This window comes from Podarcis raffonei, chromosome 3, assembly GCF_027172205.1.
Source record: "Podarcis raffonei isolate rPodRaf1 chromosome 3, rPodRaf1.pri, whole genome shotgun sequence".
Taxonomy (NCBI): domain Eukaryota; kingdom Metazoa; phylum Chordata; class Lepidosauria; order Squamata; family Lacertidae; genus Podarcis; species Podarcis raffonei.
The window spans coordinates 86267594-86554675 of record NC_070604.1 but is presented as its reverse complement, the minus strand read 5'-3'; the positions used below and the strand labels follow the sequence as shown (position 1 = coordinate 86554675).

Genomic DNA, 287082 nt, shown 5'->3' with positions numbered 1-287082 from the left:
CACACGTAGCTGAAAGAGGAAGTAGGAAAGAGTGTCATTCTTCTCACTTCCTCTTTCAGCTCTACGTGCTTTTCAAGGGTGAAAAACATAACTTTACCATCTCATAACCAAGAAAGCTGTGAGTTGGAAGTCTCAGAGGCATCTTGGGCACCCGGAGAAAACCTCAAGGATTTAATTGCACCCATGAGCACCATGACGGCAACATGGATGATGGAGTGTATTTGTTTTCTATAGCTCCAGGGGGCGGGACTTGAACCCATGTGGGCTCAAAATACAAGAAACAAGATTTACACTAAACATTAGGAAGCACTTGACAGTACAAGCTGTTTGATGGTGGAACAGACTGCCTTGGAAGGTGGTGGACTCTCCTTCATGTTAGGTTTTTAGACAAGAGAGTGGATGGTCACCTATCAGGGATGCTGTAGTAGTGAGTTTCCTGCATTGGCAGGGTGCTGAACTAGATGAGCTTTAAAGTCCCTTTCAACTCTGAGTCTAGGTTTACATGGAAGAAAGTAAAGGACTGTCTCCTCCTGTCCTCTTTTTAAGATCTTCCAAGAGGCTCTTCTTGTCCTACCAACCTGTGGGCAGAGGTAAGACCAACTGGGATGCAGAAGAGAATCTTCTCAGTGGCCCCACCGATGTTATGGAATTCCATCTCTCAGATTATTTGACCAGGTCTCCTGGAGATTTCCACTGTTTGCTTTTCTGTTTCAGGAGGCATTTGGCCTGCCGGGTTGAGAAGAGTTATTGAGGAGCCCCTTGTCCAGGAGTCAGCTACCTAAGGTCCATGGGTCGGAAGCGGCTCGTGGAGTTCATTTGACCAGCCCATGAGCCACCCCCGAACTGAGCCACCTGCTTGCGCACTGCACTAAACTAGCACGACGCAGGGACTCGCTTCCACGGCGCCAGAAATCACGCACAGATGCCAAAAATCGCGGGTATGCATGCACAGACGATGAAAATCGCTGGCAGGCACACTCACACACCCTGGCCCACAGAGTTATCTCCGCGGGACCGATCCGGACCAGGCAAGATAAACCTTGCCGACCCCTGCCTTTGTCTGTTTTTACAGCACAATCCTGTGCATGTCAATTTAAAAGCAAGTCCCATTGAGTTTGACAAGGCTTACTTCTAGGTAAATGGTTGCAGCCTTCAAGTTGCATTAATATGATGTACTTGATGTTTTTTCCCCTAATATGCAATGAGCCATCCTGAGCCATGTTGTTGAAACAGGAGGGTAGGATATAAATAGCCTCATTAAGCTAGCAAGCAAGTTCATTGGAGTCACGGAGGCTATGTTACTTCCAAGTAAACATGGCTACAACAGGAGTGTTAATGGCAAAATATTTCACACCTGCTCTGCTATTTTTTTAAAAAAAGGTATTTCAGAAGTAAAAACAAATGGCATGATCCAGGAAGCATGAATAGCTGCATCCTTCCCATCCTTCTCCAACAAGTGCTGCTTCATGTGTGAGTTTCCTGGCACCAAATCTCACCTTCCCATCAGTCCCGTGCCTCTCAATAGAGAACCAAGCTTGTGGAAAGGGACTGTTCCAAAAATATGTCTACAAGATCACTGATCCTTATGTTTCTGACCAAGAGGAGCCCAACAACAAGGGTTTAGATTTGATTCAGACTCACTTATTATAATACAGTGGTATCTCGGGTTACGGACTTAATTCGTTCCAGAGATCCATTCTTAACCTGAAACTGTTCTTAACCTGAGGCCGCACTTTTGTTAATGGGGCCTCCTGCTGCCGCCACATGATTTCCGTTCTCATCCTGGAGCAACGTCCACAACCCGAGGTACTACTTCCGGGTTAGCAGAGTTTGTAACCCAAAGTGTTAGTAACCCGAAGCATTTGTAACCCGAGGTACCACTGTAATTTTGTTCTATTGTTCTATCTGCAGCATAATGTTGCTTTATTATTCACGCAGAAATAAATCTATTGCGTTCAGTGGGGCTTGCTTCCTAGGAAGTGTTTTAACACCGCACCCCTAGTCTTCCTTCCCTGCAATATATATATATTGCTCCAAAGCAAGACTCTGAAAGGAAGTAAAGCCAGGGGTGCCTTGGCTCAGTGCTCCTCTCCACCCACCAAGGGCTGCATCAGCTGGCTGGGCTCCCCCCATACGCTGGCAGGCAGGTGGCTCAGCATGGCCCACTTTGCTCTGCTGGGGGTGAGGTCGCTCAAGCGGCAAGGGCTGGTCTGCGCCCTGCCACCCGGCATGCTCTTGCCAGCCCCAGCACCTTTAACTGCCGCTATGCCACTGAGAAAGGCAGAACCATTCCAATGTTTATGGCACATCATGTGTCCTGAAGGTGACACAAAATGCATCTCCAGAAACCCTGGGAAGAAAAGCGACATCAAATTTTGCTTTTAGCACCATGCTGGAGCACACATAGCAGCTTTATGTAGGAAGCTGCCTTGTACTGTGTCAGAACATTGGCCTATATGTAGTTCTGCACTGCCTACATTGTGATGCAGCCTCCATAGCCCTAGGCCATTGCACCACCCCTATGAGATATTAACTAATTCACAGAAGCAGCAGCAATAGACTTAGGGAGAACCCTGCTGGATCAGGCCAAAGGCCCATCTAGTCCAGCACCCTGTTTGCATAGTCGCCCAACTACAGTACATGCCTGTGGGAAGGCCATATGGAGGACACGAATGCAAACAAAATGATGCAGATGTTTCCCCAAGATGACATTACATCAGGTTGTTCTGTCTCCTTATTTGAGCTGCATTTCTGACTGTTACTTATGCTGCCTTTTTGCTTAAAGGAGAGCTTGTCAAAGGGATTAGGCCAGAAATATGACCCTCCGTACCTTCCAATTGCTCTCTTTTGCTCAGGAATGTCTTGTGGCATTTGCGTCTCTCTTGCTTAGAAGTTCTTTTTCACTATACAACCAAGTAATTAAAAGCGCCTAGCTGCTTGTTTTTGCAAAATTGCCTTTAGGTAGCATGATTTTTGTAGATGGTCAGGCTCGGTCACTACAGTCCACTGCTATGTCGCTGGGTATCTTGCTGTTTTCAGCATCCTGGTTATTTGACTGGTATAAATTAAGATTATTTGAGAGAGAAAATATTATTAATAATAATTTGTTAATTTATCAATATATCTATTTCTTTGAGTCCGTTCATCTGACTGGGTTGCCCCAGCCACTCTAGGCAGCTTCCAACAGAATAAAACATCAGACACTGAAAGCTTGCGAATAAGTCATATAATTGTTTCTCTTTGACATATGACAGGAGGGTGTTCCATAAGGTGGGTACCACTACCAAAAAGGCTTTCTTCTTGTTTCCCTGTAATTTCACTTGCCATGTGACAAGTGCCCTTTTTGGATATGCTAAATGGCTTTCTATTCAGGAATGTGTAGCTTGCTTAACAGGCAAATGTTTACTTAACAAGCATGATAATAGCTGGGCTACTGGGTTATATATGCCACCTTTGCGGGGGGGGGGGGAGGGACTATGGCAGTTTTGGATGTAGCCAGTGTCAGAAGAGAAACAAGTGTGTGAACCGCCCTGAGATCTCTGGATGAAGGGCGGTATACTAACTTAAATAAATAAATCTGAGTTTTGCAGTGGGCTGGTGAAAGCAGCCTTTCATTGGCTGCTAATGAATGGGCTTTCCGGGGAGAAGGGGAAGCTTTTCCCCGCGCATATTTGCATCACAGGAACTGCAGAACCCGCTGATATATTTTCTTCATAACCGGCCCGGTAGAGGATTGCCTGGCCATGAGACTTCCCAGCGCTCCAGGGGAATGGGGCTCACAATTCTGCACGATGTCTTCCCTCTCATTTGCAATGGGCTTCCTACAATGATCACCGCAGCAATGTCCGTTGTAGATGAGCCTGGTTCATCACCAGGACTGTTTCCTACCACATAGGGCTGTATTCTCCAGACTGGGTGCACAGCAAGGCTCCTCGTGGTACTGTTGTACCCCAGTTCGGAAGGTGGCACCCATCCCAAGCTTCCTGTGGCAAAGGTATGCCAGAGCCTGCCGGGATGATGCGAGCGCCTTTCACGGCGGCGCACCCTCCTCCAGGCCAACCCTAGGCGAGTTTACTGCAAAGCCTGCCCCACTGGGGACTTACCACCCAGTAAGTGCGTTAGCGTTTGCTCCCACGAAAACCCTGGAGTGCTCCTATTTGTTGTTTAGTCATTTAGTCGTGTCCGACTCTTCGTGACCCCATGGACCAGAGCACGCCAGGCACTCCTGTCTTCCACTGCCTCCCGCAGTTTGGTCAAACTCATGTTTGTAGCTTTGAGAACACTGTCCAACCATCTCGTCCTCTGTCGTCCCCTTCTCCTTGTGCCCTCCATCTTTCCCAGCATCAGGGTCTTTTCCAGGGAGTCTTCTCTTCTCATGAGGTGGCCAAAGTATTGGAGCCTCAGCTTCACGATCTGTCCTTCCAGTGAGCACTCAGGGCTAATTTCCTTAAGAATGGATGCGTTTGATCTTCTTGCAGTCCATGGGACTCTCAAGAGTCACCTCCAGCACCATAATTCAAAAGCACCAATTCTTCGGCGATCAGCCGCCTTTATGGTCCAGCTCTCACTTCCACTACTGGGAAAACCATAGTTTTAACTATACAGACCTTTGTTGGCAAGGTGATGTCTCTGCTTTTTAAGATGCTGTCTAGGTTTGTCATAGCGGTCCACAATGAATGGACGCCTGTCAGGCACATGGTTATGTTTTAATCTAAAACCGACAATCACCTGGCATGGGCATAGGCAGGAATTATTTTTTAGGGCGGCAGGCTTCATGTTGGTTTGGGTGGAGGAGGGCAGAACCGAGTTATCTTTGATGCAATTAGTTAGTTAAGTATTTTTATTTATTTACTTGGTGGGGGGACAGCTGCTCCTCCTGCATCCCCCTGGCTACGCCCATGCCACCTGGGCGAAGAATGGGTGGTTCTCAAAGGGTGGCCAGGTAGACGCGAGACCAGGGGCTCCTGCCCCTTGCAAGTGGCACAGCTATTAAAGGTGCAGGAGCCCCGACTTCTTCTTCATCACACGAAAACCGCGCGCGCTGTTCTTACCAGCGCCTCTCACCCCCCTTAGCGCAGCCTGCAGTTCTGAAGGCGTGAGGTACCCATTATTTGGGCGGGGAGGGACAGCAATGCTTTACGGTACGTCGCCCTGACGATTTTTGTTTCAAACGCAAAGGGCACAACGCAGTCCTAAGCCCCGCCCCTGGGCGTTTCTTCGCGCCCACCCCTCTGAAGCGGGAATGGGCGGCTCCCGCATGCTGATTGGAGGCTGCGCAAAAAGCCCCTAAGCGGGGCGGGGCCGCGCTTGCATCTCTGGCGCCGGCCCTTGGCAACGCTTCGTTTCCCTAGCAACCGCCCCACCCCACCCCCGAGGACTAAGCGGACAAGTGGGATAGCGCGGCCCGAGAGACGGGCGTGTGCTGGGACCAGTCGGGAAAGGGGAGAAGAGGGACCCTCGAGACTTCCGGGTTAGCAAAATGTGAAGGTAGCACTCGGGGTTCAGAGGGGCCCTCCGTGAAAGGGGAACAACAGGTCGAAGGTTTATTGGTTTGTTTATTGATTTATCGCATCTGTGCACCAACCTTTCCCTCCAAGGAGCGCAAGGTGGTGTGCATGTTTCTCCCTGCATGGCTAAATGACCCTTGGGGTCCCCCCTTCCAGCTCTACAATTCTATGACTCCCCCTCCTCACTGAATCCCCACAACAGCTCTGTGAGGTAGCTTATAGGCTGAGAGGCAGTGACTGGCCCAAGGTCACTCAGTGAGCTTCTTGCCTAAGTGGGGATTTGAACTCTGCTCTCGTGGGTCCTAGTCAGGCTACGCCACACTAGCTCAGCAGGTAGGGGACCCCACAAAGCAATTGGAAGAACGACGATGAAGGCAACCCCTAAGCCCTTTTCCCAGCTCTCCTTCTGCCGCCACCTGTCTTTTAATATATATTCCAACTCTATGATTCTTTGTGTGTGTGTGTGTGAGAGAGAGAGAGAGAGAGAGTGAGAGAGAGAGTGTGTGTTTCTGTGTTTCTGTGTGTGTGTTTTTTCACAGGCTATAATATTAAGGAAAGAACAGGGTTTCTTTAAAGTAAGAGGCAGGCAGTTCTGCTGTCATAAATGTGAGATCTTGGCCTTCTAATTACAGTGGTACCTTGGGTTACATACGCTTCAGGTTACAGACTCCACTAACCCAGAAATAGTACCTCGAGTTAAGAACTTTGCTTCAGGATGAGAACAGAAATTGTGCTCTGGTGGTGTGGCAGCAGCAGGAGGCCCCATTAGCTAAAGTGGTGCTTCAGGTTAAGAACAGTTTCAGGTTAAGAACAGACCTCCGGAACGAATTAAGTACTTAACCCGGGGTACCACTGTACTCTGGGTTAAGTGCCAAAGGCTGGTGGTTCCCTTTTTGTACAGTTACTGTGAATTTGGAACACTCACTTTATCCATTCCACAGGCACACACCGAGAGACCAAGAGAAAGCTCACCCTTTTGCCATCCTTGAAGTTTGGGGTGGTTTAGGGGTAACTAAAAGTATTTCCAGGTGATCAGTTGTTTCTAAGGACTGCAAACTAGAATTCATATTGGGAATGCAAAAGGGGTGGGGTGGGGAGCCTTTTCAGTAAACATTTAAAATATGGCTAAAGTGACTGTGTACGTGTGAAGAAATACTGAGAGCTTTTGGAGAATAGCAAATGGTGCAAAGCTGTTGATTGGTGGATTTTAATCCCTTTCTCTTTCACAGTATTTGTATTTAGTGCTTGACTTATGGGGAAAGAGAGATAGGGGAGCTTTTAATGACAAGACACCTCCCATGGACTGCCCCGCAATTTAGACAAGCCCCTCCCAGGCTTCTAAAAACATCATGAAAAATAGAGCACCTTCTCCTGTAATTGGAGCATTGCTTGCATAGAACTGTAGAACTGTAGATTTGGAAGCGACCACGAGGGTCATCTAGCCCTACCCCCTGCAATTGTTGAGTGGGTGTTGCATCTACTCAGTACTGCACTATTAGAAGGTAGGGTTTATATAATGTTCATTTCAGTGGACTTTGTGTTGCATCTAAAAGCAGAAAATCTTTCCCAGTAAGCAGGTTTTATTTCTTAAATTAAAAGAAAGTTGAATTGAAAGGGCTTGACTATTAAAAAGCAGCTTAAAATAAAGAAATTGAATGAAGTACTTAAGGACATGGAAGAAAGTCAGTCATGTTTTTTCTTCTATGATTAAATCTATGGCTTATACATCCTTGTGCAAATTGTATAGATTGGAAATTGACTACATTTTGGCATTTTGTGGCATCTCTTTTAGCAGTACTTTTGCAATGCACTTGATATAGGCACAACGTGGGTGGAAAGTTACATATACATTTATATGCTATCTTCTAATTAACTGCATCTTAACATGCTGTTTAATGCAAAATGTCAAGAAAGGAGACTACATATATTATATGGCAGTGTGCCATTTATGGGAGCAGTTATGTTTTCAGCCAATGTTCATTGAATCTGAGATGATGAGTGAATAAGAAAGGGTATTTATCAAATAATAGCATATCACAGTGAGCGTATAACCACTTGGTATGCTAGTAATCTATATTGTCCTGTGAAAAAATGAGAACTTTACATTTCCATACTGGAAGTGGAAAGCTGAAAAAACTGGAGGAGGGGGCATAAACTACCTGTTTGTACTTTGGCAGGGCAATATAATCTGTTTACTAAGTGGTCACATACATGTGGTAACTTGGTAGAAAGTTATCTAATCATCCATGAATATATGAATGTGAACCCAAAGCAGTACAGGGGAATATATGTCTGTACTGACAAAATAAGAAAATGAAGTATAGAACAGCCATGGTGATATGTGATTGCTGCATCAGGAGATCCTGTAAATTGATTCAGTGTGATAAATGACTCACTGCAAGACCTAGCACCTTACAACTCCCCAGGCATTTGATCACAGAGTTAATTCAGACACCTTGTGGAATCTTCATCACACCATAGCAACCTTGCTCTGCTATATTTGTAATGACACTGAATGTGGAGTGAGTGAAACACACATGCTTTGTAAAAGCAAAAAGTAAGTTTGAACACTGTGTTGAGGTTTCTGCCTCATTTTCCTCGAACATTGCAATCCCTTCATAATACAGCGTACACAGCTCATGAGTACAATAGAAAACAGCTTCTAGTGGAGAAATTACTGGCAACAAGTAGAGTCAGAAAAGTTTTATTTATTTACTAGAACTATAAGCAGTCTATTTTATTTATGTGTCTATAAAACCAGATATACTACTTAATAAAGTAAACATCTCTAAGTGGTTAACATAAAACAATGAAATTGCAAACAGCATTATTCAATTATTATTTTTTTAAAAATCCTAAATAAAAACAAGCCCCCAAGGTATAAAACATTATTAATCCTGACTGCCAAATGAGCTTGCACTACTGTACGTAGGATGGGAAGAGCCCTACTTTCTGCCAAAACTATGAAAACTTGCCTTTTTCAGTTTGCAGTGTATTCAGTCCACATGTGATTAATGGTAATTTGGTGGTTTCCCATTTCAGTCTCCCAGCCCTTTCAAAGGCAGGCTGCAATTGAAACTGCAGAATCACAACTCACTGTAGTCCACAAAAACTCATGCCGTAATAAATCTGTGGGTCTTTAAGGTGCCACAAGAGAGGTTAACATGGCTCCCCTACTAGAAATTGTGGCAACCAAATAAGTTTTCTAGCACAGGTTGACGCTAAACAGTTGGATGCTAAATTGATGCCATTTGATTTGTATGCAGAGGAAATTGAACGGCCCCCTTTTCCCGTAAGGAGATGTGGTGCCACTGTTGGTAGCAGGCTTTAGGTGGATTAGCTTAGGACAAGTGTATGTGCCATGCCTGTCATGTGGATTGTAAGAACATGGTGTGGTGTCACACTTCTAATTGAGATTTGAATTGTAAATAATCTTAAACCCAGGCTTTATTTTGGCTATACTAAGGGTACTAGTGATTTTTGGATAGCCCTAGAATAGTGGAATTGTGTGCAAAAGGAAAGAAATCTAGGCGATGACTGCTGGATCCTAAAGCTTCCCATTTTTGTTGTTGTTGTTGTTTAGTTGTTTAGTCTTGTCCGACTCTTCGTGACCCCATGGACCAGAGCACGCCAGGCACTCCTGTCTTCCACTGCCTCCCGCAGTTTGGTCAAACTCATGCTGGTAGCTTCAAGAACACTGTCCAAGCATCTTGTCCTCTGTCGTCCCCTTCTCCTTGTGCCCTCAATCTTTCCCAACATCAGGGTCTTTTCCAGGGAGTCTTCTCTTCTCATGAAATCTCAAAGCTTGCCATTTGGTCACCAGCAATAAGACTCCATGGGAATTTTGCAACAAAGCATCACACTTCGCAGCAGATAATCACAAAATTGCAGCATTTAGAAGAGTTTCAGGACATGTAAACTAAAGGGATGTGTGGTAAACTGCCTACAGAGCAGAACTTCTTTTGAATGGAGCCTCTCTTTTTAAAAGCAGCCCTCCATGCTGCCTTTAAGGTGTTCCTAAAACTCGGGGGAATTTCAGAAGTACTCCTCAGAACAGTCGGAAATAGAAATGATACTTCCCTGACCATGTGTGGAAATGCTTTTCCTGCATAAAGTGGCTTTTTGGATTCAAGCCATAGGCTTTATGAGCTACAACTGGCATTAGAGGTTTTAATGAACTGTTCTCCACTTGCAGGCTCCTTTTTTAAAAGTCAGTAGAGATTTAGTTGAAATTCACCTACAGCTGCTGTCTTGCTTTATGGAATATTTAATCATGAGATGTTTTATTTTTTTAATACAATTTTGAATATGCACATTTTGACAATTAAATTCACAGTTGTTCCCAATAAAAAAATTAGAATCCTGCTCATTATTAATCGTTTATGCAGTTATCCTGCTCATGGTGCTTTATAGAAATAAACTCATTTTCATGCCTGCCTCTTGGAAGAAGCTACAGTTGCACAGTGGTTCTTTTACTATTGTCCAGTAATATTTGGACTATTTGGGAAGTGCAGAAAGCTTTTGAGTTTTCGTGCTTCGTGACCCCAGGGGGTTGTTCTTGCATTTGCCAACTGTTTTCTCCCTTCCATATTCTGGGATTGATGAAGATTGGAGTGACAAGATGGTTCTGGTCACAGCAGTCAGATCTGCAGAAGCCCTACGGATCTCTGACTGAGGAGCAGCGCTGGGCTGGCTTCACGCAGGAAGGAAGAATCACAGAGAGCAGAAACCACAGTTATGAGGGCTGTTGCATTCTCCTGGTTTTCTGTGTGGCTTTTGGGGTTAAGAATCTTAGTTGCCTGCAAGTGTACAGTGATTGCTCCACAATAGCTGATTTTCCACCCCCACTAGGATTAGCTGGTCTCCAGTGGATATTATTCCATGTCATTTGGCCCTCGGGCAGCATTGTCTCACAATTTCTGTAGACACCTAAGTATCCATTTGACCTGGCCTCTCCCTGCCCTTCATTTCAGTGTTCTTTGCTTTGCTCTGGCACCTGCTGCTTGCTGCTACCATCTGAGAAGCCTTTGCAGACACATTATCAGTAACACAACATGAATAACTTGCATTCTTCAAAGGGTTTGTAGAGGTCTGCTCTTGTGATTTAGCAGGTTGTTTTTATCAGCACTACCCCAGACATTTTGGGGGCTGAAAAATGGCCCATTGCAAAGGTTTCAAAGGCACCAGGGTTTTCACACACCAAAGGCTGCTTCTTATGTGTGCTTGAAAGCAAAATGGAGCAGCTTCATGAACAGGAAGGAAATAATGAGCTTGATCTCTGCCGTGGCACTGGCTTCTCTCTTTGTAACGGGAAGGTAGTATATAAGATCAAAAAACTTCTCAGCAGAAGTGTGCCGGATTGGGGCACTAGTTTCCGCGCAACTGCAGGTGTCTTTGTAGAAGGTTACGAGGACGTCTTGTGCACGTGAAAGTTTTCCACTCTCAATTCACACACCGTATCCAACTGCTGTGCCGTCTAAAGCAAGCCTCATTGAGCTTACTGGGATTTACTCCTGGGTAGAGATGCACTGTTATTGCCTATTGTATGGGGTTTTTTTTTAGCTCCAGCTTTTTTTAAACATGTTTTCTTTAAAAGCCTAGATGAGCACTTTGGTAAAATGAGAGAACGCTCAACTTTTAAACCTTGAAGAGATTAAGAGGCTGAGCATTCCCCCAATATGCCACAGTATTCACCTAGCACTTTAATGAAAAATCTCAGTAAGGACCTGCAGGATTGCCCACTTCTATAATGGTTTCCATGTTAAAATATAATTGTAACCTTATTTAGCTCAGCAGGGAGGAACTTTTGGACTTCCAGATGTTTCTGGACTAAAATTCCCACCTGCCTCAGCTAGCACAGCTAATGATCGGGGGCGAGTTGTAATCCAACAACATCTGGATGGCCACAGGTTCCCCACCGATGATCTGGTTCTTTGGAGGCCCTGAGCTCTGTTCTGTGATGGCATGCATTTCTAGTCTTATTTTTTAAAAGAGAGTTGGGGGAGCAAGTTACAGTTATCCCCTTGCTTCAGAGCTATCCCCTCCAGTCAAAATGTGCAGAGTGTACTTTGCTATTGTGTTGTGCCTCTGTTTTGGCACTTCAACTCCTAGGATGTGGAATGGATTAACTGCAACTTGGATAATATGTTATCTGCATGATCCTTAAGAAATAGGGGTACTGCAGGTGAGATTGGTGTGTGAAATTAGACTAGTTCAGAGAAAGGAGAATGAGACTGCCAGATTCTCTTCTGTGCTTTTTTTTTTAATGTATAAATATATTTTTACATCATGTGAGCCCCCTGCACTGACACCCTGCTGCATTTTGATGTGAAACCACCACTTCAGTGTGCTTATAAATCCAATTTGCGTATGACTCACTTCATATAATTGCTTCATCTTAGGAGACATTTAATAGCTCAGGAAAAGGTGACACAAACTTCTGATGTAAACAACTTCCAGTTATTAAATGTTCTTATATTCTCAGAACTTGGTCCAGTGAAACAGTCTGTCTACCTTCCTTGTTTTGTTATGTGCATTGGTGGAGCTAATAATTGATTGGACTACATCAAAATTTAAATAATGCAGTTGTAAGGGACTTCTTCCTCCCCACACTTGTAGTATAATGCACCACATCAAATATTTTATTAGTATCAGTGAGTGGTACTGACTTCTGGATTTTTCTAGGAAGAATGGCTGCTGAACTTTAGTGTTCCAGTTTGTGCAGAACTTTCAAACCACTCTAAGAGAGAGAAGAGAGAGAGGGATTTTACCCCAGCACTTCAAGATGCAGGAGCCAGTTGCTGCAGACCCCAATGCAGTCCCTCCCCCAAGCCGTACCAGAAACCCAGCAGCTAACCCTCGGCGAATGCGGCGGATTATAGCTGAGGATCCTGAGTGGAGTCTAGCTATAGTGCCACAGCTCACAGAGCTCTGCATACAGCACATAATCAACAACTTTGAAAGTAAGTAATTTCTCCTCCTCTGGTTTCTCTTGCTGAGAATGTACCTTTAGATCACAGGTTGCAATTATACATGCAATTGAGGACTGAGTTTTTAAAAATAAAACTAAGTGGAATGGCTCTTTAAAAATGTCAGGGAATTATTCCATAGACCAAGGGTAGCTAATGTGGTGCCCTCCACTCCCTTTCTTCCTGACCATGTAGTTGATGGGAACTGTAGTCCTAAGAACTTTTGGAGGGTACCACTTTGGCTGCTGCCGCTCTAGACCAAGTCATTCCCACTGCTGCTGCTTGATAACCAGTCAATACCTTTATTTTTGCCTTGTTTTGAAGCATTGTAGTCTACAGTATAACACAAAACTTTCATTTGTTCCTAGGGAATTCTGGAAACTGTTGTTCTGGGAGTAGGGCTTGGTCTTCCTAATGGAATTCTTAGCATCCTCGGCAAATTACTCCTCTCAAGATTATTTAGTGGAAGCACTGCTAAACTTGTACAAACTCAAATGTGTGTTGCTTTCAACATATGATGCTATGTCTGAATAATTGTTTAATCTGCTGGTGCTATTCTAATGCTAAAATGTTATCTGCTTGTTTTATTTACTGCTGTTATTTGAGTTTTTTAGTGTTGCTGTTTTTTCTTATTCTCTTGTAATAATTGAGATGCGTATTCTGTTGTTTTATTGGTTAGTGTAACTTGCTTTGGGTAGGATAATTTAAAAATCAAACAAACAAATTATCTATCTATACCTAGCAAATAGATCTTCATGGTGCTATAAAAAGCAGCAAACAGACACCACATTCCGAAAGGTTCACTTCTCTTCTTTCCAACCAGGTAATCCTATTTTGAATAGCCTCCTTCCTGATCACCAAAGGAAGGTGCTGGACAAGGTCTCCACAAGTCTGCCCCTTACTGTGACTGCCAACCTGATTAGTGATGAAGGTTATTGGAAACGATGTTGCATTGCGAGATGGGCAGTTTGTGATGTGTCCCGCTATGGAAACAGCTGGAAACGGATGTTTTTTGAACGTCACTTGGAGAACATCTTGAAGTTCTACATTCCAGACACCACTAACCCCAACCAGGTCCTGGATGTCATCCCACTCTGCAAGGAATATGTGAAGAAGCTAGATATCGACCAGTTCCTTCCACCTGTGAAAATAGATCAGAAGAAGGAAGACGAAGAAGCCTCTGATACAGAAAGTGATTCTGGAATGGATGAACCTTCCATGGACCATTTTGATATGAGTATGCTCACTCCAGCGCTCTGTCACCTAGAGGAGCTGCACTTATCTTATGGCGTTAAAGATTGTGGCATGAATTTTGAGTGGAATCTTTTTGAGTTCACCTACCGGGACTGCTGCTCCCTAGCCAATGCTGTCAAGAAGTGTCCAACTTTAAAAGTAACTTGCCATATACAGTTCTATAATTTTTAGAAACCCTGAACCTAGAATGATGGTTCCCAAGGGTCAGAGGACAATTTTAAACCTTTAGTGAATAATTTTGTCCAAATCATTACCTGACATCAGTACAGTAGGCCCACAACTTAGGTTACATTCCGGGGATCGTGCCTAAAGCCAAAATTGCATTTAGTCAAAGCACATTAGGTTCAATGGTGGGTGGGATTGCCAAAGTCTCCCCCCCCCCAGATGCCTGCCCCCTTTCCACTCATTTTTTAATTTTTTTAACCTTTTTTATGCTAAGCATGGAAAGCTGAATGCACACAAATGGGCATAAGGTGTAGGCTTACTGTACTTCCATGGCCACAGAGAGCCCCCTTTGCACCATACTTGTATACTAATCTCAAACACTCTTATATTGAAGTAGATGCCATTACAACTAAGTGATGGGAGCCACCCTTCCTTAGCTTCAGCTGGTGTAGATGGGGTCAACTACATGGATTCTTCCCACCTGATCCCAGCTGTGCAAGGTTGATGTGCAAATGACCTATGTGATTGACCCTGCTTATGTGGCACACCTGTCAAGTGTCCTGGAAAAAGGGACATGCCTTTTTTTGTATGAGATTGTGGTGGCCATTTGGGGGGCAGCGCTCTTGCACTGAAAAAAAGCGCTTTTGGGGGGTGGAATTGTGGCGTGGGTCATATGACTTGCCCCGGAGCGTGGCCCAGAAGACGTGTGAACTGTTTTTTGTAATTAAAAAGTTGGACAGTATGACATGATACTAGAGCTTTAAACATTAAAGCAGTGAGATGAAGCCTTGGTAAATAAGCTCCTAAATCTCAACTTCAAGTCCCATGGATTTAAATTGAACACCCCCCCAAAAAAAAACAACAACGCCAAATAAGGCAAGGTTTGGGAGATCCACTATTTAATCTCTTGACATTTCCATTTTACTTCAAAGCAGCCACAGAACCACCAGACTGGAGCTACAGTGCCAGGAGAGGAGGCATTTAACCACATATTTCAGCATCTTGCTCTGATCAAAATCCCTCCCTCAAGTGGCAGTCTAGATCAGGAAAATCACTTGGGGGAAAGAGTTAGGTCTTCCTCCTCCTGCGCTACAGGCCTAATCCAACACGGGTGGCCCTCTTGAGCAACTCTTTAAGAGGAAAAAAACAAATGCAGAGAGATTGAATTGTGGGTCTCCCACATCTTGTTGAGTTTGGTCCTAATGTGGCTTGCATTAAAACAACAGCCTTAAGGTTCCTTTTCAAACTGCTCCTCACCAATATATTTATAATGTAGACATCTGCATAAGAGGGTTAAATGAGGAAGCAAGGTAAGCAATAGCCGCTACTGGTTGCTAGAGACCTACAGTTCCTCTAAAAAAATAAGAGGATGGGTGGAATGACCTTTCAACTCTGCACCCTCAAACCACCCTCAGTAGTGTACAAAAGCTATCCATTGGCTTATAACACTTGAAAGACTTGTGTTGTATCTCACTCTTGATGACTGAACCACCCCTCTACCTGCCAGCTTAGATCACATAAAGGCTTGAGCCTGCTTAGGGGCAATGGAGAAATCTTTGATTCTAAATTCCAATATTTCTGAGAAAATTAGGCAAAATTAACCACAGACTTGCTGTCTGAACTACGGAGCCTTTCAGACAACTCCTTGTGATTCCAGATTGTTAGAGCAGTTTAAAAGCCTTTTACCGGAAATACAGGTTACGCTTATTGCTTCTGATATGTGAACTTTTTCAAAAAGCAGCTAAGGCAATGAACTGTCCAAACCCCTTGCCTTTCAGTGAAAACTGAGTGGTTCAAGGCACAAATAAAATAAAAATTGTCTGAAATATTTTTCTTTAGCAAAACGTGTAACCTTATTCTTCTGCTGCAGGTCTTCAAACTGTCCCGAAGCAAAGTGGATGACGAAAAGTCTCGTGTGCTGATCCATGAACTATTAGACCACCCTTCGCTAATAGAACTAAACTTATCTCACAATCTGATAGCAGACCGGGGAGCACGAGCTGTTGGCAAACTGATCAACCGCAGCAAGATAGTAACCCTTAACCTTTGTGATAACAGGATCCGTGCTCAAGGAGCCCAGGCGATTGCTCACGCCTTGTCCAAGAATTCCATTCTGACGTCCCTCAATCTGCGTCTCAACTGCATTGAGGATGAGGGAGGCCAAGCCATTTGCCACGCCCTCTTGGCTAACGACACTCTGACAAATCTTCACTTGGGTGGCAATGAGTTGTCAGAGCCAACGGCCACCCTTTTCTCTCAGGTCCTTGCTCAGAACACGGCTCTGACTCACATCAACCTCTCCTGCAACCACATTGGGCTAGTACGCAATCTCTTTTCCTACAAGGGGGATGGGCACATAGCACTTGTATAGAATGTTCAAAGCACTTTACATGCATTATCTTAAGTAATCCTTACAACCTTGTAAAGTAGGTCAGATGATGTTTCTTTTGAAGCTGGGAGATAGTGGCTTGTCATCTCACAGTGAATTTTTGGTTGGGATAGACTTGGACTGGCCTACATGTGTAGGAGAATGAGGTGGGGGTTGGAAATATTAAACTCCCTGCTAGCAGAAGAGGGTCACATCACAGGGAGCTTCTAGCTTAATCCACTCCTCCTTGTGCTAGTTTTTAATTTGCAGACTTTTGTGTTTAACTCAAAACCGAAGTAGCACAGTCCATTTTGTACTGCAAATTGAAAGAGAGAGAGAGAGAGAGTAGGAACATTTGTAGTATAAAAAATTATGGGATTTTAGCAGGAAAGCTATAGGATGCACACTTAGACTTTTGCAGGTGCAAATGGTATTGAAAGTGTGATTGCATATATAACCACCCTGATAGTATGATGAGCACAAATCGTGATGAATGTACAATAATGCCTTGTAGGGCCCCTAAAATACTTTCTGTGGTTTGATAGCAATAGGCCCAGAATATATATCTGGCTTACACTGAAGGATGAACATTCTTATTTCTCTGCTTAGCAGCAGAGGAAGCTGCTGCGGAATGGGCTGTTTCAAATTGTGTTCAGGAACTCTACATTGCAGCATTATGTGTGACTACATTTTACACATCTTTTCTTAATTTGATAATGTGGCAACAGGTGATTGATGCAACCTGTTAGGAATGTATTTCTGTTCATTTCTATATAATGTTGCCGCAGAAAATAGCATACCAGCTGCTTTGCCATCTTTTCCTAGTTTGTGCTTGCAACAAAGGCAGAGAGTGGGTAACTTGCCCCAGGACTGTCTGAAATCCTGTATTTTACCAAAGGGCAGAGGTTTGAATCCTACCCTCAGTGGCTGTCTTTTGAGAAGTTGGCAACTCTCTACATGGTAGAGCTACATATATTAGTCTTTGTTGCTTGCTTTATGTTTACCCAAGCATGCTTTAGATTTTCTTGTCCCATCTTTCACGAAGCAAAATATTCTACTGGATCAGTTCATGTGGATAAAAGTGTGCAAACTCTTAATATTCAGAGTTGTGATCCAATCTCAGAAAACTCCAGCAGCTTTTGTATGTTCGTTGGCAGGTTTTGCTTGGTCTGCTGTATCTTTTCCAATCTTCTGCAGTAACATGGCCACCAGATTCCAGGTAGCTAATGGGCTTAAACAAAATGACAATATTCCGATTTCTGAAGATGGTGTGATTGATTTCCCCAGAAATTATACTAAATTCTGGGTGTCTGCAAGTGTAGGATCCTTCATCTAATTGAGTGATGACTTTTTCTTAAATCCAGACTGGGACGGGGCGGGCAGAAGGGGTTGAGAAGCAAGACGATACAGAACAGAACGCCACTCCAGAGACATGTCAGCCCATGTCACAGCTCAGGAATCTCTACTTTTCATCACATGCTTTTAAGATCTGTCTGGTGCATGTATCACGATGCTATCACCTGCTTTTAGTTCTTGCCATGCCAATACTGTTCCCTTTGGATCTGTCACATACTTTTTAGATGCCTCAGAGGTTGAGGGAGTTAATGACTTCTTGTCTCTTTCCCCCAGGATGCCAAAATCTTACCGAATTGCCTAAGCAAACACTTTATCATCTCTTGACATGGTAATGGGGAGGTAGGAAGATGTCACTGTCATAATGACACTTTCATAACGGGGAGCGTGACACACCATCCATTCTGTGAGCATTTGGCAATAAGCAGCAGTAGCTTGATGAATAGGTGACAGGAGAGGGTGACAAATCTGCTTGCTTTGGTGAGCATCCCTCTCTACTCCAAGAGGCACAGTTTCGGGCTAAAGGGACAAATGCCTGGAACTGGGAAGGAGGGCGCAACGCATTCTAAGCACCTCAGAATCTCAGCACAGCGGGGTTTCAGAGGCAACCTCCACACAAGGAACTCATCCCTGTCCTCATGCTTGGACTCTTCTAACACACACACACTGTGATCTGTTCCCATGCATAAGCTCCTGCTATCCCCAGGGTCATTGTCCCTGTTTGTCCTCCTGTCAGCCATCCCTTTCTTTTGCCTATGCATAATGAACTCAGACTGTTAGTTATTGAAGGGGCATGTTGGAAACACCAATCTCTCTCTCTCTCTCTCTCTCTCTCTCTCTCTCTCTGTGTCAAACAGTAATTTCTAGCTTAACTGCACAAGCACTCTCTATCTTCAGAAGTGTGCATGCACACGAAAGCTCATACCAAGAACAAACTTAGTTGGTCTCTAAGGTGCTACTGGACAATTTTTTTATTTTTTAAAAATATATTTCTATAAGCACTCCCTATTTTAGAGTAGGGGCTGCTCCAGTAACTCAGTGCTCAAAAGGTGGACTCTTTCCCGCCCCCCTCCATGGAAATTTTATTAAAATTTTAAACAATAAAACAACAACACCAAGGAAGCAATTCCATCAAAAACAAGAACTCTGGTATGAACATTTACACCCAGTTTATAGGTCATACAGCTTATAGGTCACAATAGTTATCAAGGTACATATCATCTCCATGGGGATTCTTGAGAGGGGGAAGAAAAATATTTCCCCTGCTTATTAACATAAGCAAAAAAGGGAAGTCATATGTCACTAAAATCGGTTGTCCCTTTCACAGGTCTACATCTTGTGAGATCTGAGTTAACCACTTCCCACACGTTATTAATCCAGTTATAGAATGGAATTGCAAGCTTTGTTTTCCAATGTTGTGCTATTATGAGTCTTGCAGTGGTTAATAAAAGGCTGGCCAATTCTCTGTGCTGGAGAGAGCGTTAGAGGACTCTTGATATGTGCACAGCATATGAAATGTTTTCACACTGGCAGAGGCAGTTTTGTTGCTCTAAATCTTTGGATGAAGGGTGGTATATACATTTAATAAATGTTATGTACAGGATGATTTATTATAATTTTGAAAGTTCTTCAGTTTTATAGGACCTCCTAGTGGCATGCTGTTTATTGAGCGTTCTTCATGATTTGTACTTAGGATGTTATGGGAGCAGTTAGACCTGATCACACTTTCAATACCACTTGCATTTGCAAAGGTTTTGGGCTGGTCATACTCATTTGCAAAATAATAATGATAATAATAATAATAATCTAAAAATGCTAAAATCTGATAACTTTTCCTACCACAAATGTTCAGGTGGGTTTTTTGCCGCTCTAGATGGTGATAAGGTGATAATATTGGGCAAGCATTGCAAAAGAACTACTGAAGTTGAATAATGTGTGGATGCCCAGTATAAATCCATCACTACTTCATTATAATCACAGTAGTGACATCCTCTGAATTTACCTTTATATACCTGTCAACATGTTTGATGAAGTAGGCTTCGGCCCATGAAAACTTATGCTATAATAACTTTGTCTAAGGGCGCCACGAGATCTCATTGTCTTTTCTTTTTGTAAATAAAAAATAGCATGTAAGGAAGCATGTTTGCCCCTTCCTCGAGGCATTTTTAGGTCTTAGTTGCAAACCAGCCAGGGTGCTTTGGGGCAATGTGGTTTAAACCCAAGGGTTGCTTGTGTGCATGTGTGTTTTTGACCTTCAGCCTAGTCTTTTTATTGATTCCAGGATGGAGGGAAGCAGCTGCTGGAAGGCATGACTGATAACAAGACAGTGGTAGAATTTGACCTGAGGCTGGCAGAGGTGGGCCAAGAGAGTGAATACCTCATTAACCAGGCCATAAAGACCAACCAGGAACTAGCCCGATTCAAAAGCCTGCAGCACCCGCCCTCTGCACCTGTCCCACATACGGTTGAAGAAAAACACCCCGAACAAGGCTAACATTTCCTGTGTTTTTGTCTTCACCATGTTAGATTAAATGCCTATTTTATTTCTGCTAAGCATTGTGCTCAGAAGTTCCTTCTTAGCTGTGTTTGATCTTGGCTGGCCATAGCTTCCTTTCCTCCTGCCTTTCTCTTCACCTTCCCATGAAGCCTGTGGCACAAGTCCCTTGGTCCCATGTCATATTGCACCTGAGCCTGGGCCTAACCCTAGCAGGGGCGACGGGAAGCATGTGGCTTCCCTGCTTACTCCTTCCTCCTCTTGCTCTGTTGTTCCTCTTTGTCAGATTTTAGATCGGAAGCTGCTAAAGGCAGGGACTTCTTCTACTCTGTAAAGTGCACCCTGATGGAGCTAGATTATGGTGATTAATCATTGATTAAATCTTTTTAAATCATTTTTGACAGGCCATTCTGGGAACTGAACGATACTGTAAAAACAGGTTAAGCAAGGCAGAGTATGTTGAAAGTGAGCTAGATCTAACAAAATCCTTCAGGTACAAGATTCTTATTTAATAATTCACTGAATTTTTTGTGTATCTTTGAATGAAACTTTTCCTCTCTCTTTGCCACCCCATCAACCCTCTTTCCCCCTTCTGATCCCAAAGCAAAAGTCCTCTCAATAGCAGAAACAGCAAGCAGACCAAAAATGACTACGGTTCAGCCTTCTGCTGCCATCACTGTCTAGTGGTGCTCTCAGCCTGGCCAAGCGGTGGTATTAACATGGGAAAGCAGGGAGCTGTCCACTTGACCCTGCAACTGATGGTGCTGAATCCTGACAGAAGCTCCAAAACTTATTGCAGGATCACATCCTGCAATCCTCTGGTTTATACCCCAGGGCACACACCAGCCTACATTATCAGTGTCCCCCTCCCCCTTTGGTCAAGGAGTATATTAGGAACGCAAACCTATTAATTGTACTTCTAAACTTCAAAAGGGTGTGCGCGCATTGTGGATATATCACAAAACAGCCGTGCTCAAGGTGTACCGGTAATTGTTCCTCTGGAGTTTTGTTCTAGTTTAGATGCTGGGGAGGGGCAGAGTATTTTTTCCATCTGTTCAATTACGTAGTATAAATATTTGTGGCCTGTTAACACATCATCCTAAGCCAATGGGCAACTCATCTAAATCTTGTGACTGTAAATCTGCCTTACTGTTGCTAGCTGTTGCTAAAGTGTGGGTTGATGTGAGGCCAGTGACAGAATCTGCTGTGACTTAAATGGCTTCCTGGGTGCAATTTGCTTTTGGATTTAGCCATCCAAACTTTCTAAGACCCAGTTATGTCTCTTGCAGTTGTTATCTTATTTTCCTTCTCCTGAGGAGATTCTCAGTTATAGGGTCAAGTGATGATTGCTAGAGGGAGGGCAGGCAACACCCTCCAAAGTCACAGTCATGTGCAATGGGAAGGCTCTCATTTTTAGCATCAAAGGGTACATCCCTGATCTGATCTCCAAAGTCTCCTGCTTTTTCAAGCTTCTCTGAAGATAGGATCAGAAAGGCTTTCTCTAGCTATTGCCCCAGGTTAGCACACAGCAGTGAAGTCACTTAAAATTCCACTAGGTGCTTTATTGCTTATATAATCTGAGGTTCTTGCTATGTCTCAGTATTTCCCTAGTAACAACAATTGCCATCAGAATGGTTTTCCTTGCTACACATCTTGTCTTTCCTCACTTCTTTAGGGTTGCTTTACATAACACAGTTGCTGTTCATAAACTCAGAAATGCTGTTTGGATAGCTAAAATTCAAGACGTTAGGCACAATCCTGTGTATGTTCCATCGGCCTGTGTGACTTTCTAAACACACTTACTAGGTAATGCTAAGCTTGCAAAAGTTGCCTTTGAAATCTCCTTGCCCTGTTAACTAACCCAGAAGCCCAGTCATAATGACAATGGTGTCACATTTTTAATTGTTCTATATATGAAGAACTGAACTATCACTTATTCACATTCAACACTAATCCAAAACATGGCTTAACATGAAGAAGTTTTAAGGTCATTATTTACATATAAAACCCTAAACTCTGGGTCAGGTTACCTGAAAGACCAACTTCCCCACCATTGCTGGTGAGCACATTAAGATCAACCAACAAATGCAGCCTAATTAATCTTGTCATGACCTAATTATTAGTGGGTTTTTGCTGGCACATAGGTGGGCCTTTTCACTGATGACACTGGAATGTGCTCGATGCCTCCCTTTTCTAAAATTCTCCCAAGTATTCAATCTTGCCTTGTTTAAAAAAACTGCTTACATTTAAAATTAAACTGTTCTGGGGAGGGAGAGGGTGGGTGTGATGTCACCAGTATTAGCTAATCCATGCTGTGCAATGCAGTCCACAATCGACTCCCCCAAGATCAACCCTGCAGAGGATTAAGTATATGTTAACCAGAATGTGGTGGGTGGGCTTTCAGAAGACAGTGGCTTCTCTTTTGATGGGTCTCTACAAACTCTATGAAGAAAGTCAGCCAGGCACAAATCAGACATCGTGAATCATCTGGAACTTTTATTACACCGATTTGGTTTACAATCTTTGTACTTTTGATATTTCCAACAAAAAGGCAACATTGTGATATACCGTTTTACATAGAGAGAGACAAACAGAACTAGATCATACGGACATATTGAAAAGTAAAAACTGTTCTCAGTGCTCACAGAAAAGTTTTGTCAGAACGGGATTTATCTCCGCTGTTGCTCATTGTGGGCAATGGATACAAACGTCCACCATCCATGGCTCTGCTGCCTGCAGTGCCCCTCGGCCAAAGGGGCTTTAGCTGCTTGATGTTTTGGCCGTAATAGATCAGAAAGGATACTTGTGTGAGGTTATCTTGGGTGGCAGCAGCAGCAGCAGCTGTTAGAGGTGTCAACAACACCACCCCATAGTCTTTACAAGCTTGTGTTTCCCCCCTTCCTAATCCATGAGTGGATTGCTCCAGTGGTTTAAACCATAGGGAGTTGCAGCAGCATGAGAAATATGCCCATGGCAGCAACTATAAAATATCCCCCTGAGACATACCTAGAACATCAGATATTCGCCACTGACCACCTAATTCTTGACCTGAGGCAGGCTGGCTTGTTGAAGTTACAAAATAATTTATTACTAAAACTGCACACTTGAATTAAGAGATCTTTTTAGTCACTCAGGAAAAGGCCCAAGATCCCACATCAGTCAGTCATGGTAAGCACAGCTTCTTGCAATCTATTGGAGATCAGTTTCTTTGGGGTTGTTTTTAATCTGAGAATGAATGTGCATGATGTCTGCAAAGCAGCCTGCCTCCACAGAGTGCAGAGAAGATAAAGTAAAATTGACTCTTAATTGTGACTAAAACGGGCACCCCCAAACTCGGTCCTCCAGATGTTTTGGGACTACAACTCCCATCATCCCTAGCCAACAGGACCAGTGGTCAGGGATGATGGGAATTGTAGTCCCAAAACATCTGGAGGGCTGAGTTTGGGGGTGCCTGCTCTAAAACGTGCAACAAATATCAAATAAAAGCAGTGCTTGTTGAATTGTCCTGGTGATGATCTGAGCTAGATAAGGTCACATGGCTGAATGGGTTAGTGCTCCATATGGGTGCTTAAACATAACTAACCAAAAGAATTCCCTAAATTCCCTCCAACAAACTTGTCCTGTGACTGGAGGGTGGTCTTGAGACTTCTCAGGCTATTCAGCTACGGAGTCATTAGCAGACATAAATGAAATAATTATCTGCCCGAGCTTCTCTATCTGAAAAATGGGAATAATAAAAAACTACTTTACAGTGCTGCTGTGAATACTTTAGATTTATAGCCTTGAAGTCTCAGGTTGAGTACCAATTTAAAAGCATACAGAATTTTAAAAGAGAATTTAAAAAACCCACAATATAATTCAATACGACATTCAGTAAATACTGCTAAAGGCTCTCATCTTTGTGCTAACTCCTGAGAGCCAACTGAAACAGATAAACCTTAAAACGCCTCCAAAACATTCTTAAGCTTTATGCTCTGGTGAATCTCTAGCTCAACACTGATGGGGTGTCACAGGCCAGTATTGTAACATCTGTAAGCTGCTGCCCTACGAGTTGTTCCCAGCTTATTCAGCATTATCTATAAATGGCTGCTCTATAACAAACAGAGAAAAACAAAATGGCTGACACATGCATATTTCCCCCCCCCCCCCAGGCTTGGGGAAGCTTTTCTGATCCCAAGAGATGTTGAGTCTCTCAGGAAATGCTGAAAACATAGGCCAACTAGCCAGGTGATCGTTACAAATCAGAATTAATTGTCAGCTGCTAACTAGAATGGGTATTCTTCCTTTTCTTCCCAATACTTAGCTTTTCTCTATGTATGGTTCATGGCAGACTTTGCCAACCAGGTGCTCTCCTGATATTTTGGACTACAACTCCCACTAGTCACAGCTAGCACGCAGTGCTGGCTGGAGTTGGTGGGAGTTGTAGTTCAAAACATCTGGAGGGCACCAGTTGGCCAAGACTGATTTTATGGTGTACAACAGGGATGGGTCATCTTCTTGTTATTGTTGGAGACGGCATCTCCTTGGAGGTAATCTGTTGGAGTGACATGCTAGTACTGGGTGGAGCCAGAGACAAAAAAGTTCTGAATTAACCAATCCAGAATAAAGACTCTTCTGCTTCAATTTTCATCACAGCTACATCAGACTAAATTCTCTGTGTTCCTTTGGGGCTGACGGGGTTATTCTCAAATAAGTATGTGGAGGATTTATATATTTTTAACCCAGAACACCCAACAGCTACTGTTCTGGAGGACAAGAGTAATTCCTTTCTGATTTTAGTGTACTGCACACACATGGCAGAAATCGATTTCTCAGGCAGCCAGGGTGGATTCTTTTCCTCAAGCCATGAAAAAGTGAAACAAAAACTGCCCAACTTCAATTTTTATCAGATATGTCTCCTTCCAATTGTTCTGCAACTACACAAAAAGAGGGAGAAAGATACTCCAAATCAGAATAGGGCAACTTCAAGAAGTACTGGAAGCAACAGAAAATAAGGTTTAGGGGCTTCAGGTGATTGCCCACCTGTGCTGTATAGCAAAGCAACAAAGGTAGGGTGAGCTATCAACTTGCCATCCTTCCTCTCCAAGGTGTGGCTTAACAAAGTTGTTTGTTAGACTTTTCAGACTTTTGAACTCTGAAGATAGGGCAGAAAATGCAAGTCTTCATATGACTCAGGTGGTCTGAAATGCACGTAGTTTCCATATAAAATTGCAAACTCGGCATCCGCTTTTCTGAACTGAATGCATATGACAGAGGAGCCATTTCCCACGCAATGGCTCTGTCTCTTAGCTTTTCCTCTAAGTGCAGTGACATTGATTTGGGAGGTGCAAAGTTAGTGATGCTAAATGGGTTTCTGGATGCATTACGTTTTTATGGCCATTTCCCAATTGTATACTAGTTCTACATTCGGCTCATTTTCTTGTCCCCATATTATTTAACAGCTGGTATATTCCAAGTGGGGACGCGGGTGGCGCTGTGGGTAAAAGCCTCAGCGCCTAGGGCTTGCCGATCAAAAGGTCGGCGGTTCGAATCCCCGTGGCGGGGTGCGCTCCCGTTGCTTGGTCCCAGCGCCTGCCAACCTAGCAGTTCGAAAGCACCCCCGGGTGCAAGTAGATAAATAGGGACCGCTTACTAGCGGGAAGGTAAACGGCGTTTCCATGTGCGGCTCTGGCTCGCCAGAGCAGCGATGTCACACTGGCCACGTGACCCGGAAGTGTCTCCGGACAGCGCTGGCCCCCGGCCTCTTGAGTGAGATGGGCGCACAACCCTAGAGTCTGTCAAGACTGGCCCGTACGGGCAGGGGTACCTTTACCTTTTTATATTCCAAGTGACAACAGGTAGTTTAAGATACAGTGACCAAGGGATAAAAGATTGTATGAGCACCAGTCCAGGCGCATTAAGCTAGCTTTAATCCAACCCTACCTGCTAGTTTGCCTGAGAGGTTTCATTAAGAAGTTCTGCACATAATTATTATTCCCCTCAGCTGCTCTACCCTGTTTATTATAAAGGGAGGCCTCCAATTCTGTCCTGGTGCTTCTTGCAACCTCTCTCTGTGTGTGTGTGTGTGTGTGTGTGTGCTTGTGTGTGACACATTTTTGCTGCTGAAATATGTGTGCAATGACCCACCTTTCTGTACGCCTTGCCTGCTAGGGAGGGAGGTAACATAGGATAGCAGTCATAGGGAGGCGAGGAAGACAAGTGTCCTGTTATGTTTGTCTGTTCACCTACAGACAGCAAAGACCTGCCAGTCATTTCCATGGCAACAAGTTTAAGTGAGGAGAAGCTGCTTCGGCATTTAAATGAATTAGAAAATGAATGAAATGCCATTAAGGTGAAGTGGAAGAAAAGGAGTTATTTCTTGGAGAGAGAAAGATTTTTGCATTTGGATGTCGGAACCCCCTCTCCTCACAGGGTTGTTGTGAGAACAAAATTGAGTATGCTGATTTTTGCTACCTTTGAAGAAACACCAGGATATAAATGTGATACACACACACACACACACACACACACACACACACACAAAATTAATGGAGATGTAAAACACGAAATCAATAGAGATGGCAAGTTAAATCAGAAAGAGTAGTTATGATCAGAACTGTGCGCAGCCTGCATCAAATCCACAAACAAACCCAAGTTCTATTATCAGAACAAATAAACCAGAGTAGCAGCTAGTTCTTTAGTTTGGACCTCTACTACCAGGTTGGTGATTTGTGTTGCTGTTCTAGAATGATGACCCAGAAACTGAATTTCTATAAGTGAGCATGTTATTTTATCCGGCAAGTAAGCTTTGGTATTGGATTCTGGCGAAGGTTAAACACTATTCTACCATTTTAGACTCCAGAGCATTACAGATCTCTAACATATAAAACATATTTTATCTTCACTGTTATGGCACTGCCCCAGTTTGTGGCGAATGTAAAACAGCAGAACGTCCTCTGTTTGTGCAAACCGTAATGATCTCACAGCACCTTTAGCAAAAACAACAGGCAGCATTTCCCTTCACAGGAACGAATAGATGAAGTAAAAGAAATAGGTGGCTCAGAACTCGCACCAAGGCAGAAGATGTTTTGTTTTGTTTTTTTAATCCAGTGTGTCTGAGGACATTCTATCCTCTGCAAATTCCTAAAATAAATGTTAGCCATGCATGTCTACTTTGCATTGCAACATCCATATGAAATGCCTCCAAGACAACAAATTTAAATTGCTATGCTTTGTTGACACCTTGCAAATTCAGTGGAGCTGGACAAAACATTCCAAATGCCGTTTTCCATTAAACTTAAAATATTTTATGAGGGTTTTGTTGCAGCTTTTTCAATCTGCGTAGTTCTTTTGGTTGTGGAACCATGAAAGGATGATGTGGAAAAGCTTTTATATAATTCACATGCACCTCATTGTGCATTCCCCCCCCCCCCCACAGCACCAGGGAAATATTGTTGCTTAGCAAGAGAGAAAAGCAAAACACTAAATCATCTCATATTATTTTGAAAGGGGACAGAATGCACCTTTTATCACCTGGTCCTATGAATATGCTTCTCTTGCCTCTGGAAACTCATTTGTGCGTCTAGGGCAGCTTTTTAAAATAAATAAATAAGCATTTTTTACCTTGATTGATTAATGGGATGCCATCCAACATCAGGCCTCATTAGCCATCAGCTGACAGGGCCGCTAGGGATTCTTCGAATCGTGTAAGTGATATGGATACTAAATCATCTGGACACATTCTACCTATATTCTCCACCCCCCCCTTAAGTGAACAGCTATGACTGTGGTAGAAACATCTTGCACTGATGAAAAATGACTTTCCAAGTGTACGTGTAGATTCCCTCCCCCTCCCCTTCATTTTACAAACCAGTATACAAAAATAAAATCACAGTGGGTGATCCACAAAATTACCAGAGTCCCAAGAATGTGTGATTTGATTCAGAAAGATTTGATTCAGAAAGAGCATTTCTACTCGTATGCTTAGGGTGGACATTAAAAAAAAAACTTTTTCAGGCAAAGCAAAAATGTGAAAGTTGTGCTTACAACAGAAATGTGCTTGATAAAAGTGGCACCCACCGAAAAGCAACATGGGATCACAGATCCTCAGCAGTTCCTGGAAGTGTTATATAGGTGGCTAAATGTTATTTAGTCAGAAGAAACTGTTGCTGATTGCATATCCCCCCCCCCCGCGGGACTCCTTAATGATGCAACTCCACAGGCAATGTGAGCAGAGGAACAGAAGAGAAAGCTATGAGAAACAGTGACTTCTTTCAGATCTCGGATTGTGGCAAAGCCACATCTTGGCTAGGAAGACCTATCTTTCAGAGATGCCTCAAACCTTCAGAACTGTATTCTTTCTGATGGCACTGGGAAGATTAAATTCATGGGCACAGCACACCTCCTTTCTTCATATAGTGTGGTCACAGACTCCATTGTGGGAGAAGGAAAAACAGAACAGAATGATGAATTAGATTATTGCATCTCCAACGTATATTATTGCTTTTTGCAACTATTCTTTTCTGCAAACCACTTGGTAAGTTTCCCCGCCCCCCTACAATCAAGCAGTATATAAATTTTATGAAATAAACAAATAAATAATGGTGCAACCCTAAGTCCACTTACTTGTGAGTAGGCACCACTGAACACAGTGGTACTTACTTCTGAGTAAGCATGCATAGGATCAGGCTACAGGAGAGGATACAGACCATCAGGAAACACATGGTAACCAATTGAAAGCTTGCTGCATGGCACTTCTAATTGCAAGGAGAGACTATTCTGCACTTTTTATACTATAGTATGTGCCTTTGTAATAAATTATTACAAGACTGGCCTGGTTTCACAGGGGCTTTTTTGTGTGTCACAAAACCATGTTAGCAGCACATTTCTTTCTTGCAATGAAAGATCACTTTCAACATGTGAAAAATGAGCAAATATGCATTCTGCATCAGCCTTTAGGACTAGGCATGGTAACATGAACTCAGGACAGTCCTGCAAGCTTTTCCTAGATCTACAACATGAAGCAGCGCAGTAGCAGGTGCTGCGAAGATATCAGGTGAAGAACACTGAAAAAGTTGCATCATTGTGAAAAAGCCACATTTTTGTGGCAACAATGGAGGTTATTATCTCACAAGTTGTACAATTTCAATAGATAATTCAGTGCCCTAACATCAAATTATTCAAGGCAGTCAGCACAGGAAAAAACAAATAATTAAAAGAATATACTTCTCTCTTACGCACACCTCTTTAAACAACAAAACTAAAACTACATTCAAACTTCTGAATGACCCTTTTCCCCCCAGATTGGTGGGTGATGCTCATGACAACTACACTGAGGGGCAGTCAACAAAATGTCCACTAGATGTTGCTGGACTACAACTTCCATCATCCCTCACTGCTGGTCATGCAGAATTGGGCTGATGGGAGTTGTAGTCCAACCACATCTGGAGAGCACCACCCGACAGTAAGGGAAGATCTGTGTGATGGGTTCTCCCAGTACTTTGTTGTCTAGTTGCACCATAGGTTACTTTGAGCCATGTTGCAACTGTATGCAAGAAAAGCCGCTCGCAGCTGATCGTCCTGTGCTCCCGGTTTGGCACTGAAGTGCCAAATAAATAAATAACAGGAAGTAATGCCCGTATAATGTTAAGCAAGATCTTATTCATCCTTTCCTGGGGCAGATTACTTCAGGATTCCTCTGTATGGGCTATTAGGCGAACATAAGCTGGGTATGGGTACCATATGGCTTAACAAGCACTGAATCGGTGCACCAGAGTTCCAAAAAAGGAGACATCCCTCAGGCCAATCCTTACACCTCTGAGCCTGTAACTCATGGGTAGGCAAACTAAGGCCCAGGGGCCGGATCCAACCCAATCGCCTTCTAAATCCAGCCCGCGGACGGTCCGCGAATCAGTCTGTTTTTACATGAGTAGAATGTGTCCTTTTATTTAAAATGCATCTCTGGGTTATTTGTGGGGCCTGCCTGATGTTTTTACATGAGTAGAATGTGTGCTTTTATTTAAAATGCATTTCTGGGTTATTTGTGGGGCATAGGAATTCGTTCATATTTTTTTTCAAAATATAGTCCGGCCCAGCAAAAGGTCTGAGGGACAGTGGACCGGGCTCCTGCTGAAAAAGTTTGCTGACCCCTAAATAGCTTCCCAATGCTGGTAACCCTCTAGATCAGGATGGTCCAACACAGTATGGTGGGGGAAAAAGTCTAGAAAGACAAGGAAAAGTTGTGCACTGCCAGACCCAGAAACCGAACAGAGGAGCAGGGTCAATTGTGCTATTTGGTCAATGAATGAGAAATAATGAGATTAAGACGCAGCTGAGAGAACTCAGGTTACATATGAGGAACAGGCTGTCACTATAAGAGCAGATCAGGCCATCAAACCTGTTGCCAAATAAATTGTCATCTCAGGCGTAAATAACCTGGAGATCAGACAATACTCTAAAGTGGAATGAATGCGAGGCCGGCAATTCCAGATGCTACACTCTTCAAAAATAATGTTTACGGTCACACAAGAGACATAACAACTGCTGCTTTATGCAAACAGCAGACTTCGATACAGGTTATCTTCATGCTGAGCCTCAAATCCCACATTCATGTATTTTAGCATCCTGATCCTAAACGCCATCACAGTGTCAAGGACTGGCTGGACAATGAGGCGTAGTGGGAGGCACCCGCCAAGGAACCCCCAAGGGAAGTTCCAAAGGAGGATGGCTCAGAGCCTGGGGATTGGTGCTGGAGAGGTCAGAGGGAGACGATTGGAAGGAGGGGCTGGAAGCCGAAGGGGCAACAGGGTTTAGTGAGCAGGAAGAGCCAATGACAGAGCAGTTCAGACTCCGAGGCTGAAGCAGAGGAGAGGGAGCAAGAGGCTGCTGAAGAATCCCAGGAATCTCCCTCTCCTGCTGTGACAAGCTCCCCTCCCTGCTGGTCTCCAAGAACAGAGGCCAGAGGTAGGTAGGCATGCAGTTTGAGACTGCTTGGGAAACATACGGGAGAGGAGGAGTCTTAGAAAGGGTAGAATGCAGGGACCTTCAGTCCTGGCATCTGCCCTATGGGGGCAAGACCTACAGGGAAGTGTTGCTGAATTGTATGCCATTTCCTTGAATAAACAGTTAACTTCACTGACAACTGTCTCTGCTTCTTCGTGCTGACCTGCATCTGACGCCAGCCTTGATACACAGGTGTATTTCCCTGCAAGCAACTGTGTTCAAAACAGCCAGTTTTCTCTCACACTTCCCCTTTCCTATTTTACAGAATATCCAGCTTGAATAACAGTTCCGGAAAACTCAAGTTTTGTGCAAATTAGTCCTATATTATAAGGGCACTACAGTCTCCACTGCGCCTCCTTGTCCAAAAGGAAACACAGACCCTGGTAAGCACATCTGGTACCCCTGGAATCTTGCACCGCTTGTGGAAATTGGGGTGACGTGTTTCAATATTATACCAAAATTACTCAAAAGTGCAGAGGCATTATTTGCTAGTTGAAGTAATGTAACACAAAATGCAAATAAGCCAGAATGTGAGCAAAACTCTATTTTTAAAAGCAAGTTCAGCATGATAAGAGTTCTGAGATCAGTGCCTATCTTTCTTATGCTAAATAATGTCAGAGTAGAAAATGAAAGGAACAGTTGTTCTCCTCCAGTGAAGAAGGAATTGATCTGCCTGCTAATGCCCTACTATAGACAGGACTTAATCTCACTGGAATGCAAAAGGATCCATTTGCATGTTTCTGTTCTTTGACTAACACTGCAATCCTGTATGTGTCTGTATTCCTTCCCCAGAAGGAAGTCCCATTGAATGTAATGAGGCTTAGTCCCAGGTACTGTGCATAGGATTGTGTTGTTTGTATTGTCAAGGGTTTGGATAGTTCCAGGAACCTCAGAAAACTATTTAGTGGTTCCTTATACTGTCCATTAATTAGGGGGGGTGGGACGCTCAGTAATGAAAGTGTCTTCCCATTACAAAGGAGCTCAAAACTCCTTGGAGCCACCTGTCTTAAGAGATATGAATTATAACAAGTTACTTCTCTTGCTATTGCCTCATTCTTCCACCAGAAAGAAAGCAGGTTTCAGGAATCTCTCTCACTCTCACATATACACGCTTTCTCTAACACAATTTATCTTTTATGCTCTGTATAACTGCCTCCTTTCACATTCCAGAGAACACCATCAAGCAGACAAGCTTGACTTTAAGTAAAATTCAGCCTTGCACAAGCACACCACCCCTCAGCCTTGCATACCAACCTTTTCCTGTATGAATAGATAAACTGCAGCTGAACCTCTCAGAACCTCCCTTGATACCAGACTTCCTCCCTGCCTGCGTTCATTACAACACATTTTCATTCACTTCAGAGCTCCCAGCTTCCCAGTTCATCCTCACCTCCCCACGACATCTCTCCCAACACCAGCAGATGCCTAGCAAATGCAACTGCTTTCCTTTGTGTACTGGCCCTTCTTCTGGGTTCGGAAAGAAGACTCCATTCTATTAAAAGTGTGGGGTTTCCTTTGCAAATTCCCTGTTCATTTCTGCTTTCTGCTACCACAATGAAGTAAGTACTTTGAATGCTTTGAGCTTTACCTATGGGATGCTGATTCTCAGACGTGAAACATCAAGGCTTTCCAAGGAGACATCCTAAGATCTCACGTCCCCAGCAGCTGAGAACAGCGTAACAGTCGGAGCATGGTTTAGAAAAAGGAAGGCGGCCTGGCTTGTAGTTGCTTCTCAGTTATTTCTCAGCTCCTTTTGCCTGGGAAACCAGTGCAGTTAATTGCCTTGCTTCTGAAGGAAACATGCTACACTGCCATGAATTCAACTGCCAAAGTGTGTGACTCTACAAAGATTGGATGATGTCCCCTCCCCTCAATAATAATCATAATTATGGGGCAGGGACTGCTCCTGCTAGACAGATATTGTCAAGGTGGCCTGGTTAGCTGGAGGCTAGGAAGAAAGACACACACACCCAATACTTGGGCTGTTACTGCCCTTCCCCCTTCAGATTTTTTGTTTTTTGCATGTGGCTGTCAGTGTTTAGTTCTGTGCAGTAGTTTTGATGGTGGTGTTAGCTGCCCACCTCACATCAAAGCCATTACAGAGCCAGAACGGAGCTCAGGAGCTGTTGAGTCCTTTGTGGGATGATAAGAGGGAGCCATTCTCTCTGATTCACATGGGATGTGTTGGGACCTCTCTTTTTATCTGCTTCCCCCCAAAATAAAATACACCTCCCCACATCTGGGCACATGACACTTCTCCTGTAGGTACTTTTCATGCCCTCACAGCGAGGTCTCCACGCAGGACCCATTCCGATGGAGATGGCGGTGGTCATGGTTGAGGCAGCCCTCGTTTCGGTGCACGATGAGGATGGGGAAGTAGAGGGCGTCCTGGTAAGGAGGAGGGTCTTCCTCCTCCACAGTGACTTGGCTGGACAGGCGGGTCTGTTCAGTTGGGCAGCTCTGCTCGTTCAGGCTCCCACTCCGGCTCTGCCAAAGGCAGCTGCGCCGTGAGCCATAGAGGCGGCTCAGTGAGAAGCGGCTGCTGCTGAAGGGGATTCTGGGGCTGCCGTTGCAGATGCTGAGGGCGCTGCGGGAGAAGATGGAAGAACTGCTTATAGTCCTGTGGCACTGCTCACAGTTCTGTCTGTAGCTCCCATAGCGGCAGGAGGAGTAGGTAGTGCAGCTAGACAGTCCCACCAAGTCCATGAGGACAGCCTCAGAATAGCTGGGCACCAGCTGCTGGTTGGACCGGATATGCCACTCCAGCTCAGTGCTGTCCACCGTGTTGACCCGGGGCATCCTCCGGCAGAAAGGGCGCTCTTCAGCCGGTGTTACTGCCACATAATCAAACCCAAAGAGTTTCTCTACGTGGTAGTGGACGTAGGAAGTGCGGAACTCATTCAAGACCCGCAAGGGCCAAGACAAAGTCAAGAGAGCAGCAACCCAGAAGACATAGTGGGAGACGTACCAAGGTAGGTTGTCTGGGTCTGAGAAGGCCACCATGTACTCTTTGAAGTCCACATTCTTAAGATGCATGCCTTCCCTTGCCTCCATATAGTCATCCAGTCCCTCGTTCTCTGTGAAGAAGCGGGCCCTCTGGGTCAGATAGGAGTTCTCAGATTCCACATTGGCAAAGCTGAAGCACTTGGTGAAGCGGAGCCGGGTGGCCGGGAAGTTCTCCAGATCAATCAGGTCCTTCGAGATGTCCTTCACCCCGCAATTGGAGTAGTCAAACTCTGCTTCTGCCACGTGGGTGTTGACCCTTTCGTGGTACACTTGGGTGGTGGTATATGCGTCTCCGTTGCGGTAGCGGGTGACTTGGCGAGTCCTCCTGACGTAGTGGTAGCTGATGGCTTTCCACCAGATGCAGGGGGTGGCCTGCTGCATCCTCTGGACGCGCTCGTGAACGCTCTCCACATCCACCTTGTACTGGAGCTCATTGCGGGTGTAGCAGTGCCAGCATTCCACCAGGTAGACCACGTAGAGCATCACCAGGAAGGCCAAGGGGATGTAGACATAGCCATTGGAGCAGGGGCTGTCATGGTACATCATGGACTTTCCCTTGTAGGCGCTGTCAAAGGTCAGCCGGGTCACCTTCGTCACATGGCACCAGGTCATGGCTCCCATGCAGCCGTACATGAGGAGGGAGAGCACCAGGCACTTCCAGTGTGACTCCCTACAGAGCGACTTGCTGAGCGACTGCTTCACAGGCCGTTGCTTCTCCAGGGCGGGGAAAAGAGAGAACAGAAAGAGAAATTACTATACAGTGAAGGGAAAGAAGAATTGCCACAGAGCTGACCCGGCGCCTTGATTAGCATTGGCAACTAACCAGCTAGAGAAGAAGTCACAGATGGGCATCCCCAGAGGCATGAAATCTCACTTAAAGGCTACTCCTCTCATTTGGCAGGCGAGAGAAGGAGGCCTGCCTCATGTGTCATCGTTTCCTAGGACCCATATAGTACGTCCTCCAGTTGTTGTAATAAGAAACCTGTACCCACTTCTTGCCATCCTTGGGCTGCCACTGCACATTCCCCTCAAAAGTGCTCGTGAAATGTGGCCTTGAGGCATGTCAACCTGGTTTGGAAGCTACGATTCTCTTTGAATCTGAATGGAGCAGCTGGATGACTGTTCCATTATTTAACTCATACTACAACACAAGATTGCCCCATTCTTCTCCCTCTCTCCCTTCATACATTTCCCATCATTTGAAGTCTTTCTTAAAATATGGGAATGCTGCTTGCAATCCACTGCCACTCCTCGCTGCAAGTGCAGGCCAGCCAGCTACCTCCTTGTCCAGTGAAATCTACTCAAGAGTCAGTAACAATTATTAATGATGATGGGGTCCATTATGTTCACCTGACAGACCTAGTTATGGCTCCTTGCCCTTCTATGAGAGGAAGCCAGTCAGGTGAGTATTAAGCACACATATTTCTGTATCACCTACAACAGAGGCAAAATCAACATAGCCAACCGGGAAATAACCAAGCTCTTTGGGTTCACACATACCTCCAGTCTAGGATTCATTTTGAAAGTATTTATGCATTCATCCATTTGATCATGCATACAATAAAGGCTTTGGAATCTCACACTAAGAGAAGATAATAGCTTGCAAAGTTCCACTATTCTCCAGTGCCTGATGTTCCTACTCAGGGTACTGGGAACCCCTGCTAAGTATAGAGGGATGTTCTGTATGCACAAATGCAGGAGTTGCATGCCCTATGCACTAGGAGATGAGAGACCTGTAATCAAATGCTTCTGGGACTCTGTTTACACTGCTCCTGGAAAGTGAAAGAAGGATGAGAATGTTTATATCCGTGCCCTTTTTTCTGCCCAGTACAACCCTGTGTTATTTTCTAGTACTGGGGATATCTGAAGAGATGAACTGAAGACTCTCTCCAGAGACAGCTGATGCGTTACCCTCCAGAAAATTTGGACTATAGTTCCCATGAGCCCCAGCCAGCATGGCCAATGGTCAGGGAAGATGGGAGTTGCAATCCAAAACATTTGGATTACATCTCCAGTACTTTTTTTTGAAGAAAAATGAGATGCTGGTACTCCTATCTTGATAAAAGTGCTTTGGCAACAGCACAAAATGGCCACCATGGGCATCAAAAAGAGCTGATGGTACTTTATACTGGTGAGTACTGTCCCCTCAAAAGAGCTCCCAACCTTTGTACCTTAGATGGGTGCAAATCATGCCCTTTAAACTCACAATGTTCCAGTGGTATAAATAATTCCTGATGCTACAGGTCAAATTCCTGCACTTGAATTTCTACCACATCTTCAATCCTGGATGGGCGAAACAGTAAAGATGTGGTTACAAATAAAATAAAACTGATTTGTTTTCAGCACCATCCACGCGCTGCTTATAGAATTGCAGGTGACTGAAATGGAAATGCATTTACAAACCGCAGTTTCTCTCCTGCTTCAAAGCTTGTTCTATTTTTGTATATCTCACATTTTCTGAGAGTGACTCTAGACTAGCCAGCCCTGATGTATAAATCTTCCATGTTAACAGGATGCAAGAAGCAGCCTTCTCATTGGCATGGTTGTCATCTTCAGGGTTATTAGCCAGATTTCTCTAGAAGGAGCTGTTCGTATTTATATTAAAGGATGAAACATTCCAAAACACAAAATATAAATCTGCTTTTATACCCTTGATTTCCTGTGGGAGGGGAGAGACAGACATCAAAAAGCATGTCTCCATATATTTTTCACTGTAGTATTTTAAACTGAGTCATTCAAATGAACACCCCTGACTCTGACCACCCTTTTTTCTGCGGACATCTGCATTCCTCTGGGGCTAATCTATGTGGAAGGGGCAGCAGGTAAGTGGCACAGAAGTGGGTGGGGCCACCCTGTTTCTCTCATACACTTTCTCACACGCCATCTCCCCCCCCCCCCACCTAGCTGGCTGCTGAGAAAGGGACAAATAGCTCAGAGGTCTGGACGGCTTACCTGAAAGGGGATTTTGAAATTAGGTCCACACCATGGTATTTGACATTTTTGTTCATTTAAAGCATTTTTAGACTGACCTTCATCTAATGGTCTCAGGGCAGAGTACATCCCTAAAAGCATAATGTCATGAAAATACACAAACAATCCCAATAAAATAGTTAAGACACCAATTTCTACACCCACAGAACGAGGTCGGGAAATTCATGCACAGGGCTGGCTAGAGTTACCTAAACAGAAACCAACAAAAGCCACAGCAAACAAATAAATGAGTTTTAAGCTGGCACTGAAAAGAATGGAGTGTTGGCATAAACTGTACCTCTAAAGAGTGAATGTCCAAGAGATGGGGCTTCACCACAGAGAAAAGTGTGGGAAGTCTGATAGGCGAGATTGAAGGATGGGGACATCTTATGAGAAACTACAGTTGCTGGACCTCCCTGAAGCACTATAAATCTGCCCAGAAGTATAACAAAAACCTGAGAACATCACAACACACAACATGATGGTACGTTTCATCTCTTGGACTCAGAAATGCTTAGCATTTTCTTTTAATTTTTCCATATGTACTGTGAATCCAAAAATGATTGTGAAACCAGAGGGCGGGGAGGTATCTCTTTTACTGCAATGTATTTGTACTTTGGTTATATAATTTTTTTTAAGCAAGAAGGGCCTCTGTAAAGTGGCTGGAGGAATGCGATCAATGCTGAGAACATCTGTTCTACTGTTGAAAGGCTGGGGGCTCAACCTGAGAGGGTTAGTGGGGCAAGATTTGAGTGTAAATGTTTCATATTAGTTCCTTTTATTAGGCAGTTTGCTCTTGACAGCTGGACCTTCTTTAAGTCTTTTTGAATGGAGCAAATGCAGGTCTTCTTCCCCAGTACCTTAGAGTGATGTAATCTAGATAACAATGGAAGGACACATAACAGCTTTCAAGGGAGACACAGAGAAATGAGTTTCCAGGCTCTGCAAGTTCAAGGAAAGAGCCTCTCTCTGGAGATCTGATGTTTGGCTATCTGTTGGGAATATTATTTTAAGCGATGCTTCTATCCAACAGAAAGATAGGAGACCTAATAATAATAATAATAATAATAATAATAATAATAATATATAAACACTGTTTCCCCGGGTCTCCAAATTTCTAGTTTTGTTCAGTTTTGTTTTTTTTATTTTTTGTTTGTTAAGAATGGAAAGTATCTAGTGCTTCTTAGCAAGCCGGATTGCCAGGTGTTGAGACCATCATTAACCCTCCATATCAACACAAAATAAGATCAGCCTCTTGGGTTGAGTTAATTATGTCTCCAGGCAACATCCCGCTCCCAGAAAGCAAGTGGTTGGCTCTGTGTCAGATGGGGACTTTCTTCACACCAGAAAGAGCACCGAGAGAACGAAGCAGATGGAAAAGGCGAAAGAGCACTTCGTTCGAGTGGCTGAGCAGATCTGTGCTGAGCATTCCTGGCTGGCTCAGGCCAGCTACAGTACCAAATCTCGCCTACCGATTTAGAACAGTAAACACAGCTAGGTTTGGCTACTCCTCTCAAGCACAACTGGATGCCAAGCAAAAGTGCTACTGTCTTCCTTGGGCTTTCCTGATTCTACTGCCCTGCTCCTGTGTTTCTGAGGGCAGTGACCGCTCTCCAGTTTGGGGTTTCCCATCTGTATTTCAGGAGAAGCACAACTGGGAGAGTGCAGCTGCTGGTACATTCTCACTGGAAGCTTCACATTTTTTCAGACCCTTGTTGCAAGAGTCAGTGTGGCGTAGTGGTTAGAATGTTGGACTAGAACCTGAGAGAGAGCAGGGTTTGAATCCCCACTTAGCCACTGGGTGACCTTGGGCCAGTCACCATCTCTTAGCTAAACCTGCCTCACAGGGTTGTTGTGAGGATAAACTGGGAAGGAGAACCATGCACCCCCACCTTGAGATCCTTGGAAGATAAAGGTGGTATATAAATAAATGTAATAAATAAGTAATAATAAAAAAGAATGGTCTGATCCACAATAAAAATTCCCTGATACCCTTGTCTGCCTGGCTCAGAATTGCACTTGATTTTCTTAGCACAGAAACAGATCAATGCAACAACCAACCCCTGACATAATAAGCACAGGCATGGTAAAGTTAAAACCTGCAGCAGAGAGATTAACAAATCATGAAATAGGTAAGTAGGAGGGACCACAGCTCAGTGGTACAGTATATATCTGCATGCAGAAGACCCCAGTTTCAATCCCTAGTATCGCTAGGCGGGGCTGGGAAAGACTCTTAAACACTGGAGAGCTGTGGGTAGTTAGTATAATATTGCTACATGCCACCTCAATCTGCATTAGCAGTGCAAGATTCCTGGGGTATCAGGAGTGCTTACCAGGGTCTGTGTTCCCTTTTGAGGTACATCAGTGACTGATGTCTTTATGATATACCGTATTTTTCGCCCTATAGGACGCACTTTTTCCCCTCCAAAAATGAAGGGGAATTGTGGGTGCGTCCTATGGGGCGAATACAGGCCAAGCCGCACCGGGCTCCGGAGGGTTGCGCAGAGCTGCCTGCATTCCGAAGCCTCGGGCACACTAAAGAGTGTGCCCGGGCTTCGCACAGCTGTCCGCAAGCCTGGGGAGACCAGCGCGGCTCCCTAGGCTTGCGGATAGCAGGCTGTTCTGGGGGCTGGGGTCGGGGGAAGCTCGGGCTTCCCCCGCGCCAGCCCCGTGCCTGGGGGGGGGGGGAAATAATTTTTTTTCTTTATTCCCCCCCCCCAAAAAAAACTAGGTGCGTCCTATAGGGCGAAAAATACGGTATGCCTTAAAAAGGTAAAGGTACCCCTGACCAGTAGGTCCATTCGTGGCCGACTCTGGGGTTGCAGTGCTCATCTCGCTTTATTGGCCGAGAGAGCCGGCGTACAGCTTCCGGGTCATGTGACCAGCATGACTAAGCTGTTTCTGATGAACCAGAGCAGCGCACAGAAACGCTGTTTACCTTCCCACCGGAGCAGTACCTATTTATCTACTTGCACTTTGACATGCTTTCGAACTGCTAGGTTGGCAGGAGCAGGGACCAAGCAATGGTAGCTCACCCCGTCGCGGGGATTTGAACCGCTGACCTTCTGATTGGCAAGTCCTAGGCTCTATGGTTTAACCCACAGTGCCACCCGCATCCCATGATATATGCCTTATTTACATATATATACAACCTGCACCTAGATGGAGACATTGCAGAGCATTCACATCTTAAGAGGGGCTTGTCCTTCCCAACAAAGCACTGGATTCAGAGGCACCAACTGGTGCTTTCTAGGGTTCTGATTTACACAGAGGGCTGCCTTATACCAAGTCAGATCACTGGTCCCTCTGAGATGAGAACTGTCTACACCAGTGGTTCCCAATTAGCAGACCCCCTGTTTTTCAAAAGCCAAGCCATGGATCCCCTGGGGTCCACAGACCACCATTTGGGAGGCACTGGTTCACACTAATTGGTTTTAGCCAAGAATCTTTCTGAGCCCGGAGTTGTTAGGAATTGAACCTTGGGACCTTCCACTAAACTACAGTCCTTCTATTTTCAAATTCATTTGGTGAAGGGGAAGACATAATCTGGCATGTTCTTCCCCTTCAGTAATGAAATGTCAGACTAGGCACACAACAGCTTCACCTTTTCCTTAAATCACCTCTAGAAAATTTCTGCACTTTCAGCAGGCTTGTAAACACTGGAACTGTTGTGAGAGCCAGGCTCTGTCTAAGAAAATTGCATTACATCAATGGTCCCCAAAGGTAACGCCTACTTCATTGCAAAGTGGTGCTTCTAAGTGCAGGAGGAAAATAAAGCATGACCTGCTGTGCTTCTGCTGGGGATGAGGTATGTCTCTAATTCAGATACTGTTTGTTCCATCCATGGCTCACCTTGCACAGAAGAAAACAAAAGTACAACCAAGGGGCAGCATGCAAAGCTCAATGACTGTTGTGTTGGACGTAGCAATTGGAACTGGATTTAAATTAGAAGTAAATTTCCTTGTGGCCTTTGGCATTGACCTCAGTTCCCCATCTGTAAAATGGGAATAATGATAGTCTACTTCACATGGTTATTGTGAGGACAAGCAAAGCACATTTTGCATTAACAGTGCAAAAAGGATTTTATGTTAATGTGATTTTTAAGGGAAAGGCTGTTGCTGGAGCACGAACTTTGCAGGCAAAAAGCTCCAGGTTCTGTCCACACATAAGGATGAGGAAGGTCTCCTGGCTGAGACTACAGAGAGTTGCTACCAATCAATTAGAAAAGGCAGGGATAGATGGACCAATGGTCTAACTCTGTAAAAGGCAGTTCCTATGTTTCTGTTTTGAAAACCCACAGCTCATTCCCAGTATCTGGTCCTGGTTGTTATCAGGAACAGCAGAAAGAGTTTCGGGGTGTGGGGGAGAGAAGTAATCTAAGCTTCTCCTCAATAGCCTAAGTAAAGGAGCACTGAAGTGCAGAATCAGCACTTATGTATCTGTGTCACGTTGTTAGCCAGTGAAAAGGAAAAGTGAACTATGCATTGGAATCACATCTTGCTTGGCAATGCAATGGCTTAGACATCCCACTGAAAATTGTTTAAAAAGTCATGAAAACCAGTGTCTTGCTAGGTGATGTTGAAAATGCAAGGTGCCTCCTAGGACATCACAGCAGCTCCCTCTCGGCTTCATTTTCCTATTTTCCAACTTCCTAATGTTATTTTTCAGTGCCTCCCTGTAGGCTTTGACCATGAGGGACTCCAGCCCTAGTTACTAAAGCACCGTGTCAAGCAGCTTTCCCTGCAAAGCCCAAAGGAAATGAGAGTGCTGAGGAACATTCGATCTCAGAACTGTCTTGTACAAAGGCAACACTGGAAGGACTTCTCAACTTGGGGGAGTTTTCTTCACTATTCATAACATTTAGGTAGCAATTCTGCGCATCTTGCATCTTGTGTTGAAGTTAATGGGATTTATGCCCTGCAAAGCAGATTTGAATATCTGCATGCTTATTTAATGCCAGCAAAGGACTGTTCTGTACCTCCATGTTTCTCAAATGGAATGGCAGAACTCCTGAACAGTTTTCAGTAGTAAAGCCCCAATCTCCTCCTAACCACTCCAGGCCAGTATTTTAAGCACCTTCCTCAAGTTCACATCTCAAGGACCATGGAACTCCAGCCAGCACCTAAGCCATCTTTCCTTGTTTTGTGTTACATCTGAGCAGGTTCATGCTCTTTCCTTTTTTCTTAAGAAAACTGACAGTGATGCCTTTGAGAAGCCCTCCTCTCTCTCCTTCGCATGACCTGAATTCAACTCCATCCCAGCACAGCAAAATAAAATAAAATGCTGGACTATGTTAAGAAAGTCCATCAAAGACTGCAATCCTATTAAACATACCTGGGAGTAAGTCTCACTGAACTCAATGGGACTTACTTCCGAGTAGTCATGTGTGTGACTGCACTGTAAAACACATTAACAAAGAACTGCAAAGTTGGCGCACCATGTCCCTATTCAATAACCACAGGCTGGCTTTCAATCCAAAGCCTTTTCACCAGCCACTGCATTTATCTGAAAATAGAAAACTGAATAGTAAATACCATTCAGCCAGAAATCTTTTTTCCTTTCTTTCTCCTAAGGCAGTCACACTGAGTGACTTTGTCTTTTGCAGACCTACAGTGTCATATACTGCTCAGGTCAAAGGAGGTCAAGTTCTTGCCTCAGTCCCAGAGTAAGCATTAGCCTACATTACAAAATGATGTCATAATTTAGCTGGGGGGAAAGCAGTTCCTTTTCAGGAGAGGCGAAAGACTTACAACTCAAACTAGGCAAAACAAAATAGATTTCAATGGGCTAAGGAATGCCTAACTCTGACCACACTGTTAAGAGTAGAACGGCTCAAGGCTGAGTAGTAGTGTTTAACTATCAAGTGATCATCTCTGACCTTAACCACCCTCATTTTCCATTATATTTTTACCAGCCAACTTCACTCCTCTAATTCTACCCTACTCAAACCTTGCGTCCTCTTATCTTTGTCCAAAATGCCAAAATCATTAATCTTTCCCACTGTTCAATCTGTGTGACATTCCTTCTAATTCAGGGGTCAGCAAACTTTTTCAGCAGGGAGGGCCGGTCCACTGTCCCTCAGACCTTGTGGGGGGGCCGGACTATATTTTGAAAAAGAAAAAAGAAAAGAACGAATTCCTATGCCCCACAAATAACCCAGAGATGCATTCTAAATAAAAGGACACATTCTACTCATGTAAAAACATGCTGATTCCTGGACCGTCCGCGGGTCAGATTTAGAAGGTGATTGAGCCGGATCCGGCCCCCGGGCCTTGGTTTGCCTGCCCATGCTCTAATCCTTACTCTGTTTCCTGCCCCCTTGGGCATCCAGCACATTTGCCTAGCCTTACATAGAAAGCTCACAATGACTCTGTCCCACCTGATCTTTATGCCCTTATCTGCCATTACATCTTTGCCAGTCACCTTCACTTCTCCAGTTCTACCACAGTTGGCTGTGCAAAAGTCTCTTGCTTTCTTTAACAAACCGCCAACTCTCCCATATGTCTTGCTATGCCAGAGTTGGGGGGGGGATTGGGCCTTCCAGGTGTGGGACTCCCATCACCACTGACCCTGGTCAGAATTGGGAGATGTGTCGAAAGCCTTACTAGAAAATCTCTAGTGGAACAGCACTGGAGGGAAGATGCTGGTCTATTCTGGATGCAAATGGCAGAGCTAGATGAGAAGGGGGCTGACAGTGCTAGGCATGAAATAGCAAACAGGTGTATGTGTGCACTGAAAGAGAACTGCTTGTGTGAAGTCCAACACCAATTGATAATACACATTTAAAGAGTGATGGGGAATGATGAAGGACAGGTCTACATTAACACAAGAAGTTTGTATAGAGATGTATTAATGGAGCTACTAGATAGAAAAAGTAACTCAGTAACAGACATTTCCTCAAATACATCAAACCTTCACTATAAATATTAGGTAGCTTCAATTCACTAGGAACATCAGCTACTAGCTCTGTCCATAGAACTGCTATGGCCTTACACATACTTCCTACTACATTAGGAAAGCAATATTCACTGCACTGCTTCAGACACACACATCTTTCCTGGGGACTTCATTCCCAGGTGAAAATCCTGGCATTCTTATATCAAACCTTTTCATCATCATCCTTATTATAGATTAATCACCCTGGGGTGTTCCAATGATCCTTAAAGCAGATGAGAACTACCATTCCTCAGTAAGATACCTTTCCTATTTTAAAAAAGTGGAGGAAAGAATCCATTTAACTGTCTTGAAGGGCAAAGCAATTAGAGCATCATAACTAAGACTGCTAAGTGATAAAGCGACTGATTCAGAAATCCTGAACTTCGGTGAGCTGTTGATACTTGAGGTTTTTTTCTCTCCCCCTCCACCAAAGATACATAAAATGTGGGGATAGAAACCATAGCACTAATTAGCTACATCTACACATACAAGCGCTGCCGCCAACTATCTGTGATGCATGCAAAGATGTAAGAAAAGGAGGTCAAAGGAGACGTGTGGTTTTCCTCCTCGTTCCAGTGAAAGCAGGAATGCTGACAAGATACACCATTGACAGCTGTTCCCACGCATAGACTCCATAGTACAAGGGATGATAGAAAACACCCACTGCCTCTGACACTGTGGTGTACCTGCTACCTATCTTAACACGAAGTTCATAGAAACAGTTAGGGAGAGAAACGTCTGTTCAGTAGTAGAACCAATGCCTTGTATGCAGAATGTCCCAAGTCCAATCCCTGCCATCTCCAATTAAATAAAAAAAAAGATCCAGTAACAGATGATGTGATGACAAAGTCAGTGTAATATTTGCCTGAAACACTTATGTGGAAAGCCACACCCCTTACTTCCTAGCTCTCCATTTCTACAGCATCCACTTGGCTTCACCTGAACTGGCTCTGTTCCCAGTTTCTGTTATGCATTTCCATTAACCTGTTGCATATTTATATACATATATTAAAAGCACACCAGCATGCTTACAGATATGTGAGGATTGGATCACTGCAAGAGGCATTCACTGGGGGTGGGAGATCACTAACATTTCTACATGAACAGTGCAAGGAAGTGACCAAATGCCACATGCAACATCCCACACTCTGAGCAACCATGCCTCCTTCTATACCCCTTTGCTGCCAGAGTCCTAGATAACTCAGTCCTGCAATTCTCACCAAGAAGAAGCACAATCACCACCTCACAGCGAGTACGGGTTGCCTATTCCAGATAGGTTTAGTCCCTTCTTCACACACTTCAGCTATCCTTTTGCAGATAAATTCAGCTGTGCAGACTCACACACAAATAATCCCAGGTTAATTTAACGCTATCTAGACAATCAGTTACCATCCTCTGATTGGTTCAAGACTCAACTAGGGGATGAAAACCCCCAAATCCATCACTGGCATGAAAAGGTGCCACAAATGCACCCTTTCAGCGTGTCAAGTGTGATAAGAGGCAATATATAAATCTGCGCCCAGAGATTCCTAAAGGTTGGAGGGAACATACAAAGTGTTTATTCTGAACTGTTAGCAACTGGCAGCCCAGGACCGAAAGGGCACAGTGTTCCAAATGAGTTCATCCTAAACAGTCAAATGAGCCAAGGCGAAAAGAACGACCCAGACACCCGCCCGCCCCACATACCCCCCACCCCACCCGCTCCCAGGCGTTAGGGTTTTGCAAGGAAGGCGACGGGGGCCATCCTGCTCTGCTCCCAGGGACCCCCGAGCGCGGCGGCGGACAGGGAGGGCGACGGTGCGAGCGAAAGATTGCGTACCTGTGTATGCAAAGCGCCCTGGCCCGCTTAGAGCCGGGGTGCAAGCCAAGCCCCGTGCCGGAGCGGAGGGAGCCTCATCGCGATGCAATGAGCGTGCCATGCAAAGCCGGTCACATGCAGACGGTTACAACGTGTTTTGCAAAGGGCCGCCCGGCGAGGGCAGGTAGCTCGGCTCTGTCCTCACCTCCTCTCGGGCCCCCTCCGCCTCCTCCGGAGGCACCGAGGCGCTGCTGCCTCTCTCGCTGCTGCTGGCCGCGGCCGCCGAGGCTGGGGGGGACATGGCGGCGACTCGGGGCCTCTCGGGTGGGCGACCAGCAGGCGCGGCGGCGAAGACGGTACATTATCCCGCCACCGAGAGCCGACGAGCGCCCCCCGCGCAGTCGCGCCGGGGCTGGCGGTGGCCGGGCGGCGGCGGGGACCCGGGAGCCGTCGGCACCCCCGGCATGGTGCCCCCCAAAAGCCCGGAGCACCCCGGCTGAGGAAAGGGGGTTGGCGGGCGGGCGAGGAAAGAGCCGAGCAGCGCCGCAAGGGGACCCTCCACGGCGGGCTGCCGCTGCCGCCCAAGTGCCGGCGACGGCGGGCTGAGGAGCTGGTGGTGGCTTCGCGCCTGAAGGGCTCCCGGCAAACCTCACGCAGCCCGCCGGGCGCGCACGCAGCGAGCGGGAACGGGCAGGGTGGGGAAAGGGGCGGGAAGCCGAGAAGGCTGGCAAGGCGAGGGGAGCGGGGTGTGGGGAGGAGGAGGAGAGGGCAGCACTGGGAATGGGGGGCTCGGCGGCGGCGTAGGAGGAGGAGGAGGGCAGCTTCGTTCCCGCGCGCGCCTCTTTTCCCTCTGCTGTGCCAGGGAGGGGAGCGAGTGACCTTGAGGCTGCGAAGCTCCCTCGCTCTCCCTCTCGCGCCCCCCTTTGTCTGCCCGGCTCTGTGCGCGGTAGGCGAGGAGGAGGAGGAGGAGAAGAAGCGGCAGCAGCCAGTCCCTCGCGCTCCCTTCCTCTCTGCGCCCTCCTCCTCCTCCTGCCGCCGCCTCCCCCTCTCCGCATTCAGATCCACCGGGAAAGTGGAGCCCCCTTCCAGGCGCGCGAGAAAGAAAGAGACGTGCGCTTCACTCCCGCAGCAGCAGCAGCGCGGGAAAGATCCAGCTTCTCATCCGAAACCACAAAGCCTCCTGGGAAGGGAGAAGGCGAGGGAAGAGAGGCCTTGTTTCTGCGACAATAAAGGGAGAGCTCCAAACGTGGCGGTCTTTTATTTCTGGGTGCAACTCGGCCGGCCCCCCTCTGCTGCACCTGTCAAATATTCAGGTTAGACTTTCCGAAGAAGAAGAAGAAGTCCTAAGCGCGAGGCAGCCGAGCCACGCAAGCCAGAAGCATGTCTCGTCCCGCAGAATTAGCTCGCATGCTAAATCAATGTCTCCGGCTCGCGGCAGACAATTAACGTGCCTGTCAACGGGATGAGAGGATGAGTCTCGAAGGCTCCATTAGTGGCCAAGATGAATAGCCATCATCGTGCCCAGATGTAAATACGTACAAGATGGAAGTAGTGCGGAGTGATCGCGGTGCGGGGGGGTGGGGGGAAATAACTGCCCACACAGGAGGAGGTCGAAGAAGTTCTGGAGAAAGTGTATCTTAGAAGGAAAACTTGGAACGAATTGTTCCGTGTTACTAGGCTTCTGTACTTGGAAATGTTTTTCACAAATATCAGAAGCTCGTGGCTGAGCATCCTTCTCCAAAGCATTCCCTCTCAGATATGTGGCTATGAATGAAAGTGGTCCGGGGCCGGGCAGGTATCTCGCTGTGAAGACTTTCCTTTGGTCTAGAATGCTCAATTTGTATGCTGGAAGCGATCAGTTTAACTTGTCCTGTACATTGCCCTGTGTGGGTCATGTATAACCACTATTGTTGTAGCTTATTAGAAAACCTCATATTCTATTCAAAATAAAGAGAAAGTTTGTAGTTGTCATATTTGCAGAGATATGTTCAAAAACGTGATAGTGGAAAATGCTGAAAGAAAAGGAAGTGTGCTAAGACTTCAGGAATGGGGAACCTGCGGCTCTCCAGACAGCATGGCCAGTGGTCAGGAATTATGAGAGTTGTACTCCGATAACATGGAGGACCACAGGTTCCTGTTCCTTTTCTGAGTCAGGACTCCAAGGACTCATGTTCCAGTTTCTACAGCCATGAAGCTCGCTGGTGACCTTCTGCAAACTGCTATCTCTCAGTCTAACCTAAATTACAGGGTTGCTTTAGGAGGGGGAAAGAAAAACATATGGCATTTTTTATGAACTTGTTTGGAACAGTTTGAGATTCGGCTTGTTAGGAGGTAGGAAGGAGAAAGTAAATCCAATTAAAATCAGCAGTAGGAGTTCCAGTTTTCCCAAGCTGAAGTTAGGACCTGGCTAATGCTCATTTGCCTTATTGTCCCAGCAAATGTACAACCTAAGGCACCTTTCTAGACTTCATGACAGCAGCTGAACTGCCAGCTTTCTTTTTACTGGTTCTGTTCCTATGAGTTTAGCAGCAGCCTGATATGCAAAAAACAAACAAACAAACAAAACCAAGGGTTTGTTTGTTTTTGCAATCCTATGCACTAAGAACTAAATCCCCTTGATCGCATTGGGACTTGATCACGTTGGGCCAACACAGTCCAACAAGTAGTAGATCTACCTAGAAAGTGTTGAGGACAATTAGGGACAACTTGCCCCAGGTTGCACTTATGTAGAAGTCCTATGGGGCTTAGCACAGTCCATAAGTAAGATACTGAAAGAGCAGGAACTTGCAGTAACAGACTGAAGGAGCAAGAATTCGGGAGGCTGTACCTAAAAACTCAGCACTTGCCTTTTCAACCAGAACCTTTTATAACCCTGTGTGAGATCAATAAATTCTCCCCATCATATCATTTTCATTTCCTTTGAAGGAACCTAGGTAACTACGCTGCCACATGAGCCCTTAGCGCAAAATAGTCCCCTTTCCATCTATCAAACCTGGCAGGTTTCTAAGTAACCTAATAGCCAATCAGTCCAATGGTCCAGCTAAGCATAATGTCAGCAGACTGTGTACCCCCAGCAGAAAAGTTGAGTGTAAAATGACAGCACTACTAATTACAGAGAATGTAACAATTCTGACAGCCACTCTCCAGCATCCACAGGGCAATATTCCCAGCATACACCATCTAAGGAATGGCATGCTGGTAATGCCTCTACATCACACAGGGTTACTAGACATATGGAAGCTCTATATGCATACAGCTGTACATACAGAGGCACCTTTCATGTCTGGCAGAAAGCAGGGATGTTGTCTTCTTTGGGTGGAGCCAAAAGGCAGGGCATGAGGAACCCCCAGTCCATGAGCCAAACCACCAGAATTCCTCAAATGGCTCATGAGACCATCTTTCCTAGCCGTGCCCACCTGTCCCACACCTGATGTCATATGGTGTAAGAGGTAAATCTGCAGCTGCAAAGGAGCAATTTGGGACTTGAGTGCATTCCTGATTGTCCCTTTTCAACCAGCAGTTACCAAGTAAGTCCCTGTGAGCACGATTGCACCTATTTGCACTATGCATTTGGCACCTTTTAAATCTGGCACCCAATACAAGCTCTGTTGGGACTGGTTCCACTTGGGAGTTCACAGGGTAGAGCCCATCTCTGTCAAATGCATTTGGCGCTGAATTTAAATCCAAGCCCCACTTGGATCAGCTCCACTTGGGTTCTCCTGAGTGGAGCTGATCCCTGCTGAAAGCCAAATTTCAACAGCACCATATCCAAGCCCTGCTGCAAAGGAACAATGGTGCATACATAGCTAAGTGTGTGTTCCTGGTTGCTTGTTTGAATGGAACTTGCACTTGGCAGCATGGGTGTAGCCAGGATTTTTGTTGGGGGGAGACAGACCTTTCGTTGGGGTTGGGGCAGAATCTCAGTTTGCTGTGTGTTTTTATTGATTGGGGAGCAGCTGCCCCTCCCTGCCCCCCTTGGCTACACCCATGTTTGGCAGTGTTCAAAATCCCTCCTTCAGTTCTATGCAGTTTTCATGATGAAGTCAAGAAGGAAGCAGGGGGCAGGAGTGGAGCTCAGGCACTTTGCAGTTACCAAGTTAGTAATTGTGGGCACGGTTGCTCCCATTTGCACTATACTGGAAACCCCAGGCATAGACATCATATCAGCTTTACTTTTGCTTGAGTTCATTGTATTTTTCTGCCCAGGGCTAGTTCAAGTTTGTTTTCTCCTGCCAAATTTTAGATTTGCAGCCTATCTCCACAATGCTGTGTTTTATTGTATACTGAACAGCATAGTAATAGCATATTGAATTATTAAGACTGTAATATTACTTTCATTTTTTATGTCTGCCACATCTTTCCTTCCCCTTCTTCTTCCTCAATATATATATATATATATATATATATATTGGTGTGTGTGTGTCCTGAGCAGCTGGTAGACATCAAAAGGTTCTCCCCTGGAATGTAAGGAAACCCATCTCCCTCCATGAGCTTTTAAAATGCTTCTGTGCATTTTCTCCAAAACTACGGGCAGCAGTTTTCTCTCAAAGGCAGAGTACAAGCAGTTGCTTAGTTTCCTCTATGGGCTGAGTATGCCCTGGGATCCTATTTATTTGGATATTACTCATTAATGTGTGGTAGAGCTGTAGCAAGTACTCTGCAGCGGGGGCTAGTCCACCCACCACCACCACCTGCCTTCAGCCAGCTCCCACCAGCCTGCCTTCTTACCTACCATCTGTCCAGGGTGGCGCCAGCTGTCAGCTTCAACATTGCCCTTGTAGCCCTCAGCAGGGAAGAGGATGGGGAGAAAACTAGAATTAGTTGGCTCTGCCTGTCCATGGCTCTGGCTCCACCTACTGTTGGGCTCCCTGTCTTCTGCCCTGCCAGCCCCAATGGCCACCACTCAACCAGTGCTACTTTGACATAAGCACACCAGCGTGAGATTTGATTACGGTGGCTTAGAATGTAAGCTCGGCATTGAGGAAGCGGATAAGCAGATTCCCTGCACTTCCTGTCCAGCTTGCACATCTCCCAAGTTGGCAGGATGCAAAGGCTGTGTTTCTGGTGATAAGTCGTCACAAAGCAATAGGAAGAGTGGGTTCCTTGCATATTATGTTCCCATGTATCAAGCAGTTAGGCAATTTTAGGTTTGGAATGGTCTTTAGGGTCTCCCCATTTTAAAGGTGAATGAGTCTTACTCCAAAATGGGTTAAGCCAGATTCCACTTCTGTATTTGGGGACCTCCAACTTATTCCCTCTAGTGCAGCCCTGGACTTGTGCCCCCACGTTCTGTCATGATGGCACCACTGGTCTCATGTAATGTCTGAAGTTGCTCTAGTGTTACTTAAGATGTACTGTGCCATAACTGGAGTAGTGGTGGTTTCTGTTTCATGAACATCCCACCCCCCCACCCCCAATGAAACCAGTCTCACCCAATTTTGCAATTCCCCATGTATGCATCTGGTTGGTTGTTGCAGCAGCGGCAGGGCTCTTCTTCCTGTCTCATTACATATGCTAATCCTCTGCATACTATCCCTTCCTTTTTCCTGTAGGACTAATTGCAGTCATTAACGGTCGTCAACAGGTTTACCATACCCACTGAATCAATCACCCATCTCCTACTATCCTCCTGAGAAAAACCCCACCCTCCCACTATATATAAGGGTCTGGTGACTTCTGTTTCAGTGTATCTGAAGACGTGTGCATGCACATGAAAGCTTAAACCCAGAACAAACTTAGTTGGTCTCTAAGGTGCCACTAAGGGACATGGGTGGCGCTGTGGATTAAACCACAGAGCCTAGGGCTTGCCAATCAGAAGGTCTGCAGTTCGAATCCCCACGACGGGGTGAGCTCCCGTTGCTCGGTCCCTGCCCCTGCCAACCTAGCAGTTCGAAAGCACGTCAAAGTGCATGTAGATAAATAGGTACCACTCCGGCGGGAAGGTAAATGGCATTTCCGTGCCCTGCTCTGGTTCTCCAGAAGCGGCTTAGTCATGCTGGCCACATGACCCGGAAGCTGTACGCCGGCTCCCTCGGCCAATAAAGCGAGATGAGCGCCGCAACCCCAGAGTCGGCCACGACTGGACCTAACTTTCAGGGGTCTCTTTTGGTTAAAAGGGAAGCTCATTGCAAGGGGACTGGGAAGGAGACGGCGGGGGGGGGGAGACCAGGGCACATCTGGATGTAAATACTGTTCCTCTGCACAGCATTCTTTTTAAAAGGGGTGTGAATCCCAATGTGAGGGAGTGTCAATCCAGTTACCCAGCAACAGGCAGGAGTTTTTTCCTTCTCTCCTTCCTCCACAGCAACCTGAGATCTTTTCCACTGATTGCAAGCTAACAAAATGCAGCCAAGAGCTTCCAGAAGTATCATTTCAGGATTATTGCAGATGGTAGGCAGGGTTTCTGCCATGCCCTACACCAGCAATATCTTTTTCTCTCCCTCCCTCTTGTGTTACTTTTTTTTTTAACAGGAAGCCTGAGGAATAGAGTCCTGTGAAACTCAGAAGCTAGCTCACTTTTTAAAAAAGATTCTTACTAAAAGTGTAATGACAATGTCCCTGCAAGGATTTCTTCTTCAAATCAACCAATATAACCTCCTGCATTTTTGTTCCCTTTACAGGCAATCTCACCATTATAAGGAAGGAGGGGCTTGACTTCATCTCTGCCTTCCCAGCGTTTCCATGGGAACAGTAGCAAGCTGGAGGAGCATATTCTGAATTTCACAGCCTGCCACAAAGCTGCTCTGCTTCACCTAGGCAGACGCAGCCTGGATCCTCCGCAAGAAAGAGGGACAGGCTTTGTCCTTAAGCACCCTGAGATGAAATCACTTGCGCACAAACTGAGACTGAGAAATGAGGACAGCTGGGCAGGGTTCATTTGCTAAGCTGCCTGCATGAGATGCTTCCCTAGAATCTCCATATTTTAAATAATTCACATTTGTTTGTGTGCATTTTTTAAAAATGGATTTGTTGGTATTGAAATATTGTACTGTTTCAGTTTCGGTGGCTTGGGGAAACATGCTTTGTGTCTGAAAACACAGCGAAAGTGGAAATGCCATTGCAATTACCCATCGCACTAACATTTCTGAAGTGCTTTGATGGCATTGTCCCTCCTTATATTGAATTTCCTGCTCCTTGCCACTGTCCCTTCCTGTCATTCACAGGTGCCCTCCACAAGTGTGGAACCTGTGATCCTCCAAAAGCTGTTGAACTCCAACTCCCATCAGCCCCAAACAGCATGGGCATTGATCAGGGATGATTGGAACTGTAGTCCAACAACATCGGAACAGCTCTGTGTTTGTTAGCTCTATGAGGTTTAAACTACAGTTCTTTGGGAGAAGCCACGAGCTTTAAATATATGGTGTGTAGAACTCAGGAGAAGGAGGGTGGGGACAAAGCTAGAATTAATTGACTCTGCCTGCCATTGGCTCTAGCTCCACCTACACCTACTGTTGCCTACCTTGCATTCTACCTCACCAGCCCCAGTGGGAACCAGCTGCCATACTGGTGTCTCCCTGAGAAATATCCTGTGTAAAGTTAGCCTGGGGACCATAATCTGGTCACTTGAATGGTTAGGTAAAGGGACCCCTGACCATTAGGTCCAGTCGTGGCCGACTCTGGGGTTGTGGCGCTCATCTCGCTTTATTGGCTGAGGGAGCCGGCATACAGCTTCCGGGTCATGTGGCCAGCATGACTAAGCCACTTCTGGCGAACCAGAGCAGCGCACGGAAACACCGTTTACCTTTCTGCCGGAGTGGTACCTATTTATCTACTTGCACTTTGACGTGCTTTCAAACTGCTAGGTTGGCAAGAGCAGGGACCGAGCAACAGGAGCTCACCCCGTTGTGGGGATTCGAACCGCCGACCTTCTGATCAGCAAGTCCTGGGCTCTGTGGTTTAACCCACAGCGCCACCTGCGTCCCTCTTTGAATGGTTAGCACAATCCTAAATATGAGCCCATGCTGAAGGAACAGGACTTTATGATGAATCCCACCCCATACAAACAGATCCCTTACTGAGATCTCTTATAGAAAGAAAAAGCAGTTAACTGCCCTGAATATCTGTGTCTTATGTGCTGTAATATGAAACAGGTTTTATACTGTTTCATATGTTCCATCGTCTCCCTAGTAACACTCTCACACATGTTCTTGCCGAATTGCATGACGATACGCTCTGGCACTTGCTTTAATAGATGCATCTCACTCCTTGTCAAGCTATACTTGCCAGCTTTGAGGCCATTTGTTATGCAAACAGAAATGCAAAACCTAATTGGACCCTGAGCTTTGTAGATGGGGCTCTTTGTTGGTAGCAATAATCTTATAATAGCTTATCAGATCCTTGTGTTACAGATTAAGGGCACACCTACTGTATAGGAATTTCTACCAGTTCCTAAGCAGCGTATACAATCAAATCTCTATACATCATCATCTCTATACAATCAAAACTATGGGGAAATAACACCATTAGCAGATGCTACTGGTTGAAACTAGCTTTTGAGCCTAGCAGGAAAACAACAGAAGGATAGGTGGTTGTGGTGGTAACAAAGAATTGCCCATAAACAAACACCAACATCAGAGGGACTGCTACTTTCCAGATGTGCCTCTTCCCACCCTGCTACATCACCCCAGCTATGAACATGAGAGCCTAGAGTGAATCATGCAATGACCCATCTAGTTCAGCTAAGTTTAGGCTCTGTATCTTAGAGTCCTCACTGTCACCCTGAAGATCTGATGTGAGAGCAAGGGACCTTGGCTGTTGTTGGGTAGCTACTTTCACACTGGAACTTCTGCCTGATCAGAGAAGTGTGGCGAGCATCATGAAATTAAATTTGATGCCTGGTCTAATCCTTCCTAGAGAGAGATTTCCAAAGCTGAGGTTCCACAACCAAAAAAGGCCCTATATCAGTCCACCACTTGCTTCACCTCTGACAGCAATTGGGACCTGGAAAAGGATCCTTCGTGATTCTTAAATTTATGGGGCAAGCTCATATGGGAGTGGGAAGTCCTTAAGGGACCTGGGTCCCAACTTGTTAACACTACCTCTATGGATCTTAAATGAGTGATCAACGAACATACTAGCTAGGCCAGCTAGAATATAATGTTCTTGAATCCCCATTGCTGAGCTGCAAAGCATATTAAATCAATATCCGGTGTTCTCTAAAGGCAGATCTGGCCTATGGGATCTACCCATAGCCTCTTTCCACCCCCCTATGGGACCACTGCAGTAAATGTGGTTAGCAGAAAATAAACATGTTGGAGAAAAAACACCAATGCTGAAAGGCCTCTAAATGGCATTAGCACCAGAAACAGCTGGTTACCTGGGTAACCCAGCACAGCACATCATTTATTCATGGAGCCGTGGTGCGATTTGGCCTAGCCAAGTCCTTTACCTCCAGGGATAGCTGCCTGCTATATCCACGGCTTCTCATTCCTTTTCATCTGGTTTATTCTTTCAAGAAACAGATGTGTCTACCTTTCTTTACTAAAGCAGCCTCTGCATTCCAGAGCTCGGTACCCCTGCTTCCCTTATATTTCTTGACCCTTTGTTGTTGTTGTTTAGTCATTTAGTCATGTCCGACTCTTCTTGACCCTTTACGAAGACCTAAATATTAAGAACTTCCCATGGGTTTTAGAGAAGAACCAACCATATGAGATATCTGGGCTTGGTAGGCAAAGAGGGGACAGAGCTACTAAATATAAACCCACCCATGGGTAGACATGGGACATGCCCAATTCTTCACTACAGTGGCTGGTTCGTCCATGGGATTTTTGCTTTGCAGAACATTTTGCTGATAAGAGGCCGAGCATGTCACACAGGCCATAAGACGCACCCCAGGATCCCTTGTCACAGCAGAGATCCAAGGCCCTTGCTGGCTGGTGCCAAGGAAACAGTGTAGAATCCAATGTCAGTATCTCCTGACATCCTTCTGACATCACAGGCAAGGTGTACTTGCAGCCCAGGTAGTACTGCTACAGATGTTGCAAGACTTGTGCACCAGTGTTCTGTGATGTCTAAAGGATGCCTGTGTTTCATATTGTGTGGCATGCAAGCTGAGAGTTGCACCCCAACAGCCCTCATAGCAGAACCGAGGGTTTGGGGACACAACAGTTGGGTGACACATTGTTCTCACTTCTGTCAGCTATATCATCCTGAAGAGTGATGATCACACAACAGTGTGGCATGAAGTAGTTCAAAGACATTGGGTGTAAGCAAAAGGTAAAATGCTGGTTCCAGGTTGCTTAAAGCACATCCTGGAGATAACTTCCTTCCCACTTGAATAACTCACATCAGTTCCCAGAAGGAACAGTAAAAGGGGAAAAACCTAGACATGAATTAGTGGAACATTAATCTACCTCAGAGAGTTTCTTTCCCCCCTCTCTCCCAGAAAGATTACCTACTCTCAGTCAGATTACTACTCTCAGCATACAACAGGTGCAGCTAAACAGAAGTTGATACCCTGGCAGTATAATGTTGGTGGTATTTTGTGGTTTATATTATTTGCATTCCATCCATACAGAACTAATGCGAATCTCCATCAGCACAAGGATTTTTCCTTGCACAATGGAATGTTACTCCTCTCTTTTCCCTCCCTGAAGCCCCCCTAAATTTGTTCTAGGGTTCCCCCAACCCTTTAGATCAGATTTGAGCATGGCACAGAGTGTGCATGGAAGGAGGAGAGTGGGGAGATGAAGTCCTGTTGCACAAGTAGAAGTCATTCTCCTTGCACAAAAAATAATGCCCATTATATCTTTCCTTACAATGGTATATGATGAGCACATTTGGTGATTTGGTCATACTGCCCTGCATTGCAATATCTTAACAGCTGTGTTGTTTGAAACATTCACAATAAGCGTTTACTATGGTACTAATACCCTGCGTTCTAGTTACTGCCAAACAAGCAGCCACTTACACAGACCAAGCAGTTTTCGACACGTGTGGCTATGGGTGAATTTGTCTCTTGCTCTAGGATGAGGCACCATCTGCTGGTCCACAGCAGTCTTCTCTAGTCTAAAGCTCATTGCAACATTTTCATTCTTAAAAATAGAAAGGGAAACGTGTGGTAGGCAGGCCCTTATTATTTGCATTCTTACAGATCAGGAAGGGGAACTGAGTTTGCTAGGCCAGCTCTGTCCTCCAGGATCCTCATAGAATCATAGAGTTGTAGAGTTGGAAGGGATCTCAAGAGTCATTTAGTCCAAACCTCTGCAATGCAGGAATCTGAAACCAGTCAGACTTTTTTTGTGAATGCTTGTCAGTCCACAACATAAAGGAAAATATAATACAAAGTGGATCATTCTTTCCACAAAAAGTCGAGTCCTTGAGGGTCTTGACCAAAACGGTAAATAACTTATTTTATAATTTTCTCCTTGGGGTAGGTCTTTAGGAGCTTCCAACTAAATATTAGGAAGAACTCTCTGACTGTAAGAACTGTTCAGCAGTGGAACAGACTACCTCAGAAGATGGTTCATTAGAGGTTTCTGAAGAGGGATTCAGTCTGCCTGGGATTCTTTAGCTGTGATTCCTGCATTGCAGCGAGTTGGACTAAATGACCCTTGCATTCTCTTCCAACTCTACAGTGAAACTCTTAAGATTATTTGCTTTCTCTTCCTAGCAACCTCATTAAGAAAATCCTTCTGCCTTTATGCCAACCTTTAACCAATCGAAACAGTAGCACAAAGGGTGGTATTCAACTAAGTTTTACTCAGAGCCAACCTGTGGAAATTGCTAAGGGACTACCTTAGCCATGTTAATCCATTTCAGTGTGTCTATTCTCAGCAAAACTTAGTTAAATACCACTCTCTTCCTCTGATTTCCAAGAACTGGGTTTTCATTTCCCGAGAACTTTGCCGGCACTTTTGGTTTCTATTCTTGGCCACCCTCACTACCTGCCCGTCAAAAAAGCACAGCTGGATATAGCAGCACCCCCAGGCTCCTCACCTAAACACAAAAAGGCAACACAACTCCTTTGTTTATATTATCATTGCATTTCCAGGGTTTCCTAATCTTGCAACTTGTACAGAAGCAGCAGCATTTGATCAGAACCAGCAGAGTCCAGCTGAGCTGCCTGCTGGCCCAGGAAGGCTCTCCTTGAGAAAAAGGCAAAGTTGGAGTCTGGAAGTCCGCCTCAGTTTGAGACTAGCTGGCTGTGAGTGTGCCTGTGTGCTTCAAAATAAATAGGATTTATTTAGGATTCCAAGGAAGGGGGCAAGCAACCCCCACCCCACCAATGGCTGTCTCACTCCACTGAAGGTGGGAACCCCAATTAGTCCTCTCCTTTCTAAGGTGATCAGGTACAAAAGGGGACGGGGCTACTGCAGCTCTGATAGGTGTGCAGAAAAGGAGATTTCAGCATAGCACGCTGCACCTGCTGTAGCAACGGAAGGCCCAAGCTCAGCGCTAGACTAGAGCATCTCCTTTGCATGCAGAACGTCCTGAGTTCAATCCCCAGCATCACCAAGTAGGGCTGGGGAGCCCTTGCCTGAGATCTTAGACAGCCGCCGCCAGTCAAATGTAGAAACAATACTCAGCTAGATAGACCGTTGGTCTGACTCAATCCAAGCTACTAAAGGTGCAAGAAGTTAGTCCTCTTTCGCATCTAGATACCCTGACTCTTCCCGCATAATATGGTCCTATTCATTTGCATAGCTCCCTCCTTCAAACTGATACAGAAAACCTGGCACCCAGAGGTGGGGCCATGTGCGACCCTAGCTTGCGCGATCTCTTATTCCTTCCACGTTTCCAGTGTCCGTGGGTTCAAAATCCCGAATAGGGGCTTCGGCGTTGCTTTCGTATGCGAGCGGTGCAAAGTCTACCCAGGGCTCCTTTCACACGTACATGCGCGGACACGTGTGCGTCGCGCCGGGCATACGGCTTGGCTGTGTGCGCGTCGGGGCGTGTGGCGGGTGTATTCATGTTCACCGTCTTGCCGCTAGGCGGCGCCTGTTCCCTCGGAGGCGGGCTTGGCTCCGGCGGAGGTGGGCGGAGTCAGGCTGGTTAAGCGTCGGAGCTGCTGGCCCCGCGGCTCTTTCACGCGCGCCGCATCGCCCTCTCCTGTTCGGCTATGCGCCCTCCGCGCTCCCTCCCGCCGGGGTTTCCTGGGACGCGGCTCTGCTCCAGCCTTTAGGCGCCGCCAGGGCCCCGAGCTCCGCTTTGCCTCGCGCCTCGACGCCCCTCCTGCTGCCTGCGCCGCCGCCACCATGTCGGAAACCCGGAGCTGCTGCGACGGCAAGAAGGACGTGCAGGTGGAAGGCGGCATCTACCTGGAAGAAGGGCAGTGCGACTCCGGCCTCGGCTCCATCCGCTCCCTGCAGGGCCAGCTGCCCGAAGGCGGGCCCCGGTCGCCGGCACCCCGAGGGGTCCGTTCGGACAAAGCTGCCGATTTCCCGGACGCGGCCGCAGGCAAGGAGGGCTCGGCGTCGGAGCCGGACGAGCGGCTAGATTCCAGCTACGGCTCTTCCTCGCTCGTCGAGTCTTTGGCGGGGCTGGGAGAGACCCCTCGGCACCCTGGCGAAGAGGAAGAGGAGGAAGAGGCCGAAAGGGTCCGGCAGCAGCTGCTGCTGGAGACGTTCGCTTTCGTCTCGGAGGACGGAGACACGTGAGTGGCCCCAGCTCGTTCTCACGTGCTTGTTTCAGTCCGTGGGAGACAGGAGACTTGAAAGTCGGCGCGCGGGTGGGGCAGGTTGGGCGAGTGGGGGCGTCTGCTGAACATCAAAGTGCGAACGAGCGCGTGCACACCTGCGCGCGTGCTTTCTGCACTCTGGGGAATACGGGGAAACTACTAGAGGGAGTCGCGTGTGGGTGGAAGGGTGACGTTACTAGCTCAGTCAACATTTCCAAACTCAAGGAACACCTTAAGGGTGCTTCCCGACACAAGGGTGTTGTGGTATCGCTGATCTTCATGCATACAAGTTTGGTTTGGGGTTTTTTTTGCAGCTTACATGTAACGTTGCTGCAATCAAAATAATGTACCGTATTTCTCTCCTCATCCTACTCACCTGCAATACATTCTACTCACCTGCAATACATTCCGTTTCTGGACAAAATCGTGGTGTAAACGTCCAATTTGCAGTATTCAGCCTCTGTCTAGACGCAGCCTAAAAAGTGCCATCTGAAATAAAAGCAGCCCAGCCCATTGTTTATATGGGATCTTCTTGTCTGCAGATATGGGGTAGCCCTTCAGATCCAGCTGTATCGCTTCAAAAAGTGTGTTTTGTCAATAAGTATATGATGCAGGCAGTTGGCAAAGGTTTCTCTGAAATTCCTTAAATGTGGGACGTAGTTGGGGTTGAATGGATGTTGGGAGGGGGGTTGTTATTTTGGCACCTCTTTCTGTTCCTTCCCTCACAACCTTCTGCAAACCTGTTTGGCAGCAGTTTTAGTATCAGTTTTATTTTTCCATGGGAGTTGCTCAGTTCCTTATTTGTTCATTGGAAAATAGATTGAACATATAAACTCTGCTGTGATCATTGGTGCAATGATCCCCGATCTTTTATGGCTTCATCTGCACAACAAACCTGTGGAGTAGGCATGTGGAAAGAGCAGGAGGCTCAGAATGAGTTGTCAAGGCACTCTAAAAGGTTGGGGGTGTTGACTCCAAATCCAGCCCCCTCATATCACCTTGGATCTCTGGCTGAAATATCCATGGAGTTTTGGGAAGCAATAGTTGACATTTCCAATTGCACAACCAACCTAGCATGGGGATGCTTGCTGGGAGTCTGCTTCTAAGCAAGTTGTTCTTGCCTTAAAAAAAAGAAGTGGTGAAATTGGGGCGTCCATTAAGTTTTCCATGACCTCTAAGCCATTTATGCTTTTTATAGCCGCCTTTGTAGAGTAGAGGCAAGTTTGATGACTTAGTAGTGTGAAAGGCAAACATCTCAAGCCCACATGACTTCTGTGATGTAGTAGTGCTAGTTTCTCTTGGGGCTCTGATCTGAGGCATGCTTTTCCGGAGCTTTTAGGTTTGCTCTTGTGCTTGTAAAATGTAATCCTGTACATTTGGAGAGTGGGGGTTTCATATCAAGCAGGAAGTAATAAGATTGACTCTCCGCTGGTTGGTTTACCATAACTAATACACCGTCTGTGGCCTCCTAACTTCCTCCTGATCCTGCATCTCTGATGCGATGAGCCGCTTCTGCTTTTTCCAGCCTGCCGTATGTTTCCAGTTTCCACTCTGGCATGGCTGGGCTAACTATAGACACTATGGCAGCGTGACCTGTGTGCTGAACAGATTAAAATGGCAGCATGGGGGACAGCTTGGTGTAGAATGAGTGGCTGGTGGTGGTGCAGTAGCTGCTGAACCCTCATCCATTCATCCTTTTTCTCTCAAGTCACCTTTCTACCCCCCTGTGTTGCTTTTGCCTTTGGACGCGACATGAAAAGTATGCCCTACCAGGGAGAAGGTCTGGGCATGGGGGAAGAGTTCAACACTTCCTTTCCGCTCTCTCCTCCACACCATTAAATCACTTCTGCCTCCAGCTCTGTGTTTGTCAGGAACCTGCAGTTTTCAAACATGGGCTGGTTATTGTTGATTGGTTCTCCTACCTCCTAGATAAGTCTATAGCTATGGAGGGGGGAAATGCTAAGTTTGAAATTAGATGGTGGGGAAAGTCTCCAACCTAATCAATTGTTTGTAGAGAGGGTGGGGAAACAAGAAGATGCATCTTATTTTGCAAGTGCTTCCATGCCTCTCCTAGTTTGGAGGCTTGGGTAGAAGTAGTGAGAGGTGTCCCCTCCAGGAGTCAAGGGGGTGACAACACCTGATTCCATATAGAATGATCTATTTGAACTTGTTGCCTTGTTTTACTCAAAAGAAGAACAACAGTAGTAATTTTATTATTTATTCCCCTCCCATCTGACTGGGTTGCCCAGCCACTCTGGGCAATAGCTGGCCAACAATGTTCCCTTCGGCTGAGAGCATCCTAAGTGGCAGAGTGGGAATTACCGGTACTTTATTCATGGTTTCTCAGCAGTCTCCACTGAACAATATCACTTCCTTGTAACAGTTCTAGTGATGAAAGAACAGAAGTTTGTGGCTTCAAATTTCTGCTTCCTGTTTTTTTTTAACAGCTGCCATAGTGCGAATGGAGATGGTTCTGAATTGGATTGGTGTTTTTTAATCATTCCAAATTGCATGTGTGTTTGCTGGAGCTATGTTGGTCTGTTGTACAAAAAACAACATGCTCAGTGTTGGTTTACACATGGACATCAAGCGATGTCTTCCATATGTGAATTGTCCATCATGGAATAGAATTTTCCTATTCCTCCTGTACAGCACTTTTCAGTGGAGTACTGTATGTGCATTTGTTCAGCTTCAAATTCAACACATAGCTACTTTCTTGCGTTTTTTGTTTGTTTTATGGGGTACATATCCCACCCTTCAAAAGGGTGGCTATAAACTGCAGAAATGTGTGTTAATTCCTCCCCGCTTCCCTCCTATGATACTTTATTTTAACCAGGTCTTCATGCTGTTCTCCAAGTTTTTCTACACGTTTGCTCTCCAGTCACACACCCATTCTTTCTTCTTCTCTCCTCGATCCCTCTTTGTCCAGGTGTTCTGAATTCTGCAATTGTAGTACATTCCACAGTAGACCTGCAAAGGGGACTTAAATGGATCTTTGTATAGGGTTGCCATATTTCAACAAGTGAAAATCCGGACACAAAAGTTGTTGACAGTGCTGATATGGGTTGCCATATGTCTGGATTTTCCAAGGCATTTTGACGATTTCCACCCAAACACTGCTTCTAACTGTAGTATTCCAGATATGTCTGGGAAATTCTGGACATATGGCAAGTCTGTTCTTTTTCCTGAATCCAGAATTCTTGGAGGGTTTTCTGGTCCCACTTCATCCACATTTCCTAGAAATGAAACTATTGAATCAGTCTTGAAGCGGTTTACATATATTCCTGCTGGAGTCCAGGCCACCCCGGTAGATGTTGATGATTTACTAAAGCTAGTTAAAACTACTTTTAAGTGGCTAAAACTTGAGACCTTCAAAATCTGACTCCAGGCATTCTTGACGCAAGATAATGGTTCCGTTTTTTTTTTTATCAGCACAGAACCCTCTTTGTGTTGGATAGGACTCTTAATACATGGAGAGTTCTGTTTGCAAGTGCAAGGCAGTGAAGATCATCATGACTCAAGGTGAGATGTCCACAAGACCAGGATGGGAAACCTGCGGCCCTCCCACAAGTTGTTGGGTTACAACTCCTGTCAGCCAAAGCCAGCATGACCCATGGTCAAAGATGATGAGAATTGTATACTTAACAGAGTCTGGAGTGCCTAAGGTTCCCCACTCCCTACTGCTAGAGGATGCTTAGTTACACAGTGTGAGGAGAAAGACTGCTATGAAAAAGATAATGGTGACCTCTAGTCCCCACTGATAGGGAATGAAATTCCACTGTGAGGAAGTCTTCTAATCTGGCAGTGGAATACTGACCAATTTCATTTGTGTGTGGCTGCCATTTTGTTTTGCCTTGTATTTGCTTGGTCTAGTGAGGCACAGGATTCCCCAACCTGAGTGGCAATGAGACGGCAACTACCTTTTTTTTTACTGTATGGAAACAGTTGTATCTATTTTGGTAGGACCGAATATGCATGTGGTCTCTAGTGGGAGTAGGCGACGGCAGGGAAGCCTAACTGTGGCATGTGGTTAAGTACCATACTCTCTACTGACTGTTGGGAAATCACGTGTCGGTGACTTCTAGACTGAGGTTTGTAGAGCAGAGACTTGGAAGGTCATTGAGTATATTTAAAGCTTGTCCTGATAGGGGTTGGGTTGGGGATGTTTGCTCTTCATGTGGTGGTGCCTGTAGGTAAGCGATAGTTTAAAAAACTGCTAAGGCTTTCCTGCCTGGCCTGGAACATGTGGCTCTTGTGGGATGTTCAAATTTAGCCTTGAACAAAGGAGGACAATAGCTTTGCGCAGTAGAGCTGTAGCCTTTTACTGATCTAGATTGGCTTAATCAAAGCTGCTGTGTTAATCAACCAAAGAGGCATCTCAGAATAATTTGTGCAATGCACTTTATTTTTAAAATTGCGTTGTTTTTAATATGAGTACTTACAAAAATCTTGCAGATAGCATGCATGCCCTCCACTTTCACACAAGAGGAAATGCCTCTTCTAAGAGGTGCCTGCTGCAACAGAATCATAGAGTTGGAAGGGACCCCAAGGGTCATCTAGTCCAACCCTCTGCAATGCAGCAATCTTTTGTCCAGTGTGGGGCTCAAACCAACAACCCTGAGATTAAGAGTCTCATGCAGTACCAGCTGAGCTATCCCATATATGTGCATCCTCAAAAAGAAGGATCTTATGATAATTGGTCTTAACTGTTTCGGCACCTGCAAAAAAACATTCTGGTTTAGACAAGCGTGGAAAGATGTGGCGATTTTAGTTTGTTTTAGTATTTTAACTTTTGTATGTTTTAAAGTATGGTTGGGATTTATTCTGGGATTTATTTATTTTTTACTGTTTTATCTTTTGTAAACTGAGGTTTTCCTACACTCAAGCAGCATATAAACTTTATGAAGTATGTATGTATAAATAAATAAATAAATAAATAAATAAATAAATAACAACCAAGGCAGGCCTAATCAACTGATAACAAGCTACCGGTAGCACTGCTGAAGCATCAGTTAAGAGACTTGCTCCCCAAAACTCTGGCAAGAAGATATTTGATTTACCGCCTCAGACACAAAGAAATTTTTGTTAAGATTTTCCACAGGTGGTATCCAATACCAGCTAAGTTGGCAAAGATATATAAATTGAAATCCAACCTTTGTTGGAGATGTGGTAAAGAAATAGGAACAACAATACATATGTGGTGGAGGTGTGAGGAAATTAAGAAATTCTGTTTTTTTTTTATAAAATTTTTATTGGTTTTTCAACATATAATATAAGACAATACAAACAACAAACACTAACAAACAAACATATAAACATGTATAATTTCATAATTTTTTTCATATACCCAATTTCAGCGACTTCCCCATGCCTCCCTTTTCTGCATCCCTGTTTTAAACTTTTTTCAGCAACCCCTGGTCTGAATTACTTATAAATTCCTTTCTATAACCCTTTTCTTTCCTCTTTTCCAATCATATCGCTGCAAATCTGCTATTCTTTACCCAAGACATTTTAACACTCAATAATTTTACAAGAATTTTTAAGATAAAATTTAAATTTCTTCCAATCTTCCTCCACCGTCTCTTTCCCTTGGTCACGGATTCTGCTCGTCATCTCTGCTAGTCCCATATATTCAATCACCTTCGTCTGCCACTCTTCCAATGTGGGTAGTTCTTGTGTCTTCCAATACTTTGCTAGTAAAACTCTTGCTGCTCTTGTAGCATACATAAAGAACGTCCTATCTTTCTTTGACACCAATTGGCCTACTATGCCCAGGAGGAAAGCCTCTGGTTTTTTGTGAAAGGTACACTTAAGCACCTTCTTAATTTCATTATATATCGTTTCCCAGAAGGCCTTAATCCTTGGGCACGGAAATTAAGAAATTCTGGACAGTAATACATGAAGAATTAAAGAAGATGCTGAAAATATCAATAATTAAAAAACCAGAGATACATCTCCTTGGATTGATAGGGGAAGAGGTACGGGGGGGGGGTAGAATCTTATATGCAAGCACAGCAGCTAGAGTAGTGATTGCTGCTAAATGGAAATCACAAACTCTACCTTCAAGGGAGGAATGGATTTGTAAATTAAATGAATACTTAGCTTTGGCAAAACCTAACAGCTATTACAAGAATTCAATTGAATCAAAAATTTAAAAAGGAGTGGAAATGTTTTGATGAATATATGGAAAAATATTGCTCAAAAAAAGATATGCTAATATGCCTAGATTAGAAATGTAAAGTATTTGAGTGAATGTAAGTTAGTAAGGAAGGACAATAAGAATACATAGATAAATTGAGAAGTCTGTAGAATGCAAAGATAAATGTAATCTCAGAATGTAGAGGAAATCGAGTGGGGGCGGAGGGAAGCGGGGGGAGGGACAAAAGAATATTATGTTTGATTGAGGATTTAAATGATAAATATATGTGGGGATGGGGATGATGTGGTAAAGGCTTTGGTATATTTGCATTGTGATGTAATATGGAATAAAATTAATAAAATTTTATAATAAAACATAGAAAAGAGATTTGCTCCCCTGTGACGTGTTTAGATTTGAGAGAATTGCTATTATCTTCAAAGAATTCTCGATGCTTCTCCAGCATAATCCTAAATTAGTCTTACGTGGTGCAACTGGAAATGATTACCATGCAGATGTTGGGTTGTTTTAGAATTTGTAATCTTTCAGTGGGAAAAAAAGATGCTGAGTTTTGTAATAGGTGCAGTTAGAAGGCACTTGGCATAGACCAGGTGACAGCTGGAGGCTTAGCATATAGGAGAGACATAAAGGAAGTTTGCATTATCCCTCTTCCAAATGGAAAGCATGCATGAAGGAGTTGTGCTGGCTAGCCCAGCTCTTCTGCCACCTGCCATGCCCCCTGGGCTGCCTTTGTGTGATGAGACTCTTGGGCCAACCTGGATATGCTCTTGTGTGGAGGAGCCTTATGCAGATCTCGGAAGAGGCCGTGTGCAAGTACAGGCGAAACTGCCAAGCGTGTGTATTGATTAGGGTGGGCAGCACAACCCCCTTGCACATGCTTTTAATGCATGAAGGGATGGAGAGATCATAAGAATTCCCCCACCCCCATAAGTTCTTGCACAGTTGAATTAGCTCATTGCCTATGCAGGAGGCTGAGCAAGTATTCTTAATGCAAGTGTCTAGCTCTTCTGTGATTGGAGGAGGGAGTGGAATGGGGAAACTTGTAATGAATATCAAATTTATGCAAGGAGATGTTAAAGCAGAGGGACTCTCTTAAGATGAAAACTTCCAGAAATCTTCTTGGATGCTTTAGAAGAAGAGGATCCAAACTCCCGTTGCGTAAGAATCGCTGTAATACAGACTGAATAGTCTAATAAGACTTTGCAAGGGCTAATGTTTCATTCCGATATCTTGAGTCTCATCTTCTTGTCCGCAGTGAGTGTGCATGTCCTATGAATGGGAGATTCTGAATCTCTGCTTTCATTCCAAAGATGCTTCTAGCACCATGGCTGATATCGCTTACACAAATGTCTCAAAAACCACAAGGTGAAGAATTTCACGATGACTGTTCTTTTTTAGATTTTTAAATGTGTTGACTCAGTTTTTGGCTTCAGGATGTGTACACATTGGAACTGACTGTGCTAAATTAAATGGAAATTACATTGGGCGTTCATGCTTCATTTCTGTCACCCATGGATTTTAGAAGTTGAGCTGGAAGGAGCATGCACCGAGTTCTCAATACACAGAAGCTGACATCTGTGGATATCAGATGTTACTGCCCATCCAAGTCTTACTTTTTTAGCACCACTGGCAACTCATATTCAGTTTGCTTTATAACTTACTACAGTAATTCCAACAGTGCCATAAAATATTAAAGCACACATTTTAGAAGGGAAGATACTGACTGGAAACTAATCATGACATCTCTAAAATGCACTTAAATGAAGCCTGATCTATACAGGCAGTAGAAACCTATAATGGTACAGTCAATACAGGTGCGGGACACTTTGCAATTTGCACAGGGAGGAAGGTACTTTCCCTGATTTGTTAATTTTCTATTTTGCATGGGATTTTCCCATACAGAAGGGTTCAAATTTATGGTTCCCATTTGCAGCCTGAAGTGAAACATTCCATTCTGCCTCCTTACTTCCACCTTATTCTGTTAATGTGTAGACCAGGCCTAGAAAATATTTTCTAGCAGTTTGTAATGGTGAGAAGGGAGTAATGGAGGGTTGGGAAGAGCAAGCTTCCATGGTAGAATCTGCTACAGCAAATGAATGATCACTCGCTTAATCCAGGTAGATGGGAATTCCAGATTACATGAGGTATTTTGAGTGCTGGCATCTCATAGGTGGAGTTCTAGGTGTGGGTCTCAAATATATCCAGGGCTTAAACTGTTTGGGATTTTAAAAATAAGCCGAGACCAAGGGCAATCGGTTCTGTTATCTAGAAATTTTTTTATTACAAAGACAGCACTTGCTAGAACATGCGATCTCCCCCTTCCCCCAGTCACTTCTATGACAAAGTTTTATTAGTGCCCCCTGCCCTCCTGCCAGTGGAATAAACTATCATGACTTTTCATTATTTCCACTAGACCAGCAGGTTGTGGTGGAGCAATTTTGCATTCTTCTGTTGCAAGTACCTCCTTGGCTTGCTCTAGAAGAAAGCAAACATTAACAACTGTTACCATTCAGCAACTGGGCATTCCCAGGCATCTGGGAAAATGAATTGATGCCAGTGAGGCACTAGTTCATGGGAACATTGCCCAGCCAAAATGTGCCAGTCTAATTGGCATGTATGCAAGGTAAGATGCTGGGGCAAGTAATAACATGTAGGGATGCATAATGTTAAGGATTCTGTGAATTCTCCAGCTATCTAGCTACACAGCAGTTTTGAGTTACCTGGATAGACCTTGGGAAGCCTAGATTTATGTACTACCTCTGGCACTGATCCAGCTTGTCAGTCTTGGGGAAAGTCACCATCTTTCACTCTTGTTTCCTGTGTAGAAAAAGGTACCTGAGTGAATGAGGAATCTTGGCAGGACTTGTATCCAAATACTTTAGCTCTTCCTCATATGCAGATGTGCACATTTGTCATTCCCTTTCCAGTGATTGGACTTGCCATTGATTGGAAGAAACCCAATTGGCCATAGTCATCTGCAAAGGAAAGATGATTAAATCATGATGATTATTTTTAAAATCAGTTGCATTTTTATCCTATCATTTTAAACATAAAAGCTTCTTATATCTTGTACTTTGTTCAGGAGCTTAAAGCTTTCTTTATTTCCTAAAGAGAGAGCAGGATCTCGTTTGCAAAGGAAAGATTGGGAGTGCACTATTAGGCTCTGTTGTGCAGGGCAACAGATAAAGGCGCCAAATTTGACAAGCACTGAGCTCTACCTGAGGGTGGAAAAGAAGAATGATTTCTGTTCAGTTTCACCCTTCAGGTTTATCTGTCACATGCATCATAAGACCACAGGTGATAGACAAATGAGTATGGCTTAGGAAAAACAACATCTTCTGCCTGTGTGCTGAAGACTCCCTATTGCTTATATGGTGCCAATCCCAATTTTCCTTAAATGAGGAAAATTGTACTGTCTAATACTTTGTTTACCTTGGATTAGTAGCTAGTGCCCCTGGAAGCTTTTAGGATGTATTCCACTGAGTGAGACCCAACCCTATCACAAAATTCCTCAATTTTGAATTTGCTGCCTTTGTAGATTTGGTGTGCGCACTTTTAGTTCAATTAACCTCTGTGCATCTTAAATTACACAGTAATGTGAGCTTATTGCACAAGAAGGCTTTCACCTATGATCCCAGATGGGTCTTCCTTTAAAAAAAGAGCAGCAGACAAGATGTGGCTTCAGTCTTAATACTGAAAAGCCTCTGAAGTCTGTGACATTATATTTTCACTGGTGTTGCCTTTGGCTTCCTCTTTGAAAGGAAGGGCTTCTGTTCCTTTCTTCACAAATGTCCCTTTATGTATTTATCCTTTATAGTCCTTCCTGCAGGAGTCTCTCATGTGATCTTTGTTTCCTGAAACTGATGGGAAAATTCCGCAATATGAAAAGGGTTGGCGGAAGCAGTTATGGAAATCCAAAGAGGTTTGAAATAGAGAGGGTTGAAATAGCTCAGTTTGGTGTTTGTACATTTTTAGGAAAAGTGCATATTTCCAAAACAGGTCTTTGTCCCTGTGGGCAAGAGCAACTCCTGTTCCTCACCTTTAGGATACCCATGCTCTAAAATCTACAGCTGCCACCTTGGTAACATCAGGCCACCAGGCACAGTTAATTAGTCAGGTATATAATACTGCAAGGAGGCTGAGAAACTGGAATAGCAGGGAGGAAAGTGTTGATTAGGGGAGAGAGAGAGAGATAGAGATGTGTATTGATACCACAGTATTGTAAAAAGGTTACTGTCGGACAGTTTTTCTTGGTAAAAGAGGTCAGTTAAGACAGTTAAAAAAATATGCACTGGACAAGTGTGGAATTCCCCTCTTTTATTTTATCTGGAGAGTCTATTGGCTTCTTGGTATCAACAGTGTTCATATTTGTTTCGGTTTCTTAGCCCCCTTTTTTCCTTCCCTTTCGTAGCTATTATTGGATAAATGGTTCAGTTGCATGCATTTCCCATCTTACTTCCTAAGGGGGGGGGGAGCACCAGAGCGAAGTGGTAATGGATGAATAGTGTCATTCCTTGTATTCAGTTTCTGTTGCTTAATATAAAAGTTTGTAACGTATGCTCTTTAGTCAACAAAGCAGAACTTATTTGAGGAGGGACTGTTGCTTAGCAGTGGAGCATTTGGGTTGGATGCAGAAGGTCCCTGGCATTTCCTCATAGAAAGTTCAGAAGATGAGAAAAGGCTACTCCTCTGCCCGAGAACCTGGGGGGTGTTTTGGGGTAAGTAGAAGGCAAATCTCTGGGTGATTTGCAGTAGATCAGTGAGGATTTCTGATTCTCAACTGCAGCAACAAAGTGACTCTGCACCCTAAAATTATAGTGCTGGAATAAAAAAACACTTGGGGTAAGCAGGAATGGTTTTTTGTGTGAGCAGACTGAGTTCTGTTCACTTCTGCTCCCCAAAGCAAATTCCTGGGCTCAGAATTCCCTAAGTGCATGCCTTTTGTACAAAGCTGGTGGCTCTTGGAGGTTTTTATTTTAACACTAAAGCGAACAAAAGAAGTAGATCCCACAAACCTGAAGCTTCCTCCAGGGGAAGACATGCAATATTGTGCTAATCTGATTTGGTAAGTGGTAGCTTCTTGGGTTATAAACAGAGTGAGGACATAGGTCCTGAATCAGTTCTTTTAATTCCCAGACCTTCTATTGATCTCCCATCAGCTCCTGACTGGCTTGGAGAAGGAATGACCAGTTTTGCCCCCAGAGTCCTCTGCTGTACCATACACAGTTCAATGGGAAGCACTGGGAAGCTGTTTTAAAGGCATCTTCTTTGTCGCTCTGAGCTGTGAATCGTGACATAGAATTGTAGAGTTGGAAGGGACCCTGAGGATCATGTAGTCCAACCCCCTGCAATGCAGGGATATGCAGCTGTTCCATATGGGAATCAAACTTGCAGCCTTGGCATTGTCAGCAGCACCTCTAGCCAACTGAGCTATCCAGGCTGAGTGTTGTGTGTTAGAGGTTTGCTAAAAGGTACAGGTAGGGACCCAAAGGAATGCATGGACCTTGTTATGCAGGAAGGCCTGGTCCCAGTCTAATAATATATATTCAGCTCATGGTACTCTGGGCCACAGTTTCCCTTCCGTAATATTACAGTGGTAGTATTGCACCTGGTTTACAGAAAGGATGCAGGAGAGCTACTGAGGTGATAATGCCAAAGTGCTTCGTGTGTTTTGTTTAGACGGGTTTGTATTTGCTTTTTTACCCTGTCAGAGCTGGGTTGTGTACTGCTAGGCTGAGCTGAGGGGATGGAAAGAAGGGAGGAAACGGCGCAAATAGCTCTTGCACAATAAATAAACAGGCTCCAATATTAGAACTCAGCTCCTCCTCTGTGTGCTTTTCTCTAGAAACTGCAGCACATTTTGGAGAGGATAATTAAAGCTTTAAAGCCTGGGCCTGAAAATAGGGCTATTCCCTAGCATAGTTCTGTGAGGTGGGGAGGGAACTGTATAAAATCCAGGCCAAGTAAACAGCAGCTGAAGCTTCCCCTCCCCCACCCCTTCTTGCCTCATGATCAGGGACTTCCCACATTGACACTGAAATATCCCCACTCCTCCTCTATTGTAAGTGCACATTAGTCTCACTGTGACTAGGTAGACACCGTCCCTCCATGAATCACGCTCAGGGCTGTGTATGCTCTCATTCTCAAGCCACATTCCTGACCATGGGGGATCCTGCTTACTCCCTATTTCCTCCTCCCTGCTCCCAAACAAGCTTTGATATTCTGCCAGCTGTTGCAGACAGTAAGGACTAGAAACACCATTCCTCCCAGTCACAAAGTTCAGAGATGAGTATGGATCCTTCTGCAGCCTTAATAGTACCAACCAAGCTCATAAGGGAGATCGTAGAAGGCTTGGGGGAACCCCCACTAGGTTTGCAGAAGGACAAAAAAAATGAAGGAGGGAAGCCCCTCTCTAAGGCTGGGTTGGCAACAGTGTCCTTGAGGACCCACAAAGCCTCTGACCCCCCTGCTTATGACTCCCTTTGTCACAAGGTGGAGTGAGGGGTTATGTCTCCCCCACACACATTGAAAAGTACATAGAGCTGAAGGAGGAAATTGGAAAAAGTGACGCTTCCCATGGTGTATCTCTCTTCCATTTTCTGTGTTGACTTGCTTGTGTTTTGCAAGTTGATATTGGTGGTCCATTCACTTCTAAGGCTATACAGAGGTACCTCTGTTTAAGACCAGCCCTGTTTACGAACAATTCCGGTTACGAACTTCCGCAAAACCAGAAGTTTACCTCGGTCTACGAACTTTACCTCGGTCTAAGAACGGAAACCGAATGGTGGAATGGCACCGGTGGCGGGAGGCCTCATTAGGGAAAGCACACCTCGGTTTAAGAGTGGTTTCGGTTTAAGAACGGACTTCTGGAACGGATTAAGTTTGTAAACGGAGGTACCAATGTATTTGAAGTAACTTGTAGCTGACAGGTTGTTATTTAATGTGTGTGTGTGTGTGAGAGAGAGAGAGAGAGAGAGAGAGTGTGCACGCTTTCAGGTTTGTTCTACCCATATAGAAAAATGAGGTAGTAGACAGGGCCGTGCTATTTTTAGCCGAAGGGTACCCTATTTCAGTGATTATGTACTCCAAAACAAACCTGCTTGCAAATAAAGTTTAGCACACTGGGGTGAGAGATTCTTGCTTAGCTCACTCCCTGTTGTATTGATTTTTCTATGTGCAAGGTTTTTAACTGAACAATATTATTGTTAGTCTGTAGTCTGAAGTGATATATGCCATTCTACCCCTTCATTCTATAGCACAGACTCCATGTCCTCTGTTGCAGTTAAGCAGCTGCTGCTGCTGCTTTGTCCCACCAATGGGCATCTTGTAGAATTACAGAGGCAAAGCTGGACAGGTTTCTGCCCTAAAGGAATTGATAATATACCCATGTGCTTGTGTCCCACCCCCACTTCTGCTATAAAGTATGAAGGAATGGGGACCTATTGATACAGGTGCAATGGCAAGGGTTTTTGTTTTCATACATTGCTTGAATAACTTGGGGCCAGATGGTGTGGAAGTGCCCTTCTGTTCTGGACAGATTACATTTGGATCCAGACAGTAAAGCAAACGTTTGGATAAATCTTTCAGTTTAGTGTTATTGAAGCAGATAATGAAGCTTGGTATCTTGTGATGGTGGCCCAGCCTCCCCCTAGAATGGGAATTTGGCTGCCCTTGCTGGCTGTTGTGAGGAATTCTTGGGGAAAGTGGCTTGGTTAAAATAGCCCCAGAGAATTCTGTGCAGTCTATCAGATAAAAGCAGCAATGGTTAAAGTTCAGCCCGGATTGCCTTGTTGGAAAGTCCCTGTTCCTGAGAGTTCTTATCTGCTACATACTTGTTAGGAAGCAAGAAAGATAAACTTCAAGCCACACAAAGTCAAAATGTAAAAGATCTGCAAGGATAAACTGACCGTGTGTGTGTGTGTGTGTGTGTGTGTGTGTATACACACACGCATGTAACGATAGATCCTTGGAAACAAGAGCGAATTAAACATTCGTAATCTGGCACCAAACAGGACATAGTTTGTGGAAGCAAATTTCAATGGAGTCTTTTGCTGGTTTCCAGTTGGAGATCGCTCAGGCACAGGTACCATCTAGCAGAGTGTTTCGGCTGATGTTTGATTGAGAAGATTCTAGTGCAGCTGACTTTAGGTCCTGTCTGATTCCAAACCATCACTATAACTTCTCTTGCTAATTTTTGCTGTCTCTTTATTGATAATACTCTCAAAGCTTCTGAGCAGCATTATCTGTACAAGTAATACTGAAATGAAATGCTGCATTTGTAGAATATTTAACCTTTCTTTAGTTCTTTCTGCTTCAAATTAGGATCTTATCTCTTCCAGTTCTCTCTGTACCATGTGATGGTGAGCAGAGGTCACTATCATTATTAGGTGTGGGGTGTTTTTTGGAGGGGGTGGGTAGGCTGTGTGCCTGGGTCCCCTTCTAGAGACCAACTCAGCTAGCCCTTTGGAATTTGTTCTAAAAATAATCGTAGAACCAAAACCAGAAGCTAGCTGAGGTGGTCTGTCCCAGCAAAAACAAAGAGTCTTGTGGAACCTTAAAGACTAGCTAGTATGGCATAAACTTTCACAGACTACAGACCACTTCATCAGATGCATCTGAAGTGCACTGTTACCCATGCAAGGTTATGCTACAATTCATAGTGCTACAATACTTTTAGGGTTTTAAGACTCAAAAAATGACTTTTAAAATGATACTCTCTTATTCAGTGCATCTCACTTTTGTCTTTGGTAAGCCAGGTTTTGAAAGGTTTTTGTACTTTTGAGAGCCAGTATGGTGTAGTGGTTAAGAGCAGTAGTCTCGTAATCTGGGGAACCAGGTTCGTGTCTCCGCTCCTCCACATGCAGCTGCTGGGTGACCTTGGGCCAGTCACACTTCTTTGAAGTCTCTCAGCCCCACTCACCCCACAGAGTGTTTGTTGTGGGGGAGGAAGGGAAAGGAGAATGTTAGCCGCTTTGAGACTCCTTAAAGGGAGTGAAAGGTGGGATATCAAATCCAAACTCCTCCTCCTCCTCCTCCTCCTCCTCCTCCTCCTCCTCCTCCTCCTCCTCCTCTTCTTCTTCTTCTTCTTCTTCTTCTTCTTCTTCTTCTTCTTCTTCTTCTTCTTCTGTTCCAAAACCCTGTCAGACCTGTTTGGCCAGAGGCAGGGGTGGGGCATGTATGGCATGGAAAGAGAGGCCTCTCTTCAATCCAGATTCCCCTATCAAAAACTATTGCCTGGCTTCAGCCTTTGTCACTACCTCTTCCTCTTCCTCTTACCCACCCCCCAAACCCCCAGACACTTCCTCTCCTTTTTACATTGATTTTAGCCATAAGAAAAATAAATGCAGGAACATTCAGATATTTTACACTGTGTTCCTAATTGTATTTAAGGTGTTTCATATCATCCTGCTTTAAGAATAAACAGTTTGGGGGCTTCAGTTATTGCAGTGTTAATCTAGGTGCCTGTTTAAGGTGGTTAAGGTTGTAATTTGGAGTTTACCAAGTCTGAGGGACTAGATAACTCAGATCCAACTGTCTTGCAAAGTCTGAATATGGAGGCCAGTTGCAAATCGTGTGGGGAATGCTGAGCTGTGGGGTTTTTTTTTGTTTTTTGTTTAAAATGCTTTGCTTTTGGGCAATTTGTTTTAGCCAGGCTGGTCGGGAAAGTTTATGTAAAGCTTAAGAAACTCCTTCTCCCCCACCTTTGTTTCACACTATCAAATGACACTATGGGCATGTATGGGCAGATGGGCCATTTAAAAGGCTTTTGTGGTCTTATAATTACGAAGCTGATTTAAGTAAGGTCTTGGGCAATTTCGCCTTGCTTAGGAAGCCACTTGTCAGTGGATCAGCCCAGAGAGTGGGATGCTTGGGGTCTATGCATACTCTGGTCAGCCACTTTAGCTAACTTTAATGAAAAACAGTGTTATAAGACGTGGAAGAGCCTAGAATAGAGGATGTACATCCATGGAAATTTGGAGTGATATCCAGCTAAGTCATACTTGAAATGAACCCATGGAAATAAATGGAAATTGCATGCCCACAGATCACTGCATCTATTCCAGGTATGACTAATATTAGGTATCTGCCTTTGTCCCATAGCGTGCTACCCCTTTTCTACACAACTTCCCTGTTCTGTTGCTGTATTTCCAGAGAACCTCCCAGTGCCTAGGTCACCTGCAATTTTACTGGTGTGCTCTAAATAGAAATAAATGGCACCGATGTAAACTTAACTTTGCATATGAAATAAAGAATCGTGAGGTGGCTTGTAGAACAGTCCTAACATACTTTACTTAGAAGCTATATAGCTGCAACCTTTTTTACTCCCCCGGCTGTGCCTGAATTGCAGCCTTATAAAACCAAAGTAACTGAATGCGAAGAGAAACCTTCAGAAGGACCCAGCCTCTCTCTTCCCACAGTGTCTTCAGCCCTCTATGGGCAACAGCAGCTGTGCACAGCCTCCTTCAACTCTCCCCTCCCCTTGTTGCTGAGGCAACTGTGGGTGGCCACATCTCCGGCAGGGCAGGGAAATTCCCCATGCCCATGTGACCTTGGGCTTCCCCTGGGGCCTTGCCTGTGCCTCAGCCACATACGTTGCTTGGCTTGGGGAGCAAAGACCGTCCGTTCTCTCTGCTTAAGAGTCCATTTGTCAGATGGAAGCCTCGTAAAATGGTGCTTGGGCAGCTTCCTCTAGGCAGCCCCAGCCAGGGCTGCTGTGATGGCTTTTGGGTACCTTGGACGGGCGCCTGATTCCTTTCCTTTCCCCCCTCCTTATTTCCTGATTTCTCTATGACCTTGTCACTACCACCTCCCATATCCCTTCTCTCTGCCTCTATGGAAATCCCCTTTGTTAAACGCTCTGGAAACAAGAAGGGCTGCGCGACAATACAGTAAAAACGATTCTCTAATTGCAGACTTGTTTTAAAGCACATGGTAACTTTGAATAGGTCGGCTAGCTTACTGGAAATACATTGTAAGCTGATCAGTTCCATGCTTATGCAAAAGCAGTGTCTTGTGATCCCTTTTAAAGATGAACAAACTTTATTACGGCATAAGCTAGGCCGGGGAACCTGTGGCCCTCCAAATGTTGGACTGCAGCTTCCATCATCCCTGACCACTGGCAATGCTTGTTTCATAGAATCATAGAATTGTAGAGTTGGAAGGGACCCTGAGGATCATCTAGTCCAACCCCCTGCAATGCAGGAATGTGCAGTTGTCCCATACAGGGATCAAACTTAAATCTTCGGCATTATCAGCACCACACTCTAACCAACTGAGCTATCCACCTCCATCATCTGAACATCTGGACTTCAGCCCCAGCATCTGGAGGGGTTGCAGTTTCTCACCCCAGCATAAGCTTTTCTGGACTACAGTCCATCAGATGTTGTCCTGAGTTTCCACACACTAGGTTGAGGAGGCGGCATTCTGAAGAAGTAAAGTCCATGAAAGCTTGTGCCATAATAAAGTGTCATTTGATGCTTTGCTGTGTTTGCTACTGCAGACTATCCCTCTGGAACACATTTCTAAAAGTGTATCCCTTTTTTAAAAAAATCTGGTTGACTCTGATGCATTGTATTTGTTCTGGAATTATTTCTGAATGTGGGCAGGGCGATGCATGAGTACCCACTTTTAAAAAAGAGAAATCACTTGATTTTTCAAAAACTGTTTCATTTGGTGTTTAAATCGTTTTTAGAAAAGCATCCATTGCAAGTTTAATATACAGTCGTACCTTGGATCTCAAACACCTTGGCTCCCGAACAAATCGGCTCCTGAACATCGAAACCCAGAAGTGAGTTTTCCTGTTTTCGAACAGTTTTCAGAAGCTGAACGTCTGGTGCGGCTTCCAAAGTTTCCGGTTGGCTGCAGGATGCTCCTGCAGCCAATCAGAAGACACACCTTGGTTTTTGAACGGTTCGGGAGTTGAACGCATTCTGTTTGAGAACCACGGTACAACTGTATCAGGTTTAACAATTACCTGTACTTAACAGCAGTGAAAACTAGAAAGCTGCTTTTCTGTCCTTGATCTAGATAACTAAGTTTATCTCTTGCATCCTAGCTTCTATATGCAAGAGGGAAAAAAGAAAAGAAAAAAAAGGAGGGATGTATAAATGATGTCAAGTTGTGACTATGATGTGGATTTAGTAGCCTTGTTAATTGAAATAGTTGCTTCTTCATTTTGTTGGAATAAGGTTTTGTGCATGCATCCCGTATTTATTTTCAAACACATTCAAAACCCTACTTTCAGTTTCAGGGTGGTGGGAGTGCCTGCTTTGTACCTTTGAACAGCTAGGAGTAGTTGGATAGTGCAGGGTGGCAGCAGCCCTCTAAGGCCTGCTCAATCTGTGAGGTGATTCATGAATTTATGTTCTGGTAGAAACATTCAACAGGTAGAGTTGCATAAGAGCTGCTGGTGTGGAGAATTTTTTTTGAGAATTTCCATCAGACTCCTCTTCAGACTTGAAACTTCTGTGTGAAGTGTGAAACTTCTGCCATGAGTGCAGCCTGTCTGTGAAATAGCCATCTGAGCTGTGATCTCTGCACTGTAGGCAGAACTAGCTATATGGAAGCTTCTAGGGGGGGGGATTGCTTTTGATGGAGTGAGTCTCTGCATGAGTCTGTTCTCAGTCCTTGGATTGCTGACTTCAGTCATGACCTGCCTCTCATTGGGCCATTTGTGTTAATGCTGGTGCTACATACTATTGTTGCCACAGATTATATTTTCCCACTCAGTCAAAGTTGCCACTTTTTGAGAAGTTAATCAGCATTCTAAAAACCACAGCTGTCATGTGCTTAGAGGGTTGTTAGAATTGACCCTTAGTTCAAGAACAGGGGTGCAGCTTGAGTCTTCACTGATGCTCATCTGTTTCATATACCGTATTTTTTGCCCTATAAGACTCACTTTTTCTCTCCTAAAAAGTAAGGGGAAATGTGTGTGCGTCTTATGGAGTGAATGCAGGCTGCGCAGCTATCCCAGAAGCCAGAACAGCAAGAGGGATTACTGCTTTCACTGTGCAGCGATCCCTCTTGCTGTTCTGGCTTCTGGGATTCAGAATATTTTTTTCTTGTTTTCCTCCTCCAAAAACTAGGTGCGTCTTGTAGTCTGGTGCATCTTATAGAGCGAAAAATACGGTAACTAGAAGAAGAATTCAGTTGAGCCATCTCCATTTCTTTCCAGTCCTTGTTGCGCTGGGATTAGATGCCATGCAAAGACTACTGGGAGAGTTTGGCATGTATCCCTGGTACCTCTCATTGTATGTGATCTTGTTGTTGGTTGTTTTCTTCCAGAGATGGAGGTTCTCTCTTTTCCTGGTTCAAGAGCAAAGTTTATTGTCTTCCTGGGTTCAGCGGTCTTGGATTCTAGGGTTGGTTCTTGGTAGGCTTGTATTTGCCTTGTCAACGACTGACAATCTGAATTAAACTGGTGGGACCTTTGCTGGGAATCCACAATGAGTTCTGCAGCCACCATGCATCAGTAGGCACATGTTTCGTCTTCAAATGACGGTGTTCACCAGGAAAATACGTGGTTGACAAATTGCAAGAAATTGCTGTGGAAAAACTGCACATTGCCCTGTGAAAAGTTGTAAGCATGTAAAGTGGTTCAGGAAGAGTCATCACTACTGTATATACATGGAGGTCTAACTGAATCAGTTGTCCAGTAAACCCATGTGCGTGTTTTCTGTTCTAAGTGTGAAGAGCAAGCAAGTAACTTGCCAAATGTTTTGCATGCTTAAAGGGGAGTGTGTTGTTCATGATTCTAGGTTGGTATGACTTGGGCCCTGCACCACAAACTCATATCTCTCTTCTCTCTTTCAGGTTGCTACACCTGGCAGTCATTCACTGTGTACCTGCAATAGCACTCTGCTTCATTGCCCAATTGCCAGTGGAGGTTTTAGAGATCCAGAATGACTTATTCCAGGTATGTGATAGACTGTGGGGAAAGGTCAGTATTTTTCCCAGTCTAGCTAGAAGAAAGAAAACAACTGGGAATCTGGGTCATTCTGTCTTGCTTGTGGCAATTGTCTCTGGCTATAATATTTCCCCCCCTGGACTTACTCCTTGCCTCATTTTTCTAGATCTGGTGGACAGGCATATGCAGATTTGTTATGCTTCTTTTTCATAGATTCATAGAATTGTAGAGTTGGAAGGGACTCTGAGGATCATCTAGTCCAACCCCCTGCAATGCAGGAATGTGCAGCTCTCCCATATGGGGATTAAACCTGTAACCTTGGCATTATCAGCACCATGCTCTAACCAGCTAAGCTATTGTGACAGTCTTGGAAGTTTTCCTTGAGAATTTGTGACAGTTGCTTCTCAGTGATAGATTTTTGTTATAACCTACCTTGGAAGGATATACACATTAAAAGATGTTACAGAAATCCATTAAATGAGTAATACTAATTCTAGTTACTCTTCTTGTCAATGGCCTCAGTCCAATTTGAGTTGCATGCAGCAACTTGTGCCCTGAATAGGAATATATCCCTTCATCTGGATGAGTCATTTGACCCCATTAGTTATTGGGGGCTAAATGATCTTTGGGGTGTGGACTTAGATGTATATCTGCATCGGCAGAGTGCATAGAATCTGCTTCCCCAGTTGAATAAGAGCACTTTTTCTGAGGAAAAGAACATGCGAGCTTTAAAGTTAATTTAGCATCTACCTCTCATTTTTGCCAAAGGTGGTGTATTCAATGTGAGATTTTTATAAAGAAATCTAAAGAACCAGGGTAATCCAAATTCTGGCCTAGAGAAGACTGCATTCTGCAAGCTATATAAATGATGTAAACTCACACAGCTGTTTGCTTTTAGTTGATTTATTTCTGGCTCTGCCAATCCTGTTGAGGAGATACACAGGGTACTGATGTCCCATGAATTTTAACAATTCTATGAAGCTTACCCTTGAAGGATCACTAGGTGTTGCATATGTGTGTCCCCCCACCCCACTATGAAAGCTGAGATTTCAACTGAGATATTAAATTACGCATCCATTCCTGAATCCTGTGTGTGTGTTTTGTGATGCAATTGCAGCATACAGCCAGTCTCGGTTTTGCCTCTGCCTCTTGCACCTTTCTACTCTAGCCCCATTAAGCCTGTGTCACTCTCTTGCAATAACCTTCTCCGTTTCCCATTCACAGACCCCGCTTCACCTCTCCGTGTACCTGGAACAGTCCAGAGTGGTGCAAGCGCTAGTTCTGAGAGGAGTGAACACAGCGCTGCAAGACCGCAATGGGAACACACCACTGCATTTGGCCTGTGAGCAGCAGAGTCTGGAGTGTGTGCAGCTGCTGCTGCAGGGGATCATCTCCAACAAGACTTTGGAGGCTAGAAAAAGCCACCAAGATTTGCACCTCCAGAACTGGCAAGGTGAGATAGTAAAGATTGATCAGGGTGGTGTGTGTGTGTCTGGTGACACACTGGGGCCAGCGTTCGGCTACTTGCCTCGTAGCAACTTCCTGGGATGTCTTCTTCTCCAGGCTTGACTTGCCTACATATCAGCACCTTGAAAGGGAACCTGCATCTGATGGCATTGTTGGTGAAGAGTGGAGCCGACATCGATGTTCAGGTATGGCAAGGGCAGCTGCACCAGAGCCACACGTGCTCTGTACTTTTGCGATCAGGCCGAGCAAGAAGATCCGGCAATTAGATACAGAAAGCGAAAAAGTTTGTCCATTGTGGCAGGGGAGATTAATACTGAAAACGCGTAGGAAGTGCTTATCGAAGTATCAAAAGGTGGGCAGAGGTGACTGAACAAGCTGCAGCTTTGCAAAAACATAGGCTTGCAGAACTGCTTGATCTGCACCACTTGTTACAAGTTGCAAAGTAAATCTGTTATCAGGACATAATTTGGATTTATTCAGAGCAGATTTTTAACAGTGAATAACCATTGGACAGTGTTGCAGCTGCAGGAACAGGACACAGATTAGGGGAAGTGATGGGTTCCATACCTTTGTGATTCCCCACCCAAGATCATCTGAATCTGTGCAGGTTCCTGGAATCCCCCCAAATGTTTAAAATCCCAGGAAGATTTTAAACTCCATGTTCTGTTTTGAGCCTGTTCCTATGTTCATTTGTGAGGAGGTTTAGGAACAGTGTGTCTCCATTCTGCGGGGCCCAGTTTCCAATCCTGGCCACAGGATAGCTCATTTGGTTAGGGCGTAGTGCTGATAATCCCAAGGTTGCAGGTTCGATCCACGTATGGGACAGCTGCATATTTCTGCATGGCAGGGAGTTAGACTAGATGATCCTCAGCATCCCTTTCAACTCTACACTTCTATGAGTCTTTGAAATGTGCTAGTGTAGGACAGGGTTGGCTGACCTGTGACCTTACAGATGTCCCTCTAGTTCCCATTATCCCAGACTATTGACCATGTTGGCTGAGGCTGATGGGAGTTGAGTCCAACAATATCTGGAGGACCACAGGTTTGCTGTCCCTGGTTTAGAGGGTGTTCCATCCCTTTAAGATTCTGTTTCAGAGGCTCACTGAAGTGGCTGATCTGATACCCTGCTTTCATGGTCCCAGGATGGCACAAGCGGAAAGACACCCCTGCACATGGCAGTGGAGAACCATGACGAGATGGCTGTGAAGCACCTCCTTGAAATGGGGGCCCAGGTGGATGCCCAGATGTACAACGGTTGCACCCCACTGCACCTGGCAGTAGGCAGGAAGGACGCTGCGATTGCTGCCATCCTCTGCCAATCGGGGGCAGACACCTTGCTGCGGAATATGGAGGATGAGACGGCCCAGGACCTGGCTGATGAAAACGATGATGTGAGAACCTTTCTGAGTCTGGCTGTTCTAGATTAGGGGCTTGTAGGAATAAGCTGAACAAGTCCCATCAAGCTCTTGAAGCAAGGCCAAGGAGTGCAGGCTGTATGGCGTAGTTCTCAAGCTTTGGCCCATCAGTAGAAGGTGCTTTATGAACAGGGTTTGGAGTTTCGCAACTGGCCATTGTCAGTTGCACCTCTCCTTCCATACCTGTGATTTGACTATTTCCAATTCAGATTAGTCTGGTGTCATCATCTTCTTAAGGCCATATAGCAGGGAGGAGCTGCTGAACTGGCAAGCCTACCTCCTATGTCTCCAGTGCCATTGCACTGTTGAAGCTTCTTCAGTGGAAGGAACTGCAGCAGCTGCATTGCAGTGGAGCAATTTTGGCAACTCCTTCCCTCAGGTAGGGAGGGATGTAAGCCAGCACAGAACTACATGTAGGTCAGGATGAGGCAACAACTCTTTTTCTCATGTATTGGTGCTGCATTATTATTATTACTATTAACATTTGTATAACATTTGTATACCGCCCTATACATGTAGATCTCAGGGCAGTTCATAGCATAAAATCACAATATAAACAAAGAAAATACATAATAAAAACAAAAGCTTAAGAGAGAGGGATTCAATTATTTATTACTATTTATTAAATTTCTATACCACCCTTCATCCAAGGATCACAGGGCAGTTTACAATATAAAACACAAAAATGCATAACATAGTAACAAAAATAATACCTCCCACAGTTTCAAAGGCCATAGATTGTTTAATTGGCCGAAGGTCTGGAAGAAGAGGAATGTTTTTCCCTGGCGCCAAAGATACATGACAAAAGTTGGTTCATATGGGGAGAGGCGGTCCTTGAGGTATTGCGGTTACCATTCAACCATGAATCTCGTTGGGTGACGTAAGACATTCCTTATCTTAGCCTAACACGTGTCACAGGATGACACTGAGGATAAACTGGGATAACCCTTACGCTCCACTCCAAGCTTCTTCAAGGAAGGACATGATACAATTGCATTACATTGGGACTCCTCACAGCTAGGAATAAGATTCCTATTTTTCTTTTATAATGCTAATGTTACTGTTTCCTCTCCTTTTGCCTTGGCAGATTCTTACACTCTTGCCTTTTGATGACCTGAAGATCTCTGGCAAACCTGTTGTGTGCTCCAGTTGAACATTGCAAAATGTGAATGAATACATCATTGGGAGACGTATCCCGCTGCTGCAGGTTGATAGGAGCAGAGCTGGTCACCGGTATATCATTCCCCTTCTTGCAGAATTGGAGCCTTTTGTGCTTCTTCAGACACTTACAATAGTGCGCAGGACTTTGGGAGCTGGTGCAAGAGAAAAAAATCGTTCTTTGTGTATTTAATTTGATGGCGTCATGGAGTTGCCGCCTACCTGAGTGACAAGAGTCCAGATAGACAGATTCTATGTTTGCTTTGCCTGCTGTGTTGAAAATTGGAGACACCAGAAGTTCTAGGAGGACACTTATTTTTTCCAAGGCTGCACAGTCAACAGAGGTGGTGTGTCAGCCCTCATTTTTCCTTCTTCCTCCAGCCCCCGCCATTCACCTCAAGTCTGTGATGGAACTATAATAGGGGTTTTTCTCTTTCCAGTCCGCCAGAGTCACTTCTGTTTTTAAAATGCTTCCTTCCCGCACACCAGCTACTTTCTGATCTAGCTACTGCTGCTCAGGCCTTCTGCTTTTCCTTCAGTGGCCAGCTGAGGATTGACTCAGGCTTCTAATTCTGCAACATCCAGGACTGCAAATTGTTCCATTCTCTCCGTTTAGTCCACCTGTTGACTCCCATGGAGGATAACCCTTGCAAGCAGAGTGGACAGACAACTCTTTAGTTCCTCCCTACTGCTTCTGTGACGTGCCAGAAGGAACTTGAAGGCTGAGCTTATGGGGACAAAATGAGACTTTCTCTCATGCCTCAAGATAACTGGTGTTCTTGAGGCCAGAGTCTCGAAGCAAAGGAGCCTTATTCTGTTCCAGTTCTCTTTCAGATTTACTAGCTAATACTGCTGTACAAGCAAGTTCCTTATCTCTAAACTGCCATCCTAAAAACACCACACTTCCCTCGCGGTGCCGGCAACTTGAAGTTCTGCCTGTGGAGCAAGGGAGAACAAGGAAATTCCAAGGCCTACCCCCCTTCATAAAGCGTTGTGTATACTGCTTTTGTTCATCTTGAACATAACCTTTATAGCAGTTGCCAGGAACTGTGTTTTTGTTGTCCCTGCTGGAAGAAGCTGCACATGGCTACATTTCCTGCATGTTGATTCTTAGTATTTGAACAGTACTCCTGCTTAGGAACAGATCTGTCCGTTTTAGCCAGTGGGTAGGCAGATTGTCTTGTTTCTCTCTGCATTCAAAGTGGTGAGTTTGGTGATCCTAAGCAGCCCGTCATGAGGAGACTGCAAAGCTGGGTTTGGAAATCATGACCTGTGGAGTGATAGGACTCCGGATCGTGCGGTATGTGTAACATGTGTAACGTGGTGGTATTTGCTCCTTTGATTATTGTTGTGTTCCACCCAGAGGTTATACACTCTGCTTCTCACCAGCTGCAGCAAGTGTAGAGAAGCATTTGGGTCATCAAATGGCAGGAATAGGAGTTGCTTACATGCAAACTTTACTCTGAACTGGGGAAATTCCCAGTCCCCTCCCTCCCACTATTTGCTGCCTGGGAGCGGCTGTTTGTAACGTGGCAAGTCCTGGATGGTGCAATCAGCTGGGATGTTTTAAGGAGAGGTTTTCTTCTTCCCTGTTTTTTAGAAGACCAACCTAGAAGCAGCAGCAACTTTTATGCGATATTTTCCAGCAAAGTCCTCCTTGATTTTTATATCTGGCTTATTTGCTTGAACCATTAGCTCTTCTTCCCCCTGCACTCCCCCACTGTGTTTTTATTAACTTTTTTTTTTGTCTAAACAACACAATAAAGTTTTTAAAACTGGATTAATCTGCTGCTGTTGCAAGTTGCATGGTGTTCCTCTGCATCCATACAAATAATGTGTTGCTTCATAGTAATACATTTCTCCAGTTAAAATCACTGTTCATTACATCTGGGATGGGAGAGTTTTTTCAGCTGGACTAGCAAAGAGGGGTGCAGCAGCAGTTCATCCACAGTGCATGGAGAGTCACAACATGAGAACTGCAGCAGGCTGCTAGACTGTCGAAGGGGAAGTGTGCAAGAAGAGCGAATGCTTTAAAAAACCATGTTTCAAATGTGAAGACGCTCAAAATGTGCTACTACCTTGCGGCTGCGCTTAGCAGCTCCTCCTTGTGGCGCCTTTAAAGCCATGCTGCAAGCTGATATGTACCATGTGGAGAAGCAGAATTATGTCTCTGCTAATTTTCTACACTATCCTCATGGCCACCTTGGTTTTTCTTTTTTGGGGAAACCAGGCTGGTGTATCCACTCTTGCAACATCAGATCAATATTCCTTCTGACAAAGCCAGTTTTATTTGGATTCTTTAGAGGAAGTCTGAATTTGCAGACTGTACTAACAGCTGTGTAGGACAAGGGTAGTCTGTCTTTTTGCAACAGGATATTTCCATAGGGAATGGCCAGCACTAGTTTTTGAATAGCCAGCTTCAAGGAACAAGAACTCCCTTGCTGATACTGGGAATTAGGCAACTCTCCTAGTTAAGGCTTATTGATCAAAAGCCAAGAGCACCACTATGTTTTTGTGTATGGAAACATGTCCATTATACTCCATTATTTGGTGTTTTAGAAAAATAGGCAGCATTTGTCAGAATCTGGAACAAATGGTAATCCACAGTTTACAATGGCATGACAGAGCAGCCCAATCGAAGCATAGCATTGTAAGCCTTAACCCCCAAATTCTCTGTCAAGTTCTACTGCTTGTTGTTATTGGGGTAGAGGGGGAAAGTAAAACTCCCCAAATAAGTGGAGGTTATGCAGTTCACTTCCAAAGTTGGTGCATGGCATTTTAAAAATGTCAGTATTACCTCCGGTAGATCTTCAGTTTTACACCAGCTACTTTCAGATATAACAGAGGAAAATGCATCTGTAACTTATGTGAGAGAAACACCACATTTCACACAAGGGAGCACATTGTGAATTTTAAAATGGTCAAGGCATTGTGGCAGAAATGTCCACAACTGTGGGAGCAAATTTTCCCTCGATGCATGATGCAGCAGCAAAAAAATAACAATATAAAATGCTATTCTAGACTGCATCAACAGAAGTCTAGTGTTCAGATAACACTCTAGACTGCCTGTGTCCAATTCTGGGTGCCACAGTTTAAGGAGGACATTGACAAGCTGGAACGTGTGCAGAGGACAACGACCAATATTATCAAGGGTCTGGAAATTAAGCCTTAAGAGGAACGGTTGAAGGAGCTGGGTATGTTTAGCTTAGAAAAGAGGAGAGTGCCATCTACAACAACCACCTTCAAATATCTGAAGGGCTGTCAGGTGGAAAATGGAGAAAGCCTGTTTTCTCCTGCTCCAATGGATTCAAGTTACAAGAAAGGAGATTCCAACTAAACCATCAGGAAGAACTTTCTGGCAGTAAGAGCTGTTCAACTCCCTTGGGAGGTTGTGGACTCTCCTTCATTGGAGGTTTTAAAGCAGAGGTTGGATGGCCATCTGTCTTGGATGCTTTAGTTGAGATTCCTGCATTGTAGGGGGTTGGACTTGATTACTCTTAGGGTCCCTTCCAACTCAGTAGGATTCTCTGATTCTCTGAATTGTTGTGCTAGTAAAAGATCATCCCAGATTTGCTTGTGACTCCCAAGCGTGCACCCATTTCTTTCAGATATAACGTCCCACACATTTTCACAGGTCTACACATCTGCTGCAGGAAGAAGATACACATGTCACGCTTAAGCAGTGAGAGCAGCCAATCTGCCTGTTTTTCTGCCCCAGCTAGATAACCAAAAGCAGCGGATGGAGATATCCTTTCACCCACAGCAACAAATTGCTTGGGAAAGCACCAGTCAGCTGCTGAAGCAGAGAAAGGCTGAGATCACATGGGTTGTCTTCTGGCTTTAGGCCCAATGCAACAGTTCGTGCAGTTCTGGTTATTACAGAATCAAAGCTGGAGGAGGCTTATATAGAAAGTTGTGTATTTAAGGTTTCTGACAATAGAGGACTCTTGACTCTTCAAATCTAATCAAGCTACTGTGCCATTTACAAGGTACGGAAATCTTTGGCTGGCTACTATGGAGAAGCCTTCAGTTCCAGGACGACGACGACGGGGGACTTTGTTCTGTACCAAAAGCATTACAATTGGTGCAAATATAAAGCTGTCCACTGAACCTTACCAAAGAAGTGTCAGCAAACATAGTAGCTCCTTACACAGTAACTATTAGGGCAGAAATGCTTTCAAGAATTTGATTTGGGTTTTTTGTTTTTGTTTTTTAAGAAAAGTTTTCCTACCTTTCCTGAGATGCTTTAGCCCTGCTGGCGATTGGCAGCTGTTAGCATGGAAGAGGAGGAGTATGTTGAAAACGGTTCACAAAGTGGAAGACACAGCTTCCAACATTCAATAGGAAAATTAGAGCTGTCTTTCTATATTGTATTTCCAACAGCTTGATGCATCCTTGGAAACCTACAAGCAGGCCTGCTTCTGCTTTCAGAAGTTGCTGTCTGATCCCAAAGGCTCAAAGTAGCTGTATTATGGCTATCTTCTCCTTCGTGGACCTAAATCAGGGGTCAGCAAGCTTTTTCAGCTGTGGGCTGGTTCACCATCCCTCTGACCATGTGGTGGGCCGGACTATATTTTGAAAAAATAAATAAATGAATTCCTATGCCCCACAGATAACCCAGAGATGCATTTTAAATAAAAGGGCAGACTCATGTAAAAACACGCTGATTCCCAGACCATCCACGGACCGGATTGAGAAGGCGATTGAGCCACAATTGGGCCCCCGGGCCTTAGGTTGTCTACCCCTGCTCTAGAACATAAGTTCCATTGAACCTGGTAGAACTTGCTTCCAAGTAAACACGTGCAGGATTGTGCTCTGAAGTCTTCCTTTGATATGAAATTTTGCTTTAACCATCTCAAGATAATTAATACCAGAAACACAAACTTTGTACAACAAAACTGAGTAAGTCTACATGCACACTAACTTGAGCTCCTATAAAGCAGGATGCTTTATAAATATAACTAGTCATTGAAAAGTAATAAAACCACGCAGGAAATATTTTCATTTTCATATGGGATGTGAGGCTACCTTTCAGTTACAAAGTGTTTGAAGAGTTTTGTAATTCAAGTCTACTAAATTTATGGATAATATTAATTGGTTGTCTTTACTTGCATTTGTTAAATCACTTTAAACAGAAGTTGCAAAGCAAGTTAACAGGATAAAAGACAAATAAAACTGGACATGTCTAAAATACAGGCAGGCGTCTTATTTATTGTTTGTGGTTAGAAAACAAATGGCAAGATGTTATGAATGAAAATGCATTCTTAGGAAGTGGTAGAACATTTGCAAAAGACTTTTTGGACACAGATTACGCAATAAGACATTCCAGTCTAGCAAAGAGAATTTCCGTTCTGGAGAACTGGGCTCACACACTGTCTGAGATGGACAGCTTTGTGCAGGGGTCAGCAAACTTATTCAGCAGGGGGCCAGTTCACTGTCCCTCAGACCTTGTGGGGGGGCAGACTATATTTTGGGGGGAAAAGAAAGAAAAAAATGAATTCCTATGCCCCACAAATAGCCCAGAGATGCATTTTAAATAAAAGGACACATTCTACTCATGTAAAAACACACTGATTCCTGGACCATCCACAGGCTGGATTTAGAAGGCAATTGGGCCGGATCCAGCCCCCAGGCCTTAGTTTGCCTATCCATGACCTAAATGAATCATAGAGTTGGAAGGAACCCCATGGATCACCTAGTCCAACCCCTTGCAATGCAGGAATATGCACTCATACAGGGATCAGCCCATGATCTTGGTGTTATCAGCATCACGCTCTAAGCAGCTGAGCTAATAGGTATCCTAGTTTGATGTAAGCCAGGGTATGTATGCAATGTGCTACTGCAAAAAGCTTCCCTCAATAGCCCAGCATGCATGCTATTGTAATTAGATGCCATAAATCACACATCATCCCCCTCAAGATATTTTAAATACTTTTGGTATTTGGAAATTCTTAGTTCACCCTAAGGGAGGCAGTTTTGTTACCTAGAATGGGTATATGGGGCAAGGGAGCGCCATCATCAGGTTCACATATGTACTGTATCTGTTTTTCCACATAGCTGGCAGGGAAGGTGACAGGTGAACTCAAGAGAAGCAAACTGTTTCCTTCACTTTTGGGTTTGTGCCAGTTGGGTAACTTGTTCTCTAGTAGTTCAACTCTCCAACTAGCCTCAGGCAGCGTAGCAAATGTACAGGAATGATGCAGTCTCAGAAGGCCACAAGTTACCCACAACTGTCACCCCAAGTTTTGTTGTTGGACCCTGATACTGGCAAATGTAGCAGCTGAGAGTATGAAGGCATCTGAGTTTTCTCTGGTTGAAAAACCTGAAGAAAAAAGTAACTATTTGAAAAACATAGAAGTGTCCTTTTAAAAAAATCGGGAAGTAATAGTGGAGGAATGCCATGCTTCATTGACTGTTAATCTAGAGATGAAGCACGCAGACTGCCTGAAGAACAGTGCTTCCGGCCATATACGGAGAGCAAATCCTGTGGCTTGGAGACGTGTGACTGAAACCGTAGTGAATGAGGCTCTTTAGGGGTGGCTTCCACGTTCACTTGCTTTTCCACAGGGCATTGTCCTGTCCGAAAGGAGCCCACAGCTCTCCGCAGGAGGGTATATTTGCTAGTGAAAAGAGAATAATTCCTGAAATTGAAGTTCTTCCTTTCACCTCACGTGGCTCCTCAGGGTGGAGGGGAAGCCCTTCGCACCTTTTTGCAAACTTCACGGTCACTCTTCTAAGAAACGTTGCCCTCCAGGTTCTGGGCCGGCGGCCTAGCTCTCAAACGGATTTATGAGTCCTTTTCGCCTGTCGCCGGCTTCCTCCCCTTAGTCAAACATGGGCGGGAACTTGTAGGCTTCCCCCCTTCTTCGGAAGGGAATCCATTGCCGCGCGGAGACGGGGCCTCCAGACCGGCAGGCGGCGCTGTGGGAGCCCCGGAGTCCCTCCTCGGCTGGGGCGAGCGGCCGGTTCCTGGCCCTGTGGCGCCGGGAGGGAGGCGCGGCCGGGCTCGGAGCAGCGAAGTGGCGGGGGAGCGGAGCGCACCGGCCCGGCCGGCATCATGGGCCGCAGGTGGGCTAACCCCGGAGCGCGGGGCGGGGGGAAGAGGCTTCCGGGACGGGAGACGCTTCTCTGCGCCGGGGATGAGGCGGCCGTCCCCTCCCGCGCTGTCGGGCCCGCGACCAGCGCGGGGAAGGCGGGAGGCGCCTACCGGCATCTTCGGGGGCTCCGGGCTGGGGCGGGGAGGATGCTGTGGGTCAGGCGGGAGAGATGCATGGAGGAGCGGGCAGAAGAGCCCCTCGCTAGTCTTGGGTGCCTCTGGAGGAAACGGGAATCAAAGATGGGGCTGGCTCTCGGGAAGAGCTCGGTTTCCCCTTCCAAGCTCTCGGAAAGGCGGATTTGTCTGGCTTGCCTCGTCCGGGTTCAGCCGGAGACCGAGGAGTCGGATAGAAATGAAATCTGGGGGGAGGGGGGGGGATCCAGCAAGACTCGATATACAGTATGATCTGATCCTGGGTTTGAAGCAGCTGTGGGAGGTTATAAATGCCTGGTATGTTTCCAGGTGGACGTCTTTATCCCTTTACTAGGGGAGTTAGTCCCATTTATATCAATGGGATTTTTTACTTCTTAGTAGCAAAGTACCTTTTTTCCTGGATCGGCCTCAGGACAACCCTGCGAGGCAGGCCAGCTCCACCCGCTGAGCAACTTGACTTTGAAATCATGATTTATCCAAGGCCACGTAGTTGGTTTCATGTTGACATCGAATTGGTATCAAGGTTGCCTTAGTAGCCTAGTAGATTACATAGAGGCATTGGGCTTCAATCTATACCTACTTAATTGGGTGTCTTTTAAAACTAAGGCTCCAGTCCAACTCTGCTTACCAGGAAATTTGATGCTTCATACGATGCAGTAAGTGAAAATCATTGTGTGGACGATTTCATAGCTAAAATCTGAATGGATTAATCTGAAGTAACTCACGGGCTCTATGTTTTAATCGCGTGTATCCAATTTTAATGCAAGTCAATAATTCTTTAATGCTTTTTTTTTTACCTTACTATAATCACAGTAAATGGTAAGGATGCTTGTCCTCACTTCGCTTTCTTCATTCACACTTAACAGGTAAAATGGGAATTCTATCCGCAGTGGCAGTTTTGTGTAAGGAATTTATGGTGGGAGTTGTTTGAGGATTATGACGCTAGAGTAACAGGATGTGATCATTTATGTGGGAATAGTAGTCAGTATAGTTAAGAATCCAGATTTAAAGTGTAAGGGAAGCATTTTGCTCTGTTTGTATCAGCTTGAGTGTGCAAATGGTAAGTGCATCTGAAATAACTAAAAAATTCAAAGCTCAAAGGTGACAATTTCATTAGTACTTATAACACATCTTATGAAGTTATCCACTGCAGGGATGGGGAACCCATGGCCTTCAAGGTGGTTCTGGGCTATAACTCCCATCATCCATGACCATTGCCTGGAAGCTGGAGTCCAGTGATACTTAGGGGGCCACAGTCTCTCCATCCTTGCTCTACAGAGTGCCACTTTATGAAGGCCAGTCAGTTCGTAAAGGGATTTGACAGACCACAGAATCAGTTGTCTCATCAACTGAAAAAGGAGCCTACTGCAGCCACTGCCATGCTTATTCACAAATGAAACTCTTTGTACCTCTCCTCTGTTTAGAATGGATAGGAGGGTCAACTCCTAGTATCTAGTGAAACATGAGCATGTTTAAGAGAGCAAGTTCATTGACTAAGAAGCTGCGCCAGTGTAAACAAGGATGGAGCACAAAGAACAAACAGTCTCTCCTGCATTCTGGATTTATGAGGATTTATATACTGAGACCCTTCACAGGCACCATAGCAGGTATTGGCAGGCACACTGGCACCCATGGGCACAGTGTTGTTGACTGATGTTAAAGGTCAGTATCAGCATCTTGAATTGGAAACTGAGATTAACAGTTTCCTTAATTTGCTGACTGGGGTTCTTGCTGCAGTTTGTAAACACATGGAGCTATCAGGTGGTTGGCTGTACAAATATACAATAAAAAATTAAAAACATTCAAAACTGAAGTTGGGAAAAAAAATCTGCCAAAGCTTAGCTAAACAAAAAATATTACCTCTTTTCCTTAAAAAAAATGTGGAGCTGCACAGGCTTAGGCAGGTGTCTTTTAGGATAAATTACTTCAAGTGGATGTTCTTCCTAAGAACAATCTTGCTCCTAACCACAGTCACAGTTCTCTGTGCTCTGGTCCATGGGGTCACGAAGAGTCGGACACGACTAAATGACTAAACAACAACAACCCCAGTCACAGTTTTATGGAATATGGAGCAGAGCTACACCTAAAAATCTTGAGTAAAAAAGGCTTGTGGAGGACACAAGCTACATAGGACTTGTTCAGTTATCACATTCAGTTTGAATTGTGCCCAGAACCTGATAATCAGTATTGCAGAACGCAGGTGGCGTATGCTCTCAATTTCTGACTCCAATTAGATCATAGACTTTTGAATTTTGTACAAGCTGACATTTCCAGTCTTAAAAGGCAGCCTCATTTGTAGTTTATTTGCAGTAGTCAAACTTCAGAGTTTAAAAAATACACGAATGATGGTTGCTAGGGCCTTGTTTTCCAGGAAGGGATGCAGTTCACATATTGTTTATTAATGAAAAAAGTCTCTGGCCAAAGCTTAGAGCAGCCATGTGTAAAAGAGACCACAGCTCTTATACTTTTAATAGTTGTGGAGTAGGGAATCTCAGAAGGAGTAGCTTGACACCTGACATTTTCTCTTCTACACACTAGTAATGTTGCAGGTGTCCTGTCCTCTTTTTGAGCTGGACCACAAATGTGCATCTATCAGCAAAGCCAGGTCCAGGAGTACTCCCAAGCAGAATATTTGTTCTTTGAGGGACATTGAGACACCATCCAAAAACACATCCCCAAATCACATCGCCCACTTGCTGTAATCATCTTGTCTGGATTCACCTTGTAATGGGTGAATCTATGCCAAAATAGCCTCTAAGCATGGGTGTTAACACTAAGACCATTGCTATTAGATTAGATAGATATGAAAGATAGTGCTGTGTTGTCAATTTAGAGATGATACCACAATCCAAATCTGCAGGTTATCCCAATGTTTCATTGAATATTAAATAGTTTCCCACAAAAAAAATTTAAGTAGCAAATGAAAATCTCCCCATCGCCATTCTCTGATATTGTTATATTGAAAGAAAAAGCCGCCAAAGGGCAATAACAATTTGTATTTCTTCCACTCTGCTTAACTGGTCCAACAATACTTCATGGCCAGTAGTTTAAAATGCCCTGAAACTAGGGTGCCTTTTGTTGTTGTTGTAAATTTCATTTTAGTGGGTGAATCATTAACAGTTTGATATGTTAAAGAAGTTTAGTTAGATGTAGGCAAGCCTAGAAATTCAGCCTTCACTATAATTATGACATTCCTTCAGCTTCCAGAGTTCTAAGCTGACAACTGCCCAAACAATCCCTGTGGATCTTTTTGCACCAGGATCCTTACCCTGACTGCTCTACATAGCAAGTAGCCCTGTGAGTTTCTCTGAGGCTTGCAAATAGTGCTTTCTGAGCTCTGGATTTCTTGGGATCCAGTAGAAATATTTAGAATATGTTTAAACAATGAAAAGTGTCTATTATCTAAATCAGTCACTATTTGGGGGCATTTTACATTGTAATATGAAATAAGAATAATAAACTATTTGGGGGCATTTATATGTGATTAAGGGACGCGGGTGGCGCTGTGGGTAAAAGCCTCAGCACCTAGGGCTTGCCGATCGAAAGGTCGGCGGTTCGAATCCCCGCGGCGGGGTGCGCTCCCATTCAGGGTGGTAGTGCTGGGAGCCGGGCGCACAGCACTTGGTTCCGAATATAGGATGCACTTTAACTTTTCACAGTCAGAATTTGGAAAAAAAAGTGTGGCTTATATTTGAGCCAATACGGTATACATGTGGAACAAAAGAACATTGGAAGCTGCCCTACCTATACCAAGTCGGATCATTTTTCTATCTAGATCAGTATTGTCTACACTGACTGGCAGTGGCTCTCCAGAATTTCAGATGGCACATTTCTCCTGTCCTACCTGGAGATGCTGAGCAGCAGGTTCTCCAAGCTATGGCCTTTCCTCTAAATAGGTTGGCCGTAAATGTGCCCTTTTGCCACTCCCTAACCACCCTAATTGTGAGACAGTATGTCATAGAAGCCTAATAGATGCAAATACTTGCCAAGTAATTCTGACTGTGGATCCATAGAAGGGAGGAATCTCTTAAGGCCCACAGAACTGTAGCTGCAGGAGAAATGCAATTGAAGGGTGAAGGGCATTTGCTCCCATGATCTTTTTGTGCTCCACTTTCTTGTGGCTTTCTTGTCACTAGCATTGAGAACGGAGGTCTGTGGGGATTTGTACTCCTGCTTCAGAACCATTTTGCCGGAGGAACTGAAATGGAAAGGTCTCCCAAAGGGGGCTTTGTCCCAGACCGCTCTTGCCCTAGTAGAGAGCCGCCTATCCGTGGGGGTGGGGTGCGTGTCAAAAGCACGTCTGTCCAATGTGAAAGGGAACAGTAGAGGTATATATGAGCTCCGACTTCCTGGTTTCTTTGTGGGTTTGAAGCTATGAAAGCTTCTTTCATTCCTAGCACTGGTGCTGGTTTTGCTTGCCTGGCAGAAGTGAGAGCTCACCTGTAACACTAGCTGCCTTGTCTGAAGAAGCTGGGAGGGAGAAACACAGGGTGGAAGTGCCTCACAGGCAGTGCCAGATTTACATATAAGCTAAACAAGCTATAGCTTGGGGCCCCACTCTCTTGGGGCCCCCAAAAAAATTTAAAGGGAAAAAACCCTGGGTGTACATTTCCAAAATATAAGGTATAAAACAAATAAAATAAAACCTGCCGTATTTTTTGCACCACAGCACTCACTTTTTTCCTCCTAGAAAGTAAGGAGAAATGTCTGTGCGTGTTATGGAGGAAATGCCTACGGATGGCATGCCTACGGATTTTCCTCCTCTAAAAACTACGTGCGTGTTATGGTCGGGTTCGTGTTATAGAGCGAAAAATACGGTACATACAGTTAGAGCTTAATATTTATTTTAACGGCGTTTCCGTGTGCTGCGCTGGTGCAGGCTCGCCAGAGCAGCTTCGTCATGCTGGCCACGTGACCCGGAAGTGTCTGCGGACAGCGCTGGCCCCCGGCCTCTTGAGTGAGATGGGCGCACAACCCTAGAGTCGGACACGACTGGCCCGTACGGGCAGGGGTACCTTGACCTTGAATATTTATTTTACTATTAATATACTTCTTAATTGTATTTCAGATCAACAATTACTTTGACAAAATACATATTTTTTATGTGCAAATGGCTTTAGATACCTATTAGGTCCATAAATTACCATATAGCATATATTCAACACAAAAAACAGCGACAATTTGTTGTTGACAAAGGACAGCTGGACATATAAAGGGCCCCATTTCCTTCAGTAGCTTAGGGCTTCATCAAACCTAAACCTGGCCCTGCTCACGGGCCAGGGAGCTGTGAACCAAAGCAGGAGAGAGAACTGTTGTTTGGCTGGTTTATTCCTTTTTCTCTGAGAGCCAGTAATACCAGCACTCCTGCCCTGGCCCAAAGTAGTTGAATTAAGCTAGGCTGAAATTGATTTAAACCAGTTTCCCTCTAAGTGGCTAATCACACAGGGAGGTGCCCATGCAGTTGGGGATACCAGGACCAGTGATATATTTAGGGATTAAGACTTACTTGGGAGTGAAATAGGCAAATCAAACACAAGCAGTCTCTTGCCTCCTTGCTGAAAAGTCTATGGCCTGAGAGTCCTGACCACATAAGGGAATAGTATTTTCAAAAGCTAGTACTGTGTCATAAATTCTCTATAAAATTATTTAAAATGCATGCTGATTTTCTTCTTCAGTGATCAGGTGTGTGAAGTTCAATAAAGAAGGGTATTGTCTGAGTTCAGCTGGGTGGGAGGGGAATCCACAGAATGCATGGCTCCTGGTGATGTGTCTGAGCCGTGAGGGATCACTAACAGAGACTCCGGGTTTGGCGTCAAATGGTCCTTAAGTTAACCTGGACAAAAGTTGTCCAGGAACCCTGAATGTGCCCTAGTAGTATGTGGACAGCTAGTGCAACCATTAACCACTGGGGTGATGTGCTGGTGGTAATATGACCCCACCAACCATCTAACTGCAACATTTTGTGCCAGCTGGAGCCTTCAGACAGGGGACATTGCAATAATTGAGTCTTGTGGTTACCAATGAATGAATCATCATAGCCAGGCTGTCCTTGTCCAAAAATGGCTGTAGTTTTTTACATTTATCTGGAAACCACCAGAGTATAATATACAGTGGTACCTCGCAAGACGAATGCCTCGCAAGACGGAAAACTCGCAAGAAGAAAGAGTTTTCCATTTTTCGAGGTGCTTCGCCAGACGAATTTCCCTATGGGCTTGCTTCGCAAGAAGAAAGCCCATAGGGAAATCTCCGGGGACCTCTTTTAAAATGCTGGCGGTCGGAAGCAAAGACTTTCGCCCACTGCCGGCCTTCAGAAGGCCTTTAAAATGCCCGCCAGCATTTTAAAATCGCCCCGGGACAGCGGAGGCTTTGCTGCCGCCCGCCAGCATTTTAAAATCGCCCCGGGACAGCGGAGAAGTCTCCGCTGTCCCGGGGGCTTTTAAAATGCTGGCGGTCGGCAGCAAAGCACTCCTGTCCCCGGAGCTTGCGGGGCAGGAGGTGGGGAGAAGGGCTTTTCTTCCCACCGCCAGCCTTCAGAACAGCCTTCTGAAGGCTGGCAGTGGGAAGAAAAGCCCTTGTCCCCCCCCCCAGCCTTCAGAAGAGGTCGGGGGACAGACTGTCCCTGGACCTGGTCTGAAGGCGGTTTCCATAGGAACGCATTGATTGATTTTCAATGCATTCCTATGGGAAACCGTGCTTCGCAAGACAAAAAACTCGCAAGAAGAAAAAACTCGCGGAACGAATTAATTTCGTCTTGCGAGGTACCACTGTATTCATGGTTTTGGGGGGGGGAGATATTTGAAATTCCTGGGTGCCTGGACTACAGTTTTATGCAACGAGGTGTGGAAATTTTTCTAACAATTATTTCTGTAATTTGGGTAGTGCTTGCCACAGCATGAACAAACAATGTAAGAGGGCAATGTTTTGAAACTGACCTCAGAGGGCTGTTTCAGAGCCTCTTTGAACTTACTCAAAACCGGTTTTCTGTGGTTTCATATCTTGCAAAAGATCTTGCACTGGCACATGCCTGTCCAAGGCAGTTGGTGGGTAGAAAGAGAGAGGATGGGGAAACAGTTAACAGAATTATTCAAACTGGGCTCCTCAGCTGTTGTTGGACCACGACTCCCATCATCCCTAGCTAGCAGAACCAGTGGTCAGAGATGATGGGGGTTATAGTCCAACAACAGCTGAGGACCTCAGTTTGAGAAACTCTTTGAGTTAGAGGGTTGAAGTTGTCAGCAAGAGAGTATTAATTCTGCCTTGGAAGCTTTATTAGATATGAGTAACGGTTCAACTTTTCATTAGGCTCGAATCCTATGGAAGGAAGCTCTGCACAACACATTGAGACTTGCTTCTGAATAAGCATGCATCTATGATAGTTGTGATTCCATGGTGTCCAGAAAAACGTGGCACAAGTGAAGAATTTACTATTCTGCCTTCAGCTGGAGATGGAAGGACTAGCCTTCGGGCAGTATGCTCCTCGAACGGTGAAGGGAAGAATAGGGATGCATGTGCTAGCTGCATCATATCACAGTGCTGGTCCCTGTCACCCTTCACATGTTGGAGCGCAGACATCTGCTGCAGGGAACCTGCTGCCTTTGTGCGAGTTTCACATCTACATCGGTGGCTCCGGCTCCTCGCTGCAGACATTTGCCCTCCGAGAAATGTTGAGCTGTGGGGGTGGTGAGTCAGCAGAGCTATTGTGCTTGACCCCACTCTCCCTCACACGATTCTAACCATGTGAGGTAAATTAACAAACAGGGCTTCTGTCTTTTGCAGTTGCAGGGGGACAACGTAGAAATGTGTCAGCGGTGCCTTTTAGGCTTGGGAAGCGGGGGGGGGGGGGGACTGCATTAGAACAGAAGTAGAGCCTGCTGGATCAGGCCAATGGCCCATCTAGTCCAGTTTCCTGTTCTCATAATGGCCAGCCAGATGCCTGTGGGAAACCAACAAGCAGGATTCGAGCAGAAGAGGATTCCAGCAACTCGTTCTGAGGAACATTACTGCCTGCCTGCATGGAGGCAGAGCATAGCCATCATGGCTTGCAGCCACCGATAGTCTTCTTCGTGCATTCTGATGGTTAAAGGGTGCTCTCTCTGCATAGCTTCTTGTTTGTAACATATATTCTCCCTTGATCTCGCTACCTATTCTTCCGAGTTTCTCTGCCCACCTCTAGCCCGCCATCTTTTTCTGGAAAACAACACTCGCTCCAAATGTGCATAACTTGAGTTTGACAGATTCAGGGTCGCTGGCTAAAAGGCCAGTTGAGACCCTGTGGGTTTGTTTGCTGCTAATGGGATGAAAAGGCGCTTGACAGCACAGTCATTAATCTGCCTCCTCTTTTGGAGCGTTATCTCTTTGTGGCACAACTGCACTGTGGTTACTCCAGGGAGATATTAGCTCCTTCTTTCATGTGTCTGTGGTGAATTTCTGCACAACTACACAGCTGCTCATTGGCTCTCGCCCTGAAGTCTGAAAATACGTGTGATTCCTCTGTAATAGATTTGAGTGAGCAGCCCAATTGTCTGCTTCCCATGCTGCGTAAGAATATAGTTTGTAATAGGCTTGTTCTGTGACATGTCTGGGAGTTATGTACTGCCATATTCCAAGGACGCTCCTGCCCCATAGAATGTCTGGTTGGTAAGTACCAACGGAGCCCTCGGCCACTACACTTGCTTTGTAGGAAGGTCACTCTGACTTTGCTGCTCAGGAGACACCAGGATCCGCCTGTTCCAAGATCTGTGTTTGTGCATGTTAATGTGCACAGCTTGTCTGAGATCCCAAAAGGAGGGTGTTTAGAGTGTTCTCTGTTTGCCTGTGTCTATTGCATGCCATCCCTACTGCTTTATTTCATTTCTTTTATCTCTCTCCCTGACTCCAAGGAAGAGTGTTTGAAAAGACCAAAGGTCTGACAAATGGGAGCTCTCACAGGCCTCTGTCTTGGTGTCGTGCCAGATTAAGTGAAAGGCAATAGTTCCTCAGACCGGCATAGGGATTGCATGTGCAAGAATTTTGTCACTCAGCTTTGAACCTGCAGCATTTGCTGTGAGAATCCTGCACAAGACAGATGCAGCTGCTTTGTTTCTGGGGTTCTTGGTTTCGCCTGTTGCTAGAGGAAGGACGTGACGGGGGGAATCTTGAATGCTTCCCATGTGTGATGAGAGAGTTGCCTGTATAAACTTTTCGCCGGATCCAGGGATTCCCTTTGGCTTACGGCCTGCTCTTTTTCTTGGCAGGTTCTGCCTGGCTCTTGCGCTGGCTGCTCTCCCCATAGTGACTGCGAATGAAGAGGTACCTGCTGTCCACCAGGACTCCTGGGGAGACTTCTGGCTGTTTCGCTTTTTGGTCAATGCCGCAGGCTATGCAAGTATTGTGGTGCCAGGCTTCTTGCTTATACAATACTTTAAGAGGAAAAATTACCTTGAAACAGGTAAGTGGTAGGAATATGCACACAGAGTGGTTTCCTGATGTTGCAGCTGAGATAGCGCTTTCTGAGCCCATCGTATCTTCTGCAGCCCCTCAGCTGTGCTATCCTGGACTTGAAACTGCCCCAGAGTGCAATCATCGTCGGCTTCTAAGTGCGCAATCAGTATGTTCACCCAGTGTTAGAAACTCAGACATATAAGCTAGGTGTCAAATGGCTCCTTAAAGCAGGGTTGCAGTCGCCAAAACGGAATGCCTCATTGCCATTTTGGGGCCTGATGGCTCAAAAGTTCTATTTATTTATAAATTTATTTAGTTTTTCAAATTTTGAAATTTACAAACAATTGTCAAACAACCCAAATAAAAAGAGAAATCCATACATTCCACTGGACTTCCCTTTTCCCTTTTGTGGATCCTTAGTTAACTTTTTTTCTCCTGCATCTTCTCTACTAATCCAAATCTATTAAATCTCCATTTGAACCATAATTCAACATTAAACTACAAGTATTATTCCAATTCTACTAATAATTTTGTTTATAAAGATTTTTAAGGTAAATTATATATTTTCCCCTTTCCTTATTAAAGTTTTGGTCTTCCTGATTCTTCCGGTCATTTTTGCCATTTTGGCATAGTCCTTCAACTTAATCTGCCATTCTTCTCTGGGCTAGTAACATCTGAGCAGCAGTAGTCGCGTACATTAATAGTCTTTTCTGATCCGTTGATATTTCGGTGCCTAGAATTCCTAGAAGAAAAGCTTTAGGGTTTTTTTAAAATAAAAAGTTATTTTAAAGAATTTTTTCAGTTCATTATATATAATCTCCCAGAATTCTTTTACTATTTTACAAGTCCACCACATATGATAAAAGGTGCCTTCTTTTTATTTACATTTACATTTCAATGCAACTTTCTGGTTCCTGAAATTCATTCTGATTGTGCAGATAAAATATAATGGATAGAATTCTATGGGGTATGTTGCTAGTGTGTGAAAACAGTCACGATACAAGGATCCCCAGGCAGGCACCTCCAGATGGCGGAGACGTCAGGTGCCATCCTGGTGCCCGGGCATCTTCACTTGGTCGCAAGTGGCCAATAGCCAGGTGCAAAATGTGCCTGACGCCTGGCAAATTTCAAACACTGCGTCCACTCCATCAGTGTTATCATGCTAGAAAGCACAGAATCTGTAGCCATTACCTGTTGAGGAAATTGGGAGATTTGCAAGGAATAGCCATGGCAATGTGGGTATAAGATCTGCATCACTATCTCTCTGATTTTCTGCAGCTCAGTTAGTCTGTCTTCTCTTAGCTGGGGCAAGCACTGTGAGCAGAGTAGAGTAGGGCTGGCCTAGAGAAGAGGCAAGTAAATCTGTTTGGAAGTGCCATCAAGAAACCACATATGGTGGCACTGTTGGAGGCAGTATGTCTCCAAGAACCAGTTTATGGGAATTGCAAGTGAAAAGAATGCTGCTGCTCTCAAGTTCTCACAGCCATTCTTTCCATAGGCACTTGGTCGGCCACTGTGAGAACAAGATGCGGGACTATGGCAGGCCTTTGGCCTAATCCAGTAGGGCTCTTCTTAGTTCTTATGTGGTGGTGATTGTGGGGACAACATTGGCAGCTGTAATGTGTGTGGCTTCCCTCCCTCCCTCCCCCATGCCCCCAAATGGTGTGATTCAGTGTTGTGGCTAATGTGCTTTTGCTCCTTTCCCTCTTAGGTCGTGGTATTTGCTTTCCAGTTATCAAATCATGTGTCTTTGGCAACGAGGCCAAATCTGTACACCAGGACGATACCTTGCTAGCAGCTCGGAACGAGACTGTCGAGTCCTCCACAGCCCGGCAGTTCTTTAAGCTGCTGTTTTGTGCAACTGGCCTACAGGTAAAGAACTGAGAGCTAGTACTCCACTTTGATTTGGCTTGTCTGGGGTGGTGACTGGGAGCTTCTCGTTTAGAGGTAGCATTACACCGAGAGTAGGATTGGCTCAAAGGTTAGTTCACAGCTGAGCAAAGTTTCCAAGCAAGGTTAAAATATCCCACCCATTGCACTGGCTTTATGTGCACTGGGACATATGCAGCCTTCCTGACCTATAACTTCCATTAAGCAATGCTACTATCTCAGTTTTCATGAGACTTGCATGCAGGTTGTTATTAAATTGGAACCTGGGTTCATTTGGGAGGAAGGGTGTGATATAAATTTAATAAAATAATAAATAAAACCTAAATGATGCTTTCAGAATTGCATGGTTTGTACCCTTCATGCAATAATGAGGTCAGAATATCACTCAGTTATTTTTGAACTGGAGTAAGAACACTGGGTTCAGTTAGGGGATTTCTGTTATTTTAGAAAGATAAAAACTTCTGCTCAGTCAGTATCAGGTGGATTAGAATTTTGTTTGTCTTATCTCACTCATTCTGCGGAAGATAGATAAGAGGCGTTTTGCAGTTAATTTGGCTCTTTGAGCAACTGTAAGTCCAAAATAACGATGAGCTACAGGCCCTAGAGTGACATAGTTTAGCAAGTGCAGAACTTTATTTGGCATCCTTGCGTTATGCCCATAGCTACCTATAAAAGAAATACATAGGAAATGCTGCATGTCCTTGAATGACATTGAAAGAAAGAGAGAAGGGAATTTTCTTAATGCACTGAACTAATGCGGATTTAGTTATGTACCAAGCCTGCTGAATGGCCATAGGCAAGTCATGAAATCTCTTTGGTTCAGTTCATTCCAAATTTACAGGATATAAGTAATGATACTTTTCGTATTACTGAGGTGAGGGTGTTGGGATTACTGCTTCTGCATTTACAAGGAACTGGGAAAACGGTTGATTCTGCAGGCCTGATGGGACACTAAAAGCTGCTGTCTGCAGAAGCAGGTGCTCTGTGGCAGCTGCTGTCCAGCTATGTACTTTTTTCAGTGCCTGAAATATTTAATCCTGTATAGCATCATGGTCATTTCACAAAACATAAACCAGATGGTGTTCAGATTGTTTGCGCTGATAGGAAATGCCAAGGCAAACAATCTTGTGGCTCAGCTAGCATTTTACTGCTGTAATTTTTGTAGGTGGTGTCTTAACATAGCCCGGCATAGAAAATAGTCCCTGTGGGATGAAGTGCAATACCGATCTGGTTAGATCCTGCTTGGGAGTGGAAAGAGAATCTCAATCAGATCCGGCCCTCAGCTTCCTGTTGCGTAGGTTGACAGTATAGCAAAAGTGGGCGTCTTTATGAGCTGCTTGGGTCAGCGGCATCCAAAGAGTGTCATGCTTCCTGCTCGCCCGATTCTCCAAGATGCTATCTTACTGTTTGTTGTGGCAGTTGCCCTCCATTTCCCCCTTTCTTCCTCTTCCTTTGCAGATCTCCTACCTGACATGGGGCGTCCTCCAGGAGAGGGTGATGACCCGAACGTACGGCGCAACCGAGTCTGACCCTGGCGAGAAGTTCAAGGATTCTCAGTTCCTGGTCTTCATGAACCGGATCCTAGCGTGCACCGTGGCTGGCCTCTACTGCGCCCTGATCAAGCAGCCCCGTCACGGCGCTCCCATGTACAAGTATTCCTTTGCCTCCCTCTCCAACATCCTCAGCAGCTGGTGCCAGTATGAGGCCCTCAAGTACATCAGCTTCCCCACGCAGGTGCTGGCCAAAGCCTCCAAGGTGATTCCGGTCATGCTGATGGGCAAGCTGGTGTCCCGCAAGAGCTATGAGTACTGGGAGTACCTGACAGCAGCCCTCATCTCGGTCGGAGTCAGCATGTTCCTGCTCTCCAGCTCCCACGACAAGCACCTCTCCACAGTCACCACCTTCTCCGGCGTGGTCCTCCTGGCTGGCTACATTGTCTTTGACAGCTTCACGTCCAACTGGCAGGACGCCCTCTTCACCTACAAGATGTCCTCGGTGCAGATGATGTTTGGCGTCAACGTCTTCTCGTGCCTCTTCACGGTGGGCTCGCTGCTGGAGCAGGGCGCCCTGCTGGAGTCGGTGCGCTTCATGGCCCGCCACTCGGAGTTTGCCGCCCACGCCGTGCTGCTGTCGGTCTGCTCGGCCTTCGGGCAGCTCTTCATCTTCTACACCATCAACCAGTTTGGAGCCGCCGTCTTCACCATCATCATGACTTTGCGGCAAGCCTTTGCCATCCTCCTGTCGTGTCTCATCTACGGCCACGCTGTCACCGTGGTGGGCGGGCTGGGAGTGGCGGTGGTCTTCACGGCGCTCTTTCTCCGCGTCTATGCCCGCAGCCGCATGAAGAAGCGGGCAAAGAAAGTGCCCGTCGAGGGCACCGTGCAGAAGGTTTAGGGGCCACCAGGCAAGCGACACGCCCTGAGCTCCTCCCCGCCCCCAAGCACTTGCTGAATCTCTCGTTTCACGAACCCAGCAAAGAGCTGGTCGATTTGGGAAACGTCAATTCCCATCCTCTACACCTCCCACCCCAGCTGATTCTTAAACACTGCTGGGATTGGCTTGGAGGAAGCAAGGGGCAGCTTCCTCCTGTCCTAATGTCTGAGTATTTTAAGTCTGCTGAGGCTTTCTGCTGAAGGAGACTTGGAAGGGGCTCTTGAGACTCCTTTCCAAGATAAGGGTACAGGTGTCCCTAATGCCTGCCCTGACTGACAGCTTGTGGGGGAGAGAAGGCTAATTTATGATCAAGTCAAATTGGAGCTTCTTTTTGTTTTGCTACGGTTTGCCTTCTGCTCACCACCCTGGAGCTGCGTAGAAGGGAATAGCAAGGCCAAGACTTTTACAGTTTCCATTAAAAAGAAAGAAAAGAGAACTACACCCTCAAAACTTCATGGTTGGAATGGAAAGCTGGCAGCTTCGACAGAAAACCAGTCCCGACTGTGGAGGTTTTGAACTTGCCCTGCTGGGCAACGGCCTCTCTTAAATCGCAGCCCTTTGGCTTTCTGGCTCAGTATACCCACCTGTACTTTTGCCCCACTGTCGGACCTTTCAGACGGTGCCCCCTTTGCCAGCGTCATTTGGGTTTTTGCTTTTTGCTTAGTTTTTCTTTGACCATCCCCTCCTCTCACTGCCATGAACTACAGTCCCAGAACCCCTCGAGGCCACTCTTGGGGTGCTTTCTTTGGGTGTACTGTTGCTGCAAACTTAGAAAAGCACAAATATTGCCTTTTTGAAACACCTCTCTTCGGAACCAAGTTTCTTTGCTGCTCTAGGCAAGGTGGTGAGGGAGAGGGTATCCTCATAGTAAAAGAATGTGCACCCCAGTCCTTTTCTCCACCCCACCCCCCACTCCCCAGTGATCTTTGCAAAGGTTGGTGGGAAAGACATGGTTCAAGCTGAGAGCCAGCCATACGGAAGCAGCCTGAGTCTGGGCTCGTGTGCTGCTTCCAGCAGGGCTGAGCTCTGGGCTCTGACCCTCTTGGGCCTTGCAGTCTTTTGTGCCATGTTCCCATTTTATTACGTGGCACGTAGGCCATTCTGGAAGCTGCAAGATGTGGTGGGGGCACTGAACTGCACTGTATTGTCTAGCTTGCTGTGCCATTTTCATTTTTGAGCCAGGAGATAACAATTCTGAGATGTACGGTGCAGGATAGTTTGGTGCCCAGAGGCTGGATCTTTTTACCCTTTTCTCCACATGCTCTCAAAACTGGGTGCAGGACTGGAGTTGTTGGCTCTGCCCTAAAAGTCTCGAGTTTTACCCATTAACCCTTTTGTTGCCAAGCTGACATTGGGCAGGGGAAACATTTTTTGGTACTCGACACACAACTGTTTTATTTTATTAAATTTAAACTATGCTGCAAATAAGTGGCCAGGACATGTTTTATAGCCTTTAAAGTGTGTCCAGGAGAGATAATCTAAAGGAGTTGCTGCTCCCTTGTGGGCCACCCCCCCCTCCAGGTGCTGTTGGGGTGAAAACAAACGTCTCAAATCTCATCCAGTTGATTTATCCAGTATGGTTTAATCACATTAGCAAGTGGGTCGCTTTACATCTGATGTGCCAAATATGGATCTAAGTGGCAAAAATTGGGAGTTCCATTACATTAAGCAGAAAGACGTTGCTGTATCTCTTGCCTTTTGAGCCAGGTGAACTTGATACTTTACCTTGTAGATGGGGAACAGTTTTGGAGGCTTGAGATCAATTATTTGTGCAAAGCTAGTTATCTTTCCTTCTCTATCTCTGCTGCCACAAAAGTCTTCTCTCTCAAGTAGAAATACTGCCAAAAGTTGATTCCTGTGTCAGCTTAGTTTTAGTACTCTTTGCATGAGGATAGAGGTTTCTGGCAGGAAAAAACCATGTTATTTTAAATAGAGCCAAAACGAGGTAGCTGAAGTGCCATTCAATCTCTGCAGTGATGACTGTTGTCCGTTGGGGCTCAAGGCAGTAGGTGCAGCCAGAACCAATGACAGGCAGAGTCAGAGCCTGACTGGTTATAAGACAGAAGGCAGGCATGTGGATACTAGGTGAGGGCTGACAAGTTATTGTGGAGCACTGCTGCATTTGCTTTAATGGACCAGCCAGATTGAGTCTCTGGTAACAGGTAGACAAGTATGTGAAAAAACTGATATAAATACAAGTAAGGGGGAAGAGATGTCTTGTGACTGAAAAAGCCCCATTTGTTAATTTCCTCAAATGAGCACATAAGTAAATTGAAGGGCAAAGGTACCAATGACACCAAAAAATCCTCGTATTTGGCTACAAAGTATGATGTGTAAATTCACAATTCAAAATGTTCCAGGCTTTCCGATTTTATTTCAAGGAGTGGCATGGTATGAGGAAGTAAGGATGGGCAAGAAGGGATGTGGACAGAAGTAGTAACTTCACACAGAAGTTCAGCTTTAGTAGCTCTTGTGCACCATGAGGCCTAGATTCTTAACTTGACTTCAAATCAAAACTTAACTCCCCCAAGACTTAAATATCTCTGTCACTATGGCAGTGGACTGCAGAGGATTAAAAAAGCATTAAAAGCCTGCTTAGGACACAGAAGACGTTCCGGGTCAAAGGTTACACTTGACAGCCATGCTCCACATTAAGAGAAAATTCCAATGGGTAGGAAATTCAGTATATGGTGTCTTAGCCTTGTTCTGCCAATGTTGTTGCAGTCTAAAAATATCCCCACCCTTGGCTGATCAACCTGTGAAATCCACTGTTATAAACCTGCATAAATGAAGACTGAAAAGAGATCTGTATTGTTAATTGTAGAAAGGGAAGGTATACACAATTCAACCCATTTAAGTCCTATCTGAACTGCCTAAACTCGTTGGATTCCGATCACAGGGTTCAGTGTAACTTTCCAAATTGTAGTTTGTCCTGGACATCACTTACAGGCAGGTGCCTGTAATAAAGCATAAAATCTTGACAGCAAGAAGCACAAGGTACTTCCTTAATTAGCTATCAGGAAGGCAAATTTGAGTAATCCAATGCATGTTTACTTACAAGTCCCTTTGTTCAATGAAGCTTGCTCTGTTGTAAGCGTTTATTAGCAGGGGTGGGGAACACATTATCCCATGGGCCAAATTGGGCAGTTAGGTGGGCGTTGCAAGATGTTACAATGAAGGCAAGCTGGTTTTGAAGAGCTCTTTGAAGCCACTCTGCCCATGGATCAGTTGATCATTGTAAAAGGTACCTCGGGTTAAGAACTTAATTTGTTCTGGAGGTCTATTCTTAACCTGAGGTACCACTTTAGCTACTGGGGCCTCCCGCTGCCGCCGTGTGATTTCTGTTCTCATCCTGAAGCAACGTTCTTAACCAGTGGTACTATTTCTGGGTTAGCGGAGTCTGTAACCTGAAGCATCTGTAACCCGAGGTATCATTGTACCGGGTTTTGCCGGGGGAGGAAGATGGGTTCAGCAATCTTCTCTAGCCTACAAGAAATTGTACATGTTAGAGTAACAGCTTTATATAGATGGCTGCTACATCCCTGCTCTTGCAGGAGATGATGCCTTGTGTAGTCTATCCTTTATAGCAGGACTGGGACACAGGGCCATGGGTAACCTTCCAGAGACTGTCTGCCAGTGGTGGGCAGGGCTGGAGGCAAAAATGGGCAAAGCAATTTAACTTTTGTACCCTTGGCTATATTCCAGCTATGCCAAAGTATATTTTGTAGAATCGTAAGAGTTGGAAGGGACCCTTCCAACCCCTTGCAATGCAGGAATCTGCAGCTGTGAGAGGTTTCTACAACCCCCATGTACATCCAGGCAATCATGATTCACAGTTCAGGAACATATTCTGGCTAGGAAAAAGCATTTAAAGGGCCTGGAGCAAAGCCAGTGAAGGGAATGCTCTGGACTCTCCCTCCATGAGACTGAACCATCAGCACCCCCTGCTGGAAGCAGGCTTGGCAGCAGGATTTTATTGTATGCATATGCAACTATGCATGGCTGCAGGGTGTGCCTTGCCCACAAGCCCAAAGCAGTTGACAACCCCTGCTGCAGAGCAGACGCCAGTAAAGAGAAGCATGTAAGAAACATGACTACTTGCCAAAATAGTCCTACCACGTTCAGGAGACAAAACTAAGCAGGTGGATTTTTCTACAAGAGAATTGACTTGAAAATAAGTCATCTTGTTGCACAATGACAACGGGGAGCAGGGATGGGTAACTTATGGCCAACAGACTGCAAGTGTGTTTCCAAAAGCAACTAGGATACCATACCATTTTGCTCAATGCACTTCATACGGAGGCACCCAGATACTTCCCCTAACCTGCAGTTGGGAGTCCCCAACATGGTGCCCATAAAGCATATGCACCCACCAAGGCCAAGAGACCTGGAACCCATGAGAACCTGAACCCACTGAAACAGATTGAATGGCTGGAGGTTTGCTCTTGCTCAGAGCCGTTCCTTCACACTCCGTTATCTCAATATGCCCTCTAACCAGCATGAATGTGGCAATGGAAGCAGCAATGTGGGTTCCAGGGTGGGGGCTTTGGGGCACCATGAGGAACATTTTTACTCTGGCACGTATACTCATTGTTTTTGTAAGGTGTGCCCACAAGAAATCCCCTAAAAACAACAGATCACATTTGAGGTCTACAGTTTTGTTCCATGGCATGTTTCTGCCCAGTGTAAAAACCAATGCCATGCGGCTTTAATTCATTTATAATTTGCAGAAGAAGCCTTGTAAAAACCCTAAGGATTTGTTTTACGAATCCAATATTTGTACTGACAATTGCTGGATCTAGGATTTTTAGATGTCAGATCTGTAGTTTGATATTGGCTTAGGGGAATACTCCATGTAAATATCATGCAAATGCAAGAGGAGCCATTTTGAGGCTGGAGTGCCCACAACACTTTCTCAGAATTCCACATGTACACACAAGCTCAAGGAGGTCGGAACTAGGAACCAGTTTCCACTCTTGAATTGGGAGGGGGTATGGCTCTCTGCACCAGTTTGTGACAAGGTCCATGTGCTCCACAAGAAAAGAAATCCATCACAATACCACTTCATTGTAAACCACATTCTTTGTTATTTTAATTCCAGTAAAACAAAACCAAATACAAACAGCCAACAAGAGTACAAGTCCCTGCTCTCTGAGGACAAAGGGCAGCAGTGAGGGAGGGAGGCAAGGAGTCAACTCACTGCTCTATTAGTGGGGAGGACATTCACTGTGTTCACCTCAGCTATGGTAGGATGGATGCTTGGTGGCCCAGCAGAAAAAGGATAAAACCCGCATGGGAGGAGGGAAAACCTAAAACCAGTGGGCCGGTCCCTTTCCCCTAAAGCAGCATTTTTTTTCTAAACAAGCAGAAAGACAGATCAGATAGGTGTGAAGACCCCTTGTCACACTGGCTACCAATTATACAGGAAGGTAGTGAGAGACTGCTTACGAAGGCATGCCAGAGCACTGCCGGAGCCAGTCTTCCTGAGCAAGGCGATGGTGCAGGGAATGGATGGGGGCAAGACAGAGGGGGAGGTCAGCGCCCTCTCTTTAATCCACCTCCTCCATGCGTGAGGCATCCTCGTCTCCTTCCAGAGGGGGAATATCTTCAGAGACCGCAGCACTAGGCTCTTCAGCAGCAACCTCATCTTCATCAATCCCTGAAATAGTAAGTGTGCAATAGAAAATCATTTTTAGGCCGTTCCAGGCTAGAAAGGGTCACTTTAAGAGCCAGACTTTCATTCCTTTCTCATTTGCAAGCAAGCATCCTGCCCCCTGTGGCACACTGGTTGTACTCAGTTTGGAGCCCTCCAAAAGCAGGAGGGCCTGAAGTGAGGGGCCTCCATGAAGAGAAGGGTCCTCACTTTAGGCCTTTGTCCTCAAGCGTGTGGAGGGCTCAGAGCCATGACCTGTTGCTTTTCCCTGCAGGTTTGTTTCCATACAAGGAGATTCAGTGCCCTAACAGGTCTTTAATAAGGCCACATATGTAGCAGTAACAAAGCAAAGACTTGTCAGCCTTATGCTACAGTACTACAGAATGCTCTTCGTAGAAGCTCCTTAGGTATGTATCTACAATTTTTAGAAAAAGTGGGCAGACTAAAGAACATTTGCCAATATCCATCGCAAGCTCAGTAATGTTTACAACAGCCTGGAAAGGTGCGGCAAAGTTATCTCCATGTTGTAGATGCTGGGGGGCAGGTACTGAGAGAACAGGCACTTCCATCAGTAACAAAGTCATGGAAAAGGTCCAGTCTTAGCTTGGGCTCTCATACCTTCAGACCCACCACCCTGTGTTACAGGCTGGAATTCTTTCTTGGTACTCCCAAAATTAATTGACATTTAGGTTCCAAGTCTGCTTTCCACACCAGCTACAGGCAATTTCACATCCTTCTGCTCACCAGGCCTCACTTATAAAAACACTCCCCACTGCTATACCTCTCCTGCCCTTTTCACAACGTCACAATTCTATGTGACTAACCCACATTCATATTCCCGCCACCACTTCCACAACAAAGTTTTTCCCAAAGCTAGAGAAGAATGAGTGTGGATTTGTGGGTAGAGTAACCAAGTAAACTGAGGCCAAAAAACCCAAGTTGTTTGACAAGCCCTGGATTGAATGCATCAGGGTCACAAAAAGGCTATAAACCTCTCTTAACTGGCCACATTCCATCTCCTCAATGGCAGAAGAAATAGGCTTTGCTGCTCCCCATCTCCCAGCAACTCACCGAGCCCCAGCTTGATCATCCTATAGATACGGTTGGAGTGAGTCTGTGGATCCTCCAAGGAGAAGCCAGAGGAAAGCAGTGCTGTCTCAAAGAGCAGCACCACAAGGTCCTTGACGGCCTTGTCGTTCTTGTCTGCCTCCGCCTTCTGACGCAGTGTCTCTACAATGGGGTGGTCAGGATTGATCTCCAGGTGCTTCTTGGCCATCATGTAGCCCATGGTGGAGTTGTCTCGCAAGGCCTGGGCCTTCATGATCCGTTCCATGTTGGCGGTCCAGCCATAGGTGCTGGTGACAATACAGCAGGGCGAGGAGACCAGCCTGTTTGAGACCGTCACCTAGATAAGACACCAGATGCCACATCATGAGCCTTCATCAAAAAATGTTTATTATTCTTATCCCATCTGGCTAAGTTTCCCCAGCCACTCTGGGTGGCTTACAGCATATCTAAAAATATAATAAAAACAAGCTTTAAAAACCTCCTGATACAGGGCTGCCTTCAGATGTCTTCTAAAAGTTGTGTAATTCTTTATCTCCTTGACATCTGAAGGGAGGGCACCACTACCAAGAAGGCCCTCTGCCTTCTTGGCACGTGTGCCGTCAGGCAGATAAAGGGACAAAGCACACTCACCTTTTCAACTTTCTTCTCCAGGATTTCCTTCATGAGTTTGCAAAGGTTCTCAAACTTGGCTTTGCTCTCCTCCATCTTCTTCTTCTCGTCCTCATCCTCTGGCAGCTCCAGCCCTTCTTTGGTGACGGACACCAAGGTCTTGCCATCAAATTCCTTCAGCTGCTGGACGCTATACTCATCAATGGGCTCTGTCATGTACACCACCTCAAAACCACGTTTCCTCACTCGCTCCACAAAGGCAGAGTTAGCCACCTGCTCCTTGCTCTCACCTGCAGCACAAGAGATTAGAGGAGCTAACATCAGGCTGCACATCATGGGCTCCAACAAAGCTCCATTTTTAAAGAGTAATGTTGCTCTCATAACAAGCATGTTTCAGCTGGTCTTGCACTTTGCTAAGCCTTGTGGATGGGGCCCCCAAACCTGGCAAGACTAGGAAGGTATCAAAGCAGAAGATTTTTGCACCCAATACTCAAAACAGAGGGCACCAAGTTTATCTTCTAATAGAGACCAATATTCTAGTACAGAGCAAATCAAGCTGTATTTTGGGTCTACATTTGCTGATTCTAAACTTCAGTTCCTATTATAAATGTGCCTCCCTTTTGCGCAATTTAATCAGCACACATTATGTGGATTGTGCAATTTAGGACCTTGCAAGGTGTGTTTTCCCATTTTTTATCATGCACTGAGAAATTAAACTGGAACTCTAAAATTTTGAAATGGGGGGCAAAGATGTGTAAAAGAATTGACAGATATTTGGAAGTCCTTCCGAATTAACTCTTACTGGTTTCACAACGTTTAATTAAAACTTGGAGGTTTTTAGCTCATGTCTCTGGAATCATGAAGATTAGAGTTGGGTTTTCAATCTCTCTTCAATTAAAGAAAAGAGCCACCACCCCCAGAAGATCCAAGGAAGGTAATCTATTAAGGAGAATTGACCAAAGGCACAAATAACTCAGAAATTGATGCCAGAGCAGCCAAGGCGAGTTCAGTGGAAATAAAATTCCCAGGTTCCACTATAACCAAAAATTCCTGCTCAAAGGAATCATCATTCCACTGTGAGGAGACAAGGTTTGATCAGCTTTGTCCTGACAGCAGGTATTATTTACCTGTGATGTAATAGATGCTTTTCTGGTTTTCCTTCATACGGGACACATATTCAGAGAGGGAATTCATCTCGTCGCCGGAGTGGGAAGTGTGGTACCGCAACAGTTCTGACAGGCGTTTCCTGTTGGTAGAGTCCTCATGGATCCCCAGCTATGGGCAAAAGATGTTTTAGATGCATTTATTTGGATTTACAGATTCCAAATAGTGTAGGCAAAAAAAATGTCACTATTGACAGATGGGCAGCCGAACCCAGGGTGGTTGGGGAGAAACGAATTGGGCTCTAAATAAATAGGTACCCAACTGGCCAGGCTAATAAATGGACATGCAGGGCAACAGGTGTTCAGGCTAGAGTTAAGCTTTCTGGTAATTAAAATTACTGCTTAGCTTCACTCTCCACTTTTCTGAGCAGATGCTTATGGCCTGAAGATTTCCCAGCCTTTTCACAATCATGAGGACTAGAACTGGTTTTTTTAAAGAACACTTCCCATAATTAAAAACAAAACAAAACAGGGTAGTAGAAGTCAGGAGCAAAAAATTCTACTGCAACAGATTGTTTTGCTGCCCAAGTTACTGTGCTCAATCCAGTCTGAGGCAGTGGGCTGGTCAGCTCTCACCTTGAGATTTTTGGAGAAGGCCTCGTAGAACTTCTTGTAGTTTTCTTTGTCCTCTGCCAGCTCTGCAAAAAGCTCCAGGCATTTCTTGACGATGTTCTTGCGAATCACTTTGAGAATCTTGCTTTGTTGCAACATCTCACGGGAGATGTTCAGGGGCAGATCCTCGGAATCTACTACACCCCGGATGAAATCTGATTTAACAAAAGAAAGGAAGAAATAAAATCAGAGACTAAACGAGCCATGACAACTGATAGGTAATCTGAGTAAGGGAGTACCATTTCTTTGTTCTACATAAGTGATCCAGGGAGAAGGGACAAGAAAGGGTGTACATACATGGCAATTCAGCCTTCCCCAAAAGTGCCCTTTGCAGAACTCAGCAGAAGGGCTTTGCTCATTTTCAGAGTCTCCACCCTGCAGATTTTCATATGGTTTGGTTTTCCATAGAATTGCTGTATGGTTTGATTCTCTTCCTTGGACCAATATTGTGCAGTATTATTATTTTTTAAGGAGAGGATGAACGGGTGGGTGGCAGGTTAGGCCAGGTGGTACTTCATCCCAGCCTACGAAAGCATTTTATAAGCAAAACAGTGCCCAATTGGAAATGCAAGCCTCAGGTGTTTGGGAGGAACAGCGCAAAGAGAACTTGCACAGAGGGAGCTAACCTATGTCATGACCCCCTTGCACTAATTCCGCCCTGCCCCGCCACAGTTCTACAAATAGCAGAGGAAGATAATGAGTACACTAAGCCAGGCTAGCTGGGGTGGGAGATACAGCTTTGCTAGAGATCAGCGATGGGGAACATACGTCACTCCAATTCCCATCAGCTCCACCTAGCATAACCAATGGTTAAGGATGATGGGACTTGTAGTTCATAAGCATCTAGCGATGCCACCTTGTTTTGGGAGTTTGAAAAACCAGAATAAAATGATAGTTCAATACTGGCATTGCAGAGATGGGTCAAACAAGGGCGATAAAAAACAGCCCAATATTCTAAGTGAGGTAAAGCAGGAACAGCTTACTCAGGTACTCTGGGATGAGTTCATCACAGCTGTCCATAATGAAGACGCGCCTCACATAGAGCTTGATGTTGTTCTTTTTCTTCTTGTTCTCAAAGAGGTCAAACGGGGCCCGGCGTGGGATGAAGAGAAGCGCCCGGAATTCCAACTGCCCCTCCACAGAGAAGTGCTGTGAAGTTTGGGAACATCAGATGAGCTAGTGAGCAGCCCTTTGGGGAAAACACACACTGGCAGCAAAAATACCATAGAAAGACTTCTGTGTGGACTGGACTTGTTAGATATTCCTGGCAAAACTTGCTAGGCAAGAGGAAACTTCAGAGACTCCACTGTGCTAGAATTTCTTGCACCCCAGTAGAGTTCAACAGGTGCCACTTATTCCATTAGTGCTATACGGACAAGAGAAGTTGCACCTGTTCATTTGCAACCCAGAACACAGCTGGAAATGGACAAAAACTTGCCCCAGCATGGAATCTGGCAGCCATACACCTAGTTCCAATTATTTCACTCAAGAGACCCTTCTCTCCTCTAGCCTGAGGGGGTGTGTTTGTTTGTTTTTTAAACTTTTCAATGATACCTCAGTTAATACTTTAAAACATACTGCTATACTTTTACCCACTGGGCAACTATGAATGGGTGCAGACAACTCTAATGAAACCTAGCGACACTTAGAAAATATATCGCAGTGGAGAACTGCAAGCTTCTTCCTCCATGAAGCTGTCTCTTCTATCCCCTTCACATAATAATGCATACATTCTTCAGTTAGGGTTGCCATATTTCAAAAATCTGGACATAAAAGGTTGCTTGGCAGTGGCAAAGTTGTTGAGCTTTTTTAAATGGAAAAACCACATTGCCAGCATGGGCTGCCATACATCTGAATTTTTTCAGACATTTTGCCAATTTCTGCCTGGGCACTGCTGCCAACCACAGTATTCTCGGTATGTCCAGGAAATTCCAGATGTATGGCAACCCTATTTAAGTACTCAGCTTCTTAGTTAGCAGACGCTGCTGCCCTGTATTGCCATCTTGTCTGCTACTTTCTCTGGGCCTTTGCTCGATACAGAGAACCAAGTACAGTAGATATCAGCAGAGATATCTACCACTCTCACCTTAACAGCCAGATGGTCTTCCCAATCATTAGTCAAGCTTTTGTAGAACTCGCCATACTCCTCCTGAGTGATGTCATCAGGGTTTCGGGTCCAGATGGGCTTGGTCTTGTTCAGTTCCTCCTGGTCGATGTACTTTTCCTTGATCTTCTTGGTCTTCTTCTTGCTCTTGCCACCTTCCTCCTCTTCATCTGAGCCCACATCTTCAATCTTGGGCTTCTCCTCTTCATCTTTGGGGGCTGCCTCTTCATCCTCCTTCTCCACTTTTTCCTCCTCCGCCTCATCGTCGCTGATTTCCTTCTCACGCTCCTTCTCCAGCTGCAAGAAGAGAACCTTGTTACTGTACTGCAGGTTTATCAAGAAGGTTAAAGTTAAAAGGGTCAAACCTGGGCGTGAGCCATATTCAGAGAATGGGGGATTATTGTACCGTGTATGAAGCATGGACACACAGACAGGCACCCTTTCTCTTGCCCACTTTACACCTATACTTCCACCAGGAAGAGAGTATAGCCGGTCTGCTTCTCACGCTAGTCGAGGGAGCAGAGTTTCAAAACACCGCTACCATCCAGTGTGGCCACTGCTTTCTCAGGCCTGTGACCAGGCCACAACCCAAGATGTGGCAGAACTTTTTAAAAAGCCCACCACGGGATGGAGCTGCTCTACACTGCAACACATGAGAATGCTTCCCAAGTGAAGCCGCACTTGAAATTGCAAGAGCCACTTCACTTTAGCACCCTAAACACTTTAAAGCATGCAAGACTTCACCCATCAACTGGTGTGTCGGGACCCAATATTGGGTCATGGTCTGATTTAAGGTGGCTCATTAACAGCAGCACTACCGCAATAGATACATATAACAAAAATTAAGAAACGGATTCCCAAATCCATTTTTGTGTTGAAGGTGGGTCCCGGTCTGAAACAAAATTCAATAAATAAAATCAATAGCAGTCTAAGCCACAGGCAAGTACAATGCTCCTATAAAATCCATTTCAAAAGCTGCAGGACTGCTCTACAAGTATAGGCAGTATATGAATAGTCCAGCTCTCCCTCCTTCACATACCATGCCTGGGCTCTCCTTCATGGAGAGACTTTAGCACTCCAACAGCAGCACAATGTGGAACAGTTTCCACCATACACCTAAAAGTGGCTGTGGAAATGAAACTCATTTGACCCCCCTGGAGCAGCTCCTCTCGTATACCTACATAGAGAGTGATAGGGTAGCCGATGAACTGAGAGTGCTTCTTCACCACTTCCTTGATGCGACGTTCCTCCAGGTATTCAGTCTGATCTTCCTTCAGGTGCAAGATCACTTTGGTACCACGGCCAATGGGTTCACCTAAAACAAACAACAAGAGGAACTAAGTCTGGGTTGCGGAGCTGCAGTCCAAAACATCTGAGGAGCACTAGGTTGGTGAAGGCTGGTGGGAGACTAGAAGGCCACATCAGATCTGTGGTTCCTTAGAAAGTGTTCCTGGTCAGAGCCAACATCTCCAGCAGGTGGAAGACTGGCCATTATTGGGGGAGGTAGTCCTTGTTTTGGAGAGGCTGATATAAAAAACTTAGTTTTTGTCTTCTAAGAGCAAGTCGTAGGTCTTATAATTGGTAAGAACTCTTTCTTAAGTCTACATATGCAGCATAAGATTGTTCAGAGGAAACCTATGAGGCCACTAAAGGTAAAGGGACCCCTGACCATTGGGTCCAGTCGCGGACGACTCTGGGGTTGTGGCGCTCATCTCGCTTTATTGGCCGAGGGAGCCGGCGTACAGCTTCCGGGTCATGTGGCCAGCATGACTAAGCCGCTTCTGGTGAGCCAGAGCAGCGCACAGAAACACCTTCCCGCCGGAGCGGTACCTATTTATCTACTTGCATTTTGACGTGCCTTCCAACTGCTAGGTTGACAGGAGCAGGGACCGAGCAACGGGAGCTCACTACGTCACAAGGATTCAAACTGCTAACCTTCTGATTGGCAAGCCCTAGGCTCTGTGGTTTAACCCACAGCGCCACCCACGTCCCTTTTATGAGGCTACTAGAAAGAAGGTAAGAGCCTGCTGGATCAGGCCAATGATCTATCTAGTCCAGCATCCTGTTCATAGAGTGGCTAACTGGATTCCTGTGTCAAATTCACAAACAGGAGTGCTCTCCCTAAGCCATTGAGAGCCTTATCCTCCACAAACTTCTCTAATCCTCTTTTAAAGCCATCCAAGTTGGTGGCTATCACTGCTTTGGTGGGAGCAAATTCCAAAGTTTATCTTTGTGCTATGTGAATGAATGCCTTTCTTCCTGTCCCAAAACTTCCAACGTTCAGTTTCATTAGATGCCCAGGAGTTCTAGTGTTATGAGGGAGAAAAACATTTCTCTATCCACTTTCTCCATGCCATGCTTAATTTTTCAAACTTCTATCATGTCACCTCTTACTTGCCTTTTCTCTAAATTAAAAAGTCCTAAATGCCGCAATTTTCCCTCCGTGTTTCAGATGCAATCCAGATTTTTATAATGACACTTGTGATATTGGCAGTTTTATTTTCAATTCATTTCCTAATGATCCTAGTATGGGTCGACATCTTGATTGACAACTAGTGTTGCCATTTCCTCCCCTGCAAACTCAAGCTATGCACCTAATGACAATATGCAAGGACACCTATTTATAGCTGCCTCAGAAATATGAAAAGCATGAGGTGACACAGATAATACATTTATTTTGTATCTCTTGCATCAACAGATAATTATGGTTTCTTTTTTATTTCCTTATGGAATGCTTTTGAGAATTCTGTGGTGGAGAAGAGATGCTATTTATACATCCTGCTTAATAAAATATTATTTAAAAGTGAAAAATGTCACTTCATGCTCAATCTGCCGCACGAAACCAGAAAAACAGAGATCCCAAATGCACTGTAAATTATGTGGGAAGTCCCAGCAACATATCGGAGGGATTCTGGGACCAGCACACAATGTGCTGATGCACCATGAATGACCTCCATGCTCTTTTGGAAATGACTGAAAGGTCTCCTGGGTAACAAGTCTTTTTTGCTGGTTACTGCTCAACCTCACCAGCAGAGGGCAGAAAAGAAGAGAAGAGGAAGGATTACAGTGGTACCTCTGGTTACGTACTTAATTTGTTCCTGAGGTCTGTTCTTAACCTGAGGTACCACTTTAGCTAATGGGGCCTCCCCCCGCCGCGATTTCTGTTCTCATCCTGAGGTAAAGTCTTAACCTGAGGTACTACCTCTGGGTTAGCTGAGTCTGTAACCCAAAGTGTTTGTAACCTGAGGTGTTTGTAACCAGAGGTACCACTGTACTATTGTTCCTACTTTTGGGTCATGTATTAGACTGCCATATTCCCCCTTCTACTTCTAATTCAAGACAGCATTTGAGAACCCCTTGATCACTTGCTATTGGGGGCATCTGCCTTCACATACCATGGTCAGTTTTGACAGTGAAGGAGCCGCCAGCAGATGACTCCCAGGCATACTGTTCATCATCATTGTGCTTGGTGATAACCACAACCTTCTCAGCCACAAGGTAAGCAGAGTAAAAGCCCACACCGAACTGTCCAATCATGGAGATGTCTGCACCAGCCTGTAGATGGAAGAAGAGAGACTAGATGCCTGGAAAGGAAACCTAACATACATATGCATACACACAGTTTCTAAATAACCAGAAAGCTATGTTCTAGACATGAAGAGCTGGCAGGAAATAAGGCAACACCCAGGTTAGATGCACCTTTATAATGAATTTAGATTTTTTTTTGTTTATTTTAAAAATAGGAATGGTGCAATACAGTGAAGCAGCTTATAAGCGAGGTGCTGTATTTTGTGAAAAAAATGAAAATTCATAGGCAAAGGATTCAACATCCTGAAAGCCTCAATTTTGATTATATTAAAAGCAGCCTTCTTCCTCTTAAAATCAGGGAGAGGGACCTGTGGCCCTAATTTACTGGAAACCAACTCTCCTCAGCCCCAGAGAACATGGCCAATGGCCAGGGATGGTAGGAATTTAAATCAGGTGGCATCAGGAGGAGCACAGGTTCCCTACCATAAGACTATATATAAAGTGCATGGATAGTGGCTGATGAAATTCTCAGAAGAGCGCATGAGACATAATTTCCACATATCAAGGGGATTAGATACCCTGTACAGTTCTGTTCCTCTCCAGTAGAATGTTGTTAAATAAGCACCAATTTGCCTACTTTGCATGTAATTATTTTAATTTCTAATATAGATGTTAAGTAAGAGATTCAGGTTTCCTGCTAAAGAATCCGTTTCTTTGAATGTGAAATTCAAGCATGCCTCTATATGCCAGATCCCTTGTCTCTCTGCTTATTTAAGTCAACAAACTAAAGTTGTTGCTCTCCATCCTTTCCAAACATCTCATCCACCAGCCACCCACCTGCAAGGCTTCCATGAAGGCTTTGGTGCCAGACTTCGCAATGGTGCCCAGATTGTTGATAAGGTCTGCCTTTGTCATGCCAATACCGGTGTCCACCAAGGTGAGGGTGCGATCGTGGGGATTGGGAATGATATCTATCTTCAGCTCTTTGCCACTTTCCAGCTTTGAGGGATCTGTCAGACTCTCATAGCGGATCTTGTCCAGTGCCTATGAGACAATAAAAAATAGGTAAGGATGGGACGATCAAACAATCTCAATTTCAGAATCTGTACCACTTCCACAGAACTGCATGTAAGCAAACAAAATGTTTCATGATGCTATCAGTTTTCAGATTTACAAACCGTTGTCAAAGTTAACGGCATTGTTGTGACGCTAAGTAGCCGTTTGAAATTTGCTATATAAAAATACAAATCTCAGTCACTTTATATTCCACATATCCAACGATGGCGGCAATCAGTTGTCCTGTGATGTTTAAGCCCCACCGCCCAACTTTCACTTTGTTAGCTGTTAAATTACACGGAATTTACAAAGCTTGGGGATCCAATTTGTTGTTACTGAAATGAATGAGGAAGAGAAATTTCTGAAGACCAAAGCTAACATAAATCCATTTAATTCTTGACAAATTCTCAAAATAGGGCAGAGAAAATGTTAGCATTTTACTTGTATCACCAATTCCATTTTAATGCTGTTATACGACTTTTAAAAACAATGGAGTATTTTTTTGTTTCTGTAAAAAATAGTACATTCCTTGTTGTTTTTTAAAAAACCATTACCTAGGACTACAGGGTAACCACTGGACCTCAGGAATAACACTTATCCTAAGAAGTTCATTCTGCTCAAATATGACTTTATCATGACACATAAGTTAACACTCTCATAAAGCAAACTTGCAACAGTGATTTCTTATTTCTACTTTTTTAAGCTACTGGAACATATTGGACCCCCCCCTTTTTTTACTATGAGTATTTCACTTAGGCATTTTTTTGTTTGTTTTGGATTCTCATCTGTTTATTAGACTATTTTGAAATGTGATGCCAACACTTGCCCACACCCTAGGACTGGAGCCATGCTGAAATCCATTCCAATCATTGTTTCCAGGTAGGACTTTAAAGGGGCCCACTAGAGCCAGCGATACCGTCAAAACAAAACTCTGCCGGAGGCTTAAGAAGGAACAAAGCCCGTTCAGAAAGGGATGAGTAAAATCTCAGAGCAGTATGAAGGAGAGGTGAACCAGTTCCCCCAGCACTTGTTAGCACATGCCTACTGCAAAGCTGCTTCTGAGGGTGAGAGGAAGAAATTGAGCCAATGTGATCAATCCATGTCAGAACGCTGCTTCTGCATGAGAAGGTTCTGCTTAAACGAAGTCCCAGAAGCAAACCTGACACAGGGTTGTTGCTCTCCTGGAAGGAAGAGTATGAAGACCTCCCTCTCTCTCTTATTCATCAACTAAGGAAGGTAGGAGCGGCTCAACTGGTGAGGCACACCAACAGCAAGAGCCCCCCCGTGGTTGCCGTTGATGGGAAAGGAGAGGCGCTAGGCAGTGAGGAGGTTGGGGCTACACAGCAGAACCAATCCAGCACTCCTACCACTGCACCCAGCCTTGTCCTTCCCAGGAAGTGGCAACCAACATTGCTGCTGGCCAAGCTACTCCTGAAGGGAGAATAGGAGGGAGATTTATAAAATTATTCATGATGCTAAAAAATAGATAACAGGAAATTGTGTGTGAGCTCTCTCTCTCTCTCATATATAATATTAGACCCAACAAAATTTGGTTAGCAGATTTAGGACCAAGTAAGTATTTCAGCACACAATGCAGAATTATAGAATTTGTCGTCAGAAGGTGTGGCAATTGCCACTGGCTTAGAGGATTTAAAAGGAGAATATAATCAGCCATTATAACCACAAACAGCTGCTCTGTAGCAACCGGCAAACAATGGCGACATGTCTTCATGCCCTTCTTTTGGGCATCTTGAGAGCCTCTAGCTATCCATTGACCAAAACAAGATGCCAGACTAAATGCATCTTTGGTTTGTTCCAGAAGGCTTTTTAAATGTAGGAACCTGTCCACACTGTCCACCTCCCTAACACACTAAACAGATTGCATGCTATAATGCAGGCTTCCCCAACCTGTGGTCCTCCAATGTTATTAGACCACAGCTCCCATCATCTCTGACCACTAGCCACACTGGCTGGGGCTGATGGGCGCTGGAGTCCAACAACATCTAAAGGGCAACAGGTTGGGAAGGTTATCCCAGTCTGAACTTCTAAGTTAATCAGTCCATGCTTTACCTAGTAAAAGATGGAAAGTGAGTGCTCACTTCTAGTTAATACCAGCAGTTGGCTTGATCAAATAAATCTGTTTGTACCTACTGCTAAGCCTTTTTTTTCAGTATTGCCAAGATGAGGGGAAATCATTTAATCTGATTTGAAGAAGAAAAAATCCCAAGTTTACCTTTCTAAAAAGATAGGACAATTAAATCTGAATAAAATTATGTGAAAACTCAAATACACTGAGGGAAAGGCTGCATTTCTTCAAAAATAAAGAACCACTGTATGTTGTTACTAGCGGTTTGGGACTGTGCAATAGATACCATATTATACTGCTGTTATGGGATTGATACTGGGGGCTAGACTCTAGCAAGTGATGAAATGCGCCAGGATCTAGAGTCTGGGTCCAGGAAATGCCATTCTGTGGATCACTGGGAGACCTATACCATTGTGCCCAGGGCTTGCCTTTGAGGCAAAGTTTTAAAGACACCCATGGCAAGCCCCCCTTGCAGAGAAATAACCAGGAAAACATTTATTCATTATTCCTCTGTGGCTTTCTAGGCCCCACACCTTATGCCATGTTATGGCAGGTGGGCCTTGCAAGGCAAAGTAGGACCCCGGCAGGCTTCATTTTGTCCACAGATCAGTACTTTTGAAGCCTGCCATATTCTTTAACTTCTTGAACTCTGCAACCTACTCCATAACTGACATTATGAATATGAAGAAAGAAAGTAAACGTCCTAACAGCTTGCTCTGCCCAAGCCTTGCTTCTAGAAAGCTCTGGGCACTTAATCTCTAAATAAACAAAAAATGTGCACAGGCATGCTGCAATGGAGTTTTTGGATTGTCTTTTACTTTGTGTTTTTGGGATCAGGACAGAACAGGCGTGTTCTGCAACTAGAAGAAATGGCTGGCAAGTAGTGTAGCCTCCTAGACATTATAAATGCTCTATTAAATGTTTACGGATAGCTCAACTAATGAGTGTGCACCACTGTTTGGGAAATATATGAAGTTCCAATGGGAAACTCAATTTAAATAAATTATTTAAATTCTAGATTTAAGTATTATTCCTTCTTCCGCACAGCTCTTCTCCTTCCTCCCAACTCTAGGTCAACATACTCACATCAGAGGCGTTGGAAATGATCTCCCGCATAAAGATTTCCTTGTTGGAGTAAAAGGTGTTGATTATCAGGGACATAAGCTGGGCAATCTCTGCCTGGAAGGCAAAGGTTTCCACCTCCTCTTCGCCATGCTGGGTTTGGATTTCTTCAGGCATCTGGAATACAAACCAAGAAGTCAATATCTTTGTCATACAGGGTTCATACAGGGATACAGTACTAACATTTACCACAACTTCATCAGTTGCTAATTTGTTTCCAGGTTTAATTTATGGAGCTCACACTGCTGTTAAAAGCCCCAAACTAGGCCCCAACTACCTGAAAGACCACCTCCTTGCCCTACGGATCCTCTTAGGTGCTCAGATAAGCAGAGGGGGTCCTCTTGGTAGCTGTGGCACCCTCAGATGTTCAAGTGTGGTGGGCCTTAAATTGTGGTGTTCCCTTTCTAGTGGTGCATCTGACACCATCCTGCTTTTGTCTTATGCTGAAGACACATCTCTTTATCCTAACTGTTGACACTTAAATATATTCTAGGACCCACTCTAGTTGTGATTGTAATTTGTTTTTAAACTGTTTTTAGTGTTGTATTTTACATTGATGTGATCCACCCTGGAACCTTTGTGTTCAGTGCGGTTAGTATAAATTAACTCAGTAATCCTTACGACCACCTTGAAAGGCATATCCTCACATTGTTGTCGTCCTACAAACACTGGGCAGCAATAGTGACCTCCTGAAAGCTAGCTAGTCCAGTTTGCAAGAGGAAAGATGTGAAGCAGAGACACTGTGTGTAGCTCAGCTACACATGCTATGTCTACACAGCAAGAACGAGGAGCTATGGTCCTCCAGTTTCTGTTGGACTGCAACTTCCATCATCCTTGACCAGTGGTCATGTTGGCAGGAGCAGGAGCCTTACAGCATCAGGAGGCTGATAGGTTCCCCATCCCTGTTAGTCTGACACTGCATGATGGAGTCCTGAACTTCAGCTCGCTAGAGTGAAAGAAAGAGTCACTGAACGTTTCCTGGGACACCACTATCTTTCTTCCTCGGCTCCTGCGAACGAAAAGGACTTATCTCCTGCTAGGATTAGTGCAAGGCTGAACTAGATCAAGGCCACCGGCAGGCATCTTCTTGCATCACATGTTTTGCAGTAGAGCAGGGGGCCAGCAGGCTTAACTTCCCCTACGTTTTCATTCACTGGCCCGCCATTTGTAAAAACCCAATTAGCAAGATTTAAACCTAAGTTGAAACAATGGGAATTCCTAGATCTAAGTCCCCTCCCGTCCAAGTCCTCCTGTTTTCTTAGCTGCATCTGGGATAAAAGCCGGCTGCCTGGGGAAGCCGAGGCTAAACCGATTCCCTTTCGGCACAAGGCGATACCCGAGACCAGGCGAGCCATTGTTGAACCGGCCACTTAAGCCGTTAGAAGATGAGCGCCATTAGGGCGGCGGCAGCAGCAGCAGCAACCGCCACCATGATCGGTGAGCGGGTGGTTTTGCTTTTCTTTCACACCTTCTCCCCCGCGATGAACTGCGCTCAGCCAAGGGCGGTTAAGAAGAGAAGCCGAGCGCGGGGAAGAGAAACCGCAAGGCCTCGAGGGAGGGAGAGGGAGGCAGGGGCTGCGGTAGGCGCCAGGGCTCCGGGCCCTGAGAATGACGCGCTCGGGCACCGGGCCTGGCTAGGCCCACGAGTGCGCGCGCCCGCCTCTCCTCGGCCGGGTGGCGCTGGGCCCCCTCCCCCACCCACCCGCGCGCGTGTCTGCGCGGCGGATCCTGTCAGCGGCGCCTCTGAGGAAACCCTTCGCGGGGTCTGGGGCCCGACCTAGCCGAGGAAGAGGCGGCGGCGGCGGCGGCGGCGGGCACATGGCTCCCCGCTGGAAGCAGGTGCGGCGGCGCTCCTCTGCCCCTCTACCCGCAGCATCCCTCGGGACACCGTCGTCGCCTCACGCGGCGCCCCTCTTTTGGTGGGGGGAAATAAGAGCCCCCCCCCCCGCTTACTTTGATCGACGGCGGGAGATAAGCCTGGAGCACGGCCTGGTCTTGACGACAGAGATCGCGGCACAGCCAGGAGAGGAGCGCGGACCGCCTCTTGCAGACCTATATAGCGGCTGAGTCCGGAGCCTCGCGTCCCTTTGCTCCCTCCGCCTTAAAAGGGCCTGGTGCTCGGCTCGGCTCCGACAGCCTCCTCCCTCCCCTTCGCACTTCGACGGCTCCTCTTCTCGCTTGGCCCTGAAGCTCAGGGACTCTCGAGTCCTGCTTCTTCTCCCTGTGCCGTTTCGAAAGGAATGGCTAGGAATAACGAACGACGTGCAGATTATAAATGCGGTCTGTTAAAGACGTCGATTAGCTGTGTGAACGCTCGCCGGTTAACCCATCAAATGTGCATTAATTTGTATGGGAAGTGTAGAGTTCAGAATCAAGTACTGTAAACAGATATTTCGTTTTGTGACGAGGGATGCGTGTACCCTCAGTCAACACTTTCAGAAGAGGAATTCCTTATGTGAGGAAGAACGCTTCCTTTAAGATAGTCCAGTTACAGGGTTTTTTTTAATTAAAAAAATACTTTTATTTTCATTGGAATCCCGGAATATTAGAGGTGGAAGTTACCTTGGAGGTAGATCTATGCAGGTAGATCTCTATGCAGGATCTTTGATGCTGGATGCAAATATAAAGGTAAAGGGACCCCTGACCATTAGGTCCAGTCGTGGCCGACTCTGGGGTTGCGGCGCTCATCTTGCTTTACTGGCTGAGGGAGCTGGCGTACAGCTTCCAGGTCATGTGGCCAGCATGACTAAGCCGCTTCTGGCGAACCAGGGCAGCACACGGAAACGCCATTTACCTTCCCACCGGAGTGGTACCTATTTATCTACTTGCACTTTGACGTGCTTTTGAACTGCTAGGTTGGCAGGAGCAGGGACTGAGCAACGGGAGCTCACCCCGTCGCGGGGATTTGAACCGCCAACCTTCTGATCGGCAAGTCCTAGGCTCAGTGGTTTAACCCACAGTGCCACCCGCGTCCCAGATGCAAATATAGGATGCTTTAAAAAAATGGCAGCCCAGTCTCCAGCAAAGGAGAGCCCAATGCCTCTCAAGGCAGTCTTTTTGCAGGTCACATAGCTCCCACCCCAATATTTAACTGGAAATTGCTTCCCTGCAATTCCCACCCATCGATCCTACTCCTGCCTTCTGTGACAGATACTGGAGGACTGCTATTATTCCTCCCATTAAACTCTTAATCTCTTCTCTATACCAAATACTGTATACCCAGCAATTTTATTGCCTCAAAAGCTTTTAAATGATTCCATCTTGGCTTTTTGGCTAAAATAAAAGGTAATGTGTGTAACTGGTTAATCTAACAGATTGATCCACTGAAAGTGTTGCAGTTCTGCCAGATTTATAACCTTGTTAACCCTAATTCAAAAAGCTAACTCTGTTGTAGCACAAACAGTAGTTGCTCTGGGACCGTTTATTGTGGGATCAGTTTCTACAGACTACCGAAGAGGTGGAGAATCTGTAGCCTTTCAAACTGTTGTTGGACTCCAACTCCCAGTAGCACCAGCCACCATGACTAATGGCCAGGAGTGATGGGAGTTGTAGTTCAACAACATCTGGTTCCACATCCCTGGAAAATGGGTTTCAGCTGGGCAATGTGACAAAGTGAATTCCATTCAGTCTATGAAATCTTTGTGGTTTTAAGGTGCCACAAGAATCTGGGGGGCCTAGTGGTTTTGAGTCCCTGACCAGAATGCACAGGGTTTTAGAAACAGTATTTACTTTATTGTAACCTGCCCTAAACAACACAAAATTAGTATTTCATTAAATTGGTATTGGCTTTCCAGCATGCTGTGACCAACAGGCTTCAGGATAAAAGACCCTACTTTCAGAGAGTTGCAGAAGAGCTTTTATTTCAGTGCTCAGACTCATGTAGAAGAGCTTCTCTCACTAATAATAAAATAATAATAATGTATATTTGTGGAATGGAATGCTGTTAAACTAGGACAAAGAGCTGAAACGAGCCAGTTCAAAGTCAGATGCATGTAAATATTACTTTTACAAACACAGAAAATGCCCAATCCCAAGTTAAACATCAAGTGTAGAAACAGGGCCGAAACTAGGCTTTATTTCACCCGGTTAAAGACCTATTTTGGCACACCCGGGGTGCACAATTGCGTCCAGACATACAAAGGCTGGGAGCCTCAATGGCGCCTATCTGGAGGCTTAACCCAGGGCAAAAAAATCTGGCTATCCCCCTCACCCCCCAGTAGCTAAGGCCCTGTGTATAAATGCTTCGCCTATTACAGTACTTTCTATTTGGATCAGGGAAAAGAAATCCCAACTCAAGATCCACCAGGTTCAACTGGCCTTTCAAATGCTTTTCAGGGCTTGATGAACTGAATGCTGGAGGGCACAAACTGAAACATTACCAGGATTACTGCTTTAAATGACCCAAGTGTCATTAGATTAGCAGGAGGAATAGAAATCTGCTGGAAAACTTTTAAAAACTAGTCATGTGAAATGACCATACGCACTTAGGTATACATAACTATCCATGTGTCTACATTTTCTCTCCGCATGTGGGGCCTTTGTAGGGCCTTGGCCCTGAAAAGCAGCTAATTAATAGCTGAAATGCACGAATGAAAACAGATGTGCTCGTTTGTGAGTTGCGCTCCTCTCCCCACACGCTGGAGGAGGAATGTCCTTGCCCTGTTACAGCTTCGTCTCTCGGGCAGGAGCTGACATTGTGGGACCCACAAGATCTTTCCCTCTTAAGTGAAAGAGAAAGCTGTGGGAGGAAACGCAGAGGCTCTGGGGCCGATTCAGTTCTCCCGCCTCCCCCAGATCTTTTAATAGCCCGATTACTACACATTTCCTGTAATCGAAGGAGAGCCCTTGCGTTCGAAAGCCCAAGGCAGGGCAATGGGGCCCTACACGCTTTTCGTTCAAAGCCCTGACTCCGCTTCCCGCCCCCCCCCCGCCTTGTGTCTGTGGACAAAGCACTCTGTACATGCCCAGAGGCGCTCTCGTCTATTGCTGTGTGCGTTCCCGTTCTCAACTCAGGCACCTGAATGCTTCCTATGGGCTGGTTTGCTTATAAACGCCCGCGGAGAGCAAGGACCAAATGGGCACTATAGACAATCGCTGCTCCCGAACGGAATCACGGCTCCCAGACGCAGATTTGCTTTGCGAGAACCCTCCCGGTGTACGCATGCGCAGTCGCACTCCCTCGAGGTGCGAGGCGGAGCCGCGGCCGCCGGCTTTGATTGGCGTGCGACGGCGAGGCTGTGCGGGGACTATTTTTCTTGAGGTACTCTTCATGGGTGGCGTAGGGAGACGGTTGGCTGTGCTGCGACCTCCTTCCAGTAGTTTCTTCGCGAGGCTCCTCGCTCCCTCCCTCCCTCCCTGTTCGGCTTGTGGCTTTCTTTTACCTCGCGCCCGCTTTCCCGCCTTGCGGGAATGCTTCTGACGCAGCGGCGGGCTCATTGCGTGGCCACCAGGGGGAGCCTTAACTCAAGCCTCTGCCACACAAGCCGTGCATTTAAACCACCCAGACCCCCAAGAATGCTGGGAACTGTAGCTTAGGTCTACACAGAACTACAATTCCCAGCACCCTTAAACTACATTTCCCGGGATTCTTTTATGGTTGTGGTGTGCTTTAAATGCGTCGTGTGCTCCCCCATAAGATCCAGCAATCAGAGTGCCATGCAAATACCAATAAATAGTTCTGAAATCTAGGATTTTGTGTGTGTGTGAGGACCAGAATTGAGCCCAGCTAGCATTCTCTCCTCCCCACTCCCAATAATTTTTCTTGATTTCAACAGTGCCGTTTGGTGTGGGGGAGGGACACATTTTGGCCATCTACTAAAAATCATCCAGAATATTACCAATAAATCCTGATCTGCTTTCTGCCTAGCCTACCTCTGTATAGGCCAGATAGTACAGTGGTACCTCGGGTTAAGAATTTAATTCGTTCCGGAGGGCCATTCTTAACCTGAAACTGTTCTTAACCTGAAGCACCACTTTGGCTAATGGGGCCTCCTGCTGCCGCCGGAGCACGATTTCTATTCTCATGCTGAAGCAAAGTTCTTAACCTGAAGCACTATTTCTGCGTTAGCGGAGTCTGTAACCTGAAGTGTATGTAACCTGAAGCGTACGTAACCCGAGGTACCACTGTAATTGTATTTATTTTTGTTTGTGTAACTCAGGGGTAGTCAACCTTTTTATACCTACTGCCCACTAATGCATCTTTCTTGATAGTAAAATTTCCTTACCGCCCACCAGCGCTTGATGGAAGGAGGATTCAGCAAGTGCCGTAAAACCCCCTACCGCCCACCTAGAATCCTGAAACGCCTACTAGTGGGCAGTAGGGACCAGGTTGACAACCCTGGTGTAACTGGTGCTGCAAAAGCAAGAGGGGCTGCCTTGGCCAGGTGCCCAGCAAGCCATGAGAGGGTTCAAAAGTGGCCCCAAAGTTCACTGTGGGTGACCTCTCAGCCTAGCCTGCTTCACAGGCCTGTTTGTGAGGATGATAAAATGGGGTAACTTCATCCTTGTGCTATCATGTGCCCACCGCTCTGGAATCCCTGGAGGAAGAGGCGGGGGATATAAATGTGAGAGACAAAATAGATACAAGGGAAAACTGTCACTCTGCTGCTGCCCGCTAAGCTTTATATAGCTTAGTAGGAATTTGAACTGGCACCTCCTGCCCACTAACAATGGCCCCATCTGCACTTTACATTTAAAGTAGCGTCGATCCACTTTAAATTCATGGCTCCCCCCCAAAGAATCCTGGGAAATGTAGTGCATTAAGGATGCTGAGAGTACTTAGGAGGTGTATAGTCCCATCAGAAAGCTACAACTCCCAGAGTTCCCTGGGAAGAGAGATTGAATGTTAAACTGCTCTGCTCCAAAAGGATCTCTTCAAACTGAGTGAATCACTATTAATGTGAAAAATGCAGTTCTGTGTAAGAAAGTAAAGCTGGGGCAAAAAATCCTCACTTTACCTAGATGCTTATTATGGGATTGGAACAGACAGTCACTGTCCAGGAAAAAGATCTGTGGTGCATATAGCTCCATGAAAATGTTGAATGGGTGAATCTCATGCTAGGATCTCTAAGAAAGGGAACAACAACAAAACTGTCCATATCATAATGCCAATATACAAACATCTATTCAGTGGTACCTCGGGTTACATACGCTTCAGGTTACAGACTCCGCTAACCCAGAAATAGTGCTTCAGGTTAAGAACTTTGCTTCAGGATGAGAACAGAAATCGTGCTCCGGCGGTGTGACAGCAGCAGGAGGCCCCATTAGCTAAAGTGGTGCTTCAGGTTAAGAACAGTTTCAGGTTAAGTACGGACCTCCGGAACAAATTAAGTACTTAACCCGAGGTACCACTGTAGTTCAGTCAAACTTTGAATACTGTGTACAGTTTTGGTCACTACATTTCAACAAGGGTATCGTAGAGCTGTCTTAAAATGGGACTCAAATGTTTGCTCGGATATAAAATTTCAGGGAAATATATTTTGAGAATGAGTTTTTTAAAAAAACAACTTTTGCCTTGCAGTATAGAAATATGGCCAACAGGTGGTGTTCTAGTTCTACCATTGCCTTCAGAAGCCAAAGCCAATAACAAGCAATGTCTGGAAAGCTTTACCTCTTGTAGTTGACTTTTGTCTACTTAACACTTCTCCCCCTCCTCCCTTTAATGTTGTACCACCTCCAGCCCCCCGCCCACCAGCTGAAGTTTCCAGATACAAAATTGCAGTAACTAGTGGAAAAATTGTGAAAGCATTATTTTCTGGAGTGGAGCTGAGCAGGCAAGACATTCTGCCTCGAACTTCTCTCCACCCATTGTTCTTTGTGGTGGGAAATGGGTGGAGGGAGTTTCAAAATGCAAACTGCCTGCAGAGCATTTAACATAACTCAGTCCTTGTAGTTTGTTCAGTGCTAACACGCCATCAACCTTTTAACAGGTCTGTTCATTTCTTCTAGTAGTGTTTGGCTGTGCTCTCACCCAAGTGCTGGATGCAATCTCATCCAAGTGCTCTTCCCCCAATTTCCCTCTTCATATTTAACCATTCTAATAATTAACAATTCTGCAGTCCTATACACACGCTGTGGGTTAAACCACAGAGCCTAGGACTTGCCGATCAGAAGGCCGGCGGTTTGAATCCGTGTGATGGGGTGAGCTCCCGTTGTTCGGTCCCTGCTCCTGCCAACCTAGCAGTTCGAAAGCACGTCAAAGTGCAAGTAGATAAATAGGTACCGCTCCGGCGGGAAGGTAAACAGCGTTTCTGTGTGCTGCTCTGGTTCACTAGAAGCGGCTTAGTCATGCTGGCCACATGACCCGGAAGCTCCCTCGACCAATAAAGCGAGATGAGCACCGCAACCCCAGAGTCGGCCACAACTGGACCTAATGGTCTGGGGTCCCTTTATCTTTACTTTATACACACTTACAACAGAGCTTCTCTGCAGGCATATATGGAATGTGCGGTTCATTGCAAACCTTTACCTCCCATACACTTTACTCCACACCTTTCACAAGATAAAGTTCCAGGCATGTTTTTTAATTATAAAAAAGCAGTCCTATTTTTAATGCATCTCCTAATTTAATAATACAAATCTCTTGCACACACTAGAGGACTACGAGCTTCTCCCCCCCCCAAAAAAATAAAAAATAAAAAATATATATCACAAGCATTGCCTTTTTTTAAACAGAGTACAAACAAAACAACTACAATCCTGAGCTTTATAAATCGAAGGAGGGCAGGAGACAAGCTGAGAATGGATTGCAAGTGCCTTGGGCCTTTGCTCTAAACAACCAGGGCAGGGGAGTTTATGGGATGAGATCTGCCATCCACTATAGCATTTCCTGAATTCCATGCATTAAAATGCACTCCTTCGGTGCTGCCACCTGGTGACCATGTGAGTAGAAAGTTATCAAAGACATGGAGGCAGTTTTAAAACCAGGGCATGTTCTGTTTGTATACAAATTGGCAAAAGCACACACGTATTTACAAAGGCAAAGTAATAGGGAGTAATTCGAGACTCCAGGACTATGGCTGTCGAAAGCAACGCTCTCCATCATTGGCTTGCTCAGTCTTATTCTATATATATATATTCACACACACACTTCCACCAGTTATGGGTCAGGAGTAGCCAAGGTCCTCCTCTTCGGACTTGGCACTCTTACCATGCTCTTTTCATAGACAGAAACCAGCTATGCCTTGGGGAAATGTGCCAGAAGTCCACCTCAAGAGAAGGGTTGCCTTCCAGAGGCAGGACATGACACCCGATTGACAGAACTCTGGGTATAACCTCTAATTATTGCCAAAACATTGGGATTTCCGCCATCAGATAGCAAAGCAGACGCCAGAGAAGCTTGGACACTTAGGAGCAAGTCCTTCCAACCAAAGCAGGGGTGGGAGACTGAAGTGGCAGTGAGGTGCAGGGGAAGAATCCCTTTTACGGAGCAGCGGAAACTGCAATGGTGTTCAAAAAAATAGAAGCAGGGCAGACATTCTTAAGCCAGTCCCCCATAAGGAAACACAGTAAATGGTCCTGGGTTTGGGAGGCAGGACAGGCAAATATCCCGATGTCAACGGGAGCGCAGAGGGTTAGCACAATCCTTGGAAGTGGAGGTCATTCACAGCTGGCAGTAGAAAAGATGGGAAGGCTGGGCGTATTGCACAGAAGAAGAGCCAGGCCGCTAGCGCAGCCCCACTGCAGGCCAAGAAGTGCTTGAGTCAGCTAAGGCAGTGAATTCCCGGGCAGCAGGCAAAACATCTTCCCTGGCGCTGTGGCCTCTCTGAGCTGATCCTCTGCCCGCAAAGCACTCAGAGTGTGTCTGTTAGATGGCTAGTCGGATTGGGAAGGAAAGGACAGCCCCCAAGGCCAGGCCCAACGAGAGGAAGAATGCCATGATGGTCCCAGCCGTCTCTGCTTCGTGGGACAGCACTTTCCTAGTGGGGGAAGGAAGGAGAAAACCTGGTCAGTTCAGGGCCGGCACCCTGTTACCCAAGCCACCAACTGCTTGCACACAGTCCTTTCAGTGAGTCAGCCCAACAAAGGGTTTCAGACAGCAGGCGTGCCAGCTCTGCCCAGAGATGCCAGGGGCATGTAGCTGGGCTTGCTTATATTCTTCCCTTCACCTCTCCCATTTAAGAGTGTAAGCACCTTGGGGCAGAGGCCTGCCTTTAAGGTTTCGTTTGTTTCCGTCACTCTGTAGGCACCAGTGCGCCAAGTGCATGGGCAGCGCTGTGCAGAAAACCCAGGCAATAGCTTGCTAATCCCAAACCAGAAATGCAGAGGTGGCCCAACATTATGCTGCTAAGGGAGCTCAAGGGAAGCACAAACCCTGCATGCAGCTCCCACCTTGGCATATCTGGTTGATGGACTGAAGCTGGGGCCTCCAGCACTAGAAAGGAGCTGGCAATTATTATCGATGGTTGAGATTAACTGGAATCATAGAACTGTAAAGTTGGAAGGGACCCCGAGGGCCATCTAGTCCAACCCCCTGCAATGCAGGAATCTCAACACAGGGTGCCCCATCCAATTTTAAACCGGACCGGACCCTGCTTAGCTTTGCAAATGTGCTAGCAGTTTTATTGCTGCACCACTACCTCAGGGGTGAAGAATCTTAGGTCCAGGGGACAAATATTCAGTCCTCTCTCTCTGGCCCTAGGGCTTCTCACCAGGCCACACCCATCCCCAGCTGTGCCACATCACTGTTCCTCTCCCACACCCTCATCAACTTGTTTGTTTGCATGACTGTAATGTGTCCTTCAGCTCTGATAAAGCCTCTTGCTTGCCTGGATGGGATTGTGTTTGATTGGCTACATATTTTGACTGTTAATGACATGGCAGCACCATCTAGTGGAAGTCGGGAGGTATTGATATTCATCATTTGTGGTGGAGGCTGAAAGCTTATTTCAGGGTGTGCTTATTTTAGGGTTGCCCAAAACAAAACAAAAGCATTTTGTACATATTTCGGCTATTATTGAGATCATTACATCATAATAAAATATCATACTATTATTGTTATTATTATTATGTAGGCTATCATTGAAACACCCAAACAAGGCCTCACAAGGCCCAATAATCAGCTGATGGTGCTTTGCAAGCTGTGCCTTTACCTGCACATTTTGATTTCAAGGGCAGGCAAAAATACAGGTCACCTGGCAACAGTGACATCAGGTGTCTGACAGGTGGGTGGATCAGCACTTTGCACAGAACTCTTCAGTGCATACAACTGCCCCTCCCTTCAGCTCAGTAGGGTGGGTGGGTGTGGCTTGGCTGCAATGGCCTCACAGACCAAACAAGAAGGCATGGAAGACCTAATTAGCCCTAATTAGCCCTACACGACAGAAATTCCCCAGAGTGTGGAAAATTGGGATGCACACAGGTTGACGGAAACATGAAGCAACGGGAGGCAGATACAAATAGAATCCTTGTCTATCTACAATGCCCTAGATTTTGAAGTGGTTTCAGATGGAGGCAATGCTGTGCTTCGCCACGTGGTTGGAGGCAGTCTCCTGCTGCGAAAAATTCCATGAACCCAAGGAAATTGCTGTGGACCAATGTGGTAGACCAGTGGTTTTCAACCAGTGTGCCATGGCACCCTGCGGTGCCTTGAATGATAGCAACACAGGCCTCTGTCCCTCTTTTCCTCTCACATCTCTGCCTCCCAAAGGCTTGCACAGCTGTTTGTTGCAGCAGCCCTGGCTACAAGCTCCAGAGGCGGAAGGAGGAAGCAAGCAAGCAGGTGAGGAAGCCCAGCCAGCCAGTCCACCAGCCCTTGCTGTTGGGAATGGACAGACTGGTAGGAGGCCAAGCAGGGAGTGTGCTGGCCTTTCTTGGGCTTGCTGTGTGCAAGACCTGCTTGGGAGCTGAGTGCCCGATGCTGAAGGCGGGAGCCTTTCTGCCATGCAAGCCCAGCAGTGCCCGCTGCTGGCTGCCAAGGTGAGTAAGGTGCTGGCCTCACATTCACCTCTGGCCAGTCTCCATCAGGTTGCTAAGGCTGGGGGCATCCTCTTCCCAGGCCCTTGAGGGGCAGTGTGAGGAGGCACCTCTATTTGGGGTAGGGGGTGCAGCTCAGAGACCAGAGGACTCCCAAGGAGAGAGGAGAGAAGGCTGAGGGAACACTCCACAAGGGAGGGTGTTCGAAAAGGGGTGAGGGGCTGGGAGCTCTGCAGGCAAGGGGTGACACAACTGGGCTCCTGAGCCCCACAGGGGTGCCACTGAAAGAATGTAGCTGGTCAAGGGAGCTGTGGACTTGAAAAGGTTGAAAACCTCTGTGGTAGACGATTACTAGTCATCAAGTGCAATGATAGCCCCGCAGGCAAACTCCATGCCAGTTCCCATAGAGCAGGAGAAGCAGAGTCTGGCAAGAGTTGAAGTTTGGCCTTTTTGCTCAGGCCTGCCTTCCTCTCAGGTGAGTACTCACTTGGGTCCAAAGCACATGCAGAGACTGGCCAGGTAGCCATTGGAGATGGAGAAGAAGAACATGAAGACGATGTACCAGGCATCATGGGCAAAGAGGACAGGCAGGTGTCTGCGTGGGCCCACATTACACAGCATGAAGAGGGGGATGAAGACCACACGGGCAACCACCATGATGGGCAGTAGGCGGCTGTCCTTCCCAGGCTGTATGAAATGGGGGAGAAGAAAATTAGTAGTTGTCAGGCTTCGGGGAATTCTATCCCTCCCCTGGTGGCAGCAAGAAGCAGAGAAAACAAGGAAGAGTTCTTACTAATGAGTTTATTCAATCATCACGGCGAGAGACAAAGGAATGCAGTCTGTATCCCATTAATGGCATTGCTCCAACTGATCTCCTCCCCTCTCCCTTCCTAGCAACAGCACTTCCCCTTACAGTGGCCGCCAGGGGCTAATTGCTCTTGCACTCTCAATGAATGCCAAATTCTGGAAGAAGCAGGGTCAGAAATACTCTCCAGTGATAACGAGTCACCTGGCTGCTCTGTCTCTGTCTCCTCCTTCTCTTCTCCCAACTCTTCTGTTCACCTGTCTCTGAGCTGTGACTTTCCTCAAACCACTGCTGTAATTCAATACTGCCTTCCTCTTCTATGGAAGCTTCAGGAAGGGGGGGGGTCTAGAGATCTCCACCATTCCTCATCAAGCTCATCCCCTTCAGTCCAGTCCCTGACAGCAGTAAGCTGCTGGTATTTCCTCCCAATGCAAGTAGCTTCAGAGGAGCAATTTTGGTCAGTTTTGCAACGGGGTTGTAAGGGCAAAACTCCCCTTCCTTTCTACTGAAATCCTGGTATTTATCAGATGCCTCAGCAGATAGATAGGTATATTTCAGAGTATGCATGTTACATTTAACATCAAGCACATTTTATGTCACATCTTGTTTGGCTCCATGTTATAGAATCTCCCTGCTCATTCTCCCTGCTCACTGGAAGACATATTGTTCTCTTGGTTGACTGAGAATATACAACAGTACAAACTGCAGCTCTGTGCTTGTAATTCTGCAATTGTTAAATAGGGAGGTGGGCTCCCAATATTATTCTGTATTTAAAACAGCACTTGTTTAGTTGTGATTTAGTTGACCAAAGCAACTAACAAAACTATTTCTTATTTTGAACATCTTTATCCTAGTTTGTACCTGTACTAGATTTGAAACTGTTTTTACATATAAAAGTGTTCTTGTTACAATTGTTTTTTTATATATGAAATTGCGCAATTGTTTTTATTGCAAACATCAGTAAGGAGCTATTTTGTGGGAAATGATTATAATAAATGGAAAACAATAAGATCCTAAGGGAAAAGAGAACAAAGTCGTGCCTGAGCCAAAAGCAACTATCAGGAAAACAGCAACCCATACATACAAAATGAGTCCCTGCCCCATGGAACCTTCGGTCTATTCGTTTCCATGAGGGTACAATTTGCTCAGCAAATCTCATGTATGTTCAGTCTAGTCTACCAACATACCCTTGTGGGTTCTGTTTCGTGAACTGCTGTTATCTTCCCACTGAAATTACACACCAGAGAGAACAGTCTGTTCCTCGCACGCATCCTTAGGCTGTGTAGTTGCAGTCTGTCGGCCAAATCACGGGGAGAAGTGACTCCACAGAGGTCACAAAGGACATCTGGAAGTTGAGGGTTTTCCCACTTTCCCCTCTCATTGGGCACTTCCTCCCACCAGAGTGGGAAAACTTGTGCAGATCTCCACAGACACACTCCTCTGTGCCCAAGCAAAGGGAGAGCAAAGGAAAATGATCGAAAGAGCCACTGGGTGCTTCTGCCCTGGGTTGCTTGGGTCGCTGGCAATGGCAAAGCGCTGCACAATAATTCCACAGATGCAATACATGGCAAAGAAAGCAGCTGGAAAAGCCACTCACACAAACATTAATGCACTATGGAACAGCTCACCCTTCCCTGAGCTTTGGCAAGGGGACCTGGCAAAACCTCGATAAGTGCCTGCATGTTGCAATGCTCACATTAGTCTCCAAAAGACTTTCTAGATCCTTACCCCATGCACAAAGGCCAGCTAGTTCAAAAGCCTCCCAAGAGAATGTCCTTAGTATTGGCTGACAACAGCATATCCACAATCTAAACTTGAGATGTTTTGCAGCCTAGCTCTCTTGACTGAGCCTTTGGGGAAAGGCGATAGCTCAGCTGCAAAGCAGGAAAACTGTGTGCTTAAAATCCTAGTACCAGGGCTGTGTAAAACCCCTACCCAAAGCCTGTCAGAGTAGGCCACACTGAGCTAGATGGTCTGATTCCATATAAGGCGGCTTCCAATGACAACATGAGGCCTGTAATTTGCCTCATAGCTATAAGCATGACTCCTGATTGAAACAGGTCAGGTGATCCTTTAATTCCCTTCTTCTTGTTATACAGATAAGAGTTCAGGACAGTACTTTAAACTGGGTTCTCCATAGCTCAGGACTGCGAGGACCTTCAAATTGCCTTCTTTTGCCATCATTTCTCTCCCCTTCTCCTGCATAATCCCCACATTAAATGGATACAGCTAGCTGTAAAACTGCATAATCCTCAAGAAAGCATCACACACACAGAGCTACTGGCAGTCACCCAAAATGTTGTTGAACTGTTACACACATTGCTATACACACACACATATATATATAGAGAGAGACAGAGTTCTTATGAACTATTTCCATTATTTTTCCATGTACAATATTAATAAGAGCCAGAAAATACTGCCTACGTTGACAAAATGGCTTAGTGTGCACAACTGCTAAGAGGTCTTTTGGTATTCGCTCTCCCCATCTGTAGGGTTTACCATAGCGGCTTGATTCAGTACAGCTTTCCTTATAACTTCAACAGAATGTCCCAACTTTTCCAAAAATGGGGGGGGGGGAAATCACCCACAAAGGCAGAATTATATACCATAGCAGAGGTCAAATTCTTAGTCCTGATTTACTGGAGAACTTTCCACCAAATGGGTCATGACATTATAAAGACCAGAATTAGACTTCCTGGGGGTTTAACTAGTCCCGGTTTGCCAAATTAGCACTGGTCCCTTATCAAAACATGAGAAGCTGGATGGGCCTATATCCAGGCACTTCAATAACAGTGGGGCGAGCAGCCCTCTATCTACCTCAGTGTTGACTATGCTGTGGCGAACGAACACAACTATTATTTCTGTCAAAAGAGGAGGCAGCAGGAAAATGGATCTGCCAGAGGAAATGAGGGGCCTGGGTGGATCATGAGGCTCAAACCACATACAAAGAGGCAGTCTGTGGCATCAGACTTCCCACACTGCTGTTTTGCAAGCATTATTTGTACATCCATCTCTTTGCATGGGCAAACGGGAGAGCAGCCAACAGACAGAGAGAAGCAAAAGGTGAAGTTGGGCTCAGACTTCCCACAGAGGTCTATTGACTCAGACCAGGATGGAGTCTCTTACTGGTGTGCACCAATATATTTATCTGAACTGCAGGGGCCTGGGCCAAAGTGGTGAGCTGTAGTGCAGGTGCTCATCTTGCAGATGGGCCCAAGAGGAAACCTGTTTCTCACAACCCTTGAGAAGAAGGTGGTTGATCTTTGGGTTCTCTGTACCCTCCATCCACAGATCTTGGTCTGGGCTGCCAGAGCCCTTTCTCTGTTGCCTGGCCCCCAGCACGCAGCCTCTGTGCTGTACCGGACAGCCTGCTCATTTAGAGACTGCAAGCGTGGGCTTGTTTACTAGAGTCTGCAATTGGTGAAGTGTTTTTCTCCAAGCCGCATACATGGGGGCGGGGGACACAGAGGTGTGCCTCTTTCATGTGCCAAGCAAAACCATGAGCTGTCTTTGACTCTTCCCTCTCCACCTCTGCACTACTTATTCTTTCCACAGTTGCTCATGTCTCTGGTTAGCCAGGCATCAACTTTGCCTCCCACTTTCCCTCCTGTTTTTGAAGTCTCTTCCTTTACACCCCTTTCCCCTTCCTTCATTATTCCCAGACACTTTATTCCTCTCCACAGCAACTGTGGCCTTCTGTGGTACCTTAAAGATTACACAACACACACTGACTCACCCCTCTGTCACTGCCTGGCATCTCCTGCTCTACGACAGTCAGGCAGCTCAGCTCAACTTGCCTCTCCTTAACCTTAAACATAAGAACTACAGGGCCAGAGCGAGGCATAGCTGAACAATAAAGCTGGTTGTAATGATGGAAAGCGGCAGTGAGACTGTGGGCAGCGACCCCTTGGCAGATGCCCAACCCATGTCAACCCTTGATGCCAGGCCAATATGTTGCATGTTCCGCAGAGGACCATGAGGTGAAACTGACTATGCTCAATCCAGTCAGAGGGGCATCTTAATATGAACCATAACTTCAAGAAGCAAGAGAAAGTGTGCTGTGAGGGCTATTTCTTCAACTCCATTTGTGGCACATTCTCTCTATAGATACTTATTTTCAGCTCTAACTATTCTCTACTACTCTATACAAAACTGTGAATCCATCTGCCCTCATTCAGAGGCAAAAAAACCCGGAAGAAATAATACCCGCATATCTCAGATGGAAAGACAGGAAGTTTCTAAAAAGCCAACGGAGCCTGACCCAAAAAATGAAATATAAAGGTTTCTAGCAACTGGTATTCAGAAACATTACTGGCTGTTGTGCTAACTTGTTTAATGAGCTTTAGGAAGGGTAGGCTCTGTCTGGTTAAGCCAATACCAATGGCCTTTCTAGTGGATACTCACCCACATGCAGACAGCTGTAAGGCTCCGACCTGCCCAGTCGAAGACATTAAACGTCAGGAAACAACAGACTGCGATAAAGTAATCAGCTGAGGAAAGAGAGAAGTGGAGAGGAGGAATCAGTTCCAGGACCTCAGTCCCCTGCTATAGTCAAGCAGAGCGACAGCAAGCCCCAGGGCTAGGCCCAGGCAAATGGTACGGAATGCTTGAGGTGCATGTAAGCCACACACTTCCGCCTTCTTTGAACATGGAACATGCTGCTGATGAAAGGAGCCCTGCAGCTGTGGGTCAGTCTGTTCCTGTACCCAGTCACTATGGGAGCACTAGTGAGTGGTGTCAAACTGGTGAAGAAAACTCAGCCCTTTGAGATACATGCAAAAAAACCCACAACCCCTCCCAAAATAGTAGGTTAAGGGCTGGGGGAAGAGCATCCCGCATCCAGGACTTGGTGGTTGTAGAAATTTCCTTCATTCTTTCCCTTTTGATACTGTTCTGTCTTATCAAAGCAGCAAAAGGTTTGCTCCATCTTCGAAGAGAGTTGAATTCAGGCAGCCGAGGAGGTGGGCATAGCTTCCTCCTACCCCGATAAGACACCCTCCGAAATCTTCTCTGTTCTCCACTGCGAAATCATACTCCCTTCTTTAGCATACTTTTCATGCACGCTGCTCATGAGAACTTATCTATATAATACGCATGGATTGTCACAGCCCTCTGCTATTCCTTTCCCAACAAAGAATGTCGTCGATAATTGTACAGAGTCTGTTGTAGCATGCATGCATGGTGTAAATGCAGAGAGGTATAGTAAGAAGAAATAAGAAAATGTGCATGTTTTGTCCAAGCAGGATGTAGAAACTTAGACCAGGAAGGATGCATTTAATTTTCAGACCCGTTTCCACCCTAGTCATTGTTGGTGATCAAATATTCTTCTTCCAACAGATAATCCTCTCTTCAAAGTCTTCCAGCTCTCCAGGCTAAACCTGCCCAGCCCACACTTAATGCCCTCCTGCTCTTACCCACAGTTGATGGCGGCCTTCTCAAACTTAATGCACTTCACAAGTTTTGGACTACAACTTCCATCAGCCCTAGCCATGCTGGATGGGTATGATGGGAGTTGTAGTCCAAAACATCTGGAGAGAAGAAGGTTGGGGAAGGCTGCTTTATGGGGTTACAGCTGATGATGGCATCATGGCGGTATAACTTTATTCAAGCTAAGCAGGCGCCAGCCAGGTCAGTTCCTGGATAAAAGGCTGCCCAGGAGTCCCCATGTAAGGAGCTCTGAGCTCCCCAAATGAAGGGTGGGCTATTCATGTATTTATTTATTTATTAGTCTGCCCAAATCTCCCAGGGTTTGGCCATCAATAGTTCTGGCCCCAGCCACTTACAATGGAGTGCACTTTCACTTACCCCAAAGTGTCTTTCCTGCAATGGTTGGTTTTACATCAGCAGTGACAGCTGGGAAGACCCCAATAGTGACAGTAAAGACAAAGCAGACACAAGCGGCCATGACCCAGATCTGGTGAAGAAAATGGAATAGGTACACATGAAGACAAATTCAGGACAAGAAAACCCTAGAAACATGGGTGTGGGACAGGCCCATTTCAAGGCCCAACCTCGGAAGAGCCAAGTATTCCAAGGCCCATTTTAAGTTCCAATACCTTTTTGAAAATGCTCAGCACTGAAGGGTTGTGGTCTGGTTCACGGGAGGCCCCATTTGCAGCATGTGGGGGTTCCACACCATTGAGGTCATCTGCAGAAAAAGACAATGTTTAGAATGATTTCTCACGCTTTTTAAAATAATAATTATTAGGATCATTTCTGATAAAGTACACTATATGCCTGAGTATTTGCTGGACGCAGAGAGCTTGCTGGGGAGACCATGCATTAAAAATAAAGGACTCAAAAATAACTTAAACAAGGTTTTAATAAGAAAAACAAAAACTCCTTTTACACTAAATACATTAACAACCAAACCAGACCCAACCACCAACCCATCCCCCAGGGTAATGGGACAGCTAGGTGCTGCTCCTTATATACTACACCCAAATGCTGACACACCTTAATCAAATACAACTCAGCAGCACCTGCTATGCTTCACAGCTGTAAAGCTGGGTCTCGTTATCTTACTCTGGCCCTTGCTCTGGCCCCTTAAAGACATACACATCGGGTGCAACAATGATGAACCTTTACATTTAAAGAAACCATTCAACATTTCCCCTGCGGTTCATCATTGTGGAACAAAAACATAAAGCATACTTTGTACATGTCTTTCATGTGTAACCTTTGTCAATACTTGATGTAAACTGCAACCTATAATGTTTGGTATGTTTAAGATACATTACCACTCTCTTAAGAGCAGAGAAACTTTGCTTAGTGGGCTTTTCCACATTGTGATGCATCTTTTAACAAAAGCTTAATTGTTTCATATTTTACGCTTGGTGAATAACACAAATCTTAATCTTCGCCTGGAATATGTTGAAAACCCCTAGCAACTAGTCTTGCTTTGTACCTTACAACTTCATTTTTGTCATTCATTTTAACTCTATAAACCCATTTTGAATCAGTAAGTCTCATATCTGGGGTTTGTGGTACAAGAGACCAAGTGTTATGCTCTTTTAAAGAAGCTATCTCAGAGTTCATAGCTTTATACCAATTTGCAGCTTGTTGCTTAGGTAATTTCTGAACATCATTGTAGCTTTTTGGCTCAAAAACTGCCTTATTGGCATACACAGTATTAAAATGTTCATCTGCAAAACGTTGTGGCTTCTGTCTCTTTCTATCTGAACGTCTCAGTCCGGAAGGAGAGTCAGACTCCTCAGACTTAATGGGACTAAGTGAACCACTAGTTTCAGGTTGTAAATCATTGTCAGAATGAAGAGATGCCTGTAGGCTAAGCTCACGATCAGAAAACTCGAGAGAATCTAATCTCCCCTCGGGTGCCTGTGACTTTAAATCATCAAGCAAATTATCAGATTCAACAGGCTTTTTGTCTTTTTCCATTAATTCAGGATCATTATTATTCCCTGCTGCTGCTGCTTCCTCCTCTTCTTCCTCAGTATTATCTATACCATCAGTATCTTGGAAGACAGCAATTCCATTCCAATTTACAGTTTGTATCATACTTCTGGTAATATGAAATTTGCCAGTTGCTGGTATGTAAATTCTGTACGCCCCCTGCTGGTAGCCCATTAATTTTCCCTGGACACTACGTTCACCCAATTTCTGCTTAGCGGGATAATGCATAATTACATCTGAACCCCAAATGCGTAGGTATTTCAGATTAGGGCGTTTTTTAAACAGCTTCTCATAGGGGGTGACATCTAAACCAGAATGATAACTGCAATTTCTAACATAACAAAACGCATTAAGCGCTTCAGCCCAAAAGTCTTTGGGCAGATTAGCATCGTGCAGATAAGTTTTAACCCCTGCCTGTAGGTCACGCTGCACAACTTCAACAGGCCCATTTTGCCATGGACTTTGGGGGCAAGATAACTCATGAGTAGTCCCCTGCGCTTCCAGGAATTTCTCAAAATCCTCAGAAACAAATTCTCCACCCCGGTCAGAAAACAGGTTCTTAATTGATTTGTTAAAGTGCGTTTTTACCCAGTTGCAAAAAACTTTGTACTTCTCAAATGCTTGGGACTTCTCAGCTATTGCATAAGTCCAACAATATCTACTATACTGGTCTATCAGAGTAAGCCAGTACTTAGAACCTCCTAATGATGGTGGGAGTGGCCCAACTAAATCACAATGTACACGCTCAAATGGCTCAGTTACTTTCCTATCTGAGCACCTACCCTTGCGTGCAACCTTAATCTTATTCTTGCAACAGGATAGACATTGCATAAAGAATTTACATGGTTTTAAGTTGAGGCCATTAACAATATTCTTTGTCTTAATTACATCAGCAAAATTCAGGTGTCCCAGAATTCTGTGTGCCTCATGGACACACCCGGAATGTGGCCTTACATTCCTCAACCCCTGGCTTGACTGTGCTGCTCTGCAATTTATAGGCGATTGGGAGTAGGTGCGAAAATACAGTCTATATAAACCATCAGATTCCCGGGCATATAATAGACGTTTGTTCCCATCGAAAAACTCACACATTGACTTTAAGAAACGCACAGTTATGCCTTGACGAGCAAAGCACCTTACTGACAATAAATTGTCCACTGACGGGCAGTAAATGCAGTTTGCTATCGTAATGTTTAAAGAGTCAAGTTTAACAGTACCCCTGCCAAGCGACTGCAAGACTTGTGAATTGGCTAAATGTACATTACCAATTTCCTCTTCGAAAGAAATAAACAAGCTTCGATCATTGCAAACATGCTGAGATGCTCCTGAGTCGACAATAAAAGAATTCCACTTGGCACCTTTAATTCTTTTATGATCTGTTATCTGAGCATGAAAAGCTCGGGGCTCGTTTCTGTCTCTACTATACGATGTCGGCTGCTGGGCTGACGACCGTGACTGACGAACAGAAACAGACTTAGGAGTACTTTGCTTTCTTTTGGCTCTGCAGTCCTTTGCAAAATGTCCTTGCTTATTGCAGAACCAACAACGCTTTGCAGCTTTAAATGCAGTCGTATCACCACAAGTTTCATATGCAGTTCCTCATTACTTCTGGAAATAGGAGTGCTTATGGCACAAGCCTCCCTTCTGTCCAACTCGCCCATTAATCTTGCCGTTACCCCTTCCACAGTTAATTGTGCTGGTGGAACGGCAGATATCTGGCTAGCTATGCCATCAAAGTCCTCGTTAAGGGAACAAAGAATGATAAAAACATACTGAATATCAGGTATCTCCATGTCCCTTCGAATTAATTCACCGCGTATTGCCTCCAGACGTCTCAAGTGTGCTGCCAAATCACCACCAGGCTGCAACTTCGTCTGGTACAACTGCTTGAAAAACGTCAATGCAGATGCTGACTCTTTTTTAACATGCACTGCTGCAAGACTATCCCACATTTCTTTGGCAGTTTTCTTATTTCTTATATAGACTACTTGCTGGTCGCTGACTGCCAAATTAATTATCGCCCTGGCTTTTGCATCTCCTTTCGACCAAGCATTAGTCACAGGGTCAGGAGGGTCATCTGTTACATAGGTCCATACTTCTCTAGAGGTCAAAAGCGCCTCCACCCGAAAAGACCATAAACTATAGTTCTCATCTGTTAGCTGTGGGAAGACCAGAGCCTTCTCAGCTTCAGGAACCCGGTCAACCATTCTGGAACTCTTCCAGACCCACAGAACTACGCCAACAGGAGAAGGAGTTTTCAAACCTTTCTCAGAGTCCAAAAATATGCAGTCATCCACTCAGCAGCTGGGCCCATAACCAAAGATGTTGGCTGTTTGCAGTTTAGTAGCGCAGAGAGCTTGCTGGGGAGACCATGCATTAAAAATAAAGGACTCAAAAATAACTTAAACAAGGTTTTAATAAGAAAAACAAAAACTCCTTTTACACTAAATACATTAACAACCAAACCAGACCCAACCACCAACCCATCCCCCAGGGTAATGGGACAGCTAGGTGCTGCTCCTTATATACTACACCCAAATGCTGACACACCTTAATCAAATACAACTCAGCAGCACCTGCTATGCTTCACAGCTGTAAAGCTGGGTCTCGTTATCTTACTCTGGCCCTTGCTCTGGCCCCTTAAAGACATACACATCGGGTGCAACAATGATGAACCTTTACATTTAAAGAAACCATTCAACACCTTTCACCTTGTTTTTATTATGAGTTTTCATAGGAGTTGTTAATAACTGGCCCACGAAAGTAAAAGCAATAATAAAGAAAATCCTAACAGATCTGGGGTGGGGACCCTGTGGATCTCTAGACAACATTGTACTAAAACTCTCATTACCCCAACTATTGACCATGCTTCCCGGGAATCACAGGAGCTGGAGTCCAGCAACATCTGGAGGGCCACAAATTTCCCCACCCCCCGTGCTAGGGATAGTCAGATGTTTACATTATCGGCCAATGTTCAAGCGAGAAATGCTGGGTTGGTTGGTAGAAGAGAGATTATAACAGTGCACATCAATGAAGACCATTGCAAAAAAAGCAAAAAAAAAAAAAACAGGGAATAGGATGCAAGTTGAGCATCCTTATGGCTTATGTAATTTATTTATTTATACAGATAAATCATACGGAGAATAACCATACAGAAAATAAAAAAGTAAAAATGTGTCATAAATCCAAAACACTCCCCTACAATTCCTTCTGTAGTAAGAAAGTCTTTGCCATGTGCCTGAAGTTCAACAAGGAGAGTCTAATCTCTCTCTCTCAATCTCTCTCTCTCTCTCTCTCTCTCTCTCTCTCTCTCTCTCTCTCTGTGTGTGTGTGTGTGTGTGTGGAGTTCCATAGATAGAAGCTATGTATCCAGTGTTGTGGGTCCTAATAGTTACGAGGGGTGCATTTGAACTGTGGGGAACCACTAACAGGGGCTCCACTCAAGATTTCAGTGTTTGAGCCAGGATATAAGAGATCAGATGGCCCCTTATGATATCCTGGAGCCGAGTTGTTATGGGCCTGGTAAATTAATACAAGAACCTTGAACCTGGTCCTGCAACATATGGGCAGCCACTGCAACGATTTATGGGCTGGCCTCTCCCTCTCAGCGATGCAGCCACAGCATTTTGCGCCAGGCAATGTGCGAGGATAGCCCCACACCGAGCGCACTGCAATAATTGCGTCTTGTGGTTACAGTGCATGAATCATTGTAGCCAGGCTATTCCTGCACCATGGTGGCCATATAATTGGCAGACCTGTCATAGATGGCAAAAGGTACTCTTAATCTTACCTTGGGGAATTGCCCAAATAAAGCGGGCCACTGGTGTGTCAGAGGATTATCATTTGCTGCATATATTCTGTAACAGGAATGAGGAATATGTGGCTTTCCAGATGTTGGATAAAATCTGCCATCATCCTTGACCATTGGCCATTCTGTTGCAGCCCAACAACAATTTGAGGGCCACAGATTCCTCAGCCCTGTACTAAAGCATGTTTTGACTGTTACTAAGTGCTGGTGGGGACCCCCAACCCCATAACTGAATTGGAAGCACACTTCCCAGCCCATCATCTCTTCCTTCTTTTACCTTTCTTGATGAGGTCCATCTTGGTTTCCACCTCAGAGTAGGCCTCATGGGTCCGATATTCTGTCTTATCCTTCATGGAGTAGTAGCGGAAGAAGTCCTGTTGAGAAAACCAGGGCGTAGCATAGAACATGTGTTGGCGTGGAAGGTAAAAACAACTATAACGTAGTGGTGGCAAAGGGAAAGATGATGATGATGATATAATAATAATAATAATAATAATAATAATAATAATAATAATAATAATAAATAATTTATTATTTATACCCCGCCTATCTGGCTGGGTTTCCCCAGCCACTCTGGGTGGCTTCCAACAGAATATTAAAATACAATAACCTATTAAACATTAAAAGCTTCCCTAAACAGGGCTGCCTTCAGATGTCTTCTAAAAGTCTGGTAGTTGTTTTTCTCTTTGACATCTGGTGGGAGGCTGTTCTTGGGTGATCTTGGGAACTCTTCTGAAGCAAAAAACTGAGACTCCTTGTGGCTCCACAGACCTATTGTATAACTGAGAATGGGACACAGATCCTGCTCCCACCACCCTGCAAAATGGTGCCCATTGGCCAGGAATACAAGGAGCTGCCCACTATTTCAGGGCCACCTTAAGAGAAAAGAGAATCCTTACCAGACGAGGCAACATAATATAGGCGCCAATGGCCATTAGGATCACAACACAGGCGGTGATGAAGTAACCAAAGGCACTGTCTTCCAGTTTAGAGCCACCTGAAAGATGTGGAAAGATACGGTGACTGGGGAAACTTTCCTGCCCATCTGAGGGTAAAGCAGAGGCAGCCACCTGAAAATTATGTTTCTAGGAACCTTGGGGTTCCTGCTTCAAACCAGGGAGTCATCTAATGCAACCCTTTGCATGGAGGTCCAGTCACAAACCAACACACACAATGCAGGTCACCAGTGATAATGACCACAGAGCCAAGGGTTTTGAAGATACCAAAACCTCAAGGTTTGTCCTTCACAGGGATTTGAAAAGGACAAGCCTTGCAGTTTGTGACTGAGAAGGGACATGAAGATTAGGGACCACAGAAGCTAGACCCCAGTGGAGAGAAGGCCCTTTCAAGAATGTACACTAAAGGCTTCTTCTGATCTGAGATTTCATCCACCCAAGTAGTCCAGGCTCTTATGCTGAAAGGAGATGGGTGGTTGTGTAGCAATACTCACTGGCGAGAGCGCAGATCATGGCCAGAGCTGCAAATGTCCCTGCAAGGCCCTGCCCGCTCATAATAGGTGCTGTGTAACTGGCAGGCAGGAGTCCTGCCAGTCCAAAGAGGCTGCCCTGGAGAATGGCGCCAAAGGCTGTAGGGAGAAAAGGCAGAGAGGTGAGTGGCGGAGAGGTCTGGTGCAGAGGGGATATTGTGACACCACCCAGTGCTGAGGAGAAGGCAGCCTGAATATGCACTCTCAAGGGTAAACATGCTGCACTCAGCCTTGCTGGAGAAGGACTACTCCTTCTACAGCCTCCACTGCCAATTGCCAGGAGTGATGGAAGCCGTAAGTCCAACAATACCTAGATGGCCTTAAGTTTCCATATGCAGGTTTTACAGAGATGAAGAAGCTACTTTCTCACTTCAACACCAAGTACCTCTGTCTGTCTGTCTGTCTGTCCGTCCGTCTATCTATCTATCTATCTATCTATCTATCTATCTATCTATCTATCTATTTTATAAAATTTTGTAAATAAATAAATAATCCTTTACCCAAGTCCCTACAATATCTTCTGCTATGAGAGTCATAGCTCTGAATTCTGACATTCCCATTCCTCCAAAGGCAATCAGGATTTGCCTTCCTGCATTCAGACAAGCGCTCTCTCTCTCTCTCTCTCTCTCTCTCCGTTGGTGAAGGGTTGCATGTGAGAAATGTCTATATTCCATTCTGTCAATATCAAGGCCAGTCTACAAGTGACCCACACTTACAATTGATGAAGACTATCTTGACCATGGTGATAGTGAAGAACGACAAAGGGTCCATGGAGATCTTGACTATGATGGCTGTTACTAGGAAGACCAACAGGATAGCCACCAGGCTGCATAGGATCCGAACTTGCTGAGGGATCCTAACAAGTTGACATTGACAGAGGGAGCAAGAGAAAATTGACTGGTTGTTTGATATGCATTCAAATGAATCCCAAAAGTGCTTACAAACAATAAATAACCATGACATTAATAGAGCATCACAGTTACAGAATAAGCCGTATTACATGATTAACAAAGCATTGTCGAAAACTAAAAAGCCCAACAAAGATGCAAAAAGGACATGATCCACCATGATTATAACTCTATCAAAAAGAGTCTCCTTTCCATTGGAAATGTCAAGGCTGTCTTGCCCTCGATGCAACTGTTGGGCCAAAAGGAGAAGAGGGACGAAGCAGGAAGCACGGGGCTTCCTTTGAGGAAGAAAACTACAAAGATCTCACCTTTGGTGGATGAAGGAGTTGAGGCAGGTAAAGATGAGTAGAGGCAACATGGCGCAGAGTGTCATCACATTGTTGAATATGGACTGCAAGTGTGTGGCAGGAGGTTTCTCAGTCTCTGTGTCATTCATGTTCATATGGAGATCAATGGAGGACACATTGTTGTAAGTATCCTCATTCAGGCGGCTAGTAAAGTACTGCAGAGAGTGGACAGAGGAGAGCATGAAGAAAAGAAGCTTCCCTGCTAAGTAATTGCTAAGTTCTTCAATGAGCAGGGCTTTCTGTCACCTGTTAAAAGAATCAACTCTAAATCATGCTAAGCCATGTTTATGACGGCAAACCAAAGAGCTGTTTTGTGTGTGTTTTTTGCGGGGGGATGGATCCTCATAAATGCCTTGAAGAGATTCATCTTGGAAAGATAAAACACCTTTCCAATGGGAAGGTCCAGGCGATCGCCTTGGGTGCTACCCCTGGGATAGAAGGGGTTTGGGCAGAACAGTTGCCCTTATCGCTGCTCATATTCATCAAGCAATCCTCATCAAAAGGCACCTCCTATGTATGGGTGCAAGCCACAGGAAGTGGCTGTAATGAAGTCCCACTGAAGGAAAAATGACTACAGTGTCTTGGACACGGACTAACACAGAGCCACCATGCCTCTTAATCTGGTCTTGTGGAGCAATGTGCTGTGGTGGATGCACCCAAGAAACAATCTGATTCCTCAAGGTGCATTTCAGTCCCTCTAGCATCACACTCGGGTACCCTGACACACAGCTTGGGAATCCCTGATCTAGGCCAGCCCTGGTGAAGGCGTCTAGTACCAAACACATCAACGATATATACACAAGTGGCTCCCACCTCCCTTGAACTTACCCCCGTAGCAGTCATGAAAAAATTCCATGGCAAAAGCGTCCCAAGGCCAAGAATGAAAAAGATCAGCCAGACAGCCTTATACCTGCAAGAAACAAGAACAACCAACGGGGACTAAGTGGGAGCTCCTGGACAAGGGCAGCCAGGCCATTTAAGACATTTCTATATTGCCATTCAAAACGTTGCATACCGCTCGAGGATTAAATAAACGTTAGAAACGCTGTAAGTGCAAAAGGTGCTAAACATGCCAGTCATTGCGTGTGGTGCAACGACTAAGAGATTGTTGGACCAGGATTCAAATGGTGACTCAGCCACGAAGCCCACCATTTCTCAATCTAACCCACCTCACAGGGATGTTGCAAGGATAAAAGGGGGAGGCTGAGAACCCTTGGAGTAAAGAAAATAAATTAATTTTCTACTAAATAAATAAATAAATAAATAATCATAGAACTGTAGAATTGAAAGGCACCATGAGGGTCATTTCAGTCCAAATCCCTTTTGCCCAACGTAGGGCTCGAACCCAAGACCTTGAGATTAAGTACTGATTGAGCTAGAGTAAGCTATACTGTTGCAGCAACCAGCAGGGCAGTCACATTTTGCTCCTTCCTCACCTGGAGAATCCCACTATCCCATGCTGGAACGCTAGTAACCAAAGGGGACCAATAGGCTGATCTGGGTTGACGCCAACACAAAAGAGTTGCACTCTGCAGTTGAGTGCCTGCTGCAGATTACATCACATCAGGAGGTCCATTCCACACAATCTAGGGTTTTTAGGGTTGCAGCACCTACCCCTTGGAACCCCCTCTACTTGCATGTTAAAAAGGTGCCATCTCTGTTGATTTTGAGAGCCTACTGAAAGACCTTCATCTTTCAACAAGATGTTTATATGCTGGTATCGAGGCTGCAGTGGTGGGAAATTGAGCAACCGTTTTCATAAACATGCCCTTCAGGCTATATATAGCCCCAGAGCCAGTAAGGGGCAACTTGGAGATTCTTATTAGAATCTCTTGAGTACAATATAAATCAGCCTTTCCCAGCCTCCAGATGCTTGGAACTACAACTCCCATCAGCCCTGAACACCATGGCCAATGGTCAGGGATCATGGGAGTCGAGTCCAAAACATCCAGAGGGCACAAGGCCAGGGAAGGTTCTATATAAATCCTTTCAAGATCCTTTGCTCTGCTAGTTCTCGCCAGACTCTGTGAAGTAACTTCAGTACTATTCTCATTTCATTTCCTCCCCGTCCTTCAAACTTAATATGTGAGCTTGTTAGGGACAAGGATCCATCTCGTCTACAAATAATTCTCATCTTGAGACTTGGGATGGACCATCTGTAGCTCTAAACAAACAAATGAGTGTACGATGCAGCTACAGTTAAGAGTCCTGTTGATTTCGGCAAGATAAATTTAAGCATGTGTTTGCCTGGGCTAATGAATGAGTAAGTGTGCTTGACCAATTTTTTTTTTTTTAATTGAGTAAATATGTGATCTTCCAAAGCACTCAGGCACCAAGCATGGAAACACAGGGGGGGGGGTCCTTCTTTGCTATCTTTTATGACAGTCACAGAAGCGTTGAGTGGGAGAATACTTGCCCAGTCTCTTAGGATCATTCATACAACAATGCTCACACGTTCAGCAGAGGATAAAGTACTAGATTTGTGGCAAAGGAGGTTTTGGGTGGTGGCTAAAATGAGGCAAGGTACGTACAGCAAGGGGAATGATGTAAAAATGTGATTTCTTTTATGCATGGTCTCCTGGCAAGCAGCATTGCCATGGCTTCCATTTAGGAAGAAAGAGCACAGAGGCTTTGTTCAAGCTCTGGAATTGCTTTCTGTGGCTCATCCTAAGCTCGTGCCAGGGGCCCTCAGCGCTAAGCATGTTGCCTTATGTCAGAAAGTGAGAAGTTCGTGGTGAGCAAAGCTAGGAAGAAAGAGATTCAGAAGCAGGCAAAGAGACAGGGCTCATTTTCTAAAAGGGACTGCCACAGCTTTCCCACTGCCAATTGATTCTGTTTGTTGTTGCTCCTGCCTCGGAACAAGGAAGTCTCTTAAGAGACATCAGTGCAGTCATCGGAACATAAATCCAGTCATCCAAAACACTCACACTACGTTTCCCATACAATAAGTCAGACAAAAGGTCCTGGGTTCAATTCAGGTCCAAGCAGGGCTGAGAAAGACTCTTGCCTGAAACTCTGGAGACCTGTTGCCAGTCAGTGTCGACAGTACTGAGTTAGATGGCTCCTTGGCTTGAATCTATATAAAAGCAGCTTCCTATTTCCATGTGGGGAAATGTGTCATGTGACATCAAAATCAAGGTGTAGGAAAAGAAGGGGCTGTTTCGTACAGTGCTAGCAAAGCTGGCTCCAGGCTTTAGTGGGGTGTCTTTGTTAAAGTGCCCTAGTGCTTGGTCTACCATGGTCACTAGGTAAGTCTGTTAGGTAAGTAGCAGACTTACCTAGTGACCATAGTAGGCAGCAGCTATGCTCTGATGAGCAGGCAGCTCAGTCTAGAAGTTTGCACCTTTAAAATTACCCACAATGCCCCTGAGATAGCATCAATCCAGGGTATTGTAGGACACTAAAATCACAGTGACTCCCAGACCAAGTTGCATGGACACAAACTGGACCACCAAAAACGTTATTTTAAAGGTGGTCTAAAGTAGCTGTGAGCAGTGATCCCTGATAAGGTAGTAGGACTCCAGCATCTGTGTGTTGTGTGTTAATGGTGGGCCTGGTGCGAAATAAACACAAGTGTGTGTGTGTGTGTGTGTGTGTGTGTGTGTGTGTGTGTGTGTTTGCATTTGCCCATATACACAGGCAGTTCCCTTTCTGTTCCATTGCGCCCCAACCATACCTGTCCTGAGGGCTGTTGCCTGTCATTTTGGCACTTTGCAGGTGTTTCTTGCGTGTAGCAAATTCTCACTGCTTCACTTCACAGCTGGCCCCCTGGAGGGTCGAAAGAAAAGAAAAAGGTTAGTTACTGATTAATTTTGCTGCATTAGATTACTATGAATATATTATACATCTTGCACCATATATTGACAAGACCGCAGAGCTTCATTGAAAATATTTGGTTGTTCGTTATGCTCAAATAAAAGTAATAGATTTTTTTTAAAAGGAAAGAAAAAACAGTTAATGAGAAGCCAGAACAATGGAGTCCAATGAAATTGTTCATAGAATCCAAAGAAACTGAAAGGATCTAGAAACACTGGTGGTTCTAGACACCAGCACTGAAGCAGCTGAACAGAACAAGGATGCATGTGGATTTCTAGAATAGAATGTGCTGGCTTATAGACAAGCTTGTCTCCAATTTTTTTTTTAAAAAGTTTCTAGTCCTCAGGAACACAAATAGGAAATTTAATACACAGTGCCCTTGTTGACCTCTCTAGAAAATACATGCAAAAACACATCTAGCAGTGGCATTTTAAAAAGGAAATCTTGCTTGTGAATACTGGGGAAATGCTCTCAGCAGGGATTTGTTGTGGGTCCATCCCTTTAACTCACACACAGGTCCATCTCATTACAAGACCTGGAAGTAATCCTTGTGCCCTTTCAGAAGTTGCGCACAACAGGTTACTACTGGGCTGTTACTGATTTGCCATAATTATATATTCCCCACTTCACTCCTAGCTCTCCCACCTTCCACACACAATGTTCTATTTACCAAAGGCTGAGAACTGAATCAGTAATGGAAAAATGGGGATGAATACCGTCCAGAAATCTACACACAAATACAGTGATGGAAATATGAGTAAGCAGAAACAACAGTGGAAAAGGCCAGAGGTAGAGCAGCCAACATAAAAGATCTTAGGTGCTCAAGCAATCAAAAGACAGAACATACAACAAGTAGAAGTTGGGGGACAAAGTGAAGAGAAACCAACATCTGACATGATAAAGGACTAGGAGAGCAAACAAGACCATGTTGCTACACAGGCACAATCATAGCAATATGCAATATTTCTTGGATAGAGAGCAGATAGAGTGGTTCCAATCTGATCTACACGTAAGTCTGAACTTGTGAGCCCTCCTTGCCCTCTCCCATTATTGCCCATAACTGCACGGCACCCACAGCCTGGGCACATCACAGCCGCCTTCCAAGGCCTTCCATACACAAGCATAATAGGATGCAAAGAAAGAGCATCATTCTGGGATACTTTATAAAGTTTTTGCTCCCTGCTCCTAACAAGATACGGCAATTTCCCATCGAACTTGATTTCCCCCTGGTTAAGTGCATTTGGGGATGGGGACTTATCATCTGCCTTACACCATGACATGGAGAAAGTGATCTTCAGATTAGATGCTACAAAATGAAATAACATCATCTCTTTGAACTGGGATTTCGCTCCTGTGTGCATGTGACATTTATTTATTTTAAAGCACTTCCATATCACTTAATACTTCAAGAAACTTTAACTGTGTACAGTCTGAAAATAGGAACAACATATCGTGAAATCGTTAAAACAAAAAGTCTTCCACGTGGTTTGCCAACTTGTTCTTTTTACGCAGATTGAAGAGACAGATTCCTGCCTTTACAACATTTCTCGCTTTCCCACTAAAGCTTAGCAGCTTTCATACATGAAATGAAGAGGTCAAAACCACAGCTCCTGTGGTGACTTAAGTACAGGCTACAGCAAATATGCAAATTCCAGTTGCATAAGAATGGAGCTTAGCTGGTTACATTTAAAAGCTGTTTGACATCTATTTGTGCCAGGTCCTGAGATTTCCCCCCAAAACTCTCTTTCTTGTCTGCACTGCACATACACTGAATCTCTGTGATTCTGCTAAAGCATGCGCAATAAATAAATACTTTTTACAGCATAATTAGTGTACAAATTGATTTACAGTCTTTATCCATCTCATTCTTATCACATTTATATGGCCCCATTTGACAAAGGGCACATAATCACTTCTCCCTTCCTTCTGCTGCAATACTTTCCCAGCCTTTCTTGGAATCAGAGGAGACCAGAGTTTCCCCTTGGTCTTTTCTCCCCAAGGCTTGGAATAATGGACTGTTATACCACTAGGTATTTCAAGACTATTGTTTTATTGCACCGTGAACATAGAGCTGTTACATTGTTTGGGTAATCCAGATTTCCTCCCCGCTGTAGCACTTATGTTGATGGGAAAATGCAATTTATCTGCAAAAAGCAGCTGCAGTTTGGAATACAGTAAGTTCAGTTGTGCACGTGTCACAGGTACCTATTGGCTAGTGCCCATGATACCACTGGTTACAAAGATGTACTTCTCCCCCCCCCCCAGATCTTTATTGAAACTTAACATATATACATAATAACCAAATTTCCCAATGATTCCCTCACATAAAATATAATATCTAAATTACAACAGTTGCATAATTATATCCAAAAACATAACAGCTGCATAATTATATCCAAAACAGAAGCATTCCCACAGGTGACACACACCCCACTGCAGTGCAGAGATATAGTAGGATATCACCCCACTGGTGCCGAATTTGGGGCTGAAGCTGGACTTCAATTTCAAGCAGAGGAAATGCCCTGGTCTCAGAATTGCAAAATGCTTTAAAAGCCCATAATCCCAACGGGCATCATGCAAAAACACCAGGTTCCCCGGAAGCTGCAGGATTTTTTCTTCATACTTTTAGCCAGGTGCAAGCAACATACCAGTACATACCATGAATCACACCCAAGCCCTCAGGCACTTCTGTAAAAGGCAGAGATTGCCACTATGATCCAGAGCGTCACAACTTTCATTTCAAAATACATTTCTAACCATGGTGGTTTCAAAGAGAAGTTTGAAACAGCATTGCATTTCAGGGAAACGTAAAAGGGTACACAGAGATTTTTCTCTTCTCTTTTCTGCTAAATGCTCACAATGATTTTTTTTTTAAAAAAAGACTCAAGTATTTTACATCTGAGTGTTAACATTACAGGACAAGACAAGGCTCGGCACGTGTTTCTGTCTATGAATTGGCATGGAAAACCACGTTGTGAGAACCAAGTCCTCCAGACATCCAGCATCCCTGTGACAAGTCCAATCAGTGCAGCAGCTGAGAAATGTGCTGCCATGTTCATTACTGCCAGGAAATTTCAGCTGGATCTGTGATATAATTCTGAATGCAAAAGCAGCCCCAGACAGTTGGGGTGCACTGTGTAGAGCCCTTTGCTACTTGTAGGCCACTCTGTATCTTATCTTCCATCTATATTCTTTCCTGAACATGGCTTCAGCCTATACTTTTCTTTTAAGTTTCTAAACAAATATATATACAGTGGTACCTCGGGTTAAGAACTTAATTTGTTTTGGAGGTCCGTTCTTAACCTGAAACTGTTCTTAACTTTAGCTAATGGAGTCTCCTGGTGCCGCGGCAGCGGAGCAATTTCTGTTCTCATCCTGAAGTTCTTAACCCGAGGTACTATTTCTGGGTTAGCGGAGTCTGTAACCTGAAGCGTCCGTAACCTGAAGCGTCTGTAACCCGAGGTACCACTGTATAACAAACAATCCCCATATACCCCCACCCTCCAAGAAACATTCCATGCTCATACAATGTAAATAATAAAGTCAAAATAAAATTTGCATGTAGTTTAGAACCGATTACACTAGTTAGGTGTCTTCTACTCTCTTCTCTTAACAGATGGTCCTAAAGCGAGCCATGGGTGAAAAGGCAACACTGCCCTTTCTAATGTACTGGAAACAAGTATGCACCATACAGTTTCAAAATCGTCTTTGTGTTCCTGAGTCCTCTTAAGATTATTTGCTACTTGATACTTCAGCTGGGGATCAATCTGCCCTCACGGCAACCTGGTCAACCTGTCACTCCATGACCCTCACCAGGGTACCACTACTAACAAAGCTTCTCCCCTCTCTCTCTCTCTCTCTCTCTCTCTCTCTCTCTCCAGCACAGTCCCTGCTTCCACCACAGAAAGAGGCTCCAAATACAAGTCCAAGAGTGAGGAGAAACACAGCTCTCCTGCCTTGGAAACAAGAGAGAATTTAAGCCAGATGGAATGGAAACTGGCACTTACCGTGTCTCAAGTTTGCTGAGCCTAGTCCTGTGCTGGGAGCCGTGTATTTGAAAGGAGTGGATATGTGTTTTGCTTTCCACTGTTTTTGAGACTGAAATGGGGCAAAGACCATGTCAGAATCATGGGCTGGATCTGACTTGCGGTCAGATCAGTGTCTGGCGCTACATCTGGTCCGTCGCTTGAGTCACGGCTTAAGTAAACACATAATGGGTAGGAGCAGCTGCGGCTGCCAACTCTGGGATTATGGTGCGGATGGAGGATGCTTGTCTCTGTCAGGAATGCTAAGTAGATCTGCAGTATCTGCTGGGTTGAGCTAGTCTGCGTTTGTCACTAACACCCAACTCCCCTCTGCTCTCTTCATATCAGGAAGGGCAGGAGTTGCATTTCATAGAATCATAGAACTGTAGAATCGGAAGGGACACCAAAGGCCATCTAGTCCAACCCCCTGCAATGCAGAGCGGTGCTTTAGTTGAACACATTCATGACAGATGGCCACCCAATCTCCAGTGAAGCAGAGTCCACCACCTCCCAAGGGAGTCCATTCCCCTCACTGTTAAACAGCTCTGTCAGAAAGTTCTTCCTCATGTTTAGCCAGAATCTCCTTCCTTGTAATTTGAAGCCATTGAATTGGGTCTACCCTCCAGAGCAGGAGAAAGCAAGCTTTCTCCATCTTCCATGTGACAGCCCTTTAGATATTTGAAGATGGCTATCATATCTCCTCTCAGTCTCCTCTTTTCCAGGCTAAACATAACCAATTCCCTCAACCATTGCTCATAAGGCTTGGTTTCCAGCCCCTTGATCATCTTGGTCGCCCTCTTCTGAACACTCTCCAGCTTGTCAACATCCTTCTTAAATTGTGGCGCCTAGAACTGGACACAGTATTCCAGGTGGGGTCTGACCAAAACAGACTAGAGAGGTTCTATTACTTCCCTTGATTTGGACACTTGATTTCTGTTGATGCAGCCTAGAACAGCATTAGGTTTTTTTGCTGCTACACCACACTGTTGACTCACGTTCAGCTTGTGGTCTACTGTACTAAGACCCTATATCATTTTCACAGGTACTATGGGCAATCCAGGTGTCCCCCAACTTACATTTGTGCAGCTGGTTATTCCTGACTATGTGCAGAACATAGTCTAACTATCATTTTGTTAGTTTTGGCCCAGTTCTCCAATCTGTTAAGGTCAAATTGAATCCTGATTCTGTCTTCACCACTCCTCATCTGGCTTACATTTTACCAGCTTCTCTGCAATATTATGGGGCACTTTGTTAAAAGCCTTACTTGAATTTCAATTCCCTACTACAGGATGTGTGTTGTTCAGACACAGCAAAGTCCAGCAGCTTCTCAGGAAGGTTTCATTGCACACATCTTACTCAGATTACCTCTTTTACTTTTGCAGATGCCCACAAAGCTATGAATGGGAATTTAACTCATGGCCTGGAAAATAGAAAATGAATCCGTCATCCATGCTAGGGACACAGTTCTGTGGGCATAAACCCAGAACCCTTTGGAAAGGATGTGCATGGGGGGAAAAGCCACAACGGACATGGCTCATCGTGGTCTTCCTGGTTGCTTTCGCCACATGCCTCCAAATCCTTTCCAAAGAAAGCTGTGTTTTGTTTCTGAGAAATGAGGCAGTGCTAAACAACTAGGGATGGAGTGGGTGGGAAGGTGCCCTGATGGTACTAACTTCCCTGCCACAAGAGTAATTCAGCCATCCCAGACTAATGCAATCTTCCCCAGCCTGCTGCCCTTGATGTCTTGCACTACAAACTCCAATCAGCTGTGGCCAGCATGGTGGGGGGATTTGTAGTCCAAAACATATGGATAGAACCAGCTTGGGGAACATGACCAGGGCAAAGTAAGTTAGGGCAACCTAAAATGTTTGGGCACTCCTACATGATAACCAAGTAATTTGATAAGGTTTATAACAACAAGCAAGCCTCTTGGAATGGTCAGTCAGCAAACATAGTTCAGGTCAGCTTTCTTGCACAATTCTGCAGCTGTTAGCCTAGAGCCAATTGCTGGTACATGCAGAGGACATTACAAATGTTCACAGCACTGTCACAGCAAAGTGTAACGGGGCGCTTCAAAGGTAATGGCCTTTAGGAAAATAGACTATCAAAAAATAAAAGAGGGCATTTTCCTTTCTGAAGGACAGTCCATATATCTTTCCTAGAACTGACTATGTAATGTTATCACCTGGATATTTTTCAAAGTGCCACAAAGCTGTCCACGTTCTCTCCTGACTAGGAAATAAAAGAGGAAAGGCAGAAAACACAATCCCAAGGAAGCTCAGAAGAAGCGGGGTTTCATAGCGACAAACTCCTCCTGGCATTTGTCCCCAACAATCTAATAGCCACTGATAGGCACAACTTTTGTGTGGGGGTGATGGTGGTGGTAGGGTGTGTGTGTGCTACATTTGAAGGGTCTAAATATGCATATACTAACTTGAATAACAAATCCCTGAAGGCAAACCTGCAGGAAAGAAAAGTGGCTTGGGGGTAAGGCAATTTTAAGCAGAGAAACTTTTGTATGTGTCGCTACAGAATTAATTCTTTCCCCACCACCAATTTTTATGCTCCAAACCCCCTCCCCCACCCGATCCCTAGTGGGATTTCAGCTGTTACCCTATTACAGTGCTGTATTTCTAGAAAAAGAAGTGCCGGAACTCACAATGAACGCCTCCCTTGTTCGCTTATGATGGCAATGGCGCCCACCTGAGAGGTGCCAGAAGTGAGTTCTGGCTGAAAAAAAGCCCAGCAAGGACACAATTAGAATTCCACAAAGGCGAGAGCACTGGATACATGAGTAGTATTGAGTTAAAACATGGGTAGCAAGGAAAGCATTATATATTTTCCCTCCCCCACCTCTGCCTCTCTTTCTCTATCTCACTTTCCAGAAGCTACTTTTCAGGGACTCTTATGTCAACACTGGCATCCTCCAGTAAAGGTAAAATGTAAAGGACCCCTGGATGGTTAAGTCTAGTCAAGGTGACTATGGGGTGTGGTGCTAATCTTGTTTTTCAGGCCGAGGGAGCCGGCGTTTGTCCAGCTTTCCGGGTCAAGTGGCCAGCATGATTAAACCGCTTCTGGTGCAATGGAACACCGTGATGGAAACCAGAGTGCAAGGAAACGCCGTTTACCTTCCTGCCATGGTGTACCTATTTATCTACTTGCACTGGTGTGCTTTAGAACTGCTAGGTTGGCAGAAGCTGGGACAGAGCAACACCTCACCCCGTTGTGTGGATTCGAACTGCCAACCTTCCGATCTGCAAGCCCAAGAGGCTCAGTGGTTTAGACCACAGAACCAACCATGCCTCACCTGAGAGCAGCAAGCTAGCTTGGTGGGTGCAGGGCTGGTCATATGGGGCGCACACAGTTCTGTTCTCCAGCTCTTTGCAGCCACTCTGTGCCTTCCAGCACCTCCCACTTCATTCTGCCTAACGGTAGGACTGGCCCTGCTACTTTTCTTTACGAAAGCATCTCTTGGAGGTTTACTCATCCATGTGTAACATGTAGCAAAACTTCAGTAAGACAGTCGAGGCGGGGGAACCAGAAATTAGAGAAAAATATTAGCAGAGATGAAGAAATGGTTTAGCAGACATGGCTGGCAAAATTAGATTTAGTCAACAGGGAAAGGTTTGCAATAGAATGTGTTAAAAGGAGGGACTTGACGGAAGAGGGACGGGGGATGACTGCTCCAAGCAAGGGAAGGGGCCAAAGGAGTTAGAGGGAAATAAACAGAGGGTACTGAGAGCAGGTGAGCTTTTTCCTATACAGTACTGATCTGTGCTCAATGACTTACTTGTTCTCTGCAGCATTGCTGGTAAGAGAAGAGTGCCGAAGTAATATTTTCCTTGTTTCAACATTGCTTCCTTTCAATTTTTGCCCTTGTTCTGACATCGCCTCCAAATCAACACAACACTGCTTTCTTTGGAATGAATTTAGGGATGTGGTAAAAGGAATCAGAATGGCAATATGAACTATATCCGTTTGCTGTGGCCAGTTTCCATGGACGTGCTTTCTAAAGAAAACCCGCAAAACCCTGTAATTGTGCACAGCAGATAAGTTCTAAATTTTATTCTTCATTCTGAGAGTTAGAATTTGCTTTGTGGCAGTCTTTGTTACACCCCAAAAGGAAGTTATTGTCTTCTCCTTTCCGCGAAGTCAACAAACCTGTGGCAGCTCCTGTGAATGTAGTGACTGAAAAACACTAAACAGGAATTACTGCCAGAAAACTGCAGGTACCCGGTAAATCTAAGAAGGATTTGATTCATATAGTATAGTATAGTTTTATTTTATCTTATTTACTTATTGAAGTGGTCTTATACCACTATTACCATATCAAGGCAGTGCACGTTGATAAAACATAAAACACCATTAAAACCAGTACTGGATTATCATTACAGGATTTGGCTAAATGATGTGCTTTATGCAACTACATAGGCCTGTTGGCATAAAAAGCCTTTAAGAGATGCCTGGAAGTCCAAAACAAGGATGCCTGCCAAATCTCTGCTGGAAGAGTGTTCCACAGCTTGGGTAGGACCAGTGATGCTAAATGCCCAACAAAGGACAACTAGCAGTGCTTCTTCTGAAGATCAAACTGTGATATAAGAGCTCAGGTGGTCCTTTAGGTATCCTGGGCCAAAGTTGTTCAGGGCTCAGTATATCCACACAACAACCTTATACCTGGTCTCACAGGTATACCTGGTAGTAAGCACACATGAGACCAATGAGACTTACATCTGAGCAGACATGCCTAGGATTGTGCTGTTAAGGCTAATTCTTCTAACAGGGAGGCCGCATTTTGGGGGGACCCAGTACCATGCACAAACACAGCGACTGCTCTCTTATTTCATTGTCAGCTCAGAGCAGATCAAGCAGATATTTAACCTGAGTCAATTATTTCTGCTATTCAGCCCTCCTTTACGTGACTACACAATACCCAGAATTTTTTACACATTCTGAATGGCAAATGCTTTGTTTGGAGTTCAAAAGGATGCCGACATCTCTTCCCCCTTCCTTCCTTCCCCCTGTTTTAAAGCTGATAAGCTTTTCTCTGCTCCAGAGGTCAGGCACATCTTCCTCCTTTGATGTCCCTGTGTAAGCAGGGGACCACAAGATTGGAGTATAACATCCCCCAGTTCCTTAGAATAAACACAGTAGGAGTGAAAAAGGGATGGACTGGAAGTACTTTACTCCAGGTGCACTGTAGTTGGTAAACAAACGTATATATTTTTCTATTTCACACTGAAGGCTGCCCACTCTCCCACATTTCATGAAAATCAGACTTGGTCTGTGTACACCACAAACTTCCCTAGTTTCCCTGTGCTCAAGGTTCAAAGAGACATAAGCAGTCATCACTCTACCAAATGGCTGTATCAACATTTGTTTCTCATACTCCCCTGATGATGACTGCTCCAGTTCAAAATGCATCCGGATTCACCTAACCACTGTCTTATCTCACAGTTGCCATCTGGCCTTGTTGAAAAGCTGTGGTGCAAGTTCCCCAAAGGTTTGGATGTGCCTTGAGCTTTTCCCACCACCCCAAAGGAGTATGGAGGAAGTTTCCTTCTGTTTGTCATTGTTTACCAGAAAAGGTGGTGAAATTGGGTCAAATTGTAGGTGTCTTTAATAAGCACTGTTGTGCTCATCTTCCACCCTTACCCTCCTGCCCCTGTAGATGTTGAGATTGCAATACAAGGAGCTAAAGGCAAGAATACAAGTGCTACGAAGCCCCAGTTGTCATCCAATAGCACTGCATTCGCTGGATCCAGTCTGGCTTTGACACCGGCCACAAGAGAATGAACAAAAGGGCAATAAGGATCAAGTCTTGGAAATAAAATCCAGGATGGAGTATTGCGACTAGATGGTCCATACTACACTATCCAGGGTTAAATATGTTCATGTCAAAACCTGCACTGTGCAAGAAAATGTGGAATAGTTAGGACCTATCTTAATTTTAAAAAAGAAATGAATTTACATTGCAAACTCAATAGGGAAAACATTTGCCTCTTTGGGTTATGTACACACAGTGATGGCACTAGATAAAATATAATTATCACACCTGCTGCCCCCATTAGGTTATATCTTTTGATGGCAGAACTGGGCTAGTTTGCATGACTAATTACCTCCAGGCCCATTTATAAACACTAATTGAAGATGCTGCCCTTGCTAGGTTGATCTTTTAGGAATCTAAATTTATTTCTCTATAATAATGTTGTAAACCTAAGGCTCGCTGGAGATTACGCTCCCCTAAAGGACAGCAAAGCCAAACTCTCAGTTATACACTCCCCACCCCCAAGGCAGCATTCAAAGCAAAAGCCCAGTTAGGATTCCGCCCTGCAGATCCTCCAAAGGGCCCCATCGCAGCAAAATGCCAGACTCCCTTGGAACTGCACCAGCCAATGTGTTGCCAATATCCACAAGACTAATGGGCTGTTTGTGCCTTTCTCCCAAGCCTCTAGCATATATATACACGGACATCCATCACAGGGAATATCTGCACAGAGCAGCTCAGTGGCTGTAATTAATTACATCAGTAATTATACCTTCTCAGCATCCAAGCAAACCCTGGGGCCTCCACCCAGCAGAAGCTGCAGCCAAGTCCCCAGTCCTGCTTCTTTTCAGCATTATGGAAACAGACCAGTTGGCCAAATCGACACTTCAAGTTCCAGATCCTTCAGCTGGAAAGAATAGGCAGGTTTAGGCATACGTGCCCTTGCCCCCTACAAATCTTAAGGTAACGTTGAAAAGAGACTTACTTAGAGCACAGGCTAGTTCATCAGTTCTATAAATCCTTTAACGCTCATGTGATAAAGAGTTCCAGTAGACTATCAGTGGTCCAGGAATGAGTCAAACGCACGCACATGTGCGGTATCTAAGCCAAACCACCTGCTGATTAGCAGTTTGCCATCAGCAAGGGCCTCTTTCTAAGAAGGCAACCTAGTGAAAACAGTGATAAGGCTGGGTGTTACACAACATCTTTTCTACTGAGTTGCCAAGAGGAATCACCATGAGATTGAACGTAAGGATAGTCACTCAAGCTTACTTAATGCAGATCAAGCTTGCTTATCGCAGATTAGGCACTCTTTAACCAGCTTGTAAAATGGATGGAATTGGTGTGTATGGGATTCCAAGCACTGCTGGTGAATGTAAGTATGCTAACAGGTAAAGGTGGAAGTAGCTATTCTGGGTTGACTAAGCTGCCATATACTAAATCTGGCCACTAGAGTTAGTCGGTGTCTTCCCAACCTGGCTTTCCAGGTGGCAGCTGTGCTAACAGACATTCTTCTTTAAAATTGAGGAAGCCAGGGGTTAAATCTGAAGCTTTCTGCATGCTAATCTCATGTGTTCTACCAATGAACTATGCCCCGTCCCCTTGTAAGGTGACTGCCCTCCACAACACTTCAGAACTTTAGAGAGCGTGCAAGAGAGGTTGCATTAGAACTATGGCTGGCCAGAGGAGGACCAACAGCCCTGAAACTACAAAGTAAGCTTTCTAATGAAATTTATCAATACCGCTCTCTTTTATCTTTTTGCCACTCCCCCCCCCTTTTGCTGACATTTAGGAGCTGGCAGAAGAAATACAAAAACTGTTCACTTTTTCACTTATTCTTTTATCAATTGCTTCCCTTTCCATTGGCATGCTGGTTTTTTTTTAAAGATCTCAAAGTATCTGAGTAATGCAACCGCAAAGGGGAAGGGGTGTTTCGGGCAGGGGTTAGGAACTTGCAGTCTAAGGGTGATATGAGGCCCCTGGCAAAATGTCATGTGGGTGGGGGAACCAAGAGGGAGGATAAGGGGAAAGCTGGAAACTGAAATGCAAAGCAGCTTGCTGGGAGGGTGGAGAGAACAGAAAGAGAGAAAAGGGGCAGTGTTGCCCATTTTTGGCACTGGCCCCACCTGCTACCAGTTCCACCAGCATGCAGCCCCCAAAGGAATACAGGCCTTGACAGAAAAAAAGCTTTGTCCTCCCTCCCACATTAGGGAAAGGCTTCAGACATACAGACATCCCTGTTCCATCTGAGAGCCAGTGTGGTTCCATTCCTTCCATAAACCCATGGCAGAGCTTTAGTAAACTCTTTCTCTTTTTTAACAAAGGCTGCACACATACACTATACACTTAAAGCACATTGCTACCCCCAGATAATCTTGGGAACAGTAGTCCCCCCCCCCACAGAGCTAGCACCCTTAGCAAACTACAGTTCCCAAAATTATTTGAGGAAGGGAGACACATGTCTTAAATGTGTTAAGCAGGCACAGCACTTTGCAAATTAAAGCTGCAATCCTAAACACACACAATCTAGACACGAACTACACTGAAATCAATGTGTCTTAAATTCTCAAGCAAAAATGTGCTTAGGACCTGGCTATAAATGTTTTATTAAAACGATAATACAGAAGAAGCCATGACTCCTCCCAATTCCATTTCACCAACCACCCTGACCTAAGTTCCCCCTTCCTTGGCCCGAATTGCCCCAATTCCTGCCAAAATATTCCAAAATACTGCAAAAATATTTTGCTCAAGGAAAAAGAAGTTCAAAGTTCATTCTGAACACAGATACTGCTTTCCTTGGGGAGAATTTGATTCTAATTTAAGTACGTCATAGATACAGTCCAAGCCTACTGCTGTAATCCGAACACACAAAACACCCTCTTTCAACTCCAGGGAGAAATAGGGGGTCTATGTCTTGCTGTGTTGAAAAGTTAAGACAGACTTGCTGTGTGTTGTCAAACCACTGCTTGGCTCCAAGGCACTGAGAAGTGCGTTAAAAGTATGTTTTGCAGAGTCGTGAAAATAGTAAAAAAAAGCATGTTAAACCACTGGGGTAAGCCAATGTGGTGCCCTCCAGGTGTTAGTCTACAACTCCCATCATCCCTGACAGCTGGTATCCTTGCAGAAGCAAATGGGCATTGGACTCATTGGCTGCCCTTGTTATAACCAATCATCAGGCTGGAAAGACGATGCCAACAGGGATGATTTTAACTAACTATCCTCCTACTCCTACTCCTCCAAATTGCTGAAGGTGGTCAACGATATTTTGAGAAGAGATTTCATTTTCATTCCTTCTTTAATCCACCCTGATGAGCTGGATTAGTAAATTTTGAAAGGAGAAATCATGTTTCCTGTGATAAAGAGTATGTATTCATAAACTAGGTGTTTATTTCAGGAATTACCGGTAAACATAGGTAGGATATTTCAGGAATAACTGGCACAGTGCATCATGATCTTACTGGCGTGTTTTTTTTGTTTTTGTTTTAAATTACACTCCACACCAGAAATGCCCAAAAGGTGGCATGTGCAGAATTCAAAAGCAGTTCAAGACTTTATTCTCCCTCCCACCTGTCTGACAGTCAAGTGCTTGGAAAGAGGGAGTTGCTGTAGAGTTGCAATATTTCCCCCCTCCAGGAGTACACCTGTGTTTTTAATAGTTACGTAGCATGTAGACATTTAACAGGAGCTTTTGGAATTACTGGAGAGGAAAAATGACTGAATTCCTTCATGGAACTGTTAAATGTCTTGGATCACACCCACCTTTCCCTAGCAAAGTTCCAGCAAGGAAGGATCAGTGTGGAAGAATTGTTGCATGTGATGTTCCAAAGAACTGTGGGCTGAAAGCTAAGAGGACAGTGGTGGAGGACAAGGGATGTCTGAAGGCATCATTTTCCATCCCACCCTGTATTGACTGCATGCAATGCTATCTCCATCCTCTTGCAGTTCAGCTTCCACTAAACCCTACATCTCTCTGGCTGCTGTGGCAAAATTACATAAATTACATTGTCATTTCACCCCATTCATTGCAATTCAAAGGAAACATAATATGAATAGGTGGTGGTGAGAATGTAATCATATTGTTTGCAGATGGAAGGCAGCAGCAAATACCGATCTTAATCAAAGGGAAAGGAAATAAAAGAAGAGGCTTTGAAAGGAGGCAGGAGGAATAAGGAACTTTGTTGAGGTGAAGAGGAAGAGAAACTAGGAAGAAAGAGAATGCTTTTGAGAGAGAAGAGAGATGGGGCAAAGGCTGGCTAGCAACTGTATGAAGTTTCATTTTTTTCCAATATGGCTCTTAGAACTCCGCTACTACAGTATTTGGATGGTGAAAAACATTGCTATTTAAATAAAACAATATGGACTGCAGCTTTAGGATTTGCACTAGCTCCAGACTGCCTTCTGGACACAGTTTAGGGTGTCCATTTTGACCTACAAAGCTCTATAACAGGGGTGGGAACTCACCCAAAAAGTAGTCCAAGAAGGAAAGCTACCTGCCTGCATTTCAAGGAGTGGAGTGGCAGTAACATTTCCATCTCCCCCAGAGCAGTGACTTAAGTTTGCAAATGGAAGTTGTAAGGCTCCCTTGGCTCATCTTAAGGACATTTTCCCAGGGTCAGTCTCAGGCTCTGATGGCTGTGTGCTAATCAAAGAATAAAAGCAAACAAGACCCCTTTTGTCCCAAGGGTGGAGGAGAGGAAGGAACTTGATGGGGACCCAGGTTGGGGACTTGCCCCTAGTTCACAGAGCTTCCCATTGCAGCAAAGGATGCTCTTTGAGGCAAAGTAAGGCCATGAGGTTGATCACATGGGAAAGTTATTCTGCACTCACAGTGCAGTAGCATAGGTAGCCATGGGCAGGGGCGGGGGAGGTCTATAGGACGGCACAGGGGTCTGTTTTATGTTCCCTGCTGTGCGTCAGGGGTTTTGTTTCTGGGCGGCAGGGGAGCTTTCTCAACAACTTTGATTTCCCATAAAAAGCTCACCAACTTTGGTCTGCCCCAGGTGCCGGCAGGGGTTGCTACGCGCTGCACAATGTTTCTTCTTAGGCAGGAATAACCAGCTGCAATGCAGAGTGCAGTGATTAATTGGGTATATAAAAGACACTTTTTCAGGTATCCTGGTCCCAAGCTGTATATGTCTTTATACACCAGTATCAGTACCTTGAACTTAGCCAGGAAGTGAATTGGCGGCCAGCTTGTTGAAGTACTTGCTACAGTCACAATCGATGGATTAAATCGCTAGGCAAGCCAAGTCAAAGAGTTTCAGCTTTGAAACAGTGGTCAAGGCGCATTGGTGAATGAGATGCATAAACCCTCCTTAGAACAGTAAGACAATGAGCAAACAATGATGGAGGGAGAGGTTACCACAAGAATGGAAGAGAATTGCTCCCTATGGGCAAAATTGGGAAATGACACAATGGCAGGAAAGTAGAATTTCCTATCCCCATGGAGATTCTATATAGGAAGCAGCAATAAAATAATAATGAAGTATTCTTCATAATAAAGTATCCTGATTGTGGGAAACTTTGAGGAATGTTAATAACATGAAAAACAAGCAGCTCCTCTGTGAATTGAGCCCCCCCCGCCCCCTATCTCAGCTGCAAAGAGTGCTATGAACTTGGCCCTTTAAATCGTGGCCATGTAGAATGACAGGCACCCAGAGCACTTTTGTTAAACAGCCGTGATGAAGGTGCCCTGCTGTGAATGGTGCATGCATTCCACTGCTCATGTGTACCTGTTTGCAAGAGATGGACTGAGTCAGGTTAGGTAGGTTTTAGTAGCAGCAAGAGTTGATTCCTGAATTTGTAGAGGTAGGAGATAATGTGCCAAGAGAGAAATAACTTTTAGCTGTGACTTACGAAGTAACACTTTGTGAAAAAAGAAAGGGGGAAAAAGGAACAAGCTTGCCCCAGCATGACCAGCAAAATGGCAGTTCGCTTAAGTACCCCAATATTATCTCATCGGTGCAGTCCTGCATCCAATTATCAAGTAATAATAATAATAATAATAATAATAATAATAATAATTTAATAATTAAAAATAATAATAATTAAAAATACATTAAAATGTCACACATTAAAAACTTCCCTAAACAGGGCTGCCTTCAGATGTCTTCTAAATGTCTGGGAATTGTTTATCTCTTTGACATCTGATGGGAGGGCGTTCCACAGGGTGGGCGCCACTACCGAGAAGGCCCTCTGCCTGCTTCCCTGTAACCTCATTTTTGGCAGTGAGGGAGCCACCAGAAGGCCCTCGGTGCTGGACCTCAATGTCCGGGCAGAACGATGGGGGTGGAGACGCTCCTTCAGCCTGAGGCCGTTTAGGACTTTAAAGGTCAGCACCAACACTTTGAATTGTGCTCAGAAACGTACTGGGAGCCAATGTAGGTCTTTCAGTAACAAACATACTGGCAAAAGCAAGCATTTAATCAATCCAGTGGTGGCACAGTGTGCAGGGAGGTGCTAATCCCAGATACTGGAGGAAGTTTTGCTTTATTTGTCCTGCCCTTCCTCCAATGAGATCTCTCATTTTATCTTCACAACAAGATTCAGCTGTGTCAGCTAAGGCCACCAAAGGCCCCCTTTGAGCTACGTGGGGAATGGGATATGAACTCAGGCCTTCCAATCCAAGCCTAACACTTTATTCACTGCATCAGGCTGGCTTTTCCAGTGCTACTACCTCCCAGAAAGGAAGACAGTGCACCAGCTTCTAACCTGCATCTACATCTTAACCCTTGCATGTCAACAGCTCTTTAAAAAGCTATAAAGAAAACATAAGGAACTGCATGACCACTGACAAGCAAATTTAGAGTGACTGTGGTTGCTCTTTGGCTGTTCCTCTGAAGGGATGATGGAATAATGGTCAAACAGTGATGAATCACACATAAATAGCCATGAGTCACACATTAACAGTAATAAATCAAACTAAGTTTGTAAACATTTTAAGAGCGTTGCAGAAGGTGAGCTAAGAGAGGCATTACTCCCCATAGTGCTCACACAGGGTTTTTTTTTTGTGGTTGAGTTCAATTATTGCTTCTGGTCAAATGGATTTTGCAGGCTTTTGAAACAATACCAAAAAAATGCCTAACCTGTTTGCCAGAAACCAAAGTGGGAAGATAGTAAACAACACATTGGTCCTTCTAGCAAACAGATTTCGACTCTCAAAAATCCTATTGTCTGTCTCCAGCCCAACAGCATAATCCTACCCATGTTTACTCATTCAATGGGGCTTACTTCAAGGAATGTGGGTATGCAAGTGAAGCCTAAGCCTCCAACAATTTATAATCTTTTTTCCTTTTATTTATAAGGCATATCTGCAAGTTCCATGGATCCCAAGCAAGCATTTAGACCATGTGAAATATAGTGCCATTACAGAATAATTCAATCTTCTGTTGGCCATTTTAGTTTGTCATATGGAATGATTGCCCCTGCCATGTTCGAGGAGGTGGGGTCTCCCACCCCCCAGAGTCAATTCCGTAGGCAGGGGGAGGAGGGGTGAAGCCCCATTGTGCAAGTGGAAGTCTTTGTGTGGGCTTCTGTTGATGGTACTCATTAGTTGAATTCCACCCACAGGTAATTCATAGTAATCATTTCAGGTAGAACAAAGCAGCTTGGGCAATTCTCATTCTCTGAATCCGGATTTACTACAGCCACCATGTTGGCAGCAAAGAGTTATTTGTACCATCCTGTGGTTCAAAGTCACCTATTATCTTCCTCATTATCATTGCAATCAGAACGTGTAGCAATCATGGTGATGCAGGTACACTCTTGGAAAATTCTATAGCTTGCAGAGTATGAGATACCTGGTCTTGCACGAGTGGAGTGATACATGCATTCTGCTCTTTTACTTCCAACAAAACTGTGAAGCTGGTTCACTCTCAGCCCACAAAAGCATGATTGGAGGACTTGTGTGTGCATGCAATATAGCACAAAATTATTCTGAATGTCTGATGCACAGAAACTTTGGCGGCAAGAGACCTGCCTCATATAGACACAGCACTCATCCATTTTTACAAAGGCACAGCTTCCCACTGAGCTATTTTCAGTTGCCATCTGCTCCCTTTCATCTATATTTTGGAGACATCTGTCCTTCTCTTATTCAGCCTAGAGGCCAATGCAAGACTTACAGCATTCCAGCTGGTCCCAATTTAGAGGGAGTGTGGTTGAAGCCAAAACGCAGGACAAAACGTTCTATGTGCTAAAATACCATCACTTCCACCAATTAAAAGTAAAATACCAAGGCAGAGCTGTTTGTGGCCATGATTGACACTGAATTCGACCAATAATTATTCTTGGAGGAATGCCAGCCAACATAATGGCTGGGATTCATGGCTTTTCTCCCCACCTAGTTCACGATACACACAGAACTAAAATACCGGGTCTATTTCAGGCTGAGCAACCCACCATCCATTCACACGGCACTAAACTAGCAGCCAAAACCTTAAAAGGGGATGGAACAGATGCAAAACTAAAAGATTAGTTTTCTTAGCAGCGTTCATCCTAATGCCAAGTCCATGGATGAACATATCAATTATCAAAGTGAGTGGGGAAGGCATAGGATCAAGTATGGACACCCCTGAGAGTGGGATGCAAAAACACTGCCAAAAATCTGGCAGAAACCCACACTGGCTCCCAGCACCATCATCAACGGAACAGAAAAGGATGCAGCATGCCACAAGTCTGCAGAATGCCTTTCAAATTCAGGCTAGAAAACTGAAACAAGCCATTTGTTGCAAGGGTAGCAAACCTATAACCCTCCATATCTCCATCTCCCATTAGCCCCAGTCAGCATGGTTAATGGTCAAGAGATTTTGAGAGATGGAATCCAGTAAAATCTGGAAGGTCACAGGTTTCCCGTTCTTGCCCTCTCCAGGTCTGAAAAAGATTTAAAGGCTTTTTCATCCAACTCCCCCAGATATCAACCTATGCAATTGGGTGAAGCAAATAGTGGAAGTGACTCAAGCAAGTGAGCCAGGCTATATATTGCACAGATTCTTTTCTTCCGCCTATTGTCTTGGGCACCAGATAATTATTCCAAACTTTCCTCAAAGCAGGCCATCCACCCTCCAGTTCAAGAATATGCTTGAATGTTTATGCATTAGGGGGGCTGAAGAAGAGCCTGCTGTGTCCTGTCTAATTTATAGCTCCCTGGAACAGACAAAGCATTCTGCTTTGTTTAGGCAACAGATAAATTTAGTGGACTGGATTCTATCTTGGCAAAAGCTTTTTTCAGCAACAGAGGAGAGACCTCCAGGGAAGGCTGATTTACAGAATGGTTTAAATAATGACTAGTGCCACTGCTGCAAGTCAGACAAAAATATCATTACTGTCACCCTGAGACCTGAAAACTATCATCTTTCTTACTCCACCCAAACTAAGTTCTGTTATTTGCACATAACACAAAATACAAACTGAGGGACCAGATCCTGCCACAAGCCAAGATATCAACCCCACTCAACCAGTACTGATATAGGGCCTAATAATGTCAGCCACAATGCCAAAATTAATCGAACCTGATCATCTTCCAATATAGTGTATGCTATCATCTGCCAGTAATACCTATCTATATTCTATGTATAAGACAAACAATTCAGTCACAACACAAAAGAGTAAGTGGGTACCAATATGACATAAAAAGCAGGTGTATTTCAAAATCACTATGAGACCATCAACTGAACTGCTGTCATTTCAGTGGAAAGAAGGAAGTTCATAGAGAAATTAGCATGAAATTGCTAAATGAACACTTATAAAGTTACGTTTTATCACACGTGGCCTGAATCAAAACAATTGGTTTCCCTGTATGGGAGTTAAGTAGCTGAACAATGCCAGAAAGTTTGTGTTATCATTAATACTGCTTTGTACACAATTATCAGAGTTCATAGTTCTTGCATTTCCTTTTCCTGGCCTCAGCCCAGTATACCTGAAGGAGCGTCTCCACACCCATCGTTCAGCCTGGACACTGAGGTCCAGCACCAAGGGCCTTCTGGTGGTTCCCTCACTGCGAGAAGTGAGGTTACAGGAAACCAGGCAGAGGGCCTTCTTGGTAGTGGCGCCCGCCCTGTGGAATGCCCTCCCACCAGATGTCAAGGAAATAAACAACTATCTGACTTTTAGAAGACATCTGAAGGCAGCCCTGTTTATAGAAGTTTTTAATGTTTGAAGTTTTATTCTGTTTTTAGTGTCCTGCTGGGAAACCCAGCCAGATGTGTGGGGTATTATTATTATTATTATTAGACCTCGCTGCTAATGTCTCCATGCCACACATGTGAATGGGATATATGCGCGCGCGCGCGCACACACACACACACCTACCAATTTAAGATAACATTCCATGCATCCAATGAAGTGGACTCTAGTCCATGAAAGCTTATACCATAAAACAGCCTTCAGGTGTCACAAGGCAACTCTTCAGAAGCAGGAATTGACACAGATCACACCACCAGTTAAAATGACCAAGCTGGAGTTTGTTTGGTGGTAGCCTAAGCAGGGCATAAGCAAACAAGACACCTGACCAGAAGAGGGAGGGAGGTGAGGAGCTAGGAAGAGATAGCCTAAGGTCAGAAAGTAATGTGTTAGGCTTCTGGCTTATCATTCCTTTGTTATGCAGATTGTGGGCTAAATGGTCATCTGATGGTTAGGAGATGGTTGGGAATTTCACTGCTATTTGAAAGACAGCACCAGCAAGAATATCCCAGATAACAGGAAGTCTTAGTCAATGTGGAGGCTCAACTTCTAAGTGGCATGGAATATCACTATCATGGGCATCCGTCTGTCCTGGGAGACAATGGAGGAGTGAACCTTTTGGGGGTGAGGCCAAGCTGTTGGAAGGTTGCAGCACCTGCTGTGGCTGTAGAGATGGATACAGGAGAGACATGTTTTGTTGCAGCTGGGGCAGATGAAGGCATTTGGTTGTGAAGCTGCAGATGCACCAGGGTGTTTCTTCTCTCTGCACTGCTACTGAAAAATCACACTGACTGCCAGTTAGCTACTGAGCTGCGTTTAAGGTATTGGTGTGCAAAGCCCTACACAGCTTGGGGCCAGGATACCCAGAAGGCTGCCTCATAACCTACATCCCCAAATGATCACTGCATTCTGCAGGAGAGGGCATCCTGCAGATACCATGAGGTCCTTTCTTTACAGTGTCAGAATCAGGCCTAAATTTCTTCCCACTGCATGTCAGGCAGGCGCCATCTGTTGAATTTTCAGCACTTGCTAAAGACATTTGTCTTTCAATGAGCCTCCTAAAATCTTTAATCCAGTTGGAATGTGTTTTGGATTTGAATTGATCCCATGTATGTGCTTTTGTTGTTTTAAACTGTTTTTATATTTTTGTTTTATATGTGTTATTATATTGCAAATGATTCCTAAACAAAATAATTAATAAATAATTTGATCATTCGTGCATGTATTGTTTCACACCGCCAGAATGAGTGACTTAGAAGGATATCTTCATATAAAATGTACAATTCCATAGAACAATTAAAATGGGGGGAAAGGTAGGAAGATTAGAGTGTCTCTTGGCCCCACGCTCCTGAGTGGACCTTCTTGCAGCGTCAACAGCTTCCTTGTGTGACAACACAGAGAAAGGCTGGTTGACCACAGTAGATCATAGCTAAGTGTAATACATACCATGGAGTCACCCGGGGCCAGAGAATAGATTGTGCAAGCGTGTTTTTCCCATGAACAAAGGTTGGGGAACCATCGTTCCAGTGAGGCGGCTCACGCACCCGTGAGAAACAAGCCACTGCACAAAATGGAAAAGTGGTGCAATTATTGCCCAGAGGCACATTGTGTGCAAGAGGCAAGCAAGAAAGGGTTGTGGGAGAGGCTACTGAATGGGAACTCAAACAGGGTGGAGTAGCCCTGTTGCGATGGTGGTGATGGGGGTGGAATAGCAGGTACAGTGAGGTTGGGGGTGGTGTGGTCAGGAAAGCCATTGCTCAAGTGGGTCACAGAGGCTCTTAAAAGAGAGAAGGGAAGCTCTTCCAAGCAGGGAAGTAGGAGTGGGAGAGAAGGAAGCATAGGCATCGTGAGCAGCCATTATGGGAACCAGCCTCAGTTGGGGACCTATCTGTGCTGTAAGAGACTCTGAGTATCACCCAGAGAGGAGGACCATGGCTACTAAAATAAAACAAACCCTCATATTTTTAAAGCAGCAGTTAGAAAATCAGTATGTCCAGGCTTTCTCTGTTGGGAAAAGTTGCCTTTTATGACTTCTCCAGGCCCCTTCTGAAGCCACAAGGAAATACCTTGTTTTCCTGTATCCTCCCTCCCTCTTTTGAGGAAGCTTCTTCTCCCCTCTCTTCATTCACTCTCACGCAATTACTGAGATACAAGCTTGGAGGCTCTGCTACAGGTACAACCACCGTCGGAAATTAACTACTAGAAATGCTGCCTTTGCTGTTATACCTCTGTATGTAGAATTTGAACCCAAAATGAAGGCAAGTCATTACAGTGGTACCTCGGGTTAAGTACTTAATTTGTTCCAGAGGTCCGTTCTTAACCTGAAACTGTTCTTAACCTGCAGCACCACTTTAGCTAATGGGGCCTCCTGCTGCCGCTGTGCCGCCAGAGCACGATTTCTGTTCTCATCCTGAAGCAAAGTTCTTAACCTGAAGCACTATTTCTGGGTTAGCGGAGTCTGTAACCTGAAGCGTATGTAACCCGAGGTACCACTGTACATGTGTTTGGCCCATGCTGGTGGTTTATTCCAAACACACACACATGTCCGCCACTGTGTGTGTATTATGGGCTGTATTATGGGCTGTATTATGACAGATGACCTTTTGCAAACAACCTTAAACTGCTGTGCAGAAGATTTTATTCTGCATCACTGGACGCTTTGAAGACCATCTGGTCCAAAAGTGTCACATAAAATGGGATGAATAGCACAGCTTGTTGGTGGAACATATGCCCTGTCTGAAAAGGCCTACGGTTGTATTCCTAGCATCTTCAAAGTGTCTCACGAAGCAGGGCTGGGAAAGGCGCTTGCTTTGGACCTTAGAGAGCCACCATCATAGGCAAAAACACTGGGCTGTTTAGACAATTCTTATCCCACCTCTCCAGATGGTCAAAGTGACTTGCAGTCCAACTGCTGGCAGACCAATGACCTGACATAGGCTACATTCACATTTAAAGCACAAATATATCATTTTAAATAGTCATAGCTTCCACCAAATAACTCTGGACACTGTAGTTTGTTAAGGGTGCTGAGAGTCGCTAGGAGACCCCTATTCCCCTCACAGAACTACAATTCCCACAATCAAATCCCTTTTCCCAGGGAACTGAATTGACAGCAAAAACCCCTCTGCACATCCACTTGCTTCATTCAAGGTGTACAATCCCTTTGCCCTTCCCAAACGTGCTATTTAGCACTGATTGCTGCGTATGTGTACCACTTCCAGCTTTATCAGCCATTTATAAATATTGGCTGCTTTCCAACACATTTGGCACACCCTCCATTCAGGTCAACAAGGCTGGCTCACTACATGTTCCCAAAAGGTTGTAATCACCAGAAGACTTAGCAAGTTGGGCAGCTGCAAACAGACTTTGAATTTTAACTTTGATAGCAGTTGGAGCTATGCATGACACCAGCAGAAAATTGATTATTCTTTTAACCTGAACATACCTGGCTCTGGAAATAAGAGCCTTGCTGGATGAAACTAACAATCAGTTCCATGGGTAGCCAGCCCACAGGCCTTAAAAAGGTAAAGGACCCCTGACAGTTAAGTCCAGTCGCAGACGACTCTGGGGTTGTGGTGCTCATCTCGCTTTACAGGCCAAGGGAGCCAGCGTTTGTCCGCAGACAGTTTTTCCGGATCATGTGGCCAGCATGACTAAGCCGCTTCTGGCACAACAGAACACCAAAACCAGAGCAGCGCATGGAAATGGCATTTACCTTCCCGCCGGAGCGGTACCTATTTATCTACTTGCACTTTTGGCGTGCTTTCGAACTGCTAGGTTGACAGGAGCTGGGACCGAGCAATGGGAGCTCACCCTGTCGTGGGGATTCGAACCGCCGACCTTCTGATCAGCAAGCCCAAGAGGCTCAGTGGTTTAGACCACAGCGCTTCAGGCCTTATCTACCCCCAACAAAGGTGTTTAGTGACACCCCACACCCTCATGGTTAGATCAGGGTGCTGATAAAGCCAAGGTTCCAGGTGTGATCTCCTGATGAGACAGCTGCATATTCCTGCATTGCAGGGGGTTGGACTAGATGATCCTAAGGGACCCTTCCTGTGGTATATAGTGAGTAGAATGTGATGTTAGGACTTGTGGAGACTAGATCCCTGCTCAACACTGAAATCCCCCCCCCCAATTATTTTCTTTGGAAAGGCAAAGAAGGAAATACAAAATCACACACACTCCCAATCTCTATTTTTAGGCTGTAAAAGGTATAGACCTAAACATTTACTCATTAAAAATGAATCGCTGGTTGCCACACATCCTCTTGCTGTTTGTAACTCACTCCCTTCCTGCCAGAGAGAACTGGAAAGTAGGACTTCTGGTTTGGGGGAAGGAGGCAACGTAATGTCTTGACGAAAGGTGACTAAGGGAGGTTTGTAAAATTGCACATTGTGTTGATTGAAGTTTTCCTCCTTCCCTCATAATACTAGAACTCAGGCTCATCAAATCAAGATTTGGGACAGAGAAAAGGAAGTACTTCATAGAATCTTGGGGCTCATCCAACCTTTTACTTGACCCATATTTTGATCGTTTTGTGTACTGGTTAAGTCCCCCTGCTCCAAGAGCTCAGCTAAGTAAACTCTCTTCAGATTTTCTAAACATCTGATAAGATCCAATTCAGGCGGTAAGAATGGATTTTTGCAAGGCACAGCCGCATAACCACGAGAAAGGCTCTTGGACCCAGGGAAATTAATTGGTACACAATGCAATCAAATTACAGGTCATGTGAAAGTGTTGATGCGCCCATAGACTCTGAAGGGGGCTTTATAGAGGCAATCTAGCTTAATTAACCGTAGGAAATAGAGCAGAGCAGTGCCCAACCTGGTGATAACACAACAAATGATGCAAGGAGGAAGCTCAAGAAAAGAGGTGGTAAAGGAGCCCCTAGCTACTTTAAATGAGTTCAGATCTCCAGGGCCTGATGAGCTGTACCCAAGGGTACTAAAGAATTTGCAGGTGTAAGTTCAGAGCCTCTGTCTATAATCTTTGAGAATTCTTGGAGAATGGGTGAGGTTCCTGCAGACTGGCAAATGTTGTCTTCTTCTTCAAAAAGAAGGGAAAAGAAGACCAAGGTAACTACTGACTGGTCAGCTTGATGTCAATACCAGGAAAGGCCCTAAAACAAATAATTAAACCGTTGGTTTGTGAGCACATAAAAGAGGATGCTGTGATTACTAAGACCAAGCATGGCTTTCTCCAAAACTAGTGATGCCAGATAAATCTCATTTCTTTCTTTGATGGAGTTACAAGCTTGGTGGATCAGGGAAATGCTGTGAGCATAGTATATCTTGAATACAGTAAAGCTTTTCACAAAGTCTCCCATGATATTCTTGCAGAAAAGCTGGCAAAATGTAGGCCAGACGAGGAGTAGCAAATTCTGCAGAAGACAGAATCGGGATTCAAGATGACCTTAACAGATTGGAGAACTAGGCCCAAACTAACAGAATGAATTTTAATAGGGCCAAATGTAGAGTTCTACACACAGTCAGGAATGACTCAGAGTTACACTAAACTTTGAGAATTTCATTTAACACAACAGGCCCATCCATTGCATTAAGACACCAATATTGATTTTTAATTGTATATTTATTGCTTCTTTTTCTTATTGTATTAACATTTGAATTCCATTTTTTATTACATATATTAGTTCCTAGCACAGAATATTGCAGTTGCTAAACAACAGACAGAAAAATCATTAAGTAGTGCACCCGGAACCTCAGCAATTTTCAAATACTCTTGGGGTGGGGTTGAGAGTACAGAATTCACCACAGGCAGCTGCTCAGCCTCTGTTTCAATATATCTCCCCATATCAAACGAGAGCCCTGCCACTCCAACAAAGTAATTAGTTCTTTGGTTGGATGTTCTTACCACAAAGCAGTTTCTCCTAATGTTCAATTGAAATCTGTGCTCCTGTATTTTAACCCCATTGGATGTAGTTCTGCCCTCTGAGGAAGCAGAGAACAATTTGTTGCTCTCTTCTATATGACAACCCTTTTGAGTATTTGAAGAGTGCTCTCATGGCCCCCAGCTGTCTTCTGTTCTCCTGCCTATTTATTTATTTTACAAGATTTACAAACCACTTGACTGTAAAAAAAAATCCGCTTAAGTCGTTTACAAAAATAAAGAAAAAGTTTAAAAAAGGCATCTGAAAGCACTCAAAAGATGACTAAAATCACAGCTAAAAAGACATAAAAGATGGACCATTGATATGATCCAATAGGGCTCATCTTACATTCTTTGGATATTTTGCTTCCATGATTACTTCAGTCTCATAACATCTACTTTGAGTTCATTGCCTCATTTTTAAAAAGAACCAAAAATATTTCACGTGCATAGCTTGTTTATGATGCAACCCCTATTTTACCTTTATTTACACTGAGCATATTGGTTGGGAAAGCAAGTGTTGAGGCCAACATGCCAGCAATCCTCTCTGCATGTGACCCAGCAGGCAAATCCTACTCATACCAGTTTCTGTGCCAAGTTGCTGAAGGTGTGGTCAGTTTGAACGTGACAAGAGGCAGGGAGAGCCAAGTGCTGAATTGGGTGTATTCTATAATCATCTGGTTGGATAAACAGAAATGTTAATTCTTTTGACACTTAGCAGTGAAATCTGGGGGAACCAACCCAAGATGTTGGCTATTTAGCATCAGGGTCGTGCTGGTGAAATCAACTTTGCCAGAACCCTAGACCGCTTGAACTCAAACAAGGTGGTGGTGGGAAATGTTATTCTCACCTCATTATGAAAGCTGCTTTCAATTCTCTTAGTGAATATAAACTCCCTTTAGTTATTCCATAGGTTTAGGATAGGCCCCAGGAAGGGCATCTCTCAAAGTTAAGCTACATATCCATTTCTGAGGGAACTGCAGGAATAGAGGGCAAAATGCTCATAATTTGTAGTGCCACAGTTCAGTTGGAAGGGTCCAGGAGAGCTAAACTGGTTTATATTCATGGTTCAGGTATGGCCTAAAGGCACTCCTGCACCACAAACAATTCCCTTTAATAGCACACTCAGGTGGTCGAGTGCTGACAGGATTGGAGCCAAAATGAAACAATAGGAAGGTATCAACATGCTCAGCTGAATTCCAAGGTTTCCAGTGGTACAAGGAAAAACCAAAGGGGGCACCCTCCCCACAACCTCCCCTCACAAATGCATATGCTCAGCCAGGGTATGTTGAGTTTCAGCTTGGGGGGAAACCTGAAAAAGAGAGAAAGAACTGAAGTATCCTGGAGAACGGCCAACAGGCACTATGAAGAAGAAAACTGCTCCTCAGAGCTGAGGCTATGCTGCAACACTTTGCTGCAAGTCACAATTGTTTCATCTAAAGCCCCAAAGGAAGCAAAATCCTTCCTTCCCAACTATTATGTTCAGGGTAGGACGGATAGAACAAGAGAACACGACAGGTCTTGCAATTAAACTAGTTTACATTTGCGCTGCATATGTACTTTAAGGGTGTAGTAGCATATGTCAGCAAAACGACAATATGTCAGCACCATAGCTGTCAACTTTTCCCTTTTCTTGTGTATTCGGAATAAGGGAATTCTCCTTAAAAAAAGGGAAACGTTGCCAGCTATGATCAGCACATAACAACCACAACTAATAAAACCTTGCTAAGGGATATTGCAGTCTATAATAACCAAAATACTTTCCTCTCTCTTGTGGCCAAGTCTACCTTTTACCAGTTTCATGTGGTATGCCAGGTACAGCTGTATCTGGATCAGGATAATTTGTCCAGAGTAGTCCATACATGGGTAACCTTGAGACTAGATTACTACAATGTACTCCTTGTGGGGCTGCCCTCGGGCCTGGTCCAGAAACTCCACTTAGTGCAGAAAGCAGTGTGGGGCAGACGAATGACAGGATGTGAACCTCAGGTGAAACACCTGTATTGGCTGCCCATATGCTACCGGGCCAGGTTCAAGGGTGTTGTGTTTATACAAAGCCCTGAACAACTTGGGCCCAGGATACTTTTAAGGACCACCTGAACCTAACTCAATCACTGAAATTATCTGGAGCACAGTGGTCCAACAAGCGGCCTTGACAGCCTCTGCTAAGTTCCAAAGGGGTGATACTAACAGCCATCCCTGTGATACTTTATGATATAGAGGTATATAAATGATTTTATAAACAAACTATAAACTAGATTCTGCAGAAAGCATTACTGGTTAAGGGACTTTCCATCAAGTACCACCATGGGAGAGGGCTGGAGCTAGCCAACCATCTGGTATCCTGTTCCAGAAATATTTGCATGATAGTTGAAAGGCCATTGGGGCTATAAACTAAGGTTCCAGAAAGACTGGAAGGCTTTACGTAAACACATACTTTGTACAACAGAACTGGCACTATCTCTTGATTTGCTGACACCTCTTGAAAATGTTCCTGGCTGCCCTTTAAACAGTGCGCAAGCAATGACCAAACAGCAGACTAAAAAGCATAATTCAGTTTCCACTGCCAACAGCAAAAGGGACTTTTCAGATAAGCAAAGCAGTATTTTCAGATTAGCTAGAATACCCTGGCATTCTCCGCGAGCGTTAAGTAGCTGGGCTTCTTGCCCCAGCAATCTTTATCTGAGAAGCATTTCCATTATCACTGTAGTATGGTCTTCCCAAAATAATATATTGCAAAATATTCCATACCATCTTAGTCAGGCATCCCCAACCTTCGGCCCTCCAGATGTTTTGGACTACAATTCCCATCATCCCTGACCATTGATCCTGTTAGCTAGGGATCATGGGAGTTGTAAGCAAAACATCTGGAGGGCTGCAGGTTGGGGGTGCCTGATCTTAGTAGTTCAATCCTATGTCTACTCAGAAGCACACCCAACTGAAGTCAATGGGATTTACTCTCAGGTCAGTGAGGGAGGAACTGCAACCTTAACAAGTTTCTTAATCCACCTCCCAAAACAACCTGACATTCTTGTACATCCACTGCTTCTTCTCCCAATATTTGTCTGCTCAGATGAGAAACCACAGGAAAACAATTACAGATGCTTACCAGGAAATGAAGAGTCAGCAGGAGTAACTTTCCAAAGAAAATTTCCATATAATTTACAAGGAAAAGTGGCTACTTTGGTTGGTTGCAACAACAAGTGTGCCAAGCCTAGACTTAATTTATGTTGCAAGAGACAGAAATGCAATAAGTTTCTGCCACTTCTTATGTCAGCCGGTTCCAGAGTGCTAATCTCTTGCAGGAAAACAACAACAGAGAGTCTTGCGGCACCATAAAGATCAACAAATGTATTATTGCATAAGTTTTTATGGACTTGTAGCATAGTACACGAGAGCTAGATCAGGTGGTTTGGAAGGCAACCAAGTCAGCACAGTCTTTGAATGATGTTTTCCAAAAACTAATCTCAGATATCTGTTAAAAGGAGTAGACTCACACAACTGTCAACATTTCCTGTGTGATAGATGGACTTCCCCTCTTTATCGGGTCATCCAAGATTAAAGAACAGCTCTCCATTCAAAGAACCCAAAAGGATAGAAAGTCTTGCTGAATCAGGAGTTTACTGCTCCATCTTTAAAAACCAGCCCCTCCCTGCAACATCTGTGCCATCTGTGCTCTAGGTTTGATCTTAATGCTGGTTTAGTTGTGATTAACTTGAGTGTCTGCAATAACAGCAGCCTCTTGTTACTGGGCTTGTATTTACCAGTGCTTGATGGTTTGTCCAATAATGAAGGGTGCGTGAAGGGGAAGGACCACCTGCCTCACTGATGGTCCTGGAGATGCCTGGGATTGAACCTAGGACCTTCTGCATGCAAAGCTCACTGATGGTTTCCACCCACCCTTCCATCAGCAGGTGGGAGCCTCTGCCTTGGTTAAGGTATAGGGTGCAACCTTTGAATTTAAGAGGGAGACAGGGGGAGGCAACAGTATATGCCCCAGCTGACACAGTCATTCTTCACATAGCTTTTTTATCCCTAAAATCAAAGCTTTCTGCTGACGCACCAAGCCCCAAAGAGCACAGGAGAGGATCCGTACATTTAAAACCCAAGAAAGCCCATCCATCCCTAACAGCGCATCCTTTTCTGCCTCTCCTGGCCCCAGGACTAAGCTCTATCCCCACCCTGTTATAAGAAGGCAGTGTGGGCCAGCCACGCCCAACAGAACCAACTTTCTGTAGCAGCTGGAAAAGAAGAAGCTTTTGCCCGTTTTCTCCTGGACCCTGTAAAGAGGTCAGTGAGTACTTAGTAGGGGTCCATTCAGGATAAGGAAGAGGGCCCAGCACTTTGCTTCGGGGCACATCTGGAAAAATGGAGATCTCCATTGCTACTAAAAATGAAGTTAAGAGGTCTTTGGGTTTGGATGCAGCTGTTAAGGCCTAAATAGAACTTTTGAAGGTATAAAGTATCAGGTCCCCAACTGAAACAGTATCTAGATCAGCAACTAACAACCTTTTTGGCAAGCGTACAACCAAGTAGAAGACTGAGTTCCTCTGGTGTACACCACAGTATCCATTAATAATAATAATATAATATAACATAATAAATACAGTGGTACCTTGAGTTACAAACGCCTCAGGTTACAAATGCTTCAGGTTACAAACTCCGCTAACCTGGAAGAGTTACCTCGAGTTGATAACTTTGCCCCAGGATGAGAACGGAAATTGTGTGATGGCGGTGCAGCGTCAGCAAAAGGCCCTATTAGCAAAAGCACGCCTCTAGTTAAGAACAGTTTCAGGTTAAGAACAGACCTCCAGAACAAATTAAGTTTGTAACTAGAGGTACCACTGTACTGTGCCATAGTGTGGTTTTGCCACAAATTAGGGAATGGAGAGCTGTGCAACACCAGGCTTTATCCAAGTGCAGGAGTGAAACAAACTCCTACTGTCTGCGCCACTTGCAGCACATGTAGCATGAATGAGCAGATAATCTCAGCAACAAAGAGAGGGCCAGGGTGGAAACAAATAAACAGAGCGCATTGTCAGCTGCTAGACTATGACAGAGCATGTCTAGAGTGCCTTGGTTTCTATTATGACTGTATCAACACAACTTGCTCACACCTATCTGAAATTAGAGATTAATGCATCAAGGTTAGTGGGGTGGGACTTTGAGGCAGAGCTGAACTTTGACACCTTTCATTTAAGAAATAAGCATGGGCAAGGGATCAATGTACAGATTCTGCACTGCCTTAAAGAGGCAAGGCATACTGGAGAGAATGCACGGCAAAAGCACCCCCCCCCCCAATTTGTCATTTTTATATATATAAAAAAAGCTTTTAAAAAAGTACCGTAATTGACTGCTCCTGTAGGTCCCCTACTGTGATGGCAAAATGTTGTGTTTGTGTGTGTGTCCCTCCAAGTCGCTCCGTAAAATATGTTTGTTTAAAAATACTTTTTGGTTACATAATTTAATAATGAATGATTTAAAATTGATTAAAAATAGTAGTTGCTGACCAGGAAGTCTTATGTAAGGCAGCTTTGAGAATTACAGTTCTTAATGCAGCTACTTTTTCAATTTGGCCACACCCATTCTGACATGCACCCCTGCACCCTTTGACAACTAACCATGAGTCAATGCAGCCCCCTGCTGAAAGAAGGTTAGTCACCCCTGTTGTAGAACATAAGATTCCCATTCTCTCATGTAAGGGGTTTGGTTTCCTTTAAATTTGCACTAAGTATGCACTTTTTCTGTATCTGATCATGCAAAGGCTAAGTGAGAGAGCTTGAGCTGTATACAGAAAACTATGAGGTTATATGTCCCATCTTCCTATATCAGATACCGTAAGAAGGCTGGCCAGATCCGAACAGAGGCTGAGAACGCACCATATATTTAAAGCGCATGCCTTCCCCCCAAGAATCCAGGTTGTTGTGTGGAATCCATGTGCTTACAGTTCCCAAGATTCTTGGGGGAAGCCATGTGTTTTCAATGTATGGGGGAGGGAGTGCATGCTTACAGATTTGGGAACATTTTTCCATTTCCACACTACTAATCCATGGTAAGTCATGCTTTATGATCTAATCATGTCATCCAAACATGGCCTACACCTAATGTGTGCATGCATGAGAACAGTGGTGCAAATCCAGGGCTATTTCAGTGTGGGGCTGGAACTAAGAAATGAAAAAGAATGGATGAAACATTTCAAACGTGCTGGTGTTGACATAGCCCAGGCATAGGCAACCTTGGCCCTCCAGATGTTTTGTGACTACAACTCCCATGATCCCTAGCTAACAGGACCAGTGGTCAGGGATTATGGGAATTGTGGTCCCAAAACATCTGGAAGGCCAAGGTTGCCTATGCCTGACACAGCCTAAGCCATGGGTAGACAAACTAAGTTCCGGGGGCCGGATCCTGACCCATCGCCTTCTAAATCTGGCCCGCGGACAGTCCGGGAATCAGCGTGTTTTTATATGGGTAGAATGTGTGCTTTTATTTAAAATGCACCTCTGGGTTATTTGTGGGGCATAGAAATTCATTTATTTCCCCCCAAAAATATATAGTCTGCTCCCCCACAAGGCCTGAGGGACAGTGGACCGGCCCCTGGCTGAAAAAGTTTGCTGACCCCTGGCCTAAGCTTTGTGAGCAGCAAATATGTTGCTTTCTTTGGTAAAGGTTAAAAAAACCCAACCCTATTTATCTACTTGCACTGGCATGCTTTCGAACTGCTAGGTTGGCAGGAGTTGCTTTCTTTACACCTTCTCTTACTTAGCATCATTTTTTAGAGCGACTAGAGAAGTGGAAACCCCACCTATGGTCTTTGGTCCTTTTATGTGTAAAATGAATACAAGGATCCTCCTTCCCTGTTGTTTAAGAGTCAGCTTGCAGGTTGTAAGTCTATCAGAGAGCTCAGCATTGAAATGCTTGTTCCAGGAGTGTTATGACTCATGGAGGCATTAATCTCAATCTTTTTGTAACATCTTGTTCTTTCACAACTCTCAGGCCCCACAGTTTCAGTGCTTGTTGTTCCCAAGTGTGGCTAAGGGCTTGCTTGGCACACTGGTGGCACAAGTCTTGCAGGCAAATAGCCAGGAGGTGGTCAGAATGATGCAGAACTGGGAGGTGGGGAGGGAATTCCTACTAGTGCCTGGCACAAAGGCTTTCCTTAACAATTTAAATGAACAATTATTACCCCTGCCTGTGATCAAATACACCTGCCTGAGCTCAAGTGTTCGAAACTCCCATTGTTCTAGGCGCATTTTAAGACAGGGAGTTTCATTAGCGCGAGCAGTTTCTGCACTCTGTGGGTGAAGTACTGCGCCTAAAATTTCAGATTAAAACTTCAGAGTGGAAGGAGCACTTTTTTTCTGCCTCCCCACTTCCAGCTACTTTCTGAAAACTGGAGAAGAGACCCTCTTAAGAAGATCAGGAGGTGGGCAGGGGAAGGACTAGACCATGTGAAAAATGAACATAATATTTTAGCTGCAGTTCATTCATTTTCAGCTTTGTATTTTTGTTATAAAAAAGTGTGCCTAAACATTCTGTTGTTGCACCCTTAACCTAGGTTTAAGGTGCCATTTAGCTCCTAGCTTTAATATCTATTTTCTAACACTGCCTCAGCTGTAGTCTGTAAGAGGGGGCCCTGCCCTCCAGCCCGCTAGTAAGAGCAGTTAGATTGGTAGGTACCTGAGACAAGGGCTTTTCATTGGTGGACTGGCACCTTTGGAACTCCCTTCCTAAGGAGGGGCCCCCATGGCCCCATCATTGTCAGTTTTCAAGAAGATCTTAAAGACATTCTAACCAGCCCAGGTTTGGTCCCTTTTATTGTGTGCTTTTTTATTTTTATTGCTGCTGGCCTGTAAATTAGCAGGTTTGATGGGGTGCTTTGCTAATATGATGTTCTCTGTTTTACGTCTCTCTACAACTTTTGTGAGCAGGGGTGCCCCTTTGAAAAGAGGGCAAGGAATCATTTTAACTTAGTAAGCGTAAGGGCATTTCACCACTGTAAAAGTGGATAACAGCTACTTGGGTTTTGGTTTTTTGTTTTTTTAAGCTCCACCCATCAGACCCTGGGTGCAAACCCAAAAGCTGAGTGGGTGGGTGTGTCAGAAGGAAAATGAATTGATTTTGATATTGAAAAATGAATTTATATTGATTGATATTTTTATATATTTGTATTAATGTAACATTTTTATATGTAACTGTGCATATTTGTAATATTTTGTTTAAGTTGTTGCTTCAGTTTTTATACACAGTTTAGATATATTTTAAAAGTATTAAACGGTATAGAAATTAAATAATCAATCAATCAATCAATCAGATCTCCCTACCTACACACTACTGCTGCGGGTGTGTATTTTGCTCTGACTCTGCAAAAGGCAGCCTCATCTATACTTTGATGGATGGATATAAGGAGGTACTTCTATTGCTGAAGGATGTGCCTCTTTATCTGGAGTGAATCTATTTTTGCAACCAATGGAAGATTTAGCAATAATTCTGCACACCACAGAAAAACAATGGGTGGAATTCAGCTTGACTTTTTCTGTAAACTGACCCCACACCTATAACACTCAGTCTATTTTTATTACTTTAATACATTTTGCCCTGTGCAACCACCCCTAATTGTGCAACATTTTGCTGCTGAATAATTCTGGAGAATTCAAAAGTTTGCCACATCTTTGTAATCTTTCAGTCGGTCCAAATAAAGGTATTACCCAACTGTGGAAATTGGAGTTGTTTTCTTACAGAGTAACAAGGCTACTCTTGTTTTCTTAAAGTGCTCAGTATACAATAGCTTAACTCCAGAATATGATCATCATGCCTGATAAATACTGAGTGCAATACATTGTCATTATATTCAATAAAACTGTACTTTTATTGGCAGCCTACGGTAACTTACACAAATTGTTTCTAATTAAGACCCCACATTTATCACATAATCCAATACCACTCACAACAGCATGAAGTCTATGCCAATCCCAAATAACCTTGTTAAAAATCTATGAAATATTCATTTATTTATTTCCTTCTTCTTCCCAAACTGTCTTATCTCCTTATGCTTTGCTACTGGAATGCTTTCCCAAGCTTTGAGATACAGACACACTGAATAACTCGTTGCTTTGGTACAATAAAATACTTTGTTTTCCCTATTCTATTTCTCTGCCATTTAGCACCAGGTGTGGGAAGAGCAGCACAGATTAAAGAAAAGACAAGAAGCTAAATTGGATAGTCAAATGTGGCTTTGCCTTTAATCTGTATGTTTCTTTAAATGAAAATACCATCTTATGGGGGTGATCATTATCATGATCTCAGCAGCAAGAGGGGGGAAGCTTAAACATTTGCTACCCTGCCTTAATCCTAACAAAAATTCCTCCTCTGCTACTATTTGCATTGGTGTTTTCTCACAATGCATAAAAGCAGTTTCAGAAGAGGAATTTTTGTTAGGACTGCAGCAGGTGAGGAAACTGTTAAACTCCCACTTCCCCAACTTTTTAGATCCTGATTATTGTCTAGCTCACCCTTCAGTCCACGTTAAAGGGAAAGAGGTCAGGAACCTGACAGTAACGACTGGCAGACTGAATAGGAAAAAGCGAGCTGAATGTGCATGGAGAAAGTGCATTTGGAATGAGGCCTTTGAAATGGGAGCAATTGAAGGTTCCCTTCATAATTTGCCCTCTCCCTCATCTTCCTACTATCCTGCCTCAATCCATCTCCAATTGTAATGTTCACTTCTCTAGTTCCATCACCCTCAAACAGCCAAGTCTCCTGCTCCTTTAAAGCATTCTGCTCTCTCTCTCTCTCTCTCTCGCTACCCCTTATGCTTGAAATTGCCTCTCAGGACACCTGTGCGAAGCCACTTGCCTTACCTGAGTAAGGGTTGCAGCTTACTAGCACAGGACAGGTTTTTGTGCAGATTCAATCCCTGCCACCTCTTGGTAGGCCTGGGAAATGCCCCACTTTGAAACCCTGGATGGCCACTCAGTGGAGTAGCGTGGGGGGTGCCAGGGGTGCCAAGGTCCTGGGCACCGAATCTGGTGGGGACTGTGCAGAGATCCCCATGCCCTGCTTTGCTCCAGTGGTGGGGGCTTGGTGAGAGCGGAGAGTGAAGGGCACCCTCTGTGCCCGCCCGGCACATGCCTGCCCAACAGTGGTGAGGGCTCAGCGAATGCATTCCGACACCACCAGGCGAGCATGCTCCACCCCTGCCCCGGGTGCCGACAAGCAGCGTTACGCCACTGTGGCCACTTCCAGTCTGCGTAGACATGGGGTAGGGAACCTGTGGCCCTCCAGATGTTGGACCCACCACATCTGGAGTGATCAGGACCGACAAAGGCACTTTCCTAATTTTCTGCTTGCTTCAAACTGCTCCTCCAAATCCGATGCTGACATAACCCCATGAACCTACTCTAAAACCCTAGGCACATGTAGCTAAAAACCACTTATACGCACACATCCTTTCTCCCACCGAAAAAGCCTGATGAATCCGGCCAATGGCCTAACTAACTAGTTCAGCATCCTGCTATCACAGTGACCCATATCAGATGCTTGTGAAAAACCCACAAGCAGGACCCAAGCACAAAAACATTCTCCCTTTCTGTGGTTTCCCGCAACTGCCATTCAAAGCCTGCAGGAAGCCTGATCATCTGATGCACGGGGCGGGGGGGGGGAGTGCTATTCTGCTTGGTCACTATCTTTCCTCACACAGGTGATTGACTGGGGAGTAGTCTCAACCGCCTGTCAAAGTTGACTGTGAGGGGAAATAAAGATATGGCCCAGGTTCTCCACCCCTGCTTAAAAAAGGCAGCACACTAAGGTTGGGTGAGTTCTCTCAGGAATACCGAACAAGATCCAAGAAAAAGCAGCAATCGTTGCATGTGGGTACAAATTTTGAAGTCTCCATAGGAGACTTTGGTTATACCACTGACACAATCCTGTGCACTGGCAACCATCCGTAGGTGTGCAAAAAATAAATAAAATGGTGTGCCCAAGACCAGCTCACAGGACTCTCTCGCACCGTCTACTCTAACCACCGCCATGCAGTATGTTGTTGTTGTTTAGTCGTTTAGTCGTGTCCGACTCTTCGTGACCCCATGGACCAGAGAACGCCAGGCACCTCTGTCCTCCACTGCCTCCCGCAGTTTGGTCAAAGCCATGCAGTATGGAATAGCTCAATAAATATAAGGGATACACAGCTTACACGATCGCCATCTGGAAAGATAAGCAATTCCTTTTAAGACGAACGGCGGCGCTGCGATACGTCAGAAACAATAGAGGGATTCCAGTGGGGGCGGTCCCCGTTACCACGAGGTAGGAAGAAATCGTTACTCTTTTATTCAAAGAAAGGGGGACGGCTCACAAGTTCTTAAATGTCGAAAAAGAACAGAGTATGACTCATAAGAGATGGACGAAGATGGGGAAGAGCCCCCCAGCCCCGACCGCGGGCATCCTAACCCCCTTCCCGCCAACTTCTCTTCCCGCCAACTTCAAAAAATGTCACCACCGCCGCTACTTGGGCGCCTCTTTCTTCTGAGAGAAATGAGCGTTACTTTGGCAACCTACGTTTCAGGGCAGCGGGTGGGGAAAGGGATGAATGGACGGACAGAGATATATAGATACAGACACTAAGTTGCTCGCGCCCTTAGGATCTGCTCTGCCGCCTCCGTGAAACCGGAGCGACTCCTCGAGCCGCCTGCTGGAAAGGAAGCAGAGGTGAGCCCCCTAGAGCCGAGTGCCAGGCTGGCACCGCTCGCCTCGTGGCCGCGGAGCGAGCAAGGCAGGAAGCCCATCTCCGCCCTCCGCCAGGCAGCGCCTCCGAGCAGCAACAGGCACCTGCCACTGCGCTCCCCGCGCTCGTCGCTCCGGGGAGAGTTGGCTCCTGATGCCAGGCACACGCGCCACCACCCCGGCCCATCCATCATCGGCTTGGCTGGCATCGGCTTGCGGAGCCACGTCGCTCCTCCCGGCTCGGGGAGGGGGTCCTCTCCGTTCCCGCCTAGCGCCTGGGCCCCCGGGCAGGCCGCGGGAAGCGGTTCCTTATGCACGCCAGGCGAAACTCACCTGCTCCGGCCCCGCGCTCTCCGGTCTCGGCGTGCAGCGTCCTCGCGGCGGCAATTCCATGTGAAGGGGCCGGCTCACTCCGGGGCAGCCCCGCCTCGTGGTAAAGATAGGTTCTCCCGCGGCCCGCCTCCTCCTCTCCTCGCGCGCCACTGCAGGGACTCGGTCGGCTTGCAGCAGCCGCCTCCTTTCCCGCCTTTGCTGGGCACCGTGCCTGGTGACTGGGCCCTGGGCCTGGACCAGTTGGCAGGGCGCTTCCCAAACGAGGGAGGCGGCTGGAAGCCCTTGGTTCGGGATTCGCCATGAGGTATGAGTGCGAAGCGGGGCGTGAGGAAGCGGCCTGCCCATCTGCCGAGTTTCACGCATTCAGAACTGCTGTGCCGGATCAGGCCAGTGGCCCATCTAGGCCAGCATCCTGTTCTCGCAATGGTCAATCAGCTGCCTGCGGAATACTGTACCAGCAAGCGGCACTCAAGCAGGGAAGTTTTTAATATGTAACGCTGTACTGTTTTTAACACTTGATTGGGAGCCGCCCAGAGTGGCTGGGGAAACTCAGCCAGATGGGCGGGGTATAAATAATAAATTATTATTATTATTATTATTATTATTATTATTATTATTAAGCACAGGAGCACTCTGCCTGCCCTCCTGTCGTTTCCAGCAACGTTTTTCAGAAGCATGGCTGCCTCCAACTGTGGAGGCAAAGCATACCCATCAGTACCACTCTCCATAAATTTGTCTAATTTTCTTTTAAACGCAGCTAGCTCGGTGGCCATCACTGCCTCCTGTGGGGGCAAGTTCCATAGTTTTAACTATGTACCGCATGAAGAAGTGTCTGAGGCCTGGCGGAAAGTGGGGACATAGTTCTCCTATGTGTGTTAATTTTGGGAGTAGGAGAGAGCCCCAGTGATAAAGAGCATTGGACTAGGAGCAGGGAAGTGTGGGTTTGAAATCCCCACTGGGCCATAGATCTCATTTGGTGACTTTGGGACAGTCACTCTTTTTAGCTGTTCCCCCTTTACAAGGGATAAAAGAACAGAACTCAGATGGCAGGTTATAAATGCAAGACAGGCACTTGGGGTAAATTACTGCCTTCAAGTAAACATGTCTAGCACCATGCCTGGACTATGGCCCCAATTCTAAGCATGTTTTCTTGGAATTTAACTCCCATTTATTTCAGTGCATCTGAATGGGATGCGGGTGGTGCTGTGGGTTAAACCACAGAGCCTAGGGCTTGCCGATCAGGTTGGCGGTTTGAATCCCCGCAATGGGGTGAGCTCCTGTTGCTCGGTCCCTGCTCCTGCCAACCTAGCAGTTTGAAAGCACTAAGTAGATAAACAGGTACCACTCCGGCGGGAAGTTAAACGGCGTTTCCATGCGCTGCTCTGGTTCGCCAGAAGCGGCTTAGTCATGCTGGCCACATGACCCGGAAGCTGTACGCCAGCTCCCTTGGCCAATAAAGCAAGATGAGCGCTGCAACCCCCGAGTCATCTGTGACTGGACCTAACGTTCAGGGGTCCCTTTACCTAAGTTTCTGAATAGGGCAGCCTTAGTTGAAGTTGATTGCCTCTGCACACCCCTCCCTAGCACCCTTCTCTTGCTGTGGCACTGCCTCCAGCCAGCTCTTCTCCAACCATCATTTGGCTGGCACTGGGTCTTTGTGACCTCCCCTTCCTTTCTTCCAATTGGCACACATTTCACTCTGGCTTGCAGCTGTGCCACCCCTCACCCACTGCCCCTGCCCCTAATGTTCTGCTTCCTCCCACCCACCCTCCATGTCTTTTGCTCTCTTCAAGCCTCTCCATTCAGGAGCCCAGACGACAAAGTGGGTCATTGCTATTTCCAAACACCCAGGACAGGTTCTGAATGTGAATAAGTTTCCAGAGCCGTATGCCACACACAGAAAGCCTCTTCCCTGCTTAAGGAACCACTTTCTGCCTTGCATCCTTGGTAGGAGGAGATGCCAGGGTTTATGTGCTTTTCCAGAGCTTTTCAGGCCATAAGTATTGTTTTGAGTTGGGGGGGGCAGGGGCGGGGTGCCAGGCACATATAATTCCTGGATCTAGTAAGTGTTAGAATTTAATCAAAGCTTGGAGTGTTAAACTGGGTGCCAGACACTGAACCCCTGCACTCAGCAAGTGTTAAAATATAACCCAGGCTAGTTTCCTGTTGAGGTAATCACCTGGGGTGATAAGCCATTAAGAAAACAAAGGAAGAGTGATACCCCATTATGAAAGTTGAGAGGGGCTCTGTACCAGATGGCAAATGAGTGGGGCCCCACCACCAGCTCTTAGATAGCGGGAAGGATAAAAGCCAGGATTGAGAGTTGCTTGTGATGAAACCTGGGGGGGGGGGGAGTTGCAGACTGGAAAAGGAAGGGAGAGAGAGCACAATGTTTGCTGTGTATTTGAATCCAAGGCTGTGGCTGTGAGAGAAACAAGAGCTTTTTGGGGTGTTAATAGTGTGAACCCCTCCAACATAGGATCAGGTCACATATAAGTATAAATAAGCCATATACCACAAAGACACCACAGTCTCTGCTATGCCTCATTTGCAAAAGGAAACATGGACCCTGGGTGAGCATACTGCTTGAATGTAGGGGGGGGGAGCCTCAAAGCGGAGATCGTTCTCCCCACCCCTGTTTTATCCTAACATCAACCCTGTGGGTAGGTTGTGCTCATAGGCAGTGAGTGGCCTGAGATCACCCCTGTGAGCTTGATGGCTGAGTGGGGGATTTGAACCCTGGTCTCTGCCGGATTTGAACTCTGACGACTACACCACACTGGCTTTTATTTAGCCTTTATATCAGGAATGCAAGTATTTGCTCAAAAAGGTTATGAAGATTATGTTTTAGTTTTAGGCATACGTAAAAGATCTTTTAATCCTCAAAAGCATGATAAATCGTCATTTCACTTGCAAGAGAAAAGAAGTTCCAAGAAAAAGAAATACTCTATGGAGAGTTTTGCCTCCATTAGTGCCAGCTCACAGTGAAAGCTGAGGATTGGGGGTTAAATGCAGTTCTGCATATAATATCAAATAATGAACACAAAGTGAATTCCCACTCACTCATTCTAACTCTGAATCATCATATGAGACGAATGTAATCTACTCAGCACACCCCCAATCCCGAGGAAAGCCTGGTGCCAGATTTTGGAAGTAATTCATTTTCTCCAGAGATACACCAGAGTTCTTGTAGCAACATCCTGTAAAAGCAGCAATATTGTCCACAGCTGCAATTCTAAATCACTCATTTTGTAAGTTAATCCTTTTGAAAGTCAACAGGACTTACTTCAAGGACAGTGGATTTAGGAAAGAAGTGCAAAATGCTCTATAAACATCTTCCTGCAAACGACGACTTTAAAGCAGTATCCAAATATAGAAATAAAATGAAAATGAACATAAATGGATTATGAGTTTAACTGCTGAAAATTATTTCAGGACTTCACTCAGCCTTTGTTGTCTGCAAACATCTAATTAAACAGAGGGAGCAGTGGTCATAGTGTTTAGCCTGTCTCACACACCATTTCCCAGACCTATATGCCATCTGCCAAAGCAGCTATTAGCAGTGTTGGGAGGGGGAAAATATACACATATACTAAGCAAAATTCAAGGCTCACTCACAAACAAACTGCTCCCATTGCAGAGATCCATTAGCAAGTGTTAAGCCCAAATTCATGCAGGGCTATTTGCCCCAGTTTCTCTGCTGCTCCCATAAAATCCTCAATCCTAGATTGCTGCCAAGGGTTCATTCTGCCATGGCTGCTAAACATCTATGAGAACAGGGGAAAAGGTACAAACCCTCTGGTCATTAGGGTCCCATTATCCAGGAAGCAAGGCCAAGCTAAGCTTCTTGGCACCAATGGCTACTGGGTGCATTATCAGGATGCTAGTCGATTGCTGTCACAGCTCGTCTGAATCCGTGGCCCAAATGACTTGAAACTTTGGAGGCCCAATCATGTATCCTTAAATTTCAGCAAACAGCCTCGGGAGGGTTAGATACATGCTGCAGCGAAGAGTCGGGGGCAAGGTGATTAACTCTTTCCCCACACATACTTATAAATGTATCTGTATATTGTTGCACGCCACCCCAATGGTAGAGAGTGAAAAGGAGGGAGCAGTAAAAGAGGAGCTTGCAGAAAGAAGAGAGTGCATGCTCAGGGGTGGAGAGGGAAAAGGGTTAAATGGAAAGAAAAAATTATTCCATAGATAATGTAGCTGCAACAACATTTGACAATATTGTCAGCATTGTCCCTGCAACCTTGAGGACTTGGAACCTAGGGCTTGGGTAGCATGTTTTTCAAAAATTAAATTTGAAATTGTAGCAAATCCTTATATTCCTTCTCTTGTCCAAGGGAAATGAAGGAGGAGGGGAGAAAAAGAGGTGCACCATGATTTGGGGTTTATTGAAGGGTGCAGAAAAAAGCACTGCTGTGGTGATAACTATAGAAACTGACTATCTGCTGCTCTTTAAGGGCAAATACCCTCCTCTCCCCCACTCCAAAAATTCCAGCAAACACTCTCGCTTTGACTTATATGAGGGCCAATTTGGTGCATGGGTTGTAAAAGTATTCACTTAACAATTGGCCAGTGCTGGGGAGAGAAGACACAGAGGTTGGAAACGTTATTTTATTGGTTTGCGAAAGTGAAGCAGAAGGAGAATGTTGTTTTTAATTCATCCAACATTGCTTTTAAGAAGCTCCTTATGAGCCAATATATCCACAAAGGGGCGGGGGAGCATCAAGAAAAGCCTGAAGAAACAAGGCCATGACCTCCTGTTGATGACTCATTTGTCTGCAAAAATAAAGAGAAGCAGCAGTGTCAGCGTAAAACATACCAACAGTGAACTGGGATATACCGAGAAGACCTATAGGAGACAGGCCAGTAGATCTGCAATGGTTGCACACTACCCCAGTCTCCATGAGTGGTTACAGATTCCAGGAATTCTAGATGCTACGCAGGATTGGAGAGATTGAGGTGCAGTGGAGGCTAGTATCTTTAAGATCTATGGTTTATTACCACATTTTTACACCTGGGAGTCTGCAGCGGAGGAGGTACAGAACATTGTACCTCAATAATGTATCTTGTTGCCCCTCTCTTCAACAAGCTTGGGTGCAAAGTAGCACCCATCATCATGGCTCCTAGTGCAGCCTCCTCTTGCCAGCACCACATGGGGTTCTCCCTCTGTTCCCCTTCTCCTTCCTAGCACACATTTCCCCCAAATCCAAGGCTCCTGTATAATGACAGTCCCCCCCCCAAGGCATGCTATGTGCTTGCCTTCCTGCAATTCCTTGTCACCTATGGCTGCCATATATACAAGTCTTAGTTAATAATATTAAACTTTAAATAAAGTTACATATTCAGTGTTAAACTGCTAAAGAAAAATAATATGGACACACACACATCAAAAGCAACAGAATGGAAAGAGTGTTAAAAATCAGCTCATCCAATATTTGAAAAAGCCTGGGAGGTTATGTATTTGTCAAAATGACACAATAATAGGTGCCAGGTTATTAAAGCCTAAGTACCACCATTGTACAAAGATGCAATTGGCTGCAGTCCTCTATCCACAGCTGGGAGTAAGCTCAAATGAGACCCATGAGGCTTACTTAAAGATGAATAGGATTGTACTACTATATACACGCACACTTCAACTCTAATCCACAGTCATTGCAGGCAAGCTAAGCTCTGTGATACACATGTGATACCAAAAAACATAAGTGAGATATTGTAGAAGGATAAGGGGAGTACTGATATAATTTGCGATTATAAAAGATGTGTTATACAACATATATCACATGCATGATGGGTGGGTTTTTTTGCTCATTGTGAGCCCTAAGTGATTGTAGGACAGAAATGGCATTAGGTGGTCTGTCACCATATTATGTATACTTTGAATCAAGCTGCTACCCATCCCTAATTTTATATATCGGAGCCTGGCTCTTAATAAATAGTACACTTCTTATGGATGCAGTTTATCCATTTGTTTTATTTTATTCCCATGGATTATTTCTCATAATAAAATCACAGTGAATAACCCTAATTTTGGCATGAATTACCGTATGTATCCAGACCTCCTTGAGAGACTGAATTAAAATTGATTTGTTCTCTGCCAGTGCAGTGCAATCTGCACTGAAATAACACAAAAGATGATAGTAATGAATGCTACTAAATAAGGGCAATTCTTCAATAGTTAATAATGAAGTTAATTATAGTTAACAATTATTATTATATTGCAGTTGCAATAATTTCTTACTCATTTTGTGTTTCTAAAATGTTGAATGGGTCATTAGTTTGCCATGTTACTGGGTGGCAAATTAATTTTGAGTGATCCCTGTGCTTCATGTATATGCATAAGTAAAATTAAGAAAGCTACAGGCTGAAATTGTATAGTGGATAGTGAGATTATATACAGTATCACAAAGTTCCACTTAATCCTGGGTGCTATCAAAATGCCAATCCAATACAGTACATGCATGAAATGACTGCCCTCTGCTGGAGAAAACACGTTCGCTACTCAACAGATAAGGCAGTCCAGGAGACATGGTGTCAATTGTATCCTGTGGCACCATCACAAAATGAGCCTTTCTGGCTCAGCAAATGCATGCCCGTCATTTGGGGTGACAATAACAGTTCACGCTCAACCCTCCCTAAGCTACTGATATTTTCAACCTTCTAGCTGATAGAATCTTGAGATTGTTGTCTGTGGAGGCTCTATGGGGTCTTGCAGGCTTCCAGTGGGAGCTGTCATTTCTCTATATTGGAACAAGCAGGAATTTGAGCATTGCCTTTCTGGCTCAATAAGCAGAAACAAACCTACATTGTCCGTAGCTCAGGCTTCAGCTCTGTCGGGGGCACCACCATCACGCATGCAGACTCTCAGCTGTGCACATTCCACACAATTGCGTTGCAAGATTCTGACTCACCAGAATCTCATAAACCATGGATATGGGGTGTGGTATATATTCAGACATGAGGTAAATATTAAGCCAAAATGGATCTCATGGCAGCTCCTTCTCACGGCTGACGTTATTTCCCAGACGTTAATAGCCTGGGAGCTCAAACTACCAAGATGACTGACACTTAAAACAGTTTCAGTTCACCTACTAGGATTAATAAATAGCTTGTATGGATTCAAAAGTTGTTTCCACACTTTCCCAATACAATGAGGTTGTGTCTTTAGTGATATTTGCCTGCCAGCTGACCTCCCACAAAATCTTACTCACATTCACAGTCTGCTTGTAGGAACAGTGCGATACTGGAGCCTCAATCTGACACGAGATCGTGGTTCCAGTTTTTCAAACTGAAAACTCACAAGTTATCACAACTAAAATATTAGTAGGGGTGCCGGTCCTACCAGTAGGAAGAACAAGGTGGCAAAGGATGCTGGGGTGGGGTGTTGGAGGAGAGAGCTCTGGGCACCATGTCACCTGCCCCATAAGCTCACCTGCTGCTACAATAAAGGACAATGTCCCATCATCAGTGCTGAAATAAGATTCAGTTGCCAGGTCAGCTGGCTTTTGCATATGGGATGGGGAACACTTTTGAGGAAGGGCCATAGCTCTGTAGCTATCTGCTATGCATGAAGGAAGTCCCAGACGCAATCCTCAGCATCTTCCAAGTAGGGCTGGGAAAGACTCATTGCCTGAAATTCTGAAGAGCCACTGTCAGTCAGGATGGGCAATACTGAGTTTGACGGACCAGTGGTCTGACTCAGTAAGAGGCAGATGCCTACATTTCTGGGTTTCCTGTGTTCCTTTGGCACAGGCAGCAAAATGTAGTCTGTCATCTCTACTGCAGAAAGAGTAGACCTTGTCTCTCACCTCTGAAATCTCATGACACAGAAGAGGCAAACTGGTTGATGTCCCATCTCAAGTACCCTCCAAAAGAGCCCCTTGGCAGGAATTCCACTCTGGAGGCTGCAGAATTTCTCTCTTTTATGCCTATGAATTTTTTTATTGATTTTCAATTTTTTATAAAACAAATGAACCTCCAATTAATTCAAATTTAACATACATTTCCAGCCTTGGAATTTCCCTGTTCCTCCTAGCCATTGAAATCAAAATGCCTCTCTTAAGCATGCAAGACCATCTCCACCAGCCACCTTCAAAGATGGCTCGACTGCACAGGGCATGATCTGACATCACGTGACACTAAGCTGGTCTGGATCCGGCCAGTGCCTGGATGGGAGACTCCCTGTGAACCTCCTTGGGCACCAACTGCCTTGAATTCCATGTGGAAGACAAGCAAGTTGTAATCATAATGAAAGAAACTACACCTCCCAAGCCCATTGGGAGGGTGGTTTTTCCTCCTGCATTGATTTTGCATAATGAATATGTTCTTTTGAATTGCTGTGATGAGGCGAGAGCCATTCTACACCATTCTGGAACAAACTGTTATGATACCTAATAATGGAACTGTAGTATCGGAAGGGATCCCAAGGATTGCCTTGTTCAGCCCCCTGAAATGCAGGAAACTCAACTACGGAATGGGGTGGAGAACGGGAAGGGGTGTAGTTCAATTATAGAGCATCTGCCTGAGAGCTGCTGCCAGTCAGTGTGGTCAGTACTGAGCTAGATGGACTCTGCAAAAGGCAGCTTTCTATATCTTTGCGGTCCTAGGAAAAGAGGGGGTAACAGAGATGGACAGGAGATAACATGGGATAGGGCTGCAGACCCTGGCAGCGCAAGAAGACACACACACCATAGACTGCAAAGAGAGAGGAGAGGGCCTGCTAAGGAGTGGAGAGGAAAAGAGACATCTAACAGAGAGAAGTCAAAGATGGTACAGAGGGAGCATTGCTGTGAGTCATAGAGAGAAAGAAGAGAGTTTTACAAAGTAAACGGAGTTAAAGCAAAGTAATGCAAACATCACTAAGAGAGCAAACAGAGAGGGCTTGAAGATTGCAAATTCTATTACATATTAACAAAAGCCATATTACTATTCCTCTTATTATTTATAGTGTGTGTGTGTGTGTGTGTGTGTGTGACTTTTGTCTTATGAATGTAGATTGAGAGATCTATGGAAGAGTAGATATCATTTACGGTATGTTCCAACTTACAGATAAGATAATGTATTTTCTTCTTTTCTGTTTTCTTTCTTGTATTATAGCTTGTATTATGATTTTAAAATATTTTTTCTTTAATAATAATAATAATAATAATAATACAGGCTTAAAATTGTAAAGATAGCAATGTGATTCTCTTGAGGTATCAAAAATAGAAGTGTGGCCTTCTGAACAATTTGAGTTTGACACCCCAGCCTAGATCACCTTGAGCCCATCAAAGACTTGGCCGGTTACATTACTGCCCCCTGCCCTGGGGTGTTGGCAAAGCAGGGAGCCGACAGACCTGCTCAACAAGGAAAACGGCATGTCCTGGCTCCAAGGTCATCGGGTCTATTAAGCTGTTGTACAGGAGCAGCAGCTCCTTGGCTGGCAAGTGGAGCCAGACTCCAGCGAAGGAGCACCGTTGGACTTTAGCCAAGCTCTTAGGCCATAAAATGAAGTGGAGGCCAAAGACCAGCAGGGAGCAAAAGAGCCAATGTAGAGTCCTGGGCTTAGGATAAGGGTCTTGTGCCGCAGAGCCACCCTCACCAGTTAGAGGGTGAATGGGGCATTGCCCCCACAACCTCAGCCAGACCCCACCTGCCTGTGTTCTAGTCCAAGGGGCAGGGCTGGCTGCCAACTTCCTCCACCTGTGTTACAGTTTTGTCTGTATAGAACTCAGAATGGAGGGGTGGGGTGAAGACTAGTATTTATTGGCTGTGGCTCCCCCTAGTGTTGACCTCCCTGCCTTCACTCAGCCTCACCTCTAGTTGTGCATTAAGCCAGATCTCTCACTTCAAAGACTGACCTTTCTCGAGGCCAGCCAACAATATGTTAAAGTCAAACATAAAGCAGCCAGCTCACTTTCAATTAAGGTGCAATTAAAAACAGCTGAAAATAGATTAGTAGCTTTCCAGAAACAGGGAAAAAAACTCCCGCCACATGCTCCTATTACAGGGTAGTCCAATTCTACTGGGAGATTTCAGGAGCAGGTATGCAGTCTGTACTATATATCCTTAGACCAGATGATCCAGGGAAGGATACGATGATGGGGATTCAGGGATTTGTCCTCCTGCTCTATAAACTCTCCTCGGCTTCCAGGATTTTGCAGGACCAGCTGGCAGATGTCAGTGGCAGCTGTGTGAAATGGTATGAAAGGACAAGCTGTGCCCATGGCAGGCCTCTGCAGAGCGCTCCTTAGCAGCTCACAAGTGAAAAGTATTACTATAGCACAACCTAGTACTTGGCTCACTGCAAGGCTTGTTCTCAGCCTCCGCTCCAGATTGCTGAGACCCACCTAGGGCAAGGCCATCTCCACCCCTCTCAGTGAGAATCCCTTCTCACTACCATCCTCGCCACCTGCTCCTTCTCCTCCCCATTGCCATGACCACACTCTTCTTTTCCAGGCAGAGAGCCAGTGAGCAAGCAGGCAGCGGCATCTATTGCTCCTTGCCACCACCTCTGTGGTTTGGGTCAGCTTGAGAGGCAGTGAACCAGAGCTAGCCAGCCCATGAGACTGTTAGAATTCCTGCTCCATGATTGCAGTCATGGGATTGTTGTCTATCACATGACGGTGTATGTTTTGACTCCACAAAGTAGGAAGTGACGGAGACAGGATGTTTGTGTTACTGTGTTCTGTGAAGTGGGACTATTGTCCTTTGTCCTTTCTCTTTGCTGTCTGATGCTAGAGAGAGAGGGAGCTATGTTGCAGTGTTCTGTGTGTGTTTATATGTAAATAAAGTAGATTAGCCAAAACGCTGAGTTGCTGAGGTCTGTTATGCGAGCTGCGATGACTCTGCGGATCCCTAAGTGTGCCAATGTCTCTTGGCATCGTTTGCTGTGATGTTCAGGCAGAAAAAAGCTTTTGAAGCTCCTGAACGATCGACCAGGAGGGTGGGAACATGCCAATTGGGCATGTGTCCCTGCCAGGGTCCTACTCGAGAGTAGGACGAGCTCCTGACAGAGACAAGGTGAAGCAGTTGCCTTAGGTGGCAGATCTGGCCTCCAAGGATCTCGTCTCGTCTCCCATGTCCACCCACCTGTCATGGACTGGCTGGTTGCAGAGGAGTGGTGGGAGACACCAGCCGGGGAACCCCCTAGCGAACCCCCCAGGGGAAGAAGACTCAGAGCCAGGGGATTGGTGGTGGGTGCTTTATCTGAGATTCCAGCATCTTGGGGGGTTGGACTAGATGACGTTTGGGTCTTTTCCAACTCTAAGATTCTATGATTCTATGACAATGAGTGGTCAGAGAAAGAAAAGACTGTGGGGGGAAGTGTCGGCAGCTGGCGTGGCAACAGGGTTTCATGAGCAGGAAGAGTCTGTGGCAAAGTGCAGTCCAGACTCTGAGGCAGAAGCAGAGGCTGAAGAGGGTGGGGGTCAAGAGGCTGCTGAAGAATCCAGGGAGTCTCCCCCTCCTGCTGCAACCAGCTCCCCTCCCCACTGGTGTCTGAGAACGGGCAGAGAAATGAAATGACCAGAACACAGATTACTTGTGTGCAGATGCAGTTTGAGACTGGGGGGGGGGGGACCCAGGAAAGGAAGAGCCTTAAGGAGGGGTGGTAAGACAGGGACCTTCAGTCCTCACAACTGTGTTGTCGGGGCAAGACCTCCAAGTAGAGTTGCTGAGACCCCTAGGCCTGAGCTGTGGTTTTGTTTCCTTGATTGAAGATTTAACTTCACTGGTCTCAGGTGATTTATGGGTTTTTTTGTTGCTGACCTACACCTGACTCAAGCCCTGACACCACCTCCTCTGTACCTGCCTGCTGCCCACTCCTCTTCAACTTCCTTTTGCTTCTCAGTCACCTTCAGCACAGGGGAGGGGCGCCTGCGGGCAGCATCTTCCGAATTGCCTGTAGCTGCAAAATGTCCTGGGCCAGCCCTGGAGGGAACAAACTGGAAGAGGTCCCCCCCCCAGGGGGTGGGCTGTTGCTATTGGGTCCCCTGCTGGGCTGTGGACCAATGGCAGAAGCCCAGTGGTGCCAACTGTTGATGCTGGCATTTACATTTATATTTTAAAATGTAACTAGCCACATAACTAATAAAGAAATAAAGACGCTGGCCCTGCTTTTGTTCATAGGATGTGCAAGGAGCCAAGAAGCAAAGTCCAGGCCTCTAAGAAATGGCACCATTTCATTTTCTTTATCTCATTAAAGTTAGAAACCAATTAGCTTCTCTTATTTCAAGTGGTCCTTAAGAATATGTACTCTGCATTTCATCAGATTGCCTAACACAAAGTGTTCCGTTTCTTCAGGAAGAGGAGAAATGTGGCGCAATAAGCTAAACTTTGGCTGTTAAGCCTCAGGTTTGGGCAGGCCTGGTAATTTTCCAGGACTGCTTAAAAAAAAGAAAAAGTAAAGTAAAACCATAAATAGTTGGCTCAGTAGGGAATTGAATAGTCCAGGCTTCCTCAACCTCGGCCCTCCAGATGTTTTTGGCCTACAAACTCCCATGATCCCTAGCTAGCAGTGGTCAGGGATGATGAGAATTGTAGTCTCAAAACATCTGGAGGGCCAAGGTTGAGGAAGCCTGGCATAGTCCTTCACACAAGCTGCAATTCCTTCTTTAGCAGTCAGTGGTATGAACAGGCCCAAGATGCATCTTCCTAGTAGAGTAGCATAATATAATTAAGAGATCCTTTTCCACATTATTATTTGCAGCACAGTAGATCACTGGTCCATGGGGTCACGAAGAGTCGGACACGACTAAACGACTAAACAACAACAGATCACTGTACAGTAATCTATCCATTATGTAATTTACTGGTGCGTTTTCACCTCCATTGTGGGTATCATTTGGATCTTCTGCCACAAGCACCAAAACATCTTGAGCCTCTCTGCCTTCCCTGATTGGTCTGTTTTAATCTCTTGCAGCGTCACTGTTCCCAGCCCACCAACCAAAACATCAGCATTGATTAACTGTAAAATGGCTTGTGACAAACTTATCTTCTAGATGGAGATCTTGCAGATTTTTCAGAACTCTGACCTACACATCCCCCCCCTCTGCTCATTTCCCACCCTCTGATTTGATCATATTACATGAGAGCTAGCAATGGGTGCATGAGTGAAGTCTACACAGTATTCCATCAAGTGCAAGTTAAAAGCCAGTACTCATGGAAAATCAGAACTTAAGGTTCTCTGTAAGCTCTTAGTAAAAGAGAAAGCCTTTGATGAAACAGTTGATGAAATCATTTTGTGCACAAATTCAATAGTTTATTTTTTAGTATGCTGGCACTTGACTCCAATTAGGATTAAATGTAAGGCATCTGCTAGTCGATGCTGGACAGATTATAGCAAAATTTGTATTTTGTATCACATGTGGAGTAATGGGGAAAACAAAATCCACCCATTTTTTACTTTACCAGAAGACAGGAGTGCCTGGCATGCTCTGGTCTATGGGGTCATGAAGAGTCGGACACGACTAAATGGCTAAACAACAACAATCCTTTACCATCTTCTTTAAAAATGGGTATGAAAAGGAGAGTCTAGGGACTACTGCTGGAAAAACTGATGCAGTAATTGAGACATTCAGAGTGCCAAAACAAGGAGGAAGACCAGTAATGGAGAACCTTTGGCTCTCATGCAATCTGACTCCCAACTCCCCTCAAACCCAGCCAGCATGACTAATGGTCAGAGGTGGTGGGAACTGTAGCCCCCCAACATACAGGGGGCTACAGGTGACCATCCTCAGTTTAATAGTAAAGTGGTTTCCAGATCCATCTTAATTCTTTACTGCTGGGAGCAGAGATCTGGTCATTTTACTGTCTCAGGAGCCACTCATGCTTTCCACAGGAGAAGCGTTTTGCTCCAGCTCGCTTTGCCTGCTTTGCATGCATCCTAAATGTGCTGTGCCACAGCGCTTAAGTAAACTGATAGATACGTGAAACTTTAAACTGCGGTTGCTTCCCATTTCCAAACAAAAAACAAAAAAAAAAAACACAGGCAGTGGGTGTAATAGCTTTATGGAGGGCAGTGCAATGTTTATACATCTGATCCATAGGGGAAGCAGAGAGGCGGTGTTAAAGAGACAAAGTACTTTTTGACCTTAGCTGGAGCAGCCTGGGAAGCTCAGCCACCCTTTAAAATGGGAGAGCAGGACTCTCTGTTGCTAAGGGGTGTTGCAGGCGGATGGAGGAGAAGGAAAGGAACTGTGCTATTTCCCTAGCAAGGATCAAGGCGTCACATGAGGCACATGAGGGGCTGGATTAAATGGCTTATAGAATTAAGTGCTTCCGATAGCCTGACAAAAGAATGGAGAAACTTTTAAAACACCGAGGTAAACCTCCCAAGATCTGCTCGTGGCAACGGCATCCACGTTACAGCACAGGCCTGTTGTCCCTGTTCTCTTTGGCTCCCATTTAGGGTGGCTCATCTGAACATGCTGCTGTAAAGAGAAGCATTCCCTATACCTAATGTCCAAGCAGCTTCTGCTGGCCACACACTTGTCACGTACGTGTGCTGCTGCTGCTGCCCACAGGATTCAACTTCTGGCATGTATCGACATGCCAGTGCTTTCCCCCCCCCCAAGAGTCTGCCACAATGTGCCCAAAGCCAAATCCTGGCATGGCCCCGGGAGCAGCACGTGACAGCATTGTATTTCCCTTTTGCATGACTTAGCAGATTTGTCCTCCCACACAAGGAGAAACTACGAGCAAGGCCTGTCAGAGGAAATACGCAGGGAAGTGCCCATATGCCTGTACTTTCCACATCAGCGTCAACTGTGTCATCATTGTTATTTATTATATTTATCTGTTTACTACAAAAAAAAGTTTGTCTCAAAGTAACTTACTTTTTTGGAGGGGAGGGAACCATACACTACCAAATTAAAAACATATCAGAAAATAGAAGAAATTTGTTAACTAAAAGTGTCCAAGAGATTTTACTTTCTTGGGCTCCATGATCACTGCAGATGGTGACAGCAGTCATGAAATTAAAAGACACCTGCTTCTTGGGAGAAAAGCGATGACAAACCTAGACAGCATCTTTAAAAGCAGAGACATCACCTTGCTGGCAAAGGTCTGTATGGTTAAAGCTATGTTTTTCCCAGTAGTGATGTATGGAAGTGAGAGCTGGACCATAAAGAAGGCTGATGGCCAAAGAATTGATGCTTTTGAATTATGGTGCTGGAGGAGACTCTTGAGAGTCCCATGGACTGCAAGAAGATCAAACCTCTCCATTCTTATGGAAATCAGCCCTGAGTGCCCATTGGAAGGACAGATCCTGAATCTGAGGCTCCAATACTTTGGCCACCTCATGAGAAGAGAAGACTCCCTGGAAAAGACCCTGATGTTGGGAAAGATGGAGGGCACAAGGAGAAGGGGACGACAGAGGACGAGATGGTTGGACAGTGTTCTCAAAGCTACGAACATGAGTTTGACCAAACTGCGGGAGACGGTGGAAGACAGGAGTGCCTGGCGTGCTCTGGTCCATGGGGTCACGAAGAATTGGACACGACTAAACGACTAAACAACAACAAAAACTGTCCATCCTGGAATAGCATAAAAAAGACACATGCTACCCCACTCCAGTGGCTTTTATCAAAACCAGCACCTTGAATTGAGCCTAGAAACTAATTGGCAGCCAATGCAGTTGGGCCAGTATTGGCGTTATGTACATCCAGTCAGCAATCTGGTCACTTAGGTAATTCTTCACTAGCGGTAGTTTCCAAATTGTCATCAAAGGTAGCCCCACATATAATGCATCAAAGTTATTCAGCCTAGAGGCTACCAGAATGTAGATAACCAAAGCTGGGTTATGGAGTCTGTTCATATGGGGTCACAGCTATAGGATTTTAAAGAGCAGATCCAGGGAGAATCAGGGCATGTGATTTTGCTACTGGTTGGTAATTTTAGGTCCTGATAAGCATTTTAAGAAAGAAATTATGAATCAAGTTTATCTCCCAAGTAATCCCATTGACCAAAGCATACCTTCTGCACCAGATATAACTTGAAGACTGGACGCTTAAAAGAGTAAAGAAAAAGCAACCACTTTTAGAGAAATGTGACTGGGACAAACATTTATTTTATAACTGCTTTTATGCCAGCTTTGGCCTCTGCACTTTCCATTTCTGCTGCTGTTCTATGTATCATTGCCAAAATGTTTCCATGGGTGGATTTCTTTTCCTTTAGACATGGTTTTCAAAAATACAAAAGCTAAATAATCAGCCATACAGCAATAAGAGAACAGATATTGCAGAAGTTGGTTTAAATGTTATTCACACCAGTGTAGACAATATGATGAATAAGGCACTGTGCCTGTTCCCTGGGAACTTTGTGTTTTTGAATTGTTTTTACATCTCTCTTTCTTTTCTATTTACCTTGCGTTGACATTTGTTGCTGAATTTCACTTGAATATAAATAAAACCCTTTTTAAAATAGTGCAAGTTAACATCTGAACTTTAAAAGGCAGAAAGAATGTATTTTAAAATGTCTTGCGCTTGGCACTGAAAAGAAAACAATATAAGCCCCTGAAAAACCTTTGGTGGGAGGGATTTCTAGAGATGGCATTTTCTTTCCAAAAAGCATGGGGTGAGAGCTATAGACCCTTTTGACATAACTGCAGGCCCATGACAATAATTCTTTGTGGCCTTGTGAGTAAATTCTTTGAATTCTGATCCCAGCCCAGGCATGAGTTCACTATATGATTCCTCAGCCAGAGTTCTGTAAAATGGGAACAGCAGAAATCTCTCTCACAACTCGCAAAACAGCAAAACTTTTCCAGTGTTAGGTTATAATTGTTTGTCATGCTCATTGGGAGAGTTTTCAATTCGGAAGAGATGTTAATTGCCGTGTAGTGTTCTCCTCAGGCAGGAATTGTTCACCCTCAGCTGTAGGGATCTCCCCTCAAGGAAGGATCACTTGACTAGTTCAAATAGCAGCTGATTGAGCAGCCAAAAATCACGCTGAGTCACATGCCTGAAGGCAGTTCTCAGAGTTATGGATGCACTGATGTGGTGAGAACATTAAAGCAGAAAGCTACTAGGATAGTGAAATTACACTGAAAGATGCATGGGGAGAATTAAACAGAGAAGAACTTCAGGGACAGATTAGCAAAGCAAAAAGGGGATAAGGCTGATAAGAAACATCCCTGCTATTGGACATGTTAAGAAAGGGTAAAAGTTAGACAGTGTGTAGTAGTAAATTCTGAAGTGCAGGTGCTTCCCCATGTCAGGTTCCCAGACCTCGTCTAAGACTATACGTACAACAAAAACAAACTTTTGACTAATGCAGGCATTATGGCTTCAATACCAAGTCATCTTCTCTCTCTCTCTCTCTCTCTAAATCACACACATACGCACTTGGCTTGACATTCAGCCTGATGAAGCGTTCTGGTGGACTTGAAAGCTTGCTCACGATTCTGTGCCATTTTGGTTGGTCAAAAGTTTTCAAAACAGAAGCTGCAGCTTAATCCTTAGCCCTGCATGCCAATGTAACCTGTGCCTTCCTCTTGCTTAGCTCATGTAATGGATTTCTCTCTCAGGAATAACTTACAGGTTTGATAGGCAAACAGTGCTCCAGCATAGGACATCAACACCCCTGCTTTGATATAAGTGGTGGTGCTTCATCCCTTTTCTAGTATGCCACTGATACCAGCAGAGAAGCCATGATGGGTAGGCCTCAAAGCCCTGCCTAAATTTCCACCAGCATGTATTTTCCTTTGGATATAAATTGAGATTGCCCTAAGAGGTATGTTTGGCCTTAGAATTTACCACCTATTTTGGGAAGTAAGGTGACAGCTAGCCTGCAGTATCCAATCACATCCACCTCTCTGGCCAAACCTAATTAGGATCCGGTGACTTAAGAGTTTGAGCCATCAGCAAGAAGTCCTCTATTCACTTCTTAACTGCACTCACAGCAATCCACCCTCTCAGCCAGAGTCAGCTGGGAATCTGCAATATGGAAACAATAATACCAGCCTACCCTACAAGGCTCTTGCAAAATGGTTTGATTAATCAAAAGCATGTATTATTATTGCTGTACCCCTTTGGAGAAAACATCAGTGGATGGCTATCTGAAAAGCTGTGCAAGAAATTACCTGTGTGTTGTTGTTTTTTTAAAAAACACACACCTCAGGGTCCTATGATTTCACAGAGAAAACAATAGCTAAAAGAGTGAGAATTAAGACAGCTTGATCTTTCGACAACTGCCAAAGCGACAGCATTTGCAGTATTTGGTATTAGACAATAAAGAAACATTAACTTCTCCACAGGTGTCTGGTGCTGTCCAGCACAATCACCAGCAAATCAGGGCTGGAAGCTGCGGCATTCATGCAAAAAGCTATTTTATCCAGGCTAGAATAAGCTCATAGAAGAAGGACTTGCAGAGGGAGGGGGGGCAGATTACAGCTGTACGTTACCATGACGATTGCATGAGCACAGCAACTGTGCCTGAGCCCCAGTGCATGAGAGGCTCTGAAGGACTGCCTACCCTTGTACTAATTCACCTGTTCAGTGATGCCTTGCTCCAAAAACCACCCATAGAATGGAATTTCCTGCTTGTGCATTGACCACAGGATTCAAGACTAGTCCCCTGGAATCTGCTTGAAATAAAGGAGCCTTCATCTTTTAGCAGGAATCTGGCCTTCCACACTTGAGCAAATCATCACAACCTACCAAAATGCAGCAAAACCACTTATATTTCACCCAGCTAATTCAGAAACTTTGAATCCAATTGTACAGACAGTATTAAGCTATATCTGTCTAGATAGTTAAATAAGCAGCATCTCACACGTGATGCTTAAAAGAATGAGAGAAGCTCACGCTTCACGTTACAGTACTCTTCATGCGGAAGAGAAAACCAGGAGAGGCATTTGTCCTGCAAATGGGCATTTTGGCCACTTTAAACTGCATGTGTGAAAACATCCATCATTTGCACAGGAGATTGTTGTCATGGTTCTTTTCCCCGCCAATCATTTGTTGCACAGTTGTCGGAAATCAAGCTTAAGTTTGAGAGGGCAGCAGGTCTCCCACAACATTAGCTGCATAGCAGTTGGAAGGGCAGGAAGCTCAGGAGGAACGGGACTCCTATCAGCAATCACCCTTCTGCATTTCCTGAACACAGCCTCATAGCCTGCATAGCAAGGCAGTAGCCTCCCTGGTGGTGCAAGGAGGGAAATTTCAAAAAAGAGCATCAGTCACCTCCCAAGGTCACACAGTACATCGGCAACTGCAGTTCCCTTTGCCTTGTTACCACTGGCGACCCACATGTATTTACATATTGAACTCTGGGCTGAGCTCAGTGTGATGGTGACAGACCCATTCTGTTTAAAATGGTGTCAAATGCAAAGGGAGGATCCAGTTTTTAGAGCAAAAGGGGCACGTGGGCAAAGGGAAACCTTTGTGGAAGAAGAATATGAACATAAGAAGAGTCCTGCTGGATCAGGCCAGTGGCCCACCCAGTCCAGCATCCTGGTCTCACAGTGGACCACCAAGTGCCTATGAGAAGGACCTGATGGAAGCAGCGCTCTCCCCTCCTGTGGTTTCCAGCAATGGTGTTCAGAAACATATGGGCAAAAGGCATCAGGAGAGCAACAGAAGAAGGGAAACCACAATGGATTCCTCTTTTGCTCCTGTAAAAACAGTACAAATCATCTACACAACCTCTGGATTGCAACCTGGGAACCCTTCTGAACACCTGTGCCGATTGGCCAAACCTGGCACAGCTCCATCATTGAGATGCCTACACAATTGACCTGGGACAGCTCTGGCAAGTGGGGAAAGAGAACAACAAAAGGAAATTGGGGTGGGGGGATTAGAATGGATGAAGACATTCTGCTAGCGTGCAACAGAAATGGCAGTGTTTCACAGATTTGTGTTCAAAGCTGTGACCTTGAAAACCTGGAGATCTGTACACATAGCCAGCCCTGGAGACTTAGCACCAAGGACATAGCAAAACGATGACCAATGCCTGCTCTGCACCTGCTTGATGGAATATCCCAACACTCCTAACCTTGTTTAGACTAAGATAAAGCAAACATTAGGCACGCCTCCGGGCTTTAAAAAGAAAAAGAAGCAGCCTAGCCTAGACATTAGTGGCAAAGTCCTATTACTTAGTCAGCATTAAAGCCTGCATGCAGGAAGCACAGTCAACAACTTACATGCAACTTCCAGGCAAGCTCTCTGGTTCCCTGCCACAGACCTGCTACGCCTAACACCACAATTGTATCTGGAGCTCAGTTTTATTCCACTCCACCCAACCCAAGGGGTAAAATCAAGCACTGTTGCTGCTGCATCAAGCGGGCAAGCAAACGGCATCAGGTCAACCGGTAGCTTCCTGAGAATCAGCTAGTTTATCTTTGGGAGGCTTCAAAGGGCAATTTCTAAGCTTTCTGCACCCAAATCCAGTTAAGAATTTAGCAAGCGCTTTATGCCCTCTGGACGATTTCGCACCATTACACTTTGGAGGACACGCGCACCTTGCACCGGCTAACATAAGAGATTTATTTCTCCCTGGATGTCCCGAAGCAGTGACAAGGGTAGGAAATCCACCGCGATCGAGTACACAGCAGGGCGTGCGTAAAGGGCGAGCTAATCTCCTCTCCATGCTGCTGAGGAACTGTGCCTCCGGGCACACCCGCCAAACACTCGGCCCGACTTGCTTTTCAGAAGAACGACATGTGCCGGGACAGACGCGGCCAAGCAGGCGTGTGCCCAAGGCTCGCGAGCAGGCTCCACTTTGGAAGCAGCGGCTGTGCGCCAACGAGATCCGTCCTTGCGCGCCGGAGCCGGAAAAAGGGCGCCGCCACCCCCAGACGCAGTTCAGAAATGAGCCCCGCGGGGAGAAGCGGATGGCCCTGCGGACGAGCCCCGGACGAAGGGCGCCCGCCTCGGCTTCTTTCTCTCTCCCCCCACCCCCGGGTGTTTACAACCTGTAGGTTCCCTCTGCGGGGAACTCGGCTCAGCCAAACGCAAGCAGGAAGCACAAGCTGGAGCCCCGAGGCACCACCGCGCACGCTTACATGTTGCCCAGGGCTCGGCCACCTCGCCGCCGGCTCCAGCGCTTTCTCCGCCTCTCCCGCGGAAAACTCGCCGCCTTCCACCAGACTGCTCGCTCGCACGCTCGTCCCGGCGAGACTTTTCTGCTCGGGCGCCTGCTGAGCATCCCCAGGTCCTAGCGCGCCCAGCGCTTGCTTTTATCCTCTGGCGCCCTTGGCGATCCCTTCTGATGAGGCTTTTATTTGAAAGCAGGACTCTGCTCTGGCACGTGTGAATCAGTAATCAAAGCAGTGCCCTTGAGCAGGTGCAGAGTGCCTCCCCCACCCTAGGGCAGGGCATCCTAGGCGTTGATGACAGCTCTGCATTGCAGGCAGAAATGCAATAGGTGAAGCTTTCCTGTATCTCCTTATAAATGTTGCCACACACTTTTTAAAATGGTTTCCCTTCCACGCAGAATAAACACAGCAGTTGTAGTAACATCAGGATAACTAGAGGATCTCCACACCTGAAGTGGACGATATCAGGCTAGAGCTGGACCAAGGGCCTGTTTTAGTTGAAGCCAGCTCTGTACATTGGAACGCAGTGGCTTCAACAGAGACTTCGATGCTGAATGGGGAGCAGCATAGGCTGAGGCAGCCTGAATCAATGGAGCAGGAGAAACCCTAGCAGCAAAGTGTTAACAAAGTGCAGTCTCTTCTTGCCATCTCATGACCTTCATTTCCTGTTGGGTGCAGATAGCTTGTAGCCTCTTGCCCTCTCTTACACTCTGGAAATCCTGATGCAGGAGGCCCTGCTTCTGAAGGGAAGAGGTGTGAGCACAATTGAATTTCAAAAGAGAGGTGCCAGAATCTCACCTGGAAGCTCCTATATCCTTAATGCAAAAACTAGGAGGGCTGCCAGCAGAGAAGGAAAGGTATAGGCCTGTTTGTTCATCCTTGGACCAATGGCAGCTCTCAAGGGTATCAGGCTCCAGTTCTTTCACCTCACCTGCTCCTAATCTCCTTAATCTGTGAGGCAGGGGGTGGGCTTGGTACCTTCTGCATGTGAAACATGTGCTTGAGCACTGAGCCAGGCTCCCTTTGTTTCCAAGGTTAATCAATACTATGGACAGCCATGAAGAATTGGTTCAGAGGCTTTACATTAGGGGTTGTCAGTATGGTACCTGCCTTTTCTTGGTGTCCATCAGTTCCCCTCCACCTGCTGAAATTAGGCTTGAAAGAAACATTCTGTTGTAGCCAAGGAAACAGGATGTGATGGGTGTGTGGTGCCTGCAAATTTGTCATCAGGCTCCAAAATTTTGGTGATTCCTAGCCTAAATGCACCATCACTTGCTAAGCAGGCCCTGGGCCTAAATTAAACAGTAAGAACATAAGAAGCGGCTACGGTGTTACTATGGCATTTCCGCACCTCTAGTGGCACTTTCAGAACGCGCACACCTTTTGGACCAGTGTCTTTGCGGAAATGGAATTAATGTAAAACACAAAACATGACCACGTTATTAGTGCTGTTAGGGATAACATGTTATAAAGAATTGCTGATAGCTCTGATAGTGGTGGTGTGTTTAGAATTTGCCAGGTGTTTGCGTTCTGCAGATAGATTATCTGTTGACTCTTGGTATACTTATGTTTGGACAGTGGTGCTAACAGAGGAAAATGACACGTCAAATACATGCTAAGGGGAAATCAGACCCATTATCCCTCTATGCAGCTTGGCAACCATTCACCTCACATAGAAGCAGTGGGATGGCCAGATATGGAGACCGCCTCAATCAAACAGAGGACTTTGGAAAGACTTAGTAGATTGAAGCCATTATGATTTGCCATGATCTGTGCTTTTGCACAAACTTTCATACCCCTTTGATGCACCTTGTACTCTCTTAGTGGGACAACCACCAAGTTACGTGTCACTGTATTCACTTGTTAAGGTTTGGAAAATTAACAAAAAAAGCCTATTTTTAAAAGAAAGAAAGAAGTGCCTGCTGGATCAGGTCAATGGCCAATGCAGGCCAGCATCCTCTTCTCACACTGGCTAACCACATGCTGATGGGGAAACCTGCAAGCAGGACCAGAGTGCACCAGACCAGAGAGCATAGCTAGCATGCTTCGTAGTCACTGAGAGCCTTATCCTCCATGAATTTGTCTAATCCTTTAAAAAGCCACCCCAAATCCCCAAAAGCAGCATGGATAGCAATACAATGGTAACAAGAGAGCTGGGAAGTTAGTGTTCTGTAAACCTAACACAAGCCACTGACTGGCCACACAATGATGGCTCTGCAAAACTATACTATGGAACTAGAGTCCTGCCCATGATGATGCTGCAGCCACCACTCTAGAGTTATCACCCATGATTAGAAGCAGCACTCCAGAGTCTCAAGAAGAGATTGTCTTTGCTCTGGTAAACAGAAATACTTTTTAACTAGTGATACTAGCAGTGAATCCCAGACTTTACATATGTGATGCATCATGTATGTTCTCTACTTCTAGACTGATGCATTCCTGGAGTGCACAACTCTGGGGGGGGGGGGTAAACATCTGCTACATAAATGTGTAGTCCTGAGATTGCTTTTGCTACAACAGTCTCACACACCTAATCCCTCTGGAATTTTCCATGCAGGCATGTATAGTTGCAGCCTATTGATGTTGTTTGAAACAGGCCAGCCCTATCATTAGGTAAGAGTGAGGTGGGTGCCTCAGGCAAGTGGTACTGGAGGACAGAGCCTGCCCTGCATCCTCTAAACTGGCCTACTGCCACCAAGGGCAGTCAAGGACACAGACTCACTGCCAATGTTGAAATCAGTATTAAATTGCCAGGCTGGTTGGCTTATATGGACAGATCTCGTCCTTCACCTCTTGCAACAAACTGCCTTTTGCTAACCCTGGCAAACTGGGTTTTCAAACATGTATTTGAACCTCCTAGCTCCCATGTCTCTCTCTCTCTCTCTCTCTCTCTCTCTCTCTCTCTCTCTCTCACACACACACACACACACACACACACAGCCATGGTGTGATTCTTGAAAAAAATAATGAACAGGCAAAAAATTTAACTGCATCATTTCCCACTACTTCCCTGTTCTTAACTGCCCTTCTGTACAAAGCAGCTTTTCAACCCTTAAGAGGGTGTTCACTACAATTACTGTACATGCATCTTTCTATAACATCTAGCGAGGCATAGGTGCTGTAAGTCAGAACTGCACCAGACCAGAATATAGCCAACAAAACTGCAGTGCAGACGTGCTCCATGTTTTTCATGTTGCACTCCTAGGTTCACAATTCTGCATATTCAGATTCATATATTGTCTCTCTCACTACTTCATCTTTTCATATATAAGAAAACATTTCCGTCTGCAGATCTTAAGAGGCTGAACCACCTTCATTAGATGGTTACAGATAATTAAAAGCCCCTGCCTTTTAGAGCGGAGCTGCTTCCAGCTCTCCAGGAAACCAGTGCCAATTTCAGCTTAAACAGCAGCTCTGATTGCCATTCCACACTTTGCTCTTATGAGTGGGCTGAACAAGTTGTCACTGACAGCATGAGATGATTAAACAGGTGTGGCCCACTGCTGGTTGCTTAAAGGCTTCCTCACATTTGATATTTATTATTATTAGTAGTAGTAGTAGTAGTAGTAGTAGTAGTAGTAGTAGTAGTAGTATTTATACCCTGCCCACTCTGGGTGGCTCACAGCACATATCAGAACATACTAAAATGTCCAACATTTAAAACTTCCTAATACAGGGCTGCCTTCAGATGTCTTCTAAAAGTCAGATAGTTGTTTATTTCCTTGACATCCGATGGGAGGGCGTTCCACAGTGTGGGCGCCACTACAGAGAAGACCCTCTGCCTGGTTCCCTGTAACCTCGCTTCTCACAGTGAGAGAACCAACAGAAGACCCTTGGAGCTGGACCTCAGTATGATGTTTGATGTTTTATCATGTTTTTAATATTCTGTTGGGAGCTTCCCAGAGTGGCTGGGGTATAAATAATAAATTCCCTCACTTCCTCCCATTTGAGAACCTGCCACCATTAAAGGGACAAGCCACCTGTTGTTTTCCAGATATCATTGGACTACCACTCCCATCGTCCCCAGCCGGCATTGCTCAATGGACAAGGAGTGCCAAGTGTGCTAAGGAGCCTTAGAGCAGGGTTATTCAGCAACAGGTTCACTGACAGACAGTTAAATAATAACTCCGTAAACTCTATTACACTTTGAAGGAAGGCACACAGACAGCCAACTGGTGTTTTAATGTGGTGTTAATGTCTCTTGAGGAGATGCAACTGACTATTTAACAAGTCCCATTTGCTGCTGCATTAGGCATCATAGTGCAGGAGAAAAGAAAGCAAACATTAAGGTTTCTTGCGCCCACGCACACACACACAGTGGAGAACTCACCCCGTATTTCTGAACCATAAAAAGGGTAGGTACAGAAATTGTTCTTTTTGAGGTGCAAAAAACACACACACAAAAACTAGTTCCAGAAGCCTCCACAAACCTTAATCCATGCCCATTCTAAATTAGTAATGTACCAATTTGCCCAAGAGGTAATTCCTCTGCTCTGGACTCTGCTGCAGACTTTAGGACTGACTCAGGTTTGCTGACTATCCAGAATAATCCTTGGCCTGGCCTCCGTGTGTGTGTGTGTGTGTGTGTGTGTGTGTGTGTTATGTGCATTTTACAGCAGCTTGACCTGCAGAAATCAGGAGATTACACATTATCCCCTGCTAATATCTGTGAAGGCACCAGGTCAAGTTAAAAAAACAAAAGGCAACCCTATATGCCTGCGTAAATAACATAGTCAGGATAATTGGTACCAAGAAAGCGCTTCCTTTTTTGATCCCATCATGAGCCATGCAAACATTTGTTAGGAAGGAAGAGAAGCAACATGAGTCTTCCACAAACCCCTGCCTTGAATACAAATACAGTATTAATATGTATGTGCCTGGGAATGTATTACCTGATTTCCTATATTAGCTTGTATGTCAAACAAAGGCTGTGCTCTGTGCTTGTAGAGAAAAAGCCCATGGTAGTTGGAATATACTACCCTGCAACAATATGAATGAGGTGGGGTGCTTTTAAACTTTAATTTTCTTTCTCCCTGAAGACCTTTGACCTTCTCAGCTGCTATTCCCTGGGGTTGCTGCCCCTATCAGGGTTGAGTTAAATGGCATAGGAGGCTGACGGATAAGGGATTGTTTCACTGTGCAAAGCCTACCAGTCTCACCTCTCTCACCCGACCTCCTTGGGAAAAGAGAGAGAGCAAAGGTCAAGCAATGGTGCAGCATAACAGTGTGTCCTGGTAGCCATTGGGCCCAGTCCTGGGAAGGTTCAAGCGCTTGCATGCAGCCACAAATCCACTCCTGGGCCGAGGAGAATGAGCTGGCATCTCAGTCTTTCTTCCCAAAGAACTTTCTGAAGACAGATTTGTTCTTCTGGCGAGGTGAGGCGCCTTGGCTCCTCTCGCCCAAGGTTTCTCTGGCGCCACCAGGAGAGGCGATGAAGGAATGGCAGCGAGGCCTTGGAGGAGTTGGCCCCTGCTCTCCAATGTACAGAGTGACTGAGTAGCTGCTGCCAAGGCCCAAGGGTTCCTTGGACACTGACAAAGGTGTGATCTTCTGGTACGTAGCTGAAAAAAAGAACAGAGCGGAAAGGTTGCACAGCAGCACCATGAACTGAAAACAAGCAGCAGAATGTGTCAGAGGCTGGTTAACGGTCTGTGGTACACACGGTTGTTTAACTCCAGAGTATCACGTTCATCCCATCTCTTAAGTAAAGAGAGGAGAAGAGAATTCAGGGCAGTGTTTGAAGTGAGGCTTATTATGCCTCTGCCCCAGGATCTTTTCTGGTGCCAAGGCTCAGCCATGGAACATGTGATGATATAGTAGTAGTAGTAGTAGTAGTAGTAGTAGTAGTAGTACTACTACTACTAGACCACCTTGTCTCTGAGTATGTTCAAAATATGCTTTCCCCTCACCAAGGAACACCTACCTCCACCCACAACATATTTAGGTACAATGCAGTGTTTTGGTCTTTCAAGCCCTAAATGGCTTGGGACGAAGACTCTATTGTCTATACAAAACTGTCCCATTTTCTACATGCTGTGGGAGAGGCCTTTCTTTGTGGTGTCTGTCCCCCCCCCCAAAGTACACTAGGTGGGGACAAGAGAAAAGGGCCATTTCTGTTGTAACTCCTAGGATGTACAATTCCAAGGCCTGTAAGATTAAACACACACCATCTTTGTTTACTTTCTGGCCGTTGCTTGCATACTTTATTGTTTCTGAAGGTCTGCATTTTATGCGATTCAGGCCCTCCAGAAATTGTTTTTGGAAAATTGTAATATTGTTGTTTCTTCTTCTTTTAAAATGCGACTACTTTCACTTTGCGGGGGGGGGGGGGCAAGGGATATGCTACATATATGTAGTGTCTGCACAGCCTACAAAGGTAACAAGCTTCAACTTCAGACATGTGCCATTGAGTCAAAAGCGTGTTGCTGACACCTAATGGCGACATTAAGCAATGAACTTGTTCCTTTGAGAATAACCGTGCTTTGAATGAATGCAGCCAAGCACTGAAAATAGCATAATGATATCATGCTGGGTACACAACAGACTGGATTTAGTCAGAGAGATTTCAGCTGCATTTGAACAGAAGTCAGTTGGCAAAGGGCCAAACTGAGCAAATGCAGAACATGAGCAAATGAACAAACTCAGATTTCCCTGTACAAACAGGCGGAGGGGTAGAGGTAGCCTCAACCCTAACTAGTAACCCATTCTTCTTCAAGGTCACACAGTATGTACCTGAGGTAAAGGAATATGATCGCCTCTTGTTCGCCACTAGCCCATAGTCCTCTTCCTCAAAAATGTAAGGTTCCTGCGACCTTGTAGATGCTGTAGGAGAGTTCTGCCTCAGACTGTGATCTGTGGTATAAATGGCAGCAGATTTCTGGCTGTCTTCTAAGAGGAGAGAAAGGAAGAAATCAAGGATGTGACACAGAAGCAGACCTCCAGGGATTCCTTACTATTATTATTATTATTATTTATTTAAGTGAACTTGCCACATTATACCAAAGTCTCAATATGATTTAAAATAATGGACAAAAAAATCAACAAACAATAATTTACACATTTAAAAATGCAGCACAGTCATCAAAATCACAAGGGGTCACAATAAAATCAAGGAGCCCTCTCCCCTGACTGTCTTAAGCAGAACCAACATCAACAGCTAGAAATATTCCAGCAGCAACAGTGAGGTGCTGCTACTCTTTGCCATGTCCTTTGAAACCTGAAAAATATATTTTAGGACCCACTCTATGCTCTTGATGGTCAGCTGTTTTAACTGTTTGTAATATTATATTTTTTAAATTGTTGTAACCCGCCTGGGACTTCATAGTGTAGGGCTGGTAAGAAATCTAAATAAAGAAAGAACAACAAGAAGAATATCAAGGACCTGACAGATGATAAAAGTCTGTGCCTGATACTGTAAAAACATAGTCACTAGGCAAGCTTCTTTTGGGAGAGCATTACACAAGGGGGGAGGGCCACCACTGAGAAGGCCCTCTCTCTTGTTGCCACCATCCAAGTTCTGCCAACGGGGGCACTCTGAGGATACTCTCCAAGGAGTATCTTAAGCTCTGACTGAGCAGCCTCATATGGAGAAAAGGGTACCATGAGGTATTGGGGTCCAAGCTACATAAGGATTTATAAGTTAAAACCAATGCTTTAATAATAATAATAATAATAATAATAATAATAATTTATTATTTGTACCCCGCCCATCTGGCTGGGTTTCCCCAGCCACTCTGGGCGGCTTCCAACAAAGATGAAAAATACACTAAAATGTCACATATTAAAAACTTCCCTGTACAGGGCTGCCTTCAGATGTCTTCTGAATGTCAGGTAGTTGTTTATCACTTTGGCATCTGATGGGAGGGCGTTCCACAGGGTGGGCGCCACTACCGAGAAGGCCCTCTGCCTGGTTCCCTGTAACTTAGCCTCTCGCAGTGAGGGAACCGCCAGAAGGCCCTTGGAGCTAGACCTCAGTGTCCGGGCAGAATGATGGGGGAGGAGACGCTCCTTCAGATATACTGGACCGAGGCCGTTTAGGGCTTTAAAGGTCAGCACCAACACTTTGAATTGTGCTCGGAAACGTACTGGGAGCCAATGTAGGTCTTTCAAGACCGGTGTTATATGGTCTCGGCGGCCGCTCCCAGTCACCAGTCTAGCTGCCGCATTCTGGATTAGTTGTAGTTTCCGGGTCACCTTCAAAGGTAGCCCCACGTAGAGCGCATTGCAGTAGTCCAAGCAGGAGATAACCAGAGCATGTACCACTCTAGCGAGACAGTCTGCAGGCAGATAGGGTCTCAGCCTACGTACCAGATGGAGCTGGTAAACAGCTGCCCTGGATACAGATTTGACCTGTGCCTCCATGGACAGGTGTGAGTCCAAAATGACTCCCAGGCTGCGCACCTGGTCCTTCAGGGGCACAGTTACCCCATTCAGGACCAGGGAATCCTCCACACCTGCCCGCCTCCTGTCCCCCAAAAACAGTACTTCTGTCTTGTCAGGATTCAACCTCAATCTGTTAGCAGCCATCCATCCTCCAACCGCCTCCAGACACTCACACAGGACCTTCACCGCCTTCACTGGTTCTGATTTAAAAGAGAGGTAGAGTTGGGTATCATCCGCATACTGATGAACACCCAGCCCAAACCTCCTGATGATCTCTCCCAGTGGCTGCATGTAAATGTTGAAAAGCATGGGGGAGAGGACAGAACCCTGAGGCACCCCACAAGTGAGAGCCCAGGGGTCTGAACACTCATCCCCCACCACCACTTTCTGACCACAGCCCAGGAGGAAGGAGCGGAACCACTGTATGACAGTGCCCCCAGCTCCCAGCCCCTCAAGACGGTCCAGAAGGATGTTATGGTCGATGGTATCAAACGCCGCTGAAAGATCCAGCAGAACTAGGAAACAGCTCTCACCTTTGTCCCTAGCCCGCCGGAGATCATCAACCAGTGCGACCAAGGCAATTTCAGTCCCATGATGAGGCCTGAATCCCGACTGGAAGGGATCCAAATGGTCCACTTCTTCCAGGCGTGCCTGGAGTTGTTCAGCAACGACTCGCTCAATCACCTTGCCCAAGAATGGAAGATTTGAGACTGGGCGATAATTGGCCATCGTGGCCGCATCTAAAGATGGTTTTTTAAGAAGCGGTTTAATAACCGCCTCTTTCAGCGGGTCTGGGAAGGCTCCCTCATGGAGGGAAGCATTCACCACCCCACGAAGCCCATCACCCAGTCCTTCCCGGCTAGCTTTTATAAGCCAGGATGGGCAAGGATCCAGGAGACAGGTGGTTGGCTTCACTCGTCCAAGCAGCCTGTCCACATCCTCGGAGGTAACAGATTGGAATTGATCCCACACAACTTGACTAGACAGGACTCTAGCACTCTCCCGCCCTGGCCCTGCTCCCACGGTGGAGTCTACTTCTTCCTGAATCCGAGCGATTTTATCTGCAAAAAACTTTGCAAAATCATTGCAGGAGATCATGTGGCCCGTACTGGGCCCCGATGTCGCAGGTGGTTCCGCTAAATTGTGAACCACCTGAAAAATTCTCCTGCTGCTGTTTTCTGCAGATGCAATAGAGGCGGCGAAGAAAGTCTTCTTCACCATCGCTATCGCCACTTGGTAGGCTCGACGTTGAGCTCTAACCTGTGTCCGGTCAGATTCGGAATGAGTTATCCGCCACCGGCGCTCTAGCCGTCTCAACGATTGTTTCATTGCCCTCAGATCCGTGGAAAACCATGGGGCTCTCCAGGCTCCATGCAATCGGAGAGGGTGCTTTGGAGCCAAACAGTCAATAGCTTTGAATTAGGGCCAGAAATATATCAGAAGCCAGAGCATGGAGCCAGACCTGCTGTAATGTGTTCAGATTGTCTGATCCCATTGGCAGTATGGCTGCTGAATTCTGCACCAGTTGCAGTTTCTGGACCATCTAGAAAGGCAGCCTCATATATAATGCATGAAAGGAATGCACTTCGGAGGTTATGAGGCCACAGACCACCAAAGCTAGATTATTCATGTCAGGACATGGATAGCTGAAGCTGATAGAAAGTATTCTGCACCACAAGGCTACATTTGTCCCCACTGACAACAATGGACCCAAGAGTTGCTCTAATCCACAAACCACATTCTTCAGTTAAGTACATAGCTGTCAATGTTTTCCCTTTTTTAAGGGAAATTATCCTATTCCGAATAGGATTCCTTGCAAGAAAAGGGAAAAGTTGACAGCTATGCATAAGTGCAACCCCCTCCCGAATTGGTTGCAGAAGCATATGAGACTGCTCAGTCTGGAAGGCCACAGGTCCCCTATCCCTGCTTTAAAGAGAACCCTCAAGAAACTGTGAACAGCCCACACACACACCTGTCTGTGATTCTGCTGAATCCAATAGGTCATCCTGATTTTCGTAAGGCAGCTGCAGCCTGAGACTTGATCTGGGTAAGAGTATGGCCTCTTGGCTCTTGGCTGTGAGAGACTGATGAGGGCCAAGGAAGTGGGGAACTCTATGGCTAGGAAAAAAAATGGAAGCAGCAGAAAATAGAGAATTGGTCTCACATGCCCAGTTGCACAGAGCTATGCCAAGCTAGAGTAAAATTTAGTCGTAGCAAAGGTAATACAAGCCACCATAATCACAGCCTGGGTTTAGAGTATCTGAATGGGAAATTTGATGTAGCAGTGGTTTCTACGCAGCTGAGAAAATTCAGCAGATTGCACAATAATGGGATGTGAAAATGTTGGGGGGGGGGAGCACGAGGAAGTTGCTATCACTAATACAGGCAGAAATTAGAGCAGAGCAGCAAGGGGCAAATGGGATCACTCCTAAACAGGATAACTAATGACCTCAGCTCAAATTGTCCTACATGCACTTCTAAATCTTAAGCTGCCCTTAAAAAGGGAGAGAGAAGAAAAAGAGGAACACATACCAATTTGCATTCCAAAAATCGAATTTTGGTTTGAATGCATACAAATCCCAAAACCTGGTTTTTTGTTTAATATGCTGAGTTTGACAAAATAGCACTGTATGATTTATGAGAAGATCTACTTGCCACTGGACAGGAGTCCTTATTAGGACAAATGTTATGAGAAGAACTTTTTAAAAAGCTAGCCCCTGCCCCCAGCAAACACATCTGGATCAAGCTTTGCTTATAGTAGTTACCTAACAGCAGAGGTTGTCTCTTGGGCAGTCTGGGAAGCTGACTGGAAAAAGTCCACTTCAGGTAAGCCTTTGAGGAAAGAAAAGCAAATACTGAGAGATGGCTTTTGAAAATCAAGAGTGTTGTTCACCCAAACAAAGCTGAGGCATAGGTCTGTTCCACATACTTGCTGCCTTGCAATAAGGAGTTGTAGTCTCTCTGATAAGCAGACTTTTATAAGCTACATATCATTCACCTGTTTTGCCACATGCCCACTTCTTTCTGGGGTGTACACCTAAAAAATGCAATGTGTACAGTGGCCCATAGAACCTATTTTCTTCTTTACACAAAAGGAATGGAGCCCAGGAGCCAACTGTTTTGCAGAAAACCTTGTAGCTAAACTGGAATCTGAGCTCCAGCCTCCCATGTGCAAGTCCCAGCACTCTATAGGCCTTCTATATGTCAAAGATGAATCCTCCTTCTGAACTCCAGTCTGACTCAATTACAGTGGGAAATGTGGGAGATATAAAATCTGGCACAAATATAAAACCAGTTACCAAAAACATGACATGGCATTGCTGCTTCTCTCGACAGTGAACTTGAGGGAAAACCAAGAGTGCCCATGTAGGCCTCTCGCTCATGTACACCACCAGAGTGGTCTGCAGGAGGCCTCAAATTACCTCTTGTTCCTGAGTGGTAACCATATCTCCTTCCCTTAGACCTCCAATGCCCCTACAGTCTCTTCCTTATAATTACTTCAGTCTTACCTGAGTTCTGCTGCAATTTGGTAATCCACTCCTGCATGAGTGGCTCAGTAGGAGCTCTAAGGAGGTACTTGGAGCCATCCTTCAACCTGGGGTTTACAAGGAAATCAGCTGAAGGAATTTGATAGGATACGGATACAACAACCAGCACCAGCCTTAAATACCTAGCAATCTAGGAGCTAGAAGCATGCACCCTCTGCAAAGATTTCTATTATCACCATTTATGCTGTTCAGGGGCTGGCATTTCATCAATATCCAAGCATGTTCAAGTCTTTCTTTCCCAGATCTATCTATCTATCTATCTATCTATCTATCTATCTATCTATCTATCTATATCTTACCGTCCTTCATCTGAGGATCATAGGGTCACTTACAATATACAAACACAAACACACAAACAAACGAAACAATACTCCCACCAGTTTAAAAGGCCACAGATTGATTAATTAGTCAAAGGCCTGGGAGAAGAATGTTTTCACTTGGTACCTAAAGATTTGTAATGAAGGCTCCAGGTGAACCTCGCTGGGGAGAGCATTCCACAAATGGGGAGTCACCACAGAAAAGGCTGATTCTCCTGTTGCCACCCTCCAGACCTCTCATGGAGAGGGCACACAAAGAAGTGCCTCAGATGATGATTACAGGATCCAGATCAATTCTTATGGGAAGAGGCTGTCCCTGAGGTATTGTGGTTCTGAGTTACCTTTATTTTCTTTTTAAAACCTGTAATAGTATTATTATTTAGCATTTATTACCCCTTTATAGAGCTTAATGTATGCTGCATATATTATCTTGTGAAGGAAAATAAACAGAGGTTACTCACTGTAGTGTGAAACAGTTGTTCTTTTTGATATACTCTGTTTCTAGGGTGCAAACGGCTCCACGGAGGTTCAGTGGCAAGGCCACTACAGAACTCTGCTGTGCAAAGGAAGGCAAATGATAAAAGTCCCTGGAATCAGAAAGCCACTCTGAAGTGGGCTCCTACTAGCTACTTCACTCTTTTCTTGGGTGGGCAATTGTTACTCTGATGGTACACTGAGCTTTTAAATTTGTTGAGCTTTTCTTCTGCCAACGCTGCCTGACGGTTTTGAAATTTGCCACTTGGTTTTACTGTGATTTGTGGACTGTCTTTATTTTAGTTTTAGATGTAAGTTAGTCTTTACAAGAATTTCAAGTTCTATTTTGGCAGAGATTGCACTGAAGGTTTAGACAAAAATAAATGCAATTGGCAAAGTGTAGATGCTTGACAAGCTATGCATGCCAAACATTCACAGGAGATGTCAGTAGGCGAAGGACTATACAGGATATGAAAATGCTGGAGGCAGTGCTTTTTTTCCTGGGGGGACGCAGGGGTACGCATACCCTTAAACATTTTGTGAATCTAAGTTTGGCCTGTTTGAGGGGCAGTATTTCATTATGAGTAGGAAAATTGTGCCCCTAAACAATTTTTTAAGAAAAAAAAGCACTGACAAAGTATATGAAAATGTGACACAGGCCTTACTCATACCCATTTCTTATCTCCATTTGTGTCTGGGCATCTCACTGCCTACCATTACCTTGAGGGTGTCTTTCTTGTCCTGGTAGAAACACAAAGTTTGTCTCATCAGTACTGTGTGGAATGTGTTCCAGGAACGACAATTTGCCTAGGAGAAGAGAAATGAAAGGATCAGATCTGAAGTAGGTGAAGAGTTAAGGTTGGTTCACAAGGTGACCTGTTCACACGGTTTCATGTGCATGTAGCCCTATCTGCCTGTGCTTGCCTCCAGGTTAAGGCCCCTCCCTTCCCCTGGAGGCAAAGACAGGCAACCATTGCCTGAGAGCCCCTTCTAGCTCTTCAAAGCATGGGAACATGAACATTAGTGCAAAGGAAAAGTGAACATCACCTTCAGATATATGGTCAGCTTACTCTGGACCTTATGTTTCCACCTCCTGTCTGCAGCAGCTACAGTTGGCAGTACAGTACAGCGGTAAGAATAAAATCCACAAGTTTTTCGTCATTTGGAAAGGCCCTTTGCCTTCTGCACCACCCACACTGTGCTGGTTTAAGTCAGGCCAGTGATCCAGATCCTTATATCCACACCCCATCACAGGCGACATTTGCCCAGTGGGTGGGGCTATCCACCTGTCAATCACTTGATGACATAATAGCGTCAAGTGGCCTGTATTTCTCTGTGTGGTCTGAAACCAAATTGTGCAGACAAAATCTGCAAAGTGGCAACTAGCTGCCTTTCATCCAAGCTTTGCCTTTACCTGCTCCACACCTGACTTCAGGTGTAGAGCAGGTGAGCATGGCTTCATGAAACAGCTTCGTAGGCCCACAGACTGGAGGTTTCCCCACCCCTGGGTTTAGACATAACCATGGCTTGGCATTATGTGAATAAGCAGCAAAGAGCCTCAGTTTTGTGATTTCAGCCACCAAGCCTTGTGCAGATCCTGGCTTGGACCAAACCATAGCTAGTTTGTCACACGGCAAACTGTTATTTATGCTTCCCCTGCAAATAAGGATCAAATCTTGGTTTGCTCTTATGCCTGAACCACCTTATTCAGAAGTGTTTCTGTGTGTGTTGATATAAGTCAGAGCTTTCCAAATTGTGTGTTGTGACACGTTAGTGTGTCAGCTGCAGTGTGTAGATGTGTCACACGAATGCTCCCTGTGCTGCTCTTGGGGCTGGAAAGGGCTTAGTTCAACCTCTGGCTTGCTGGTAAAACTGAATTACTGTGTCACGAAATGATGCATGTCTACAAAGTGTGTCATCAACCTGAAAAGTTTGGAAAGCTCTGCTATACAGGGCTAGGCTCTGTTGAAGTGTGACTGGAGCACCAATGAAGTTGTTTCTTGGTGGCAAGTCACTGGCACCCCTCACATAATGCCATGCAGCTCTGACAGTACCTTCTTGCCTCCTGCCTGCAACAGATGCTTCCTCTCCAAAGCTCCTTCCATCATCTGAAGCTCTAGTTTACTGGGGAGATTCTAGAAAGAGGCAGGAAACGATGAATGAAGCAACCACAACGAAAGCAGCAGTGTTTCAAATACGAAGGCATTTTAACACCACATTCCCCAAAACAGAGCAAAAAAGAAGTGTGCTTTGAGAAGTCACTGATTCATGGAAAGACATACATTGGAAAAAACACACACATTTTAATAATTGTGCAATGAGAAAAAATTGTGCAATGATAATAATTTAATAATTGTGCAATGATAGGAAAAAAATACGCATTTTAATAATTGTGCAATGAGAAACTGCTTAAGTACACATTGTAGATCAATGCCAGCAGTATCCAGGGACTTGAGGAAAAAAACAGTAAACACCTGGTTTCCAGGCATACAATCCCCACCCCTGCCCCATAGAAGCCAATGGTTCTGACCTTGCCAATACTTCTGCCCTCCGCCTGAAGCTTCTGCTGGGCCCCTGGGCAGGTACTCTGCAGTGACCTCACAGCTGCAGCTACTGCCCCTTCTGATGGCTCCTGGACAGAAGGCATGGGTGCCCGGCACCGACTGGGACTGTCACAACTAGTCCCTCTTTCTCCTTCAGACCTCTGAAGCAGCTGGGCAGAGGTGGGGAGCTTGAACTTAGCCACTAACAAATTGTCTGCCGCTGCCAGGAGGAGTCTTGCACCAGAGCTGTCTGGACTTTGCATCTTATCCACCTTTCCAGCAGGGCTGCTGTGGATTCCCGAGCTTTTCTTGTGCTTCTCCACATTGCTCCATATGGCCTGCAGCTCCTCTTCCTCCTCTTCAAACAACTCATGGGCAGGGTGACAAGCCTCCAGCAACTTTGGCCCTTTAGTCGTGCTTCCTCCAGGAGCTGGGACAAGAGGGTCCAGCCCTGAGGGTGTTGGGGTGCCTAGTTCACATTCAAATACAGACAGTTTGGCAGGAGATTTGACCCCCAGGTGGAGGAACGAGGGCGAGGTTCTCACACAGCTTCCCTTTTCTTCTGCCCCATTCACAGCAGGGTTCTTAGCTTTGGCTATACTGGAAACTGCATCGGAGCTGCTCATGTGCTTAGCAGGTGAGGGCTTCAGCTTCACCCGAGATGCTTCTCTGGCTTTGTGGTCAGCCGGACCCTTTACCTGCGCCTCCTTGGAGCTGCCAGTTGTACCCAGTGAGGTAGCTAGTCTGTCCCACTCTATACCTATCTGCTCATGCAGGACACTAATGCGGGATAACCGGTTCTGCTTGAAATCCAGGAAGTCATCACTGGGACTGCTCTGGCTATTTGGACTCTGCCTGTCTTCTCCACAAAGAGCAACGAAGCAGGCCTTTTGCCTGCTGTAGCTTGGGTTGATGCTCATCTCTTCAAACCATGTGCCTCCCTTACCCTGGGGAAGCTTGTCACGAGCATCTTCAGGCCTGAGGGGCCTCTGGTGCATGACGGGCTGCCCTCCGAGCACCCTCTTTTGCAGACTACTACCAACTTCCGGCACTTTTGCCCCCGCTGGGCTGCTCCGAGCTCCCTGGCAGACCTGGCTTATTCCCTTCCTTCCTGCTGCTCCCTCTTTTGCTACTCTGATGGTATCATGGATATTCCTTAGAACTGTGGGGTCCTTGGGGAGCTCCAGGCTCAGGACAGAACCGAGAGAAAGATGCTGGCATGTGTTGCTCATCCGCTCTGCCAGTGACGGGGGGCTGTTGAGACCTCTGCTCTCTCTTGGGAACACATGACATCCAGATACTTCCCTAACCAAGTCACATTCAGCGTCAATAGCCCGTGCCAATGGGTTCTTCACATAGTCTGTCAACTCTCTGCAGGGTGCCGGGCACTCTGTCTGCAAGGCCTGTGCCCTCCTGTTACCCTTTGGGGGCCAGGTGCTACTAGTGCTGCGCCTCTCCCCTTGCCCTGCCTGCAGGTCACTTGGTTCGGTTCCCATGATCCCTTGCAAGGTGAGTTGCTGGGCATCTTCTGCCTCCACTCTGCCTTTTCTCTTCAGGCTCCTTAAGAAGCAGCTGGAGCTGATCTTGGGCAAGGTGTGGAAGGCTGAGGTGCCCCACGCGGGACTGGGAAATGAGGAAGAGTGAGCTCCAGGAGGCATTTGCTTAGCAGGCCGCAGCATAGTAGAGCTTCCACAAACTATGCCTGCATCTCTGTCTCCCTCTTTCTCCTTCACGTGCAAATAGGTGCTCACCTGCGGAAAGAGGGAAGACCCAATGAGGAGCAGTCTTCAAATTGCACAAGGTCACTGGAGCCTAAACCTACCTATTTTGGATGCCACAGCAGCAAACTGACATGCACTAGCACATGCTCCTTTCAACTCAGCGAGTATACATGCATGCATGTTCATTAATCGTAGCAGACACTAAGGTAGACTGTCCACAACAGGTTTCAGGATGTTAGGATCACTTTAGTTCAATCCTAGGGAGTGGCAACAAAACTTCTGGCTTACCATGGTTCCAAGCTTACTACTGGAGACAACCCAACTCTGCTGGGCTTTCCAGAAGGGGCACACTGCCAACTTGCAAGGCTGCTAGATGCACCCCACTCTACTTCAGGATAGATGATGCAGCCTGAAAAGAGGCTACAAAACTCAGTATAAAATATTGCAGTAGAAACTGAAGAGCCCAGCATGATTGGGGGGTGGGTACCATGATAGCAGCTATGGGCTGTGCTACAGTTGAGGCCAGCTCAGGACCAAATGAAATGTGCATTAAGAATCTTACATTGTATGGTTTGAGATTGCATGTGGTGCAGATTGCATGTATGAATGCTCCTTGTAAAAAACAAAGAAACCCTTCCTCTACATAGAAAGCTATCACAACAGGAAGAGAACTGGGCTTAAATAAACCCTTAGGCAGGGACTCAGCCAATACATAGAACGCATGCTTGCAGAATGCATATAGAAGATTCTGGGTTCCTTTTGCAGCCTCTTCAGAAAAATCTGAGAAAACTCCAGTCTGAAATCTGGAATAGCCGCTGCCTTTCAGAGCAGACAATCCTGAAATAGAAAGATTAGTGATCTGACTGTATAAGGCCTCTATAAGATCTGGCTCTATAAAGTATAAGGCTTTAAGTTTGTATGAGCTCCCTGATGTACCAGGGGTATTCTGTGCACATGAATCAGCTCTCAGTATAACAGGAATCCCCTTCCTGCAACAGCTGCAGGAGATGTCTAGAAGTTTAATTCAGGAATTATTACTGTACACCGTAGAGGCTGATGTTCCTTTCCCTTCATGACTGGCAGCTGACTTTCTAAATGAATACACTTTACAGACCTGAAATCCTCCTCTCTAATTCACAAGTTGTTGGAGCTACTGTAGCTTCTATGCTCAGGCACCTCGCCAGAAACTAGTTTTGGACAGCATGCCTCAGCCTTTCAATTGTAGCAGCTACCCATCTGCTTCAATCCCTAATTATCTTCTCACCGTGCCCTTTTAATCACAATTGCTAATGTGTGAGTGATTACGAAGACTTGCTTGCTAGCAAATAGGTGTATTCCTCTTCTCGCGCAACCCTCAGTTCATCTCATCCTTAAATCACCACAAGACTCTGAATTCTTGTTCATGGGACAACCCAAAGTGAGTGTGTCATGTCATGTGGGTCATTTCCTCACAGCAAACTAGTTTGGCCTGCCTTCAGCCTGCATCAAGAGGCAGTGCACTTCAGGCTCGTTTCCTCTAGCAAATCTGGTAGCTCTTCTGCTGTGGGATATGAAATATTGTGCTGAGGAAGACATCTCCATATTCCACTGTGCTGGCTGCACATTTAAGCTCTGGTTTGTCTGTTTGAATGGTCCTGTGCCTCTGAGAATATTCCAGAAGGGGGGATTTCTGGCAGTAATATGACACAACAAGTTGTGCCAGCTGAAATTCTCTTAAAAGGTACAGAATCCATATTTTGTGCTGCACATGGCAACCCTGTGCTTTAACCAGGAGAAGTCACAAAATATTTGAAGGTGTTTCTCCTAAGGGGGCATCTCCTCAGGAGTACAGGTGCAAGCACAGAATGCATATCTAACTTATTCACCATAGACTTGGAAAGGAGAGACACAGCATCTGTGTGACCTCTTTACATATTGGAGATGCCATTTAAGTGATATAGGAGAAGGGAACAAAGCTGTTGAGACTCCAACTTGCTAAGTCCCAAGCCGGCTAGCCAGACCAATGGTCAAGGACGATAGCCAAGTCACATCTGGAGCATTTCCCTCTCCTAATTTAGGAGCTGCCTTTTGAAGGAGGCTATTGGATGGGTTAGTCAAGGTTTCCTTGCACCATGCAACCACTCTCAGTCTGACATGCTGCATCGTCCATTCTCTCTCCCCCACTGCTCCATGTTACCTCTTCTGCATGCTGGCGGGGTGGCCTTTTCTTTCTCTTTAAACTACCCAAAGTACTTCCTAAAAGCCCCTGGCAACGTTTCCAGAAAGCTTTACAGGCTGAGGATTTAGTTTCAGAGAGCTGGATTTTTAGGAAAGAGAGAGACAAAAAATAAAAAATAAAAGTGAAGGAATAGCAAGGATGACCTGCAAAAGCCAGGAAGAAAAGGGCAAAATCAGTGCCTGACCCACGAAGAGGAAGCTCTAGAACTGCACGCCTGGCAGTGGCTTAAACAAGAAGCAAAAAAGCAACAGAGCTGCTAGTCTCCCTGATTCAGAGTGTCCATTAACATCTTAATGCTCACTGGGAAGTTAGAAGTTCTCCACTTGCAAGCCTTAGCCATAAAGCTTGGCACTCCCTCACTTGACATCCCACTTCTGTCCTGCCTGGACACTTGGCAATACATGAAAACACTGCCTCCCTTTGCCACAGGGGCACTTATTTGATGTCCTGGAGATAGCAAACAGCTCTATCGATGTCACGCCTAAAGTAAAGGGCAACTTACCTTGTGCAAGGTTTCCGGTCCCATTGATGGTGCTGCTCCAACCTGGCTTCCCGTGGCCTCTCTCCCTGCTTTCTTCCCAATGCTCAGTATCAAGTTCACTGTGCCACCCAGACTGCCAGGGCCTGGCTGGGGCACCAGCAGCACAGGGGTCTCCAAGGGTTCTAGGATCAGAGTCTCCTTTGGGACGTCCATCTCAAAGGGCAAGTGGTTTTCCAATTCTTCCAAACTCTGCCTGTGCCCTGGAAGAACATCCAGGGTAGATAGCACTGCAGTGGAGACCGATTCGCTCTCTTGCTGTGTTGCTGAACCATTTGGGAGGGAGCCGAGGGTGAGTGGAGGCCTCTCAGAAACACTGGAGTTAAGGATACCATTTGCTTCACCCACACCTGATTCAGGAACTACTTTAATCTGTGGAGTAAGGTAATACAATGAAGAATGAAACTGCAGGGATAGCTTCTTTGTTCTTTGTTAATTCTAGGATTTCCTGTTAAAATGGGATCTCCCCCACCTAAAGACCAATACATGCAGCTTAAAATTTGCTCTGCTCATTTGTATGTGTGTGTGAACAGCAGCCAGAGATTCTGTCAAAATGTATTGCTTGGTATGTTATAGAAAGGCAAATAAAAATTTATGCAAAAAAATATACAGGTCTTTATGAGGCAGAATAGCAACAAGATAGATAATATACACATGGGGAAATTGTGTAGGTATTCTATCAAGTTTAAAATAAGACCGATTTCTAAGCTTGGGATGGGGATGGCGGAGGAAGGAAGCTAAAGAGAGAAAACTTGAAAGGAGGGTGTTTTGTTTATAACTTTGTGCAGATGCCCCATAAAAAGTGAGTGAACAAAGCATAGCTATTCCACAATAAATACACAGTGCAGGCCAAGCTATTTTTCAAGTTTAGCTCTAGTATTGCCACTCAGGGGCTGCATACTAACTTGGCAGTGCTCGGTCATGTTCAGCGTGCCATTCTGAGTCTCCCTGCCATCACTCTTACTGCCAGGGTCCTTCTGGGAACTCTGTGCTCTCCAGCGCACCATCACCCATCCAAGCATGCTTTGCAGCTCCTCCATTCGCTCCTTTATCTAAAAAGACAGAACAAAACTGAGAAAGAAATGAAAGGAGGAAAAAAGGCCGACACAATGAATTCCTATCTTTTCTCTTCTAGGTACAGCTCTCAGTCAGGGCCATCCCTCAGGATGACAAACAATTGGGACAACTGTCTAGGTTCCACCCACCTGATGAGATGCTTCGCCTCCTCCCTTCCAAAAGCAGTGATGGCAAAAGAAAGAAAAGGGAAGTGAGGTGGGATGGGATGTTGTTCCCCAAAGGATGCTGCAGGCATGTAGGAAGCTTGCGTATCATGGCCTGCCACACTTACTGTCTCACTCAAGCTGTGCTCCTCAGCTACCAGTTTCCATCCAACTGCTGCCAGCTCCTCAAACTCCTTGAACTTAGTCTCCATGTTACTTTCCAGGTCTTCCCACTGAGCTTCTGAGAGACCGTGGGTACTCATAGTCTCAGAGAAGATCTGTGCCCGAGTATCCTCTGTCCAGGAGCTGGAGAGTCAAGGAAGGAGGAGCAACTATGAATATGGCCAGAAGAAATGTGTCTTAACACCTCACAAAAGTGCAGCTAACTTTATCCTCTACCCTTCCAACAAAGCTACAGATCAGGGTACTTTCCAATTGATAGAGAAACCTGGAAGAATCCCAATAAAAACCTATTCTGCATCAAGTTGTCTCAGCCTCTAGACAGCTTTGTCTTTCAAGTAGTTGCATACAGTTAAGATACGTACCATTTCCCAAGGCCTTTTAAAGCAGTATTAAAAAGGTGTGTCCCAGTAAAAATAGTTTTTCTCTCTCTTTGTTAACCACTAAGGCAGGCACCCCCAAACTCGGACCTCAAGATGTTTTGGGACTACAACTCCCATCACCCCTAGCTAACAGGACAAGTGGTCAGGGATGATGGGGATTGTAGTCCCAAAACATCTGGAGGGCTGAGTTTGGGGATGCCCGCACTAAGGGCTGCTTCCATTGTGGCAAAACAATCTACACACTAAGCCCTTCCATGGAAAAGTTGGTGTTACATCTCACAAGCAAATCACCAGTCTTGTCAAATGCGTGAGCAAAGAGGAGTAAATACTCAGGAAATCTGCAGCTAAATCACAACATCCAGGGCATGTGTAACTGCACCAAAATAAATGCAAGGTAAGTTGTGACGTGCTACACTGAAGTAAGAGAATATTTGGTGGGGTGGAGCTGCCCTTTCAATGCAGGCATTGCTGCCACTTGCCTGGATGGTGCGGGGCTGGGACAGCAGCAAGCTCAGCCCTTCACAGGTGCACCAGCGGGAGCAACCACCTGGTTGCACAGGTACCCCTGCAAGGTCCCAAACCTCACTTCCACCCTGCCCCACCTCCACCCCATCCAGGTGTGTGAACGGGAGTTAGAACTGATGCTGAGACTCAAGCTTGCTGGACTGACTTCAAAGTAGATAAGATGGATAGTCCCCAAGCGCAATTGAAAACAAGGGGTGCTTCCAGATGGGGGCTTAATATCACAAATGGGTGAGTCAGACATTGCAAAACAAACTTTCAAGGGACAGGAAGAGTCCACTAAGGTCTACTGACTTACATAATGGCTAAATAAGCTCTGAAGAATTGTCGCAAATGAGCGGCTTGCTGTGCATGAACTGCATTTCCCAACACCAGCTTTTGCAGATCTTTCCAAGCCTCCAATGTTTCACTGATTCTTCTGGACTCATTTGGCATTTCAATCAGACAGCAATCTTCCAGCTCCATGAAGGCTCTCTCTAGTTTCTCCATGTCCCCTTCCAGGCTAGACATTTCACTCTATGAAATACAAGATAGCAGGATTCAGGCTAGCAATAGGACTTTCGAATGGGGAACTCCTGGCTTAGTAAATGCTTGCCCAATCTAAAAACAAGCATGAGACTCCCAACTGGCTTTAGGAAGCCAAACAAACAACAGGGCAGTATCATCAAACATCAGATCTATGCTGACCCATTAAAAAAAGTGAGAGCTCAGAACCATTGGTCAAACCTGAACCTGCATAACAATCTCAACCTGCAATTTACAATGGTGCTGGGTGGAAGAACAGACTTCCAAGGTGTGTGTAATGCCTGATTTAGCACTTCTCCAACATTGCCATGAGCAAACACTGGTTATATGGGGTGCTTGTTACAAGCCCTCAAATAGCCTTTTGATCTCACCTCTATCTCTTTCTGCCTTTCCATGAGCCTCTGCAGCTCCAGAAGATCTGCCTCACTCTTCACTGTGGCAAAGCTTCTCTCTGCCTGCATTATGTCCTGAGCCAGTGTTTCTGCTCTGTTCCTCATTGTCTTGATCCGTGAGGTGACCCAGGCCAGCTGAAAAATTGAAAAAAGAAAGGCGACACTGAGAAACAGTTCTCTGTGCTACAGGCTGCTTGGACAACCAAACCAAAGCTGGAACTGCAACAGAGTAGTGCTGGTAGCATTTAATAGGTGGTCAGTCCACCTCTATGAAACAAGAAGATAGATTTTGTAGCTTCTTGCCCAAATACAATAACCAACTCTGAAGGATGGAGTGGTACAGGCTTTCCACCTCTAACCACTAGGGAAGAGGGATTTTTCTAGCACGCAGCCCCTCTTAACTCTCTCTTACCTTAGTTTCCTCCCCACTTGACAAGGCCTGCACAAAGCACTTGAGATTCTCTGTCTTGGTCACTGCCTCCATGGCCCGCTCGCGCTCCTTCACAACACTGTTCAGCATGTCCACTGCTTCTTGCAGTTCCACCAGTGACCTGTTCATGTCCTCATTGCTCAGCTGTTGAGCACTCTGGGCTATGAGAAGCTGCAGAGGCTCTTGGGAGCCTAGCTGGTTCGGCACTGCCTAAAGCAAAACAAGTACATGAATAATATTGGGTACCAATCTAGACAGGCCACCCTGTTAATTCTCTCACAGAAGTCTTCTGAGCAAATTGCCATGATTCCTACTTTACAGAGAAGGAAAGTGAAACTTCAAGAGAGAGGCTTGACTAAAGCCACTCAATATTAATATTAATAATATTAATAATGATGATAATAAGGTAAAGATAAAGGGACCCCTGACCATTAGGTCCAGTCGTGGCCGACTCTGGGGTTGCGGCGCTCATCTCGCTTTATTGGCCGAGGGAGCCGGCGTACAGCTTCTGGGTCATGTGGCCAGCATGACTAAGCCTCTTCTGGCGAACCAGAGCAGCACACGGAAACGCCGTTTACCTTCCCGCTGGAGCGGTACCTATTTATCTACTTGCACTTTGACGTGCTTTCGAACTGCTAGGTTGGCAGGAGCAGGGACCGAGCAATGGGAGCTCACACCGTCACGGGGATTCGAACCACTGACCTTCTGATCAGCAAGTCCTAGACTTTGTGGTTTAACCCACAGTGCCACCCGCGTCCCTAATGATGATAATAGATTTGGTTATATCTTTGTTCTACTACTAATTGTATCTACCACAACATACATCAAAATAATAAATAAAACCATGCAATCTACTAATAATATAACTCAGAGCCAACACCCAATTTCTAAAAGCAGCAACAAAGAACATGTGATATAACCAACATTTCAAACTAACGAAGACCCAACACCAGCAAATGTAAAAGATGCTACGCATTAAAAACTGGCAGTGATGAAACTATGCTTATAAACTAAAAACAAATTGAAATAAAAGTGTCTTCAATTTCCAACACTGATCTTAAGTCCTGAGTATATTTAGCTGGGAATCTAATTTCTGCCACCTCACTGAAGGCCCAGATACTTGCCAGTGGATATCAGTAAGATAAGGCCTCAATAAGCAGCAGTAGCCAATTAATCAACAGTGTCAAGAGCTGCAATTTGTGGCATTATAGTTAGGGGTTCCATGACTAAATGTGACCAGAGCTAGAATGGTGATAGAACTTAGCTGTACAGGACCATTACCATCCACAGTAATTTGGATGGCATACCATACTGAAATCATGTGAACCCAAACAGGAGAGTCACGCAAACTGTTCCTGTGTCACTAATCTGACCACATAGATACAATGCAGCACAAGGGACTTTTATGGAGATGTGTGTCCCTTCAGCGCCATGCTCCCTCATTGTTCAAACTAAACATAAAGCGAGAAGCCCCTTGCTTGTTATTTTTGAACTCTGACCCTTCTGGGGAAGTGTTGTAGTTCCGTGGCAGAGCATCTCCTTTCCACATAAAAGGTCTCAGGTTCAATCCCTTGCATCTCCAGGCTGGGAGAGACTCCCTATCTGAAACCCTAGAGAGTTGCTGCCAGTCAACCTGGTTAGTAGTGAGCTGGGCAGACCAATGGTCTGACTCGCTATAAGGCAGATTCCTATGTTCCTATGACAGGGCAGAATTCAGACCACACCTCTGCATATCACCTTGTTCTTCCCTTCCCTGGTCCACGTCTTCTCTGCTTCTCACCTGTACTTGGTTCCTGTGACTCAGCATTTCTTCCATATGCACATTCTGCAAGAACTCAGTTAAAACCAGGGCATCTTTCAAGTCTGATGTTCGGCGCTGGAGAGCCTCCTGCACACAGGCGAACCTGGGAAGGAAACCATGACATCTTCCTACAAGCGTATTTCACGAGAGCAATGTTACCTGCTGCCTAAACATACGCAACTTCAATTTGGACAGACAAAGCTGATGGAGATGAGATAGGTCTAGAACAACATGGGCTACAGCTCAGTGGTAGAACATCTGCTCTGCATGCAGAGGGACCTAGGTTCAATCCCCAGCACCCTTGTCTGAAATCCCGGAGAACTGCTGCTTATATAGTGTGAGGACAATACTGGGTTAGATGGACCAATGGTCTGACTCAGCAGAAAGCAGCTTCCTATGCTCCTACGACAAGGGAAACTTAAAAAAGACCCAACCCTGGCTCTCTCCTCCTCCTTGGTTGCCTGTATCTATTCATCTGAAACCATTCTTCCACCCTGAAGTAACCTCTTCTCTTTCTCCAGCTTCTCAGAAGCCAAGTCTCCTTCCTACACCACCTCCATACAGAGAACACTCTTTTGTTCCCAAGAACTCACTTTTCCTTCACTCGTTCCATCTTTCTATGAATCATTGCAGCTGCTGTGTGTTCCGAGGAGGAGTCCATTTTCATTTCCTCCTGCAGGGCTTGAAGCTTAATATGCCACGCCTCCACTTGGTTCTCCAGGGTGCCAACCTTCTCTAGGTCCCCATGGAGGTCATCAAGGTTCTTTGCTGCTGCTGCTTCTGGCTCAGAGAGCAAGCCTAGCACAGTTTCTAGCCAACACTCAGCCTCTTCTACCTCCCCAACCAACCGCAGAGCCTGCAAACAGAAAGGAGTGGGATGAGCAAGGCAGCCCCCCAGCCTGAATATGACAAGAAAGTCCTCTGCAAGAGAAGGCCTTCTCCCTGAAAGATGGCGAACAACTTTCTTAAATAAATAAGAGAGTGTATCCTAATCCCAAGGTTCAAATGTCTAACTGTGGGAGAAAACTGAACACTACACCACAAATAATCTGTTCCCTACGGCTAAACTTTTCAGCGCAGGGATGACAGGCAAGCAATCCAACTGAACAGGAAATGTAACCTCTGTCAGGATACAACTTGCAGGGAATGAGCTACAAATATTAGAATTGCTAGGGTCTTTTGAGTGAGGCTGAGACTACATGTTACCCACAACATAGAGCAGCTGCCAAGAATGGCAGCTGTCTCACCCCCTTCCACCCCAAAACCTTTTATTAATGTCTAGCATAATTCGTCTCATCTGACGATGGCGTAGATTTCATTTGCCTCCATGCTGCATCATTTGGTTGTTGCCAGCAAGGGTGGAGAAACACACAGTGCCATGAGATCACAGGATGTGAAAAACTGGCGCACCATGTTTACAAAAGGGAAGGATGAGACACCCTTTCCAGTGGCAGCCACTACTCACTGTATCAATCTCCCTCAGGGCCACGCCGTTCTCTTGGTGCCGCCTTCTCAGTTCCTCCCAGAGATCCTCCAGTTCCTCAAGGGCATCTTCCATCTGAGGACTCCACCTGTGTAGCTCCTAAGATGTACAGTACACACATGCCATTAAGACATATGAATAAAAGGGCTCCCACTGTGGTGGTTCTGCATATGTGGAACTCTTTGCTCCAGGATGTTTGCTTATTATCTTCTCTGTATGTGTTCAGACAGCAAATGAAAGCAGTTCTCTTTAACAAGTTTTTGATTCTGTTCATTACTTCATGCTTTGATTTATTGGTGATTAGTTTTGGCCCTTGGGTGCTGCTTTTAACCTGGTAATTATGTTTTAATGATGGGTTGCTATTTTTATGCCCTTTTAAAACATTGCGAGTTGCACTGACTTTTTGAAGGGGAAAAGCAGGATACAATTTTTTTTTTGTATAAATAAAATTCAAATATATGAATCTGATTGAAGCCATGTCAGACTGCTGGACCATCTACTCCAGTTTCATCTAGTGATAGGCAGCTGAATTACAGGGTCTGAGGTATGTGTGTGTCTTTTCTAGCCCTTTTACCAGAAAGCCTTTTAACTGGAGATGCTGGGGACTGAGCCTAGGATCTTCAGAATGAAAAGCATGCACTCCATCACTGAGCCGTGGTCCCCACTTGTTCAGTTCCCTCCTCAGATATACTCTAAGAGTAGAAGCCATTGTCCCTGTTGGGGAAGTATTAACAGACCCAGTGTGGTGTAGTGGTTGCAGGTCACTCTCTAGGACCTGGGAGACCAGAGTTCAAATCCCCACTCAGGCAAGAAGTTCACAGGGTGATCTTGGGCCAGTCACTGCCTCTCAGCCTAACCTACTTCAAAGTGTTGCTGTGGGGATTAAATGAGGAGAGGGAGAACTATGAATACCATCTTGAATTCCTTGGAGAACAAGATGGATTAGAAATACAAAAAATAAACGAAATCTCTTGTGGGAACCAGAAAATGCCTTTTTCAGGCTGGGCTAGGGGTTGTCACCTGTCCTGTATAATACAGGATTGTCCTGTATTTCAATGTAAGATGCTACATGCTGTATTGATACAGTTTTGTCCTGTATTTCAGGTCTCTTCTCTCTCTCTCTCTCTCTCTCTCTCTCTCTCTCTCTCTCTCTCTCTCTGCCAAGCTAGGGATCCTCTCCAAATGCATGTGCTTGAAAGGGTGTGTGAAAGGTCATGTATTAAAGCTCTGGGTAGCCAAGCACAGACAGGTTTACAAGTGTGTGTGTGTCAAATTCCAGAGGGGCCATCCTGTCAGGCTGCAATAGATTATAATGGTTTGCTTTGAAGTCACTTCAGCATTGGGGGGGGGATCACACACCCCCAACCGCGCCTCCCCGCTCTGTCATGTATTTTGCCAAAACAAAGGTGGCAACCCTAGGCTGGGCAGTAATTGGGAGCATCCCTTGTGAACAGGCCTCTCTCAGGTCTCCCTTCTTCTTACCACCCACAACAGTCCTAATTGAAACACACTTTAATTCTACAAACCTGCTTAAATACTTGGGTATTTGAAACACAAGATTCCTCTTCATTAACTCAAGGTTTTTAAAAAAATTGTCAACATTTGCTTTTGATTTCTGACAACCACCTCATTCAGATATGCTTGTAGACTAGACCTGTTCTTCAGCCAAGTGGCAGCCTACCAGCAGCCCAAGGGAAGCCAGAATTACTACCACAGTAAGGGCATCTATGTGGGCTTCAGAATGACAGAGACTTGGGGATTTGGTGAAGCTTGCAGAGAGACATTACCCCATCAGCGACCTGGCAGAAGTCCTGAAGGTGTGCCTCCTGCTGGGGCAGGTCCTTCAAGGCATTGGAATGCCAGAGAAGCTTCTTCCTCCTCCTGGAGAAGACAGAAAATTAGGGTGAGGCCATATATTCCAATTCATTGCTTGATAACTGCCACATCAAGTACACATGTGCGAAACACCACAGAAAGAGAGAGCGAGAGAGAGCAAGCATTTATACATACCAAGATCACCCTAAAACACAACACATTTTAATGGCTTTTCAGAAGTGTAGCCATATTACTCTGTTGGGGGTATTTTTTGCACTTTAAATACTGGGTAGGATTCACCTAAGCTTAAAAACCTCCAAGGAAGGAGGGCCCACCACCTCCTGAGTAGTCTGTTCCATTGTTGAACTGCTCTTACTGCCAGAAAGTTCCTTCTGATTTTTAGTTGGAATCTTCCTTGTTAGTTGAAGCCATTGGTTCAAATCCTACCCTCCAGAGCAGGAGAAAACAAACTTGCTTCATCTTCCACGTGACAGCCCTTTAGGAGAGGGAGGGATCATCTCCTCCAGAAATGCTTGCGCAGATGGAATGTTCATAATAGTGCAACATTGAATTCCACTCTGACAAATTTGTTATGACAGCTTCTGCTATAATAAATGTGGGAGTCTTTAAGATTCTTTGTTATTTGAAGTGAAGGCAGTTTGCATTCTATAACCAATAGTGAACTCAATTCTCTAAGTGCAGGTCCTAATGTAACTAAAGCATCCATGCTCAATGGGGAAGTACCAGCAGGCTCAGGAGAACCACGAGGTTTACAGAAGTACAAATATATATATACCCAGCCAAATGAGGATTGAGCATGCTCAATGGCCATGGAATGCTGACAACCGAAGAGAGTGACAGAAAACCAGGAAAAATTGAATGGAAGGGGGCATGACTGACTGGAACGCTGAACTGAGCGTTTTGTTGCAGGTGCTACTTAGATTCAACTAGAAGCCACTGGGTGGTGGGCTCAACCTCACAGCTTCACTGTTTTTCTGTGGAGCTCTCAGCATCTACCCATAATGAGGCTGGGCTTAGTGCCAAGACCACAGGGACCCCCCAACCCGTTCAACTTCAAAGGGCCAGCCCCTCTGCTAGGAGTAAGAGATAAATTCATTCCCATAGTGAATTGTTGCTAAGCAACAAAGCAGATCCCAGTAAGCAACTTCTACCCTCCCCTGTCCCAGTTTCTCCTCACCACTTCCCACATAGCTTTCCCCCAGCTTTCTTCTCCCAGGAAAGCACTGTGTGTGCCAGTACCTTCTGCTGTCACTGGTGATGGCCTCCTTGCCTGGTGAGTCTGTGTTGCCCTCTTGGTTTCCTTGGATGTCCTTCCATATCTAGGGTTAAAAGAAGAGTAAGAATATATTTTGCTCAGAATCCTGAGAGGTAAGACTCTGGGCAGGACCTTGTCTGAACTCTGAAGTGGCTCCAAAATTATGGAACCAGTTCCCAGAGATCTGTCTTAATCCAGCTCTTGGCCCAATGCCAAACATTTTGCATTCTTCTCAGGTGCCACCTTGTGGGAGAAAGGGGAATGAATTTGCCACTCTCCATCGTCTTCCTCTTCCCCACCTTTGCCAGCTGCAACGTTCTTGTGTTAGAGCTTGGCTGAGGCCAAAAAAACTTAAGGAGCATGAAGTCTGTTCTGGGATATTGGTAAAGCAAACAGGCCACTGCTTAGCAGCAATCACCAGTGGTCTTCTTTACTAATTCTGGGGGAGAGAGTACATAGCACTCCTCTCTGCTTTTCCTCACCATAAAAAGTAATTGCACTGGCTTGGGCTTTTAAGCGCCACCATGTTATAACAAGAAGGCTACAGCTGAGAAGGCTACAGAGACCCTCCTTGTCTGCTGGGACACTCGGGCCACCAGTTCTGGCCCAAGTGTGGCCACCTGAGATTGACAGACTAGTCTTGCCTGTTGCTATGCATCCATGCATGAAACATTTTCTCCAGAAGTAACTTTTACCCATGAGACATGCCTTACAAATGGAGGATGCTCTGAGGCTGGTCATCTATACACAGTACCCAGGAGATCTTGAGGTGTTATCTTGAATACTTTTCTTACCTCCCATACAGGTTTTCCTCCAGCCTCTCTCCCTGCACTGTTGGACATGATCTTCACTTGCTCACGATTTGGAGAATCAATTGATCTCCTGGTCGAAGCCAGTAGAGGGGCAATAGGAGCGAGGGAAAGCAGATAGGTGAAAAAACAAAGAAAACTGTTAGAGTAGAGAACAGAAAAGGGCAAAAAAGAGAGATGATAATCACCATAGAATAAATGCAGACATTCTTGAAGAAATCCTAGTTCTCAAGCCAAATGAGCGCAGAGCAGCTCAACACTCAGTATTGCAGGGCAGAATGTCTCAGGCTTATGCACCTAACCCAACTGTTTTCAGCTTTCTCAGGTTGTTTTATTCTGACCCATTATGCTTTCAGCTTTCATTATGCTTTCAGCTTTTGTTGAAAGAGGAATGTCTTGGGTAGAGCATCCCGAAGTTACAGTGATAGTAACAGAGCTGCTGGCTTAGCCTTGTTGCTGGAGCAGAGGCCATCTCAGTCTCCAGAGTCCACATTAGATTTGGGTGAAAGTTTCCTCAAGTTACTCACATCAAGGAAGATACGGTAATAAGTAAGTGCTAGTAAGCAAAAAAGGGGACTTCCCTTTACTTCCTAAATGTCTTTTGCCTTGACTGGTAGAGAGAAATAGATGCCACCCTCAGCACCCACACATATAGGCTGCATATTCATAACTTAAAAATCTAAACAAATGCATTGTCTGAAGGCCTACAACCTCAAAAAAATGTGATTAAACAACCATGCATAGTACCTTGTTCTGAAAGAATGAAATGGGGGGGGGGGAACATTGTTAGGGTTGCTACCTTTTCCTAGCAGTTTTGCTCCTGTGCATCTAATATCAGTAGCATGCAAAGCTTTTCCAGGCACAGTAGACTCCTCACCTGCTTAGTTTCTGTATGCCACACTCCTGTTAAAGGTGCACAGCAAAACAGAAGATGGTAGTAGTATTGTCATCAATGGCTCTGGCGTGCCCAAATTAGAGACATTTGCTAAATATAATCATTAACCAGCTCAGGATCCACCTCATGCAGAGAGACAAAAATTAGGCATTCAGCAAATACCTCAATAACTGCTGGAGCTGGGCCCAGCTCTCCTTCACATCTTGATGCTTGAGAGAGACTCGTGCTACTAGGCTGGGATGGAGGCTTGTCAACTGGGACACGGTCACATCCAGCATCTGCGTGGCAAAAAAGGCTGGCAATGAATGAGTGAGCAGGAGTGACAACTGCTCACTTGACTTAAATTAACCTGACCCATCAAGATAAACGCACCTCACTAGCTGTACAGATCATGTAGCATATGAGCAATGTGACCAGTAGCCCCTGGTTCCCTAAAACCAAGTGGTTTCCTCAGTCCCTGGTGGGCTACCATGCATCTTAATGAGTGACAAGTTGTGCATGTCTAATCTATAGACTGCCTCCAAAGAAGATCCTGAATTAGACTTTCAGCAGCAAACACATGACAATGCAGGTTTCGACTCCCTTTCTTGTGGATCATTCCTCAGCATTCAGGAGCTTCTGCTGAAAACTGAGCTTCTTTCAGAATACCAGCATGAGCACCTCACTTTGGATACAATCACTCCAGCAGTGGAGGTGTAGGACATATACCAGATGTTGGTACTTCAGCTGGATATCAGTTTTTGAGTCCAGGCCATCTTGCTTAGTTCATTATTTACAGGATGACAAGTTGCTCTCTAAACTAAGGGAGAAATGGACATGCCTACAAATCTTTTTTTTAAAAAAACTTTGCCCACCCCCCACAACTTCTTTAAGCATGCCACCAGACTGGCACGCTTTTGTGGAAGGGATTCAAGCACATACCAGAAATTTGGTTTTGTACAATTAAAGTGGATCAAAGCACTCTGCTGCTCTATCACAAATCCATTTTTTAAAAGAATCAATAATTTTTGTAGTTTGGAAAGTGGCAGGAAAATGCACTGAAAAGTGTGGGATGAACAATGTATGAACATGAATATGTATCAACACATCAGGATGAATGCAGGACAGCTGCTCATTGTTGTATAACCACCCCACAAACAAATCCAGAATCACTGGATATACTCTGACCTCTATGTAAGCAACTCAAGATGAATGCTTAATAAATAGGGCATCTGGAGGGGCTCCAAGTCATGTTCCTGGGCATTGCCCAACTTACCATGACCTGACTAGCTATATCCCTGACATCCAGGTCTGGGCTGGTTTCAGGTTCCCTCTGTTTCCCCACTCCACAGAGATTCCTCCGCTACAACAGAAACAACAGGCGTTAAGCCCCGAGACAAGTAGCAATGCAGTTCTTAGAAAGCACCCACCACCTCCTCTTAGAAACTGCTCTAGAATCTACCTTTGCATGGATGGCCCCAAGGAGCACTTCTGCTTGCTGGACGAAGGCAGCGGCTTCCAGAGCCAGCTGCAGGGTCTCATGGTGTTCCTTCAGTGTCCCCTGGAGCCGCAGCCACCTGGAAGGTAAGACGGACAGAAGGATCTTAGGAACGGGGAAGCAGCTTAGCTTGCACATCCTTGATAGTTAAAGTAAAGCAAATGCGGTCAGATGATTCCATAGCCCATCCTAATGCTGGTTATGCCCCATCTCTCTTCCCCCACCAGATCCTGCTCTAGCTCACATTTTATTGAGATGCTTGCGCCGTGCCATAATGCTCCTGCTCTCACTCTTCCCCTGCTTCTCAAGTTTGTGAGCCAGGCTGTTCATTTCCTCATGCAGGGCCTGGAACTGCTGCTCCTCCTAAGTTGGATGAGAGAGAGAGAAAAGGGGAGGAGAGGCGGGGGAGAAGAGGAATAACATAAACTTACTTTCTATAAAAGTATGACCTCATAAGAAGCTAACCGCTACTGGCATTGCCAACTGAGCCCCAGCAGAATAAACCTTGTACTCAGAAGTTGTTTTCGAAGGGAGCTTAGGAGCTCCCGATAATAATTAAGCATCAACATTTTTTTTTACAGTGCTTTCAGGTGTTCCAAGTACTTCTCATACATTATCTCAGCAATCCTTGCAACAACTATGATGCAGGCCAAGAATTATTATTCCCAAATTGCAGGGAGGAGGGGATGTAGGGCTGAGAAAACAGTAGTACTATCCAGTACAGACAAGAGACAAAATCTTCGCAGTGGCACCCGCCTTTCTGTTCTTGCAGATGGCAGCTGCAAAATGTGATGAAGGACTGCACCAGGCTACCCTCTTGCTACCCCAATAGGACCTAGGTATGAACTACAATGCCATTTATATCATCTGAGGTAGGATGCAAAGCCTAACTGCAACCACCCCAGGCACAACAACACTGTCAGAACCACACACCCCCAACACTGTACAGAGAAGACTGTAAGACTGTCACCTGTTTCAAGTCAAGGATGCGTCGGGTAAGCTGAATCTTGTCTGCATTCTCTTGTAGCAGGGCAGTTAGCAACGGTTTCTCTTCCTAGAGGGACAGATAGAAATGGTTAGAATATATGAGATATTGAAGGCACAGTGACCACAGTGTTACAATTTCATCCCAATCCTAAGAGATGCAAGTGGAGTGGTTTGGTTTTGCTTCAGAATACACAGTTAGAATCCAATTTGTAGACTAGGAGTGGGGAACCATTTTCACTCCAAAGGCAATATTCCCTCCTGGGCAGGACTAGAGGCAAAGGTAGGCAGAGCCATGGGTGTCACTCTAACCTTTGTACAATAGGCTACATTCCAGCCGTATGAAGACAGAGGATTCTACATACGCCCCTCTAACTCTCTCCATCTAGGCAAGCAAGAGTCCCAAGGGCCAAATGGAAAGGAAATTATGAAAATCAATTAATCTTGCTTCTATTTTTGTATTCAAAGTTGTTTTCCTCCTTTAAAGATTTAGGATTTCTAGGAGTTTAGAATGTCTTGTTATGGAATGGAATCTGGGGGCGAAGACAAGAGCACATGGAAATTGCTATTAGATTGCCAGTGCAGTCAGCAGACAGGGGAGAAAGCTATAGATGCCATTGGGAAATGACTACCTTAGCTCCCCATCTGCCGTAACCAACTACTGTCTAAATCTTTCTGACCTTTGCTCCAAAACCTTGGAAGATTTTCTGAATGCTTTCTTTTTAAAATGTAATCCATTGAGTTAATTCCATAGGTGGATTTCAGAAAAATCTGACCAGCTGGGGAGATCCTTCCATATATGTGTCCGGCATCTGCAGGCAAAACATAAATTCCTCTTCCCTATGGCTATTCCCTAGCTCTCATTATTATTTACCCATTCATTACATTTCTATCCCAAGGGAGATCAGGGCAGCATACAAATATATTATACATGTTGCAGAAACAGGGGAACCGAGGGTTGGCCCTGCTTTGGCACACACCTTCTGCCTGATCCAAGCTTCTAGTTGCTCAGCTTTCTGGTTGAACTCTTGTAAGTTTCTGAGTCCGCTCACTGCTTTGCTCTGATTTGCTGCCATCTGCTTCAGCAGTTGCCACTGTTCGCACAGGGTTTGTAGTCGCCTCGCTATCTCAGCACTAGAGTTTGACTGGATAGTAAGCTGGTCGCCCATCTATGGATGGGAAAGAATATAAGAACACGTGAAGAGCCCTGCTGGATCAGGATGATGCCCAATATCCTGGTCAAACAGTCGCCTGTGAGAAGCCTGCAAGCAAAACCTGAGCATATCAGCGCTTTCCTCACTTGTGATTCCCAGCAAATGGTATTCAGAGATATACTGGCACTGACCATGGAGATAGAACCCAGCCATTGTGGCTAGTAGCGACTGATAGTCTTATCCATGGGTAGGCAAACTAAGGCCCGGGGGCCAGATCCAGCCCAATCGTCTTCTGAATCCGGCCTGCAGACGGTCTGGCAATCAGCGTGTTTTTACATAAGTAGAATGTGTCCTTTTATTTAAAATGCATCTCTGGGTTATTTGTGGGGCCTGCCTGGTGTTTTTACATGAGTAGAATGTGTGTTTTTATTTAAAATGCATCTCTGGGTTATTTGTGGGGCATAGGAATTTGTTCATATATTTTTTTCAAAATATAGTCCGGCCCCTCACAAGGTCTGAGGAACAGTGGACCGGCCCCCTGCTGAAAAGTTTGCTGACCCCTGGTCTTATCCTCCACAAATTTGTCTAATCCTCTTTTAAAGCCATCCAAGTTGGTGGCCATCACTGCCTCCTATGTTTTCCCCCTAGCTCTGATAATAACCATCTTGAAGTGATGCAATCAAAACTGTGCACACTGTTCCAAATGTGCTCTCTCGGCATAGATATAACAGCGTTATGACACTGATGGTTTTGTTTTCAGTCCCTCTCCTAATGATCCCTAACATGGAATCTGCATTCCATGGAGAGGCGAGACTTAAAAGCCATCCAGTCTTGCCAGAGCACTGATTTCATGGAAACTCTAGAAATCAAGAGCACAGAAACAGGAGGAAACACAGAGATGCTGGACTACAGGAGAGGGAGCAAGGGTGAACATGATTCAGGTCTCTCTTCAGAGCCGTGCTGCTACCTAAAGAACTCAAAGCAGGGGGGAGAGGGGGCTTCCAGAGACCTTGTTGTACCTGGTTCAGTTTGATCATGGTATTCTCGAAGTCTTTCATGTCTCTTTGTAACGTCTGAGCTGCCCGCTCCCATTCCTGAATACTGCAACCATCCTTCAGGTCTCGGAGTTTCGCTCGCACCCATTTCTCTGCCTGAAACATGAAGACAAATGCCAAGATGGGAACTGGACAAGCAGCTGGGGAAAGCACTCTTTCTACTTCCATTAGGAAGTTCAAAAGTCTGATTTTGTATAGGAGAAAGGAGAGACTCTGGGCAAAATGGAGAAGATGCCTGTTCTGGCATGACATTAAAGAAAACCCAGTACAGGATTATTCCATGTAACTTCCCATTGCTACAGCATGCAATCCTGTGGAATTGCAATGTTTTTAATGATTTGTTTGTTTGTTTTAACCAAAGCTTGGGTTTGATGGTGAAGGTCTCTCTTCAATACACAGGAGAGCTGCTGCCAGCAGAGAAGACCATATTGGGCTAGATGGGCAGTCAGACCGGGTAAAAGGTGACTTCCTTCCAATATTCCCCTACAGCAGCATCCAGATGTTGTGAACAGATGGCTGCTCTGGCTGGGACTCATGAGAGTTGTGGTCCAGAACATCTGGAGGACGTCAGGTTGGCAAAGGCTGCCCTGGCATTAACCTCACCACAGATCTACCCCGGACGTTTCAGAAGTCAATCCATAGAATGGAAAAAACGCTAAGTAGATACTTCAAGCAGTGAGTGACAGAGTGGCGCAAGTGTGAATTAATTTATCTTAATTATGTAGTTACCCATACTACACTGCTCTTCAGTTACCAAGCTCATAGTCATGTCTACAGGCACTGAGACATGTTCCAGCTATATGCTTGGGATTAGCAAGAGCTGGAAAACAGGGGAGCAAAGAAGCTGCTATGTGCAGTGCAAGAGCTCAGCCTGGGTTCAGTCTGAGCTGCTCAGATTGAAGAGCCAGGAATGAATTAGCAGCTTTACAAGAGCAGGTGGAATGCAATTGGTCCCTTGTGTCACCTGGCCAATGCTAAACTCCTGAGTGCCATATGGGTAACAGGCTGCCTGTTTCTACCACCATGGCAACTAGCCACGGTGCTGCAGAAAGTAAAGTGGCTGAGTCCCATTGCTAAGAGTTCCTAGTTCAAGACACCTGGCACAGAGAGGAATGACAGCCACCTTTCTCACAGGGCTGCTGTGAAGTCACATGACAAAAGCTACATACCCAAACATTCTGATATAAAAATAATACACTTTTATTATCACCTAGATGTCCCTACACCGGGCTGAGACTGCTATTCTGTGCCCCCTTCACCTCAAAGAGATGGGAAAGAAATCAGATATCTGTGGATTGACCCCCTCTCCTCTGGTCCTTCATCCTAAAGGCAAGCTGCCAAGGATGACCTCATGCCATAACAACAGCCTCCCTCTAGCCAAGGGACCTTGTCTCCTTCCGTCTGCACGTTCCTCTCACTTTAACAGAGGAAAGACCTTTGGCAAGGAAAGGCTGCCTTCCCTTCCTTTCTACTGTAGTATGGGAAAGAAGAGAAGAACATGTTCCTGCTCTACCGAGACACTGAAGGGGATTTGTTCCTCTGCCAACCTCATTTTCTTTTACCTGCATCATGTCACAGTTGAACTGAGCTATGTGAGGGCTCCATTTGGAAAGGTCGGCCAGCCCTGGGCTGTTCTGGAGGCAAGGCTTCAGCCCTGCTACTTTGCCTGCCTGTATGTTCTTGACATTCTCCTTCCAGGGACCTGCAACAGCACAGCTTGACATCTAGGAGAGAGAAACAGAGGGAAAGAAAAAGTTTGTTTAGATTTGGTCCACGTCTGATAAAGGGGAAGCAGCAATGCCCTAATTGAGCTTCAGGGGGGTTTGGAACTAACGGCCTTGTGAAGTAAGTTAATCAACAAGATAGAGTCTTAGGCTATGTACACACTGTACCTTGAAAGCTTACTTCCACCGAAATCCTTCAGTGTTTTTGTATTATCCGTTCACTGCAAGAATCTTGTATGCAGTGAGTAAATGGTTCATCTTTCTCAGCACATATGGACAAGGCTGGTGGTATAGTTGAAGACAAAACTCTCTAGAAGTTCTTTCCTGGCACTGCTACTCGAGATCCACTAAGGTGCCAGGGATCAAGCCTAAGGCGTCATCCAAGCAAAACATAGAAGAGGAAAGGCCCTATCTTTAACTTCATCTCATCCTGCCTCTCTCAGGTTCGGCAGAAGTAAACCTATTTCTGCAAAACTCCCAGCCCTCAGGTAAAAGAGCTTCTGAACAAACAGGGAGACTTTTTGTCTGCCTGCCTTACAAATGAGCTCAGACCCTGCTCCTCAAAAGCAGTCTAGAGAGATACTTATTTTAAGTAACTCATCAAATGGGAAAAAGTCTGGATTTCTTCCAGGCTTTGTTCTTGTGGTCAGAAATGATGCAATGTTCTGTCACCACTCCAAGACCGCTAAGGTCAGCCAACTGCAGAAATGGCTTTCCTCCAAGCTCAGCCCAAGGTCCAGCTGCAAACTACCATGGAGGGCTAAATTTGTAAACAGTATCTCAAATCCCACTGCAGGAAGAGAGGTCAGTACTGGCTGCTCTTAAATGGTAGAGCATGGAAAGAGAAGCTTAACACTACTGAACTCAGAACACTGACAGCACACATACCAGAGCATTTATGAAAGATACAATTTGAGACCTTCAAGCAGAGAAGGAGTAAGTCAGGAGGGAAATAGTTCATGATGCATGAAGAGCACGACTCAGAAATATAACGATTTTAAAATTAAAGCTTGGGCGCATATTCCCAACAAAGTTCATGCTAAGGGTTGGTCTACACTGCAAACACAAGCTGGTTTCAATCCAGTTTAATGATCAGTTTCACCCCTCTCAATGATTCCTGGAGATAAGTTTCCTGTAAGGTAAAAGGTAAAGGGAACCCTGACCATTAGGTCCAGTCATGACCGACTCTGGGGTTGCAGCACTCATCTCACTTTATTGGCTGAGGGAGCTGGTGTACAGCTTCTGGGTCACGTGGCAAACCAGAGCAGCACATGGAAACGCCGTTTACCTTCCTGCCGGAGCGGTACCTATTTATCTACTTGCATTTTGATGTGCTTTCAAACTGCTAGGTTGGCAGGAGCAGGGACCGTGCAATAGGAGCTCATCCCGTTGAGGGGATTCAAACCGCCAACCTTCTGATCGGCAAGTCCTAGGCTCTGTGGCTTAACCCACAGTGCCACTTGCATCCCTAAGTTTCCTGTAAGTGTATGTAAACTAGGTGGTAGGGGGAGAGGCAAAAGCTGCTGCATTATTCTGAGTCAGACCATTGGTCCATCTTAGTTCATCACTATCTACACTGACTGGCAGCAGTTCTTCAGGGGTTCAGACAGGGGACAACCCAAGCCTTACCTGGAGGTGCCAGGGATTGAACCTGGGACCTCCTGCATGTAAAGCAGATGCTCCTCCACTGAGCTATGACTCTAGAGCAAAAGATGTCTAGCAAAGAATTCTCATCACCTCATAGAGGGCCCCCAACACTGTCCAACCAGTTGTAGTGTAGGGGCATCCAAAAAGGAGACCTGAATGAAAGCCAAGAGGTTTGGCATGGGAATGTCTCAGAATACAAATATGGAATGAAAACAGAAGAGACTGAACAGAAACAGTTCCTAGAGGACAGCAAGTGGCATAGGGTTGTCAGTAAGAACACACATATCTGCAATGGAAAAGTAGCTCCCTATCAAGACTGGGGGCAGCACAGCAGCCTCATAAATTGATCACGGCTAGACACATTACAGATTGGCTTCCATTATTCTTATTCAAGAAGGGGGAAGGGGAGCCACTGTTAAAGGGACTGGACTTTACAGCTTAGATGACTGAGTCCTTGATAATCTATAGTTGTTTATAGCCTAAGCTATCACCCTTCTAATGATGTCCTGTTCAGTTTTTGCATGATAAGCTTGTGGACATGCCCCAGGCATAACCTAATTTCCTCCCATGACATTTTCCCCAGAACTTTTTTTCATTTGCATTTCTGTCTGGCAGGATATAGCGAGGGAAGCTGGAAATGAACAAGGAAGACACTTTGCACAAGGACACAAAAAAGAGACTGTGGTGGGGCACAGCCTTTGAGAGACTGGAGGCGGGCACAATACCCTGACATTTCCCATTAGCTTGTGCCTTCAGACAAAATGGCATGCCATGTTCTCATGGCATGAGTGGTGGCCTTTCAAAGGATGCATTAGAAAGTGATGAACTGGTAATGCTTTGGTCCTTTACGCTGGATGCCAATTAGGTGAAAGAATATGCAAACTGGTACCAGGGTCTCCCAGATTACCATATTTTTTGCTCTATAAGACTCACTTTTTCCCTCCTAAAAAGTAAGGGGAAATGTGTGTACGTCTTACGGAGCGAATGCAGGCTGTGCAGCTATTCCAGAAGCCAGAACAGCAAGAGGCATTGCTGCTTTCACTGCGCAGCGATCCCTCTTGCTGTTCTGGCTTCTGGGATTCAGAATATTTTTTTTCTTGTTTTCCTCCTCCAAAAACTAGGTGCGTCTTGTGGTCTGGTGTGTCTTATAGAGCGAAAAATGCGTACATTTTTATGTACTGCACTGAAAGAACACACATCTGTACATGGAAGAGCTATGAGAGCTCCCCCTTCAGACAAGACCCCATAAACCTGGAAAGGTGGCGTGCGAATCTCTAAAGCTACAATGCTAAGCAGGCACATTGGTGATTAACTTCTACTGAACTTGGCAATATTTCTGAGCAAATGTTCTCAGGACTGCACCACAAGATATCTTCTGTTGCTACTTCTACATCACATATGAATCACTTGTGCAGCTTCTCATGGAATGTGCTCTTCCTTGGTTCAGGTAGCTTTTTGTACAAGCTTTAACAGAGCCAGAATGTACAGCTGCAACATAGGCAGCACTTAGAACAGGATGGGAAAACTGAGCTCTCCAGATACTGTTAGACTACAACTCCCATCATCCCTGGCCACTGACCCGGCTGGTTGGAACTGATGGGAGTGAGAGTCCAATGGCATCTGGAGAGCCCCATGTTCCCCATCCAAACCTCAGAATGTGTGCACCTCCACTTATATAGGTAGATAATGTACAGAGAAACTGTGGAGAGACAATTAATTTGTAAAGGCTTTTTGCACCCTTGAGATTTCAATAATCTATCGAGGAACTCAAGGAATTCTCATGGGCTCATTCCTTCCTCTTCATTTGACTGCACTGCTCTACAAGGACAAAAATGAAAGCATGAAATCCATATTCTATAATTGAGTTTGCCTTTATTTCCATTTGAAAAGACTCAAAACAGTCACCAAGGCTCACAAACAAAGGGCTTATATATTAGAGGGGGTATAAAGGCACATACCATGTGAAGAGGAGCAACTCTGCCCAATGAAGAATGGCCACTAGCCTGGGGCCTCCTAGAGTCTTGCTTTTCTTCTTCTATTTCCACCTCTTTTCTGAGAAAGACCTAAAAATAGGGGGGAAACAGATAACGGATGAGGAGAGTGCAACCTCATCCAGTTCTGAAGAATATTAGAGAATACTTGAACTGGACAACTAAGGGCTGTTCATGATGCAAAGGCAGAGCGAAGAAGAAAGGAAGCTTCTCAGGGTCAGACTTCATCACATTTGCCCAACTGCAGCATAAAGCAAGGTCTCATCCAAATTATGCTCTTAGGTGAGCATCACACACCCATGCTAGCTGGTCAACCACAATTTCAACAAAGCCTATCTGCCAGCTGCTACTGTGTCACAAATCTGCAGGCAGCCATTCCATGAGAATACAGAGCAAAGGCTCATCACTTTGCAACCCTCTTCAATCCTTTATTATATTTGGAAATACTGCCTATCCAACACTAAGTTCCACTCTCACTCTTGGAAGAACAGTGCAATGGAAGTAATACTTATTCCTATTTTACATCTGAAGTACGGAAGGTAATACGTTACTTTCCAAAGCAACCCAGCAAGTACGTGGCTGAAGTTAATATCCAAAGCCACCTCAAAAAGCATAACATTCTGGCCAATGGACTCACCTCTCTTTACATATTATTTGCTATCAAGCAGGAAAGGAAGGCAATACATTTCAGGTGTTATCTGAAGAGGCAGAAACCCTGAAGTCTAACAAAACTATACTTTCTCAGGATTCAGATCTTTATAAACACTCAGCGCTACCTATGCCAGACATTTATCCACAAAGCCTGAAATATCAAATTAAGTAATTTGAAGAAACGTTCTTCACCTATACCCAAAGACTTAGCATATGGGGTGGGGGGCAGGGGGAGGGAAGCAGGAATGAACAAATCTGGCACAGAACAGTGACAAATGTCAAATGTAACCAGGAAGGATATGGACTGCAGCGACACAGAACATTTTGTTCTCTGTATTTGTCTTCCATTAGCAGCAAAGGAAGGTACCTCTACTGTACACATTGGGCTATAAGCAATTCACACAAGTGAACAACCAATGTTATTAGAAGCAAAGGTGACATGGTGCTAGACAAAGCACCATAGGTTTCTGTGGGGGAACAGTAAATCAGCTCCCAAACACCCAACCCAAAGGTATGTAATCTACATTTTTTTGAGGGGAGACTTGCTGGAGGTGGTTGTTAGCATGCTTGTGACTGAGCTCAGCAGACTTGAAGAACTTTCTTTCGGAAGGAACAAAGGAGGAACACAGCATGGGAGCATCATCATCATCATCATCATTTATTGTGTTCCAGAGAACACAACTGCTGGTCAGAGTTCATTATTCAGAACAAAGGAGAGCAGGTGGTTTGCTACTGTGGTGGCGGCTTCTGAACCCTAAACTAGGTATATTAGGATACAGTGGTACCTTGGGTTACATACGCTTCAGGTTACATACGCTTCAGGCTACAGATTCCACTAACCCAGAAATAGTACCTCGGGTTAAGAACTTCGCTTCAGGATGAGAACAGAAATCGTGCTCCAGCGGTGCAGCAGCAGCAAGAGGCCCCATTAGCTAAAATGGTGCTTCAGGTTAAGAACGGACCTCCGGAACGAATTAAGTACTTAACCCGAGGTACCACTGTATTGACAAGCTATGGTCTGGGAATAAGAACAAAAAATAGAGGTTAAGCTTGCACTTAAGTGCACTCAAGCATGACTACATTTTAAGCACATATTAGAAGTTTATGTTGGCTTTTGGTACTGTTTATTTCCATCTTATATGAGCATTCAATATCTTGCACTTTTCTAAATAAGCTTGTTGGTTGTTTAATTATTGTTGGGCTTACAACAGCACAAATCTAAGCACATTTACTTGGAAGCAAGACCCTCTGGACTTACTTTTAACTTTTGTGAACTGCACTGCAGCCCAAGTGTCATTTACGTGCAGAGGGGTCTGGTTAGGGCAAGTTAAGTAGCTTTGAATGCCTCATTTCCAATGGGGCTCTAAAATCTCTTGAGATTTCTGGTGGATCATGCAAGTTTGGGGCTCAGTTTTGCAAGCAAAGAAATGATAGCCAAAGACAAGCTTCTTGCTGCTCAGAAGATCTTCAGTTAGCAGGAGGTGGGGGTGTTTTATAAATGTATGAATCACCATATCACAATTTCTTTGAAGTATGTACACTCCCTCTGTTCATTACTGGAGTGTACATCTGAGATCTGGCGTGGGTGGGTGTGTGGGTAAAAAAACCATTAGCTAGGCCCCTGAAGCCAGGCTACTCCTCTCCAAAACACATACGAACAAGAATATTCCACAACGGATTTTGCGATACATTTTGTTATCCAGATAAGACTTAAAGGGGCTTGAACTATCAAAGCATCCAAGAGATGAGGAGCTCAAACCAACAAATTAGACTTCCCAGCCTGGACAACTATCCTATCGGTGCATTAGGTGATGCTTTGCTCCTATCCTGTTTATGGAATGGTTGTTACTGTGTTTGGCACAGTGCCCTGTGGTCTGAGATGTTCACGGTTAAACCTGCCCACATATTCTCCACCACAACCCACTTGGCCCTTCTCCAGCCAGAGCTCAGTAATGGGAGATAAGCTTGCAGGTGACATAAGTGCTTTATTTACATACGAAGCTCCCTCAATCCATCAGCTGCAGGAAAACAAGGCTGTCAGCACAAAGATGATCTCATCCTTCCTGCAGAGCTGCTCTGCTTGGATTGCGGAGGCAGGACTCCCTCCCTCCCCTGCCATATCATCCCATCCAACAAGCAGCAGCAGCAGCCGGGAGCACATGTGAAAACAAGAAACGAGTTAGTCTTTCTGTTGATTTGGAAAGTAGAGGTTGCAACTGAGAAGTGACTGGTTGGAACCTTTGCTGGCTGGTGTGACTACACAAATGAGGGCAAATGTATGTCTATCCAAAGGAAGAACTAGCCTGGGTCCTATGAGGCTCAATGCCAGGGAAACACAGAAGGCCTTATAGACAGACTCTTGGCTGAGATGTCAAGGTCAATTTGGAGGACGCTTTCCCTGGGGCCTATGAGATAGCACAATGAGGTAATGCCTTTACCAGACACTACAGAGAACCTGACAAAATCTTGACTTCACTCAAAACCGAAATAAGCAGGGTATCCTTAGTTTATCCCATTGGGGCATGTTTCATAATTTCACAAAGCTGATGTGTCACGAGGATAGAGTTCGTCTCAGTGTTACTTCCTTCTTCTCTGAGTGTATAAAAGTTCTGCAGAGAAGTGGCTAGAAAACCGTTGCAAGTAATGCACCTTTGTAATGGGGAAATGGATCTTATGTGATCCAGAGACATCCACTTTTAAAAGGTGCTTCTATAAAGTTTGCCTAACAATGCATCTCTTCAGGGATTTGCCAGCACTTCCATGCATAGGCTTTACAAACACAGGCAGAACAACCAGCCCTCAGATCTGCTCAAAACAAGCCTAGTACTAGCATAGCAGGAATAAAGGGCATTGCTAGGATTGTGTGCGTACAAAAAACAACAACACAAGTCTGAGCAAGAAATGAAAGCAACTCTGGGTATGGTTTTTAAGCACTGGCAAATACTATGTAGAGAGACTCTGGATTACAAAAGTAGAAGGCTGCACCAGAATGCAGACTGCCTTTTCTTTCAAGCCCAGGAACCACTGCTGCAAAGAAATTCGAAGTCTTTCAGCTGAGTACCTCCAAGCCTTTACCAGCACCACTCTGCTCACTACCCCTATAAAAACCTGCCCATCATTGACATGCCTGTGGGCGAAGCATGATGGAAAAAGGAAACTTAGAGGCTTACTAAAGATATGGGAAGCCTTCCCTGGGCTTGCCGTACCATGCTCAGCTAGTTGCTTTCTCACTACATCATCCACAGGCCATCCAAAAAGGCAGATGAATCCAACAGATAAGAGATGGAATAGAAATGATATAATAGAAGGCAAGGCAGAACTAGAAATCCCTGGGCTCTGTTCCCAGTTTTGGGAAGGGTTGTATGGAAAAGCCATTGTAATCAAAATAAGGATTAAACTATCCAGGATCTACAGCTATCTCTGACAAGCAAGGCTGGTGCTGCTTCTATCGATCTATCTGCATAAAACTACCATCAGACTCTGCAAAATATGATAATGAAGGAAACTTCAGTGGTGATTCAAGGGTGGCAGGTGCTTTGTTTCATCTTATCCCTGCAGAAAAAAAGATGACATCATCATCTCCTTTGAGATTCTGAACTGTCCCTTGTTCAGAATTATTTTCTACCATGTTATGATGAGGAGTAGTTCTGCTTCCTTAGTTTCAGGCGATCAAAGCTCTCAAGATCATCTTCCTCAACAGATAAAAAGGGGGAAACTTAAGCTATGAAAAACCCTTGAGATGCATATTGACCCACACATAACCACCCCTTCTCAGAGTGTTTTCTCAGAGGATCCTGAAACCAAGGGAGAGGTCAGGCCTGATGTGACTGTAATACAGAGTGGAGCAACGCACTCTAATGTAACAAAACAAAACAAAAGTAAGACAGGGGAGGAATATAAAAGACCTTACCTTAAACTGTGCTTTCCCTGTTCTGCAGTTGTTGTTGTTGCAGTTCCTCTCACAACGGGTATGAGTTGATGTTTCCTCCCCTGGATTAGGTTCTCCGTGCCAGTTGGACAAGGTGATTTTCTTGATGGAGCGGGACAGGGAGTTGCGGTTGATGCGATCTTCATTGGTGGCCACCTCCTCAACGGGGCTGGTGCTGTCAAACCTACCCTCAGAGGACACGGGAGAAGCCTGAGCCAGATACAGAGACACACGCTCATTGAGGTTTTGGTGCAGGGCATGATTATCCAGAGCAGCTATGTCAGGACAGCTGTCTCCTGAAAAGTCCAGGGAGCACTTGGGTAGGGAAAGCTTGGTGGTAATAGTGAATGGCTGGACCTTCCTTGCTCTGCTGCCAGACATTTCTCCCCCTCGCCTTGGCCAGACAGGAGACAGGGGAAAGGGAAGGGGAGAGTGGGCCACCAGCCCTGAACTCTAACAAGAGACTATAAAAACATGGCAAAGTCACAAGAGATTCTTCTCCAGCCTCTTCCGAACCATGCAGATGCAGAATTTGCCCTGTTGGGTTCAGTCCTCCTGGGAACTCTCTCAGAAGTTAAGCTTGCTCGGAAATGTCTGACGGAAGGGGACTTCCAGTCTTCTTCAGCTTCCAGGCCTGAGAAATCACGCTGCTACCACCACGCCAGGCCTCTGGTCAGCAATGGTGGTGTTGCTTTGCTTCCCCATCCGTAATTCTCCACCAGCAACCAAAAGACCATGAGTGTGGGGTTGTGGGTGGGAGCTTGGTCCTGGCTTCAAAGCGAAGAGGAGAAAAGCATTCAGCGAGGCTTGAAGCTGGAAGCGTTTTGTCTGGGGGTGGATCTTGAGAAATGAGATCAGAAATTAAATCTTCTTCCTTGGGAGGGCTGGAGTTGCTGATTGCTCCCTGATTGCTCTCCCTCTCCTTTGGCAGGCGGAGAGCAGCTCCTTCTCCACACGCACTCACCCAGAAGCTAAAAATGTCCCTTCAGATGCTGGAGAGAGAGAGAGAGAAATTGGCTGCAGCGCGGGGTGAACTCGGTTTCCTCCTCGCTCTTTGGGGTGCTGCTCCACTTCGAAAGTCTCTGCATGAGTGGCGGCGGCGGCGGCGAGGACGACAGGTGGTGGCGGTGGGGCTACCTACCTGCAAAGTTGGGGGCTTCTGCTGCTGCCGCCCCTTCTCCTTGGCGTCTCCCTGCAGAGCTCGCCTCAGGCGTCGTCCACCTTCTTGCGCAGGTTGAGGACGCAGAGGAGGCAGGTGAGGAGCGCCTCGCGGGACTGCCGGGAAGTCAGGCGGGCCCCCAGGCGCCGGAGCAGCGGCAGGAGGCGCTGGCGAGCCACCAGCAGCAGGCGAGTCAGCAGGGTGCGCAGAAGCAGGAGGGCGAGCAGCGGGGCGGGCATGCTGCGCTCCGGGCGCTCGGCGGGGATCTGCGAGGGGAGGCACAGAGACACACACCGCGGTCAGAGCAGCCGCGGCACGGAAAGGCGCGCATCCTGCTCGGTGGCCGAAAGCAAGAGGGGAAGCGAGGGAGGGAGGGAAGGAGCGCGCCCCCACCACCACCCACCCACCCAGGGTTCAAGCGGGCCTGTTTCCTTTTCTCCCTTTCCCTCCTGGCCCCGTCTTCACTTCTCTCCCACTCCCGGTCCCGGTTCCAGTCCCGATATTTAGCCCAGCCCTTCAGGCAGGGAGTTCTTTAGCATGAGGTAATGCGGCTTGGGCAAAGGGGAAAAGACGGCTTCCAAAAAAACGCGCAGCCTTCCTCCCTCCTGGGGGTGGAGGTCGGCCGCTTCCCGGAGGAGGTTCGGGGTGCAGTTGGGGGAAAGGAGCGCGGATTGAGGAGGGGAGAAGAGGGACGCCTCCGAGACAAGGCAACGAAGGGGCGCACCCATCCCGTCGCGCGCCGTGCGGGAAGGGACTCCGGCAGCAGCTGGAACGAACCGCGCCTCTCCGGCGCCTTTGAACGGCCGCGCGACAGAAATCCAACAGGTGAAGCTATTCCCAGCGCGAGGCAGCCGCACTGAGGAACGTAACGCTTGCTGGATTTCTGCCCGTGGGGAGGCTGAACAGGAGCCGCCTCAGCGCCTCACTCAGACGCGCACGCCGCTACAGCTCGCGCTCTCTTTTTCGGGTTAGTTGCAAGCAGCCTGAGGGAATTAGTTGCAAGCAACCTGCGAGCCACGGAAGAAAAGGATGGGGCAAACTCCCCCCCCCTTTTTTTGCAATCTCATGCGTATGCTTGAAGTGCATTTTCCCTTTTAAAGCGTGCGCGCATGTTCGCCTAAAGTGAAGCTATAAAATTGCGCGGGAAGTAATGTAACCAGGCCACCAGCCCCTTGATAGCTAGAGGAAGGGGTTATAGAAGGGAACTGCGCGCGGGAAGGTTCTTCGCTTTCCCGCCTCCTGTCCTATCGGAGGAACCCCACGAGCCCGCTTCCCTTGCTTATTGCTGCGCGTCCTCTCCTGCCGCCTAGCGCGCGGGCCGCTGTAATCTAGGGGAAGGGAGAGCGGGCGGAGGGGAGAGGAGCGTTCCCTGCAAGTGCCCAGAGTTGTCTTAGCAACTGAGCGCGTCGAAGGCGATGATGCAATTGAATTCCACAAGGATAGGCTCAAAGCGCGGGGACTCGGAAAGGAAACTTCCCCGGGCGCTATGGCAACGGAGAACACGGACTCCAGCAACCTCCGGGCAGGGGAGGCGGGTCTAGAGTGCTGGACGGCAAGAGGCTGGGACGGAGTCCGGATCGCTGATTGTCGCTTGCTCCCGGCCTGGCCGAGGATCCGCACTCCCTTCTGCGGCGCTCCGGCCCTTTTCAGGGGCTGCTGTTGCGGAGCCGCAGCCCAATGCGCGCTGAGCGCAGCGTGATGGGGGGGGGGCGCGTTTCTCAGTATTTGCTCTTCAGACAACTGGGCAGAAGACACTTCTCTGGAGTAATGTCAACTGCGGCTTGTATTATACATTTATTTATGAGCTAAACAAGCTATAGCTAAGGGCCCCACTCTCTTGGGGGCCCCCAAAAAAATTAAACAGCCTTCTTTGCACGTGCAATTAGAAACACGAATTTATAGGCATGTGCGTAGGGCCAAATTAAGACCTCCAGAGGCCCTAAGCACTAAAAAAAGTATGGTGCCCTGCCCCCACGTAATTCAAAATAAAACCAGTACTAAACTAGTTTTTAAAGAAGGCATAGATTTATTGCAACACATGGCAGATACGATTTCCTGGCATGAGTGCTCTTTTAAGTGTTAAGACAGACACGATTGTGCCGTGAACACATATTTATAGCCATCAAGTTTGTGCTTGTGTAGATTTCACATTTAAAGCTCCACATGCTTGGGTTAGGCGAGTGTACATGATCTCCTCCCTTCCCCTCATGCATCCAAAGTAATGTCTGAACACCATGACAACTGGGGTTTTTGTTTTGTGTATTGCAATTGGCTGAACATATGAACGTTCCCATAGTGAAAAACCTACAAGTGTGATTAAAGCATCATACGTGTCACATGGAGACAGTAGAAAGTGGGACTGCACCCACTGGCACCCCTTCCTTATGCATGTTTGACAAAACCCATGGAAAGCCATGCTACGGAACAGTTGCAGGCTCTTTGCACAGTCAAAGAATACAGATTCACACATACAACAACTATGATGCTGCTTTGTAAATATGTTTGCTACTTCAAAACTTAATGCCAAATTTGAAGGGGCAGGGTGTGGGCAGGGAGGCTGCTCCCCCCCCCCAATAAATAAAATCAATAAATACTTAAATACTTAAATAACAGGTTCTGGCCCCCTAACAAAAGCCTCCCCCCCCAACAAAAATCCTGGATGCACCCATGGGGCAGGGCAGGAAAAGAAGGTGGTCTCACTGCAGTCAGCATAATTTGTGAAGAGCCCTATTGTTGCATACAGAAATCTGTGGACAAGGTGCACATAAATTCCTACACAGGATGCTTCAGTTGCCTGCGTAGGGGAAGATCTTTCTGCAATAGTCATTGACAGGGAGTAACATTTAAATTAAGGATGGATGGGGACCCTCCAGATGTTATTGGACTTCCCTCAGCCCCAGGTTGGCCAATAGTCAGTGACAAGGCGAGTTGCAACCCCACATCCCTGGTCAAAAGTCACTGGAAAAAAAATATTGTTTCACTGTAACCAGAGTACCGCTACAGCTGTTTCTGCACCAGACAGGGAAACATCTTGCTTTTATTAGGAAATTCTGTCCGACATCCTGACTATGTTTCAACAACAAAAGAATTCCACCTTGAATGTGATTAATATATATATTGTTATGAGCTTGTGAGTGCTAGACACTTCTAAATTCATGGAATCAGTAAGTTTTAGAATTTAATTAAAGGCCTCTAACTCCAGGAAATTGCCAGATCACTATAATCCTGGGATTCAGCAAAGTGTTAGAATCTAATGAAGCCTTGGGGTGTTAAACTCAGTGACATATTACTTTAATCCCTCAATTTAGCAAGTGCTAAAAGCTAATTCAGACAGGGAAGCCTCCTGGTTGATGAGCCCTTAAGACAACCAAGGATCAAAAGGGTCTTGGTGAGAGATTGAAGGAGTGAGGACTTTCCTTCGACAGATAAAGCCAGAACTTGTAGAGGTTAGAGTTAGGAGTTATGTGTCCAGAAGAAGCAAAGCAGCAGATAGAGCACGATGGCTTATTCAGGGCTAAAGCTATGGAAGAAGCAAAACTCTCTTGGGATGTTTATGCTGTGAACCTTCCATCATAGGCTCAGGTTGTACATATGTGTAAATAAACCATATATCATGAAGACACCTCAGTCTCCACTGTGCCTCATTTCCAAAAGGAAACACATATCCTGGATGAGTGGCTGGAGCCCCTGGAATCCCACACTGCTCAGAGCTTGGAAAGGCGTGCAACAATGTAATAACATAACACAATAAAACTAATTGGAAACTATTACAGTAAGCCACATGGGTTGCTTGTGGGAAGACCCATCATGATGGGTGGTGCCGGGGGGGGGGGCAAGCATTCTCCCCCCAAAATGAGCTCAACCCTACCTTGTCCCTCTATTGCTGGACTTCTGCCTGTAACATATACGTTTGGTTTTCTTTCAGAGATGATGATGATGATGATGATAATAATAATAATAATAATAATAATAATAATAATAATTATTTATACCCACCCATCTGGCCGAGTTTCCCCAGCCACTCTGGGTGGCTTCCAATCGAGTGTTAAAAACAATACAGCATTAAATATTAAATATTAAAAGTTTCCCTAAACAGGGCTGCCTTCAGATGTCTTTTAAAGATAAGATAATAGCTGCTTAACGCGTGGGACGTACAATCACAGAACTGCAGAGTTGGAAGGGAAGAGTCATCTAGTCCAACTCCCTGCAATGCAAGAATCTCAACTAGCACATCTATGACAGATGACCTATAAATCACTCGCTTGTAAATATACTTTGCCCCTTCTGTGTGCCTCATCCCCTTTTTTCTGGTGCCGCCCACTGGGACCAATTGTCTGTATGTTAGATAAAGCTAGTAGTGATAATGTGTTTCTTTTTTCCATTTCACTGTAGCATGTCTAATGACATAATGGTAGCCAGATCAAGGGCTTTTTGTATAGGAATTCCAAATTGGAATTTTGTGACAAAAGGAGATGTCAGTTTGTTTCCAATCTAGCTATGCAGTCTACAATTGTTCACTTGCTTTTTTGCAGGGAATCCAGATGATTCTGCATTCAATTTCGCCACACCCCCATGTTGTCCTTCCAACTATATTCAACTTGATTTGTGCTTATCGTTTTCATGGTTAAAGGGCACTTGTAGCATCGGTCTATCCAGTGCAGACAGGCAAAATACCGCTGAGGTTTTCCAGGGCTATTGTGTCTTTAATTAGACACCATTTTGTGGTGTCTGCCTCTGATTGCTTCCTGTTCAGTGCAGCAAGCCATTGCTGATGAATTGACCCATTCTTAGCTTGTTCTTGCTTTCCACTCCCCTTAATTACTGGTTTCCTTTCATTATTTTACTTTGTCTTTCTGAAAATGCACAATTTTGAAACAAAAGTGCAGGGGAAAATGAGAGAAAACCAGTAATTAACATCTGACCATAAGGAAAAGGAATTGCTCTATTTAAAGAACAGTTAAGGAAAGAAATCATCTGCAATACTGTGACCGCACTGAACAGGAAGCACTTGGAGACTGAGGCTAGAAGGAGGCAGATTCTCAGTAAAATTTGCAAGAGCTCTTTCTTCAACAGGATTGGTTAGTATAGAGCTTGCCAACCTTTTTGGGCCGATAGGCACATTTGCAAACTGTTCTGGCCTGGGCTAGGGGAGAGCCCATGAGCCTCAGGGGCAAGATGGGTCAGTTTGACTGCAGAAAGCCTTGCATCCCTTGCTCTCTTATTTTTTTGTATTCTTATTATTTAACAAAATTTATCTACTGCTTGATTGTAATAAAGCCTCAAAGTGATTTACAAGAAACAAACTAAAGCATTAAAATGACAAAAAAAATACTGTTAAAAACAGGTTGTTGTTTTTAAAAATTGAAAGCTAAACTCAACAGTAAGCTAAACACAGATTAAAACACATGCAGCTTCTACATGTTTCGATAGGCTTTCCTATACAAAAATGTTAAAGCAGGTACTGAAAACATTATACAGAGGACGCTCGGGTTGCGTTCGCAACGCACAGCATCTGCAACCCGCAGCGCTGCATTTGCGGACGCACGGGTCGCAATTTGGCGCTTCTGCACATGTGCAAAGCGTGATTTAGCACTCATGCACAAGTGCCAAAACCTGGAAGTAACCCGTTCCAGTACTTCCGGGTTCGGCGCGGTGCGCAACCCGAAGCGTTTGTAACCCGAGGTATGACTGTACAGCAAAAGTGTCTGCTTGATGTCAACAGACAGGGAGTTCCAAAGTGTAAGTACTGTTGTATTGTGGGCATATATGGAGTAAGTTGCTCATGCATGTAAACTGGTCCCAAGCTGTTAGTGGCTTTATATACTAACAGCAACACCTTGAATTTGGCCCAATAACACATCAGCAAGCAAAGCAGTTCTCTGAGCAGAGGTGTTTATGTGCTGACAGGGTTTCATTCCTGCTGGTAGTTGTGCTCACACCCTCCAACATTTCTCTGATGAAAATAGGGATGTCCTATTCCATTGTTGTTATTGTTATACTATTTATACCCCACCCATCTGACTGGGTTGCCCCAGTCACTCCAACATATATATGTATATATAAATTAAACATTTTTTAAAAGTCTCTATACAGGATTGCCTTCAGATGGCTCGGGGCTCAGGTAACTCCATACCCTCCAACATTTCTCTGTTGAAAATAGGGACATCCTAAGGAAAAGCAAGACATTGCAGGATCAAATCAGAAACCGGGATGGCTTCTGTAAATCTGTGGCTGTCCCTGGAAACTAGGGGCACTTGGAGGGTCTGCTGTGCTGCTGCATTCTGCACTAACTGCAGCTACCAGATCAGGTTAGGAGATGCCCTGCAGAGAGAGTATTGCAGTAATTCAACATTTAAGTCTCCAATGCTTGAACTACTGTGGCCAAGCAAGCTCTCCAGGAACAGCCACAGTTGTCATACCAGTCGCAGCTGCCAAAATACATTTCTAGCCACTGAGGCTACCTAATCCTCTCCATCCACATAGGTTTGTATTTGTTCACGTCAAAATTATAGCACCTCTCAAGCAGAAAGGTAGACTAATCAAGATATCATTTGCCATCCAGATCATGCAAATAATGGCCTTAAAACTGCATAGTTTAAGCACACTCTCTTTTGGAGATGATATTCTACAGTTCAGGCTCAGCTTATCATGACTTAAGTCCCCTAATTGTTTACAGACTGATTGACCTCTAAGGGCTTGTTCACATGAAAGCAGCCACTCGCCTCCCTCTTCTGCCCTGGTTAATTGACTGAAATGTCTGGGTGATTCTGTGGGACAGGATATATCACATAAAGTCTTACCACAAGCCCAGGAACTGTTTTCCACAGATAGGAAGAGTTGTCCTTTTTGGTTTGCAATGGTATGAAAGCTAGGAAAGCAAGAAAAAGGTTCTCATAAAACATCTGCCAAAACAGATGGTAGGGAATAAATTGGCATTCCTATCATCTGGAAATATGGGCCTGATTTATTGTCACCAGTGGGCCCCATAACAATTACAATTGTAAGGTCAAATCTAAAGCTTAGCTACCCTGCCAAGATTGCCATCAGAGGTTCTGAAATTCTTTGAATAAACTTTTTAATTTATCACCAAACAGCAGCATGGAAAGCCATTTTAGGACTCAGCTATATAGCTGCAAATAAAACGTTTTAAATGTGTTGTAAAGAGCCATATACAAATGTGACACTAAATGGCTACAGTGAGCTATGCCAAATTTAATGTATTTTTCAAAATGTTTTTTTAAAAAGCATTTTCACAGCTTTTTTATATGTGTGCAGATTCCAACTTAGCCAAGGGACACTCGTGTTTTAAATGTTATGTGTAAAGACAAACTTGTGGATTGTCTTTGAACTGTTAATAAATTAATCAACCTATTAAATAATTACATTATCTTCATGCAGATAGCTTGTGAATGTTTGATAACATTTCTGTATTAGATTGATATTTTGTAAGTGGCCCAGGAACTGTTACTGATGGACAGCCACATAAATGTAATAAACAATTATAATGGTTTTCTCAATTAATACATCTTAAAGGCATGTCTAATTCAAAAGCTGTTCAAAGTTTACTACACTAGTTACCCTGTTTGTAAAGCACAGCTTGAAATCATGTGATGAAAAACTACACTTTAAATACAATATATCAAGACATCAATCAGACTGTTTATGATTCCTTTAATCCCTACATTTTCCCCAACAATATCCTTTTAAGCTTCCACTTTAGCAGCTTTCCTATCCTACCCCCTTTCCACCCTACCCCTTAATTTTCACCTGCTGTTTCCTTTATTCTTTATCAAAATCTTTGCAAGAGCAGAGGCAAAACACTCAGTTTCAGTACACACTTTCCTTTATTTAGGTTAAGAGAAATCTAGAGTTGAGAGAAAGAAGAAGAAATTGTACATCTTCACATATTCTCCTCCCCCCGCCATTAAAAAAAAAATCCTCCCCAAACTATAATATTTTTGTGCAATCCTCCATCATAGAAATAGAAAACCAGCTCAGTTTTAAGCTGGAATGGCCAGCAGGTAAGGACTGTAGTAGTCCATGACTAGCTCTTCCCCTTCTTCTTACATTTTCCATAAGAACGTGGAACAGGAAGCTTGGATGCTCCTGTTGACCTTCAGAGGTCATCTCTGCCATGGGATGGGAACACATCCCTGACTAGTAGAGTTCCCAGAAGACAGCTCTACAAATGCGTAACCACAGAAGCTCTTACTGTCTCCTTCCTCGGTCTCCTCTTCCAGAATAGCAGAGCGGTCCTGTATCAAGGCCAGCCTTCAGGTTTCTGCACTACCTCTGGCAAAATGACTCGCCTGCAGCAGCACCACGATTATGCCCAGACAATGAGGGACACATTTCTTTCTTTTTTAAAAAAGACTCCTCCTTGTCAGCTGTCCTTTAAACTCTATACCCATACCCAGCTCTGTCTCTCGCAACAAACAAGGGAGAGGGGGGGGGGAGAAGGACACATGGTCATTGTAAGGGATCTCTGCCAACCCTGTGACCCCCCCCATCTGTTAGGGTGACAATGTTGGTGCTTGCAACATGCAGACGGGGCTAACTGGGGGAAAGGGATGGGGCTAAGGGAAAGGATCACAGCATCTGTGCTGCACAATCATAAGATCTGGCACAAGTAGCATCTGTTGAAAAGCCCTGTTCAAACTCTGAGCAGGCAACTAGCTTAAACACACAGCTCCACGACGGTTTGCCTGGATTGCTAATGAGATTCACTTCATTTCCTCAAGGAACCAAAGAATGTAGACACACGTTATTGTATAGCAGGGGGAAAGAGAGGGTGGCCTTAATAATAATAATAATAATAATAATAATAATAATAATAATAATAATAATAATGTAAAGGTAAAGGTACCCCTGCCCGTACGGGCCAGTCGTGACCGACTCTAGGGTTGTGTGCTCATCTCACTTAAGAGGCCGGGAGCCGGCGCCGTCCGAAGACACTTCCGGGTCACGTGGCCAGCGTGACGAAGCTGCACTGGTGAGCCAGCACCAGTGCCGCACACGGAAACGCCGTTTACCTTCCCGCTATAAAGCGGTACCTATTTATCTACTTGCACTTAAGGGTGCTTTCGAACTGCTAGGTGGGCAGGAGCTGGGACCGAACGACGGGAGCTCACCCCGCTGCGGGGATTCGAACCGCCGACCTTACGATCAGCAAGTCCTATGCACTGAGGTTTTACCCACAGCGCCACCCGCGTCCCTCAATAATAATAATAATAATAATTTATTATATTATTAATATTATTATATTATTAATATAATAATAATAATAATTTCTTTATACCCACCCACTCTGGGTGGCTTACAAAAAAAATATTAAAATACTGTAATACATCAAACATTAAAAGCTTCTCTAAACAGGGCTGCCTTCAGATGTCTTCTAAAAGTCTGGTAGTTGTTGTTCTCTTTGACATCTGGCGGGAGGGCATTCCACAGGGAGGGCGCCACTACCGAGAAGGCCCTCTGCCTGGTTCCCTGTAACTTGGCTTCTTGCAGGGAGGGAACCGCCAGAAGGCCCTGGGTGCTGGACCTCAGTGTCTGCGTAGAACGATGGGGGTGGAGACGCTCCTTCAGATATACTGGACTGAGGCCGTTTAGGGCTTTAAAGGTTAGCACCAACACTTTGAATTGTGCTCGGAAACGTACTGGGAGCCAATGTAGGTCTTTCAAGACCAGTGTTATATGGTATTGGCAGCCACTCCCAGTCACCAGTCTAGCTGCCGCATTCTGGATTAGTTGTAGTTTCCGGGTCACCTTCAAAGGTAGCCCCACGTAGAGCGCATTGCAGTAGTCCAAGCGGGAGATAACCAGAGCATGCACCACTCTGGCGAGGCAGTCCGCAGGCAGAGTCCTCTAGCACCCAGTGAGTTCCCACTCTCCAAAGGCACTGGGGGGGTGGGGGGGTAGGGGATAGAATGCCTTTTCAGTGTCCACCCAGGCACGGCTGGCCCATTCATGAGGCAAGCTGAGGTGGCCGCTTTGGGCAGCAGGATCCACAGATCCAGCAGATCTAGCCTTGTGCACCTTGGAGGTAGGATCTGCCCACCTCCTCAGCAGGGTCCTCTTGGCAAATAGAAGGTGGTCTCCCCTTGTTTCTATGTAGAGTTCTATTTCCTCTTGATCCTGATGTAGATCTGCAGTCACTCCTTCTTCCCAGGCCCGGGCAGGGGCACCATTTTGTGGTTCGCCTCAAAGGCAAACGTATTCTGATTCTAAATATTCGAATTAGCTCAAATTGTGTCCACATGGGGAGGGATTGTTTTGGTCTGGGAGAGACTGTAGCTCAGTTCTAAGTCTTGCTGTACATACAGGAGTCTAAGGGTTCAGTCTCTGCTATATCCAGTTCAAGAAATACAGTTAAGGGGAATTTATCTGTGCCTGAGACATGGGAGAGCAACTGTCAGAGAGTAGACAACTCTGGGCTTGATGTAAAAATAGTCAGCCCTGGTATAAGACAACTTCTTATGTTCCCATACATCCTGTGGCACAGTGGGTCAGGGCATCTAGCTGTTAACCAGAAGGTTGCTGGTTCGAGCCCACCCAGGGATGGATGTGTGCATTGCAGGGGGTTGGAGTAGAAGACCCTCGGGATCCCTTCCAACTCTACGATTCAGTGATTCTATTCTCTAAGGCTCCCCAGCAGATAGAAAACCCTTTGAAGGCAACTGAATCCTTCAGAATCATTGATCTCTGTATGAAAGATCTCCAAACCATTTTAGGAGCCTGGCTAATTTATCTGAGTCTGCAGGAACCTAGAACTGGAAGTGCCATGATAAGAACGTTGTGGAAAAATGTGGCATGTCGTATGGGTCAAATGGATCCAACCCATGTCCGACACAAATAGGAAAGCGCATCCGGCACATGGTAAGGCAACCATGTGCCTAACTGACACACTGTTCATCAATCCACTTTTATCTAAGCACTGCAATGTTGGAGGGAGTGGCTAGTCATACTGCGGTAAAAACTCCACTGCAAGTTGGCTGAGCATTGGCAAAAAAATGTCACCACCACATGTCAAAGCAGGCCCCCTCCACCCACATATGCAGCAGCATGAGATTTTATTTCCCATTATGAAATCCCATTCATCTGTCTAACCCTTTTCCATGGCCACAACCAGACTCTGGAATTCCCCACCCAGGCAGATTTGCCTCACCTTGACCCTGAATATTTTCTACCGCAGTGGGGGAAAAAACCTTCATTTTTAGGAAGGCCTTTGTTACTGATTTTAATGAACTTTGGTTGACAGGCTTTTATTACTGTTCTTATGGTTTTATTGTTGTGGCTTTTGCTGCTCTGCTTCTTAAGTAATGATGTTTTAGTGATTTTTTAAAAAAAATAATGTGATGCATTTTTTAATTTAAAAAATCTCTGTATAGTGTTTGTTATTTGTTAGTCACCTTGAACTTTTGGGGATAGTAAACATTTTAAATAATGCAAGTAATTAAAAAAGTATGTTTGTAAACACCACAGTTATGTGGAGAGGGTTGATAATTAGGCAATAGGCCAGGTAAACTTCTTGCTTGGCAGATAAAGATCATGCAGTTCTTCTCTATTCCATCATCACCCCACTTGTGCTGCGTCAAATATTTGCAGAACTTGATGGTGTGAGAGAGACCCTTCCTCAAATCACTTCACATTAAATTGGCCTTCAACTGATTTAATTTTCTTGAAGCCAATGAGATTCAACTGGCTTAAACTCAAGTGCTCTGCCTTAATTGCATTGTGGATAGGCTTAACACTGAAGAAAACTGGCAATGAATCGATTGGTTACTTCGCAGTTAGAGTATTATTATGTTCATGAGCTCGGGTGATACCTAACATTCTCTGAGCTGGGAATTGGATCCTGTTGCTCATGCTTTGCAGTTAACTCACACAAGATTTAACTGGGGAACAATTGAGAAAAAATAAGGAAGTGGGAAACTGTAAGCAGTTCACTTTGTTTGACGCCGTGTGGAGGTTTATGTCTGAGAGCAAAGATCAGCCCTTCCTCCTTCTTTCTTCCAGTCCAGACTGATCTCGACTATGTGACCCATCCTTTGCCCCTTAAAGGCTGCTGCCATGAGCTCAGCTGGGTTGACCTTTCCCAGCCCCTTGCAGCTTTCTCACGGAGAGGCAGAGATCAACCCAAGGGACCAGCTTGGCCCCAGCACAGCAGCATCATGCTCCAAAATCAGAAACAGCCACTCAACAGCTCAGTCATTAGCAAGAGGGAGCAGCAAGGGTCAATGGTGATGTCAGACTCCTGGGGCTTGCTTCCTAGCTGCCCTCTGCCTTGCCTGATTCTTTTCAGCTGATGAAGAACTTGTTCCTTCCTTTCTTTTCCGCACACTCAGTATCATTTAGTGCACAGTGATGCTATTCGTATAATGTTTCTGTTGCTCATATAAGTGTTGTGAACCAGTCAGTATTCCGGACTGCATGGGAGACAGGAGCATGGGCACAACATGGGCTCAGCTGCCTCCTAAAATCAAGAAAATCAATGAAAATAACTAACTGAGGTTCTGCCCCTCCTAACATGAAGCCTGCCCCCCCATATAAATACTGGCTATGCCCATGTATGATAGCGGAATTATTTGGCAGCAGGTACAACTCTGTTAGGAGTAGGGATGGGAGACAGACACATTCAATTCAGTTCACGTTAAAACCTGAATTTATCAAATTCAGACTTTCAATAACCATAGGACAGCCAAAAGAGAGCCATCCTTTGAAATCCACGCTTATCCAGTTTTTGCAATGTAGCTCTGCATTCACCCAGCATTTACAAAAATACACGTGTTAGGCAAATGTGTGCCTAAAAATAAGTGAAAATAACATACAAAGATGCATTATACGAGAAATTGCTTGCAAAAATGTGCATATCAGTCACAACCGCATGCACAAATGTGTTTATTAGAAAGTTATACTAAAATACAGACAACATTTCATGAGGATTTTTTTTTTTTTTTTGCAAATTGCTGCAGAACTGCGGAGAGACAAATTTAGGATTGGAAAAATGGGAAACAGAGAACAGAAATGGGCTCATCCTTCCATCCTTAATTAGGAGTAGGGGAAGCAGGAGCATGGTCAAGATATGAGGCTGTGCCAGGAAGGGTAGATTAGAAGGGACTATCATCATCTCTAAGAACATAATAGACATGACTGAAAAGGAAAAAGGGATGGGGTGAGAAAAGGAAAATAAGACAATTCAAGTCCCAGCTCTTACATAATGTTAGATGTTTACATACTGGCCAGACTGCAGGAGATCATCTGGAAGGAAGCCAAAGAGATGTTGGTACCTCTCAATCATGCTATTAAAAGAAAGCTTTTTTCCACGATAAAGTGATTGATTTAGTAGACATAGGATATAAAGTCAATATAACCTTTTTTGACTTTAGCGCAGATTCTGAATGATAAATCCTCCTTAGGAAGCTTGGGAAATGGAAGAGAAAGACCAGACTTTCAGTGCATATGTAACTGGCTGAATAATGGCATATAAAGGGGAATAATGGATTGGCTTCAGATTAGAAAGAAGCCTTGTTTGTGGTTTTACAGGGGTCATTATTGGGTCTGGTGCTGTTCGGCATCTTTGCTAGCTGCTTGGAGAAAAGAGTTGAGTAATACACCTGTCAGACTTTCAGATTATACAAAAGTGGGAAGAATTGCAAACATCTTAAGAGCATAAACTAAACATTAAAAAATAGTTCAAATACACTGGAGGGTAGAGGTGATAACAAGTGCTGTTCTACAAGAACTAATACAAATTGTGCAACATAGAAACGAAGAATGCAATTCACAAACATAAGGAGGTTTAACAGCAGCTGGATTGCGCAGAAGTATGCAGGGACTGCCGCAAATAACCTCATTTAACAATGCAGAAGGCAACTGACAAATTGGAATGGTTTGAAGGTGAACTACAGAGATGATGAAACATCTAGAAAGAAAAACACGTAAGAAAAAGTTGAAGGAGAAAGGTGTGCTTAGCCTAGAGGAAAAATGTTTAGGGAAAGATGTCAGAGATGTATTATATTAAGAAGCAACGACCCTCAGTGTTCATATTTGCTTAGTTTAGCTCTGCTTGCTTTATACTTTTCCCCCACCTGAGAATATTGAATCAATCTGATTTTTTTGAATAAAGAAACTGAAATCTATGGCACACAAATAATTCTTAGTCTAAACATGACAGTGAGCAAGCCAAACAGGCCACTTCTGTGTTATATTAGTCAGGACCAACCCACCCATGAGGCAAGGTGAGGTGACAAATTGTCACTGTTTTTTGTGTTGGATATATGCTATATGGTAATTTATGGACCTAACAGGTAACTAAAGCCATTTGCACATAACAAAATATGTATATCATAGGAGCCTACACAACACAAAACACTGTTGCTGTATGTAGGTTTCATTTTTTCCTCCTTATATTTTGGAAATGTGCATCCAGGTTTTTTCCCTTTAATTTTTTTGGGGGCCCCCAAGAGAGCCCTAAGCTATAGCTTGTTTATCTTATACGTAAATCCGGCATTGCAGCAGCCTTTGGAGAATAAGAGGAGCTGCTGGTGTATTCTTCCCCTTGCTCCCCGATGTGGTGTGGGGAGCGCCATATTGTGATTTGCCTCAGGCACCAATATGTCTACAGAAGTCAAATACACATACCATGACAAAAGCCTTCTGTGTTTATATTGAAATTATACATTTTCTGGCATCCCAGAAAGTACCATTTCACGAGATGTCACCCATTTGTTTCTGTAAATATTTATTACCACACAACATCTAAAATACTGACATTTTTAGAACTTCAAAATTCAGCACACGCTAATGACAAGCAAATGTCTCCATTTCCCCCCCTGTATGCATTAAACAACTTCCATCTCACCCTTCATCAGAGATTCCAGGTTGTTTCCAAAATGCTTAAAATCACAAAGCTCGATATACAGGCACTACAACAATAAAACAATAATTAAAAGCAGCAGGATAAAAAAGCAAGTGGCACTGAGAAAGTGGATAAAGAAACGTTTTTCTCCCTCTCTCGTAATGGTAGAGCTCATGACATCTAATGAAGCTGAATGCTGGAAGATTGAGGAGAGATGAAAGAAAGTATTTAAAAGAATCATAGAATTATAGAGTTGGAAGGGACCATCTAGTCTGAGCTTCTGCTGATCAGAAGGTAGGCTGTTCGAAACCCTGCGACGGGGTGAGCTCCCATTGTTCAGTCCCAGCTCCTGCCCACCTAGCAGTTCGAAAGCATGCCAAGTGCAAGTAGATAAATAGGTACCGCTCTGGCGGGAAGGTAAATGGTGTTTCCGAGTGCTGCTCTGGTTCGCCAGAAGCGGCTTAGTCATGCTGGCCACATGACCCGGAAGCTGTCTGCAGACAAATGCTGGCTCCCTCAGCCTATAGAGCGAGATGAACGTCGCAACCCCAGAGTCATCCACAACTGGACCTAATGGTCAGGGGTACTTTTACCTTTACAGGGAACCAGCAGAGGGCCTTCTTGGTAGTGGCACCCACCCTGTGGAATGTCCTCCCATTAGATGTCAAGGAAATAAACAACTACACGACTTTTAGAAGACATCTGAAGGCAGCCCTATAGTGGGAAGTTTTTAATATATGATACATAGTTGGGTTTTTATCCTATGCTAGAAGCCACCCAGAGTGGCTGGGGCAACCAGTTAGATGGGCAGCATATAAATATCATCATCATCTTCATCATCATCCCAAGCCTTTGCTGGCAGTTGATACCAGTCTGTTCTTTATCTGTTTGCATCAGTTTTACAACTATTATTGTATAAGTGTTAGTTTTATTGCATTTTTTACATTTTACCTTTTCTCTTGTGTGCTACTGTAGTGGGGAGTAGCTAACAGAGCATATTCCCCAGTTTGCTAAAGAAAGGGAAATGATAAAGATGACCTTTCCATCAAATGATAAGCAGTAGTTTACAGATAAAAGATAGTATCCATCTTCCTTCAGGTTCCCCAAAGAAACCTTTGAAATACGTAAATTTATCTGAAAGGCATCTTAACTGAGACAATCCATTATGTACATTCATCAGCCATCAACTAAAAGCCAAACTTAACATATTAAAAATTATATTTAGTGGGAAATCAGCCTTCGTTGTGCCAAAAAGATTTTTGATAGGGGCACTTGAGACAGTGTGTGACAAGCTTTTACACTATAGGCCTGGGACAATTTGCAATTAACCTTTTTTTTTTTTTAAATGAGATCATTCCTTCAAAGAGCCCAAAGGAAGTGCTCCGAGGTCAAATCTAGAGGTAGAGCCTTGCATGAGATGGGGTAAAGAGAGTAAAGGAATGGGAGGAGAACATGGAGGAGAGCCAAATGGTGATTTTGGCGCCATGGCATCACTGCATTTGCAGACAGACACATGAATGATGTGGAAAGATTTATTTGCTGAAAGAAAAGGAATGGGAGGCAGACAGCAGTGTCAGCTCCAAGATTAATGAGGAGACCTTGATAAGAATCACTCCAAGAAGTTTGACACACTGCAGACTGGATCATAAATACAGGCTGAGAAGTCAGGTATAATGCTTTTACAACAGCATGACCAATGTCTTTTGCTAAGTAGCCAGTTCTCCTGCCCTAATCTTAGCTGCAATTTTACCTAATGGACAACGTAGTTTTGTACAATATTTGAACAAATTGACTGTGGTCTTTGTGTTTCAGATGCACAGCACAAGAACATCTTAGCACTAAACAAATCCCATGTGCCAAAGCACCCTCATTTAGTCTGCTGTAGATCTTGGAGGATAGATTGGCACGGAAATATGGCTGCAGCAAGGAGGTTATTCTGGGCTTTGTGGCATGGCCTGGAATTCATCAAAGGCATATACTGTTTTCTATTTCTTTGGGAATTATTCCTCAAGACAGGGAGTCCAGTCCAGTGTGGACAACACATACCATGAAGGCAAAACTCTCTCAGGGACAAAACCTTTGTTGGCAAATGCAGCAAGCAACCTTTGTTGTGGTCTTCACACCAGTTTTACAGCTCCTAAGCTAAGCCCTGAAAAGACAGCTGTATATGTTGTTGGCTCCAGGAAGTATCAAAATCTCCCCTTCTGAGAGGAGAAGCCTGTTGAAAGCAGCTGCATGTCTGACATACGTAGTTCTGTGGTTGAGGTAAGAGAAGTATGGCAGGCTAAACCCTCCACCGGTTCCTGAGAAGGGACAATATGGCCCATTCATTCTTAAGGGACTATAAATAACTTGGGGAAATAAAAACTAATTGTCCGATAACTTTGCCAGTTCTGGAACATCAGTTGTTTGAGGCAGGTGGGGTAGGCCAGCTGTCTTCCATCTTGTCTTCCCAAGATTCTGTGGGCTCAGACTTAACATGCTCATCACAGCCGGAAATGGCTCACTCCTTCTTTCTTCCCAGACTACCTTATAAACTTGCATGCCAGGCTGGTGTCCTTAGGCTTAGGGCCTACTTGCCCCTTCATTTGCTACCCCCTCATTCCGCATACGTCCATATGAAGCGTCTCTTCAAAGCCGTCCATTTGCAAATCATTTTTTTACATTTGTTGTATCAAAAGAGATGAAGCTGCAATCTCTTTAATATAGTTAAAAGCACATTCAAATTGGAGCTGATGGATAGTTGCTGCTGGGCTAAACTGTGCAGGAAGCTAGCAAGAAAACATGGAATGGAACAGGTGGTGAATGGAAACAATGGTTGCAGCATTCAGACAAGTATTTCCTCTTCAAATGTTGGCTTTTGCAATTGAATTGTTGGAAGCCTAATGGAATAGGGTTTTCTGAATGGGGTTTGTTTCATATGTAGCTATACTATGCTTCAGCCAAAAAAATGGCTTCCAAAGTAGCTTACAGATAAACTTGATCCAAGCAGTTAAAAATGCAACATCATCAACAAACAATGGATTCTGTAGAGGTTACTCTTTGGGCAAGATGTGCATTTTGGATCTCTTCTGACAATCTAGTTCCATGAGTTCTCTGACACTGACATGAAATTACCTTGACATGAGTTGGGTTAGCATTACCTTAATATGCTTAGCAAAATATTGATCATTTGACTAGTAATGTATTGGGCAGGAGGCTGCATAGAAAGCTTCTTCTCCCAGTCTCCTCTGCTTTCAACTTCAAGCCATTTGAGGTGTTGTGCGGCAGAAGGGAGAGAAATATGTTTTCACTCATCCTCACAGGCAGAAAAACATCAGAAGATTTGGAGGGACTGTGTGATATGGTACAGATAAAGGAGGTGAAAATATGCGCAGCTGGGGGGGGGAATAGCAGAACCATTGCACAAGTTAGTATTGCTTCGCAAAAAGCGATTTATTAGTGTCATTTCAGGGTGGAAGTTTTTCAGCACAAAAATTGCAATTTGCTTTGCTCAGTTAGCTTACATACATTGCTCATGTGTGCCAAATGAAGGATAAGGAGGAGCTGACTAAACAGCACAGAATAGCTTCTTGGACTTTGGTCAGATAATTAGAAAACCATCTGGTCAATGACTAGCTCTAACCTGAAGGTGTTATAGTCAGTAAGTGTATTTGCTGTTTTGGCATAAATTTTAAGGGAGGAAAGCAAATAAAGGTTTTTACAAAGAGATGAGTTTTTGGTTTAGTGTCTCTTTTCAAGAATGGGGATGGGGAAGCCTTTCGGGCACCAAGAAAAAAAGTTTTCTAGAAGCAATGAGCAAGCATGTCAAAAACAGAGATGGGTAACCTATGGCCCTCCATGTCCTGAACCCCTATCCTACCTCAGTACGTCAAGTCCAACATTCAAAGCCCAGGGATCAATCCACAAGTCTAAAGTCCCAAAGAAGTCCAGGAGCATCAACATGGGCACCTGCTCCAAGCTTACTCCATCTGAGGAATCACAGGGAGCTGGGCTGTGGGTCCTTGCCTGCCTCAGCCTCCTGTAGCACCCCTCCTGCTGCTCCTACACCTCAGAGCCTGCCATGTTCATGGAGACAGGGGCTCCTCAAGCTCCTCTAGCTCTGGTGATGGGTCCTGTTGCTCTGGTTCCTGTGCACTGACATTCACCACCTTGCCATCCTCCGTCACCCTGTGAGAACTTCCTTCCCCATCCCCTGCTTTCCCTGGTGTCCCAATCAGGGCTACACCCTCGCCAGGATCCTCTTCCTCCTCCCCTTCATCCTGCCAGTTCATGACACTCCAGATGTTGCTGGGGTACAGTGCTCATCATCTCTGAACTCTTTCTGGGGCTGATGGGAGTTGGCCCTACCTGGAGGGCCACAAGTCAGATAATAAGTCAAAAATTATTCTCCCAATGTGGATGGAAGGCAGTCATGGGGAATGCAAGCCCTTGTTGAACAGTTTTGCCACCTACTAAAGATGATTTAGGCCTAACATCCTGAGGGTGTTATAGAGGAGCTTGCTGATGTAGGACAGACTTCTCCAACCTGGTGTGTGCCCTCCATATGTTTTGGACTACAGCTCCTAGCTGTCATGGCCAATGGCAAGAGTTGATGGGAATTGTAGTCCAAAGCATTTGGAGGGCACCAGGCTAAGGAAGGCTGAAGTAGAAGAAGCCATTTATAGATGGGCCAAAAGCCAACTTCTCCAAACCTGGAGTGGCTCCTGCAATTTGCCAGGGACTCATTTCCATTAATGGGCACAATGACTTCAAGCATTAAAATGGCTTGAGAAGCAGGGCCTCATACCATGTAATTTCACTAATTTCCTGACCAAAGATAGGCGCACAATTTGGATCTGGGCTGCATGACTCAGTTTCCCCTTTTGTCTGAGGGGTAGTCAGTGATCAGTGAGCTTAGTTTGCTGCTGCTCCCAGTTTGGAATTCCTGCTGCAGTTTCCCACTTGGCTCTTCACCTAGTCTCAGCAACCACAATCCTTTTACAGCAAGTGTTAAGAAGACTCCAAAAGCTGAAGCCACCCTGTGAATAGAACCAGCAGCTGGGGCATCCTGGGTGCCTATCCCCACCCCTGCCCAATCTTACAAAGGGACTTTTTGTGCCAGCAAGCCTGGAATTCCTGCAGCAAGTAAGATAGGGAGGAGAAGGGAGAACCCAGATCTGATGGACACAGAGGGAGTGTCAGAGAGCCTGTTGCGTGCAATGGGCAGCAGCAGCTGACATAAACAGGTGGGCACCAGCTGTGTGGATTCCCCTCACCCCTCCATTTGCTAAGAAGTGTCTGGCTGGCTTGGGAGAAGCTCAAGAATTATGCAAGCAGTTGCTTGGGAGGGGAAACAAATGGTGGGACAGAAACGGCAGCTGGCTCCAAGGAGTAGCAGAGGCCAGAACCTTGGCTTGACTGAAGTGGCAATGGAGAAGACTAGTTAGTGCCCAAGAGGAAATCAGAACTGCCAGGAAGAATGCATGGTATAACATTAAGTGACACAGAATTTGGAGGAGGGGAGAGAGAAACCATTTATTTCAAGCTCATACTAAAAGAAGAAGAAGAAGCAGGTTCGAGTAATGGAGTATATTTATTTATTCATTTCAAAAAACTGTGTACCACCTAATGACAGTCATCTCTAAGTGGTGCAGAGGAAACTCAATACAACGAAACTAAAAATGTGTTTAAACTATTAAATCAGAACTTGGTCAAAAAGCCTGCTGTAATAAAAGAAGAAGTCTTCAGTAAGTGTCGGAAGTTCATCAGGGATGGGGCCAGTCTGATCTCCACTGGAAGGGACTTCTGTAAAATTGGGCCCACAACACTGACCATACGGTTCCGGATAAAAAGCTGTGGGGGACCACTAGCCGTGACACCCCCAATGACTTCAATGATCAATCAGGGATCAGGTGGTCCCTAAGGTATTCTGGACCCAACTTGTTATGGGCCCTGTAAATTAATACAAAAATCTTGAACCTGGCCCTGTTGGGTATATCTCCGTTCACTGTCAGATATTGGCTTACTAAGATCCTCTGCCCAATTAGTACATTTTGGTCTATTAGACAATTAGGTGTATTACAACGATTGAACAAAGACCATTTTGTTCGTGAAAAAGGAGATCATGCCCCGCCTTATTCCCAGTATTGTGATTTTAAAAGTTAACAAAAGTTAAGCACTAATAAATCCCAAGACTTTCAATGGTAGAGATTGAAGAATGTGTTCTCTATTGAAAGAAGTGAATTTTTTAGGTGCTACATGTTCAAAGTGTCTTATTTGCAAATACTGGAACATTGTTGGGTTGAAACTCATCATTCTAACTTGAATTTCTTCAGAATCCAGAGTTCTGTGTGCATGCCCACACATGCACGTAAGCACACTTAAAAATCATGATCAGTCCTATTTTTTACTATCTTTGAAATAGAGTATGTTTATATTTATTTGTAGTGGCCAAGTATTTATAAGAGATTAGTAGTAAATGGGACTGTGTGTGTGTGTGTGTGTGTGTGTGTGTGTGTGTGTGCATGTTGGGAGGGAGATTCAAGAATGTCATAAGTTGTCCTAATATCAGAACAAGTTTACCAGTATCACAGTTCCTTCATGGACTGAAGACTCCTGAGATATATTGCTCCACATAAATGCGGACAATAACTTATCAAGCTTTTTACCCTAGTTTTGCTTGGTTGTATGTACTAATAAAAAGGTAGCATGATTCCCTGTCCCCCTACTATGCATTCTAATGTGTAGGAAAGGTTGAGGGATTTATCTAGTAGTCAGTTTCCTCCAACACTTACCACATGGTAAAGTTAAGTTGCTTGCCTGTATTTAGTCCTGTGCTGATGTCAACTGCATTTCTCGCAAATTTGTGCTGCAATCTCCTACTTTTCCTCTCTCTCCTGGGCTTCTGTGCTCTGACCCCAGCTGCTCCTTGCCACAAACAAGTTCCTTTTCAGAGTTTTGACAGCCTCCCTCTTTCATGTGAGGAACTAAAGAGGTGCCTGTCCGAAACCTGGAGCTGCTCAAGGTGCATAAGAAGAATGAGGTCAAAGTTGTTTCCAAGGAGACAGACCTCTACGTAAATAACTAGTTTGCCTCCATTCCCTGCCTGCAAATAATCACACAGCACTTTGAGTTGGCCAATCAGGATCAAAGTTATCCCATCTAGAATTCACCTACTATTCCTTCTTGCTCCTAAACCCCTACCTGGGGTTAATTTCAACTGGGGCCATTTGCTAGTCCTGCTGTTGAAAGGTGACTTCTGACAAGCAAACACATCTCAAATTATGCCTACCTGTTATCCTTTGATTTAGCACTTCAACTCTGTGCCAAAATTGTCATTTAAAACCAATGCAGTGTATTGGTTAGAGTGCTGGACTAGGACCTGGGAAACCAGAGTTCAAATCCTCACACATCCATGAAGCTCACTGGATGACCTTGGAGACAGTCACTGTCCCTTAGCCTAACCTACCTCACAGGGCTGTTTTGAGGATAAAATGGGGAGAAGGAGAACCATGTACGCCACCCTGTAAGGTCTGAAACAGGATACTGGCATGTGAACATACTCTATATCCCCTTATTCCTCATTATTCATAAAGTGCCTAGAGTTATTAGTTGCTGTAGGGACTGGGAACCATTTTCAGCCTCAGAACAGATCCCCTTCTGAGCAATTGTCCAGGGCCCTCAGGCCAGTCATGGGCAAGGCCAGCGGCAAAAGCAGGTGGAGGAAAGAATGAGAATCTTACTTTTGTACAGTAGGCTAGTTCCTCTACTCACTCACTCCTTTCTTGCCATCCTCTAGCAAGACAAGCAATAGCATTCAAGGACACATTCCAGCCAGGCAAAAACACTAAACAAATGTTCAAAATACCAGGACAAAGTAGTGCCAGTGAGAGGTGCAAGTTGGGAAGAGGGGATGTGACCTGAAGAGAGTCCTAGGACCACATTTATTTCCTGGGCCTGAGGTGCCCCATCCCTGCTGCACAGCTAGAGATCTCTCTGAGAGCTGCTTTAGGTGGTACTATCTCAAATGAAGCTCTCTGCAGCACTTTCTCAGGACTGACTCCAGGGCTGAAGAGTCACTGGCCCAAGTAGCTCCATGTGGGCCGCCTCCTCTGTCAGCGTACCTTGGAAGGCTGATCTGGCCGTGGTGGCAGTGCACTAAGGAGCACCAGGTGGGGCTGTGCCCAGCCACCCTTTACATTTCCCATCATGCCCTACACTCAGGGGTGTGGTGGCAAATTAAAAGGATGGCTAGATCCAAGTGCTATGACTGGGGCAGGGGAATTAAGTGGGCCCTCTCAGGGCCTCGGATCCCAGCTGCCCTGCTCTTCATCTGAAGGGACTTCTGACAGAATCAGCAATCCCTCTTTTTGTTGCCATTGTTAGCATTTATTTCATTTATGAGTCACTTCCTGTGAAGCACCCTGAAGCAATATACAACACAGCATTTTTGTTTGTTTTCAGAGTGTGTGAGAATGGCTTCCCCTGAGGGTTGCTTTCCCCATCCCATGATTTCTCACCTCAGAGTCCAGATGAGGGGAAGTTAAATATATGTGGGGAAAACCAGTTGTTGAGTAATCTGTTTCAGCCAAGAGCAGGAGAACCCTGGTTTGAGTGACATGAGTGCCCACCTCCTTCATTTGTAGGAGTTTTCCTGGAAGCTTTTTATATCCAGCTGTGCCTAAAAACACAGGAAAGAGCTTTGGCCTTCTACAGAGGCTGCCCACGGGCAAGTGCCGTGTGTGGTCCACTCTCTCAAGCCCAGCAGGCCGGAAGTGCTGGATTTTCCTTGCTTCCTTGCCCGCTGTGCTAATCCCCAGGCTTCTGAGAAAGCTCTTCATTTTCCCAGTGCTCTCACTAGCCTTCATCGAGCAGCACCCTGACGGCTGAGCTGCAGAGATGCAACGGCCAGGTGGAAAAGAACAAGATCTGCTCTTGTTGCAGCCTTGGCACACGGCTCCTGGCTTGGGCCCGCCTAGTGAGATCAGTGTCCGTTGCCAAAGGAGCGCAGAAAAGTGTCCACTGGTGCTCCACAAGGGCTTGTAAATATTCCAAGATGAAGGATATTAAGTGCTAGCTTCTTTACCATTAAAATCACCACTTGGAAGTGAACGTTAACAGCTCATTTATTGCAACAGTTGAGGCCAAGAGGTTCAGATCGATTTTTTGAAATCCACGCTTCTGGAGTCCCTCTCTCTCACACAGGCTGATCTAGGGGCACAGAGCTTCTGGGGTACTAGATTTTGGCACCACACAGTGTGCCACTGAAATTTTAGACACCAAGGTCCGCCACAGCACCACCACCACCCCCACTTTGGTTGCTAACATGCAGGAGAGATTTGGCCTTCCTCTAGATCTCCTGTTGGATTCCCTTTTCTGGGCCAGACATGCTCAAAATCTTCTGCATTGAATCTTCAGGCAATAGGTTTCCAGACACTTGGACATGGCATTGTAGAGCTAACATATCGCCAACAATACTCACATTAGGTTCTGTGTGTGTCCTGTTGTGGTCTCCCAAGCTACCATTCATGTTCCTCTAGAGACCCTGGATGTACAGGCAGCACAGCTGCAATGGACACGTGTACGCCTTTGTTTGGCGCCTGCAGGCCACTCCCTCTCTCTGATGCAATCCTTCTCTCAATTTGCTGTCCACAGAGCTGTCCTACCACAAGGTACAACCGCTTAAACACAAGGGGCCTTAATCCCCTTGAAGGACAGGATTTCTATGGGCCAGAAGGGCACCGCAATCTCTCCAAGCTTTATAGAAATCAGGGGGAAAGAACAAGAGGTGGCCAAGTGCCTTTGCAAAAAATAAAAATAAAAAAATAATTTAAGAAAAATTATTCACACCATTCCTTTCTCCTCAAGGTACTTTTAGAAGCTGGAAGGATGACTGAATTGTATGGCCTCAAGGCTGTGAGTGGTGTGAGAGGGAGGAGGTGATGCCCAAGCTGGCAAGCCCTTCCCTGCCTTTCTTGAGTCAACCCCTTTCTTCATTAACTCCAATACAGGCTTCTTCCAGAGTTTAAGCCAGCAGGACGACTTTGCTGGAATCCAGCCCACTGGCAAAGTTGCAGATCGCAGTAGGACTGGCAGATAGGAGTCTGGGAGTTCAGCAGGGCTGAGGAAAGAGCTTTCCTGCCACCTAGTGGCTTCTGGATAAAAATCATAGTACCAAGAGAAATTGAACACTATTGAACACTAAAAAATAAATCAATCCCTGGGAGGAGTAACCTTCTGGTAAACAAACAGCCAAACTTGCCCCACTTTACCTACAGCTTTTCTCTTCTTCTGCCAAAAGGTGTAAAGGTTACACCTGTAATCTTTGACATTGATCATATGCCACACTTTTACTCCATACATGAAAAATCTTTTTTTAGCATGGCAGCAATTTTCTGGAACTCTCTATTTGTATCAGGCACACACCTCTGTTGCAGTTTTTTAATGCCTGCTTGTGTGCATTTTTTTTATTATTTTACTGAATATTTTATACCACTTCTGTAAGCCTCTTAAGACATTCTTTATCTTGTTTTATGAACGCTGCTAAATAAATAAAAGGCATGTTGACATCAAGATACTAGGTGTCAGTTGGCAAACTCTTATATCTGAACTTGGAGTTACAGCTGTTATTATATATTTGCTTTGCAATGCAACTTGCTTTGCATCTATCTTAACAAAAATAGTTTTAAAGTCTATTTATTTTGCTCCTATTGGACTGTGCACAAACTATTTCTGGGAAATACCTGTCTTCCCCAAATATATAATGCACAGAAGGAAACCTGAAGTTTATACAGTGGTACCTCAGGTTACATATGCTTCGGGTTACATACGCTTCAAGTTACACACTCCGCTAACCCAGAAATAGCGCTTCAGGTTAAGAACTTTGCTTCAGGATAAGTACAGAAATCGGGCTCCATGGCGCGGCAGCAGCAGGAGGCCCCATTAGCTAAAGTGGTGCTTCAGGTTAAGAACAGTTTCAGGTTAAGAACGGACCTCTGGAACAAATTAAGTACTTAACCTGAGGTACCACTGTAGTAGTTTTCTAAAGGCAGGGAAAACTATTTGGTCTGCAGACATATATTTATTTTTCTCTTGGTTAATGTGTAGATCAACATTTTCTATATACATATAATAAAAATGTCAGAATGGTGTCGTGCTGCAGTTTGCTTAGCCAGACAGGTGCTGCTGCAAACTAAAGTGTGATGACAAACTGGACTCTCAAAGCTGCTGGGCCATTGCAGCAGCAGCAGCAGCAGCAGCAGCAGCAGACGATGGGGGAACTGGAGATGAAGCCAACCAGGCCTACCAAATTGGGGAGATTTGGCTTTGGAGAGGGGTGGTGGTGGTTAGCAATGCAAGCAGGGCAATACAATATTGCATTGTATGGTGTGTGTTAAAGTATTCCACAGATGTTTGAAAGCTTCCCTTTCAAATGACTCCTAGTACGTGAATTTGCCCCCAATAGTTTTTTTAAAAATCATACCAACACCCACACATGCATAGTTTGAGATATATATATATATCTATTTATTATTTCACATATGTCGCAAATCAGACTGAGGAGGCAGCTCTGCTCTCTGAGCTGAAGTGGTTATAATCGCAGCCAAGTTCTGCAGGAATTCTAAGGCAGCAGGTGGTTGTGGGTCCCTGCAACAAAGCACTAAGGGCACGAGCAGCCTGGATATAGACAGGGGCCATGAAGAGGTTTGGGCTGGTGATGGGGCAGGAGGATATGCCGCATGTGGGTTCCTCACAACGGAGGCAAGAAAAGACCCAGAAGCTGGAGATGCCCTCAGGGGAGTGAAGAGTATGATATAGACAGGAAAGAATGAGAGTACATGGAAGAACTGTAGAACAGGCATAGGCAAACTCAGCCCTCCAGATGTTTTGGGACCACTAGTCCTGTTAGCTAGGGATGATGGGAGTTGTAGTCCCAAAACATCTGGAGGGCCGAGTTTAGGGATGCCTGCTGTAGAATCTGAACTCACTACTGTTCCTTTTTGAAAAATCCAATTTGGCTGCATCTCACCTAAGCATCTCCTTTCCATTAAGCGGCCTGG

At 45.1% G+C, this 287082-nt stretch overlaps 7 protein-coding genes across 19 annotated transcripts; 3 read left to right on the top strand and 4 right to left on the bottom strand.

The window, feature by feature from the left end:
- Window positions 1-5364: 5364 nt before the first annotated feature.
- Window positions 5365-20160, top strand: TCTE1 (t-complex-associated-testis-expressed 1). Of its 3 annotated transcripts, none has more exons than XM_053382906.1 (5): window positions 5365-5487; window positions 12192-12469; window positions 13299-13867; window positions 15765-16214; window positions 19897-20160. In XM_053382906.1, exons 2-5 carry the CDS (start codon window positions 12292-12294, stop codon window positions 20107-20109), a joined length of 1410 nt encoding a protein of 469 aa, XP_053238881.1. In that variant the 5' UTR covers window positions 5365-5487; window positions 12192-12291; the 3' UTR covers window positions 20110-20160. The 3 variants fall into 3 exon arrangements, with proteins under 3 accessions (XP_053238881.1, XP_053238882.1, XP_053238883.1); XM_053382907.1 differs by having other exon boundaries at window positions 5368-5470; XM_053382908.1 differs by lacking the exon at window positions 5365-5487 and adding an exon at window positions 5496-5549.
- Window positions 20161-28038: 7878 nt separating this feature from the next.
- TMEM151B (transmembrane protein 151B) lies at window positions 28039-46977 on the bottom strand. 4 transcript variants are annotated; one of them, XR_008329659.1, is made up of 3 exons: window positions 46005-46977; window positions 32678-34806; window positions 28039-28518 (listed from the first exon to the last, which is right to left on the bottom strand). XR_008329659.1 is itself a non-coding variant. In XM_053382905.1 (2 exons), the coding sequence occupies exons 1-2, from the start codon at window positions 46098-46100 to the stop codon at window positions 33370-33372; spliced, it is 1533 nt and encodes a 510-aa protein (XP_053238880.1). In that variant the 5' UTR covers window positions 46101-46977; the 3' UTR covers window positions 29386-33369. The 4 variants fall into 4 exon arrangements, 1 of the variants encoding a protein (XP_053238880.1); XR_008329660.1 differs by having other exon boundaries at window positions 28039-28496; XR_008329661.1 differs by having other exon boundaries at window positions 28039-28492.
- Window positions 46978-58779: 11802 nt separating this feature from the next.
- NFKBIE (NFKB inhibitor epsilon) lies at window positions 58780-84515 on the top strand. Its single transcript, XM_053382904.1, has 6 exons — window positions 58780-59393; window positions 79387-79489; window positions 80705-80933; window positions 81044-81132; window positions 82090-82338; window positions 83450-84515. Exons 1-6 carry the CDS (start codon window positions 58996-58998, stop codon window positions 83513-83515), a joined length of 1134 nt encoding a protein of 377 aa, XP_053238879.1. The 5' UTR covers window positions 58780-58995; the 3' UTR covers window positions 83516-84515.
- Window positions 84516-90459: 5944 nt separating this feature from the next.
- SLC35B2 (solute carrier family 35 member B2) lies at window positions 90460-106189 on the top strand. 3 transcript variants are annotated; one of them, XM_053382902.1, is made up of 4 exons: window positions 90460-90588; window positions 100003-100196; window positions 101901-102061; window positions 103538-106189. In XM_053382902.1, the coding sequence occupies exons 1-4, from the start codon at window positions 90578-90580 to the stop codon at window positions 104471-104473; spliced, it is 1302 nt and encodes a 433-aa protein (XP_053238877.1). In that variant the 5' UTR covers window positions 90460-90577; the 3' UTR covers window positions 104474-106189. The 3 variants fall into 3 exon arrangements, with proteins under 3 accessions (XP_053238877.1, XP_053238875.1, XP_053238876.1); XM_053382900.1 differs by lacking the exon at window positions 90460-90588 and adding an exon at window positions 90954-91066; XM_053382901.1 differs by lacking the exon at window positions 90460-90588 and adding an exon at window positions 92227-92376.
- Window positions 106190-109575: 3386 nt separating this feature from the next.
- HSP90AB1 (heat shock protein 90 alpha family class B member 1) lies at window positions 109576-125594 on the bottom strand. The gene is made up of 12 exons (XM_053382899.1): window positions 125467-125594; window positions 123478-123630; window positions 120087-120293; window positions 119117-119276; window positions 116903-117036; window positions 115704-116018; window positions 114601-114766; window positions 113582-113772; window positions 112970-113117; window positions 111864-112132; window positions 111237-111570; window positions 109576-110171 (listed from the first exon to the last, which is right to left on the bottom strand). The coding sequence occupies exons 2-12, from the start codon at window positions 123628-123630 to the stop codon at window positions 110062-110064; spliced, it is 2187 nt and encodes a 728-aa protein (XP_053238874.1). The 5' UTR covers window positions 125467-125594; the 3' UTR covers window positions 109576-110061.
- Window positions 125595-132014: 6420 nt separating this feature from the next.
- Window positions 132015-213038, bottom strand: SLC29A1 (solute carrier family 29 member 1 (Augustine blood group)). 2 transcript variants are annotated; one of them, XM_053382898.1, is made up of 13 exons: window positions 212907-213038; window positions 153873-153964; window positions 151025-151106; window positions 150158-150351; window positions 149658-149797; window positions 148906-149040; window positions 148355-148452; window positions 147733-147829; window positions 142291-142382; window positions 142040-142148; window positions 140639-140724; window positions 135914-136113; window positions 132015-133430 (listed from the first exon to the last, which is right to left on the bottom strand). In XM_053382898.1, the coding sequence occupies exons 2-13, from the start codon at window positions 153896-153898 to the stop codon at window positions 133319-133321; spliced, it is 1371 nt and encodes a 456-aa protein (XP_053238873.1). In that variant the 5' UTR covers window positions 153899-153964; window positions 212907-213038; the 3' UTR covers window positions 132015-133318. The 2 variants fall into 2 exon arrangements, with proteins under 2 accessions (XP_053238873.1, XP_053238872.1); XM_053382897.1 differs by lacking the exon at window positions 212907-213038 and adding an exon at window positions 191915-192022.
- A 4074-nt stretch (window positions 213039-217112) lies between these two features.
- LOC128410983 (uncharacterized) lies at window positions 217113-260218 on the bottom strand. Of its 5 annotated transcripts, none has more exons than XM_053382892.1 (32): window positions 259005-260218; window positions 254411-254515; window positions 250644-250805; window positions 249046-249177; window positions 247853-248041; window positions 246859-246942; window positions 246133-246251; window positions 245853-245967; window positions 245667-245753; window positions 244574-244689; window positions 243502-243589; window positions 242692-242771; window positions 241404-241497; window positions 239599-239715; window positions 238727-238989; window positions 238113-238236; window positions 236315-236542; window positions 235882-236037; window positions 235284-235501; window positions 234029-234206; window positions 233586-233732; window positions 232645-233052; window positions 232101-232220; window positions 228191-229954; window positions 227715-227795; window positions 226381-226467; window positions 225648-225742; window positions 224831-224916; window positions 224087-224153; window positions 223294-223439; window positions 219672-219827; window positions 217113-218500 (listed from the first exon to the last, which is right to left on the bottom strand). In XM_053382892.1, exons 1-32 carry the CDS (start codon window positions 259401-259403, stop codon window positions 218262-218264), a joined length of 6450 nt encoding a protein of 2149 aa, XP_053238867.1. In that variant the 5' UTR covers window positions 259404-260218; the 3' UTR covers window positions 217113-218261. The 5 variants fall into 5 exon arrangements, with proteins under 5 accessions (XP_053238867.1, XP_053238868.1, XP_053238869.1 ...); XM_053382893.1 differs by having other exon boundaries at window positions 225648-225739; XM_053382894.1 differs by having other exon boundaries at window positions 238119-238236.
- Window positions 260219-287082: the final 26864 nt, after the last annotated feature.

Bases quoted from the DNA above. Each gene is read 5' to 3' on its own strand.
- TCTE1 (XM_053382906.1), top strand. From the start codon at position 12,292: ATGCAGGAGCCAGTTGCTGCAGACCCCAATGCAGTCCCTCCCCCAAGC. The intron at 13,868-15,764 runs GTAACTTGCCAT...CTTCTGCTGCAG, and splicing joins AGAAGTGTCCAACTTTAAAA to GTCTTCAAACTGTCCCGAAG. The intron at 16,215-19,896 runs GTACGCAATCTC...TATTGATTCCAG, and splicing joins CCTGCAACCACATTGGGCTA to GATGGAGGGAAGCAGCTGCT.
- HSP90AB1 (XM_053382899.1), bottom strand. From the start codon at position 123,630: ATGCCTGAAGAAATCCAAACCCAGCATGGCGAAGAGGAGGTGGAAACC. The intron at 113,773-114,600 runs GTAAGCTGTTCC...TTGTTAAATCAG, and splicing joins ACTCATCCCAGAGTACCTGA to ATTTCATCCGGGGTGTAGTA. The intron at 111,571-111,863 runs GTGAGTGTGCTT...TGTCTTATCTAG, and splicing joins TGGAGAAGAAAGTTGAAAAG to GTGACGGTCTCAAACAGGCT.
- TMEM151B (XM_053382905.1), bottom strand. From the start codon at position 46,100: ATGTCCCCCCCAGCCTCGGCGGCCGCGGCCAGCAGCAGCGAGAGAGGC. The intron at 34,807-46,004 runs GTGAGGACAGAG...GCCCTGGAGAAG, and splicing joins CGGAGGGGGCCCGAGAGGAG to CAACGGCCTGTGAAGCAGTC.
- SLC29A1 (XM_053382898.1), bottom strand. From the start codon at position 153,898: ATGACAGGCAACAGCCCTCAGGACAG. The intron at 151,107-153,872 runs GTATGGTTGGGG...TGTTTCTTGCAG, and splicing joins GGCAACAGCCCTCAGGACAG to GTATAAGGCTGTCTGGCTGA. The intron at 149,041-149,657 runs GTAAGTGTGGGT...TTCTCCCTACAG, and splicing joins CAAGATAGTCTTCATCAATT to CCTTTGGCGCCATTCTCCAG.
- NFKBIE (XM_053382904.1), top strand. From the start codon at position 58,996: ATGTCGGAAACCCGGAGCTGCTGCGACGGCAAGAAGGACGTGCAGGTG. The intron at 81,133-82,089 runs GTATGGCAAGGG...TCATGGTCCCAG, and splicing joins GAGCCGACATCGATGTTCAG to GATGGCACAAGCGGAAAGAC. The intron at 82,339-83,449 runs GTGAGAACCTTT...TTGCCTTGGCAG, and splicing joins TGGCTGATGAAAACGATGAT to ATTCTTACACTCTTGCCTTT.
- LOC128410983 (XM_053382892.1), bottom strand. From the start codon at position 259,403: ATGTCTGGCAGCAGAGCAAGGAAGGTCCAGCCATTCACTATTACCACC. The intron at 243,590-244,573 runs GTATTTGCTGAA...GGCTTCGACCAG, and splicing joins CAGCTCCAGCAGTTATTGAG to GAGATCAATTGATTCTCCAA. The intron at 242,772-243,501 runs GTAAGAAAAGTA...TTTTAACCCTAG, and splicing joins GAGGAAAACCTGTATGGGAG to ATATGGAAGGACATCCAAGG.
- SLC35B2 (XM_053382900.1), top strand. From the start codon at position 90,969: ATGAAATCTGGGGGGAGGGGGGGGGATCCAGCAAGACTCGATATACAG. The intron at 100,197-101,900 runs GTAAGTGGTAGG...TTTCCCTCTTAG, and splicing joins GAAAAATTACCTTGAAACAG to GTCGTGGTATTTGCTTTCCA. The intron at 102,062-103,537 runs GTAAAGAACTGA...CTTCCTTTGCAG, and splicing joins TTTGTGCAACTGGCCTACAG to ATCTCCTACCTGACATGGGG.